The 275,970-nt window shown below is 49.2% G+C and overlaps 8 protein-coding genes and 1 long non-coding RNA gene across 17 annotated transcripts; 5 read left to right on the top strand and 4 right to left on the bottom strand.

Moving 5' to 3' along the window:
* Positions 1-33,632: 33,632 nt before the first annotated feature.
* On the bottom strand, positions 33,633-39,169 carry GRXCR2 (glutaredoxin and cysteine rich domain containing 2). Its single transcript, XM_010399860.4, has 3 exons — positions 38,789-39,169; positions 37,085-37,300; positions 33,633-36,077 (listed from the first exon to the last, which is right to left on the bottom strand). The coding sequence occupies exons 1-3, from the start codon at positions 39,131-39,133 to the stop codon at positions 35,898-35,900; spliced, it is 741 nt and encodes a 246-aa protein (XP_010398162.1). The 5' UTR covers positions 39,134-39,169; the 3' UTR covers positions 33,633-35,897.
* A 9,560-nt stretch (positions 39,170-48,729) lies between these two features.
* SH3RF2 (SH3 domain containing ring finger 2) lies at positions 48,730-74,477 on the top strand. Its single transcript, XM_039559448.1, has 8 exons — positions 48,730-49,863; positions 60,548-60,805; positions 62,551-62,874; positions 66,015-66,109; positions 68,069-68,239; positions 68,423-68,637; positions 69,095-69,456; positions 70,342-74,477. The coding sequence occupies exons 1-8, from the start codon at positions 49,492-49,494 to the stop codon at positions 70,624-70,626; spliced, it is 2,082 nt and encodes a 693-aa protein (XP_039415382.1). The 5' UTR covers positions 48,730-49,491; the 3' UTR covers positions 70,627-74,477.
* A 1,797-nt stretch (positions 74,478-76,274) lies between these two features.
* Positions 76,275-102,370, bottom strand: LARS1 (leucyl-tRNA synthetase 1). Its single transcript, XM_039559447.1, has 32 exons — positions 102,154-102,370; positions 101,123-101,241; positions 99,125-99,212; positions 98,416-98,496; positions 97,835-97,975; positions 97,284-97,445; positions 96,505-96,617; positions 96,045-96,108; positions 95,443-95,510; positions 94,826-95,051; positions 93,664-93,751; positions 93,499-93,575; positions 92,798-92,851; positions 91,981-92,121; positions 91,160-91,237; positions 90,154-90,239; positions 89,998-90,063; positions 89,822-89,904; positions 89,056-89,194; positions 86,821-87,033; positions 85,904-85,961; positions 85,113-85,176; positions 84,326-84,509; positions 84,019-84,109; positions 83,035-83,175; positions 82,343-82,483; positions 82,151-82,261; positions 81,196-81,306; positions 79,069-79,173; positions 77,844-77,939; positions 77,340-77,472; positions 76,275-76,660 (listed from the first exon to the last, which is right to left on the bottom strand). Exons 1-32 carry the CDS (start codon positions 102,157-102,159, stop codon positions 76,455-76,457), a joined length of 3,534 nt encoding a protein of 1,177 aa, XP_039415381.1. The 5' UTR covers positions 102,160-102,370; the 3' UTR covers positions 76,275-76,454.
* A 209-nt stretch (positions 102,371-102,579) lies between these two features.
* RBM27 (RNA binding motif protein 27) lies at positions 102,580-125,420 on the top strand. Of its 3 annotated transcripts, XM_039559631.1 has the most exons (22): positions 102,580-102,713; positions 105,434-105,552; positions 106,353-106,477; positions 108,249-108,355; positions 108,927-109,117; positions 109,532-109,615; positions 109,918-110,181; positions 110,745-110,978; positions 112,095-112,229; positions 114,196-114,345; positions 116,134-116,281; positions 116,564-116,717; positions 117,869-118,120; positions 118,220-118,348; positions 119,169-119,291; positions 119,793-119,867; positions 119,976-120,140; positions 120,557-120,661; positions 120,755-120,946; positions 121,212-121,298; positions 121,765-121,875; positions 122,484-125,420. In XM_039559631.1, exons 1-22 carry the CDS (start codon positions 102,655-102,657, stop codon positions 122,568-122,570), a joined length of 3,096 nt encoding a protein of 1,031 aa, XP_039415565.1. In that variant the 5' UTR covers positions 102,580-102,654; the 3' UTR covers positions 122,571-125,420. The 3 variants fall into 3 exon arrangements, with proteins under 3 accessions (XP_039415565.1, XP_039415566.1, XP_039415567.1); XM_039559632.1 differs by lacking the exon at positions 109,532-109,615; XM_039559633.1 differs by lacking the exon at positions 114,196-114,345.
* Positions 125,421-132,405: 6,985 nt separating this feature from the next.
* POU4F3 (POU class 4 homeobox 3) lies at positions 132,406-133,806 on the top strand. The gene is made up of 2 exons (XM_039559634.1): positions 132,406-132,613; positions 132,862-133,806. Exons 1-2 carry the CDS (start codon positions 132,494-132,496, stop codon positions 133,720-133,722), a joined length of 981 nt encoding a protein of 326 aa, XP_039415568.1. The 5' UTR covers positions 132,406-132,493; the 3' UTR covers positions 133,723-133,806.
* An 11,428-nt stretch (positions 133,807-145,234) lies between these two features.
* On the top strand, positions 145,235-175,857 carry TCERG1 (transcription elongation regulator 1). Of its 5 annotated transcripts, none has more exons than XM_039559804.1 (21): positions 145,235-145,314; positions 146,208-146,433; positions 148,907-149,059; positions 149,211-149,448; positions 152,035-152,277; positions 155,886-155,948; positions 157,205-157,405; positions 158,676-158,791; positions 159,903-159,988; positions 160,978-161,138; positions 161,912-161,978; positions 163,006-163,141; positions 163,970-164,059; positions 164,781-164,899; positions 166,860-167,010; positions 171,170-171,334; positions 172,066-172,248; positions 172,829-173,008; positions 173,863-173,946; positions 174,202-174,302; positions 174,683-175,857. In XM_039559804.1, the coding sequence occupies exons 1-21, from the start codon at positions 145,244-145,246 to the stop codon at positions 174,882-174,884; spliced, it is 3,036 nt and encodes a 1,011-aa protein (XP_039415738.1). In that variant the 5' UTR covers positions 145,235-145,243; the 3' UTR covers positions 174,885-175,857. The 5 variants fall into 5 exon arrangements, with proteins under 5 accessions (XP_039415738.1, XP_039415737.1, XP_039415741.1 ...); XM_039559803.1 differs by having other exon boundaries at positions 159,900-159,988; XM_039559807.1 differs by lacking the exon at positions 152,035-152,277 and having other exon boundaries at positions 159,900-159,988.
* Positions 175,858-176,624: 767 nt separating this feature from the next.
* PPP2R2B (protein phosphatase 2 regulatory subunit Bbeta) lies at positions 176,625-244,401 on the bottom strand. Of its 3 annotated transcripts, XM_039559809.1 has the most exons (10): positions 244,300-244,401; positions 244,089-244,166; positions 192,153-192,250; positions 190,693-190,858; positions 189,242-189,354; positions 183,105-183,282; positions 181,684-181,848; positions 179,723-179,892; positions 179,090-179,181; positions 176,625-178,569 (listed from the first exon to the last, which is right to left on the bottom strand). In XM_039559809.1, exons 1-10 carry the CDS (start codon positions 244,307-244,309, stop codon positions 178,290-178,292), a joined length of 1,350 nt encoding a protein of 449 aa, XP_039415743.1. In that variant the 5' UTR covers positions 244,310-244,401; the 3' UTR covers positions 176,625-178,289. The 3 variants fall into 3 exon arrangements, with proteins under 3 accessions (XP_039415743.1, XP_039415744.1, XP_039415745.1); XM_039559810.1 differs by lacking the exons at positions 244,089-244,166; positions 244,300-244,401 and adding an exon at positions 241,631-241,781; XM_039559811.1 differs by lacking the exons at positions 244,089-244,166; positions 244,300-244,401 and adding an exon at positions 221,790-221,970.
* LOC104689467 lies at positions 235,006-239,773 on the bottom strand. The gene is made up of 2 exons (XR_005603077.1): positions 238,151-239,773; positions 235,006-236,232 (listed from the first exon to the last, which is right to left on the bottom strand). It is a non-coding gene; the product is annotated as an uncharacterized LOC104689467 (long non-coding RNA).
* Positions 244,402-249,860: 5,459 nt separating the features above from the next.
* On the top strand, positions 249,861-274,265 carry STK32A (serine/threonine kinase 32A). The gene is made up of 13 exons (XM_039559946.1): positions 249,861-249,983; positions 252,465-252,641; positions 256,495-256,550; positions 257,550-257,701; positions 258,522-258,695; positions 261,268-261,305; positions 266,246-266,335; positions 267,583-267,680; positions 269,497-269,613; positions 271,334-271,459; positions 272,394-272,522; positions 272,868-272,932; positions 273,204-274,265. Exons 2-13 carry the CDS (start codon positions 252,590-252,592, stop codon positions 273,289-273,291), a joined length of 1,185 nt encoding a protein of 394 aa, XP_039415880.1. The 5' UTR covers positions 249,861-249,983; positions 252,465-252,589; the 3' UTR covers positions 273,292-274,265.
* Positions 274,266-275,970: the final 1,705 nt, after the last annotated feature.

The following is a 275,970-nucleotide window of genomic DNA, read 5'->3' as shown; positions in this document are numbered from 1 at the left end:
TCCTGTCAGATCTCGTAAAGTAAATAGGGCTGGATCAGATGCTTGGGTGAAAACCTCCCTACACCCTGATGCTGAAACCATGTACTCAGCTGCAATTCTTCCATCTAAATGGGCAGAAAAGCAGCTAATTCTCAGCTGAGGCTGCCTCCCACCCTGCCCACTCACTGGCTTCATAGATCCCAAAATCAGGCTAGTGGTTTTTTCCTCCTTTCTTCCTCCTGCCCTGGAAGACTTATTTTTGCTGTCTACCAAAATCCCTGCTGGATTTGTCCTTCCAGCTCCCATTCCTGCCCCAAGGAGCTTCTCATTCAGAAATTGCTGCATCACTGGAGCAGCTCTGAGCTTTTTATGTCTGTTGGAGAGAGAATTACTACAAAATCCTTCCCTGTGAGGGTGAGAAGGCCCTGGCACAGGGTGCCCAGAGCAGCTGTGGCTGCCCCATCCCTGGCAGTGTCCAAGGCCAGGCTGGACAGTGCTTGGAGCACCCTGGGATAGTGGAAGGTGTCCCTGCCCACGGCAGGAGGTGGAACGAGGTGATTCTTAAGGTCCCTTCCAACCCAAACCATTCTGGGAGTGAAGAACATGCTCAGGAGTCCATCCCATCCAGGGACTTCCAAAAGAAAGAGACAGAAGTCACCTACCAAACTTGACAGACTCCATCCCAGCACTTTATTTTGGCACACCCAGAAGATCAGTGGTGCCTTGTACCCCCTCAGGCAGGGCAGTGCCCCGTGCCCAGCCCCCCTGTTCTCCCTCACACCCGCAGGGAACAGGAGAGGCTCCTGGAGTCCAAACATCCTCCTGCTCCTGCCACTCTCCCCAGAGGCCCTGAAGCAGTAATTTTTTTCAAGATGATTAACTTCCTGCCACAGCAGCAGCCCCACACAGTCCTGAGCACTTGCTGCAAATGTTCCTTTATTAATGAAATTAAACATCAGAGACACACATTGTCAGCATGAATTGATACCGTGGGCTCTTCTTGAGCCTGAGCAACCACATGCAACACCCAGAATGAGGTTTGGAAGGGGTCATGAAGAGCTCAGCTACTATTCAATTCCCAGGCTCCAATCCAATGAGGTCAAAAGTAGTATCCCATTAAAATAATTGGAAGTGTTGAACCATTTCATGATGAATTCATTTCCTACTTAAATATACATGAAACAACCAGACTGGAATGACCCCTAGCCATATATATATATATATATACACACACACACATATATAAAGTCAAAATTACTCCAAAAGCATATGGATATAAAATTATTTTTCTTGTTGACTATCACATACAGCAGTGGCTGCAGCAGCCCCACACACCTCAAGATTTGACATGAAATGTTTCTGGAAAGGATGCAGACACAGCAATTAAAGGTTCCGTTTCACTGGGGTGGAGGTGTTTGGTTTTCCCTGTCTCAGCCAACCTTCTCTGTGCCCAGCTGCTCCCTCTTCTTAAGGTACAAAAACTGCTTTATTTTTAAAATTTTGTTTTAAAAACTTTTTCTTCTGATTAAAACAGCTTCTCTCTGAGCACCTTGTCTTTAGAGACAAATAACAATTGCACTTTATTTCTCATGAAAAATTAATCAAAGCAGAGAAGCAAAATACATTTGTTCTAGAGATTTTAAAATGGACTTTTAAAAATGGACTGTAAAACTCTGCAGTTTGCTGCAGAATCAGCACCTTGGGCTGGGATTTGGTTTTCAATGCTGACCTCCTGTGAAGATCAGCCCAGCAGTAGCCAAAGCAGTTATCTCGGATTTCAGAGCACGTCACTTGTCACTGGACCGCAGGAGAAAACAGGCACTAATAGGCACGCAATAAATCCACCTTTTTAGTTCATTACAAAGCTCCTCTGCCTGATCAAAAACACTCAGCTCAAGACCCGCCTGACATCAACACGGTGGCCAGCGGCTACTGCTCCTTCCCGGATGAGAGGGATTTCCTTCATTGCCCGTGTTTCAGACAGCAGCGCTACGCGGGCGTCACACAGGCACCGCCGGGGCCGGGGCTCGGCAGCAGCCGGGGCTCGGCAGCCCCAGGCCCACCCGCAGCAGGCGGAACGGAGGAGCGGGCGCAGGACCCGCTCTCTCCGGGGAGCGGCCACCGGAGCCTCCTGCTCCCGCAGGGAGAAGGAGCACGGGCAGCCAGCGCAGCGCCCGCGTCCCCCTGCAGCCGTCCGGGGAGCCTCAGCTCCGAGCCGGGGAGCTGCAGCAGGGCCAGACCCTGGCAGTGGGGAGGGAATGACGCTCCCCGTGCCACACGGGGACTGTCGGAATGGAAGGATCTGGGATCCAGGAGCCACAGGCTGCTAACGCTTCCGGCCACCAGACTCCTAAAATCCATCCTCAACAGTAAAAGGCGGTGTTGAAAAATGGTTTAACAGATGTAGAGAATGGATTTGACAGAACAAAGGTCCTCAAAGTCACGCAAATGTCATTCTCGCTGGTGTAAAACCTGACAGGAAAACACGGTGCCAGTATAAGCCTCCTGAGGAGCAGAACCCAGCACAGCTCAGGGAGAACAGAAATCCTGTCCCTCCCCAGGCTCCCAGCACTTCTGCTCTCTGAAGCTGACATTCACACTCTGCAAAGGACCAGCAAAATAGTGGCCAAGTGCATGGAGCCATGTTAGTGTTTTCTGCAAACCCCAGTTTGCACCCATACAAAAGAAATCACAACCAAACAGGTTGGCACAAGGGCACCACATGGTCATTGCCCACCAGTGCCCTGAGAGTTTCCCTGCGGGGAGCAGGAGCACCCGAGAGCTGAGGCACTGGTGCCAGGATTCAGTCATCCTCCACTGCACCTGCAAGGGCTGGACTTTTACCAAAAAAGCTCTGCCTTTAGAGGAGTTTGGAAGAGGGTTAATTTTTCCCACTGAAAGTGATGTTCCCCTTCTCAAATGCAAAACATTTATTAAAGCAGCATTGATTTCCCATCCCTACGTCAGCTCCTGTTTGATCTGGAAGCTTCATAAACTCTTCCTGGCACACAATGAAATATTGCCAGTTGAATTCAGACGACAGTTTGCGAGCAGTGTCTTTCTTAATTAAAATCAAAATGCTTACACAGGAAAGTACTGGGCTTGGCATGTGAGTCCAGTGCTGGTGGAGAGCCCACAGAACAGGAGCAGGAGAGGCTGTCGGGGCTGGGGGTTTGCCAGGCACTCATCCATCAATGCCCCAGCGTGGAAATGCCATCCCTACACACAAAGGTGATGTTCTGCATTCAGCCAGCTGCCTCCCAGGATGAGGCACCTCCTTCCATCTCATGTTCCCTGATTTTCCCCGTGTCCATCAAGGCCCAGCAGCAGATCCCAGGGGCTGGTGCCCAAGTTCAGTGCTCCCTCACCACAGGCTCCTCATTCCTCCTCCCGCTGCCCACACCACCACCCAAAGCCCTGATGGTTCATCAGTGCAGTTAATCGTCATGGATTTTTTCCGAAATAAAAAGAAATTCAAGGTTTATACCTCATTATGATGTTCAGATTCACCATATCCGTGTGGTAACCTGAAAATAACTGCTGTAGGAAGAAACCCCAGCCAGGGAAGTGTCAGAAACACAACACAGCAATGTGCGTGCTGTAGCCAAAGGGAGGTTAAGAAATAGAAAATTCCAATTTGAGATATATTTCTTATTCATTTTCAGTGGAGAAAAAAAAATTCTCTAACCTATAGTTGAGCTCTAAATGTTTTTTTGAAAGCAAGCACAAAGGAAATGGGAATGTAGCAAAGCCGAAGCTTGATTTTTAGTTCGAAAATACTTCAGGGAACAATTTTCCTGCTGCAGCTTCAGGTGGGTTATTTTGCCATTAGTCCAGGAACTGGTTTGTTGGGTTTTTTTAATGTCTGTGATTGTTCAGCAAATTACAGTGTTTGCAGCTGCCACCCGAGACACTGGTTGTGCTGATTTCTGGTTCACTGAGAACAAAATTCCTTTCATACCCCACAGAGACCCACTCTGGAGCTGGTGCACAGTGCAAGGGAAGGGCTCTCTGCACACCACAGGGATCCCAACACCTCCCAGCTCCGAGGCCCACAGAACCCTACAAACAGGCGGCGTTCCCACAGCAGCTCACGGCAGGGGTGGTGCCAGGAGAGGAGCAGGGCCCAGGCCCCCGAGGGAAGGATAATGCCCAGTGTGGTCTCCTGGACAGGTTCCTACAGGATGATGTGTCTCCACTCGAGCAGCCTCACTTCCCTTTATCCATGTCCCAGCTCCCTTATTTAGGGGTCCCTTCCCTTTTCCACATTAAAGACAGGCTCGCAGCCTTTCCTGCTTCTCAGTATCAGGGAAGTTTTTGAAGGTTTGCAGAGAATATGTAAGATGAAAATTATGATCTCACCTTTTTATACTTGCTGAATATTTAAAGGGTTTTAGCTCCCTTAAAATAAATCCTTTCCAAGTGGAAGGACAGAGGGCTACTGTTTCCATAACAACCACTCCTCAGAAAATCTTCTTGTGGTAAATACAGCAGAATTAACTGCATAGTTTTAATATTTAATCATATCCTGTTAGACATGTATGAAAAAAAGGTAAACTTTAGTTCACCTTGCCTCTCTCCCACCTGTCTCATTGAGCAAAATCTTGTTCCTTTCAGAGAGTAACAGAGGAGCCCCCATGAGCTCATTCACTGTGCTGCTGAGCAGCTGATGGGCACCCCTGGAAACAAAGTAAGACTGAAAATTGCTGATGCATGTTCCATCACTGCAATTTCCACAAGGTTAGAACAAGTCACTTTGGATAAAATCTTGGGAGAGCCAAGGCAAGGGGTAATAAACATGAAAAGGCATTCTCTGTTCTGTATTAGGTGGGGATAAAATGGAATTGAGGCTCCTGGCAGAAATCCTAAAATCAAAGTGTGAATTCCCTGACTTGGATATGGAGGAGTGAGGCAGCTCAAGGGGTCTCACACCCTGTACAACCTGTCCAGCAGGTGAGAAACACAGGTCCCATCCCTGGAAGTGCCCAAGGCCAGGTTGGATGGGGCTTGGAGCACACAGGGCAGGGGGTTGGAACAAGATGAGCTTTAAGGTCCCTTCCAACCCAAACCATTCTGTGATTTGCAGGCTGCTTCTGTGTCTTTGTGCTCTCACTCCCATGACACTGCACTGAACAGCTCTGAGAGAAACACCAACACAGCAGAACACCCTCGCTGGGGAGGGATCCCCCCACGCCCTCAGCCCCTGCCTGTCCACCTGCACAGAACCCAGACAGAGCTCTCTGCTTCTCCACGCAGACGTGCGAGAGCACCTGACCTGCTAATCAGATCAGAACTGCTCAGATCTCAAATTAACTTCCCACGTACGAATGAACTATGAAATTGAAATTCACAGGTTGGAGGTTTTCACACAAAGCTCAGTAAACAGTTTCCATCAAGGTTGAAAAAAAAACCCCACACCTTAAATTGATATTAAGCTTTTTTCCACATTTTAAACTAACACAGTCCTTATAAATTTCTGCCCATTTTTAATAAGAGCAGTTCAGCAGACACTGCAATACATGGAGCAGGTAGAATATACTTGCCATATGTAAATACATTTGTTTGGGCTTTTAATGAAATTCATTGCATTGCTATTGTGACTGTTTTTCTACTACAAAACAACTCCAGGTTCAGCCTCAGGAGAGATGAAAAGCATCTCCCTCCTTTCCAGGCTAAGTACTGCATAGTGACCCCAGAATAAAGAACACTACAATTCAGCTAATTTTTAACCTTTCAGAATAATAAAATTGAAGATCTGACTTGCAATCGCAACTAAAAAGTTTCTCTAAATCTCTTGATAAAGAAAACATTTCATAAAGGCCATTTCTGCCTGACAATGGCTCAGTACCACTTACCCAACCTGAGACACTATTCAGGTTGGGCCACAACCCCACTGAACATTATCATGACCCTCCACTCAAGCAGAGGCTGCTTTGCAACCCACCCCCATCACCCACTCGGTGGGGCCACAGCAGGGAAAAGGCACAGAGAGCAGGAATCGAGAGGCAGCACTGCAGAAAGGAACACACTGAAGCAATTACACTCTCTGAAGTTAAGAGCTGTAGAAATATTGTTCTGGCAAACACTGATCAGCCATAAAACAGGATCAAAGGATGTGCTCATCACATTGAAGGCAGCCAGAAGGAAGAATAAAAACCACTGTAGTAAGAGCAGGTTCCTTTGTGCTGCTTTTGGAGCACATTGCTGATGCCTAACCATGCCCTAGGACAGGACCAGTGTGTCCTGGGATGTTCTGCAGAACCCAGTACGGGAGGAACTGCCCTTCCCCAGCAGCAGACAGTGGTCCCACTCCTGTGGCAGCACCTGGATTTGTAGGACATCAGGCAGCTGAACTCCATGCTGCCAGGCGTGCCCTATGCTTCAACTGTCAGCCCATATTAAGAGACTGGGAATCTGATTAAATGTCCTTACACAGAAAATTAATACAGGTAAATACTGTAAAGTCACTTGCACTGTTTGCTGTCAAACAAGTGGATACTTTCACAATCCTTATTTGTCCCATTTCCAGGCTTTAGCACACTTAGGTTCCAGAGACTTCTGTCAAAATTCATTGCAAATGATTTGACACTTTTTTGTATGCCAGATTCCCTAAAAGAGATACAACTTCTTTGGTTTAGAAAATCATTAAATGCTATCAGGCACAACTACAGGCTAAGAAAAACTGAGACCAGTTGCCCATCAATAACTTCCAGTAATAGAAAATGTAAATAGAACTATGCTTAAACTAAACTCAAAATTATTATTATTATTATTACATTAGTATGGCTTAGAAAGCATGAAACAATGCAGATGCCATCACACTGCATTAAGCAGTTAAAGGCCATGCTAATGGCACCAGTTTCTTTCATAGGAATCATGGAATACTTGACACAGGATGATCTCAGGAGAAGTTGTACCTTATGGATGTGGGGAACTGCATGCTCCATGTATTTTTTTCTTTTATTGGTTCTCCTTTACGGGAGGATTTTGTAGGCTCCTGTGCTGCTGCCTGACCAGCCCAGCTGCACCCTCACCCTCCCCATTAGTCACACACCTCCTCAGGGAAGCCCCAAATCCCTCCGTAAGGAGCAGAGTGTGTGCACTGAACGCAGGGATGGCTCAGGGCTAACATGAGCTCAGGTAGGACACGACTGAAATCTTCCTCTGCTTTGCAGGCTCAGGCTTAAAAAGGGTTTAGGGAGCTCAGGCTAAACCCTCTCACTGCTCACAACAAGCACGTTCACCACAATCTCCTCCTCACACAGGCGAGTGCTGCATGTTAAAAACACCAAAATTGGGTATTTATCTTGGTGTCTAGACTGGTGCTCTGAGCTGATTTGGCTGGCTAAGGCACAAATGTACCAGTAAGTGACAGCTGTTTGATGACATATGTTTTAAATACATTCAGGAGGTAACTTCCAGATCTCCTTTTCCAAACACATGAAGAAAACACAAGGCAGCAGGGTTGGAAGATTTGATGCAATAGCAAATATGGCCATTCTTTGAGAGCTGCAAGATGCCTCTCGTGAAAACATCCAAATACAGGGTGTTTTTAGGAAATAGCCTCTATCACGTGTCTTTTGTTTCCTGCTTTTCGTTATGATTATTCCTTTGACTGAGAGCAGAGGACAGACTGAAGCCTTGGGATTTAGCATCAAGAAATCAGTGTACTGTGACTATTCAACATGTATTTAAGTACCTGTGAGAACCAAGTGAAGACAAAAAACATTGACAAAGACATGGAAACCAGCCCCAAGTTAAAGCTAACCTGGAAGTTCGGTACCTGAGAGGTGAAGGTGGGTTTTCATTTTGTTTTCCAGGCAATCCATTGATATCATTTCAGACAACATGAAGGAATAAGGATCTCTCTAGACAGTGAGTGTGCAAAGCAAACTGATGCCACAAGCAAAGATGAAGATTTAATTAAAAAAAAATATCAGTGATTTATCAAAGGTGGGCAAAGTCAAGGCTCTACAGCTCTTGCCCTCAGTGTAAAAGAGGGGGAGTTGTTTGCTCTGGCTGGCACATGCAGCAATTCCCTCACTTATCTTAACCTGCACATACTCACATTTAAGAATTCTGTGTAATCTAAGGATTGTTTACCTGCATTGCACAACAAAGAATAAAAGCTGTCTGGCATGGAACAGGAAGATGACAGCTGGTTCAGGGGATTTCCAGCTTTGGCACATAGCACTGGGAATAGAGGATGGACAAAGCAGTGACAGGTGTGTGCCATGGGGACAAAGGGCTCCTGCCAGCCTGAGGAACACTGGGGGGTTGGGAATACTGCAGAATATACCACAGAGGGGAAAAAAAAGTAGAGGTTACACAATCAGGGTCAAGCATGCAAGAAGCTGTTTTAATGTTGCTGCCTCTCATGTAGAGCAATCCAAGGTCCGAGATACAGCAGGAGGTAACAGCACCAAACACAGAGCCTGGCATCCAAGGAACCCACTCTCCATCCTTTAACAGGCTATAAGAATTGGTTTTCTCCACAATTAATTGCCTGCACTGTGCTCATTTTCACAACTTATTTGGGAGGAAAAATGTTGAGAAGACTGGAGGTGTCTTTGACCTTCATCTCCTCAGATGGAGATGGCCCTCCTGCCTATTTCCTGATTTCCATGGCAGTGCACTGCTCATTTGGGAAACATGAAAAATATGGTTGAGTCAATCCCTCTGAGTTATTCTGGAGGAGTCAGGCTCGTGGTCAGATGGAAGGTGATTGAAATTCTATGGCTCCACTTTTTAAGTTATTGGAAACACAAAACTGCCAGCTGCATGGGACTGAAAACAGCACAGACTCTTGGCAGAATATACCAGAGCCCAGTATTTTGCTGCTGTTATTTATCGTGCATTTTTAACCCTTCACATTCCCACAGTCAGAGCTCCCGTGAGCACAGAGGCACAGAGCCACCCCACCCCTGTGACCTCACCCTGTCCTACCTTGGAGTTCCTCAAAATCAAAACTACAGGGGAGAAACTGTCGAAGACTAGGGCATTCCATCCCTGCACATGTTACCACAATTACCCAGCTGCCTTGGCAGCCCCACACAAGAAAGCAAGATGTCACTGCTGGAAATAACTCAAGTCCCATCTATCCCACTCTTCCCTCGGAGCTGACGGGCTGGAGACAGACTCGTGGCTGTGTCCCCTCAAGCTCAGCAGCAGTCAGCTCCCAGCGAGCTGGCCATGCAGCCGGAAAAGCACAGGGATGGTGTCAGACACAGGAGCTCTCCGATGCCCTTAGATAGCGCTGCCAGTTGTGACTGAACACCAAACCTCTCCCCCGGGAAATCCGCGCCGCAGTCGGGGCCCTGCGGGACGAGGCTGCCCCAGCGCTCAGCACCGAGACCCCTCTGGGGGAGGAAGGGGCCCCGGGGGCTGCTGGACTGACAGGCCCACCGTGCAATCACCTGAGGGCACACCCACAGCTGACTGGTAGCCCATGTTGGCCCTGTTACCAGCCCAGCTTCCCAAGCCAACTCTCCAGCCTGTCCCAATTTCTGGGCCAGGACCAAAAGCACCCATTTTGTGTTTCCTAACTCCCCAGTCGGGTTCAGTGCCATGTGCCACCATGGTTGGAAACCACCCAGAAACTGCTCTGCATAACTTGGCCTTCATTGGCTTTACTTTCGGAAAGACCCTGGATGGGTGGCAAAAGGACAGGACCACTAAGTCAAGAATAAGAAACACGAGGAGCAGTGTTGGAGCTCTGGTGTCCAAAGGCTTCAGTGCCACAACAGCTTTCAAACATTGCAGGAACCAACTGCAGGAAAACAGGGACAGATTTGATACACCCCAAAGTTCAGCAAACATCAGGCAAAATTAATGGAAGATGACTCAGTGCTAATAAATTCCAACCTGTCCCAGTTTTACAATTAAATGTTGTCAAGGCAAATTACCCACAACCAGGTTTCACTCCTGTCCCTGTATTTAAAGGTAACCAACTGTCCTGTCCATGTTTCCAGCGAGCAGGTAAAGCCATTAAAGGGCTGATGTAAGAAAGCTCATTGACCAACAGACACAGCTCTTGGAATTCAGACAAGCTCTTTAACACATCTTTTGCAAGCAAAGCCCCAGCTCTGAAGTAATTCTCCCCAAACACTCCCAGCAGACAACTACTGCGACCAGCTTTTTGATATCCTTGCTTTACATCACACACACATTCCATCCGGAGCTCCCCAATTCCCACATGGGCTCTTGATGCTTGTTCAGATAAAACCTGAACCTGACCTTGAAAACTGCAGGCAAAAGTGAAATGTTATGTAACCAGTGACAGCCAAAATTAAACAAATACTACAGAAGTGGCAGACAGACGTGCACGGCTGAGAGGAAGGAAAGGTCTGCGCCGAGCCCGGGGTGGAAGCGGCAGCGCTCCCCAGGTGAGCTCTGCTGTTGACTGTACAGACTCGCAATTACAAGTGCCAGTGGTACTAACAGTGGTGGAATTAAAAAAAACCTTATTTACTCAATTATAGGGCTGCCCAAATCTCACTCAGACAAACAAGTTAATGCTAAAACACCAGGAACCAAGCTTAGGCAGCCTGGATAATTAAGATTCCTGGATTGGGATGAGCACATGTGTTTGAATGTGATTTTCAGGGCTGAACCTGCCGTGATTCATCAGCCATAACCATGTAAAGACAACATGAAAACAAACGAATTAGTGGTGCGTTTTTGGGAGGTGGAAGCGCTGCATTCTGTAAGTCAGCAGTTTTCTCAGTGGCTGTAGGATCCTGTTTACTACTGCTCTGCTCCAGAGCTCTCAGCTCACTGCTCCGACTCGTAAATAATCTCACAGCCCTGGGAGCAGCGGCCTGGCTGCAGTGGGGAGGGTTAGAGAGGAGGGATGTGGGCAGCCGGCGCTGTGTGAGCCCCGACACGGGCTCAGCGCTGCGAGGAGGTGCCGGGGCCCCTGGAAAAGCAGCAGGACAAGGTCTCGGTGCCCCGGGTGCAGCAGCCCAGCAGCACCGGCTCTGGCACCCGCCCACCGCGCGGCCTGGACACGGCTTCCACTGGAAAACGGTCCTGCATCCAAACCACAATTAACTAATCCATTGACAACATCTCATTAAACACTGTCAGAAGTGTCAAAACAGTTTTCAATTTCCATGTTTGTTTGAAAGGCACCTTCAATAACTACGATTTGGTGCCTTACGATTGAAATGCCTCATTTGTTGTTATTTTTGATGCAACAGATTTCAGCACAGAAAATATTTGAATTGATCTTAGATGTTCAAAATTTCACTTAAATTCAACATTTAATTTTCATGCCAAAGTAGCAGGTTTCAGACCCTGTTTGAGACCCTTTTTGAGAGTACCCAGAAACAGAAACCTCAGTAACACCTTCCCCTTCCCTGCTTGGTGCCACCTGTCCTTTCCATAAATCCCTGCCCTGTGCAGACCCAGCCTGCCCTTAGCCTGCCAACAGACTCTCTTAGTGCAGCTGAGACCTGAAGGCAGGGATTATTTCCATTTTAAAAACAAACCTGCACCTGTACAGATTGATTTTGAACAGCCATAAAGCCAAGAGTGAAAGAAAGAAAACCAAAGCTACATAGGGCCACCAGACCTCCTAGTCCTGCTCCCTGAGCTGCACAGTAAGACTGCTTTGGTCACAGAAGCCACACAGGTTTACATCAAGCTTATTCTGTAATGAAGATTAATGCCTTCTCTAGCTATAGTTCAGCATTTAAAAAAAAAATTTTTTAAAAGTTTTACTCGGGAAAAAAATCTCAAGAACCGCACTCTTCCAGCCTGCCCTAAATTAAGGGGACTTTTTCAAGAGCCTGCTTGCACGATTAAAAGAGCATTTGAAATATAAACCTTCCTTCCACAGCTCAACAGCAAGGCAAAAAAAAAATGATATTTCATTCTCTGCCAGTAATTGCACAAGGGCTCAATATTAACCTGGTCAATGAAATTCAATCAGCTGAAAAGCACAGGTAGCACTGAGCAGACCAGGCCATTCCTTCCTGGGGACATTTTCCAGCAAGTGAAACAAAGGAGCATTCATCCTGCCTGCATTCCTGCCTCGCACGCTGCCAGCCTCCCCGCGATCCCGCACGAACGGGACTGCGAGCAGCTCCTGCTGCTGCTGGAACAGCCGCAGCCACACAGCCCGCTCCGGCCGGGCCGGCTCCGAGCTCCCGGCACGAACCAGGGGTGCTGGGGAAGGAAGATGGGAAAAGGAGGACAGAAGAATTGCCGGTGAAGCCACTCCCTTGCGGCGGCACAAGCCAGCACGGACCGGGACCGGCCCCGGGAGGGCACCCAAAGAACGGGACGTGTCCCCAGAGACTGTGCTGCTGTCCCCGCGCTGGGGCGCAGGGGAAGGAGAAACTGTTTTACCCTGAGCTGCTTTTAAGGTGCAATTCAGCACCAATTTAACAGCTCAGAGATGGGCTCTCAGAAGGATAATTACGGCTGTGGGTTCCGTGTTTACAGGTTTGCCAGCTGGTGTCAGACACCGTGCTGGGAGGCAGCAAAGGCAAAGCTGGGCTTGGCCTTTCTCAAATCCTCCCTTTGTTCACCTGCAGTTTATCTACAGCTCCAGCAAAACTGAAATCCCGGACAACAAGCAACAGTGGTATTTTGGTGACAGCTGCAAAAGGCATTTAAACCACCCAGCAGACCCCTCAGGCAGAGGGCGGCACAAGGAATGGTGCAGACCTGTGCTGCTCCTTCACCGGCTTTCTCAAGTGAAAAAAAACGATGTATAAGCCTCCATTGTCACCAAATCAGCCCCAGCCCCACCCCTGAGCATCTCCTGTCGCCAGGTTTTGCCCTTGTCCCATGAAGCAAGAAGTGCTCCTTCTTCGCATCCCTTCGATCGGGGGAGGAGGTTCTTGAGCCTCATTTGTCTGAAAAAAGCCACTAAACACTGTCACGGTCGTAACCAATCACTTCCCACGGAAGCTGAGGAGGGATCAATAATTATCTAAGGTGCAACTGGAAGAAGCCAAGACTCTGCTGCTCAGACCGAACTGCAGAGCAGCTGGTACAGCCCAGGCTCACATTCTCCCACAGCCCTTATTCCTGCCCCAGCTCTCAGCCTGCCCCCCATTGCTGAGTCTCCAGCACCACTGGGGTCCTACTGCAAAGGCCTCATCAGGGAGGTTGAATTCCCATAAAGCAGGAGCAGGGCAGACCCCAGCAGGGCCGGGCGATGGTGGCGATGCTCCGCCAGCAGAGGCACGTCTGGGGCACTTGTATGTGTCCTGTTATTGCCACGCGGCTCGGGCACAGTCCTGGGCGTGCTCTCTGTGCCAAACCAGCATTAGCCCATACACAAAGCCAGGAGTAAATATCCAAATTCTTTTCCTTCAACCACTTAGACATGGCCAGCGCCAGCGGAAGCTCACAGGGATTGAGATGGGGCTCGCAGGCTGAGCCCCAGCAGTGCCCATGAGCTCGGCACAAGGGATGGACTCTAAGCCTGGCTCAGACTCCAGAATTAATGGGGAATCAGACGGGAGTGGCCAGCTGGCAGGCTCTCCTGGAGCACTTCTCCCACAGGCAGGGGAGCAGGAGAATCCTTACGTGAGAGCCAGCTCCAGGCGCTCTCTGCGCCGATGGCTGAGCTGCCACCCGCCTGGGACACACCTGCGGGCACAGGACATGAGGGGACCTCACCCCCACCCAGCCAAGGGCACCCCCAACCCTGCAGCCCACCCGGGAGCGCCCCAGCCATCAGTGCTTTGTCCAGGTCCAGGATCCGGGAACGGCAGGGACCCGGGAGCCGCACACGGCGCTGCCGAGGCGAGGAGAGTGCCCAGCCTCATGTAAATACTTCATCGATTTTTTTCCTCCCTCCAGATGGTGCAATTCAGAAAAATTGTTTTTAAATGATGCCTTCCAGAAACAACGAGCAGCACAGCCAATAACAGGCATATTTCAGGTAAGCACTGACCTCCTTCTCTCCCCAGCCAGCTGAGGCATCCACAGCCCTGCGAGTGTTTTGTACAAATCACCTGCAGCCCATGGACTCGAGCAGACGGTCTCTAATTGGAACTGCAACCCCTCAACCTCTTCCCACTCCTTGTTTATGATTCCAGCAGGACTCAAAGATGGCTATGGAAAACAGCTCTGATTCTTTGCCATGCTCAGTCGAATTCCTTTCCTTCCTTCTAAACCCAAATAACCACATGCACCCAGGAAAAATTAATGTGACTGACGAGTCCAACTTGTTTCTGCTTCAGAATGGTCACAGACACTGCAGTGACCAAAGAGGAAAACCAGCCTGGAGGCACTGGACAGCTCAGGCTGGAGGGACAGACGTAGGGATGGACTCCCAGCACAGCCACAGCACCTCTACACCCTGAGGGTCACAGGCACCAAGGTGCCAAACAGAGACTTTAAGGAGTAGCAGTTAAGAGCTTGAATTTTATTACCAGGAGCTGGTTTAAAACCAAGAGGTGGAAAACCTGGGCAGGGCCCAGGCAGCCAAGGCTGCTGCACTCCCAGCTCCCCAGGGGACACCAAGCTCGGACTGCAAATTCACCCCCTGCTGCTGCTCCTGTACAGACAGGCAGCAGCGAGCGCCCAGCCTCAGAAAAATTAAGACTTGACTTTCTGGCAGTTTTCCCAGTACTCAAAAAAAAAAAAGCTGTAAAGTAGGTCACTGCACAATATGGAATTTCCCAGATATTTGCACCTTTTAGTAGAAACACTGGAGGGAACAAATTTACACTGTGGGTGAAAATGGGCTCAGGGTCATCTTAAAACATGAAATCCAGCTCCCTGCTCCTGGAGCACCCCACCACCCCAGCACCAGAGGGCTGCAAGGCCACCTAAAGACACCTCCATCCTTACTCCAGCCCTCCTCCAGGACAGGCATGGGACACAGCCCTTCCACCCCCAGGCCTGCAACCACTGTATCCCCAATCCCTGGCCATGGCCAGGGAACTGCCCTCCCCAGTGGAAGTCCCAGAGCAGAGCCTCCTACCTCGTGCTGGTGACGGCTGCCCAGAGCCCCCAGGAGGGTGGGCGAGCAGAGACCCAGGGTCAGCACCCTCCTGCCAGGTCAGGACTAGGACAGGAGCAGGGAGACCTGCTCCCCATCACAGCCCAGCCATCCCACGCAGAGGACTAAATACAGGTGGTGGGCAGGCACAGGGAGGTGCTGATGGCCATGGCAGAGGCACCTGGGAGCATCACCACAAGTGCTCACAGCTGCCCAGCACCAAGAACTTCCCTGGGGAGCCCTGGGACTTGTACCAGGAGGGAGCAGCACAAAACCCTCTCCCCTCACCTCCAGACATGTCAGTGGGTATCCCCTAAACCAGCCCAGTCTGTGGTGAACAGATGCCCCTTCCTGCACCTTCCTGCACACAAACACATCCAGCTCCTCTGTAAATGAGGTTCATTACCATTCCTTCGATTTTCTGTACATAAATATTTGCAGAAGCTCTTTATCTTTTTCCTCAGAGCTGCATCTCTCTCCCCAAATGTCCAGCCAGCCTGCTTTTTCATCATTAGAAAATGCTGGAGGCTTAAAAAGTAAAACCCAACAAGATGTAACAAGGAGAGAAGCATTGCTGGTGCAGGATGCCCCCTTGAAGTGCCCCATCCCAGCTCCTCCATGCTCTGTCTGGCTGGGAAGGGACAGTTTTGCTCGATAATTCCTCCCATGCCCCCAGGAATCTGGTTTTATTTTGCCATGGAGCACAACCAGCACCATCCCTCCAGCTGACTGGGCTCTCTGGAACCCACTGGTGAAACCAGGACCTGCCATGAAGCATCCCTGCCTCTGAAGCAGGGAAATAAATTTGTCCTTTCTGTTCTCTTCAATTTTTGAAGCAAACAGTTCATCCCCTCTGCTGTGCCAGTCCCCTTGGGCTGTCTGGTGCATCTCCTAGTGCCCTGGGGACAGCTGTGAAGGTGGCAGCAGGTTGCTGCAGCCCAGAGCATTCGTCAGCACCACGCATCACACCTCACCCAGATGGACACGGATCACCCTCCGCTCCAGGTTAAAAGCTTTTCCATTAGCAGCTTCGTTGGATGCATTTTGTAGAAAGATAAAGCACCATGAGAAAATAAAGCCTTGTCATGTCCCTCTGCAAATAATTCAGGGCTGTAATGAGAAGGAATCAATCAAGGCAGAGCACTTGGGTTGCAAGGTCTTTCCCAAGGTGTCAATGGGAAACTCGTATAAAACCCTGGCACTTTCACAGCCTCAGCATCGTCTGCACAGGGCTGAGATGCCAAAGGGACCCAGGCTGTACCTCTGCTGATATTTAAAGCAAATGAGAACTGCAGCCAAAGGAGCAGAAGAAAAAGCATGAAGGAATTTACAGAGAAATCGGAGAATCCACCACTGGAAGTTTGTGCTCAGAGTCCATGCACAGCCCACGGCTCTGGTCCATAAACCCTTTCTCAAACCCGTGTCTGTAGGAGCAGTGCAGGGACAGAGCCCCAGGCGAGGAAGGCAACACCCTCGACCCCCACAGGCACCCCAAACACCCTGCTGAGGCAGCAGGCACAGGGCTGACCCTTGGGGGGAAGCTGCCTGTGCCCTTGAACAAAACATTGGATTCCAGCACAAAGGAAAGCCGATTCCTGACACTTGGAACAATTTCTATTTCACACAAACAGCGTCTGGCAGTTTAAAAAAAAACAGTGAAATGTAGTGTGTGTTGCCCCAAAGCCAGGGTGGGTGACCCGAGATGGCAGCGATGTCCCTCCAAATGTCACAAATGTTCTCACCACTTTCTGTTTACAGGGCAGCAGCAAATGTGGGAGTTTTCCAGCGCTCATCTCTGGACACATCCTACTGCCCAGCCACAACTCCCTTCTCCCAGCCCCGCCTAATGATCTTGGGAGCAAATGAAATTATTTTCCCTTTGAAAGAATCCAATCTTGGGTAGCCTTTATTTCCTTTGAAAATAGAATATGACTTTTTTTAAGGAAGGAAAACACTGTCATAGAATCATAGAATGGTTGGAAGGGACCTTAAAGACCATCTCATTCCCACCCCCAGTGCTGTCCACCACATGTTCAGCACCTTTAAGACCTGAGTTCTAAAGAGTGCAGGAGATCCAGGCTGGGCTGCCAGGCCCTTTATCTGGGCACTTTGGTGCCTCAGTCAACGCAAACAGCAGCTTGGTGGCATCAGATGGGCAGAGAGTGTCCTGGCTTAACTGGCCTCTTGCCTGTGCCCAGCTCCTGCCCACAGCGTCAGCTGGTTCGGGCTCTGGGCCAGACCAGGTTCCAGCCAGGAGCTCAGGTGAGCAGTTTATTCCCTGGGAACAAAAACAAAGCAAAGCTTCAGTCACATTCAGCAAAAAGATTTGACTGTGTAAAGAACCACGGGGCAAGAGACCCAGAAGCAGCAAACGCTGTGTGAAGTTTGTTTTGAAGAGGCCGGAGCGTGACCGCAGGCACCCACGGGGTGTCCGGCCGAGGGGAGAGGCACAGGCAGCCCGGGGGGGTCAGACGTTCCCGCAGCCAAATGCCCCGGGCTCCCTGTGCCGGGCGCTCCCGGCTGCGCAGGGCACCCGGACCGCTTCAGAGCAGGCAGCTGATAAATATTAAACCAGGTAATGCTCCAAATCCTGCCACTCCTACTGGAATGTTTGTCCCATTAGCGAGACAGACAGGAAACAATTTACAAAACAACAAATAAACACAGCAAAAAATCACACAGAGCTGAAAGCTGGGAACAAGGAGCTTAAATTATGGGTTTAGATCACGGCACAGCTACCCTGAGCTGAATTAATTGGTGTACTCGGAGCTGCCAGCTGCTGTCAGGGTGGGAATGAGCAGCAGGGCTGAGGAGGGCAACCTTCTAGCAGCACTTTACTGGGACCAGCAGAGCTGCTGCGGCACCGGCCGGGCCAGGCTCGGCCCTCGGACAGCACCGTGTCCACCCCGGCCACGCCGGCCCCTCAGCCGTGCGCTGGTTCCCCCTCCTCCTCCCGGTTCACTCCCTGCTCCTCTGTCCCAGCGTGATCCAGCTGCATTTCCTGCACGGTGATTTTGTGTCACATTTTGTTTCACACCTTCTGTTCCCCTCTGCTCCCAGTTCCCAGAGCTCCCCCTCCCCGTCCCAGCCCATCTTGGAGCTCCACCACAGCAGCTCCTTCCATTCTGACACTGGTTGTGTTGCCGGTAAATATCTACAGCAGAAACCTGTTCCTAGGGAAACTGTTCTCCTGGGAGCCAGCTGTCGGCAGTGCTGCTCCAGCGACACACATGCCGCGGTTCTGGGCGAGTAGAGCCGCGCCTGTCACAGTGGCAGGGGCTGGGGCTCACAGCCTTTATCCAGATTTGTGCTGGCTCCTCCTGCCCCAGCCCAGGTGGGATGTTTAATACACCGGTGCGACTTTACAGTGAATAGGGGAGGCACCACCCATAGGCTCCTGGAGAAGGGGAGTGAAGAGCTGAGGGGAAAACAGTACAGGATGCGGAGAGGGGACATCAGATCAGTTCATTTCCCATGACAATGTTTATCTTTATCTTGGTAGGCCAGTATGCAACAGGAAGGAACACACAGACACACACAGAGAAAAAACCAAAGGCGAGTTACTCCTGACAAACGTTAGAGATGGGTGAAGCTATAACCTCTCACTGGGACAGGCCAGCGCTGGACACGGTGACGCCGCGCACGCTCCCCAGGGCACACGGCCATCCACCCCACGTCTCCACCACTGCTGCTCCAACAGGAGCTCCTCAGCTCCCAGGGAAACAGGGACACCCTGGAGCAGGGGGATGACCTCAGCTCCAGCACAGGACACGGCCCTTGAAGACCTTCACCAGAGCAGTGCCGGAGCGGCCAGAGCTGCTCCCCCAGACCCAGGGAGCCCCGGGGGACGAGCTGAGGCAGCCCCAGCACCCTGCCCACGCTCCCTGGTCTCTCCAGGAGCACTGCCCTCCCAGGAGAAGCCCTCGCCTCCTGTTCCTGGCTCCAAGCAGGATGCAGATGGGTAACTTGGGCTCTGGAGAAGAGTATGGATTTATTGAACTTTTATTATTCATAAACCGACTTTGGGGCTAGGGGCAGACACAAATGCTTCCTCACCCTAATTCCAAAATCCAGAGTGATGTGAGACTAAGAATGCCAGTCCTAAAACTATACATAGCACTTCAAATAGAAGCAATTTGATAATTTCCTTGGGCACACAAAGCAGCAACTCAATAAAAATAAATATGCTAATGAATGTATTTAGTCTTGGCCATTACATTTCATAAATATTTACTGGTCAGTATTCAGAGTCCCAATTCACAAGAATCAGTTACCAACCAAAACAAGTAGGAAGGGAAGTGTTTGGTTCTGCTGTGGCAATACAAAATAGGCCCATTCCTATGGACCCTGTCCAGGCTGCACAGGCCACACCTCCATAGGGAGAAGTCTTCTCTTCTTCCAGCTGGGCATATTAAACTCTTTGACTTCAATAAAAGGATACCAGTGAAGTTCAGCCATGGAATTCTGAAGGCAATGAAGAAATGCAGAACCAAGGAAACTCAAGGCAAATACATTTTCTTCTGCAAGAGCAGAGAAAATAGGTTTTAGAGGTTTATTAGGAGGTAATCAATAGCCATTTACTCTTGTTCTGGAGCTAATTTAAGAGTTGACCAAATCTTCCCTCCACAGATAACCCCTGAAGATACTCCTTTTCAGTAAAAATCCTTAGACAGAACCAATATCTTATTTTAACCTGAAGGCTGAGCCGTTGTTCCTCACAGGGCTTTGGGTGTGTGAGGATGAACATCCCAGGAATGCCCCTGGCATTTCTGCTGTAATGAAGGAAAGGAATATTGAAGTGAAAATGCCGTCAGGGGACCATGAGGGGGAATTCTTCTTTTCCAGGACTCATCTGTGGAGGAAGGAGGAACTACCAGCCCATGTACTATTAATTACAGCAAAGTGTAGGCTGAATCCAAGGGTTTGTTTGCCTGGGGGTGTCACAGGGCTCAGCCTTCGCCCACATCAGGCTGCAGAGAGCCCCACAGCCAGGCACTTCCCTATGCTGCAAGCAATTGGAATTCTACCTTCTGAACAAAGCAAGAGAGGAGCAGCTTTGTATTTGGTGAAAAGCAAAAAGCACTCCCTTTAGGTAGGAAAACTCACACCATCCCTCACTCTCCCATTTTTTTCAGCTTGGTCTGTGCACTGAGACTGTGATTTGCCAGCCCTACCCCTAATGCTTGGCCAGATCTCATGGGCTGGAGCAAGCCTGGAGCTCAGCTGTAACCAGGTGGGGCGAGGCTGGCCCTCATGTGCTCTCTGTTTGTCAAGATAAAAGAAAAGGGAGTTCTCAGTTTCAGTCACTGTGAGAGGAGGTAGAAAAAGACAATTTAACAAATAGGTCAAGAAAATTTCTACTCACATCTCTAAAAAAATAAACCAAAACCAGACAAGCTGTTTTGTATCTGTAAAAACCAGCTCCTCCTCCATGCCTGTTCTCTGCAGAAGGCAACAAGCAAGTACCTCAGTCCATTAGTCTAAACTGGACATGCCCCTGTTTACAGGAGAAAGCACTAATTGACATCAGTGAAGCCTCACAGGTTTGCCAAGGGAGTTACTTATGGAATCAATCATGTTTGCAGTGTGACAACTCCTTTTTCTTCTATTTCTCCTCACAGAGCTGCAGACATCCAGGCAAAACGGTGTTGAGGAGGAAAAGGGGAACGAGGGGACTCCATTAAACGAATGAAATAGGAAAGGGCAGGTAAAGTCATTACCTGGTGTCTTTTCATCAAGGCACAACTAAATCAAAGCCTAATCAATATATTTCTTTCAGCTAAAGTTCAAACACAAATCTCAGCCCCAGGAGACCGGGCTTGAGGGAGCTAAATTTACACTGCTCAGAGGGCAATGATGCACTTGCAATGCAGAACACACATCACCTGCCCATTAAACTCTGCACCTGCACAGCTGCAGCTAAAAGCTTCCCTGATGGACAGCCCATGGAGCAGAGTCCTGGAGGAGGCACTCAGCTCCTGCAAGAGGCATCCTGCCATCCGTGCCCTCACCCAGCCCTCGCTGCTCTGAGAGACAGGGACAGCCCGCAGGGACAGGGCCCGGCAGGTCCTCAGCGCAGGAACAGCTCCAGGTAACCCCTCCAGTGAGGGCCCCCCAGGCACACTGTCCCAGGGTGGCAGGATCACGAGGGAAACACAAACCAGCAGCCTCAGAGCTTCCAGCGACTCCAGCTCGCTGAGCAGCCCACATTTGTACCTGGAATATCTGCCAGGAGCTGGACTGGACTCTCAGGTGACGGGGACAGGGAGCACATCCCACACCTGTAACACACCCCACACCTTTACCAGACCATGTGGGGTTTCAATAAGGGGTTCAGGGCTGCACAGGGCCAGCACCAGCAGCCTGAAGTGAGCGCAGCAAAGACAATGCATCATGGAGCACCCTCGTCACCACAGCCAGCACAGCCCAGGGCCATCTTCCCCAGGCCAGCAGAACATTTTGTGCTGTCTCTGGACAGAGCACCCAACACCTTTCCTTCCTCTTGTAACCAGGACAAAACATTGTTCAGGTCAATGTTTATTATTTGAGCTCAGCATTTAACAAACACCACATCCTGCAGTCAATTGCCACCTCCGTGTGTTGAAGTCAAGCAAAAGAACCTGAAAAGGAAACCAAGTGAAAATGGTAGAAATGTTGGAGCACTTACAGGGGATAAATAAGTATCAACATAGCAGAGGTGACCTCCTACAAAAGGCTTCTTTATTGTGTGGCCTTAACTTGGGTCAGAACTGCTCTCACAACTTGTCACCTGTCCTGCTCCACCCTGGCAGGGAGCTCCTAACTTGGACATGTACAAGTGAATTCAGCCACTTTGTAATAAAGTTTTAAAAACTTCCACACACAGCACTGATGTGCAGGGTCATCCCTACCCCTCCTGGGCTGGAAACTTTGCCCAGACTTTGCCTGCAGATCCCAGAGCCTCCTTCACCCTCTCAGAAGGAAGTCACACTCTCACCAGTAGATCCAGACTGGGCTGTGCTGGTAGCTGGGATTTACTGACATATCTGCTGTGACTTGTGAATTATTCACAAAGTAAGTTTTTGGCAATAATGTGGGTGCACATAATTCATTAATACCTGTTCTGAACAAGTAATAAAAAATAAATATAAATGCTGTAATTTCCACCCAAATGCACTATGACTTCTACAAAAAGTAGGCAGGAGAACTTTTTCTAATATATTTTTAATCAGAGTTGGAATAAAATAAGAGAAATGTGACAAATATGAGGAGTTGTGAAATGGCATTGGTATTCATTAGGCATTTAAAAACCCTCACCCTACCCGGAGAATGGGCTCATGCCTCAGTTACAAAAATAATGATTAAAAAATCAGTGCCTTTGGTGTCCTTGAAGAGTTTTACGAAGCATAACTGTCCCCTCTCTTTCTATAAAATACAGATATTTAATCTGGACTGTGTAAATACATGAACTTTATCATAGCCATTCACAAAATTTAATATTCATACAGTATTTTCTCCTGCTTGTCATGCAGCTCATCCCCTACTCCATTTCCTGTGCCCTCACACTGCTGCTTCCCACTGAGCCCTGACTCCCTTATCTCCTCCGAGCTCTCCGAACAGATGGATGCAGCAGTGTAGTGCTGTCAGGATCAAGGAGATAAAGCAGGAACCCGGGCTCGGCTCTGCAAGCAGCATCTTCACACATTCCAGCCAGTTACAGCAGGTGCAAGAAAAGCAGTGCCTGTTGGTCAGGCCAGCAGGAGGGAGGCAGGTCAAGGGTGGAAGATAAGGAGTGAACGGAAGCCAGGGAACATTTATCAATCACTGCTGTTCTTGCAACGTATATTCCAAAACTTTAAATATCATCACCGTGCTGCCACTGATTGCATTTGGGTAACATGTGCCTCAAACTATGGCCGAGCCAGGGAAGGACCCCTGTGGAACAGCTTGGGAGGAATGTGATGCCCAGATCCAGCTGCTGCCTGAGGGAGAGGGGTGCTATGGAGGCGAGAGACCACACATCTCACCAGGCCTGGTGTGCTTGTATTTCCCTCTTCCACAGACCTGCGGACACAGCCAAAATTGCTGAGGGATCTCTGCAGCCCTGTAGACACCATGAGTGGGTTTCACCCACATCTGATCCGTGGCTCACACAACACAGCTGCCACTGCTCCTGCTTCCCTTTTGAAGCCACAACACGCAGATCTCGGGGCTACAAGAACCAAGCAAATGAACAACCAGCTGTGGAAATGAAGCACATTTCCATCAGCAGCTCAGGGCACAGACTCCAACATCAGCTGCAGAAGCACCAATGAGAGGTTGGGGCCATCAGGCCCTGCACCAGCAGAGAGGAGTGTCCACAGGGCCAAGGGAGTGTCCAAAGGACCGCAGGAATATCCACAGGACTGTGGAAATGTCCAAAGGACTGCAGGAATTTCTGCAGTGACCATGGGAATGTCCACAGGGACCACGGGTGCTGCCAGGCTCTGGGATCCTACACCTGCCCACTCAGTGGGAAAACAGACAGGACGTTGCTACAGCCACTTAAAAACAAAACCAAATCAAACCAAACTTCAACAGAATTAACCACTTGGTCCCCATGCACAGCTAGAGTGGCACCAGGCATGACCTGAACCGTGGACATCTCAGTTCATCTGAAAAACACACGTCTCCGTTAGATAACTAAAAAATGATAAATGATGGTACATCCAGGTTCATTAAAGTCTCACAGTACATAAGATTCACGAGCTCAGCCACAAACAGGCCATATTTTCAGGCACATACAGGTGCTTTCATTCATCTGAAACAAGAGACAAACTGGAAGCAGGGTGGAAAGAAAAACAAAATAAAGGGACAAAAGACCACTCTTAGTTTCTCATTAAAAATGTTTCATTAAATATCCCTTCCTTCTTCTCCTGCTCCTTTTCCAGGAGGTGTAAATCTTAAACAGTCTGCACAGCATGACCTGAGCCCCCAAATCTCTTCAAAGCACAAGCTTCCAGAGAGCAAGACTTCCACTGAACCCCGTTTCACAGGGAACACTGCAGGAGATGTGGCTGTTAGATCCGGTTTGTCAGCAGAACATGGCTCCCTGAAATGAAAGGCCTTGGAATACTGGTTCCCCCGGGATGCTCCACGGAGAGCTTGTATCCTTCTTCATGACTCTGACTGAGACAGAACTACTGAAGTGCCAGAACTGCTGGAGGAGAAGTGACTGGGGCTGCTGTAAATACATCCGGCTGCAAAAACCATCTAACTGCTGGAGAAAGATGCATGACATGATATAAATTCCCAGGGCCCAGTTTTGACTATTTCAGAGTAAAGGTGCTATAGAACCACAAATTGTTATTACAGTGTTAGCTGGTACAACGAGGCATTAGGAAGAAGAACTGCCTCAGTGCCTGGGGGAAATCAGGAATGAGAATGAATTACAGAAACTGATACAGTTATACATGCTCTATATACTGTTCTAAAATGTATTTGAAACAAAATGATTACCATAATAAAAGTAAATCCATTTCTGTTCTGCTTATTCTCTGTAGACAAAAGAAAGGGTCAAACATTTTTTTTCAACAATTAAAAGATGTAAAGAATCAGGACTCAAAACATCAATTTAATTTTGAGCACAGATAATCCAGTGATTTGAAAAAAATAGAATCTAATTCAGGGAAGAAAATCTAGTAATAAATTACTTACCTTCCTCACACCTTGTTTCCAAAACTGACTGTGTGAGTTTCCAACACACAGCTGCCTGTCTCTGAGAAGTCTGGCCTAAGAAACAGGGACAGAGCAGAACACCCTTTCCTTTTCTGTCTACTTAGTAAATATTGAGTAAACTCTACATAAGAAAGTTGGTGTTCGATCCCTGAGAAGGGGATTCATCTCTTTACATATTTTGCATGACAATCCCAAAGGCAAACATAAGGAACACCAGCGCAATGAAGGGCTCTAATGTCCCCTCCCAGGGCCAGCACTGCCAGAGGTCCAGCGGGACAGGGTCTGTTCCCAGAGGGGACACGGCTGACAGGGGACACCCCCAGAGCCGTCTCCAGCACCACGAGAGCCAACGACCCCCATGAAACACACCCAGCAATTCAGAACCCTCAGGACACTGTCCCACCCCAGCCAGAGAGAGGCCGTGGGGACAGCGAGGACAGGACCCCGCTCCTGTCCCCTGGCACACAGGAACCCAGCAGCACCAGTGCCCTCGGTGGCCACAGCTCTGCATCATTCCTGTCTGTGCCAGGGCTGAGAACACAAACACAGGGACTGCACCGGGCTGCAGGAGGGACAGCAGCACAAAACACCCACCCCTGCACCCAGCTGCTCTGCCAGGTGCTTATTTATTTATTCAGTCTTCAGTGCCACCAGTGCAGGGGACAGAAGAGGGAGGCTCAGGGAAGGTATTGACCCCACATTGATCCCCATGGCAAGCAGCTGGCAGTGCCCCAGCGCTACAACACAGGCACCGGGAGAAGTCTATTAATGAGCTCCAACTACTAAATTATTGACTAGTTAAGTACTGCAAATTTGGTCTAATTGTTTTCATGATGGGAGTTTAATTAAAGTGTCTTTTGTATAAAAAGTCTAGCAATATCCTTGTTCAGATAGTGTCAGGGAGAGTTTCCAAAGCCTGCCTGCCTTTCAAAACCAAATTAAAAGTTACATCCAGTGCAAAGCTCTTCAAAAGAGGGAGCTTTTGTGTGGGAGAGCACTTTAATTCCCAGCTCCAGCTCACAAGTCCTGCTCCTGAACCATGTGCACCTCTCCCCATCAGGGACACATCTCATCCTGCACCCACCATGCTGTAGACTGCAGCTCCCTCGGGCCACGGGCAATGAGGGAAGTGCTGGGCAGTCATGGAAATCTGATGGCAACGGAGGGATACAAAATGAAGAAGTGAAGAAAGCTTCCCAGAAAGGAGGGGGAAAGCAGTCAAACCAAAACACCAAGGGACAGAAAATGATGCCAAGAATTCAAGCTGCACACAATTCTCCACTGCAGAAAGACAGGTATTACCTGCCCAGACACACAGAAATTTGCCAGTCCACAACTTCAGCACAAATCCAGGCAGTTACAGCAGAGTTTGGCCACTGACTTTCCCTTTGGTTTGGCACGGACAGCTCTTCCCAGATCCCTCCCTGGCACCACGGACCTGCCCAAGTGAGCTCGTACCCAACACAGCACACGTGTTTAGGGCAAACACAGGTGCATTACTCCAGGAATTGTCCCTAACCCAAACACAGACACATGCAAGCAGAGGGGAGCAGCTGACAGGACACTCTGGTTTGATATTGCAGCAGTGAAGGCCAGGAGCCCCAGAGCTCTCCCAAGCTGCATCCCCACAGCAGCGCTGGAGAACACTGGAACAGTGGCAGGAGCTCAGACAAGACAGTAACACTGGTGCTTCCCGGCCTCCAGATACACAGATATGCCTCATCATGCCTTGTCCACGGCTTATAATTTATTTATGGTAATGTCTATTTGCTACTAGATATTTCCAGACATATATATGCCCTGCTTGGAAGCAGAAGAAATCAAGAATTCGCTTTGCAAGAATATGGAGCACTTGGCAGCACCACATCCACATTTATTTAGGACAAAATAACACCTGCCACTAAGAGGAAGAACTATGCTGTGGTTAAGGTGACTGTTTGGAAGTAAGCAAGTGTCACTTCAATTGCCCCAGTTCCATCAGGGACACCAGGAAGGTCGCAGTCTCCACTCCCTGACTTGCAGTTCTTTAGCTGAAAATAACAAAGGATGTAACTGTCAATCCTAAACTGGATAAACTCATCCACGGATGAGGGTCTGCTCAGTGCCTAAGCCACTGGTCCTTGCAGGGACTGGGTTAGTGGTTTGGCCTTTTTCAGCATATTGGTCTACAAAGCAGCTGGGCTGAAGCCAGCACGGTTATAACCTGACAGAGCATTCCCATCAGGAGCATCCCATGGGGTGTATCCGGACTCTGCAGCTCCCAGGGTCACACGAGCAAACCACCTGTGATAACACACACGGGGCCAACTGAGGAGCAGAGCTGTCTCCTTCTCTTCACGCTTTTAGTGCCCTGAAGAGTTCCCGGAGGCTGCCCTTGGAACCTGCCCAGCAGCAAGAAGTAGGGGAGAAGGACAAGTTTCTGTGCTATGCTCAGGTTACATCCTTCTCTCAATGTCGTTCTCTCTTTAAGGGCACAGTGTACAATTTTCCCATGAACTGGGGAATCAGGACCACGAACTGGGGGCTCCTCATTGTGTGTTTCCTTGTTTCTCTCCAGTGCAATCATACAGGCGTGTGTTGCTGATGCTACCTACACCCTTTGCATCACTCCTTCATCTATTCACACGTGAATGTCACTGTACATTGCTATGTGCTGAAATTTCACGCCTGTTTTTCCAGCCAGCAGGTGCTCGATCCAGTTACCTCCAGGGACTCTTGTGGAGGTGACAGGGGTGTGCTGTGCACCCCTGGCTATCCCTGAGCCGACCTGGGCAGGGCAGGTGAGCGGCCCCGGTGCCCAGAGCACCTCTGGAGACAGCTGGGCCCCAGCAAGTGTTAGGGGCAGTGTGAGGGAACCTGCTGGGCTGCACTCACACTCAGCAGCCTCTGCCCTCCCACAGCCCCTGAGCGCGGGGCTGACACCCAGCGTGGACAACGGCCCAGCACAAGCTGCGGGAGCTGCACACCAGGACACTGACCTTCCCAAAATAAAAAGCCTTGAAAACAGGGCATGAGTGAGTGACCAGCTGCAGTATTTAAAGTCTCTACACCAACAGCAATGCAGTTCTGGAAGCCCCAGTAAGAACAGAGGGCTCCAGCAAGCTTTTGAAACCAAACAGTTTAAAAAGCCAGAGGAACGTGTCCAGCATCCCAGTGTCGGCTTTCAATAATGCCTGAGCCACAAGGGATTTAATTTTATCTGAAGTTGTTGGGTTTTTTTCTTAAACACCCTCAGAGATTTCTGAAGTCATGTGGACCTTGCTGGACAACCCTGCCACGCTTCCCAGGGAATAGCACCAGGCAAAAGCAATGACGAATTACAAGAGACACCAGAACAAAGTAGGAATTAATGGGGTTGACATCAGCTGGAAATAAATCTTTTTCTTAAAGACAGTCACATGTATCACATACCTGCTCATTTCAAAGCTACAGGAATGAGAAATTCCACTCTGATCCTGCTGTAAATGTGCATCCAGACATTTCTGAGTTCCGCTCTGCACAAGTGCATGACCTCCAGGCAAAGCCCTGTGGCAGCTCATGCCTCTGGGGCACAGCAGGCACCCACAGAGGAAAGGAAATGGTTTGGGAAGGAGCATGCTCCATGCCAAGGGCTGGCAAGCAGGAGGGAGCTGATAATTTTTAAACTTCTGTCCAAGCATCTGCTGGTAGACACGAGAGCAAAGCGGAGGCTCTGCCTCACCTGCTGTGCAGCACAGCGGGCAGCCTGCTCTGGCTGCAGAGCAGCACAGAAAATTAATTTCCAGCAATTATTTGTGCTCTGGCCAAAGAACCCGACCTCGCGTGTGAACGAGCCAGAGGAGAGCTACAGGACACCTACAGCTGCTGCTCCAAATGCATTCAAGGGCCCAAGAAATCTTATTCAAACCCCTCTCACTCCAAGCATTTAAAAGGCAACAGAAAGCCATTTTTGAGGGTCTGGGCCTGCAGCAGCAGCCCTGAGCAGGCACAGGGTTCTGCTGCCCAGTGCCCAGCACTCCCCAGGCTGGGTTCTCCCAGCTCCGAACCAGTTCTCTCAGGGAACCGAGTGACCAGCCCAACACACAGGCTCAGCTTTAGTTTAATGCTGTCCCCACCCCAGCTGCTATTCCCAGGCTCGCTCTGCAGGCGAACACACTGTGCACGAGATTTACAGAGCAGTCCTGTCTCATCACACACGTTTTTTCTATTGAGTTGGACTCAGTGACAAGGACAAAACTATCTATTAGGAAACAAATTACAGTTATTTAGTACTTCTAAAAAACGGCTGGCTTTTAGAATCACTTTGCCTTTTAATATTTAATGACCCAGATCAAGAACAGAACGCTCCCAGAGGAGCAGCCAGCTGGCAGGCAGCCCAGGGGAAAGACTTCTCTGGGATCATGGAGCACCTTCTCGAACAGCTGCGTTTGTGGGATCCGGGAAGTGAAACTTCATTGGGTTTGGTTTCTGAACTGAAACAAACACATCATGTGGATAACATGAAGTATCTCCATGAGCACAGAGCAGGAGTGTGCTCGGGAAGAGCCGTTTCCTGCACCTGCAGAGAACAGCAGCACTGACGTGCAGCATTCTGCTCTGGGCACCCTCGCTCACTCACAAACAGCGCAAGTCTGGCTTCAAAAACCACCATTAAACCCGAGCTGAAAGCCAGGAGACATCTCTAAGTGCATGACAGAGAATTTAGGGGCTAAAACTCTGGGGATTAAAGCATTGAGGACTAAAAATATAATGTCTGTGTGTTGCTATTTCATCCCAAATGGGTATTTGATTGCAGTTCCCGTAGTAGGAAGAAAGTGGGTTGTATGCCCCCAAAGTCCTACAGCACGTGGTGCCACAACTGTTAATACATCCTAGACATTGCATAGGCTGCTGTAGAGCACCATCCTGTGTAAGAAATGCATGCACAAAACAGGGCTTCTGAGGATGAACAGTCTGGTTGCGAGATTACAAAACTCTGGCCAGGAATGAGGCACAGAAGGCTACAGGGACCTTACTCCCTATTGCAAAAGGCAATTAACATTCACCTGGATAACAAACTCCGTATTGTAAAGCACAAGACAATTTACTGATCTCAAATAATACTAAAACATTACTGTGACATACATACTAATACAAGTGCCAGGCTAAAGAAATACTGCCACCAGCCTGCTATGAAAGAGAACATTAAGTTTTAGGAAAGGCAGAGAAATTGCATTTTAAGGCTAACACAGTTGCATAGTGCAATTACGATGTGCAATCACAGGTGCTCCAAAACTCTGATATAACAAAATCCTGATGTAAAAGGAATCTTGGGTTCTAAGCTAAAAAGGCTGACAACTCCAGAAAAAACTGTTCAGTAACCTAGCTCTATTATTTTTCCTTGTTGCAGAATACAAGTTGATCAAAAAAGCACAAGGTTTCCAAGGCCTGTTCTACACCAGAATTGGAGGCTTCTCCACTGTGTGTTGCTTTGAAATGGCAGTAGTGGCATAATTACATTATCGATGTAACTTGCACTCTCCGAGGCCCAATCATGTGAAACAAAGAACCATTTACATAAATCTTCCACTAAATAGCAGGCTCTATTACCCCAGTATTTAAACAGAAGTAGACTCAATTTCCTACACGGAACTGCAAAAGAAATAACAAGTCTCCAAGCAGATGTAATGTCTCGGAGAATGTCCAGCCAGGCACGGCCACCCACAAGGTCCCGTCCCCGGGGAAGCCAGAGCTTAGAGCAGCAATGCCCTCGGCCCGTGCCGCTCGCCCCGGGCGGGCGCGGGGCTGGCCGGGCACGGGCTGCGAGCCGGACGGGCGGCAGCGACCGCGGGCAGCGGGACTGGAGCTCGGGCAGCCTGAGCCTCAGAGCCGCCGGGGCAGGGCCGGCACCGCCCCAGTCCCCGCTGCCCCGGCCCCGCAGCCCAGCCCAGCCCAGCTCCCAGCTCCCCGCTGCCCCGGCCCCCCAGCCCAGCTCCCCGCTGCCCCGGCCCCCGCCGATCCCGGCCCCAGCCCCCAGCCCAGCTCCCCGCCGCCCCGGCCCCGCCGATCCCGGCCCCAGCCCCCCAGCCCAGCTCCCCGCTGCCCCGGCCCCGCCGATCCCGGCCCCAGCCCCCCAGCCCAGCTCCCCGCTGCCCCGGCCCCGCCGATCCCGGCCCCAGCCCCCCAGCCCAGCTCCCCGCTGCCCCGGCCCCGCCGATCCCGCCCCAGCCCCCAGCCCAGCTCCCCGCTGCCCCGGCCCCGCCGATCCCGGCCCCAGCCCAGCTCTCCGCCGCCCCGGCCCCGCCGGTTCCCCCTCCCCTCGCTCCCCGGCACCGCCCGGGCAGTGGCGCCACCGTGCGGCCGTTCCGCAGCACCGCGCGGGCGGGCCCGGCCTGTCCTGGCCCAGGGACCCCAGAGAGGGACCCCCAGAGAGGGACCCCCAGAGAGGGACCCCAGAGGGGACCCCCAGAGAGGGACTCCGAGCCCAGGGACCCCGGGCAGGCCCCCGCTCCCTCGGCCGCCTCAAACCCCCCGCCCGCCCGCAGCCGCATCCCCGGCCCGCAGCGCCGCGCAGCCCCGCACACCATCCCTCAGAATGCCAAAGCCTGGGAACCAGGAACAGGTATCCCAACAAAGCGGGCACGCTTCTCCTAAAATCGTTAAGGAGCTCCTGTAGTAAGTTTCTTCCCAGAATGATTTGTTTATTTCAAGGATTTTTCCCCTCCATCACAATGAGCAGACCTAAAGCCACCACAAAGCTAACTTTGCCTGTAACCCACTCAGAGCTCCGAATTATTTTTCCCACCCCACTGTCAGCCTCGAGTGTTTCCTGGAAGTGTCTGAGCCCGTTTCACAGATGCAGAGCCCCAGCACAGGTCAGTTCAGGAGCACCAGCCCTCTGCACCCAGAAACCCTTGGCACCCCAGCATGGGGGTCCCGGTGGTTCCAGGGCCATCCCTCGCATTGGCTGCGGTTGGAGCATTCTCCACTTGCAAAAACCCAGCAAATAAAATTATGCCAAGAATTTCTGTGCTCTCCCTCATCTTCCGGCAAATGCATTGATCGTTTTCCACGAACAACAGCAAGCAGAATTGATCGCGTTGGTCGTTATTCTGAATCCAGGGAATTCAGACCCCGCATACCTTTGCTGGCTGGAATGTGTGCAACCATTTCTAGAAGCAGCAGTTCCCAGCAGTGTTTCTCAGAAGTTGTTGGAGGGGAATCACAGGCCACTCGGGCTGCAGAGTTCCGCAGCGGAGAGACATCACTGCAGCTCACACAGAATGGTTTGCATAAAATCAAATATATCAAAGCAATGAAGGGCTGGGTTTACATGCAAATGGAGCCCACATAAATCAAAACGACAGCCTCAAAGACTTGCAAAAATAATAATGTTTAAATTCATAAATATTCTGATTTTTTTCCTTTTTAACTGCAGGGAAATAAGGCAGTGATATTGCAAATTCAGCTGAAGCTTTCCAGATTCCTCCATTTGTTTTCTGCTTTGGAAGGGTGGTGGTTGTGAATAAATGTAAATTAAAAACCCACTGCACAGATTAGTCACTGTGATAAAGATCGATAAATACAAAACCCTTTCACATACAGACATGTGTGTTTCAAATACAGATCAATTCATCACACTTGAACTAAATGTTTTTTTCCCAGGTCATGGACTCACTTTAAAATGACCCCTGGAATCAATTAAAGGCCACCCAAAAAACCCCAAACCCCACAACGGTACTTTCCACTGTCCAAGGGACCTCTGTGCTCCATCCTTATGGATCATAAGTTGCAGCTGATACACAAAATGCTGCAGCTGAGGCCACATGTGGGATTTCTGTGGGCCAGGAGATGTCTTGGCACAAACATGCCCTTGAAGAACCCCAACAGCTTTGGCTCTGGTCTCCTCTGAGAGCTCGTCTGGTCACACCTTCCCACCCTGTTTTGCAGCATAACAACATTCCAAGGTTCCACCTGCAGAGTCACAACAGAGAGAGCCAGGGCAGGAGCCCTCCAGACAGCTTTAACCAAGGCATTTATTAGTAACTATGGGAATCACCTCTTCAATCCTACTGCGTTCTGGGTTAAAGCCAGGCAACACACTTCACCACCACGTACAAATGAGTATTCTTTTAATCTTCCAGTTCTGCACTCCTGGCTGTCACTGTCACCCCAACTACCCTTCCCAAATAGAGGCATGCATCACAGGAAACAATTCCATTTGCACTTCTGCTTTGGTTCAAACCCTTCACAATGAAGAGCACTAACTCTGCTTTGTCTTTCACTTTGAACTGCCAAACACCCGAGAAAATCAGCACGAGTAACCTGACTTCTCTTTTCCAACTTTGCTCCAAGTTTCCCCACGCATGTCTCAGAGCACATCCATCAGTTCACCATGGTGTGGCAGCCAACAACAGTCAGTGAATGAGGCTGCCCGAGCCTGCTAGAAACACAGCTCTGGAGCTCTGCAGCAGGACAAGAGAAGAAATTGTTGCTTTTTTGCTTTTGGTTCTGTTTTTTCTTTAGAGAAACCCTTAAATGCCTTTTTGCGTGCTCCTCTTCTAAGGCGAAACAAGAACAGCTGTAGAAAGTTAACAAAAACAAGAGAAATAGACTCCAGACTAAGCATCTTTGCCTGTGTTTACTGTTCAAAGTCCTGGCAGTTGTGAGGATATTTGGGTTTTTCCTTTATAAAAGAACATCACATACAGGACAGTTTGGGTTTTGGTACAGGGCACACAACCACTCCAGGGTCTGCTTCTATTATTGAGCCATTAAACACCAGAAAAAAAACAGGTGATCAATTAAACCAAAACCATGCCATCACATTTTTTAGAGATTCCTGTATTTCATCCATCATTCTCTGACAAGATGGACACTTCAGCTGACCCCACTGAGATCACATGCAGATGCCTGGTGAGTTCAGCAAGTCCAATGACATCTTTCCGGGCTTTCAGCAAACAGAAAAAGCCTGTTATTTTTTGGCAGAAGTGCAGCACATCTTCCACTCCTACCCTGACCCATAAAGTAATCCAGTTTTTAAAGATCTGACAATTTTTGATAAAAGGTTACCCAGCAGAACTTACTCTCCAGCTCCCGGGATGGCAGCAGCAGGAGCCAGGCTGCAGAGTGCAGGTTGTTGTGGCACTGCCCATCAGTCAGAGTCCTGGGCACTGCCCGGGCTGCCAGCGAGTGCCTCAGCTCTGCCCACAAGAGCTGGGCCATGGCCACAGCCAGGTTTGTGCTTCTGAGCTGCTGACAGAACCAGGCTGGAGCAGCGCAGTGCTGGGGCTCAGCTCGTGCCCTCCACCCTGTGCCACCAGCCCAGTGGGGATGGAGGGATGCCTCTGAATGCAGCAGAAATAAAACCAGCAACACGTGACAAGTGACCCACTGCCTCGACAGTCAGCTCACCACAATGCTGTAGGAAAGTTCAAATTTTTGCCACGTGGAATAAGAGCATTTATTGGGTAAATCAAGTCAGCATATTACCAAAAGTAAAAGGAGTACATTGGAAGCTGGGGAAGCAAATCCCCTTTCTCTGCTTGGTCCACAGTCTCCAGGACACTGGAACCTGTGGGGCGAGGACTGAGCAAGGGCAGAGCTCAGCTCCCGGCTGCAGGTATCGCCCCAGTGACATCTCCGCATGATGGGAACAGCTGACACAGCCAGGAGGAGTGACAGTGGTTGAGAAACATTATAATTACCAAAGAACAATAAATATTGATTTTATAAGTGCATATTTGCATCCAGTTTTATTGTAAACACTATCAGGCAATTTTGCCTGGTTACTTTTTCTTATCGTAAGCCAGCAAACTCTCCAACAAGCCCAACAAACTGAGATCAAACAGGTCATATTTGAGGGAAGAGATCTGCCTGACAGCAATTTCTGATTTGGGAAGTCTCACCTGCCCTCAGTGATACCCCAAGGACAACATTTTTCCACATTGCAGATCCCGACATGATGAATGAAACCAATCAAGTGTCTCCTGTAGATAGATGCTCTTTTTAAAAAAATAAACCCTCAGTACCCACAGCACAATTTCAGCAGAAGAAATGTGGAGGTTTAGGAGCTAAAACGGTATTATTTTGAATAATTTCAGTACTGTGGAGAAACCTTGTAACCTATCACAGGAAAAGAGAAACTTGGCCATAAATTACCCTGCCTGGGCTTGCAGCCTCAGTGTGAAGCACATGTGAGCAGCCTCTAAGTCATCGGGGTCTCAGAGGTAATATGGGAGTTAAGGCTGCACTGACATTACTCTTGAATATAAAAACTAATAAGTTAATGCTTTAGAGAGAAAATACCATTTCCCCTGCTTGCCTCAGGCTCTCACAGCCCCTGTGCTCTGTGCACCAGTGGCAGTCTGCAAAGGATCCCCATCATTGCTTCATCTCACTAATTAGAGTTTACCTGCTGCAGATTACAACATGGGATTAGTATTAAGCAAGAGCTGTCCTGCTCACCCTCAGCCCGGTCCTGAGAAGTACTGAGCAGCATCCAAGGGAGTTTTAGTTCACAGCCCTTCCTTGTAGGGAGATTAAAAACTTAATAACTTCTATTTATAATAATAAAATCACATGTGTTCTTCATACCTCCAGATTTGGGAAGGGTTTTCAATTTCCTCCATAAATCAGACCCCAAAGGAATCACTGTGTCACTGAAGCAGGTGTAAGATCAGCAAAACCTCAGGAAATGCTTGTGACCCTGCAGGGCACAGAGAAAGAACTGCAAGGGCAGTGCCGTTTTCAGTGTTCGGCAAGTCAAATCCCAGAGAGGCACTGCTGGCACAAACGGAGCACAGACCTGGACTGGAACTGACTGGCCCCAGTACCCACTGTGCAGCTGGACTGGTACCAACACCTGACACGGTGCTGACACTGCCCCAACTCCCTCTGACAGAGCACCCAGTGGGTCACACCTGGCTGTGCCAGGCACCAAGCACTCAAGGGAGGGACAGTGCCAGCACAGGGACTGTTTCAGCCCAGTTCCAGGTGCAGAGACATTTACACAGGTGCTTTACCTCCAAATGTTCCCTCTGGGTCGGGGATGCCTCTGCCCTGCATCTGGTGTCAGGGCCACGTCCACCCTGCAGACACTGGGTCAGCCCGGCTCCAACAGGCGCACAGGGCAGGCTGGAGGAATGGCTGGGAGCAGAGGTGCAGTTTCACACCCACAGTGAGATAGGTAGAGAGTGCCTTTCCCATCTTTTAAAAACTTGTCATAGTGAGACTTCTGGAAGGTGAAACAGTCGCAGGTGTTCCCCGAAGGCCGGCGGCGGCGCTGGCAGCCGGCTCAGGCAGCGCAGATGCGGCAGGGCTGCAGCCCGCTCTCGTTGCACGCCGGACACCGCAGGGCCCGGTAGGACTCCCTGAATCTGTTTGCCAGCATTGAGAACTTGCTTCCGTGGCACAGTGAGCAGGGAGCACAGCCTGAGCCTTTGCACTGCGAACAGCCGTGTTCAGCATGGCCCTCCTGAAGCAGAGAAAGGAAAAAAACCTGTTTGTGGGTGTGAGATACCAAAGTCAGGAACATTCTTGAAAGAGGGAAATCCTGTCTTCTGCTCTTTGCCATCACGGTTGCTCCTGACACACCACTCTGCCTATGACAATCAGTTCTCCACAGCAAGGACTTTGACAAAAAGGCTCCCACATGCTTGGGGACAACTTGGGAAAAAGGAGAAGTTAATGTGACTGGGCTTGTAACACAATACTCCAAATTCATCTTTCTCCTCTGCACAGCTCCACCCATCCTCCTGTCATTTCTTATCACACCATTTCCACTCTGTAGCCTCAGGTTTGAGCCACACTTCATTTCTTCAGGAATTGCTCATCACCAACATGCACACCTTCTTTCAAGCCGTCCTTTGTGCCTGCCTCTCTCCCAATGTGCCAGGCAGTCTCTTTCAAATCCCACCTTGAAATTCCTGGGAGCAGAAGGACCGTGGTGACCCACACTCAGTACAGGCCAGACTCAGTTCCATGAAACTGTATCACCTCCACATGACAACATTAGGTTTTGTGGGATCAAATCATGGTCAGACTAATGGGGATTCTGACCAACAAAGGCTCCCCCGTGAGAAAGCAAATGTAAGGCACAACCTTATTTCAGCTGATACTAAAATTTTGGCCTGAAGCAGTCTCAGCCACAGAGCAGCTGTGTTTAGCCTTGTCAGGCTGGAGAAACTCCGGCCTGCCCTTATCCCATGGGGAGGGGTGACAAGGGCTGGAGCCCAGCCAAGCTATGTAAATACCAGCCATCTCCAGGGATAGAAATCAGTGGGAGACATGAGCATCTGGAACCAGCACCTCTGCCCCCAGAGCACAGTCTCAGCACAGTGTTGGTCATTATCTCCTGAGGGAAATGAGGAACAAAGTGGTGCTTTTTATCCAAACTTAGTTAGGAGCCAGATACAGAGATGGATGGGGCTTGGGTGGTTTGACCAGGGCTAAGGGGAAAAAGCACTTTCCATTTTCTCTTACCTGCACATGCTGGATGCAAGTGACCTTATTCTCCACATCTTTTTTATGTCCACCACTAAATCTTTCTTTCCTCTCCTGGCACATGAATGTCCAGTCATTTATTCCCTCTGTCTGGATGATTCTTCTCATGAGCTCTTTCTGGTCCATCGGTGCACGGATGATTTTCAGGTTATTGGTGTAGATGATGATCTTGCCAAAATCTACAACTGGGGAAGTCTGAAGAAGGAACTTACCAGTGTCTCACCAGTATAAACTCACTCTGCAAACACTGATGGTCCCTGGGCTTCCAGAAGAGCATCCCCTCCACCAGGCCAGCTCCCATGACCACCCCCAGAGCATCCAGCAAATTGGTGGAGGTACAGCCCTAATGGGTGAATGTGTATTTTTTTTTCCTAGTCATTTTAAAGCTAAACTTGGCATGGTCAAACATTTCCCTGAGAGCAGCATTTTGCTGATCTGGTCCCTCCTCCCCCCCTCTCTGGGTGTCATATGGAGTTACTGGGGCCTATTGTTTTACACACTCTTCATATTTCACTCTGAGCAAGTGTCTGTGTCAAGAGGCCATGCAAAAGGAGATGTTCTCCTAAAAAATGCCCTGAGTCACACCAGCTGGGATGAGGTGGCTGGTGCCCTCCTGGCAGTGGGGGCACCTGCTTCCCTGTGGGGAGAAACATGAGGGGGAGGCAGGTGAGCACAAGTCCTCCCCACCTGCAGAAGGTGAGAGCCTGGTGCGTGTTACACAGACACGGTGTCTCCAAACACCAAGTGCATGGTGATGCAACACGAGCTGGTACTGGACAATGTGGGTACTCAAGGTATCTGTGGCTGGGGAGACTGGGGAGGGAGAGGAGCGTTACCCAAGAATGCAAAACAAATTAACGGGGTAGATAAGATCACAGAACTGCACTGTCTTTGGGCAGGAGAGATTCATCGTGGCCTGATGTTTTCAGGCAAACTACATGTCCAGTCTATCACCAGGTCAAATATCAGCCATCTGGGTTTCCCACACACAGCTTTGATGAGTGCCAGGAATTAACAGACTTTCAGTGTGTTCAAATCAAGGCCATAAAAAGTATTTACACATATCATGCATGTACCGCCTCTTTATTAGGACTAAAGAAACACTTCTCTATCAGTGGCATTAATTATATGTTAAGAAAATAGCCAATGAAACTAAGCTGGGATTGTCAAAGTAGCCAAAGAGGAATTCTGGCTGCCAGAGGATGCAGATACCTGGTACCTTGATGGCAGCACTGGCTTCCTGCCAGCTGAAGTCACACAACTTTAATATTTTAAATACACCTAATTAGCTTAACATGCTCCTTATAATTGACTGATCTAGATGCAGTAGGATTCCTATGCACAGATATCAATATATATGGAAATGTTCTGTTTTACCCAATGGACAGATGCAGATCAGCTCTGGGAGAAGCCAGAGCACGGCTGGAGCACAGCTGGCAGATGCTGTTCCCTCCTGCCTGCAATGCTGCAGACCCTGAGGATCCTGCCACGTGTGGCATACTCAGCATACAGAATTCCTGGAATAATGGCTGGAGATTTACAACCACCCTTCTCAAGTCCTGGCCTGACAACACAGTTTTATCTGGATGAGGTTGCAGTGTGAGGCTCCTGTCACCGTATTGCTCTGGAATGTCTTAGCCTGAGGCTGGTCCCCAGAGAGGGGACAGCCCTGGCAGCACTTACCCTGCAGTGGCTGGCGTCGGGCTGGCAGTCGCTGAGCAGGGGCGAGGTCCCCGCGAGCCCGTGTTTCTGATCCTCTCGGAGTATGCTGATCCTCTGGGCAGTCAGGGCCGTGGGCCAGTAGAACCTGTTCTCTGGCACCTCCCCGGCCCCGCAGAAATGGTCCCCTGGCTCGAAGCTCTGGCGCAGGAAGCGCCGCGAGTGCTCTTTGGCCGGGGGTTCAAGCTCCTGCCCATCTTCATAGACTTGTTTTAACACTCGGCCACTGTAGGCTGAGGAGATTTTGAACCTCACCTTGCGGGGCCGTCCCTCGTGCCGCTGGCTGAGTTTCTTCTGGGGCTCATCCATCACTGGGATTTCAAGCTGCAGGTCCTGGAGATCAGCTCCAAGAACTTTAGGTCCAAAAGAAAACACTTGCAGCTTCCCCCCACCACATGATGTATAATTCAAGGTTTCTAGTAGTTCCTCTCATCTTACAGCAAAACTGACACCACTGTATTAAATATTGATAGAAATTCACAAAGAGAAAATACCACTGGTAGTGAAGCCAAAGGCAGGTTGATGAGTGGGGGCCAGGCTGGACACCACAGGAAGAAAGGAGTTAACCTGGAAGGAGAGGATTAAATAGGAAAGTCTACCCATGTTTCCAAAACCATGCAAATGTTTCTGCAACATGATGTGATAAGAACTACCCCAAATACATCATCCCAGTAGCTTTTCATAATTTTCTGACAAGGTAAAAAGTTAAAAAGACAAATTCAGAGAAAAAGCAATCCAACCTCACAAATTGCAAATGTGAATAGTTCCTCTCCATTCTCACACTGAAACCCCGAGAGCACAAAGCTCAGTTTCATTTTAATCCAATGTGTTCCTCTACAGGTTGTGAGATCTAATTAAGATATTCTTTTGTTAGTGCTAAATCCCTGTTTGTAATTCTTTATGCCTTTTAAGGCCTTTTGGACCATTCTGGGTTTGGTTTTCAGTTTTAGGAGACAGTCATCACCTCATCCAGCCCCAACCAAGGGACTTCAGCTCCCTGACACTCCCAAACCTCCATCTCCAGGCAGCAATCCGACCCAGGCACCTGCCATGACAGCCCATCCTCAGAGATCCCCCCCACCCCAAAGCTGGTGCCTCAGTGGCCTTGTCTCTGTCACAGTGGGGTTTGGTTCTTGTGCCCATCCCTGGCTGGGTGTCTCCAGCTCCTCTGTCCTTTCAAGGGGTAAAATAAAGAGTATGTGTGGTACAAAACACATCCACAGGTAACTGCTGTCTGGGCATTAAACATCTCCCAACACCTACTCAAATCAAGTAGGTACCCAACAGGAGTTAAAATCTCTTTTTTTTTTAAGTTCCAAGATACTAGTACATATCCACCATTACTCATCAAGTGGGACTCTGCCTTGGCAGGATGCAGGCAGAGAGCTTCATTTAACTTCTTTCAGTTCAAACCCAGCACTTTTAAAGCTTAATGCTCTCAGTAGGTTAATTCATTATGTCTTTTAAAAGTTTGTTAATGAAATCCTAGGATGGCAGTTTAGAATGCCTGCTAGTAACTCCACTGCACAGACCTTCCACCAACCAACCACATGCCACAAGCGGTTTCTGTCACGACAGACACTGCTCCTGAGGGTCCCTTGGGCTGCTGGAAGCCTCATCATAAGGACATGTAAAAAATGTTTCTTGTACCAAGAGAACAGGCCTGAACACGCCTGGGTAAACACACAGCCCTGGAGCCGCCCTTGGCATCTCCACAGCTCCATTGTAGTGCTGATGCCAAGCTCCCATCCTATCGCACACAGGAGAATCTCACTTTATATGAAAACTCTGATTTGCATGAATCACACTCAGCTCTTGCTGCATTCACTTGGGAGGCCTGATCCACCCCTTCCCCTGTGAACCCTACTGAATCAAGCCTCAGAATTGCTGCTTTTCAAAGGGTCCCCAGCGGCCATGATCTGACACAAATCACGCTGTGTGAGATACCTCAATTGGAGCTCATTTTCTTTTGATTAGAGGAACAATCAGGCAGGAAAGGAAGTTCAAAGCAGCAATGAGAGAGCAGAGCATAAGCACCACTGCGAGCCAAGCAAAGCAACTTGTGGCTATACAGTTACTTACAGGTGCTGCCACAGCTCAGACCCACCTGGCCCCATGGCTGTGCCGCTGGAACAGCCCATCTTCTGCAGGGCTATCAGCCAGGCACCACCAGCCCGTGGCTCCTGAGCAGGGCTGCAGCCAGGGGAGCCCAGCCTGCTGCCCGCGTGTCCTGCAGCCACACGCTCCCCGTGTCACCCCAGGGCCAGGACACAGAGCCTGCTGCTCATTCCTCCCTCCCAGAGCTACACACGCTTCTTTTATATCCATGTACTGATGACTCTTGCAAAGAAATGATCCCCAAACAGCCATTCTGCATTTCTTAGCTGTTCTGAACAACTCCAGTCAATGTTTCCACATTAAATATGCCAAATGGGGACTTTCCGGGGGGGTGTTTGATGAGGCCACCCCTAGCACCACCTGTGACCCCTGGAGCCCGCACGGTGCAGGGTGCAGGGGCAGGCACTCAGCGTGGTGGGGCTGGCACGGGTGGACGTGGGATGGAGGAGCCCCCGCCGCCCACACAGCCCTGCCAGCACAGCAGCAGCCCCGCAGCTCCGGGGGCCAGCGGGGGTTTCTTTTCCACAGCTCGCACGAGCCCTACTAAAAATACAACAAAAATAATTTTGCATTCAACAGTGAAATCATTAAGTTTCACGACCTAGATCATCACAGCACTATATTTGACTTCAGACTCTGTTCCACTGCATTTTAATGACATCTGTCTTTCAAGCGTGGGGCTTCTCCTCCCCACAGCAGGCACGGGAAGGACTGGGGAAGCCGGAGGCTCTGCAGAACAAAGGGCCAGCCCTTGCCCTGAGGAGCACAACACGCTGCAGTAGATCTGCTGCAGCAAAGCTGGGTCTGTACAAAGCAGGGCCTTGAGAAGAGCCACAGCAAGCTGGACTTTGAAGGCATGTTTCCAGCTGCAGGTTTTGCTGGAAAATATTTTGTTGTGCTGTGCTTCCTTACAGCAAGCACTGCCACCCTCCTTCCCCTGCACAGGGGGGCAGGGAGCAGGATGGGGACGAGCATTGGGCTCTCAGCTGCAGCAGTGCCCTGCTCACATCACCCCGAGCACACAGCATCCTCGAGCAAAGTGCCAGGACACCAAGGATGTTTCCCAACACACCCTGTGACAGAAAGAGCAAGGCCTGGGAGGGCATTCACGGGCAGCCAGCACAGCCACCTCTCCCTCTGGCCTGGCAGCCTGCACCTGGATTTCATCATTCCTTGTGCCAGGAGATACTGGCATCTGCAGCTAGAAGTGAACCTTAAAAAATACAAGAATTCTGCTAACTACTGCTGTGGAGCTTCCTATTCAGCAGCACTGAGACAGTCGCAGCTGAGACTGTTTTACACTAGGGCCTTACAAACTTGTCCACATGAGCCAAGACAGGCAGAGGTCTGCTTCCAGCTGTCTCCAATCTATTTCTGCCAGCAGCTCAGAACACCTGTAATCTTTTATCTGACATTAAACATCACATCTTTTAAACTAAGAATTTTAAAAGTCTGAAGAATTTTTTAAATATGAGCTGCCCCAGCCAGACCTGACGGGTCACACAGTGCTCAGGCTGGCTGTGTCATATTCAGGGTTTGGTTTGGGATCACCAGAGTGGGGGCAACCTCATGAGGTACCTAACGCAGCCCCCCCCCCTCAAGGCAGCCTGGTCAGTGTTCTGGTCATCTCTACGGAGATGCACAGCACTGAATTTGTTGAATGTCATTAGCAGAAAACAGGCACAAAAGAGCAACACACACGAACTGCAGTGGGTGGCCCCTGCACAAACAGCCCTGGCACTCATTGCCCTAACACCACTATTTCCAAATCATGGAAAACATTGCAGGATTGGTGGCTTGTTCCTGCTGTGAAATACAGGGGCTAGCATAGATCCTGTGAAAAATCCAAGGAGCTGAAGCAGGAGTTTTCTTCCCTCCCAGTCAGAGCACACCCCTGGCTCCCACAGCCAAGGGACCTGCATGGCTTCTGCAGAGGGTGGGAGGGTTCAGCCCAGCACCCCCAATCTCTGCACTGGGGGAGCTCAGTGCTGTCCTGCTCCCCCAGATCTGTCCTTTCACTCACTCTGAGCTTATGCATCCACTGGGAATCAGAAACTGATTGCTCACTGTCAGCCCTGGGTCAGCAGCCCCCACCACCGGCATCCCCAAGCATCCCTCCATATCCAAATTCCTTGTTCCAAAGAGGGCTGAAGCCTGCCATCAGTACACCCTACCCAGGCCAAGGGACTGGGACACAGCAGGAATGAAACCAGTGGTGCTGCGAGAGCACCAGCAGCCTCATGCATACAGCAGCTAAAGTCAGCACAACTGGGTATGGATTTAGCTCAGGGTTGGATTCCCTGGTGCAAACATCTTCTCTTTTGGAGCAGACATCTAACATCTCCTCAGGAGTCCTGAGCACCTAATTAGATCTGAAGTAAGGTGTGATGTCATGCTGCATCATCTCCCTTCATGAAGGGGCTGACAGGGCTTCCTTTTGTGCTCAGCCTCCTGTTTTCACAAAAAATGCCAAAGTCACAGGGTATTTAAAATTCTGGATGCTTTAACACTCCACTGAGCTGGATTCACAAGTCATGAGGGTACACAGACACAGAGCTACATGCACACACCTTCACACACACTGTGAGTCCACAGGACTCCATTTTTCTAGGAATCCAAGCTAAGGTTTCCTTCTGCCAGCACAAGGCAGGGCCCGCCACACATTCCTGGAGGCTGAAGTCAGTGGGAGTGGAGGACGCCCAGCACCTCCAGGAGACCAGGCAGGCTCTGTGATGAAAGCCAGATTACTCTGCACCAACCTAAGTAAGCACAAAAATCCTGAAGTCACAAAGAAACAAAGGGAAAAAACAGGAAAAAGGGCTTCAAAGAGGGAAATTCCCAGGGGTTGGGTTCTATCTATGGAGAAACTCTCCCTGGGCTTCTCCTGAGAGCAGCAGCACAGCCTGGGACCAGAGCCCAGGAGAACATGGGTGCAGTGGGCAAGGAGCAGCCCAGGCACTGGCCACAGCACACGGGCAATGCCCACTGGAGCACACGGGACCAGGGCAGGGAAATGGCCTTTGCTGGATGAACCCACCCGGCACTGGAGTGAGCGCCTGAGGAGCACTGCTCTGCCCTCCGGCTCAGGTGCAGCACCCAGGGCCTGCGGACGTGGAAACGGCTCTGCCAGCACGGGGTAACTCCACCACGAGGGCTCAAGCCCCTCTGTGTGTTCCCAGGGGGATCACAAGGAGCCTGGTCCTGCTCCCCAACCTCCTCCCACAGGGAGCACTGCTCTGCAGGCAGGAGCTGTGGGAGAAGCCAACTCAAAGTGAGCCCCTGGGTCACAACGTGACCAGAGCAAGCAGCAGCAAAGAGCTGAACCAGCCTGCCCATCTCTCAGTAAAGCAGCAGCACACCTGCAGTACTTTGGACAACACTCACCCCCTCCATGCTACCCTTCTTACACTACACCATCCCCTCCTAGAGCTGGGGGCTTCAGGATTTATACCTGCTCCTGGCTGCAGCACTCATTGGTGGCCAGAAGCACCTGGGAGCACTAAAGGTGATGCAGCCTTGCAAGCAGTGGGGTCATTTCCATATGTGTTTAATTAGGTAACTGTAGCCTGATGTTTTCTGCAGTCAAACCTATATAAGAGACCACCTGCCAAAGGCTTGTGAGGTGGTGGTCAGGTCCATACTACTTGGAAAATTAAAACTGCTGCCCTGCAGGTTCAGCGCTTATCGGGCAGATCCCAGAGAAGCAGAATGTTGTGCTTGGTGTTCTGTGGTTCTGCTCTGCACTGCAGGGAAAAAAGGATGAGTGTACCAGAAAGCCCAGAGCTGGTGGGGGGCACTGGGCACTGTTTGCTGGGGGGCCAGGGGCTCACAGGCAGCTTCAGCTCCCAGCAGAGGAGCAGGGGCTGCCCACTGCCCTCCCCTCCCTGTCAGCAAGCTCCAGCCAGGGGCTGTGCAGCTCAGAAGTATCAGAGCCGGTCTTGTGTCTGCCCCACAGTCTCACAGGCCTGCTGTCAGCTTTAATCACCCCCATTACGTTCCTCCCAGGTGCAGGGACCAGGCCACAGGAGGAGGAAGAGGAGGAGGAGCAGCAGGAGGTGGCCCCGTTGACCTCCCCAGTCACAGGAAGGACACGTCCATCCTCTTTCACTGTTGCTCAGCCTGGTTCCACCGCCAACTACTCCTAATGACACTTCAACAAACACACAACAATCTGTCTTCATGAAAATCAGTGAATACATTTAATTTAAAAATACTTCTCTATTTCTGGATGGGCACCACTCTGCTCCAGCTACTTCAGAATCAGCTGAAGCCTTCACAGTACCCAACAGCCAGACTGCACAAGGCTGCAATGGCAAAACACAGCATTCAACCCTCTGTGAGCTTAATAAACAGCTCCCCTAATCCCTCCTCTTATGAGGTGTAGATGGGGTCTCAGTGTTCGGCTTCCATCCTCCAGCTGATGTGTATGTACCTCATGAAGGGGGAAAAAGGAAAAGAAAGGCTGAAACACGCAGCTCGCAGAGGGTCTGTCGCCCTGCGTGCCCCTTGGGGGCTGCCCAGAGGGCTTTGGGAGCAGGGAGGTGGTGCCCAGCAGAAGACACCAGGCATTGGTTTGAGAGGTAGAAAATTTTAGAGAGGCTCTTTCTCTGCTGGCTGCAGGTCCCCACACTCTGCGCATCCCTGCAGAGTCACGCTGGCCTAATTATGTCTTCAAGCAAACACAACTTATTTACTAAATGTGCTGGGTTCTGCCATCGGCACCGCCGTGTGCTCAGAGCCCGCAGCCGCAGCCGCTCGCCACGGCCGACGGACACTGCCCGCAGGACCAGCGATCCCGTGCCAGGAGGAGCACTCCCATCCTGGCCCTTGGGGTCTGGAGGCACAGGCAGGTCCTGCCATTCACCCCTTTCAGCAGCAGCACTGGGCGCCGTGTTTGTGGGTGGGTAGGAGGATGAGCTGCCAGCTCAGATCTATAATCTGTAGCAGCTTGTAAGAGGCACCCCCTCTTCCTGCCCTTCAGGAGCTAAAAACAGTCTGAAAGGTCCCTCTTCCCCCGGGAAGGAGGCATGTGGCATCCACTTGCATGGTGCAGAGTGGCTGAGGCTTTTTAAACCCCCTGGAAGTGCTGCCGTGCCGTGCCCTCTCATGGCACACACAGCCCTGGCTGCAGCAGTGCTGCAGAGGTCACTGAACCACAGCCCAGTGCCCCTGCAGCTCCTGTGGGATGATGAGGACAAAACATGTTTGCACTTTGCTTTGGGATCCATTGGAGCTCTTTTCTGAGTCAGTGTTGGAGTTGGGGGAAGCCAAAAGAGGCAACTCCTGGGGGAGACGTGTGCAACCACGTGGTGTGGGAGCAAAGGGGGGCACATTGCTCTCAATTTCCAGCTCCATGTTAAACCTCTTTGAGTAACCCAGTCTTGCAATACATATTTCAGTGGTTCCATCCCCTCAGTACCAGGCACCCATCCCCTGGGAAGCTGCAGAGGGCTCCTGTGGATCAGTGGGGCCATGCCCAGGCAGAGCCCTCTGTGGCGGCACCGCCTGCGGCCCCAGAGCAGCGTCCTCCAGACCAGGCATCCTGCTGCATCCAGCCCTGAGTTAATTACAGCATCGGCACCAGAGACTGCTGAAATGAAAGGGAAGGGTGAGCAGCTTTCCAGCTCTGCCTTTATTTTTTAACCCCAATTACGAGTCATGTTGGAAGAGAGAGGCGGTGACAGATAATAAAGTTCGATGGAATGGTCTGAGTGTGAAGTGGAAAACCAGGAAAGCCTCACATCCTGATCCCAAACTGGACATTGATACGCTGTGTGGCCTCGTTGCTGGTCTGGAACGAGTGGGGGGTGTGGGGGATGCTTAGTCTGAGGGGCATTTCACAGATGACTTAGCTTTTGGGAAGTGCTTTGAAGATTTAACATGTTATATAAATGCAAGTGTTAGCACAGACAGCTTTTGTATCGCCACAGAACCAGAGACTGCAGCCCAGATGGGAGCCTCGCTCAGCTGTTCCGGCAGTTCAGAAGCTGCCGGTTGGAAAAGCCCGTGTCTCTGCCTGGGCAATCCCTGTGTGGCCAGACTCAGGGGAGCTTGCCCAGCGCATATCCCTGGTGGCATTCCCAGGAGTTGGAGAGCTCAGGGGGCTTCCTGCAACCACCCATGTCACTGAAGACCCTCAGGGAGCCCCAGCCCCCCGATCCCCTGGGCCCCCCAAGTGTGCTCAGCACCGCTGGATTCCCCAGCCTGGCCCTTCCTGAGGTGCCTGCGAGGTGACCAGGCACTCCAGCTGTGGCCAGTGGTTTCCCTCGGGAATTCAGCGGGAACTGTGCGTTGCACTGTGCATGTGTGTCCCCCCAGCAGAGTCTCAGTCCCACCCATTGCTCTGAGAGTGCACCTAATGCAGCCTGGCCCTCAAAGACCAGGAAAACCGAAGGAGCAATCACCAAACAGATTCGGTGGGAGATGAGCAGAAGTCGGTGTGCAGAGAACTGTCTGGGCTTCGTTTTCAGCACTCCCCCACTGCAGGGTGCTCCATAATTCTGTTTCCTTTCTAATCTAATCAGATGAAAATACAAACTGAGTGCTAATCACAGAGCATAAGTAGGGAAGAATATGTAAAAAAGAAAAACAACCTTCACCACCTTTGTTTTCAGTAAAGTTTATGTCATGCATCACGTTTAGAACCACTGGCAGATGAGCTGATGCTGTTTGCAGCATCACTCATTAACCAGCGTGCGCCCCACCAGCCCAGCACACATCACCATAGGACAGACTACAAAGAAGCACCAAAGCAAACTTGAGATGAAGCAGTGAGGTCATTGGTTCCTGGCATTACCCTGAAGATCTTTGTCAACGTTTTAATTTAGCCAAATGGCCATTATATTAAAGAAATAAAGAAATATTTTGTTTTGACATAATCATGATCTGGGGGGGAGAACTTTTGAAAAAACACATTAACCCTTTCCACACTGTACTTCTGAAGAATCCTGAGAGGAGGGCAGGGACGGCTACAGCCTGATGGCATTATCTGAGACATCTTCAAATTTACAGTCTTGTCCTCTAATATTTGTAGTACTTGTATGTTGAAAAGACAGGACTGAAACTCAGCAGGGTTTGTAAGGAAAAAAATTTCGGACCTTAACCGCCTCTCCTGCTCTCCTTAGGCAATCCATCAGTATGTGCGAGCAGGCAGCCCTGAGATAGGAATTCAGCTGATAAAGGGAATGCAAATTACAGGTACTGTGAGATGGTCCCTGGCCTCCCTTGCCAAAACCAGTGCCTCGCTGGGCGGGAAGGGGCCCCTCAGAGCCCTCGTGGCTGTTGCTGGGCTCAGGTCGCACTGCTCTCACTGCAGCACACGGACCCTTCCCGCAGGGAGCAGTGGCAGGTGCTGGCCATGCTCAGCACCCAGTTCTGGCCCCTTGCCCCAGCACCAGCCCGTTGCCGACCAGCCTGGAACTGGGAACACTGGGAGCTGCTGGAGCCCAGGTGATGGCACCAGAAGGCATAAAGAGGGCCAGCCCGGCCCTGCTAACGCTGTCCAGGTCCCCGTGTCCCACAGGGCGGGCGCTGTCGAGGTGAGCATCCCTAGGAACGGGAGGCTGGAGCGGTCGCTGCCTGCCCGGAGCACCGGGGGGCAGGATCGGGTCTGGCACACGCTGCTCCCCGGCAGGCCCGTGCCAGCCCCCGCTGCCAGGGCTGCCCTGGGCCCTCGGCGGGCCGGGACATCGCGGCTGTGCTGCGGGGCCATGCGGCCGCTGCAGGCCCGGGCTTGAGCCGCCGTGCGAGCGCCCGGCCTCCGCCAGCGCTCCGGGAGCCGAACAGGTTGGGCGACTCCGGGCTGTGGGAGGAATAATCGCTGGCGTTGATTCAGCGAGCTGAGGCAGCCAAACCGGGCGAGGATGGCACCGCGGAGCCACCCGCGGCCCTGCCAGGTACCCCCGGCGAGTGGTGGCGTTTGAAGGAGTTTTTATAGAAGTGCTGTGGAAGCGGGCAGGGAGCGAGCCAAGCCGGCGCTGTCTGCGAGCGGAGGCGGCGTGTGGGTGTGCGAGGGATGTGCGCAGCGAGCGGCAGTGCAGCCCGAGCCCAGCACAAACAGGTCGGGGCTGATGTTTATCAGGGACTTTCATCTCCTGAGCTGGTGAATTTTTCCGTGCCGTGTCAGTTCTGCTGCGCGGAGCAGGAGCGCTCAGCCTGCCCTGCGCTCCGCGTCCGGGGAGTGCCCGGCCCAGCTCCGGGCCCCTCTGCCCGGCGAGCAGGACCTGGGGCTCCTGTCCCCGGCACCAGCCCGGACCCGTCCCCTCGCACCAACTGAGTCAAAAGTGACTCATTTCCAACGGGGCTGCAAGCGCAGCGGGTGCGTTTGCAGATTGGCTGGCGAGGCACAGCTCTGGATGTAGGTGGCTGCGTTACACACTCCAGCAGCGCAGCTCTGCTCCGTGCTCCCTCCTCCCTCGCCCTCCGTGCAGGATAGCTGCCTGAGCCCAGGATCTGGTTCTCGCAGGCGCAGGGAGGCATCTCAGCCGGCTGCGGTGGATGTGGGGTGTGGATGGCCCCGGCTCCGCTACTGAAGGGGCTCTGCACTGAAGATGGATGACTTGGCTCTCCTTGACCTGTTGGAGTGTCCCGTGTGCTTCGAAAAGCTCGACGCCACAGCAAAGGTGCTGCCGTGCCAGCACACGTTCTGCAAGCCCTGTCTGCAGAGGATCCTGAAATCCCAGAAGGAGCTCCGGTGCCCCGAGTGCAGGACCCTCGTCCTGTGCAGCATTGAGCAGCTGCCCTCCAACCTGCTCCTCATTCGCCTCCTGGATGGAGTCAGGTGTGGACAAAACGTCACCAGGTTTGGCTCGATCCAGAGGTCAGGGGTCCTGTCTTCCCCCGCCTCCATCAGGAGAGTCCCCAGGGGACTACAGCTGCATCAGCACCGGCTGGCAACGAACCCCAGGATCCACATGGAAGGGGTAAGGAGGTTCTTGCGTTCTTTCTTCTGTCCATGAGCGTAGAAAGGTTCCTGCTGTGTGCCCAGAGCCAGGAACCTTCTCTGTTAGCAGCACTGCAGAGTGTTTGAAGTGAGAGTGAGTGTTTTGTTTGCAAATTTGGCTGCTGTTTCAATGTGATACTTGACAATTTCAAGTTCATCACAGCAGAAATTGAATTGACTCCCAGGCTGAGACAAAGCCAGCCTGCTCTTCTCCTTACAAAAACTTCCCAGCAGCTCTTTTCTCCCAGAGTTTTCAGATGCTTCCTGGCTTTTGAGGGTATTTCAGGTGCTTTGACTTTCGGGAAATACATTGCTTTTGACTGATAGCACTTAAGTCAGTAATTGCAGAGCTGTAACTGTTAATGGTGGAGAAGGTATTTCCATAGCTGCACCTCAGTTTCCCTGCACTGGAAAAGAAGGGGGGTGCCCAATGATGCTGCTGTTCCTTCCAAAGTTCTTGGAGGTTCACTGGTTAAAAATACTGAATTTGACTCACTTACTGAGTGTACCTAGGGATGATTTACTAGGCTAATTTTAAAATTCTAAGTTCTTTCCATAATTTTCTTTAACAATACAAAAGCTTTTCTTGAGTAATGAGGACATGATATTAGACCTGTTAAAAGAGCTTGGCTCAGATGGAATTTAGGGTAGAGACTTGTGGCTTCACCTTTCCCACATTATATTCCTGGATTTCCATTTCTCTTGCCTGAACTATTCTGTACAATGTCTCTACAAACCTTTTAATAACACCCAAAAGCTTGGCTGGAAGGGCTGTTGAGTCCCAGAGCGCTGGCCAGAGCACGGAGCTGTAAAGGTCTGGGCAGGCACGGGACAGGTGTCCTGTGGGTTTGAGCTGGCACGTGTACCCCAGGGAATCTCTGTGGTGTTAATGAGGGATCTGGATGGATCACACACCAAAACCAGACATCCCTCGGGAGCTCCTCTCTCTGGTGTTCTACTGGAGCGTGTGGCAGTGCAGGCCTGAGCCAGAGGCGCCGTGTCCCTTTCCCACAGCACAGCCAGGGACAGGCGGTGGGGGCGGGTGGGTGACCTTGCCCAGCCCAGAGCACTGGCCTGGCTGCAGCACCGGGAGCTGCACGGGGGCCAGGGGGAGAGTGGAGCAGGTCCTTGGGCTGCCGATGGCTCCCTCCACAGGGCCCTGCTCTGACGGGGGCTGCTGTGGCAGCGAGAGCCTTGCTGGGAGCCATCAGCTCTCCAGGGGAGCTGCAGGAGCTGCTGGTGCCGTTCGTGCAAGGTACAAACCATCCAACAGTGACAGGCTTCAGTCACTGCCATCCTGGGTGGCATTCAGCTGACAAGGGGAATGTTATAGGTTTTCCAACTGGACTCCCCTGGCCCTGGATAAAAGAGCACAAATACACTTGTCTGGTTTCCTTGTCTCTCACTTGTTTCACATTTCTTTAACTGGTTCTCAGGACAGATAGGAACTTGCTGCTGGTATATAATGGCAACATCCGTCCATCTATAGCTCCCAAAAGCTTTTAAGACCAATTTTAAGACCAAACTCCTGGGAATCAGCAGAGCCAGTGAGCACTGGGGGAGCAGTGGCTGTGGCTGGCTCCCTGGCACTGGGACAGGCCTCTGAGTTCCTGTGCCTGTCTGGGAAGGGATATAAAATATATTACACTGAAATACTCTTAGACTTAATTAGTTACTTAATTATAAAACACTTTGGAATCCTCTGCTGCAAGGTGAAGAATGCAACGTATTAGTCACATTTTGGTTTTAGTGGTTTTAAATACCTGCATTCAGGACAGCCGTTACTTTGGGTACTCCAGTGGGATGTTAATGGACTTGGAGCCTCCCCTGAGCTGGCACTTGGTGACAGCAGCATGTCACCCAGCGCAGCAGGGACACATTTGAAAGTGCCTGTGCAGTGCAAAGATGAGAGTGATGAGGGTGACTTGTCATCACCCTGCCCCATGAATGCTTGTGTTCCAGGGTATTCACCTGAAGGAATCTGGGTAAGCAGATGTTTGTGAACCTCAGAGCAGATTCTTTATGTCAGGAATCACAGTGAGAGCAGCTGCCCTGCAGTGCTGCTCACCCAACCACAGCCCTCCCCTGAGTACTCAGAATTGCAGTGTCCATGTGCTGCTGCAGCAGAAGGTCATGTGCTCCCCAAAAACTGACTGCCCCCATCTGCAAGAGCTGCTAATTACCCCTAGCACCATCCACCACCTTGTGCTACAAAGCAAATACCGCTGACGTGCCCCACACAGCTCTGCAGCCGGAGCCACCACTCAATGCAGGATAGGGGCCAGCATTTGGTTTTACCAAAGCTGTTCTATAAATAAACTTCCTTTACTCTCTGGAGCTGAGAACATCACAAGTTTGATCAAAGTTTCTCTCTCAGCAGAGATGTTTCCTTGCCAGCTCTTTGCTCTTCATGCTCATGAGCATCCATGAAGGCAAAACATAATATCAGTCCCTCATCACCCAGGAAGCCAAGAGCTCGTCTCATTCTGAGCAGGAAGATCAAGCAGGCCCCCACGGAGCTGCAGGATTAGCACAAATATAGCACTTGGTTTGCAGTCAGGAATTTCCCAGAGCCAGTTGTTAAAAAACAGGGAATTTTCTAATTACAGCCCATCCCAAGCGATTTATTTGCTGGCATTTAAATCCCTTTTGAATCCACTTCCCGTGAGCTAACGTGGTGTGGGCACGTGCTGGCTTTGTGCACGTGGACCTGTCCGTGTGTAACCACAGCCGGGCCTTGCTGGGTCCTGCTCAGCCCCCTGAGCCCCTGCACTGCCCCACAGCTGCTCCTGGCACCTCAGGCCAGGCCTTCAGATCTTGAACATCAATGCAGAGAGGACAAGATTTTGGATTTTCAGAATCTCCACATAATAAACTGTCTGGAATTTAAGAATAAAAGGACTTGCTGGGAGGTGTATGCGTAAATAAAGCCACACTGAAGCCTTTGAACTCTTAGGAACCACCCCTGGCATGTGCCAGGTGTGGTTACAGCTTGTGCTGAAGCTCCTCCTCACCTGGCTGCAGCCCCAGCGTGAGCTGGTGAGCAAGCAGACCATGTGTGCTGAGGTGTGCACGAACCTCCCACACCTCTTCAGGGGGATTGGATGACCCAGCTGCACCCTGCACACGGCAAAACTCCATCCAGGCCACCAAACAGCTGCTGGGGTGCTGAACTTTGTCATGCAACAAACATGGGACAGTGAGCCAGAGGAAAAAGTTCCGAGTATGACAGCTTGCCTTAGGAAAACACAGACCACGCAGATTTAACTGTGACTTGGGCTATTTTCTCTTTGCATGAACTGAGTGCTCAACACCCCCTTCCAGCATTTCATGGGAGATAGACAGATAACACCTCTATTGGGATAAAAATACTCTGCACTCCAACGTCCCACCTTCACACGGACGTCTATAGATAGTGCCTGCGTCTTGGTATTTTCTTCTCCTCCAGAATCATCTCCAACTCCTTTCTGCGTTTGACAGACAGGACTTGGATTGCTGGAGCTTCTTGAAGTCTTGTTCAAAGTGAACTCCATGTTTGAACCTGGCAGAGGCAAGCGAGTTTCCTGGCCCCCTCACTGAGCCAACCCCCTTCCCCATCCTCCCAAAACCTCCAGCAGTTCCTGTGTATTCACAGCAATGACCTCAAAATGTGTGTCACATCCCCTTGGGCTGGACAAGCGCTGTGGGGATGTCACACACCTGCAGATGCTGCCCAGGCCTGGGCTCTGCCCGAGGTGGTGGTGCCAGCTCCTTTCCCACCTGAGCATCCTCGCACCCCACAGCTGCTGGGGTTGGTGGGGGTGTGCCACAGAGCCCCTCAGCTGGACATGGAGATGCTTTATTTGGCTGCAGAATTCTGTGTGCTCTTAACGGCCTTTCTGAGAAAGGATTTGTCCCAAGTCTCCTCCACTGCCATGTCCCATCAGGGTTTGTTGCGTTCTAACAGAACGAGGAGCTGCTCCCACAGTGCTGGCGGCACCTTGTGCTGGACATTGGTGTGCTTTCTCCCTTTGCATGTAGTTTTAGCACTTTTATCTACTGCAAAGAGAGTGAGGTCACCTCAACATAGACTGATGGACAACACACGCCCCAAAAGCTGTGTGAGCAGCAGACCGGGCACAGGGCACTCCTGGGTGGTACCTCGGGTGGTGAAAAGCCCAAAGACCTCCATGGCCAACAGCAGGAGCCAGTTTCCCTGGTTTTACAAAATTAGGTACCAAGCTGCAAACACATTAAAGTGTTTTAATTTGTTTCCAAGGCAATGAGTCAGGCTCAGATGGCGAGTCAGGAATAGCACAGCAGGGCTCCTCCGCGAGCTCACCTGCGCAGTGCCGTGGTCAGCCAGGAGCCTCAAAGTCTGAGTCCTCCTCTTCTCACATTTTCCCCGCTGGTTGCTGGCCGCTGTCCCTGGGTCCATGGAGTTGGTCGCTGGCCTGAGTTTGTGTTTTCCCTCTAGAGGGAAGGGTGGGGCGGAGGCACACTCCCGTGCAGCTCTGCAGTGTGCCAGGGTTGGAGGTAGCGGTGTCCTGAGAGACGTGAGGGCTTTCCCTGCTGCCAGCACCGTCTCGGCTTGCGGAGTGCCCAGGCCCGGTGCCCACTGGCAGAGGTGGCCGTGTTGCTCAGGGCTGGCAGCGCTGGCTGAGGAGCCACATCAGCGCTCCCTTTCCCAGCACAGGGAGGGCACTGAACCAGCAGGGAGAGGGCTCAGGAGCAGCAGGAGGAGGGAGCAGGATGCAGGTTTCCTCCCCACACAATAAACAGCCTCTTCTGAGAATAGTGGTGCTGAGGCAGAGCATCATGACTGGGCATGCCGAGGGCTGACAGAGTTTGTTTTCTGTGCAGCTTAAACCCATGACACACAACTTAACCACTGCCCGGGACTGCTGACGGCAGCACAGACACATCTGATAGAGCAGCAGCGAGCCAAGAGGCATGAAAGGGTTTCATGCAGACACTGCAGCTTGAGCTCGCCAGGACCCGGGCCCCAGCATCCCCCTGCCAGCTCGTCTCTTTCCTCTTACAGGCCTGTCCCTGCTCTCCCTGTGCCCCTGTGGCTCTGCCAGCACCCAGGAGCAAAGCCACACTCAGGCCCAGCTCCAGCCTTGGGCATTCCTCCTGCTCCCCTGAACGTCCCCAGTGTTTCACAGAGGCAAAGTGAAGCCTGATCCAGCTGTGTCCTCCCTGGGAGCCGTGGGGGCATCACCAACACGTAGCCAGGCATTCCTCTCGGGGTTGGGTGCCAGCAGTGGTGCCTCAGCATCTCTCATCTTCTCCATCAGAGAAGCTGCTCTGTGTTTTCTTTAATCATTTTCCCCATTTTCCATGTCACCTTTGCATTCCAAAGCCAGAACTACAACAGGCCACGTTCAAAAGTGACATGAGCCTTGATGCAGTGGCAGCCCAGGGCTGTGAGTGAGCAGAGGGGGTAAGTGCTCCCAGTCCCTCTGCCATTGCCCCAGCAGCTGCAGCCATGCAGATGGAGCAGCACAAAAACAGCTAAATCCATACAATTCACATCTCCAGCATCTCCCCATGATGGCCAATTGGCTCAGGAGCAGGTGGCCACCAGCATTAGCCATGGCCAGTGCTAGCCTCCCATTTGGGCAGGCCCAGGAAGGAATGGGGCAACTCCAGGGCTGACGTGAGCAGGAGGGACTGGCTTTGTTCTCCCTGGTGCACACAGTCTACGTGTGCTTGGAAGACAGGAACAATCCTCCTCAGGGAAGAAATAATGCAGAAACCACCCAACTGTCTGAATCCTCAGAATATAATTACATGAAGAGATTGAAATGACAAGTTCATTTTTGAAGGTTTTGTTCTCTGTGACAAGGCTGAAGTTATCTCCTCTGCCAAAATGCAGAAAAACAGAATTGTAATGGCAATTAATTTACATTCAAATAGCTCTTTTCATCCACCTGGATCCTGCAGAGCCCTGAACTGTGCTAGCTGAGCACACAAGCAGGAGATGGGGCTCATTCATCCCATGGAGACATGGGCAGTTGTGGCAGGATGTTGGAGGCGGCTCTCAGTAGTCAGAATGGATGCAGATGTTATTGATCATCTCTACAAAAAGCCAGCATGTCCATGTCCTTCAGTGTCAGTGTGTGGATAATACCCAGCTCCACCTGCTCAGTGTCACAGCTCATCAGGAGCATGGCCTGGGCTGTGCCCTCAGATCTGTCCTGGAGTCACTGGCTGCCTGAGGGTGAGCACTCACGCTGCCCAGTGCTGTCCTGTCTCCTGCACGAGGTCCTTGGGAAGATAAAGGATGGCGTCCCTGTGGGGCCATGAAATCCAGGTTGGGATCGGTCCCTTGGGATTTACTGCAGAGACATTCAGCAGAACAGGGCACAGGGGGAAGCTGCTCCAGGGCATTCCCTGCACGGGGTTAGGAAAATCAAAGCTGGAAAAACACCAGTCCAAGCCCATCTGAGGCCATTCCTGATCCATGCCAGCAGCATCCCCACCGCTGGAATCAGCAGGACGCCTGCCGAGGTTTGGGGACCAGCTCCAATGCTGCATCAGGCAGTGGCAGTAAATCAGAAGGAAGCAGCCCTGGACATCCAGAGCAAGGAGCTGTCCCAAGGATCCACATGTCGCTTGTCCCACACGTCCACCCACGCTGTCAGCGATGGTGGTGAGGTTGGAGCCTCGGGGACACAGAAGGATCCCACCCAGCGTCACCAGCTGTGTCTCACTGAGCCGTGCTTGGGAGTGGGTGCAGGAGCCAGTGGATCCCAGCACAGATGCATTCATGGCCTCGGCCTCATGCTCCCCTGGGGGATCCAGGCTGCAGCTCCGTCTCCTCAAGCAGAGCTGCTGTTGCCAGAGGACTGCACTGCTCCTCGGGGTGGTTTTAAAGGGAGTTGCCTGGGACAAGGTTTAGGGGCATTCCCAGCTTCCATCAGCAGCCTCTCCTCTTCCCTGTGCTCCTGCCTTTGCTCCCAGTGATCGACTCCCCAGCCAGCCTCACACGCTGCTTCTCCTTCTCTTTTTTGTAAATTCCCATGCTCTGAGTACGGGTCTTACATGAGTCCCCTGCTGCCAATCGTGAGGAGTTATAACCAGCTCATTTCAGATAATTACGGAGTGCGTTTCTCTGCTAGGAAGAGATGCCCCAAATTGCTTCCTCACACACATGTACATATTTTTAATCTTTGTTTTGTGCGGAGGGAGACTCAGAGGCATTGGATGGCTGCCCGGCACAACCGATGCCAAATGCCAAAAATAGTGGAAAAAAATAAAATCTTTTCTCCGTTATTTGCCTCAAATCCACTGAGAATGGGGACAAGGAGTTGAAGTGCATCTGCCATGACCATCCCTGCTGGCAGAGCGGCCAAGGAGAGAAAAGCATCTCCCCCAGAGACGGTGCTGATGCAAGGGAGTTGTGCTGCACACCGGGCATTACCCGCTGCCTTGTCTCCCTGGGGCACTCCCACGCTGTCTGCAGGCAGCCCCATGGCAGGGGGCACCTGGGGCTCGGCCGCTCTGGCAGCCTGAAGTCGCTCCTGGGTCTCACTCACGTGTGATGGAGGAGAAAACAGAGGGGAAAATCAGAAAAATGAGGCAGCATCGAAAAAAGTTACAGGCACCCAGAAAACGGGTCTCTTCACTGTAGTTTCTCTGCTACTGGGCAGCAATACTCTACACAAATTTCCAGCAACCTTTAGGTTTCACAAAGCTGCTCCCAGTGTTTTCTCTTCAGGATGTTCACACAGATGCCCAGCTTGCACTAGGGACCGGGCTGCGTGTGCAATACTTGACTGAACATTTTGCTGCCACTACCACCCTGCAAAAAGGAAATGCTGCTTTGGATTAATTAAAAGCAACTGGACATGCTAACAGGAGAAGACTCCATCAAAACAAAGCAGGTCCTTTCTCCCCCCTGCCAGGACCACGTTCTGGCCCGAGAAAGCCTCTCCCTCTGCCCTCAGCCCGGAGTGAGCCACCCCCAGGCACTCCTTGTCTTTATCGCCAGGTTAATTAGCACCCCAGTTTCTGCCTTTGCAATTAACCTACTTTAAATAAAGCAAAACAGATCCCTTGAAGAGGATCTGGGACACCCAGGAGTGGACAGAAACCAGCCCAAACTGACGCAGGGATCAGATCAGATCAGACCTGCAGCCACAGGACAGCGATGATGGGCTGTGAGACCAGCCGCCCACAGGAGCTCTGCTGCCCGACCCCAGCTCCAGCACCGTGGCTGCCACAGGGTGGTTCAGTTGTTCTTTCCTACACCCTCCAAACACGTTAAAAAGCAGGGACTCTGCATGTCTTTCTGAAATCTTAAGCTTGCAGCTTTATTTTGTGATGGGCCTGTACAGTAAAAACCACATTAGTTGCTCCCTGTGGGTAGGTAAAGGCTTAGTTTATGTCCTAAATAAAACTGGGAAATCGATGGGATATTTTTGGCTCAGTATCTGAGCAGCCAAACAATTTTTTTTTAAAAAAAATTTAAAATAGCAAAACCAACAGACTTTGGAAAAAGCTGACTTGGGTTGGGAGATTTGAAAGGGCGGAAAAGTGTGAGGGAAGGGTTAAGGAGGAGGGGGAAAGCTGAAGGTTGTGAGTGTGGTTAGAGGAAGAAAGAGCCCATTCATCCAACCATCCATACATCCAAGTGGGGGGATGTGTTCAGCCAGCCCTAACACCACAAACACACCTGGTTTTCGGGTGTTTATCCCAGTCTGCCCTCCTGTCTCATCCCTTTGCCTGCTGAAGAAAGAATATTCCAGAATCTCAGCACCCTGTTGCTTGCTCCCTGTTCCCAGTTAGTACCAAGTATGCATTTAATTTCAGAGTTTCTCTTATTTTCAATATATTTCCATAACTCATTCATGCTGCCTTTAATGTTTTGCTGTATCCTGCTGTTCCCTCACATCCCAGACATTGTTGCTCCTCCTTTCCAAGCCCTGTTCTCGCACTTTGTACAAGTCCTGTTTGTTTTCTGGTTGCTCCTGAGGCAATCCAAGGTCTGTGCTCCTCATCCTTGTGTAACACCAGCAAGTGTGTCCCCGAGCGGTTCTGAAGGAGAGCTGCTGTCCATGTTCTCTATCCCCACGGTCTGTCTCTCATGGGAAAGCACAAATATCCAGGTGTTTGTTTGCAGGGAGTCTCCATGGCCCTGGCACGGACATGATCCCTGTTTTTCTGATGGAGAGCAACACTGGCCCAAGCCTCACTTTCCCCATTTCTCTTCTCCCAGCCATGTGCTGTCAGTGTCACTGAGCCAAGCACATGTGTTTACTATGAGCACAAATTAAGAGAGAGAATGACTTAATTAGAACTAAACATTAAACTAATTGCTTCCCATTTCAAAGGCTTTGAAGTAAAAGCAGTACCTGAAATTTTTTTCTTGGTTCCTTTTCCCTACCAGGCATCAGGGTTTGGGGATGCTGGAAGATGCCCTCTTTCCAAAAACTTAAGAATTTCCATGCGAAATTCAATCTTTTCCACACTTCTGGAAACTAACGTTGAGTTTCTCACTTCTACCTTCCTGACCTCTCAAAAGTGGCTGAGAGAGAGGGAGCCCTGCAGGAGTCCTGCCTGAGCCCAGGTCACAGACACAGGTGGATTTGGGGAAATGCACAGTAAAAGGCAGGAAAAGCTGGAATGTGTCACTGGTACAGAAGTACTGTCTCCTGTGAGATCAGCGGGAGGGGGTGACTGTGGCTTGGAGAAACTGCAGAGCACGGTCCTCACCAGGCCACAGCACTTGGCAGCCTCTAAAGAGAGCAGAGGGACAAGCCAGACGTGCAGAGACCAGTGAGGAAGCAGCTGAACAGCCTCTTGTCCCTGGGCACTGGCTCTTCTGCTTAAAGCTGATCAGGGCTCTAGAGCTAGGGACAATCTCAGCTTCCCAGCTTCCCAGCACAGAGCTCACACAGCTGTGCCACCAGCTAAGAGGCCAGGAATGGAGCTCAGCATTTGGGTTATCCCCTTAAAATGTAGGGCTGCACTGTGCCTGGGAGCCCTCACTGCGGGGAGGACAGGAGCTCCACACAGAGCTCTGGTACAGGCAGGGCTCTGCACAGCAGTCGTTTTAGGGGAACTTTGTAATTTCATTTTGGTGAGAGTCAAGATTGTAAAGTCCCTGCATCTCTTCTGGGTGTGGCATGTCCCTTCTATGTCATATTATACTGCAACGATGATAACATTAAGCCACCTCTTCCCATAACCCAGGAAAAGGCTGAAATAAACCCAGAGTCACGTGTTAAAGCAGGGATAGAACCATGGGAGCACAGAACCTGCACTCAGCTTGCTCTGCTGTGTTCTCCTGGCAGGTGACAGCCACCAGGACAGCTGGATGATGGCTGTGACCCCAGTCCTTCTGAAATAGAAATACCTGGGTCATTAAAATAGACATTGTGTTGGAGTAGCCCTTACAGCAGGCAGTAAGATCCCATGGGAAGACTAGTTTAAGGCCTTAACCATTTCTTAATATTCTTAAACAAGTCCAGCCTGCTTTTCATCTTGATACAAACTTAGCATAAGTATTTGGGAGCTTGTCTTCATTAGTAAAACCCATCAAGAAAGGATGTGGGTAGTTAATCCTAATAAATGCATGCTTAAGCCTTAGACCTCTGCATTTTTCTCCCATTAATGCTTTTGGGGAATTCTGTCTGTGTCAGACAAACCGCAGGGGCTGTTTCTTGTCCCCCCAGGTGCCCCGAGCCAGGGCTCTGTACACCTACCGCGGGCACAGCCCCGGGGAGCTGCGCTTCAACAAGGGGGACACCATCGTGCTGCTGCGGCAGCTGGATGAGAACTGGTACCTGGGCGAGGCCAACGGCACCAGCGGCGTTTTCCCAGCCAGCTCCGTGCAGGTCATCAAGCACCTGCCCCTGCCTCGCCCACTCTACGGCCTCGACCTGCGGAGCCGGGACAAGGCGGAAAACAAGGACAGCCTGACCTTCCACAAGGTACCACCCGCAGCACCGGGACGCGGACGGGCGCGGGGCGCTGCCCTGGACCGCGCGGGGCTCTGCGGCTCCCCAGCTCCTCAGCAGCTCCTCTCAGGTGTCAGGAGGGTTCCCAAGCCCCTTCAGACACTGCTGCCAGCAGTTAACCCTCCGCTCCGATTGCCCCGTGGGCACAGAGGGTGACGAAGAGCATCCAGAGAGGGATGCAGGTGGCCCCCGGCCTCGGCCGGCGCCAGCTCAGCGCGTCCCAGGCGGCGTTCCCGGGGCTGCGGTTCCAGAGACCTTCCAGCCACCCGCTCCCTGGCAGAATTTTGCCAGCGCTGGTCTAGACATTAATTGTGTTGTGCAGTTTAGCTTGAGATGCAGGGTGTAAATGACACCGGCACCAGTTCCTAGAAATAAAATTAATACTTGTAATGCCCATAATTACAGCAAGCTCTGCTTTGTGGCTGTTTTACAGGAGGACACAAGCAAAACATCTTATTTGAAGCTCTAATATATTTTTTAAATGTCTTTTCATTTAATGAAATCATTTTAGCTTCAGTAATGACTTATTCAAGTCTGGCATTAACAGACACAAGTTAGTTAAGGGACACATAGAGCCACCAAGGAATTAGAAATTAATTCTAGAGAAGGCAAAGGTAGGGCTACTGTGGGAGACACGAGGCTCTCCTGGCTCTGACATGCAGTTTGTGCCCCATTTTATCATGTCTCCTGGTATTTAGATAGGCAGAAAAATGTTTCCAGTTTAGGCTAAAGTTTGCTCACACAGAGAAATGACAGGACGGCCGTGGCACATGTGTACCTACACACACACTGTGGGCTTTAACCTTGTTTTGGAGAGGGAAAATGAGAAAACCACACCTGTTGTAAAATAACAAAGTCTGGGAGCCACCTGTACCTCTCCTGCCACGGTCTCCCTGTCCATGCCAGGCATTGAGCACATTGCCTCCCACGAGTGGGTGAGAATCTCCAAGTTTTGCAACTCATTGATGTCAGCAGTAAATCATGATTAATTCCTCTGGCACCCATCGTGGTGAAAAACACTGTCACCACATGCCCTCTGCTACTAACACCCTGATCAGCAGTTTCTAAGAAATACTGTGTGAACACTGCCCATATGCAAACCTGGGGCCTGCCTCTCCCTCATTAACTCCAATCCTTCACAAGCCAGGATTTTTTCAGTGGAAGCAGCATCAAGCCATGAATGTTCAAGCTGACAGGGATGGAACTGGGTGGATCTAATCCTTCTGGGAATGCCACCATCAGTGAGGGCCTCTCTGAGCCCATGCCGTATCGTCAGCTGCAGGGCTTGGGTGTCCTGCTGCAAGATGCACCAACATGTGCCAGCACAGACGGGGAAAGGACGATGAGTCTAAACATCCCTTCTAATTCAGAGTTAGAGTTATTAAGTACAGCTCTCCCTGCACCTCTGCCAGCAAAAGCTTTGGACAAGGAACATGAGGGGAGCACTCATCCTCAGTAACCCCTTGTCTTAGCACAGGTTTTTCAAACCAGTTTTAATTTTGCTTTCAGCTTTGAATCAGGAATTTTACTCCCAGAATTTGTCACTGACAACAGATGAGAGAAATGACAGAGCCTCAAGATTTTAAAGATAACCTGTAATGCCACCTGAACCCTGCCTGCAGTTCTGCTGCCAGATGGGAAAGGGGAAACAGAGCAGTTGGGGGCTGTGCCAGGTGTAACTTCTGAAACCCCATCACGTCTCTTGTTGTCTCTTCCAGCCAAGCACCCCCACTCAGCAGCTCCTGCAGGCCACCAAAAGCCACTGGTCCCCCCAGTTTAAGGGCGCGTCCCTGCGAACGGCGTCTCCCAAGGCCAAGGCCGCCGATTCGGTGGCTTTCCCCAAGGTGCCTGACTCCAGACGGAAAAGTCTGCGGCAGTTCTCCATCACCACAGCCCTCAACACCCTGAACCGCATGGTCCACGCGCCCGCCGACCGCCCCGCGCTGGAGATCAGCTCCCCTGTGCTCATCAGCTCCAGCAACCCCACCGTGGCCACCCAGAGCAGCGAGAAAGCGGAGTTCCCCTACGGGACCCCTCTCCAGGTAAGGCAGCGGCAGTGCCGGTCTGGGGTGATCCCGAGGCATGCTGAAGCTGGGGCTGATAGAAACGTACGCTGACCTTTGGGACTTCATCTGCTCGAGGCAGAAGAGTCTCATTCCTTCTTCCCACACTGACTAAAGATCTGAGTATAGAATCTTCACAGATAGCTGAAATGGGAGAAAAAGGGGTTTTTTACATTTATATGGCATCTTTCATATTGAAGGTTGCTCCAACATTTTATAGAGCAATCACCCAGCCCCTGGCAGTCCATGTCCAGGCAGGCACTTTGTACTGAGCACCAGCCTGCAGAGAGCTGGGATGTGATATCCTGGGTTTTGGAAGGGAAATGAAACCCTACAGTAGTTCCATAATTCAACTGAAACTGTATCTTGTCTCACACCCCCGAAGGGACTTTACCCAAAAGTCTCAGTGTGAACTACTGCCAACAGCAGAAACAAGAGAGGGAACATGTTATGATTTGGCCTTAGAAGGGTTGGAAATTCCTTGCTTTCAAACAGCAGTGTTGCTCCCAGAGGTTTGCAGGGGAATCTGTGCCATTTCTGGGGCTGCACAGGATGCAGCTTTCCCTTTCCGTCTCGGGGTTTGGGCTGCGATGACTGAGCTGCAGAGCCGAGATTCCTTTGCAAGCCCAGGTAGGCACTTCCAGGGTACCTGCGAGGCCGAGGGAGCAGGGGGCTGCACCCCAGGCACAGGCAGCAGCAGCACACTGCTGGACAAGCCAAGCCAGAGGGGCTGTGCGGGGGGTTGTAGGGCTCCCCACAACAGGACCTGCCTGCCTGGCATTCCTGCCACCAGGAAGCAGGTCGGACTCATTTCGGGCCATAAAAGGGAATAACCAGCACTGCCCCAGCCCTCCTCCTTCGGCGCTTGCTTCCCCTTGGCGGTGCCAAGCCGGGCTCAGGTGGAGCCAGAACCAGTTTGCAGGGCTGTGGTGGTGGCCGTGTCTGTGCATGTGCCTCTTGTGCAAGCAGCTGTGGGGTGAGGGCAGCGGGGCACCCACGCCCTCCCTCTCCACCGCTGGAATCTCTGCCCGGTCACAACTGAGCTGATTCCCTGGGCTGGCGGTCCTTGGGTCAGGGAACATCTGTCCGGGAGCTGCTGCTCTCCCTTGCTGCCGGTGAAGGGAGCTGATAAACCTCACAGCTGCCCCCCAGTACATCTGGCTTTCCTGTGTACTGAATGATTGGAATTCACAGGGCCCGATGTCCAGGAGCACTGAGAGCTCCCACCGCCCTTGATGGGATCGGGAAGGCTTCCCTCCCCACAAGGCACCACGTGGACACTCGCAGTAGGGACTTGCCTGTGTCAGCAGTGCTGGGGCTCACACTGGTAACACACAAGAAAGGGAGATGCAGTGAGAGAGGGACTTCAGGACAAGCAGGGAGTTAAACCCTTTGTACTTACAAGGACTTGCAAGGTACTCGCAGGAGATCAGCAAAAGTGAATGCTGCAATCAGTTATACGTGGCTGGAAAATACTTCTTTCAATCTTTTTTCCTCTCTGCATGTTGCAAATGCAAAGGCAGCTTTGAGGATGCTCTAAATGATGGGTGCTCCCAGGCAGAGGGGAACACAGAGATTAAAAACATGGAGCTTTCCACCCAGAAGGGGACATTTCAACACAGTTCCATCAGGAAAACCAGCAAAAGGCTGTCATTTTGCTCCAATGCAGAAAAAATAAACTCCAAATACCCAAATTTCAAGCATTTTGATTATGGTAATTAATAAAACAGAATTATAATTTCCAGTCAACTTTATGAGCACCTGGTCCGATCCTGCCTGGACTAGAAAACGAGGAATGCAGGGAAGGTTTGAAGCTGACCTGCCACTCCAGGTCCGAGACAGAAGCTGGAATTGCTGGGGTGTTTTAATTAATTTAATTTACTGGAGAGCACCAGAGCGGGTGAGTCACTTTTCTTTTTTCCTAGGTCCTTGCCAAGCCAGTGCTCCAGCACCGCATTACAGACATGACCACTAGAAATTAGATTTGAAATGAACATGAGATTAAAGCCCCAGCTTGCATCATTAAAGATCCTGTGGTCATTGCTGAGGAGCACAGCTGCCAGCCACATCCAAGCGCAGCGACGTTCCGCTGCCCTGAGCTTCCCGGGACACTGCTGCCACCGCCCTGCCTCGCTGGGAGCTCTGCTCCCCCCGACAGAGGCCACGCTCCTGCCACCACAGCTCAGCACACAGCACGGCACAGCCAAGGCACCGCCGGGGCTGTCGCCATCCAGCGTGCAGCGCTGGGTTCCAGGCAGGAATGAGCTCTTGCTGGCAGCTGTGCGCCCCGGGGCACGTTCTGTGCTGCAGAAGGGCCAGCTCAGCAGAAGAGCATCCTGAGGATGCTCGACTGCCTGCTGCCATCCTCCCTCCACACCTCCAGCGCAGCACTGAGTGCTCCCTCAGGTTATCCTGTTCCATCACTGCTCCCCCAGCTTCCCCACACCCCAACTTTGCTGTCTCAACAAGCTCCGTTCTTAAAGGACAGGGTGAGCACCATCAGTCCAACCAAGCTGTGCCCTGGGATGTGTGGAAGGACCATGAGTCAAGCGGCTGAGAGAGCTGGGGGAAGAGGAGGCTCAGGGGAGACCTTATTGCTCTCTGTAACTCCCTGACAGGAGGGGGAGCCTGGTGGGGGTCAGGCTCTTCTCCCAGGCAAAGGCAGAATAATAAGTGACAGAAGAGGAAACAGCCTCAAGCTGTGTCAGGGGAGGTTCAGGCTGGACATCAGGAATAATTTCCTCATGGAAAGGGTGGTCAGGCATCGGAAGGAGCTGCCTGGGGAGGTGCTGGAGTCCCCATCCCTGGAGCTGTCCAAGGAACAACTGGATGGCACTCAGTGCTCTGGCCTGGGTGACAAGGTGGGGATGGGGCACAGGTCTCGATGATCCTGGAGGTCTTTTCCAGCCTAAATGATTCTGTGATTCTGAGTCTTCCTCTTGCTGCCTGGTCTTCTTTTAAGTCAAATGCTCCAGACTCTTCCATTTCCTGAAATGTCTTTGGTGGTTTTTTGAAGGGGGGGGTGAAGCCAGTCAAATATTTTAGCTGCTCCTCCAGTGGCTGAAAGAAGCTGATAACCAGATTAATACCTTGTTTTCTTTGCTTCCTTTCTCCCGTAGGTCAGCACCTCTTACTATCCCACACCAGCACCACTGGGGCCCCCAGCAGCCATCGTCACCCTTCCCCATCTGCAGCACCACGGGCCAGCTTACCTGTACGTAAGGAAACTGAAATACTTTGGGGAGCGGGGTGTGTTTTCCTGTAGCCTCATCATAAGCTTGCTCCTGCCAGCCAGGAGCTGCAGACAGACCGGAGCACAGCTTGGATCCAAATGCAGATCCGTGTAGGAATGGTCTGAGCAGGGAGTGGCAGAGACCTGATACCACAGCTGAGTGCATCCTTCTGCCTCACTGCAGTATCTGTGGAGAAACAGTTCTGCCTGTTTGTCAACAATACATTTGAATTTTTTTTAAGTGTAAAGCAACTAATTACTCCTTAAGTGCCTCTAGTTATTTATGCTGAAACCTTCATGGCCACTGGTGTTTTGAACAATCCAGTTTCTGAAAACTTTCACAGAGTTAAACTTTGCAGATAACACTTTATGATGATTACACCAAGGTAAGATTCACCATCCTGGCACTTTAGTAATGTATCTGAAATAACAACAGCATCACAACATGCTGTTTACACAGCACTCAGCACCCCTGGAGCTGAGGCAGGCTGTGGGAATGCTGGTGTCCAGGAGCAGCACCCACAGCTCGGCACTGTGCTGGGACCCACACCCACCATCATCAGTCAGCCAAGACTCCAGCAAACACTTAATCCAAAGGGCACAAGAACTCCCAAGACCCTAAAATAATTTGCAGAAGAAGGATGGTGCTAGAGCATCCCACCACCTGCCTGGTTTGCACAGATGCAATGTCAGACCAGCATCTGCACACCCTGACCTTGACTCCTTGACTCAGGTGACTCCTGAGCCGCCCTGAGCCCACCTGGGCTGTGCCAGACCCCGAGGGAGCAGCCCCTCACACAGACTGGCCCAGCAGGTCAAACCTTCAGATGCTCGTGCTGAACAACAGGGAGAGAGAATCCTTTCTAAGAGAGTTCTGGGGTAGCCCCTGACTCTCCAGACACCCAGTCTGTTGTTTCTGTTTTGTAAATAACACCTGGTAATTGTGGTGTTGGGCTGTAACTCATTGATTCTTGGAGCAGATCACATTCCCTTTGAATAAAACAACAGTGACATTAAATGTGTTACACTGGAGACAAATTCAAGTTCAAACTAGAGAACAAATAGGGTAAAGTTTTGAAAAATATACCATTTTCTTTTGCTGTTGTTTTGCTGTGTGCTCACATGTGGTTCAGTGAGGAGAACAAAGCTTCAGCCCTTGGTCACGATCCCAGAATCACACAAGAGAGGTCCAGAAGGGATTTCAGACTAATTTCTAGTCTGATTTCCTCACTGCCCTGGAGTGGAGCCACATACTTCCTCTTACCTCTTCCTCTGTCCCCTTCATTCTCCATGGCTTCCAGTGGCAGCGACTCTAGTCCTTGTGTTCCAGTCAAGGAGAATGCAGGAGAGACAGAGGGAGGAAGGAAGGAAGGAAGGAAGGAAGGAAGATGGGGTAAGAGCAGTGCTCTTCCCTGGGCCTCCAACACCTGCGGGTGATGCTCCAGGCAAGCAGATCCAAGGCCTCTGGTTTCAAAGGCAGAATGTATTCCTGATGCTATCTTGAACAGGGCACCATACCTGTGCTCTTTCAAGAGCTTTGCCTTAGGACAGGTACTTGTCAGGCCCTGATCGGTGTTTCTCATGGAGCACTCGCTGTGTGAGGTGCAGCAGCTTCTTCCTCCCCAACATTTGTCACCCTGGGCTGGTACTTCTGGGACAGACGCCATCCTCCTGACCTGCTTTGTTCTCCGTTCCTGCTGGCTCTTCTTTTATTCATATCGGCCTGAGGTAACGGGCTGTTCCCTCCCTGCAAGTTCTCTCCACAAGCGGCAGCACCGAACACTCAATGCGGCACTGGCCGAAGAGGCTCCGGGCAAGCGGCAGCTGCTCGCCCACAGCCAGCAGCACCGTCCCTCGGCACCATTCAACCCCGGAGCTCCAGCATGCTCCAGCCGCCCTGCACGGGGCACTTCTGCCTCCCCTCACACCCTCTCCCCCCAGGTGCGTGGCTCTCCACTCCTATGCGGCTCATGGACCAGACGAGCTGGAGCTGCAGAAGGGAGAAGGGGTCCGTGTCTTCGGGAAGGACCAGGACGGGTGGCTGCGGGGCATGTCCCTCGCCACGGGCAGAGTCGGCCTCTTCCCCAGCAACTACGTCGCTCCTCTCTTCAGGTCTGTAATTCCTTATGTGAAACAAAAACATGTGAAGAGGGAAGGGGGTAACACGTAGAACCTGGGGTCTTCTTGTTTCCACAAAGAAACCATGGCAAGGCATTCCCCCAGTAGTGACAAGGGCCAGGGGTCCCTCGCCAGGTGGGATGGCATCCGGCAGCTCTCACCCTTCTTTTCCAACAGGAAATCTAGTCTCTCCGACTCGAAGATGCCTTCCCTGTACACCTCATGGACGCTGTCGACCTCCTCGCTGTCCTCCCAAGGGAGCATGTCCGAAAACGGCCCAAGGCAGAGCCGAGCCCTGAAGCCGGTGCTGCTGCCCGTGCCCATCCCGTCCCCCGGGAGGAGCGCGGCGGGACCGGCCCCGCTGCGGCGCGGCCGCGGCAGCACCAGGAAGAGTGAGTGCTCGGGGGGCTCAGGGAGGGAGAGGATGGACACATTCCCCCAAACAGCAGCAGCTGCTGCGGCTAATGGTCCCACACCCCTGCTTGGCCCCAACTCTGGCTGCTTTGGGAATTCCAGGGGGTTCGACTCAGCGTGGAAAAATTCCTTGCAAAGCCTTATGGAGAGCTCCTGGTTATATTCTTTCCAAGGAGGCTGCAATGTTTATCTTCATCCCATATACACTGTTTTGTAATACACGTCCAAGAGTATTTGTGGAACCACGTGGTGTGTTCCCAGCCCTGGCAGGGGCCACTGTCAGTGGTTTTACGCTCGGAATCGGTCCCGGTGCACAGGGGTGGTCCCTGGGAGCTACAGCCCCACAGCATCCTGTGAGCAGGGCGGTAACCACTGCCCACTCTGCACCACTTTGGATTCCTGACTAAATTCCTTTCCATGGTCCTTGCTCCCCAGACGGATCCCTGCAGAGGCCAGGGCAGGCAGGGACCCCCGTGCAGATCACCGGCTCTCTCAGACGTCCTTCGGCTGCGGGGCGACCTCAGCACTTCCAGCTTTACCCGCACGTCAGCTCCCCACCCCACAGCATCTCTCCCGGAGCTGGCATGGACGAGGCAACGAGGCCAAACTTCTCCCATGAGGCTTCCCCGGCGCTGCTGGTCAGGGGAGGGGAGAGCCGAACCCCCTCCGTGTGCAGCTCGGTGATTCTGGACGTCAAAGACCCCCCGGTGAAGAGCGAGGCAGCTCCAAAGCCGCCTGCGTCAGCCCCGCCGTCCATCCTGGTGAAACCAGAAACCTCCCGCAACAGCGCCGAAAAGGTACAGCCAGCACTGCCCAGCGCCCCAGAGCGTCCCCTCGGAGCCAGCAGCGTCAGCCAATACCCCAAAATCCCCCGAGGGCTTTGCGCCATCCTCTCCGGGTTTTCTTCCAATAGAAATCACTGATTGGCACATGCATTAAGAAGTCGGGGATTTGTGTTGCTGACGCAGCTATTCAGATTAAGCCCTGAAGAAAGGCAGGACGCTGCAGGGGCTCTGTCCCTGTCACCAAGTTCAGTCACTAGCAGATCTCGAGACTTTTCTGAGGTCATAAATTGGGCAAGAATCTGTGAGTTTGGGAGCAAATGCCAGACTTGGTGTCAGGCAGAGTTTTGCAGAACTCCCCCATCTCCTTCACGTTGCTTGGGCTGAGCCATTTGGAATGGGAATTTCTTTCCCCTCTGGCAGCCAGAGAGAAATTTCATAAAGGTAAAATCATTCTGAAAATTGCTCTAGTGACAGCTTCCCCTTCCCATGGTACCCAAAGACGTGCCTCCACAAGCCCCCAAAGGCCCAGCCAACCTCAGAGCTCCCAGGCAGCTCAGCATCAGCTGAGAGAGCCCGTGGGCCCTGCAAGGGCAGGACCTGCTGCTGCTGTGCTGCCTCCCACTCCTCCCCTCCACTGCCTGCCCCTAACTCGGTCGATGGCTCTCAGATCAGCCCTCCTTGGTTTCCAGTAGCTGCCAGCATTGCTGGGCTGGTCCCTGGGGCTCTCTTCCACCTGCCATCAGCTGCACATCACCCTGGGCTTCTCTGCAGGCATCCCATACCCCCGGAAGGATCCAGCCACCCCCTTAGCACTTCTCCCCAGTTCTGCAGGGGTCAGCGGGGAGGGTGGGCAGGGTCTGCTGTTCCCACCTGACTCTCGCCCCCTTCTCGCTGCAGCAAGTGAAGACGGTGAGGTTCCAGAACCACAGCCCGCCGCCGCCCAAGCGGCACAGCCTGCAGCCCTCGCCGAGCCTGCTCCGCAGCAGGACCGAGCCCGGGCCCGAGGGGCTCCTGCCCGAGGCCGGCCTGGGCCCCGAGCTGCTGGTGCTGTACTCGCCCCGACTGGGCTCCAGCCCCCTGCACCCGCGCCGGGCGCTGCACCCCAAGGCGCTGTCGCTGGACCTCTCGGGGCAGCTGACCTTCCCCATCAAGAAGAGCTACAGCAGCATCTCTGCAAACTGACCGGGTACCCCGCGCCTGCCTTCCTCGCCACACCTGCTCCTCTCCCTGCATCATCCCCCACTGCTCCCAGGGCCCGGTGTTCCGTGCCCCCACGCTGCTGGCACCCTCAGGACCTGCGAGTCTGGGACTTGCAGAGAACTGTGGAACCTCTGAGGGACCCCCCTGCCCCAGGGCTGCTCGAGCACAGGGAGATGTGTCAGGGGTCTGTGGCCTCCACAGAACTGACATTCCCCAGGGTTGCTGCCTGTACGGCACGACAGGAGCAGGGGAGGGGAGGAAAGTGTGCAGGTATCAGAAAGAGTTACACTTGTTTTGATCTCCTCAGGGCTGCAGGAAAGCCCACAGAGATCAAACACTGTCTCAGTATCTGCCTGTCTCAGGATAAAGAAACCATAAATCAGAATCAGTCAGCTCCTGGCTGATGGTTCACACTGCCTTTGAGGGGAGGGGGTCACTCAGATTTTTTGTTAGGGTGGTTGCTCGCTTGCTTTTTTCATTGGTTTTAGCCCAGGAATTTTAACACAGAAGTCTAAAAGGTGATTTGGAGGGGAAAGAACCAATGCAAAAGGGCTTTGCCATCACTGCAGTCACCCAGGCTCTGCAGTGAGGGCACTGAATCTCCCTTCTCCTCGTGGCTTGTTTTCCTCTGATCACCTGTCAGCTACCTCCTGCCCATGAGCTCCTTCCAGCCCCTTCCCAGCACCCGCCCACTCAGATGTGGCTGTTGTAAATATCTTAAGTGGAATTCATGGGTTTCAGCCTACATTCAGATGCATGAAACGTTGTCTACGTAACAGAAAGCAGAATTCAGAGTTCACCATGCCCCAGACCCCTCTCTGCCCTGGCAGCACCAGCTCTGGCTTCCAGCTAACCAATCCAAGCATTCTCCTGTGAATCCCGGGAAAGCCAGCAGAGCCATGCTGGCTCACAGTTGTGCCTGCTCTCCCTCAAACCTCTGCACAACAGGTTTTGGTTTCCATACTTAGTTTTCATTGCTGGTTTATCCATCAGCAGGTCCCACCCCAGCTGCAGGCACTGGCCCCCCACTCTCCTGACAGTGGGAACTGCGCTCCCTCCAAAACTGCCGTGAAATCCCATCCGTGGTTACCTGCACACAAGCCCAGGGAAGGAGCTCCAGTGCCAGTGGAAACTCTCTGAGGCCCTGGTACAGCCTCAGAGAAAGACATTTTTTCCTGAAACTACACAAAGGGAATGGATTAAACAATTCAGTATGCCACAACCCCTGGACCTTCCCTCTTCCAGATTCCCTCTGTTTGTGGAGCAGGAAAGCTGGGTCTGCCTGCGGGGATTTTCAGCAACCTTCAAGGCACAGATCTGTTCTCACTCTGTGCTCTCTGTCAGTATTCCAGCTCCTGCAGAAACACCCTAACAAGCTGAAAACGTGCTGTGTGCCCAAGTATAAAAGGTGGCAGCAGCTGCAAAAACAAGGGTGAGTCCAACTCAGCAATGCCACCTCAGAGACAGCTGAATACCTTGGGGGAGACGTGCTGGTCTTTTGCTGAGGACTCCTGTCATCCTTTTAAAGCTGAACCAGAAAGCAGCTGGCTCTATCGCTGAGACACATCCACATATCCCAGCACTCAGAAGTGGACAGACTTGCACTCAGTGTGTCCAGGACCAGCCCGAGCAGTGCCTCACAGTGCTGGATAGAAGGGGAAGGAGCCTAATGCACCTCATCAGCTCTTCCCTGCACTTTGACACTGCAGCGAGAGGCATCCACGAGCCCCCGGCCCCAGGGCTCCATGTCCCTGAGAGCGCTGGCCCCAGAGGAGATTTGTCCTCCACCTGCCACAGGAAAGGTGGAATGATGATGTTCAGTCTCAGGAGGGAATTCTGCAAGGAATTCCACAGGGCTGTTCCGGTGGTGACTGGCTCCATCGCTGCTGCACACTGTTCTCCTGGGAGCCTACAGTCCACAGGGATGAGTCCCTGCTCAGTGATCACAAGGATCTAATGGCCCCATGGTCAGAAAAGAGGAGCCATTCAGCATCAGACCTGCTCAGGTGTCACCAGCCCAGGGGATGGCCAAGCTGCACATGGGCAGGGACAGCTCCCCAGAGGAGGGGCCGGGGGCACTCAGTGTCCCCCAGCATGACCCTGCTGCGATCTGGTTCCTACTCCTCTTCCAGTTGCTGAGCCTCCGACAGCCATTCCCAAGGGTCTTCCCTACACCCATGTGGGCTTTTGCATGGAAGTCAAGAGGATTTTATTATAATTTTCTTAACATGCCCACATGATTCCAAGAACCTGCAGCTTTAGAAATTGAGTATCCCTATCCTGGTAAGCTGAGAGTGACCCCAGTGTGCAGGATGCCAGGAATTCACTCCTCTCACTCCCCTGACAGTCCCGCTCTGCTCTCAGTAAAGGTCCATTTTCTGAAACAAACATCAGAAATCCCCTGTCAGGGCATGTGACCTCCCACTTTTCACCCACGCTGTTATCTTTAGTCCCAGGTGTTTCAATGAACACTTGTGTCCAACAGTTTTATTTCCTAATTTCACCCTGTTTAATTTTTCACAAGCCACCAAAGCAGAACAAGAACTGCTACAACTCCAAGCCTCTCCTCTAAATTCAGAAACCCCAGGAAATTATGTGGAGAAAAGGGATCTGGAATGAGCAGGCTTTGCTGTCCAGCCCCTGGTTCCTCCAGCTGCAGCCAGCCTGGGATAGTGGGGGGCCCATCAGCCCCTCCCTCCCTCTGGGAACTAGGAATGCAAACACTGGCTCCAAAACGTTTTAGTTGGAAACACCAGAGCAGCCTGGGAGTGTGTAAAATCACGCATCTACCATGCTTAGGAGGTTTATTCATTGCCCAACAGTCACTGCAGTTCGTTCGTGCAACGGCATGTTTGAAATGCGATCACAGCTTAAGAGTTTTCAGGCTTTTTGTCATAAACTTCAGTATCTGTCTCATTTAAAAAGTAATATTTCCATATATTCATGAAACCAGTGTTTAGAACCCCAAACTGTTCATGAAGCAATGGGGGCAAAGTCCATGGGAGCTCCTCAGGCTGATCCCTTTGCACATGTTCCCAATGGGAAGTGGTGATGGATGAGACACTGCCTGGGGACCAGCACACAAGGGACCCCTCAGTGTCAGGGTGAGGAGGACTGTAAGGGTAATGAAGGGGGGCGGAAAAGATCTATTTACGCCAAAGTTACAGCCAAATAGATCTTAAAGGCAGAAGGGGTCAACAAAAGTTCCCTGATCCTTTGCATGACCAAGCAGGGAGTTCCAGTGAAATGTTACAGCCAGGTCACCATCAGTGAGAAACCATAAATTGCTATTTTTACATATATATCTTAGAAACAGTAGGATGTATAACCTTTGCTTAGTTGGTGATGGGTAGGAGGAATAAATCAAGTATGTTTAGTTTATTGTTCAGAGACACTTGTACAAATTCAGGGATGCTGAATATTTTTTCCATGAAGTGAAGTTCATTTTTTTAAAAGGTGTTTTCAATTTAAGGTACTATTTGGGAGAAAAGTCAATAAACAAGAAGAGATTAGTTTCCTGTTTTGTATTAATCCTCAAGCTATTTATTTTGTATTTCTGTAAAAAAAAAAAAAAAAAAAAGGTTTAAAGACATTTTAAGTTTTCAGAAGTTTATTCATCTAAGTTTATAGCACTAATATTTAGATCTGTAGCCTGTAGATAATTAATTAATTGGGGCTGAATGGATTACAGCCCCTCAGGCACCGGAAGCACTGGGGGGAGGCACTGGGGAAACACAGGGATCAGGAAAGCTTAGCTACCCACTGTGTGAGACACCAGGCCATGGGAGCTGCTGTGGCACCATTAAAACTTTTTGCATGAAAAAGACCAAGAATGTTTCTTTTCACTTTCTTATTTCATATTTTGCCTGTTGGGGACAGATGGCAAGGGAGGGAGGTCACCTGGGCGAGGGGGCTACCTGATTCCAGGGCTGGGAACACAGACTCTGCTCTCTTGCTCATGGCCAGGTTCCAGCTCAAGCTCCTGGTGCTATTTTTGAGGCTCTTTGCACCCAGCAGGAACCTACAATCAAACTACAGCAAATAAATCTGCATGAAAGTTTCAGCTCACAAGTCCCAGCTGAAGATGGCAATTTAGGGTCACGCTCTCAAAGCCACCACTGGAACAGGAAACTGCTGTGATGCAAGATCTGGGCAGCGTAGCCAGGTTTAACTTCTCAAAGAGCCTGAGCAGCAGCAGAGACAGAGACTGCTGTAAAATACTCCTGCACTTTATTTTTAAAAACCAGGCGTTTTGGGTGGTGGGTGGTGAAGGAGAAGGATGGGATGGATGAAAGGAACCATGACTCAGGCTCCCTTGCAGGCAGGTTTTTAACAAGACACCCCCAGTGTGGGGCAGCGTTCCTGCAGGCTGGGACAGCCCACGGCTCCTGGGCCACCTGCCCAGCCCCCAGGAGCTCTGTCTGGTGTCACTGAGGGTCCCTGGGCACAGCGAGGAGGGTTCACACACAGCACACCCAAGGATCAGCTCTGTACATCCCACCCAGAGGGAGTTCCTGGGCCTGAGCCAGTGACCCTGTGCTGCAGGAGCTCAGTGCAGCCCCTGCCCCAGCCACCCCCTGCCCAGGCCCTGGCCCCTGTGCTCAGCCAGGCAGCACCACAGACCACCCACCACCCCACCAGCACCCCAGGGCTCAGCCCTGGCAGAACAACACCCACAGAACTGTTTTCAGAGAGCACCAACACAAATCAGCTGATGATTTTCTCCTCTTCACACATTTTGAAAGACACAAAAGAAACCTGGAGGGAAGTGACATGACCCCTGCCCAAAAATACCATTTTGCTTTACTTTGTACCTGTTCCCTTTCCATGATGCTTGCTCCCACTTCAAAGGTCAGGACAGATTTTTCCAGGGTGGGAGGTTTTGGTTGGGTGCTGGGGATGTCCCTCCCTGGGCTCCTGAGCCCCAGCAGGTCTGAGCACTGACCATGGGACAGGATGGGGGCACTGGGGGGGGCCACACAGGAATAGGGGAAAGGGGGAGGCTAAGGAGGCCCCCAGCTCAATCACACTAATCAGATGGAGCCAGTGCAGGAGCTGATCTGTACAGAGATCCACAACCACAGAAACAGACCCTTCCAAAGCCCCCTCCCCACAGATCTCCCCAGCCCAGCAGCCCCTGCTCATGGTGATGCTGCTGCTGCTCCCCACTGCAGTGGGAAATAATTCCCCCAGGTCACACCCTCCCTCTGACTCAATAAGGTTCTCTGAGGAGGAACTGCTGCTGCTTTAAACAAAACACAGGTTGTGGATACTCCACTGGTGTCACACAGTAATTCGCTCTTCTGCCTGCAAAGTCTACAGGGATTAATAAACTGCTCTGGACTGAATTCCAGAGCAAGAAATTCCTCCCCAAGCCTCTTTGCAGAGAGACATGTCACAGGGCGATATGCAACAGCGCACATTCCTCTCTCCCAGCTGTTTGGCTTTTATATAGAACAATTATTTTATCTATCAGATTACTTGCAGTGTCAGCCAAGGATGGGGCTTCTCACTCTGCTCCATACTTGAGGCCAGGAGTGAAAAGAAGTCCCATCTTGAGGCAGTACCCAGGAAAGAATAAATAGTGGAGAATTTCCAGGGTACCTGTTTCTTTTCAAGAGAAGCCAAAGCACCAGAGGAAAATAATTTTATTAAACCCCTGTTTAAAAGAGCAGGGGCAACGCCCATGAGAACTCAGGTTGGTTGGGGTGGCTTTTTTTTTTTTTTAATAGAACAAATTCTCCCCTTTGTTTAATACAGATGCTTCAAAGTCCCTCCGTGAACCTTCTCACTGCCACGTACACACCCGTTCAATGAACCAGGTAAACAATTGTGTCCCCAATGTCCCTTGTCAGGCCATTCTCAGTGACACAGACGTGCCTCTGGGCCAGGTCGATGTGGAAGATGGCTTGCTCCAGGATAGGAGTTTTCCCTGCTTCCTCTTTGCCAAGGACTGGAACACGGCGGGGCCCAAGCACGGGATCATCAAACCTCATCAGCTTCACTTTAGAGAGATCTGCAGAGAGAGAGCAGCTGGTGAGGCCACAGCAGCTGTACACAGGCCACAGCACCAACAGAGTTAACCACAGCAATGCTGAACCCTTGGAACTTCCACATCTGCTCCAAGGAAACACATTCTCATAGGAATAACTGTCGTGTTAAGGTTTACACCAATACAACACTGTCCTTCAGTGGTCACACAGTGAGTTACCAACAGAAACGGGGATAAACCACACAGAAACACCAGCTCCTAATACCACATTCTAAGCACTGAATTTGCTTTATCTGGCTCAGGACAGGTCTGAGTAACTGAACAGTTATTCTTCATTTTCTGAGGAATGAACTGCAGAGACTGGAAGGAACAGGAAGGCGAGAGTTGATTTCAATACATTCCTTATTAAAAAGCAGACTAGTAAGATTGCTAAGGAGACCAAGGAGCCTGGGACCTTCAGCTACACCTTCCTGCAAGTACGGCCTTCCAGCCCTGTCCCCAAGAGCACACTGACACCTTCTGGGAAGACAGGGAAGAGGCCCTGTTCCATCTCACTTGTTTCCAGCCATTCCCAAACCTCCACCGCCCAGGAGCTGGCAGTAACTCACATCACTGCATACACAGGGCATGTCCCACGTCCTCTGTCACACCCTGTGTGCCCCCCGCAGCAGGTGGCACAGCTGGACACTGGACTAGTGGTTACCTTTAATCCCTCTGTCCATCTTCATCAGGCGCCTGATCACAGTCTCCCTGTTGTCCCCTTGCCTGATGTCCATTTTTGTGGAGAAGTGGCCATTGGAGGGCTGAGGGTTGACCAGAAACACGGACACGCCAGGCTGTGACAAACAATACAGACCTTAGAGGAGAACCTGTGCTCGGGATTCCTCAGGGGAAACAGGAAACTAAATCAAATAAACATCTGCTGTCAATAAATCTTCTGGAGGGATAAAATCCCATTAGAACCTGCCTGGCCATAATGCTGGATGCCAGCACTGCCCCAAGCCTAAAATGCAGCCCAGAGTGTAACAAGGGTTTAGGACATATTTCGGGAGATCAGTTACATTTTTACTTTTAAAAGAATTAGAAATATTCATACATGATGAACATTCATGTCTGATCAAAGTTTTTAAACTTACTTTTGTCTGGGTTTTTTTAAAAGTTTCAAATTAAGTTTTCTGACTTCCAATATCTGAATTTCTGATTTTACCTCAGTTCTGAATATAGAAAATGGTTTTCCAGGACAGCAGTCTTCTTTGATTTTATCTTCTGCTTCAGAAGCAAACTTCACTTCAATGTGATCCAGCTGTCAAAGAGAAAAAATGGGGGAGGAGGGAATAAGCAGGAGTGTAATGGCTTTAGAGGGAACAGCAGAGGTTACGGCCCCATCAAACAGCTGTTCATGTAGGAAAGGGGAAAGCAAACCTGCACTGACATAAGGCAACAAAAGCACACCTGAACCCACAAAATCTTGTTTGGAAGGGACCTCTAAGAGTCATCTACTCCCTATGTGAGGTGCACAAGACCCCCTTAGTCAGCCTCTGAGGACAGGGATCCCCAGAGCCCCCAGCCTCTCTGGCTGCTCCGAGCAGTGTATCCCTGTTCCAAGGATACACTGCTCCCTCCCCCACGTCAATGGGCTTTGAAGATTTACAGACAGTTTAAAATAAAAGCTGCTGCTCACTCTTGGCTTTGCTCTGACATGGGACAAGCCCAATGAAGTCACTCTTGTTTCATACTGTACAGGTTACATCCAGCTCTGCAATATATAGAGTTTCTAATTCTTAAAAAACAACTGCTTTTCTTTTTTTGACTTTTGGTGTTGGGGTTTTTTGTTTGTTTTAGGTTTTTTAATACCACGTCCCTGAGCTGTCCCCTGATTACCATGCTGCCTATTAAACTAAATTCTGCTCATCATATGAAGCAGCATAACTGCTACCAGACTGGATGCCTTTTACACAGCACAGTGTGAAAAGCCCTGCCCAGAGTCTGCTCCTTGCAGAGGGAAGACAGCCTGCTGCAGTCACCATGCCAGTGTAGGTGCCCAGTGACTGACTGTTCTTGCTAGTAATGCCTTGAAGCAGCTCCTTCTCTTTCTTCAGCTGGAAATGTAAGATACAGACCAGCTCAGAGAAAAGTGTCTCTTCAGAAGTGTCAGTGGACATCACTGTCACAGATACATCCAGTACTGCAGTGAAAACCAGCCCTGTTTTCTGGGACCATGTTTGCAGTGCATACCCACCCCTGTATCTCGTGCCAACACTGAACAGATTTATATGCATCTATTTGACAAATGGAAACAAAGTTGATAAAAAACTGTTACTTGAGCAATGCACACCCAGAAGTTAATGTAAAGAGGCTTAGAGCCTTAGGGAAGGCTGCTGCTCCAGCTATCCCAATAAATGCCAAGTAACAGGTGCCAAGTCTGTACCAACCTCCAGGGAATTTGTCAAGTAGACAATGTTCTCCATGAGCACTGCACGCTCATCAAACTCCAGTTCAAGATCAAGAACACGAGAACCACTTTTCTCCAAGTTTTCCTGTGCGGGGTGGGGGGAAAAGTATTAAAACCCTCTAAAGGCTGCAAGTAAAATGATGCTTCAAAATGGCAAACTATCCACATTAGTCATGAAAAGAATAGGCTTGTAAATCCGAGAGCTCTCTGCTGGCACAACATTAACATCAGAGCAATAATTTTCTTGTAACAGGGCTTCTTCTACAGGGAGCTGGTGACACTGATGGGAGGAGTAAGAGCAATTAGAACACAGTTTTAATATAGAATAGAAAAGGTGTTTGACATTCACAGTTATTTAAATCCCTACTTAATGTGCAGGTTGAGAATTCACAAAATCAGTCAGCGTTTCAGTGGTATTTCACAGCAGGAAACTCAGGCTGATGACCCAGTTTAAAATAAAGGACAAGCCCACAACACCTGGACATGCTCACAGCGAGTTCTCTGCAGGGAAATAACAACCACTTTGTATGTTAACATAAAAGTAACTTAATTAAGTCCAGAAAGCCAGCAGCAACAGTCACAAGAGACAGTATTAAAGGCAGTATAAAAACCACACGATTTTTTTTTTTTTTTTTTTAACTAAAACAGAACTTCCTCTTTGGAGTTTAATCTGTCCCTGCCTGGCTCACATGCTGAGCCAGCTGTCTCCTTTGAAGCTCTGCTTTGTCAGCCTCAGCATGGTTGTGGTTTCCTGGTTTCCTCGTCAGTTTAATGTGAAAGATTCCCTTTTACCATGGAACTGCTTCCCTTTGTAAATCACAGAGGCTCTCCTACATTTCAGCCCTCCTCTGATGAGTGGGAAGCACAAGCAGAAATGCTCCTTGTACCCTGGAATTGATGAATAATTGGTTTAAAGAAAGACACTGATCAGGGGAGTCCGCGCTCAGGTGTTTCCATGTCTCTACGGGAAATTGGTTACTGCTCTTTGGAAGCAAAAGGATGGATTTGAGGTGAGCCTCAGCTCCCTCCCCACGTGCCCCAGGACCACTCACTGCTGCCAGACTAAAGACACCAAAACACAGCAGTGTTTCAGCCCTAACTCTAAGGACTGAGAGCTTGTCTGACCTTTCCCAGCTGGGATCAGAGGATCTAACACATCCCTCCTGTTCTTACAAACTTAGGCAGGAAGCTCCAGAACTGCTCTGTGCTCTCTGCTCCTCTGAAGGCTTCCAAGCTTCCATGAAAAGGAACAATCAGAACAACCCCACAGAGACAGCAAAGAGCACCTCCACTTAGAAAACACGACAAAGCTTACAAATAGAAGACATTAATACATGTATTTCAAAAATCAAGCTAAAGCTTAAGGAGAAAAAGTAGGGTTTTTTTTTTTACACTCACTAAGATTTTTTCCATTACTAATCCCTCTCAACTTCTACAGATCATGAAAAGTCATCAAAAAGGTTTTAAATCACACACTGTGGCCCCCCCACCCCCAATTTAAAAAAAAATTTATTAATTCTTTGCTTCTTAGCTCTCCCTAGTTGCTGTATTGAATTTTCATCTGCAACAGCAAGCACAAAAAAGTTTCTTTAAAGAAATGGAAACCAAGATTTGAATAGGCTCGCACAACTCAGGGAAAACAATGGACTATCAGAATATTCATAAACATAAGAATTACAGACAAAATTTGTAATTCCATTCAAGGCTCAGAACAGTCTGTTTTTTCCTCCCTTAAACATACTGCAATCAATTAACTCTGGCCTTACTTTTAACTTCCAATTTTTTTTGTCTCCAAAGCAACACTTCACTCATTTCAGCATGAAAAACTGGAGAAGTCAAATAGGATACATTTCAAATATAGAGGAATCCAGGTGTGTTTGAAGTAGATTATATCACCCACAAAACACAGAAAGCACCAAGCCTCAACCAGATCCAGAATGCAGCTGGGCTAATTCACATAGAGACATTTTTATTATGTATTTCTTCTAGAGATGTTGAAGCTGTTTATAAACAAACCCATAAAGATGCCAAATGAGCAAAGGGCAAGGGGGAGACACTGCATTCACAAAAGCCTTTCCTGTACCAGAACTGTCCCTCTGACACCTACCTTAACCATGGCAACAAAAGGCATCACCTTCTTCATATACTTCTTCAGCTCTGGCAAGGTGTTCAGCTCACTGGCAATTACTTTATTATCTGGCAGTTGACCTCCACTGGCCTAAACAGGGATGAACAATCATTAAAGGGAACAGCTATCATGAAAAATCTTGCCTTTCAATATCATATACCTTTCCTGCTTTCCCATAAATACCAGCAAGGTTTGTCAGCATCATTGACTCCCCAGACAGTTTTCTCATTCTTTTGAAGCCCAAACAGCATTTAACACTGATACAGAGAAAAGCCTATACAATGCCCAAAGGTGAATACCCCCAAGAACAAATTCCACATGAGGACTACTGGTTTATCTCATTGCCACAAGCTGGAATAGTCAGGACTCCCTGATCTATCAGCTACAGCCCTGGTGTGTTCAAGCTGAGGAGGGTTCATCAGGATCCCAAAAGCCACTCTCAGCAGTTCCCCATGTCAGAAGCACAGATCCTTCTGCTTTCTTAACATATTTCTTCTCATGACTGATTTATTCCATTTCAAGCTATTTCTTGTAACTGAGTGGTATACACTTACTCAAGGACTAGAACAAAGCTGCTCAGCCCACTTGCAGAGTAAGGCAGCAGTACTCTGTCAGTCACCCATGTTTCCTCAAAAATATACTTGGAAAGAAGAATATTTAAAAGCTAACCACTCACAAATGAAAGAAACAACAGAGCACAGGCATGCTTTTACTCAGATTGTCAAAACCAATGAAATGCAACCGTCAAATCAATGACGGTCCTTGGGACATTTTCATTAAGCATGAAAACTTACTGGATAGTTGTAAAAGCATAAAGAAAATTAATCTATTGAAATAATTTGGTAACAAGTTACAGCTTATAAACTTTCTACAGATGGAAAACGAGCCACAAAAAGCAGGCAAGCAGCTGGAGGGCAGAGGAAGGGATGAGCACCTGGAAGTGCTTGCGCAGGATGGACAGGGTGGTGTGCTGCCAGGGCGGGTAGTTCTTGGCCACATAGATGGTACAGTGAGAAGGCTTCTGGGAAGGCTCTTTAGCACTTTTCTGAGGAAATAAAAACAATTAGGAAGGAGTCCCTAGGCAATACAGAATTATCACACATGCACACAAACAGACGACCTTCACCTTTCCTTTCACAGGCGCCATGTAGCTCTTGAGGCGGAGCCGGAGGTCGTGAGCTGCTTCCATCAGGTACTGGGAGGAGCGAATCAACACCTCATCCATGGGCCCTGCTGCCGGCCACGAGGCCCTCATGATGGAGTCAGGCTTTGGGCAGAGGAAGACACAAATGCACTGAGGTGAACACACATTAGCTGGTGGGTTTTCCAACAGTTATAGCTTGATGGGAAAATGGAGTTTAGCCAGTTTGGACCCCGGTGAGCACGCACCCATAACTAGGGTGTAAAGGAGTGGGCACACAGCCAACAAGCACTTCTTCACAAGTGTGTTCAGGACTGTACATACAGTCACAGCTACCATATGGCTATGGAACGCCATCTACAAGCACAGGGCTTAAAAAAATCAAAACTAAGCTTTACGCAGAAGGGTAAGACTATTGCATTGTTTCACTTAATTTTAGATCACCTCTTTGCAAGCAGACAATGATAGTGACTGGTAGTAATGTTGCACATATCATCACGGCAACAGGCCAGCTCCCTGCAGTCACTGTCCCAGGGACAATGAGCCAGTATGACTCCTTGGATTCTGAGACATTTCTTCTACTTGTACATGAATAATATTTGTAAGCCTGACTTGGGTGTTACTGAAATCCATAAAAGCTCAGCTCTGAATCAATGACAGAGCTGAAACATCAGTACCTTCCCCAGCAGGGACCAGATGTGCTCACACAGGTGGGGGCAGATGGGCGCCAGCAGCAGAGTCTGCACCTCAATGAACTGGAACACCAGCTCCCTGTGCATGCCCTCGATCGCCAGCTCCCGGTACTTGTCTTTTGCTGCCTGGAACAACAACACAGCCATCAGCACTCAGCTGCCAGGGAGCAACACCCAGAGTCAAACACACACACCTGTGGGCTCTAACACGCCTGCAGAACGTGAGCAGCTTGTAATAATCCATTACTGAGCTCTGAGAACTGCAGTTTCCTGAAGCACCCACATGTGACTCTGCCAGCTGGCCGTTGGATTTTTGCATTTATGTGGTACTTAAAAAAACTGTTTGTTGGCACAAACATAAAAGACAAAAACATCCACGGCTGTGTATCAGGTGCTGTCATCCCACGTAACTTACATACAGATATTAATAAGGACAAAGAAAAAGGCAATGAATATGATCTATCATTACACATAATTCAGCCTATTTAACCCTACTCCTGAGTATCTCAAAGCAGCCACATGAAGAAGCATCTGTAATGCATTAAATAGAGCAGCATGGCTCTGCAGACACTCTGGAGACATGGTTTATGGAGGATATCAAAAAGCACTATGCTTCCAAACAATTTCATTGATGTATTAGCTTGTTTTCTTATGAAGAGTCCTTTATCACAAAAGATGTAAAGAAAGGCAACGCTCTTTTTAATAGTGTCTTTGTCTTTTTTTAAGCAGCTTCTTGCTCATATTAGATATCAGGACTATTTGCAGAATTGCATTTGTTTTCCTCAGGACCTTTGTAAACTGACACAGACAGACATCCACAATTCCACATTTATTCACTTGAAGTACTCTTGTTTCTTGACACAATTCTGATTCCAATTCAGCTGTATAATTAAGGATCAGAGACAGAAAGATCAAAAGAAATCCACAAAGTAACAAATACCAGGTGTCACACTTTCTTACAGCTCCTACCTGAAACTCAAAGAAACCAGTTTTCAGAGCTTCCTTAAACATCATCTTCTCGTAATTTTGGTCTGTCTTCATTATCCCTGCATTCATCTCACTGGGGAGGAAAGGGAAGTGACAGCATCAATACTGCATAGTGTGCCCCATGTAATGGCAACACTGTAAAACTCACCAGTGCAGCCAAACCCCATAACCTATGCTGGAATGTGCGCTGTTTTACGGAATACATTACTTGTAGAAAAAAATAACTACAGGATTCCTTCTTGCAAGGAAAAACATGGCCCAAACTGTATTATTAACCTTTGTACCATACCTGGCAAAGACTCTGTCATTGAAGGTGCTGGCTGGGCCGCTCCTCAGGCTGTCTCTGTTTGCAATCATCTCCTTCACCCACTCCACCCACGTGTAGAGACGAAGAATACCAGCATCTGCCATGGCTTCCACAAAGTTGGCATCTTCAACAGTGTCTCCAGCATCAGCCAAGGCCAAACGCATGCCTGAAGGAAATGGGATCAGCTGCCAAGGCTGGATGCCATGAGCTGGCTGATACCCATGGAGTGCTGTGCCTCCTGCACCCTGACAGCTCACTTCAATTGGAGTTAGCAAATGCAAGGCCAGGTAACAAACTGCCTGGCCAGCCAGAGATGCCTCAAAGGAAGCACTTCCCCCAGGAGAGGAACACTGCCCTCCTTGGGAAGGGACCAGACAGACACCAGAACCAGGAGACCAGCACAGTCACTGCCCAAAACACAGGAGCATGGAAGAAGGAGCACGGCACACATGGATACGCAGGGCACAAACACGTACACACCCCATGCACACCAGCAGCGTGTCCTGTGTTCTGATCTCTTCAGTGAGCACAGAAAAATCAAACAGGCTGCTCCTGGAGGGCTCAGCCCCAGAAAGAAGCTCCTGGCTGAACAAGGTGTGCTAACACACATCCCAATCTTCCAAGTGGAGTTCAGCTTTTTGACAAGAACAGGTGCTAAGTGGCAGATTTATTGCCATTCAATACGCCAATAAACTCCTTTGAGAGCAAAACACTCATTTTAGTCATTTTGGCATAATTGACAATCAGATGCAGGTCAGAACGCACTCACCATCTGCAGAAAACTTGTCAACAGCTTGAGTGAGGGTAAGGAAGTTGCCTGTCGATTTAGACATCTGAAAGAAAGATAAGAGTGTTTGTTTTCTCACACATCCCTTGTGTTGGTGGATAAGCAAGACAGACCCAGCAAGGGTTTGGGCAAACCATTTTCTCATGAATCACAGCAAAAAGCACTTTGGTAAATCTGAATGAGGTCTTACAGCAAGAGCAGACTCAACTCTGCATGCACTCAGCACCAAAATACAAACCCAGAAATTCCCTTAATTAAGCTTAAATACTACTTCAAAACTGGCAGTTTCAGCCCACCCCGTATTGATTTTTCATGAAGAACTCCAGTCGGGTTTGTTTTGGGGTTTTTTTGATTCATATCAAACAGTCTCCAAGGCCTAATTCCTGGGTTCAGGCATTTTTAATTCAATTCAGTGTCAGAACTTGCACATATTAGCAAGTAATTGGCACAAACGTTTTCCTCTCGCTGCATCTACTCCAATGCTCTAAAAAGCTAAACTTTAGTTAAATAAATAAACATTCTGTATTACCCTAAAACTTAACAGAAACGCACTGAACTCTTCACTAAATTGGTGAGACCACACAAAAGCTGACTTAACAGAAAGTGCTACACAGAATCACAGGCAAGGCAGGTCTTTAGCGAATGAAAAACTGGAGGGCACTAATGAAGAAATGTCACTATTTCCACTACTTAAATCCCAAGAAGTTTCTAGTCTGGCTAGGAAATGCCATTTTGACAACACAAAAGCCATGTCACACAAAACCTCACCGTACCTTTTCAGAATTGAGAAGCAGATGTCCATTGGCTCTCACAGCTACTGGCCATTTTTCTCTGTTTGAAGACAAGATACAAAGCTTTTGGCCAAGTAAATACATTTTCTCTTTTTAAAAAAAAGGAACAAACACTTTATGTTCCACTTTGAGATGAACACCTTAAGTGGAATCTTCAAAAAAAATACCTAAGGGTTGTCTTACATATATTAAGGAGTGTTTCTGAAGATGTAAAGAACTACAGTATAAAGGCTAAGGATTATCACTGCTGAAATGCAAGGCAGGGAGCAGTGCACCTGCAATTACAGTTCATTTACTTCACCTTCCTCTATTCAGATATTTTTAATTTAAAGGCCAGTGATTGGCACTGCCCAAGAGCACACAATAGTGCTGGGTCCACATCTCTACCCATGAAGGAAGGAGGTATTAAATTGCCCACAATCATCTTTACTATACAGCAGAAACCCACTTTTCCTATATACAGTTTTATACAACCCCTAAACCAAAGTTCAAGGGAATGCAAACTGTATCTTCACCCTAAAAGCATCATGCAATGGGCAAAGAGTCTCAACCAGTCCTGCACAGTCCATAGGAGCATATATGGCTCTTTTAACCATCCTTGAGAAGGAATTAAGAAGACTCTGTAATAAAGTCACATAAATTCCAGTGCAGGAATACAACTCAACATTGGGAAATCCATAGGAGGAGATATTGCAGAAAAACCAGGGGAAATAATGGTAAAAACCACTTCCATTTCGATCACTTCTATTATGGACAACTGTATCAAAGCTGCAATACGAAAGAATACATTTCCAACACAACTCTAAATGTGGTACAGTCCAAAGGCCATTAACAAACGTGACAGAACTGCAAACTCTCCAGCTTTACCTCCTGCACACCTGCATCACATCCCAACTTACCTTTGTTCTGACCACATGGCCACATGATTGTAGAGGTAGTATGACAGGTGATTTGGAACAAGGTCTTTGCCAGAAACTCTGAGATCCACAGGATACCAAAATTCAAACTCCTCCTTCAGTTTATCCAACTTTTCTTTTGGAATCTCAGTTTTGGGGAATGGAGCTGTCTTGAAGAAGATGTAATCCCAAACCTCTTTGCTCATTTGATGTGCCCTGCACAGAATCAGTCCCACATTGCCAAGTCAGTAAAAGCTCCTCACACTCCACAGCATTTTCTACAAGGCAGCTTAAACCTGTTGATCCATTCTTACAGCACAGTCCACGTGATCAGCAAACATGGACAGAGTGCCCAGGGCCTTTGCCTGAGCTCAGGTGAGCGAATCTAACATCAGAAACAAATTCAGAACTGCTCAAGCCATGCCCTGCTTAAACTGCCCTTTCAGCTTTCCCAATAAAGCATGAAGACTCCCATAAAGAAAAAGCAATTAATAATTAAAGCGTAATCTTGAATGTCCTGGAAACCCGATCATTTCTTTTCCAAGTGTCACCACCCAACCCTCAGCACCACCTGTGACCTTAAGTGAACGCTGAGAGCCCCTCACTGCTATGTCTCATGGAGCCATTCCTTCTGGGTTCCCAGAAATCAAAGAGCAGGAGGACAGGAGTGAACTGCTGTACAGTTCAAGGTTGCCTCCTACATGGAAAATATTTGTGGTCTTTTCCCACTTCAAATGGAATGAACATTTAAAATTAACATTGACTGCAAGACACATCTTACCAACTACCAGAGGTAGGATCCACAATTTTGAAGGAAAATACTGATGAGATGCAACTGAGACCCACAATTCTGCAGCCACTGGGCTGCATTAACACACATCCTTCTTGTTTCTACAGAGATTTTTACTCCTGGCTCTCAGAACTTCAGCAGACTGCACCAGATACTGCCTGTGTGCATTCCAAATTAAATACTTTCAAGCCAAAGTCTGCTCTGTGTTAGCGCCTGCTAAGGGGCTTTGGCCTGTGCCATGCAGAGAGGAAAAACATTCTGGACCCCAAGTACTTCCAGTACACATTAGAAAACCACCTCAGATAATGAGGCTCAGGTTTGCTGGCTTGGTTTTGGCAGTTCTTGTTCTATGCTTTAAATTCCTGTGCTGTGACTGAGCTTGTGTTCGGTGCCAAATTTACTGTAACTGAAGGTGACTGACAGGATGGGCCATAAACCCCCTTTTCCTTCACACCACAGAGCAAGTATCAGTAAAAAGCATTTTCCAAGGCTGCTAGATGTTATCTACTCACATAGGAGAGCACTCTAATTGTACATGCTTAATTACACTGAATCTGTAATTCAGGGCCCAGGATGCTCACTTCAAAGCTTGTTTCCAGACATGACTAGCTCATATGTAGTAGCTTCTCTGTAATTAGAGAGGTTTGAGCCCAAGTGACTGCCTTGCCCAGTCTCTCAGAGCTATTTCTGTCTGTAAGAATCCGAATCTTTACTTTGGAAATGGTTTTCAGATTAGTTAAAAGCATCAGGTAAGAAAAGTTTCCATTCCAATATGTGAACTACTCCAGAAATTAGTTCATAAACCACACAGAATTAGAGCAGATGATTCAAGGCACAATCTGAAGTGTTTTTTCCAACTCCAGACTGAGCTGTACTTCTGTCATCTCTCTGATCCTTATCACCACAGTTCAAAAGCCACTCCAACCAAGAGGTCACATGCCTCCCCCCTCTTGCTCTGAAGACTTCCACAGACAAGTTGCAGGTAAAAGATGGTTCTAAGCTTCCAGGAGAGTAACAGTGACAAAAACCAAGAGCTAAATCCTGTTCCCTCTGTACACTGGAGCCTATAATTCGTTATGGTGCACAGCAGTCTCAGCAAGCAGACACCCCAGCAGCCACTGAAACCAATCACCCAACAACCTGCCAAGGACCATTTCAAGGCAAGTCAAACAAGTATTGAAAAAGGTGATTTACTCCCCACACAGCTCTTTCAGAGATGCTTTCAGAGGCATTTCTCCACTCTCACTGCCTATCACACTGTTCTCTCTTCCCTTATTTCCCCTCTGCAGACCTGTTCTAACTCAGCTCACGGCAGGTTAAGTTTAATAATAATGCTTTTTACACACAAAAGCAAAGACTCAGCCTCCTTGGCAAGTCTTTCTGCAGAGCAATTCAGGAGATAAGCACACCCAATTAATCAAGAGAACTTAATGGTTTAATCTCCTTACCTGATGCCCAGAGGAGATTCTCCTTGGCCCCTCAGGTTCCCTCCCTGCAGCAGGTGAGCCACGGTGTAATAGGCCATGTAGATAGTGGAGTCGGAGAGAGACTCTATCAGCCACTGCTCATCCCAAGGTAAGCGGCTCCCTGGCCAGGGGGAAGGCGGCTGTCAGGTACCATAGCACCACCCCTACCCACACACACGACTCCCAGGCACACATCAGAAGTTTATGATTTTCAGTGGAGCATATAAACATACATATATACGTTAGTAGTCATGCTTATGCTTTTAAAAATATTTGTTTTAAAAATTAAATTATTAAATTAAATTTTACTCAAGCACAAATAGTTGCTGATTTTGAATCAGTATCCTGACATAGCTCAGCTCAAGAACATCTGCTGTGGGTTACAGTGCACTTCTAGCAGCTGTCCCATGTCAGGCTACACAAGATGAAGGCTAGTCAGAATTCAAGGAGAAAACCCAAGAAGTGGTATTAGTTCCCTCTTCTGAGGTCCCTTCCAAATCAATGGCCCAGGTAAAAAGCTACCGAGATACTGCACAGACTACCTGTAGTAATGCAAATATTACCAGCCCCAGGCATTTCCAACAAAGCACGCCTCCTCTGGGATGCTGGGCCACGATACAAGTTGGACAACGTCGTTCCCGCACTTCCCTGTCCCACTGGGGATGTTACATAGCACTTAAGCCTTCCAAACGAAACAAGGAGTACTATCCTTATGAAGCACCAACCAAAAAAGGAGTGTTTTGCCTACCTAAGCCATACGTCCTGGAGCATGCGTGCTCTTGTAGCCAACCTAAGGTAGCTTCAAAATTTCTCCTAGTCTCTTCACAGAACCTGTAAGAAAGAAGCTCTTACTGCTTTCAGTCCTCTCAGACCCCACCACCAGCAGCAAAGTCACTCTCCTTTACAGCCATGCTCATAACTCACGTCTCCAGATGTTTCAAGCACTCTGACGCCTGTTTCTTCCAGCTCACTTCACCATAATCTAAGTACCTACAGTCAGGAAAGGTTTATTGTAATAAAGCAGTTGAGAAATAGGGTACAATTGGAGCAACTTTGTAACTACAGCTTTATTTCACTTACCACTGGTCACAAAGGGCCACAACACACTCATCAGCAGATCGCGAGATAACTTGTTTCTCAGGCTCCATATAAATCATGGCTTCGCCCTAAGAGTTGAAAGGGCAATGAAAGCTGAGATTTAAGTACTTAGCAAAGTTTAGAAAACCCTGACAACTTACTAAAAAGCATCCCCTCCATTCTAGTCTGGTTTACAGCATTTATTGCACGGCTCTCAGCACTGCCCAGGCTCTCTGCCTCAGTATTCCTCCACATAAAATGACATAAGGCTTGTCTGTGTGCTTCTCTGAGGTACCAGCTCACAGCACTTTGTACAGAATGCATGAGGAAAAGGAGCATGTAAGCACAAAATATTTCCTGCTGGCTATGCCCCACTGATTGAAACAGCTCCAAAACCCTAGGGGACAGAGGGAGGGGGAAAGGCAAAGGAAAATGGGATGTTGAGCTTCAAATCCACTTGCACACACCATGCGTGCTGATGCAGGGTAATGGGTTACATTATGATCTGGACATAACTATGCCACAACAACAAGGGAATAATGACTAAATGCCTGAAGCCTCTCCCACTCCCAATCCTCTTTAGGGAGTTTCATCAGAGGGATGCCACAACCACTGTTCATTTACTGCTCTCCCTTCCCTGAAGGATGAGCCCAGCAATGGGGCATTTGCACATCACACATCCCCTTCACTGGCTTGAAAGAGACTTGACAGTTCAGGTCCTACACTTCCAGTATCTTCCCAGCTATATTAAAAAATAAATTGGACCACCAGAACATGTCCTAGGGCGGGTGATAGAGTAAGGCAGGGAATAAGAGAAGTCTAATTAAGCTACTCAGACCACTCAGCCCAAGAACACCAGGTCCCTCTCTCTGCAGTGTTCTGTGCTCTGCAGCAACCCAAGGCACCCTGAGGGCTGCAAAACCACACCAGGGGTTTCTCTGGTGACTCAGTCCTGTGAAAAGGACGAAATGGACAATGCAGAAGCAGCTGTGTGCACACTGTCACATACCTTATCCAACATCAGCTTCTGAATACGTTTCTTGACATCTTGAACTTTTTGTCCTTTGAATTCATCCACCAACATCACCTGTAAAAGATGGGTCACATGAGATTTTTTTTTTTTCCAAAATTTAGCAAGAAATAGGTGCCATAGGTGTTCAAATCAACATAAGGAAGTAGCAGGTGCTGCCATCTTTGACATGCAAAAATTAAGAGTACAGGTGTTGGTTTTTTTCATTAATTGTAATCATCTTTACCCAAAAACAGTTTGTACATATGTCAGCATCCACATAGATGACAGAGTGCAAAGAGTCAGAAATAAAAACTGTTGCTTGCTTACAAAATATCAGCTGAGAAATACACATAGTGAGCTACTGAGGTAAAGACAGGAGAAAAAACCAAAACAAAACAATAACAAAAAAAAACAACCCACACACCAAACAAACAAAACAAAACCCAACCCAAAAAAACAAAACAAAAAACCCTGCAACCACCACCACCTTGCTCATTTCAAATCAGTTTCCCTATCTATACTTGCAACAAAATGGATCAGCTCCCCAGAAAGTGATCACTTGTTCAGAAATCAGGTTCTAATGTTCAGAGAACACAGGAATGTATGAGTGGAAACTTTCTCCAATTCTACATCATTCCCCCAACTGCAGAACCTTACCGCAGGAAGAGTCTAAATGAAAAGTGCTTTGGGAAAAAAGGATAGTGTCCCTCTTTCTTGAGGTTGGTTTTTTTTTTTTTTTTTATTCTTTATCTGCCTTTTTTTTTTCCTCCTAATTAAACTCACCGAGAAACCACTTACCAAAATCTTTTACTACTTACTCCCTCATAGAATCCTTTCAGGTACACTCTCTCCTTGGCCTCTGCAAGCTTCTCTCTGTCATTCTGGCTCTGGATTTTGAGCTCGTCACAGACAAATGGAGCACAAAGGCTGCCATAGCCTGGGATTTCAATGATGGGCACCTGAGAATCAACAAAGGGCTGTCAAACCCCTCCTGCACCACACTGCTCGCTCTGCACACTCACAGCATCCAGCACAAGTTACACAGGGTTTACAACACATGGGTGCAGTTCCACTCATCAGCCAGAAGTTCCCAGCAGTTCCCAGGGTGACTCTGAGCTGCCCAGGTGTATCCACACCGAGCTGTCCCAACACGGGAGCTGGCGTGTGGAACCAGCGGTACTGCAGGATGCTGGGATGGCTTTACCTGTAACCTGCATTTTCTAATGGAAACTGCCTCAGCCACGAGGCTGCCCTAGCAGGGAGGGACTTCAGCTTTTTGCACAGAACAGATACACTCCTAATCTCGCCATTAGGGCGCTAAGTTTTAACCAACCAACAGGTTATCAGTATAATGATGCATTCCATCTTCCAAAACAATAATTCCCATAAAAATTGATACTTTCCTTTCTCTCTGAAGTACAGCACAGAATAACAAATCTTGGTTGCAACCATTAACAGACCAAATGTTGTAACTACAGGAAAACATGAAAATTTTACTCAAGATTTTCAGCTCTTTCAACTGAAGAGGACTTTAAATAGAAACTCTGGAAGAGGTAGGCACAGCTCCTGGTTTGTCTCTCATCAGTGAACACAACATCCTATGTGCTATAGATGGACACATCTGAGTGCACTCACCGGCTCGAATGGCAGGACCATTTCATCTCTGATGCCATACTTCACCCTCAAAGCCTTGAAAGTTGGAACAAAAAAGCAATATATAGAAATCTCTTAGATTTAAAGGTTCTTGTCCATTCATAGTGTCTTTTTTGTACATAATGTTTTATTATAAATCAGACAAAGCCACTTCCCTGCCTTCTCACCATTTCTGACACCTCAATCCCCATCTCAGTTCCAGATGATTCTTTGCCATAATTGTCTACATTTTTTAAAAGGGGAAAAACTGATATTGCTCTACCCTGAAATGAATGGACAAAACTTCAGTAGCCAGGGACAGCTGTTCAGACCCTGATGTACTCTTGCAATTACTAACAACCACTTTCAGTCTCATTTGAAATTTATAGAGAATCTTAATCTCATTTCTGGAAGTCATTTCCACAACAGGAACTCACTTCTGTTTCATTGGTGCTCTTCTCTACCTTAACATGCAGCACAAATTACATGATTCTCATCTAAAACTCAGACCCGAAGTCTGAAAAAACCCAAACACCTGTCCTAGCCCAGTTGGTTTAAACTTAATTTATTTTTAACTACTTTGATTTCAAGTTAGAGGTGGCAAAATGCCAATTAAAGTGAGTTTCATTTTACCCACTGGATATTTACTTTTGACCATCTTCACTATGGAAAGGAAACAGAAACAATTCAGTTAACAGACTGACCTGCTTCTTTTTCAAGTCTCTCAGGGCTGCAAAGTCATCTGGAGAGTCAGAGGGAACACTTGTCACCACTCCAGTTCCTTGGCAAAGGAAAAGATAAACAGATGAAAGGATTAGTCCCCACATGCTGAATGCCAGTGCCCATCCAACAGGCTCTGCTGCAGTTACCTTTATCCTCCTTGATGGTGAGCATGGGCAGGGCGTATATGACCTTGTAGGTGGTGAGCGGTGCCGAAAGTGCAGCACCGAGAATCTCCTGAGCAGGACAAAGGAACAGCAGAGAAGAAAATCAGGGGGTTTCAGCGTAGTAGAGCAAGCTGATATTCTTCAAATTTTCTGTACATTTTCCTTACACATTACAAACAAATTAAATACATTTTATATACAGATGGACAAGGAGGAAGTACATATGAAACCATGTGGTACTATTTGACACTGTATATAGATTATTGATTGGTAGAGAAGCCAAAAAACCAAATTCAAAGAAACTTAAACTACTAGCATGTAGAATTGGGAAAACGTGGGAAGCAGAAGGACAGTTTGCTTTCAAGTATCTGAAGCACAACAGCATTGAGGCAGGAATGACTTAGGAAGCCAGTGTCAAAAGCAACATTAAACAAAGAAAGGAAAGCATATTGTCAAGATATTCACACACTGGCAGGAGGCAGTCTAGATGTGGCAGCTGTCTTCTACCTCACTAATTTGCTTGAATTCACATCGTGTCTACCAACAAAGGAAAAAACCCTGTATTTTCTACTTCAAAGCAAGATCAGGAAAGATGGTGACAAGTTGTAGTGAATGGAAATCAAGGGATGCAAAGAGCTGAAGATGCCTGGCATCAGGATAAATAAACACCACTGATGACACTTGCACAAAGCACACAAGTTAAGGACAGCAAATCCCAACACCACTAACATTCAACTACTCAGTTAAGACAGCTTAATTCACATAGACGTACTGGAAGTGTCAGTACCAACAAAAGCCTGTTCCACATAACGCTTTCTGGCTATTACTTTTTCCTCTCCCTTTCCATTCACTCTTCCCAGCAAGCAGAAAAGCATTACTTAGCACTATCCCTTCACCAAATCACGCTGAAGCAACAGGAATGCATCTGTCCCCAGGTAACTGCACCAGGTTATTCCCCCAGCAGCAGCTGTGGCTTGGCTGCCAAGGAAGCTGCTTGCGATTTTAGTCACTAACATTTTAGTCACTCCAAAATTTCTGTAATAGCTCCTGTATTTTCTTTACGATTTGAATTCCACCATCACCTTTCTAAGCGTAAGCTCCAGAGGACCAGCTAAGCCTGACCAGCACACTGTAGGATGCTCACCTCTCCCATCAGCTCCTTGACCACAGGCACGACCCCGTTGTCCTTGGTGAAGCCCTGGTAGGACATGTTCCTGGCAGCACGCTGGGTGCAGATGAAAATGTCCCCATTGCCAGTCTCAAAGCCGATGTACTTCATGTCCGGGCGCAGCCAGCAGTTGGTCTGGCCAAACATGGTCTCTGGCCTGAGTGTGGCAGCCACCAGGAAGATGTTTTTTCCTCTCAAGCCACTGAAGGGGAAAAATACTGGATAAGTTACCAAAATAAAATCATTCCGGATCACACAGAACAGGCTTTTAAACCAACATCAACTTTCGAGTAACGTTTCCTGAGACAAAAGTGGGTCATTAATTCTTTCCGGGTTTTCCATTTTCTTTCCGGTTTTGGGGGGGTTTTTTGGTTTGTTTTTTTTTTTGTTGTTGTTTGTTTGTTTTTAATTGCAACTTGAGTTCCACGCAGACACAGTGAATAGAGCAGCTCAAGATTCTGACCAGGTCTTTGAAGTGACGGAAATAATCAGGTGAAATTAAATTCTGCATTAGGCAAAACAGATTGTTTAATTCAATGGTCAGTTCTGGCCAGGAAACAGAGCCTACCTGCCACTAAAAAGTCAAGACCTACCTCAATTTTGCAGGGTAAGGATCCAATACCTTCATTTTTATCAGTGTGTATTCTTGAGGCCCAACACCCTAAAATTCCCACAAACAAGGCAACAATCAATAAATGAAATTTACTTGAGCAGGAAAGAAAATAAATCCTATTCTGCAGGAACCTAATCCAAACACGATTTAAGGTAATCATGCTTTCCTCAGAGCAAATCCTATTTCCATTCATATGAAAGGCTGCTCACTGACATGCAGACTGCAGAGAGGTTATACTGTATTCCTACAGCAAAAAACTTAGTTGTCACAGACACTGTCTCAGCAACATCTAAGTTAACAACAACTTGTTTATTTAGTTTCAACAGGTAACAACACAATGGAGTGATGCTGCAGGCACAGATTGCCAAACAATCACAGAAACCAGCTACGATGGAAAATACTATCCATAGTTCCAGACAAATCTGCTCAAGAGAGGAGTTAATTCAATTTTCACATGCACTGACAACTGAGAGCCAGTGACTCTGCACATACAAACTATGTTTTGCTTCAAGATAAATACTGAATGTAAAGTAAATTGTAAGATCATAAGCAATGCATGAAAGTGTCAAGTAAAAATATTACCTCTCCTGTTTGCCTGTCATGATCCATGCAAGGCTGTCCATCTTTAGGAGAATAAATTGTGTATCTAGAAAAAGGTGTATTTTCATTTAGCAGTGAATAAAATAATGTATAGAGCAAGAAGAAAAAAAATATAGCTCTCTGGGAAGAAAAGACCTCTTAATGGTATTTTTAAATTTTGTGTGGATCTGTTTCCGTCCGCGCCAATGCTCAGAGCTTTCAGAATTGGCCCTTTGTTGCTTTGAGTTGGTACCCATGGAAAAACTAAACCCGGAAGACAAATCTCACATGCTTTGCTGGCACAACAACTACACTTCACTGCGTCAGGCAGAGTGCCAGCAATGAAAGATTCTGGTTTCATCTGAGTTAAAAGCACGCTCTAGAGAAGTATCACAGGGCCCTGTCTTTGGTGCAGCTGAGCTTACCCACACCCCCAAAAACTCAGAGCTGAGTGGCAGCTTACCGTTTGCCAAATTTAATCTTATTTCTTTCCTTTAGTGTAAGGAATTGCCATCGTACAAAGGAATCATAATAGGGATTGACATTTGTTGTAATGAAGGAACGCCTCCAGTCCACCTGAAAATGGGCAAGAGGATCCAGTAAGTAAGCACAATCAAGAAATTAAAAGAATCTCATAATACCATAATTATTATTTTAAAAATAAGAAGAGCTTTCTCTCAAAAAGGACAATGCAAGTATGTATCCCACAAAGGGTGTAAGCTTAAACACACATCTGTGCCTGCTCTCTCAGAGCAGAGATATCAAAGACTCAAGTCCCTCCACTGAGTGAGAACTTTAGAGGTTTTGTAGTAGTTTTAACCAACCATTCAAGCTGAATTTCAGCACTGCCTTGTTTCATCTTTACCTCTTCATTTTCAAAAATCTGTTGTCAGCAGGACAAGTACTTATAGGAAGAATAATGATGTGATGTTAAATAGAACTGCTGTCAATACTGACTACAGACAAGTTATCTCACATGGGAAGCATAGGTCATAATGCCTTTATTGGACTCATTTCCAGCTGTGACCACTGCACAGGGTACAAGCTCATATAAGAAAGCACTTAATTATCACCCAAGACCATTAAAAGGTTAAATTACTAATTCCCCAAATATCAGAAACATTTCTGGAACTATGCTGGTATTACACAGAAAATCTCAAGGAGAAGCAGCACATTCACCAACACAGTAACAATACAGGTATGGCTGCCTGTGGAACTGAGGTTAGAATCTCCCAGAGTCACCTTCAATCCCATGCTCTTCAGATCCTGGACAGCAAGGGGAGGGAAATAATCCAGCCAATGCTCAGCTTCAGAAAAACTGACTACTTCTTCATCAGACAGACCCAAAGACTTCATGATCCCCCACTGGTATTTGGAAGAGCCAGTCTTGGCAGCAGCCTTGCTCTGAAAAAACAATTGGGATCAGGAAGAAGCCCAAAGTCTTGTGCTCACAAGAGCATTTGCCTCTGTTAATGTTATGGTTTCTGATTCGAGATACACAAGTTAACACAAATATTCTCACATCCTCTCTCTAACAGTGAGGATAAAGGATTCGTTTCCATTCTACCATACCTTGTATTCACTGTAAATTCCCTAACCCTCCTCTTCCCAGCTGTTCCATGCCAGTGTCCAACACAGCTGCAGAGGCTCTGCAACACCAACCCAGCAAGGAACGGCCTGTTCTCGGGGCCTGCTCAAACCCACGGGTGTTGGCACCACAGAAAGGTGGATAGCCCTGCACTACACTTGTACCAAAAACCTTTGCACACAGGAAGGCTTGGTTTAAACTTTACCTTTTTGCCTTTTGCTTTGTCTTTGATGATAATTTCTTCCTCTTTTTTACCAGAATTTTCTTCCTCTTCCTCCTCCTCATCAGGAAATTCCGGTGGGCAACCATACAATTCCATTTCTCTTTTCAGCTTATCTGCACAAGCCTGAACAGAGTTATTGGGAGTGTGTCAGCCAAGGTACCGGCTGCAATCACAGCCAAGGAGTGGGTTTTACTGGTAACATTTTGCATTCCATGCTTTAAGTGCTTTAAACTTTCTCTGGACCTTGCATTAACATCTAGGAGATCCTGCCACTTCCAGAACACCTTCCAGGGCAGGAAGAGGATTACTGTGAGGATTTTCTTACAAAGGAAAACATACAACAGGTAAAATTTAGTTTTCCAGCCCTTCATCTTCTAGAAAGTAATGTTATAATTCAAGCACAACACATGTTTATTACAAATTCAGGCTCCAAATCACGCTGTCCTGGTGAATTTTTAAATTAACTAAGGTGGCGTTGGGGACAGACAGTAAGCAAGGCTCCAAGCAGCCTTTGGGATAAAAACCCCACCGGAAACAACCCCCAGCAACTGCAAAACTCTCACCTTGATGGGCATCCCCGTGCAGTGCAGCCCAAAGGGAAACAAGCAGCTCCTCCCCTTCAGCCTCTGGTACCCCACTGCGAACTACAGACAGGGAAAATGGAACAGCTGACACAGGAACAACACCAGGCTGAGCCAGCAGCTGCTCAAACACTGGTGTGATTCCTTCTCTAACACACAGCTACTGACAGACAGTACAGGCACACAGCTGGGGAGGAACTCAGGGCAGGAAGGTGAAACCAGAGCTGGCTGCCAGGCCTGCCCCTGTGGCTGCACAGGCATGGGCGTGCCCAGCTTCCAGGCTGGCTCTGACCAGAGACCAACGGGTGCAAAAAGAGCGAGGTTGTGGAATCCTACCCACTAGTGCCCAACACCTGCTCCCACACAGGTCACAGAGCACAGCAAGCACAAACAAAAGGGACTCTTGTGAAGTTTCAGCCATTTAGCAGCATCTCCTAAAAATCTCATTTCAAAGAATGAACATGGGAAACACCCACAGCCCCATCTCATCAAATTAAAAAAGACATGAATGGCATTTCCCTTCAGCCAGCAATATTCCTACTGAAAATATGGGAAAAAAGGAAAGTTTAATAAGTCATTACTAAAGCTATAAAGGAATTGACATGGCATCCTGTTAGCTCAAAACTGAACTACAAAATCAGCATTTGTTCTAGAGTATTATTTAAAGATATCAGCAAAGGAGAATTTTTACCTCACATTTAGATAAGGAAAATGTGTGTCCCAGGTGCAGGCGGCCATTCATGTAGGGGTAAGGAAAGGTAACAAAGTACTTTCCTTTGCTGAGAAGAAAGTCAAAGAATTAAAGCACATAATTAGCTTTTTAAGTGACCATCAGACAATACACGAGCAAAGCAGGTAACTGGTATGTTCAGCTATTATCAGCCCACAGTGACATTAAAATATTTTCCTTACCAGTAACACGAGTCTTTGATTTTAAAGAGCTGATACGTTAACAGGCTTTACCATCTTAAAAAAATAAACATGAAAGAAAAAACCCACAGAGGACTGACATCACACAGAAATGTTGAAATAGATATAGCACATTCCCAAAGGTAAAAAATTCTAATCCTGCTTCTGTAAATTAATTACAGCAAAGGCTTAAAGTCATTTATTTAATCTCCCATTGTGTGAGTTCAGATTTTAAGGGCACACTGTAAGCAACCGCTCCACTCACAGGGATATATTGTTGCAGGGTGTTTCAAAGATGTATTATGTTGTTGGAACCCGAGCTCTCAAAGCAGCTAAGAAAGTATTTACATTTAGGACACCGCGAATTTCTACCTCTACCTTTGCACTCTACTTCATGCCTTGTCTCTTCCCTTCACACACTCCCTCAATCCATTAACATGCAGGAATAAAGGCCAAGTCATTTCTTTGCAAAATCTACAATTCAAGAACCTGCCACCTGCTACACCACTTCAGTTATCATCTTTGTTTAGTCCGACTTTCCCACACACCAAATATTAACATCATACTGCCGAGGTCACTGCTTTTCCAGTCAGAGACCTTCCCACAGGATTAATGCTGTTCCCCCAGGCAGCCTCTCCACACCTGCAATGAGCATGGATCCCACTGATCGCAAAGGAACTTGCTTCCAAGCATGCTATGCATTCCCAGAGGATGAACAAGTTTCCCAGGATTACTCTGGGGCAGAAATAAAACCAAGAGTCATATGGTCTTCCCAATAGCACAGAGCACCCTGCACCTGTGACAGGCTCTTCCTCCCTGCAGCTCTGCTCCCTCCCCTCTCGGGCTGGAACCAGTGCTGACTAAGGTGGCTCATCCCCTGCCCCCACAGCCAGAACTCCCTGGGACCTCCCCCAGGAAATCCCCCCGGGCCAGGGCTGGCAGAGCCCTCAGCCAGGACAGCTGCCCAGCCCTGCAGCAGTGCTTGTATGCCACCTGGGCGCACAGAGCCCAAAGCCCAGCCACACCTGCCCGCTCCTTTAGAGCCAATTTCAGACAGCTGAGAGCAATCATGCAACCAACCAGATGGGAGGAAATGTAACCCAGGAGATAAACACGTTCTACAACCGACAGATAGCAACTCAGGAACATTGTACCACCAGAGCAGAAAGCCATTATCAAAGCAAAACGTTAACCAAACCCAGCCAGACAGAATGCAGAGTGCTCTAGGAAACACCACAACCAACCAGGTGGTGGGACAAACCTGTGCAATACGGCTCACGTGAGAAAAGAAACCACAGCCCCTCATCTGAGGAACAGTAATGGTCACACACACCTGGCCTTCCCCCATTCCTACAAAAGTACAAGGGGCTGGTCTACAGCAGGAGCTGGGATTTTGCTTAACACTGTTTTGCTCTGTGAAGCAGAGCAGGACACGCCCTCCCTCAAAGTGAAATCCCTGGAGTGGTGAGGGCTCAGGCATCACACTGAGGAATTTCCTCCATGTCAAAGAGTACAAGTCACCAAAGAGAGCCTGGTTTTAAAGCCACAGAGAGTACTGACACTGCAAAAGAGTTAAAAAGCTTCTCTCCATCCCGCTGGAACTCAGCCACACACATACTCGGCGGCTTTATGCCATCAGCTACAGAAATGTCAACAACATGTGAGCAGGTCTCTCCAGCTGAGCCATGAACACTGCTCTTTACAAAGGGGCCATTTTTCCCCCCAGCAGCTTTTGAATGAAAAGACATTTCAAGCAGTAAAAAACCAAATACAACAATACCTCCTCTGGTCCCTCCTGTCTGCAGCATTGATCTCAAACACTCGATCATGGTCCCACTTCTGCTGGATCTCTCTTTCAATCTTCTTCAAGAAATCCACTTTCGCTGTTCCTTTACGCTCCTGTTCAACAGCGAAAGGAAGAGAAGCCTGGCTGAACAGGTTAAGAAATAACAGAACTGTAACCTATCACAGACCACTCCTGAACTCCTTTGGGTATGGGCAAGCACTGCTCCAGAACACGGCAGCAACACCTCACAGCAGAGCAGCAGTGATGACTCTGTAAACCTGTATCCTGAGATCCAGCCTTCTGAAACTGGATCTAAGATCTGTAAGGAAAGTGTTAACAACGTTTTCCAAGGCAAAGGACTCTACAGTAGCTAAGACAGACACACACTGACCATCTTGCCAATAAAGAACAAACTCAGAGAGATCTGAATTGGGGAGGTAGAAGAGGACATGAATCATAAGTGAAAACACCCAGAGAATTCTGGTTGTTCCAGACTCTCCATAAACCCATGCAATGCTTCTTCCTCTTGACATACATAAAGCGGGAACAGCACTCCCTATGCCAGGAAGAGGGTCTGGTAATAACTAATTGTAGTTCACGGAGTTCTTCAGGTAAAGCATTCCAAGCGATTTTAATTAAATCCGTGTTCGGTAGCCCTTCCCCTCATTCTTTTATCACATAACATATGGCACGTATTAAAGGATCTTATTCTTTCACCATGTAACACACGAGAATTGCTAAAGGACATGAGCATTACAGATTCTGCACTCATAAAGGTTGAGGATTTAGCTTCTTTCCATCAAAACACTAATTTTCCACTTTTCCATCAAGACACTCCTAAAACGTTTACACCTGGGGCCGCAGCCGGCGGACAGAGCCCCCACGCACGCCCCTATGGGATCCTTTTCCCGAAGGCCGCGGCGCCGAAGAGTGACCCTGAGGAGACGGTGAGGAAGCCCAGGGAACGCCAAGAGCTCCCGACGGACGCCAAAGCCAAAGCCCCCGGCGCTGCTCTTTAACCTCACCGCCATATTGCCGCGCCTGCCGGGCTCCGCGCGGGCCCGTACCAACAGCGGGAGTGGGCGGGGAGCCGAGGCCGCACCAAGGCGGCGGGCGGGGGGAGACCGGGCCGTTTTTAGCGTGAAGGGAGGGGAGAGAAGGAGGACGGGAGGGAGAGCGAACGGAGAGATCACTGCGACCGCTTGTCCCGGCTGGGGAGGGGGAAATGAGCGCGGGGTGCCGGTCCCAGGTGTGAGCCCGCCAGGCCGCTCTCCCTTTAAGAGCACCCCCCAAGATGTCGCCGCGGGTTCATGTGCTCGCTCTACCGAACTTGCTGGTTTCCCCTGACCCTCGGCTCGGGCTGTGGGCCACTGCTATTGGCTGGCAGCGCGGGGCGGCACTGCCTGATTGGTGCTGGCGGCGGGGCCCCGCCCCGGCGATGCCCAGCAGGCTGCGCTGCGGGCGGTGCCGGGCAGGCTGCGGGCGATGGCGGCGGTGTAGCTGTGAGCGGGCGGTGCGGGGCCACCATGATCATCGAGAGCGTAGACGCGCTCAAGTCCTGGCTGGCCAAGCTGCTGGAGCCCATGTGAGTGCGGGCGTGCGGGCCGGGCGGGCCGGGCGGACAGCGCTTCCCGCGGGCCCGGCCCGGCCGAGGCGTTACGGCCCTGCCCCGCCTGCCCCCGGCCCGGGCCCGGCGCGCCCGGAGTGCGGGACAGCCCGAGCCCAGGGAGGTGCCGGGGGCCTTTTGTACTACAACGTGCAACGGAGCTGGAGAAGGGTTTGGAGCATAATTCTTATAAGGAGCAGCTGGGGGTGGGGCTCAGGCTGGAGCAAAGGAGGCTTAGGGGGGACCTTGTGGCTCTGCACAAGTCCCTGACAGGAGGGGGCAGCCGGGGGGGTCGGGCTCTGCTCGCAGGGAACAGGGACAGGAGGAGAGGGAACGGCCTCAGGCTGGGCCAGGGCAGGCTCAGGGTGGACAGCAGCAGGAATTTCCCCATGGAAAGGGTGCTCAGGCCTTGGCAGGGGCTGCCCAGGGAGGTTTGGAGTGCCCATCCCTGGAGGTGCCCAAGGAAGGGCTGGAGGTGGCACTCAGGGCTCTGGGCTGGGGACAAGGTGGGGATGAGGCATAGCTTGGATTCGATGGGCTGGGAGCTCTTTTCCAACCTCTGTGATTCTGTATGCTCCCAACTGCTGCCCCGGCTGTGCTGTCGACTTCAGTCCCAGCTCTGTCATCTCGGAGAAGAGCCAAGGGCTGCTGCAGGTGCTGACAAAACCAGGAATAATGTTAAAACTGTGGAAACTCTGCATTTACATCCTGCTGCTGCCCGCAGTGGGAGTGGGACTGGGATGGAGTCAGCATGGATCCAGGTCATGTCATGCATTTTATGGGTTCTAATAATTTGTCCTGGCTGCAAAGTGGTGCTGGATTTGTGTTCGTCCCAAGCTCTGTGGTGCCTTAACACATCTGGTGCTGGTGGTGCAGGCACAGCAATGGGTCAGTGGGTCTATCAGGAGAAGCTGCTTGTCAGTGCCTGGCCAGGCTTAGGTCTCCCACAAAGTACAGCTGAGGCCTGTGGGAAGTGTTTTAAATAGGCCTTAGGTCTGCTCAGTTGCCATCGTTAAGTATTAGGCTTTTGAAAGTTCTTCACAGCTTTCTTTTTCTCTTGTTACAGTAATGGGTTTCTCTGGTTTTTGGTCAAACCCTGCTGAAGGTCTCTAGACTGGAGAATGCCTCCTGCTCTTGCACTTTCCCTGCCAGCTCCCAGCGTTCCATGGGCATTTGAGCTGCACTGTGGAATGTGAGGCAGAGAATCAAGGAGTTGGCCACTGGGCCCCAACAGTCAGGGACTCTGTAGTGACACTAGAGTGACAATACAGACTGGCTTACCTGGAGGAGTGCACTCACCTTGTGTGCTCCTGCACTGCATGGTGGGATGGGGTGGGGTGCTTGGGAGGGACTAACATATGGAGGAAGGAAAGGTAATGGTTGTGAAGTGTGGGATGGTCTCCTCTATTTGAAATTGAAGACCTACAGTCAGTAGGTGAGGGCCCCAGTACATCACACACAGTGAATGCATCACATACAGGTTATTTCTCTGTATGTGTAAGAATTGTAAAATCTGTCAATTTGTGGTTTCTTTGTTCTTAATTGCTTCATTTAGCCTGGCTTTCAGTGGAGGTTAGATGTTGTTGCAGGCTATATGGGAATAGATTGCTGCTTGATTGCTACTCATTGAGGATTTTTATTTCTGTCACCAGTTGCCCTCTGCTTGGCTTTTTTGCCTTTTGCTTGCTTTCTGCATCTTTTTCTTACTTGAGATTATTTTGAGGTATATGTACTTAGTAATTTTTCTTTCTATTTCTAGAGTTACTGTTCTCAGAAAATACACAATCCCCTCTCTAAATGTTAATTTAAAAAAAAAAACCCTTCCAAGTATTTTAGGTTTCTGCCCCCCAGCTGATATCTGGTGTCTGTACCCTCTGAGACACCAAACCAGGAGCCGCTGCTTAATCACACTGTTGCTCTATTTCATACCTGGAGTGTTTCTAGTAGCTGAATAATGGAATCTAAAGCAATATCCAATTTAAAGATTAGTGATGAAGTATCACTGCACAGAGTTGGTATCTTTAGTCTTTGTGGAGCCAGACAAGGGCGAGGGAGTGTGGAGAGAGAACCTGGGTCAGTAACTGCTCCCCTTTGGGTGTTTTACCAGCGTTAAAAGGTTACTGTAGAATATGGCATGGAAGTATTCTTGATGAGGAATCCCCAGCACACCAGGACAGTCACTGAAGCTGTGCAGAACGTGTCTGTGTGTGTATTGAAAATGGACCTCTGTGGCATTTTCTGAACTACTTTATAACAAGTTTTAATTTTTAAATGCAGTTTAATCCTTCACAGTCCTTGTGCAGTGCCTTCCCTGGTCCATGCTCTGCTGTGCCTGTAGAGCCATTTGAGGTGTGGTTGCTGGGCTGGGAGGAGGTTCAGCAGCAGTGGTTGCTGCTGAGCTGCCCACGAGTGGGTCTGTCTGGGCAAAAGAAAGGTGGTTTTCCCTCAGCAGAGCTCAGGAAGAGCAGAGAAGTGGCACTTTTGTCAGGTGGGGTTGCGGGGGTCACAAGGCAACTAAAATACTGGGCTGTGGTTGCAAAATGCCCTTCGCTGGCTCCATGGCCCCAGTGCAGCTGTGCTGGTGCTGGGTGTGAGCCCAGCAGCCCAGGGGTGTTGCAGGAGCTCCTGGGGGCTCTCCAGTGACTGCCCGCCGGGGTCGGCATCCTGCAGCAGCCAAGCACAGTTCTCTCTCTCACTAGATGTGACGCAGACCCCTCAGCCTTGGCCAACTATGTTGTGGCGTTAGTCAAGAAAGACAAGCCTGAGAAGGAGCTGAAGGCTTTCTGTGCTGACCAGCTGGATGTGTTTCTGCAGAAAGGTGTGGTGCTCTGCACAGCCACGGCTGTCTGGGGGCTTTGGCTCTTTGTGGGAGGAGGGAGGGTGATGCACCATTACTGCCTTCAAAATGTTTCTTGGTATCTATTAATATTTCCTACAGAGTTTGAAGGAATAAAGATCTTGTGATTAAAAAAAATAGTAATTGTAAGATGAAGTTGTGTTACTTGGACTTTTCACAGTGGGTGGGAGGAAATGCTCTTAAATAAAAGCAACTTAATTTGAAGTGTCAGTGGTGTAGCCAGAAGCTTCTCTGACAGGTGTTTGGTAACTTCTGAAAACCTGGTCCACGCTAATCCTTCAGGTTGCTGGGAAGCTTCACATGTGGCAATTTGCTTCATAGTCAAGGATTTAAACATCTGAAAGTCTGACACTCACTGGGATGGTTATTGTGCATTTCTTATGACGTTGAACTGCTGATGGGGGTGTTGAGAATTATTTATGCTCATAAAAATTGCCCTAAAGAGGCTGCTGAGTGTAGCTGATGGAACTTGTGGATAGCTGTGGACTTGCTCCTCGATCACAGGCTCCAGTTATGCTTGCCCCTTAAAACAGAACTCTCCGTTGCTGTCTTTGATACAGCTGAGGAATTTCTTTCTGTAGATGAACAGCCTCAAGTGCCACAAATTCCAGCTCCTTCAGTGGAGCTAATGCTCATTAGTCTGAGGTGCTGCTGCTGCAAGCAGCCCACCTGGCCAACTGTTGTCAGGGTCTTCTTTGGTAAATGTAACCGAGCATTTAAATGCGTATGTAACAGTATTTTCTTGTGTTCTGTATCCTCAGAAACTTCAGGGTTTGTAGATAAACTTTTTGAAAGTTTGTACACCAAGAGTTACCTTCCTTCTGCTGAGCCCACAAAGGCAGAGGCGAAGGCTGCAGGGCAAGAGAAAGAGGAAGTCAAGGAGGAGGTAATGTTATTTATTCTGCCTGCCTTTTATTTTCAAATTAGCTCTCCTGCATTTGTGAGGCAAAATGTGAAAGAAAAATATATTCTATTGTGACTAATGATCTCCATGATCTCTGTGTGTCCGAAGAGCCATGGAAGGCGATGATTCAGACAAGAACATTTTACATCCCTTTTCATAGTCTACCTTTGATCAAGCACTCAGAAATCCTATTCACAGCTCTGGCAATAGCAGTGGATAATTACTTAAAAGGGTTTGAAAGGGAGAAGCAGCAAAACCATTCCAAAACATTTCCAACTTTGTATATTCTGTGAGGAATGAAAATTCCTTAAAATGTTTTTTGTGATGCTTAAGATCAGTGAAGTATGTCGGCCTCTGTATTGGAATAATTACTTTGGAAAGTCAGGTAAAATTTGGTTGCCAGCAGTTTTCTCTTTTACCTTGATTTTAAGTTCTGTTGGCAAAATTGAAAGCAATCAAGTTTTCAAGAGAAGGTGACAAATAATTACAGAAATTGTCAGTCAGCCAAACCCAGGTCAACCCAAACAAATGCAGGTCCTTATTTACCAGAATGTGATTTGTCAATTGATTTAAATTAAAGTTGCTTTTTACTTTTTTTCCTCTTTTCTGATGTCCTTTTTTATCTGAGGATGTGACACAGAGTTATGACAGTTTATGGAAGTAGCTTTGCTTATGCGAGTTCATAATTTGCCACTATGCAAGACTTTCACTGTAAGAGCTTTCCCCTCCATTCTCAAAGTACTGTCACAGTTTATAGAAAGTCCTTTACTGTCAGTTGACTTAACCAGTGCTCTAGTGGGGGCAAAGGAGGAGGTTTGGGGGGCTGGAGGGGAGTGGCAATAAGCAAAAGAAGATATCTAGGACAGCTTTATGGGACAACGTTACAGAATCAGGACATTAATTAGTTATTTTGATAAAGCTCAGTGTATGGTGTGATTCCTGCACATGGAGGCCACGAAATAAACCACATGTAGAATCACAGTGAGGTCAGGGCTGGAGGGGACGCCAGGTACCTTGTGCTAGGAGCAGGGCTGCAGGTGGAGCTGTCCAGAGCCCTGTCAAGCCAAGTCTTGAGTATTTCTACCAGTTCTCGCCCGATAATGCTGTTACAAGGATGTAGGAAGCCTTCCTTTTTGTTTCAATTGGAAAAAAAAGTCTTTTAAAGATTAGTGCGTGTAAACTTTTTACACCAAAATTTAACAGTAACTTACAGTAACTTGTAAGCAGTGTGCAATGGCAGAAGTGCAGAATGGGTCAGTGGTTTGCAGTAGTGGTACAGCTGACAGACTTCTGAACCTGCTGTGGTGGAGGCCAGCAAGAAGTGTGACCAGTTCCACCATGAGAGCAGGTTTTTGCCTTAAAGCAGTTATTTAAAATATCAGCTAGTGACTTCCCTACCTGGAGAGGTGACTCCAGACTTTCTGTTTAAAGGTTTGATAAATACCTCACTTGTAGAATTGCTTGTACTAAACAAGGCAGTAGAGTGGAGAGAAATCTTGTCTTTCATGAATCATGTTTAGAAACAAAACATCAAAGTAGTTTTATTTGGGGGCATCTCTTCTGCAGAATAAAAAAGAAAGTTTGAGACCAAAACCCTTCAACAGACTCTTGTGCTTGATTACTTGTAGTGCTTCAGTACTCTGGGCAAGTAATACTTGAGTATTGTTTTATATGGAGTCTTGTCTGTAACGTGAACTATGTTTTGGTGTCATTTTCTTCATTAAAAAAAGTGATACTCGTCCTTGTTTGGTAGTTGTGTGTTAAACAGAGTTTTCAAGAGTCTGTTGAAGAAGAGCGGGAGAGCAGGAAGAAGAAGTATTCCAGTCCCCAGAGGAGCCGTGCAGATTCCAGTGAGCAAAGGTTAGCTTTGAGCCACAATATTAAAATATTCTTCTGTGTTTGCTGTCAATCTTTGGCTGTGACTTTTTACCTTGTAGGTAGTGGTTTTTAATGAAAAATAGGGATTTTCTACTTCCTTTGTCTGTGATAACGTTGAGTGTCTGCTGATCATGTGCATGAGAAGTCTCCACAAGAAGTTGATCTCTTACAAAAAAATGATACTATTCTTCAAATTACAATTCCTAGGAATGTCATCCGTTCCACTGTTTCCCTTGTTACATAAATGAAGAACATTGTTGGGGGCTGGAGGGTCTGGGGGCAGTTGTTCACATCATGTCAGCATCACTTTTAAAGGCTGTTCTGGTTTGAGCATCATAACTGTCTCACCTTGCCAATTCCTGCTCCTGCTTTCTACAGACCAGTGATTCAGCTTTAAGAGTCTGTACTTGTTTATGTAATTTGTGAAATTCTGACTGGAGTGTTTAACTGCCCAAATGGATGGGAAGGATGAACAGTATCTTTCTGTGTTGCAAACTTGTTTTTTAATTCTGTTGCTCTTTTCACTGGCATGGTCTACATCTGTCTTTTCTAGAACCAGAGAGAAAAAGCGGGATGATGGGAAATGGAGGGACTATGACAGGTACTATGATAGGAGTGACTTGTACAGGGAGAAGTCTGGCTGGCGCCGCGGCAGGAGTAAAAGCCGGAGCAAAAGCAGAGGGTTAAGTCGGAGTCGCAGCCGCAGCAGGGGCCGGAGCAAAGACCGGGATGGCAGCAGGAGCGGTGAGTACCCAGGGTGCTGATTCAGGAGAACATCCTCTTGCAGTGACAGGTGTGACTTCTACATTCTGTATGGTCTAGCAGGCAGGAGATGCTCTTGAGAAGTTGGAGCAAATTTTGATAGCTTTGTGCTCTTGAAATTATTAATTAAGATGCTGTTCTTCAGAGTAGAACAATTAAGGGGTTTGTTTTCTTCTTTTTTCCTCTTAATTTATCCACAGGCGTATACCTGTGGGTATCAGTAGGTCGTATTATTGTACTGTGTATTCTGACAAAGCTGTTGATTTTTTTCTTTTTTCCTCCTAAGGATTGAGCTTTCTGCAAGGCAGTGTTTCCCTCTTTCATTTTGTTACTGTGTATTTTTTAGAGAAGGCTTCTTTGCAGTTGCAGGTGGTTACCATATGATTGTTCTTTTAGGGCTAGTTCAGGTCTGTCGGAAAAGTAAGTGGCACAGATTACAGCATTCCACGCACCTTGAGACCGCGTTAGTTAAGGGCAGAGGTAGGTTTGTTGTTTCAGGCTTTTGCCCTTCTTTCTCCTTTAAAAGAAAGCTGTAAACCAGAATGAAATGAGTAGTAGGGGAATGAATGTGCATTTTGCAGAGAAAACTTTGATATTTCTGAAGTTAAACCCCTGTTTGCATTATATTTAGTTATTACTCCATTGGTAAGACTGAGCTCCTTCAAGAACAGTTTAATGTGCAGAATGCTGAGTATTTCAGGAAATGCGTTATCTCTTGCTCGTGGCTCTGATGTACAGAGCAAAGCATGAAGACTTTACTCAACTTTATTTTTTTTAAACAGAGCACCGAGAGAGAGAGAGATCAAAATACAAGAGTGAAAAAAATGATGTCGAAGGCTCGTATAATCCGGTGTCTGCATCTCCCAGTAAATCCTCTGAACAGTATTCCTCCGCACAAGCTATTCCCAATGCTGTAACTGTAGTTGCACCTGCACACCACCTTGAAAGCACCACAGAGAGCTGGTCAAATTTCTTCAACAATCACAACAATCCCAGTTCATTTGGCAGAAACCCTCCTCCTAAAAGAAGATGTCAAGATTATGATGGTAACTGTTCCTTAGTTTTCAGTTTCATGCCTTATTTCAATGTTTCTGTGACTTGTTTTTCAGGTATTCACTCAATGTGAGCAGCAAGTCACACTGCAGTGGCATGTGATGTGTCCCTTGTATGTAATAGATGCAGAGATGACCTTTGTTGTACTGAAGAAATAACTAGTCTTACTGAAGCAGTTTGCTTATGCTGTGACAATTGCTGGATAAGAACATACGGAGTTTTTTCACAGTTCTCTATGTGCAAGACAAATACCTCAACCACTGGCAGTCCTGGTGCAGATTGCAGTGTGTGTGTGTTTGTGTTTAAAATAAACCACAGTGCTTCTGACTGTGTTTTCCACAGCTTTTATGATGAACGCATGCAAGTTTGTATGCTTTTATGAAAGATTGTTCTGATTTGAATTGTTTTGTGAAACCTTACCTTACAGTGTAATAACATATCAGTGGATTCATGTTTTCTTTAGTAAGAAATTCTATGAAAACCTACAATGTTACAAATCACTGAGAACTCTACTGGGTTTGTTTTCTAACACAACATGAAATGTCCTGTTTTGCAGAGCGAGGCTATTGTGTCCTTGGTGATCTCTGCCAGTTTGATCACGGAAATGATCCTTTAGTAGTAGATGAAGTTTCCTTGCCGAGTATGATCCCGTTCCCGCCGCCACCGCCGGGGCTGCCGCCGCCGCCGGGGATGCTGCTGCCGCCGCTGCCGGGGCCCGTGCGCGGCCTGAGGCTGCCGGTGCCGCAGCCGCACCCGCAGCCCCCGCCGCCCGTCGTGCTGCCTGTCCCACGTGAGTCACAGCACCGCCGCCGTGGGGCTGGGTTGTGGTTTCTTTGCTAGCCGTGTGCTGGTCAAAATAGTGCCAGAAGAATTCTGAAAGTTCAGCTGGTAGACCGTGATGTTCCTAGCCTTCCAAACTGAATTGAATGGGGCAGGGGGTGGAGTTGGGGATCTTTCAGCTCATGTCAGTGGTAGTTGGTAGTGATTGGATTGGTTACTGACGCTTACTAGCCTTTTTTTTTTTATAATGCAAAAAATGTTGAGATTCAGTCTCCTAGAGATTCTAATAAAGCTCCAGTGTTGGTGCTACATTATCTGCCACTAGAAAGCAATACATTAGTGACACATTTAAGACCTTTTTTAGCTCGGCAGTGATCTGAAATATTGAGCCTTTTGTGTTATCTTACTGCATCTTATAAACACTATGAAATAGCATATTAGGGACATGCTTTCTCTGTTTCAGTGGTGTCTATTCCTGGGACAGAATACATGCTGTCATAATTGTGTCCAATATCAGCAATTTTGGGAGGAGGGATAATTTGATGGAGGATTAACCCTAAAGTTTGCGCAAGCCCTTCAGCAGGTGGAACTGACTTGCTGTGAGAGAACAGACAGTGCTCAGGATGGGCTGTGTAGTGTCACTCAGGGTCCTTTTTGGTCATACAGTCTGTAGGAACGTCTCTATGGTCTATGGGGAAACCGAAGCACAGCCAACTAGAGAAATTCCTTGTCTGGGAATTCCTCTTTCCCTGCAGTTCTTGTTTCAGAACTGCAATCTAAATGCTGCTGATCTGATCTCTTGCTCTGAGCAAGCCTTGGCTCTCCGTGGCAGAGCTGAGGGAGGAGCTGCTGTAGTTAAGCCATCTCTAGCACTAACAAACCTCTGGGGAAGAAAAGACACTCTCTTTTTTCCTTAAAGCTTTGTCTCTCCTGAGAAAGAGAAAAGGTGTTGGAATCAGAGTAATTTACCTGAACAGGCTTCTCAGTTTGCTGTTAACTGTAGTGGGATTGAAGATATTTGCAGCCCTGACCTTTCTGAAAGCGAGGCATAAACGCAGCATTGAATTGTTTGCACGTTTTGCCTTTGAGCTGTCAGTGTGTGATCTGTTCTGTGGTGTCGTTGTAGGACCACCTTTAACACAGTCCAGCTTGATAAACAGTCGTGACCAGCCGGGGACAAGCGCAGTGCCCAGTCTTGCACCCATAGGAGCAAGGCTGCCTCCTCCTCTGCCCCAGAACCTGCTCTATACAGTGTCAGAACGTAAGCAAATGCCTTTTGGTTTAAATCTGTTTGATGTAAAAATTTAAAATTTTCTCTGTTGATGTGTGATTAGAAATTATGATCTGTCTTCCTCCAATATATACAAATCTAAAAAGAAGTCTGATGGTTCTCCCTGGGTCAGCCCATCATCCATTCTGGTATGGAATGGCAGCAGGGCTCTGTCCTGGTCTGAGGGAGAGCACTGTGGGGAGCTTTGGGTTTCATGTGCTCACAGCAATCAGATTGTTGCATAAGAAATGTTCCTTTCATCTTCAAGCCATTCACTAGGACATTAGGAGGTGAAAGATGGACCTGCAAACCTATAATTGCTGTTTAACTTAGGCTTTACTCCTCTCCAGTTTGGACTAATACAGATGAGAGCTTTTTTTTTTCCAGCTGTATATCACAATAGTCTGTACAGTCTTCATAGACATCAGTACTTTTTCTGTTCTTTTTCTGGAATCACCCTGGTTCTAGCTGTCTAAAAGTTGATAGCTTTCACTGGACATGTCCCTCTTCCTTAACAGAGCTCAAAATTTTTACATGTTTTTACAAGGGAAAATAGCAAAATACCTGGAAAGTCCTGATTGCTCAATTTAAATACAACAAAGCTTATTTCTAATGGCATTTCCATGTTCTATATGACCAAAATAAGATAATTAAATGTCATTGTTTTATAATATTCTCATCTTTGTTAACAAAAATATTCTGAATTTTATTCAAAGAGGGGGTCTAGTTCAGTTTATGATCCATGCCATTTTATTTGTGACTTCCATGTTTTTCAAAACTTCAGTCACTCAAATTTCTTATTAGATAATCATTCAGTTATCCCCAAGTCCTGTTGGGTGTTCAGGTGTCACCATCTGATCCTTTCAGCTCCAGAACTTCTGATGGGTGATTCTGCCTGTCCTAGCTTACAGGGCTTCACAGTAATTCTGTTCTCCAGAACCTCTGTGGAGATTCTCATGTCCTGTTCTTGGACTGTTGTGGTAACAGCTGCTGGTTGCCCTCTTGCAGTCAATCATGTTCTAAATCAGGGAAGAGGAGCTTGTAGTTCAGCTCCTTTGAGGTTAGAGAATGTTCTTGTTTTACAGTTTCAGGCTCTGCTATCTGATTTTAACTGTAGAGTTGTCCTTGTCGCTGCAGAATAAGGAGCTGGGATTTTAGAGGGGTTCATGTCTGTCAGGTTCCCTTGTAGAGGCATTCGTTGTGTTCCCAGATGTACTGTTCCTATGGAGGCTCTTCACAGACTTCATTCATTCTAGTTTTTGTATAGCTTTTCCTTTCTAACAATAAAAAAATGCATTATCCTCAATTTGGACCTTGGGCTGATGATCAATAGGAGTTAATTCTGTCATCTTGTATTCTTGTGGTGACCCCTTCTAATGAAAATGATCATTAGTACCTTAGCTAAGCTAGGCAGCTGATCTCACTCTTACATAAAGAGAATTCAGTAGGTAAGTATTGGTTCCATTACCTCATTTCTCAACTTTCTTTGATTGAAATCATTTAAGTATGTTCTTCACCTAAACTTCTTTTCTGAAGAGAACTAGACTGTTGGGCAGCAAAGGCTGGAAATCTCTTTGCATCTTAGACTCTGCAGTATAAATGTCAAAACCAAATCTTGTGTTGTTGCCCTTAAAACACTGCTAGATGTTTTGCACACTGTCACACAGACACCTCAGGCCTTTCCAGGCAGTGGATCAGCAATACTCTGTATTGTGACCTGTGTGCTTTGGACAAATAGTAGCAAAATAAAAGCCAAAAGAGAATGTGTCCTGATAGGCTAGGCATGAAGATCAGGTGAGGGTTTGCAACGGCTGCACAGGTTGGCTGTACCACCTCTCTTCTCTTCATCCAAAACAACTTCTGACTCTTGGACATCCATGCATTTCCTTAAAGGAAAATTAACCCCGAGTCTTAAACTCACTTGAAAAATTCTGTCATTTCTCTCCTTTTTTTGTAGATACATATGAGCCAGATGGCTATAACCCTGAAGCTCCTAGTATTACCAGTGCTGGTAGATCTCAGTATCGGCAGTTCTTTACGAGAGCACAAATGCAGCGTCCAAATCTAATTGGCCTAACATCTGGGGAGATGGATACAAACCCTCGAGGTAGGAAGGGTTCTGGTCATTGCTGTTGCTATTTTTGTCCAAGACCGTCAACACTTTTCCCCCTTTTCAGGCTGAAAGCACTAGTTTTTCTCACTGATCTAGTGTTTCAGAGCATTTTTTGGACATTCTACCTTTTTTAAGTGCTAATATGCCTGTATTAAAGTCAAAGCAGCCTTTTTGATTAAAAATAAGCACTTGCTTGGGAGTGCTACAAGGGGTTGGTTGTTTGGTTGGGGTTTTATTCCTCTTAAGCCTGTGAAGGCACTTTCCAGGTACTGAGAGCTCCTAGAAAGAAAAATGGTGCCTAAAGATGGCTTTAGCAGCACAGTGTACAGAATGCTTTTGATTAGCCATGGGCACAGAAATGATGATCCAAGTTCCTTGCCCTGGCTGTTGTCATGGTAGTGAAGAAGGGAGCTATCATGGCATGTTTTGGTGCTTGATGGTCTGACTCTGTCAGCCAGGTGTTCTCTCTGAAATGAACATCACAGGTATCATTCCCATTTCCTAGCCCATGGGAATCCCAGTCTGCGCTTAAATCCTGGCCCCTACCTGAATGGATGTGGGTGCTGTCTCTTAGTGGTGATGTGTACAAAGTATCCTCTAGGGAAGAGAACAAGGCGAGGCTCTTTAAAGAAAGTTTAATTGTAGCAGCAAAACTTTCTTTTTCCCTCATGTTTTTCCTGCCCAGTTTCTTAAAACCAAAGATGTTAAATTTTGGGGTTTGCTGTTATACTTCCGTGTTTCTTACTCAGTAGATAAGAAAGATTTTTTTTTTTTTTTTCTTTTTTTCCTTTTTTTAACTTTCAGTATTTCCTTCCAGTGACTCATCCTGTAAGGAATATGGTTAAATGTTATTGCAGAAATTGCTGTTTGCATCTTAATGACTGTCACAGAGGCAGGGTTGAGGCTTAATTGCTGCCCCACAGGTTCTCTCCGAGAGCCCATCCCAGGGGTAACCAGGGGTGAGCGCTCAGTGGTGGGCCTTCACAGCACTTTTTATTGTCTTTGTCACAGGTGTGAAAGGTTTGCTCTCAGATCACCCTCCAAAGTGGGGATGCCATACCCAGAAATGCCCAGTCTCTGTTCTCACCAGTGTAACCAGCAGAGCCCTGGCTTGCATAAAAGCCATAGAAATTGCTGTATAACTCAGACTTCTTTTTAGGGGTTGAATATTTGGCATTCACAGGAGACTAACACCAAGGGCATTATCTTGAAAAGGTTGCAAATAAATTTCTAGCAAACTGTGTTGGTAGAATTTGCTTCAAACTTTAAATCTAATGTCTTAAAGAGTGTGATAGTTGTGCTTAATTAACAGTTTGTTGCTGAAACCTGGCTGGAGGGCTGGCAGTGGGATAGCAGTGGAAACAACAGGTTCTTGGCTGCTTTTGCCCTGTCAAGGGTTCACCTAGTGAAAGCTGGTTGTTAATTCAGCCCCTGCCCTTGCAGAGCTCTAACCTAAAGCCTGGGGACCCACCCGTGGTTCTTTTCCTCCTTTTCTTTTTTGTTGGGATTTTAGTACCTGAAAGATGGAGTTTTAGCTTTGTTTCTTCAAGCTAATTCGAACCTTAAAGGTCAAAACCCATCCCTCCCAGCTGGACCATGTGGGTTTCCCTCAGGATGTTTAGTTAGGCTAGGGAATGATCTGAATGATTTTGTTCAGAAACAAAACTGGCCAATTTGGTAAAGTCTTCCTAATGTTTATGTTTTTAACCTCAGTTCTGTTTTGCTGTGTGAAAGCTTTTCCATGCATGGTGGAGTAACACAGGCCTTTTTCCTTCCCTCCAGCTGCCAACATTATCATCCAAACTGAACCTCCCATTCCCATTACAAATAACAGCAGCAATGTCACTAGAGTTGTCCTGGAACCAGATAGCAGGAAAAGATCTCCAAGCAGCATGGAATGTCCACCATTGAAGAAGCCCTGGTTGGGAAAGTAAGAATTAGCTGCAGGTCGTTAATTCAAATGTACTCGATTGCTGTTAGTGCTGTGAACATTGCTGTTCACCAGTCTCTGTAATTTGGGATGGTTAAGTCAGAAAATCTGTGTCCACATAGTATGGAGACTAAACGTGGGGTTGGGAGGGAGCTCTTTTGTTAGTGTCTAGAGGGTGTACTTTTTAGGGGGAAAATGCCATTTAGATGTGTGTTAACATTTGCTGCCTTGCTTGGGCACACATGTACTTATCTGAACTCTTCCTGTTCTCCTTTTCTCTAGGCAAGTAAATAACAACCAGAATAAGCCAGGGTTTTTGAAAAAGAATCAGTATACTAATACAAAATTAGAAGTTCGAAAAATCCCACCAGAATTGAACAATATTACACAGCTCAACGAACACTTCAGCAAATTTGGAACTATTGTAAATATTCAGGTAAAAACCAAAGTCCAGTTTTGTCTGTGTGTGGGTCCTTTATTTTCCCTGAAGCATGCTTGAATACTGTATGTTTTCTTTGAGAAATCTTAGTGGAGACAAATTGGGAGAGGAGGTAATCAAGTTCAGAAAAACCTTTTCTTGGTCTACTGTGTATTATTATCTTAATTCTGTAAAACCATATTGGCTTCTGCCTTTATGATGCCTAATTATATTTGGAAGGCTTGCAGGTTTAACAGTGTCTGAATCAACTCAGGTTTTTGAGCAACTTGAGTATAACTTTTGAAAGAGATGATCTGACAATTAGTCTTGTATGATGGTCTTATGGTAATTGATGGTCAGGATTTTGACAAAGGTGCTACAGGAGAGTCTTTATCTGCTTCAGTTTGTTACCACTTGGCATCCTAGAACTGGCTCCAACTCAGTGGCGCCCTTGCCCTGTAAAAGAACAGAAAAAGCACTTTAAAAACATAGTTAAAATAGCATTTAATTTCCATTTATTTTTCTAGATAAAACAGTTGCCTCTCAAATCCTCAGTTAGAGGTCTAAATAAAAGACAGCTATCTGGGAAGCCTCTGTATTTCTTGATCATTTTGTCTTAGGCCAAAAGATATTGTGGTGCTTTCTCACCTGTCTAATGAATAATGCATTGCAAACATGCTATCTCAATCACTACACTAGAAAGTCCAAGATACATTTTTATTGCTGTGATATTAATTTTTGGAGGAAAAATATGTTTATTCAAGACTTGGAGATGCTGCTGCATTGAGGGTGTGGTGAGGCCTTGCACTGTGCACCCTCAGGCAGCACTTGTCCTTCAGGAGACTGGGATAAAGAGCCTTTGGGATACCACAGTGATACCAGACATACCCCAGGGGCACTGCACAGTGCTCTGAGTACATGATGTTGTTGGTAGAGGAGTCTTATTTATTTATTTATTTATTTAAATGTATATAGACTTTGCTGCAAGTACATGTAATGTCTGCCAAAAGGTACTTCGCTTTAATTGCATAGAATGTCTTACCAGTATTTTGAGCTGTTAATACACTGGATACCCAACTCATCACTGCAGATTATTTGTAGATGGGTTTGCTAGTGATTGAAATGTTTTCTTCCTTGGGAAATAATACATTTATGAACTTTTGCTTTAGGTTGCTTTCCAGAACGATCCTGAAGCTGCTCTCATTCAGTACTTGAGTAACGATGAGGCAAGGAAGGCAATTTCCAGCACGGAGGCAGTGCTGAGCAATCGGTTTATCCGGGTGCTGTGGCACAGGGAAAGCGAGCAGCAGCCCCCAGTGCTGCAGCAGCAGCCACCACCCACCCCCCAGGCCCTGCAGCACCTGCAGCAGCAGGCCCTGGCCACACCGCCCGCCGTGACCATGCACAGCAGCCTGTCCAAGGTACGTGCTGGCAGGGAGGTCAGCAGCATTCCCAAGTGACTGCTGCTGCAGAAAAGCAAAGTGTCTAATCTTGGTGTTCTCAAATCTATGGATACGCAGGTGATGAACAAACCCCTGGCATCTGGTGCCTATGTCCTTAACAAAGTCCCAGTGAAAAGGCGCCTTGGAGCAGCGGGTGGGAGCCAGCCTGAGCTGAGCCAGCCCGGGGCTGGGGTGGAGGAGTCTCAGGTATGTTGAGGGTGGACCATGGTTGTGCTCTCAGGTACAGCTTTGGCTTGTCAGCCAGGAAGGAACAAGCAAAGAGAACTTGTGAATTGTTCCCGCTTGGTTCTGTTGCTTTTCAGTAATGTTCCACGCAGCCATGGTCAGTCACTTCTTCCTCATTTCATCAACTGTTTATATGAAATAGGGACAATGACTTCAGGAACAAAGTATCAGTGTTTTGAATTGCATAAAATACTTTTGGCAGTGCTTGATAGTAAACAAATCTGACAACCGGTATGTGAGACCAGCCTTTTGTTGACAAATGTAATGGCTTTCCCAGCAATTTTTGAGCTTATGCTGTGCTTTAACAGCAGTGCTAGAAGCTTATAGAGTATTTGTACCCAGAGTTCAAGCTGATACTGCTCAATTCACACTGATATCGTAGTGCAGCATGTGTTCTGGGCCATGGGGAAGTCCTTTTAAGAAAGGAAGGATGGAGTGGCTTTTGCTGCCTTACTTGATCAGAAAGTGAGATGCTGGGCTGTGACTGCAGAGCTAGTTTCAGATGCAGATCATCGCCTTCAGCAGTGTCCTAGTGGGAATCGGGATGCAAAGGGAGTCTGCCATGGAGAAGGAAAGACAGTATCTTTGGCAGAAATCCTTTTAACTGAACTGATGTCTTTATCCATGTGTTTTAATTGCCTTGGTCTTTCTGCCTCATTGCACAAATCTGTGCATTCATGTTGGTGTTTCAGGGATCCTCTGAAGTTCCCTGCTGGTATATCACAGTCAACTTAAACTATACCATATTTTATACATATAGTGTGTGTTTTTACTATTTCAGATATTTCCTACTTCTACAAGCCACTCAAAAATGCTTTACAGTTCTCCAAACTTGAAGACAACTCTGAAGTCTGGTGCAGGGTCTAAACCTCATGATGTGCAAGAAGCCCTTAAAAAAAAACAGGTACTTAATGACTGATGGCTGACTGACAGTGTAGCAAGCAAAGTGCTTTAAATGCAAGGTTTGATGAGCACCTGAAACCTCAGCTACTGCTGTACAGCTTTATATGTGGGTGTGGAGTTGGTCATTGTTACGGGACGGTTTTGAAACACGCACTGGGGCTAATCATGTGTGCAGTGTCCTTTTGGGGTGTCCTACTCAACACACTTGGCCATGTTGGGTTTTCTCAGTTTAATCTCTGCAGGTCTGAGACATTTGAATAACAGTGCACAGTATGTTTCTTAAGAGGTGTCTGAAGGGGGAAAAATGTTAGTAAAGTACCTTACAGCAGGAAATTAGCAGCTTTTTATTGAATCAGCTGCACTTCAGACTTGTGCTTTTTGCAGACAGTACTTTTTGTTGTGGACTTCACTTCCATAGCTTGAAGAGGATAATAGGATCTGTATGAGTACATATAATGCTAGACTGCTTTTTACTGATGGAAAGAATTTTCTCCTTATCTAGGAGGCAATGAAACTCCAGCAAGATATGAGGAAAAAGAAGCAGGAGATGTTAGAAAAACAAATAGAATGCCAGAAGGTAAGTCTGGGATGTGGCTAGTAAATACATTTTGATTTTGTAGATACCTGTCTGTTCAGGGCTTTTTTTCCTGGAATTTTATGTTCCTGTTCTTTTATTATTGTATAGATGTTGATATCCAAGCTGGAGAAAAACAAGGCCATGAAACCAGAAGAGAGAGCAGAAATTATGAAGACTTTAAAAGAACTAACAGGAAAAATATCTCAGCTAAAGGATGAATTGAAAACCTCATCTACAACCTCCACACCATCCAAACTGAAGTCCAAGACAGAGGTACTTAGTGTGCAACACACTTGCCTACTTGGTTTTTGTAACTGTTTTTAATAATGTCTTAAAAATGCAGCAGCATTAGATCAAAACACTTATGAGCAACATTGTAATGTGAGCGATAACCACGGGCAAACAAGCCATGGTTGAAGGAACTCCATGACCTAGTTTTGCTTGTAGCTCATTCATGCTTGTTCCAGTTCTAAAACAGAGAATTCTGGGCCCTTCAAGAAATGGGGGGACCACACACACACAGAGGCAATTAAAACAAACTGAATTTAGAGGAAAGCATGGCTATCATGTCCTGATCTGTCTGTATCATTTACACAAAGGTATTGCTGAAGTGGAATAAAACATTACAAGTAGGTGTTACAGTTCTGCCCTTTCCTTCTGTTTTCTTTTCCCACCTCCTTCTCTCCCAGGCACAGAAGGAACTGTTGGACGCAGAGCTGGACTTCCATAAGAGACTGTCCTCTGGAGAGGACACGACTGAACTGCGGAAAAAGCTCAATCAGTTACAGGTGGAGGTGAGCTGGTCTGCACTGCTGCTGTTAATGAATTGATGAATTCTGGGGGTTTCAGATCCTCTCACTGTGGGGATGGCTGTGTTCTTTCCCCAGGCTGCTCGGTTAGGAATCTTGCCTGTTGGTCGAGGAAAGACAGCGCCAGCCCAAGGCAGAGGCCGGGGCCGGGGCCGTGGGGGCAGAGGACGGGGAATGTTGAACCACATGGTGGTGGATCATCGGCCCAAAGCACTCACCGTGGGAGGCTTCGTTGAAGAGGAAAAAGATGAATTGTTACAGCACTTCTCTGTAAGTGTGACCTGTAAATCACTATACATTTCTTTTCCTGCTGTAAAATCAAGCTTCTCTTAGAATAGCAATAAATCTGAGCTTTTGCCTAAAAATAGAAGCGCTGCAATATTGCTGGCTGATGCAGCTGGGAGTCCTCTGGCTCTCACTTTTCTGTCCAAAAAATCAGATTTCAGTGTCACTTCAGTACACTGCAATTGTACCACATGATTATGGAGGTGGAGGAGAACATTACTGCCGGTCCTAATGAACTTTACCCTCACAGAAATTTGGAGATATCGAAGACCTTCAAGAAGAGGATTCCCCATTAAGTGTTGTTGTAACTTTTAAGTCCCGCTCAGAAGCTGAGAATGTAAGTAGAATCGTGGATTATTTTTTTTTTTCCCACACATCTAAGATAAGAGGTTTTAATTACTTGTGTCTACCTTTGTATTTTAAAATTTCAGAGGCTTTGATCCCCCAGTTTGAGCTTGATAGTGTTTGGTGCTGCTGCCGGTAGTGCCACTGAAGGGGAAGTACCTCCTGGTTATCTGAGCAGTGACACAGGGCTTTCCCTGATAAAGCTGCGTGTCCCTGGCAGTTCAGAGCCCTGCTCATCCTCTCACAGTGCCGGGGCAGGAGCAGGATTTGGCAGATTTGGGTGTAGCTGGAGTTGCTTTTGGAACAGTGAAGTGGGTCATTGTGGTTTATATATTTGAGATCTTCAAACCACAGATTTGAGATCTGTACTACGTGCACTGGGTCTGGCTTGTTGCTGGTGTTAAAAGTTCTGCACTTGATCCTCTCTCTGAAAATCTGTTGGTTTAAACACAACTCAGGCTGCTAACCAGGGATCCCGGTTCAAGGACCGACGGCTCCAGATCTCGTGGCACAAACCCAAGGTACCTTCTGTGTCCACAGAAGTAGAGGAAGAGGAGTCCAAGGAAGAGGTATGAAGATCTCTTAATAACCTTATCATTCTTACTGGACTCTAATGGTTGAGAACTCATAGGATACAGTTTCCTGTGCGCTGAAGAAATTTCATAAAATATGTTTTTACAAACCAGTAACTGAACTGGTTTTGAGTAGTCAGGTACACTGTAAAACAGAGAAAATGGGAAGAAAAAAAAAGACACTTTGTGGATGGGCTGTAATTTGTCAATGATGTAAACAAGCCTCAGATTCTGTATGTGCAGGCTGCAAAGCCTTTTACTCCTCACTCTTAGTGCTTTACTGTAGGAGAAGTTGTGTGTTCTTCCCTGTAATTCACCTTAACACCTTAAGCTTTTAAAGATTATTTTGTTGTGGCACTTAACAGAAACTTGTCTGGGAGAGGGTGAGTGGCAGTTTATTCCTGCTTCCTCTGAAGCTTTGCTCTCTTTCCTGATATGAGGCTGCTGTTCTTCCCCTAAAAGTGATGGGATGTGATTGTTTGTGTTTGTGGGACACGCGGTAATACCCAAACCAGATACCAGTACAGCTGGTGCTGTGTGCTGTGATGTGTCCCTGGGCATAGCTTGGAACTTGTGTCTAAAAGTTCATTTTTTTCTTCCTCCAGGAGACTGAAACCTCAGATTTATTTTTGCACGAAGATGATGATGATGATGATGAAGATGAGGATGAATCCCGTTCTTGGAGAAGATGAAACTTGATGTTCGAAATGTATAATTTTAGGAATATAGTTCAAACTACATCTTTTAAACGTTTATTTAAGGAAGTTGATGAGCCAAAAAAAGCTTTACTTTCTTTTTCAAACCACAAGATTTACCATGAGCAGTTTGGTATGAAAACATTTGGGACACAGAGCTGTGAGACTGAGCTAGCCAAAGGCCCAGGAACTTCTTACAGGATTATCAAGCTCACCAGGGTGGTGATTTTTTTTCTATTTAAGAAGGATAAAAAGGGGGGGGGAGGGGTAAGGGGGGGGGAGTTGGAAATCAGTATTTTCTTGTCCTCTTTTTGTGTCACCTGTATTACCTTGTTTTGGGTTTTTTATAATGTGATTGATTTGTTAGTTTATAATTGAAAAGATATTACAGGTTTTATTTAGCAATATTACGGGGTTAGGGGAAAGACAAACTTTCATTAAATATTATGAAAGAAAAAACTGGCCTCATTTGCTCGTTGAAAAAAGGTAGCATTTTGTTTCCTGTGGAGTCTCATGTTGTAGGAATTATTTGTTGCTAGATTCTTAAATCATTTACTTCAGTATGTTTGACAGCCACACAGTCTCTATGTTGTGCTGCTTTTTGTGAGAGGAGGTGGAAGAAACAATTTAACAGGGTATTGTTATAACATTGTCCAGTTCACTCTGTTTCTCCAAATTCTGCTTCACAGAAAACATCAGCAGGGACACACACACTGGAGTGGATTTGCACTCCTTGATTTCCTTCTGTCATTTCAGTGTAAGGCTCAGTGTAAGTCAGGCTGTTCATTGCATTTCAGTATTTGTGAGCAGGAATGGAAGGAGTTCCAGTCTTCCTCGAAAGCAGCTAAGCTGGCTCCTGTCTACCAGCCAGGAGCAACTCTCCTCCTCTCCCTGTTCCCAGCCATGTTCCAGGCAGAGCCCTGAGGTGTTCAGAGCAGGGTGGGTTTCAGCCCATAGGACTGCGGTGTCCTGCTTAGCCTGGCCCCAAACCAGGGTCCAGTGCCCCAAGGGTGTTGTGAGCTGGGTCTCCAGGGGGTGTCCCTCATGGCCCAGGGCAGTTCTTTCAGGCGTGTTGAGCTGAACCCCGTCGCGTGCTCCATTGCCTCGCTGCTGTCCGTACCCCCGGCAGGGCTGGGCGCTGACGGCACACGGGGAGCCAGGGGCTGGGTGCCCGAGCCAGGGGCTGGGCCAGCTCTGGGCTCTGTGGCTCTCAGCCGGGGCACCCAGCAGCACCTTCCCTGACTGCCCACTTGCCCTGGGCACTCCTCAGTAATTTGATGTGCGTTTTTACACAAAATCAACACCATGTCCATGCACAGCACTCTTCTCTCTCAAATGATTGCCAGAGTAGTCCCCAGTAATTCCTGACTGAAGGACAGTATCTACCAAACCCTTCACCTGCCTGTGGCTCTGAATGTGGCTAGGGGAAGGTGCTGAGCACTCTTTGGGGTCACAGCCCTGCTGCCTCCATCCTTGTGCTGTGGTGGGGTATCCAACTCGTGTAATGTCTTGTCAACTGAAGGGAATGTCTCCAGTATTTTGTCTCTTTCCAGACCTCCCCTCTCGTTAGAATTAGGACTGTCCTGCTAATGCTGAGGCTAAATTCCAGGCATGAAGAAATGGAGGGGAAACCTACCCTACATATTTACAAGAATGTCTTGCTCTTCTCCCATGATCTCTAAGGGTTTTAATGTCTGTGGCACAGTGTGTATCTTGAGAAGTCCATTGCGGCAAACATGTCCAAGTCCTGACAAAAAATGAGAGAGGGATCAAAAGGATTTATATATTTTTTTGTACAGAGGTTTTTCTTAAACTGTATAATTTTGTAAATATTTTGCTTTTTTTGTGTACTAAAATTACCGGCGTATAGATTTCAATAAGAATTGTTGTATTTTTGTATTTGGAAAATGAAAATTACAGTGGATTAATCTGTAAGAAAAATTGCAGTAGCCTTTGACACACACAGAATGGATTCCTTTTCATATGGTTTTAGCTCTAAAGTGACACTGGGGTGGCACCTCTGTCCAGGGGCGTGGGTGAGGGAGCAAGGGCCATCTTTGAGAGCTTCCTACAATTACTTTTTGTCCTCACAGTACCCCTGGCAGGCTGGCCTGAGTCCCGGGTGCCATCCCAAGGGTGGCTGCTGCCCAGGGGGCTGGAAGTGCCCCCCAGCCTGGCTGTACCCAGGGGGTAGAGGGACCACATCTGGCGCTGGGGGCTGGAGGAGGAGGAGGGGAGCTGTGTGAAACTGGTCTGCCTTTTGACAAAGCTTATGGACCCCCTTATATTTTAGGGCATGCTGGGTATCTCTTGGAGTGGTTTGGCTTGGATTCTGTGTTTCCATAGTCAGCAGGGCAGTACAGCTGAGTTTATTTCATGGTGATGCTTTACTGGGAAATTTACCTGTTCCTTGGGTGAAACACAACCCACAGGGTCCCTGTGTGCCCCAGCCAAGTGTACCAGCTTGAGCTGGGGGACAGACACTGAAGGAGGATGGGATGGGGAAAGGAAGTCACTGTGGAAAGAATTCCCTCCCTTTCCTTGCTGAATTAACCTCAGCAAAATAAAACCACGTCATCAAATCTGAAACCAGGCACCTGCTTAGGAAAGCACCACTTTAACAAAATCATGTGAAAAGGAACAAAAGCTCCTCTTGGTGTATAGTAACCTTGTACTATAGTTTTTACAGATTGTGAACTTGTGTAATAGGATAATAGCAGATATTGTTGAATTTCTAATTGTTTATACATTAAAATTCATATATGTAATGTTTGTTTTATTGATTACAAGCCAAATTTCTAAGATGCATGTTGACTTTTTTGCAATAAAGTTCTACTATGGAATGGTTCAAGATTTAGAAAAGACAAAATTCTAACTGAAATAAATTGGAAGGAGAACCATTCAAAAAAACTACAACTCTCAGAAAAAGAGCATTATCACTTCTCTGGGGGGAAGTGGGTGTGTGAAGGGGGATTTATGCGTGTGTAACATGTGTGCAGGTTTCGTTTATGCCAGAGCTGAGAGATAAATCTTTCAAGTGTCTCAGTGCTCTGGAACAGAACGAGTTAAGACAGGTAAATGGATGGGGGAGGAGACAGGGTGGAGGGAGTCCAGTAAAGGCTGTTTGACATTTGTGGGGGTCTCAAAGTTTAACAGAAACTGGAGGAAGTTGTACAGTCTGGGGTGGGTTCCCAATCTCCTACAGGTTTGCAGCGCTCTGGCGTATTGTGGAGGACACACCTTCCAGTTCTGACTCCGTTGTAGATTGGGGTGAAAACTAATTTATTCTATTATTACCTTTATTCTGGGTCTTTGCCCCTTTCCACAGTTCCTGTTATTCCCTCCTGCAGCCCCTCCCTGTACCTGCTGTGTCCAGGTGCTGGAGGATGATACAAAACCTGTTTCTCTTCTGTGCTGCTGAAGAGCGTCTCCATGACCAGCCCGTGGCTTTGAGACATCTTAGTGCCAGGAGTTAAACTTTGGAATCTTCCCCAGACCCTTTCCCTGTCCACAGCCACCAACCAGCCTCGTTCTGTGGGAAGCAGCAATGTCCTTTAGGAGACAGATCCTGACATGGAGCAGGAAAGGTTCAGTGTCCAAAGCACTTACTGCTTCCTATACAATTAAAATTCATTTTAATGGAAAAAGGGAATATAAAAAATCAGAAGGGGTGGAGCATTTGTTTATGTGTGGCTTTGGATATATTTTTTTCCCCCAGCCATTCCAAATACCATCTGAGAGTTCCCTGAGCACAGCAGCAGTGTTCAGCAGGGTGGGACAGCTCTTCCCACAGCCATGGGCTGCAATCCTGCTTGGGAGCCTGTTGGAAGGAAGCAAATGTCCACAGGAACTGTCTGAAAGGAACAGTCATATGAAGGTAAATGGTTGGTGTGATTGTCAGGCCGAGGATCTCTCTGTTGTCTTCAGTCAAGGCTGTATGGAATGTGGCACTAACTTCTGGAGAGGGTTCCCAAAGGTGGCAGTCTAATTTTAACTCATCTCTGGAAACATGGGACCCAATTCTGTCCTGTGGAGCTGGTTGTGTAATGTGTCTGGGCCTTTACTGATGAGATCGCTGACACAAGGGGCGTTTAAAAGAGAAAAATAAGTTTCTCTGATGTTTCTCCACAGATTTTTATGTGCTTCCACTGCTTTGTTCTACAACAGACTTACAACTGTGATGATCAAAACCTAAATGCATAAACTGGAGCACTTTCTTTCTCTCTCTCCCCAGGATAATTCCACAGACAATTTCCAATGGCTGCTTGGTAATCTCAGGTAGGCTGATCCATGTGGGATGCTGGGTGCACGGAGCCAGAGGGGGAAGCCACGGCAGGGCTGAGAGTGGGGCTGGGGTAAGGCCTCATCTGCCTCGTTGCCACGTGCCTCCTTCACCTGGAGCTTCCCCCTTTTTCCTACAAAAAAACCCAAGTTTTTTCACTACTTTTTCATAGCATTGGGCAAATACATTTTTTGTCAGAAACATTTCTTGAATTAGAAGTTCAAAAATGTTTTCTACCTGGTCAATAGACTTCAGCCCAAACAGAGCCCCTAACAGGGGCTGTCACCACTCGGTGCCTCCAGCTGGGGTAGGGACGATTGACCAAGGCCAGAGGGGAACCCCCGGCAGGAGCAGGAGCAGGAGCAGTGACCCCTGTCAGTACAGCAGGGTCAGTGACCCTGTGCCGGCTGTGGGTGGTCAGGAACAGGAGCCTCCATCAGGGTCGCTCCCCACAGAGCCGGGCTCGGCCGGGGCTGTCGCGGCTCTCGCTGCCGGGAGCCCGCAGGGACTGCGGCAGGGGGAAAACGCCTGTGCTGGACCCCGGGGGAAAGCCCTGGACCGCCGGGGGTGGGGAGGAGCCCAGGGCCGGGGGGGCACCAGCATCGCCCCCAGCTCAGGGCTTTGACTGCTCTGGTGTCATTCATCTTATTTTTAGGAGCCGAATTCCCTTTGTACCTCGTCTTGCTGAGCCTCGATGGTGTCGCGTGGCGCTGCTGGAGCAGCCCTGCGCCCCGTGACGTGCGAGTTAATTATAGCCCGTCCTGCGTCGGCAACCTTAAAGCACTCCTGCCAGTGATTTATTTAAACACTGATAAATTATACATTTCTTTAGTAATTCATGTGAAAATTATTTGGAGTCAACTCAACATCACATACCTCTGTGTGCTCTCTCGTGGCAAAAGCTCTGTCAGACAGCACTTCCATCCACTCTTCCTTTTTGCTGTTTCACGTGATTTTGGGTTACCTGCGGGGCGCAGAGGAGTGAAGGGGACTCCTCGAACAAGCTCGCTCCCAGCTGCTGGCGTCGGTACCCACAGAGAGTTAACTCTGACTTTAAATACTCTGAGCTCTCACTGGCTTTGGGAGGAGACTGCATCTTCCCTCTGTCTGCACTTCCCGGGACACCCCTGGACAAGCCCACCCGTCAGTGTCCCTGGATGTAGGAGCAGGGTCCGAGGATGCAGAGGTGCTGCTCCTGGGCCGTGCAGGGCCAGGACTGCTCATGCTCCCACACTTCTGACACCTTTTCTGGGCTGGGGACAAATACCCTTCACTGAGTTAGACAGAGGGTGAGACTTTGGGGACAGTCCAACCTGTTAGTGCTGTTCTTCTGTCCCCTCAAGATTGCCCTGATGAAGATACAGCTGTTTGACTTGTTGATTAGCAAAAACATTAGGAGACCTACTGTTTCAGGGCATGAATAATTAATGTTTGTTCCTCATTAACTTCTTGTGGCAGAGTCCTGTTAGATGCATTTAGATGTATTTCCAGAATTAGGAGCAAACATAACGAGAGGCCAGGCAGCTGAGTGTTCTGTTCCACCCCTGGAAAGCATTGCCCCATTGCTCCCATCCTCTCCAGCAGGAAGGAGAGTGTTTGTTCTGAGCAAGGACTGATGCATCCTTTATTACAATTTTAATTACAGTGAATGATACAAGAAACAAATTCTATAATTCCTGTACATTACAAGTGAGTAAAGGATGCCCCTCCCAAGAGTGAACATGGCCTCCTGTTTTCCTGGGACCTCAAATCAAAACCTTGTTTCCTGAAAAATTCAAAAATAAGTTGATGAGCTTTCCACCTGCTGCTGCTGGACAAGGCTGTTTGTCCTAACCCCGTTACCCAGTACAGCAAAGCTACAGCACAGCTTCGGCACTTCTTGTGTTCTAATGTGGCCACAATGCTCTGCTAATGCCAAAGGCTTTGGGGTTTGGTCTGGGATTAGCAGCCACAAACACCCGCTCAGTCCCTGGAGCCACCTGTGCCACCGCCTGAGGCCAAGGACATGCCCAAGGCTTTGCTCTCTGAGAGCCCCTCTGCAGCAGGCAAAGCTCTGCTTGGATTTTAATTATAGAAGAGGAGAGAAAGCACTTCTAATTTAATCTGAAGCAATGCACAGACCCCAGACGCTTCCCCTTCCCTCTCCTTGGAAGGAAGTTCAGCAATTGGCCCAAAACGCAGTCCCTCTGGAGCTCTCTCTGGTGGGTTTGTGTGGGGTGGCTCTCACAGTGTGGACCTGCAAGTGCTCCCTGTCTGCAGAGGAAGCGCATCCTTGCTGAGATGCCACTGGCAGCTGCGCTCTTTGGAACAGTTTCCATCTCACCCCCACCTGTATTAAAAAGTTCCCAGAGCGATGGGGGTCCTGCCCTGGCCCCTCCCTTTAACCCTCCAAGTTCTTCTTCAAAACTCCCTTTCAGGCCCCGCTGACCAAGGCACAGTCAGATCTCGAGCTGCTCTCCCCCAGCCCATTGTTTCCACACCTGCAGTGGAACAGGCTCCACAAAACCAAGTGCTCTGGAGGACACTCCGTAGCCTCAAAGACTTCCTCAGTGATAGACCCCTTCCTTTGGAAGCCCGACACTGCCTCGGCGACAGGCAGCTCCTGTAACTTAGCAACTTTCTTTTTGTTCTGTTAAGGTGGGTTCTTCAATCTCCTTAATGAATAAGAGAATCAGGCCAGGTAATTGATGCTTGGCCATTTAGCTGATGAATAATTGACTGTCTGGGTAACTCGAGATATTTCCTCGATCAGATTGTGCAGTGGAACAACCATATCATCCAGGGTGCAGCATGGCTCACAACTTTGGGGTACTGGAAATGTGCTGTGCAAGCTCAGGGTCTAGAGGAACCTTCCACAGTCAGCTCTCATCCTCTTCCTTCACATGGACCAGGCACATGAGCTCAAGCAGTAGGCCCACGGAACTTCCTGAGGTTCAGCAAAGCCTAGTGATGATCCCTTTGAACCCAAACCAACCCCTGATTCTATGATTTTGATAACTGGCTGCATTTTAGCAAGAGAAGTTTTTTATCACATGAATCTTGACTCAGGTCTGGAAACATGATTTCTTTTCCAGATCTGCAGTGAAGACAAACACGAGGGCACAACAGTGAGACCTGGCCAGGCCACAAGGTGAGCTGGGGAGGGGAGCAAAGCCTCCAAAGCATGAGCAGAAGGGGGTGGAAGGTGCTGTGTGCCCCAGCAGGGAGGTGTCCCTGTGTGAGCTGTGTGTGCTTAAGTTGCCTCACAGGTAAATACTGCAGCAGCCTCCTCCGGAGGAGCTGGGTGTGCAGGACATTGTGTGGTTGTTCTAAACAGCAATTGAAGAACATTTAGAGAGGCAAGTTCTGTCAGCTCTGTGACAGTACACATAGTGCTGCTCCCCATCCGTGGCAGAGAGGGTATCAGCATGAATTGTGGATTAAATAACTCGTGGTTTTATTTCAAACTTCCCATCAGTCCTGTGTCAGCATGTACTGCATATTTTTTAAACTAAATTGAGCTAATACAATTGGCACCACTCTGTGATGAGCTTTGAATTAAAATCTAAATAAGAACAGAATACTTTGATGTACTGGGAAAATGGATAACAATCCATGAACTGTGAGAAAGGATAAAATAGCACATGCTTTTAATCTGACTTTTGCCTCCAGATTTCCAATGACTCACCAGCAATGTTTCATCGGGGTATGGGTTTGGGTTTTTTCTTCCAGAAATGCCATTAATTATTTACCAGTAGGTGAATGATCTCTGAAATCTATTGCAGTGACACCTTTGAGTCTGCAGACAGTTTCTGATGGCAAACCATCTGGGCTCCTTTAACTTGTTATTGTTTATCCTTTGGACTCCTCTCCCCGGGCTGTAAGGTGTAACGGCAGCAGACAGGGCCAGGAGCATCAATATTTTACAGCATTAATTAAAGGGAGCTCAGCAGCTGTATTGCCCAGCCCGGCTGCCTGTGGGAGGGAAGGACCGTGCTTCAAGGGGGTGGCTAGGAGAGGTGTCCTGGGAGAGGACCCTCTAAGCAGTGCCACCAGCCCCGAGCCCAGCGTTGCGGTCACACAGGTGGTGCTCGGCTGTGGCAGCGAACGGTCCGTGCAGTGACAACGGGACCGGGAGGAGGCTGCGGGGTCCCCGGCAGCTTCTCCTTACTTGAGAGAGAATGAAGCAACAGCAGAGAGACGGAAAAAGCTGCAAATCTTGTGCGAACACCCTCGGTGCCGGGGCCAGGGAGTCGGACTCTGACGAGCAGGCGCTAATCGGGCTCTGCATCCACCCTTCGCATCTTCTTGTTTACTGGCGTTAACAGGCAACACTAAATAAAGGGAGCGTTAAAATCAAACCAAAACAAAGGCCTGAAATTTATCCCTCTATTAATTACTTCCAGCAAGCAGGGCCGCCTTTAAAGCTGTGCCACTTCAGATGAAACTTTCATGCAGCTATTTAGGGCCTCTGAAATATAAATGATTTCCTTTAAATGTTTTATCATAAATCAGGGCACGCAGCTTCGCCACAACGCGCCGGTTCCCCCCGATGGGAGGGAGCTGCTAGCCTGGCCCGGCCCGGCCCGGCCCCTCGCCCCCGGCCCGGCGGCGGACCCCGGGCGGGACGGAACCGGACGGGAGCGGGGAGGGATCGGAGCGAGTGGGAACGGGAGCGGAGCGGGGCGGGAGCAGAACGGCCGCACTGCCCCGGCCGGCGAGCCCCGGGGCCGGCGCTGTCCGCGGTGCTGGCCCTCGGCCGCCGGCAGCGCCCCTCGCTCCCGCCCCGCCGCAGCCGCGCCCCGCTCGGGCCGGGCCGACCCGCGGTGAGAGCCCCTTCCAACCCAGCCCGGTCCTTGATTCTGTGAGCCTTGCTCGGTGCGTGTTTCCCAAAGGAAGCCGTTTCACAGCAGCGGTGCCGCCTCTTTTCTCTGCCCGCGATCAAGTCAGTACGTTTGTCAGAAAGCAGCTCCTTCGGCTTTTGGTCCATGCTTACCTAGGCTTGTAAGTCTTGGAAACTTTAAATCTTGGAGTAGGCTTTAATTTTGTTTAAGAACTTCGAATTTTGCAAAATGTTTACATCTCTGCTCCCTCAAAGTCCAGTAATGTCTGAAGATGTGTGAAGATTGGGAGAGCAAAAATGAAAGGACCGCTCAATAGCAGAACAATGCCAACTTCAGGACCGCTTTCCCGGGGAATGGGTGTGTGGACGCCGGTCCCTCTGCTCCAAACGTCAGCCCGCGGGTTTTGCCCACGGGGAAACGCCCGCTCCTCCCCTCTTCCCCCGGGACCTGCGGCCGAGAGAAGAGCGGGATTCGAGCGGGAGCGGCCCGGGGGCTGCGAGTCGCTCCCGGCCGCACGTGGTAGCCGGATACCCGCGACGGCGCGTCCGGCCCCGAGCCCCGAGAGGGGGCTGAGGGCGGCGGGGCCCGGGCCGGGGGCCGGAGCGCCTCTCCGCCCGTGCCCTGCCCGTCCTGCCCGGGCGCATCACGCGTGCGCGGCCCGTGCGGGCGGACGGCGTGTAAGATGAGCGAGGGAGCGGTGGGGGGGCGGGCGGCGGGGGAGCTGAGCCATCGAACACCGCTCACTCGGGCAGTGCCGAGGGCAGACACAGTCCCGCGCCCATGCCCGGGGCCTCCCGCCCGCGGGCCGCGCGGAGATGATGGCCATGGACGCCAAGCAGCCCTTCGCCGTGCCCGCCGCCCTCCAGGACCCCAAGTTTCCCAGCCTGCACGCCGGCGCCGAGGCGATGCGCAGAGTTTGCCTCCCGGCCCCGCAGGTACGTGGATGCAGCGCAATTACCGCTCTAAGCCACATTTTCTGACAGGCACCGGGTTAATGTTTTTTTCATGTCGGCAGCACCCCCCGTGCCCGCCCTTGATCCGCGCGATGCGGAGCGGGGCCGCTGCCTTCCTATTAATTTTTATGACCTGAGCTCCGGGGAGGACCCGCGGTGCCGGGGCCGGTTTTTCAGGCGGAGATGACAGAATTCCCCACTGACCTCGCCATGCGTGCTCTTGCTCGCAGCTGCAGGGCAATATATTTGGGAGCTTCGATGAGAGCCTGCTGGCCCGCGCCGAGGCGCTGGCGGCCGCGGACATCGCCCCCCACGCCAAGGCCCACCACCTCCACCCCCACTTCAAGCCGGACGCCGCCTTCCACGCCATGAGCGGCGTCCCCTGCGCCGCCGCCGCCCTCCCGCACCCCGCCGCCCTCACCGCCCACCCGCACCCGCTCCCGCACCCGGCGCTGGACGGCGGCGACCTGCTGGAGCACCTCTCGCCGTCACTGGCCGTGGCGGGGCTGGCCGAGCCCCCCGCGCTGCCCGCCCCGCTGCCGCCGCCGCCGCTGCCCGGCGCCGCCGCGGGACCCCTGCCCGTGCCCGTGGGCGCTCCGGGGGGTCCCGCGCCCGCCGCGGACCCGCGGGAGCTGGAGGCGTTCGCCGAGCGCTTCAAGCAGCGGCGGGTGCGGCTGGGGGTGACCCAGGCCGACGTGGGGGCGGCGCTGGCGGCGCTGAAGCTGCCGGGCGTGGGCTCTCTCAGCCAGAGCACGATCTGCCGCTTCGAGTCGCTGACGCTGTCGCACAACAACATGACGGCGCTGCGGCCGGTGCTTCAGGCCTGGCTGGAGGGCGCCGAGGCCGCCCGGCGCGCCCGCCCCGCCGGCCCCGACCCGCCGCCCGGCGCCGAGCGCAAGCGCCGGCGGACCTCGATCGCCGCGCCCGAGCGGCGCTCGCTGGAGGCGTACTTCGCGCTGCAGCCTCGGCCCTCGGCCGAGAAGATCGCGGCCATCGCCGAGAAGCTGGACCTCAAGAAGAACGTGGTGCGTGTCTGGTTCTGCAATCAGCGCCAGAAGCAGAAGCGCATGAAGTACTCGGCGGTGCACTGACGGCGCGGCCCCGTGGACCCCGGGACGGGACGGACGGCCCTAAGCGCCCCGCGCCCCGCCGAGCCAGCCCGGACCCGCCGCCCGGCCTGGGACAGAAGCCCGGCGGGGCGCGGAGCCGGGGCGAGCTGGGAAGCGAAGCGGCGCAGCGGGAATTCCGCGGGTCCCGAGCTCCATTCACGGCGGGCAAGGCCTCCGGGGCGCGCCCCGGGCAGCGCCGCTCCCACCGCGCCCCGCCGTCCCGCTCCGTCCCGCCGCGGCGAGCGAGCCCCGCGGCCCGCGCCCCAATAAAGTTTTATTTTTCAACCCGCCGGGACGTGTCGTTCCTCGCCGCGCCGCAGCGCCGACGGGAATACCCGAAATAACCTGCGAGAGCAATCGCACTCTCAACAAACGCCCCTCAGCGGGGCGAGGCCCCGGGACACGGGACCGGGCTTCGCCCCGCCGGGCCCCGCGCTGCCACCGGCCCCGGGGAAACGGAAGCATCCCCCCACCAAAACCGATGCCAGGTTCGTTTCTGAAGCTGTTCAGGAGGGGGAAAGGGCTTTTATTTGCGATTCCCAGAAGCACCTTAACGATTAAAGATTAATGTTCGAAGCGTGAGCCTCCTCTGAATATTCCACTTCAGCGTTTCAATGAGTGACAAACATCGAACTTGAGAACCGGGTCCCACCCTCCTCCCCCATTAGGAAACGATTTCATGAATCCACCTTTTCCTCGCGGGCCCCCGGTAACGCATCCTCACACCGCGTTTTTCCAACCATCCTCAATGATTTTTCCCCAATCAAATGTCCTTTAATAATAAATGCCCTTAGGTCATTACATTATATTGTGAGCTTTGAAAATTTAGAGTAAGGGAGATGCAATATTAATCGCCTTCTGCACTATAAATAAGGCAACTCCGACGGCATCTTCCCCTGCAGCTGCTGTCTGCCGCTCGGCCCCGGAGCCACCGGCCGCGGACTCCGGGCCCGTGTTTTTACAGGTGTGTTTTTTATCTCTTCCCTCGTCCCCGTGTGTGTCTGGGAGCTGCCCCCGCCGCGCCCCCGGGCTGAGGACTGGCCCCGCGGCCGTCGGAGCGCCGGGCGAGCAGGTACGGCCGCGCTGGGCCGGGGGCCGGCGGCGGGAGCGGGCGCGGGGCCGGAAGCATTTCCCGGCACGGGAATAGAGATCCAGCCCAGATCCCAGGCGGTGCCACTGCCGCGGGGCACCGCAGGCTTACGTCTTCTGTGTTCCAGCGTCCAGCAGAAATAACCGCTACCGCTGCTCCCGGGCGGGATTAGTGTCCTCCCCGATTTGTGTTAAATCCAGTCTGCGCCTCGCCGAGCCCCCGCTCCTACCAGGCGGTGCAGAACACCCTCACAGCTCCATGGCCAACACCTCTGTCCCTGTTCACCTCTAGAAGCAAAATCGGACAGGGCTTGTTCCTACAATGGCAAAGGAATCACCGCGGTTTTACTTGTGGCTGTTCTGGTGTCCCCTAGCTTTGTGGATTTGTGACGTTTCCGTGTCTGTCCCTTTTGCACAGCTACGGAGAGTGCCTTAAAGATGTAAAACAAATCCTAAACGAAGTTTCCCAAACCCGCAGCTACTGTCCCAGAAAGCAGCTCCTGTGAGCTCCTCCTCACCTCCAACACGTTCACCAGGGAAACCTGAAGCCCCTTGACCTTTTAGCTCACCCTCCCGGCTCCTTTTCTCCCGGCAGTGCTCTGGAGAGGGGGCTCTGCCCAGACTTCAGTCTGCAAATCCAGGATCTATTTTCACTCTGCGTGTGCAGGTTCACGCCTTGCTGTGCCCAGACAGGATATGATCGCTTCATTTGAGATTTACTTTGGAGGTCAGGTACGTGTCGGTTGGTCATCACTGGTGCCTTAGTCTGTCCCTGCGTTTGGCTCCCAAAGCTCTGGTGCTCTGGGGTAAACCCACTGTGACACAGGATACTCATCTAGTCTTCCTGGAGCTGGGGATGAACTTCTTTCGGCCTCAGTGGGAATAGTTCAGAACCGGTATTTAACGCTGAAGAGGCACAAAGAAGCTGCCCACGTTTTCCCCCTAGAATGGCGAGTAGCGCCCCGGAGCCAGTAAGCATCGCCAACAGGAGATGGGAGGCAGGAGGGAGCCAGTGCTTGGAATTCCGGGTTTGTGAGAAGCTGACACCACATCACAGCCCACCCCCCCCCGCCCCCCAGCCCCCTCCTGCCTCATCGGTCTCTCCAGGTGCCTGGGGATCAGAACTCCCAATTTTATTGGAGGGTTGGGCCTCCTTGTCCTGGGCGGTAGGACTGTGTCCCACCCTGCGACACTTGATTCTTCAAAATACACCCCATGGACAAACCCATCTCCCACAGGTAAAATGAAAAATGCAGGTGAAATTCGCTGAGAAAGGGAATTCCCTTTTAGTGACAGCCCAGACAAAAGGGAAAGGGAAACCTGCTGAAATAGGAAATCCCCAGTACGTGTGTGAGAGGCTCAACAGGCAAACCTCTGTCTATGGTTTCTGAACCAATAACAATTGATTTTTTTTTTTTTTCCCATTCCATGCTTGTTCCTTAATATCCTGCTCTCTGTCTCCTGGGACCTGTGCACAGGAGATGAAAGCACAGAAAACCAAACAAGCCAATTGCACTGCTCACTCAATCGATTTTTACACAAAATTTGCCTTCATGCACAAAGGATGGAAAAATGATCCCATTAATAATGAATAACAAAAACAAATGCAGGGAGGAAATCGATAGCAGCACATCTGATAACACAAGGGGGGCTGGAGGGAGCTCCTAGATGTACAAAAGCATGTGTGAGGAGGAGGGGAGAGAGAGGAGAGAGGGCTCAGGGGCTTGAGGGGTTCGTGAGCAAGGCAGCAGGTGCTGTGGTGCAGGTGGGAATGGCTGATGGCCTGGCAGGCCCGTGTGTGTGTGTGTGCATGTCCCATCAGGGCACGGTCCAGCCACCTGTGTCCTGTGGGAGTGGTAGGACCTGCTGAGGGTCCCGGCTTGATGTAGAGCCAAGCCCATGTTCATGATGGCACCAGAAGGTCCAAGAAGTAGCCACTGGCAAGGAGAGAATGAGCTGGAACTGGAGGCATGCTGCTTTCCCAGAGAAAACTGGTTTTCAGCTGCAAAATTCCAAACTTCCAGTTCCTTTTGCCTCCATGCCATCTGCCCTCAGTGTTTCCCTTCTCCTGAGTTTTCAAAGGCATTTGTCCTCCCAAGGAGACACATTTAGTTTGAGATGAAAAATGTTCCTTAGGACAGTGGTTTCTGCTGCTGCCCAGGCTTTGCTCCAGGCCCTGGGCTGGCAGCTCTGGTCCCCAGGGCTAGAGCGAGGACTGGTGTCTGCACTGGGGAGAGCTGCGCCTCTGGGATGAGAGACCGCCAGGGTGCTGGGGCCAGAGGACTGGGAGCCCCAGCACCCAACACCCAGCCCAGACCAACGCAGCCCAGCTCAGTGAGGAGCAGAGGCCAGAGCCAGTCCAGGGGAACCCTGAGAAGGGATCCCAAGGAGCCCAATACTCAGCCCAGCACAGAGGCTGGGCTGTACCCTCCATCACCCACCAGCTCACCAGGAGCAGCCTGAAGGTGCCAAAAGCACGTGGCCATGGGCTTCAAGTGGGCATCCACAGCCAAATGCTCTGTGGAGACCCATCGAGACAGGGGAAGTCCCGCTTTGTGCTGGTACAAAACAGAAGGAACTCGCTCCAGCTGTACAGCTTTGAGTTATTTTCAGAACAGTGTTTTAAAGCAATTAAGCAAATTTTGTCTTTAGTGGCACTCATGCTTTGCAGTTTGCCTGGAAATGTTAGGTACAAACTTATTTCATCATCAAGATGCTTTAGACTTTTTTTCTTTAAGCAAATTTAGAACAGTGTATGGAAAAATATGTCACTGCATTTGCAGTAGAGTTTTATATGGAGGAGAAAAACAATGCGCAGAGGAAAATGAAATGCTCTCTGTCCAAAGAGAATTAAGAATGCACACAATAATAATGCTACACAAATCTAGATCAGCTGCTGTCAAATAGTACTGACACGTGGTAAACATCTTCAACCTGCTGGCTGGAAATGATGGTCCCAAATGCTTAGTACAGAGCAGAGATGGTGCCAGAACTACTGGGACCCCTCAGCCCCCCATGGACAGCCCAGTCTGTGGGTGCTCAGGGTCGTTTCAGTGCCTGACCATGGTTTTCACTGCCCATGGATCAGGAAGGGCAATGCTGGAGTCACCCTTGGAGGTGGGGCAGTCCAGGGGTGAGGGGGGCAACCCACGGGAGAGGCAGGGGAAGCTCTGCCAGCTGGGCAGCATCCAGCACTGTGCTGGTCCCAGGACCAGCCCACTGGCACCGCCTGTTCCCAGCAGCATTGCCCGACCCCAGTGTGGGTCATTATTAGTAAGTGTTGGAGAAGTGTGATCTCTGTCCATTTACACACTGTCAACAGACGAGCTGGGAGAGGAACCAAGGCATCGTCTTCCATCAGAGCTCAGCATTCAGAGCTCAGCGAGGGAAGTGAATAACTCAGTCCCTGTTTAGAGCAGAGAGGTTTTTGCTTTCAGTGGAATCATCTTGGTGCAATTCCCCATATCCTTGTGCTTGGAGTGGATGCTCCCACCAGGCAGGTGAGCTGAACTTCTCATTCCAGGGACAAAAGGAGGAGGGAGCAGGTGGGGAGGTGAATCACATCACCAGCATTTACTTGCTTTTAAACTTGCATGAGTGTGGAGCTAAAGTGGAGAGAGGTGGACGGCAGGGGGACAGGCAGGGAAACTTTGGTTTTCCTCCTCCAGAGGCTGGTGTATCTAACACACATGCATTGGCTTACCAGGGCCCTTGGTCATCCCAGAAAAGCCTGACACTGGATCCCGAGGCCCTGGGGATGTCACTGGGGGCAGGGACTGTGGCATGGGGGACAAATCCTCCCCCAGGTGCCCACCTGGCAGGGCCAAGGGCTGCTGCAGAGAGATGCACCCTGCAGGCTCCACCAAGAGCCACAGCTCTGCACGGAGCACACCCAAATACTGCAATCCACACCACAAAAGCACATACAGGGGTTCAGAGGATAAACCCACCAAAAATCAGGACATTATCTGGGGAGAGGAATTACATTTTCAAGAATTCTGTGTGATGCAGAGCTAAGGAAGGTTCAGCTGGGCATCCTGTGCTTGCCCCTCATTTGCCAGAGCCTCGAGTATTGTGTGCAGCATCTCCACAGCTCCTCACAGCCCCCCACAACCCCCTCGGCTTCCTGCAGACCCCCATGACCCCGCACCTGACAGTCTCTGCCAGCAGGAACAAAACACACCAAGGATCTGGAGACATGGTTAAAGTTTGATACCTTGGTTGCCTCAGAATACATCTGTTTTTCCCCAAATGCCAAAACAGATTAGTCTGCAGCTGCCACCACATCATGGCCTGAGCGAGGATCTCTGTGAGGAAAACCAGCACAGGTCAAGGATCCTCCTTCAGGTTCCACAGTGAGAACACGTAACAGCCTCTGGAAAACATCTGAACCCCTGTTCATTCCTTGGTTGGTTTTACACCCTGTGATTCCCTGGCTGATACCTGGCGGCTCTGGGCACTCACAGGAGGATGGGAGATGCAGGCACCTTCTGGTGGAACAGAGGAGTGAGCTGTGGGTCTCCTCGGATAGGACAGGGCAGGATGGTTAGGGATGGGGATTCTGAGCTGGCAACAAAGGTGGATCTCTTGGCTGGAAAAGGATTACTATTCTGAAGCAGTTGCAGATGGGATGGAGCTTGAGAGGGAGCTGGGGCTGGCTCCAAGGGAGCACCAGCGGGATGGTTTGGCCAAGTTCTGATGCTGCCAACAGGCTGAAATTCCTCAAAACCCAAAATAACTCTCATCTAGAGACATAAGGAAATGTTGAGGAAAAGCTTTAATGATCCTTTAAATGCTGGACTTTTCAAAGAGAGATTTTGTGCTTTTTCTTGGTAGTTTCTTTAGCAGGGGTCAGGGGAGGAGCAGTGAAGGAACCTGAAATATTTTGGATAGAGCAAATGTTTTCCTTGTCAGAGACACTGGGGTGGGAAAAGTTGTTTGCTTCCTTCTTTAATGAGGAAACCTGAAATATTGTAAATTTGGGGTCAGCCCAGGCAAAAGCCGCTGGAGGAGTGGAGCGGCAGCAACGCATGCAGCCCTGTCCCCTGCCAACGGGGCATGTGAGCCAGTCATGTAGTATTAGTGGCTCCATGTTGCAGTCAGGTTGGACGCCACGTGCAGGCACATTAACATGGAAAACACATTAGCCCCCGCCAAGGAAACCTGAGCAAATTGGCCATGAGATGAGGCGTCCTGGGATTTCACACTGATGCCATTCCTGAGACAGGACAGCACAGCAGAGCTGAGGCCTGAGGAGTGGGTTGGCTCCGGTTCACCACAGTCCCAGGCAGCCAAAGGAGCGCCGGATTGGGACAGCCCTCTGGAATCGCACGGATCCGTCGCCTGCCGTAGCCCCCTCCCCCGTGCCAGGGCCCCTGGGCCACTGCGACCCTCCCGTACTGCTGCGGAAACGGGAGAGCACGTCTGCTCCGTGCCTCAGAGCCAGCTTCTGTCCTAAAACCTCATGAAATATTAACCCCAGAGCCGGAGCATTCCTGGTCTCCCAGGGAAAGACGCACATTTGCAATGCTCCGAGGATGATCTCCCTTCCCTGACGCCCTGTCACGCGCACTTGCACAAGGCCAGCACGCAGCCCCCAGCCGCGTCCCCCGCGGGGAAGGGACACGGAGCCTGGCGGGCTGTCCCCTCAGCTGACCCTGCCGCGATGCCCGACGGCCGCCCCGACCCTGCTCCTGGGGCAACGCCGGTGCGGGGCTCCATGAGGCGCCTCTGGGGGCCCGGTCAGCCTCCTGTGCCAGACCTTGTGCGCTCTGCGGAAGGGAGCAGAGGCAGCCCGGAGGAGAAGCCCGCGGCAGTGCGGGCTGGAGGAGGGACTCGGGGATACAGAAGTCGTGGTCAGGAGCAGGAGAAGAGCCTCGCATGAGAAGAGAAATGAACACGGCATCTCCAAGCCCGTGGGAAGCCCCCGCCTGCTCCGGCCAGGAGCCCCAGTCTGCGCCCCAACCGCGGGACCGAGCGCTCGGCTCCGCCGTGGGACCCGGCTCTGAGCCCCGGATAGCAGCCCGTTCCCGGGCACCCCCTCACGGCAGCCCGTCCCAGAGCACCGCCGCTCGGCAGCCCGTCCCTGGGCACCCCCTCACGGCAGCCCGTCCCTGGGAACCCCCTCATGTCAGCCCGTCCCAGAGCACCCCCTCATGGAAGCCCGTCCCTGGGTACCCCTCATGGAAGCCCGTCCCTGGGCACCCCCTCACGGCAGCCCGTCCCTGGGTACCCCTCATGGAAGCCCGTCCCTGGGTACCCCTCATGGCAGCCCGTCCCTGGGCACCCCCTCATGGCAGCCCGTCCCCGGGCACCCCTTACGGCAGCCCGTCCCTGGACACCGCCGCTCATGGCAGCCCGTCCCCGGGCACCCCTCACGGCAGCCCGTCCCCGGGCACCGCCGCTCATGGCAGCCCGTCCCCGGGCACCCCTCACGGCAGCCCGTCCCCGGGCACCGCCGCTCATGGCAGCCCGTCCCCGGGCCGGCGCGGCCGCGGCAGCGGCGCGGAGAAAACGGGAGAGCGGCAGCACCTAGGCACATCAATAATTCATAAAATGCTAGCAGCAATAGAGGGAGAGAGGGACCGGGAGCAGAACAGAATATCACACAGCTTTTTAGTGGTCTTTTTCTATTAGTGTCAGCTCTGTGGCTGGTTTCAGACAGGAGAACTTTCCCTGGATGCTCCCAGAATTTCAGGGTGGGGCCGAGCACCCTCCTGGGCAGGGCCTGCTCTTAGCTCTGCGGTGGCTGATGCAGTCACAGGACTCTGATGCTTTCAGAAGGACTCGCAGGGCCAGTGGCACTGTCCCTCCTGGACAAGGAGCTGCAAGAGGTAACATGCTGCAGGCGTCCAGGCTAGGCTCGACTCTGCTGGGCTCTTTCCAGCCATCACCTCTGAGCTCGTCTGGGCAAACCCCTGCTTTGGCTGACTCAGGGCACCTTCCAGACCTCCCACCCATCTTCTGCTCTTACTCTGGCTGAGCCTGCACCCCTTTTCCCCGTGTAGGAGGGAATCTGCAGGCTCCATATGTACAGAAAAAAACCTAGATGTTTTCATGTAAATACAGGGAAAGCCTTGGACCAGACTGGGGAGCTCTGTGCCTGGAGCCTGCGTGCACCACACCATGCCGTGCTGTGCCGTGCTGACAGACAGGGAGGTGCCCTGCTAAATTTCAATAATGCCCAGACCCACTTGCTCCCCACAACTCCCAGATGAATCCTCACGTGGCCTCAGAATGGGCCAGCCCAGCTCCAAGGCCAAGCAGGGGCACAGCTCCCATGGTCCCCAAGGGCCCCATGGCTGGAGGGGATGGGGGATGAGCCCCATGGCTTCACCCCCAAGTTCAGCAGTGAACTGTGAGGCCGAGGGGGACTGGGAAGGAGGAGGCACCTCAGTGACAGCAGGAGCCTCCCCCCGCTGCTGCCCTCCAGCACGGGATCTGGGGGTCTCGCCGGCAGATGTTGGCACCGCAACAGCCCAGAGGCCCTGCAGACAGCCCAGGGCAAAATTTTTAATTTGTCATCACACTTCAACATGACATCTGAAAAAAATTTTAAAAGAATGGCAAGATGTCGGCATCTCCAAGATGGCACAACCCCACAGCTGCTGCACCTCCATGACAGAGGCCAATCCCAGCAGTGTGAGACCACAGCAGCTCAAGGGCTGCCACACTACACCAGAGGGAACCTTCATGCTGAAACCAGCTTATGGCACAGAGCTGCAACGAGGATGAAGAAGGCAAGTCACCTTGGACCAAGAAAATGCAAGAACATGGGCAGGTTTGAGAGGGAGCATCCACACCGTGGGGTTTCAGGACTCCTTCCCATATGCCTGGCAGAGAAGTCAGATCATGTCACAAACAGCCTTTTAAAAACTACAGAAATCCAAATATTTGAAAAGGTTCACCAGTTTAAAACATCCCTGGAAATGCTTTCTGGAGCAACAGCAGCAGCAGTGGCAGCAGCGCAGCAGCTCTGTGCTGGTATCTGGCACAGCATAGCCAGCAGCTTTCCAGCCAGGGAACAATGGGTCTAGGGAGGATTGGCAGGAGAGACAGGGGAACCAGGGCTGCAGTGGGGGTCCCAGCTGCAACTTCTCTGGAAAACTGCCTGGATACCCAGTGTACCCACAGCCATTCCATTTGCAGAACTCCATCAGCAGTTCCAGTAGCTCTGCAGTAAGTGGGGGTTTGGGATTCCCCCAGAGAGATTTTCCCTGCCTCCAGTGCTTGCCACAGCCCCGTTCCCCAAGGAGCATGGCCAGTGATAACCTCCCAGCTCTGGGAGCAGTGCCAAAGCTCCCTGAGGGGATGAACGAGCCTGCCAGTTGGTCCCCTCGTACCTACACCCCCGGAGTCCACTGGTAGTTAGGGAGGGTGTCCAGGCAAACAGTGAATTGAGCCATTGGAATTCCGGGTTTTAATGAAATCCAGGGAAGTGCATATCAATCACAGTAAATTGTACTGTTGCCAAGAGCCACGTCCTGCAGCACAGGGAGCTGCCAGCAGATTCGTCAAAATGATTCGTGTTTTGCAGCTCACCATTAACTGCTCCTGGAGGAGCTGCAGTCTGAGAATTCCTGACTGGAATATTTTGAGAAAACAAAGGTGAGCGGGGCTGGGGTACAGCAGCCGCACCAGTCCCCCCGAACTTGGGAGAGGGCCCTGCAGCTGCTCCCTCCTGCTAGCTTGACATCAATAAAACATGGAGACAACCCTGGAACAGGGAGATAACAAGAGGATGAAAGAGGCATGGAAGACAGGTAGCCCCACTGTGTATGGAGGATTTGAGACATCGTGGGCAAAACCTGTTTTAATCTCTGCCATCAGAAGTGCTGATGGGAGGATGCGGTCGGGACACGGCGGGAGAGACACTCGACTCCATCTCCTCTCCCCTGGCAGAGCGGAGCAGGCACTGTGCCCCTCACCCTGCGGGCAGAGCCAGGCAGAGATCTCCCTCCCGCGGACCACAGAGGGCCCCGACTCCCTGAGCTGCTGTCACCCTGGACATGGAGCAGGACACGCTGGGATGGAGCAGGACACACAGGCTCCCGGGGAGCCCCAGCACCCGCTGACCTGTCCCAAATCCTCACAGTGGCAGCAACTTCAAGCAAAACACATGAATAAAGACCGCCGAGCAGCGAACTCAAAGTGTGTAAGAGTCTTTGTGGCTCAGCACTGCCCAAAGGCCCCCTAGCAATTCCTTATTTTCATTATTTAAGAAAGACACATCTTTTTATTGAGAGGAGAGGAATGGGAAATGTGGGACCACAAAACCAGTTAAGAGACGGAAAGGCCCGACGGTTCAACAAGGCTCTGGCGTCCTCCTGCCACATGACTGTGTCCCGGGAACACGTCCCGGGGGAGGGACCTGCTCTCTGCCACTCGGATGTTCCTTCGCAACGAGCGCTGCAGCTGCCGGCAGCTGCCCAGCAGTGTTTGATGCCCCATCCCATTCCAAACGCAACGCCGTTCCCAGAGCTCAGCTCGCGGTCTAGGCAGTGGGTCACCGCAGGGTTCATCCGTAAATCCGGAGGTTTCCCAGTGCCAGTGCCGAGCCGGGGCTCCGCGGCCCCCGGAGGAGGAGCGGCTCCCCCGCTGTCCCCGGAGGAGGAGCGGGCTCCCCCGCTGTCCCCGGAGGAGGAGCGGGCTCCCCCGCTATCCCCCGGAGGAGGGGCTGCTCCGCGGCTCCCCCGCTATCCCCCGGAGGAGGGGCGGCTCCGCGGCTCCCCCGCTGTCCCCGGAGGAGGAGCGGGCTCCCCCGCTGTCTCCGGAGGAGGGGCGCCTCCCCCGCTATCCCCGGAGGAGGACCGGCTGCCCCGCTGTCCCCCGGAGGAGGGGCGGCTCCGCGGCTCCCCCGCTGTCCCCGGAGGAGGACCGGCTGCCCCGCTGTCCCCCGAGGAGGGGCGGCTCCGCGGCTCCCCCGCTGTCCCCGGAGGAGGGGCGGCTCCCCCTCGCCCAGAACGGCTTCCCCCTCACCCCGCGGCGCCCCCCAGCGCCCGCCCGGCTCCCCGCGCCGGGATCGTTCATTGGCTCCGTGCTCCCGTGACGTCACGGGGCGCGACATTCCCCATTTGGTTTCGGGGGGGCGTGCCCCACCGGCTGCAGGCGGTGATTGGCGCACGTGGTTCCGACCGCTGATTGGATGCTGCTCCTCCTCTTCCCTCCACGGCGTGAAGTCACTTCCAGTTCTCTCTCCGGGTCGCGCCTCACGTGACCCCAGGCGCGAGCGGCGCGGGCCGCCCGCGCGCAGCCAATCGCGGCGCGCCCGGCTCCCCCCATTCAAAGCCGGCGGGCGCGGCAGCCAATGGCGGGGCGGGCTCGGCTCTGCTCGCGCTGACGGGCGTGCGCGGCGGCCAATGGGACGCGGCGGGGCCCGCGCGGGGCGGGGCGGGTGCGCGCGGCGGTGGCGGCCATGGCGGAGCGGGGCGGCGGCGGCGGCGACGGGGAGGCGGCGGCGGGAGAGCGCTTCGGCACCGACCTCCGGTACGGCGGGCCGGAGCTGAGCTGGAGCTGTTCTGCCGAGCGAGCTGGGGCGGGGGCGGGGCGGGTGGGGCAGGGGCGGGTGGGCCGGCCGGCCGGAGCTCTCCCGCCTCCATTTCCCGGCCCCGCGTGCGGCGGGATGGGCCCTGTTCCCGCTCACCGGGCCGGGGCCGCTCCCGGGCGTGGGACCAGGTGCCGGGGCGTCCCCTCGGAGTCCGGATAGACCGTGTCTGTTGCCGCTCACCGTCTCATAACCTTCGATTTTTTCGAGTGTGAGTCGTCATGCGACCACTGTGTTGCACTGCACTCAGCGGTGGGTAAAACTGTCCCCCCAGAGCCGCAGAGGAGCTTTTGCTGGTCCCGAAGGCTAAGTTTTCTTCTGTCTCCCCGTTCCCGAGATCCCCGTGCGGAAGGCCGGGTGGCTCAGCGCGGGGATAGCGGTGGTCGGGGCCAGGCCCTGGTCCCACCTGCGAGGGACGCGGGAGCTCCTGGCAGTGTCTGGTGCTGCCGAACCGACACCACCGAACCGCGCACGAGCGGCTGGAGAGGCTCTGGACGGACCTGCAGGCAGGAGTCAGAGCACCAGGTCACGTTCAGGGAGCTTTAGCAGATAAAGGAGGATGCACTTCCCAATGGCTGCGTACCCCATCCCAGCTCTGGTTATCCATTTTCATGAGTACAGATTCACAGTTGAGAGCTAACAACCTTGAACTGTGAAGTACAACAAGCTCTTGAAGTAGTTGCACACTTGAGTTTACCCACTCAAACGTGACATGTTTTGTACACCCTGTTGGTGTTTATTGGGTTTTTCCCTGTTCCTTGTAACAACTGATTTTCCTACATCACAGCAGCGCATGGCAGTGACCCGTGTTCCCTGTGTCCCTCTGTCTCCCCAGGATGGCTCAGCAGCAGGCGCTGCGGTTCCGCGGCCCCGCGCCCCCCCCCAGCGCGGTGCTGCGGGGCCCCCCGCCCCTCCTGCGGCCGCCCCCGCCCTTCGGGATGATGCGGGGCCCTCCTCCGCCCCCCCGACCCCCCTTCGGCCGACCCCCCTTTGACCCCAGCATGCCCCCGATGCCGCCGCCGGGGGGGATCCCCCCGCCCATGGGGCCTCCACACCTACAGGTAAGGAACGGGAATTCTCCTGGGTTAAGTGGGATTTAGGGATTTTTCGTTTGCTTTCACACGTGGAAGTGTCCAGTTCTGGGCCCCTCAATTCAGGAAGGACATGGAGGTGCTGGAGCATGTCCAGAGAAGGGCATGGTGAAGAGTTTGGAGCACAAGTCTGATGAGAGCAGCTGAGGGATCTAGGGGTGCTCAGCCTGGTCAAAAGGAGGCTTAGGGTGGTGCTGGAGTCCCCATCCCTGGAGGCATCCAGGGGACGACTGGACGCGGCACTCAGTGCTCTGTGCTGGGCGACAAGGTGAGGATTGGGCACAGGTTGGACTCGATGGTCTGGGAGGTCTCTTCCAATGTAATTGATTTTGTGAAAATAGTATGAGAATGGACATTGAAATGGGTGAAGGAAACAGCAGGGCAAGATGAGAACACAGGGCTCAGGTGTGGTGTTGTATACCACTGCATACCTGTGGTATGCAAATACAGCTTCTGCTCAGCTCCTCGAGGCACTGCTAAATTGATGGAAGGTTTAAGGTCTTTTGTCTGCTTTTCAGAGGCCTGAACAGTTTGCAAGGGACAACACCTTTGTGAATGAGAAATGGATTGTTTTGATTGCCTTGTGCTGTTATTTAATTGCTTTGTAGGATGTATTCTCATCAGGGCAGTGTAAGTGCAGTATGGGCTGTGGGCAGGCTGAGGAGCTGAATGGTACCACGTGCTGTAAATAATGGATTAAATCCACTGTTGTAATTATAGTTTGAAGAACCAACCTTTACTTTGGATCCCAGGCCTGGCTGTAGGCATCTCCCTGGTTTCTGTGTTTGATTTACATCCGGAGTGTGCTGCTGCTCCCAGCTGTCACACAGGGCTGGTTTGTTGTGCCGGGCCGTGAGCTCTGCAGCTCCTCACCAGCACCAGCCATGGCTGGGTGTCTCAGGCCGTGCTGGCACTGTGCTCTGCTCCACACTGAGGGCTGGGCTTCACTCCCTGCCCTGTGCCCAGTGCGAGGGCAAATGTGATGGTGAAGGGCCTGTGGTCAGAATGGGGGAAGCTGTGTTCAGAGCGGGGCTCAGGATGTGCTAGGACCCTGGCTGCACACCTGGCACTCGCTGCCCATGTGATTTTACTCCTGAATTGGGGAAAGCAGATGTAGCAGGTGGAAAGTGAGCTTCTTCTCGCTGGATTCTTCCTACAGGTTATAAGAGCAAGAAAGAGGAAGCTCATGGTGTGGCAGGTGCAAGAGCTGTTGGGGAGGAACAAGGGAGGGAAAGCAGGCTGCAGCTGAGTTGAGGGCTTTTTTTGTTTGTGTAGAATGCTGTTCATGCGCTCTTGGCTTCTTTTTTTAATAGTACTTAATGCAAATAATTGTTACTAGTTTGGTACATGGATTTAAAGAGCAGTTTAAAATACCACTCTTAGAGCAGAAAGTTGGATCTCGGGGAAGCTCCTGCCAGAAGCCAAGGACGTGGCAGCACCGGCGGCTGCCAGGGGTACAGCTGCAGTCGTGGGTGCAGGGCTGCAGCTCAGGGCCTGTGTGTGCAGCTTGTCACCGAGCCACCCCCTCCCTGGGGCATGGATGTCCTGGGCTGTCCCAGCCCCGCCGCAGGCTCAGGGTGACCGCGGCACTCGAGGCTGTCACTCAATTAGAGCTGGAGAGATGGGGATAATTAGGGCAGTTGTAGGTGTTTGCAGAGTAAGCTAAAGAACTGGGTGAGTTTTGTCAACTGCTTTTATAGGGAAGTGTACTTGTACTGTACTTGTTGCGCATAGGGAATTTCAAATAGTCCAAGTAAACAAGAAAAATGAAAGAACTAAATGTACTTTGAGTTAGAAACAGGTGTTCAGGCTTTCAAGTAACTGTGTGTGCGGGACAGGTCAGGATTTCTTATCATGCGATAGTGAACATGCAATTTCAATTTCATCTTATTTTTATTTTAATTGGCATGAATTAGAATTTTAGTTAGTGGGAAATTTGGGAGTGTGTAATGGATTTTAATAAAGCCCACTGCTCAGCTGTGCTGACAAATTGGACGCTTACTCGTAATTTTTTTTTAACATTTCTTTCCTGGGAGGATCATTGGGTTTCTGGGGTATTTGGTTCACAGGTGGGGATGTCTGAGCAGCAGCTGTTCAGGAACAGCTCTTCCATTCTTTCTCTTCCTTGCATTGAGATATTTTCTCCTTTTCAGGAGAGGACTTTTCTTTGACCACATTTCTGTTCATGCCACCATTTTCAGGTGCCTTGATGTTTGTATCTCAGAAGTGAAGTGATGGCTTCAGCTGTTCTGCCATAGGTGGGGGGTTGGCAGGAAGCACATTCCCTGAGCTGGGAGCACTGGATTGTTAGAGAAGCCTCCAAGCCCAGCACAGCTTGTCCTTACTGCTGGTGTACTGTCTGTTGGTTCTCTAAGAAAGGAAAACTGCTTGAAATTATATTGTTGTTATCATTATCATCATTATTGTTATTATATGCCTTTAGAGACCACCATTTATGCCTCCTCCCATGGGTAGCATGCCACCACCTCCTGGTATGATGTTCCCTCCAGGAATGCCGCCGGTCTCTGCGCCGGGAACACCAGCAATGCCCCCAGCTGAGGAGATCTGGGTAGAGAACAAAACTCCAGACGGGAAGGTGAGATGGGTGCCGGGACCAGCGGAGCCATGGGTGGTCCTGCGTGAGCCCTGGTCACATAGTCAGGCGCTGGGTTGGAATTCCACTGGAGGAACTGGGCCGCTCCTCCTACGGTGAGCTGTGGTGTGACGGGGCCACTCTCCTGCCGTAGGTCTATTTCTACAACGCACGGACACGGGAGTCAGCGTGGACAAAGCCGGACGGGGTCAAGGTCATCCAGCAGTCGGAGCTGACGCCGATGCTGGCAGCCCAGGCCCAGGCTGTGGGGGCCTCCACCCCCACCACCAGCAGCCCTGCATCTGCAGCATCTCCATCCACCTCCTCTAGCACGCAGTCCTCCACCACCTCCACCACCACCACGGCCACCTCAGTGTCCCAGACCAACTCCAGTGAGTACCTGGGGGTGTCTCAGGCCTCGCGGTGTTGGGAGCAGGTGGTGGGGATACTGCATGGGGAATTGCTGCAGCAAAGCCTTGGTATCCAGGAGGAAGTTGTTTCAGCATGAGGTGGAGTGTGAATTTAAAGTACAGTGTTTAGTCCGGAAGAACCTTGCATGCAAACTTTTTTCCCCACCAATCTCAAAGAATTCTTCAGGTCTTTGTATATTTTTCTTCTGCTGTTATTACATCATCTCAGAGCTATTACACATCTATTTCCTTTTGACTACAGATAGAGCTAAATTGTTTTAAAAAGTGTTTCACAAGAAACGTTGATCTGAGGTAGGAGTTTAGTTGTAGCAATTTCCTCATTTTCTCCGTGGCATCTGTTTCTGTAGAAGGTCGGCTCTCAGAGCTGCCGGTCTGTGAGCATTGGTTGATTACAGAATCTGTAACACAGATTTGTTGTATTACTTTTATTAGCATTATTCTTCTGCCTAAGCCTTCTCAGTCCCTATTTTCTGGAGTTCCACAAAGAGGAAAGTCCTAGGAGCCATTTTTGTTCATTTATGACCTTTGAATGATAGTCTGGAGATTACTGCTGCTTCCATGGACTGAGCCTTTGCTTGTAGGGGTTTTCCAACTAAGGAAAGGGGACTGAATTTATGCAGCATGCACATAAATGCATGGCTGTGCACACGGCAGCGTGGTTTGCACTGCACTTTGGCACGTATGTGCTGCCCAGGAGCCTCAGGTGCATCTTGATAGAGATGTGTGTTAGGTGCTGTGGGTCTCTTTGCACGTGAGTGTGGCAGCAGCAAACAGCGAGTGAGGTCACTCCCCGTGCCCAAAGCCAGGTGTGCAGGGGAAGGAGCAGCTCAGAGAGCGTCCTGTCTTGTGTGCAGGGCCACAGACTGACAGCACAGCATTGGTGCTGAGCAGGAATCTGGCACTGGGGCATTGGGCATTGTAGCTGCACTGGCTCAGACACGTGTACTGAGCCAGGCCAGAGAGTGTGCAGGAGGTGAACTCTTCCAACTCCCACTGTGGAGTAGGAGTTGAATCCTTTGGAATTCATCTTTTTCCTGTAACAGGTGAGACAAGTCAAGCTTAACTCACCATTTAACCCAAACTTCAGATCTGTGTGTCAAAGAGAGTCAAATTTATGTAACACTTCAATTCTGCTTTCATTAAGACTGGAGGGAGGACACATCATTAGAGCAGCAAAGAACTTGTATTGCTCAAAGCATTTTAGGGCTTTTGTTTAATTTGAAAGGTAACTCAGTATGATGTTAATTAGCTGTGTTGAACTGTGGTCTGCTCTAACTGTTGTGCCGAGTAACAAGTCAGTTGGGAGGTAAATGTTAGCTCTTGACCCAATGTCAGGCTTGGGAGAGCTAGTCATGCTTTGGGAGCAGCACTTTATGCACCTTCTCTGAAGTTAAATTTCCTAATATTGAATGCTGACAATCTGTTCCACTTCTACCTGTTCTATCTGCTGAACTTTGTCTTTGCTTTCAAGAACTGTTACTGTTGGTGTCTGTGCCTAGGTGATGAAATTCTATAATTTAAAATAATTTTATAACTCTTAGACTTGGGCCTGTAAAAAAACCCTGTGACTTCTGGCTGAGCTTCATTCTTGCCTTGTACTGATTTTACTTAGGTCTTACAAATCACATACTGACTGTCTGCTCTGTTTCCCTAAATGTTAGGCACTGCTAAGAACTTTCACCCTTTCTGAAACGCTTAACAAAAGATCAAAAATCTTTGTTTAAATATGCTAATACTGGTATGTTGTGTGGAATGTCTCTGGTAGTAATAGAAAATGCACGGTGTACGCATTGGAATATGGCTGTAAATTGGTGTGATTTCTTTATTTTTCTTTTCCCCTTCTCCTCCTCTGCACCAAATCTTACAGAGTGAGCTTACAAGTTTAAGCAGACTTGTCTCTAGTTCCTGTTGGCCTGTGCTGTGAGACTGTTTGCTCCCAATTAAAACAATTTGAAATTGAAACCAGTCATGCTGCAAGGATTATAGAACTGAGTGCCAGTTGTGTGTTTTCCTGCTGGGAGGCACTGAAAACCAAGAAAGTTCTTGCAGCTCTTGAAGAAAAGTAATTTCCTTGCTTATTTACACATTTTTATTGACATTTCCTGTTCTGAGGGCGCAGCCCAGCATTGTTTAAGGCAGACTGCTGTCATGCACGTGCTGCTGCAGTTGCTGTTAAAAGCAGAATCTGTGTTCATGTAACAAAAGGACAGCCTGTTGCCATTGGAAACTTGCTGTAATGTTCCCTTTCTGTTTCTCTGAACAGAATAGAACCTCGTTTCAGCCTGTGGTTGTCCTTTGATACACCCCTGCTACTGCTGTAGAGACATATTAGGTGTAAAGAATGGGACAAATTGAAATTGGAAATTGACTTCCTTTGTGAATATTTAATGTTCCAGAGAAGGCAAAGTATTTTTTGTCCAGGAGTGTCCTCCTGCTGGTTATATCTGAGCGTACCTGCTTATGTACCGGGAAACAGAGCGCCAGTATGTTTGCAGCAGTATATTGCAGTGTCTAAGATACAAGGTGTTCTTTGTGTTTTTTTATCAGCACCTACCACACAAGACCAGACCCCGAGTTCGGGTGTTTCAGTTGCCACACCATCAGTCAGTGTTTCAACCTCTGCTCCTTCTGCTACACCTGTGCAGACTGTACCCCAGCCAGTCCCACAGACATTGCCTCCTGCAGTTCCTCATGCAGTACCTCAACCAACTGCAGCAATTCCTGCTTTTCCACCAGTAATGGTACCTCCATTTCGTGTCCCCCTTCCTGGCATGCCTATTCCACTTCCAGGTAAATTGGCAAACTGTAATTGTCTTGTCTGCTACATGTCCATGTTGTCAGTTGTTTGCACTCATGTGTCCACTGTGTACAGAACTTGCCTGGATCCTCTCCTCAGAGTATATCTGAAAGAATTCAGGGTTAGCAGACAGACTTTTTAATATTAACAAAGAACATACGTTTTTTTGATTTCTAGTTCTTTGCTATACTTGGCAGAAAACAGCTGCATTTAAACATATAATGTTTAAACAAGAATATTGAGCACTATATTTTACTAATTGCAATATTGCTTTAATTTTTTTCTACTTACTTGATTTAAGTCTTGTGCATTAATATTCACTAGGACATGGATGAGCAGGAAGAATTACCATGGAAATCATGACCCCAGTGATATCAGGTGTTGCCAGTTCTCTTAGGCTGCAGCCACTGGGCAGGATGCTGAGTGATGAGGTGTGACCTGAGGACCGTAATGAGGCATTTAGGGTGCCAGGGTGTTGTTATTCACAGGCTTTAGGTTTAAAGAACATAGAGGAGGAATCTTGGATGGCAGCACACTGCTTCTGGATATATCATAGTTTCGTAAATTTTTATGAAATACTTGAATACCTAAGGAAGTGATTTTAGGCTGGCAAAATGTTGGACTCGCTGTCTGTTGCAGAGGGCCTCCCAGGAGATCACTAATGACACTTAGCACTTACACACCACATTTCATTTGCATGGATGCTGTTGAGTTCCTGTTCTGGTACAAAATTGATGTGTTTCAGTGCGCAGTGGCACTAAACATGCACCGAGAACTGTTGATTTTGTGTTGCAGAGGGAGGTTGGAGACTGCAGTTGCATTGGATCCAAGTTAGTTTTAGATTTAAAAAGAAAGAAGCAGCTCTGAGCAGCATCCTCATGTTTCTGACTCTTTGTACAAGCTGAGTGGGATGACTTCCCTGCTGTCCTCCTAATGCAGCCACCCAGGGGATGTGGAGGGAGGCCTTTACCTTGCATTGAATTGGATGGATGAAAAGTAACCCTTCAGAACAGTCATTTGATAAGAGAAAAAAGCCTGAAAGCAGTTAAAGTGCTGACTAGAAGAGTGAACCAGCTTTTAGCTGCCTCTGCTTTTAGAATAGTATTCTAAAATAACTGGGCAAAGCTACTTTAATCTTGGATGGAAAAGGAAATCACAGTGTCGTACTCGTTGTTTTAAACCAGGAAACAAATAATATTCTGAACGTGATACTCCAGGCTGAACAACAAATGAATAAAGGGTAGGAGAAAGAAGTCTGTTTATTGGTGAGGTTTGGAAGAATAATAAAAATGGTTAAGCCTTAAAAGTGATTGGCTGAGTGCTCTCAGCTGCCATTTCTAACCTTGTCAGCAAGGGCTCAGCGTGGAATGAAGGGTCCTTACACACTGTGAGGGATATAATCTGCTCAAGTGTGACCTGTTGAGTAAAATCGGGATGGTCAGAACAGTGAAGAAGAGTGCCAGTGGAAATGGAGATTCTGGGTGTATGCCCAGGTTGGGCTTTATTGTGAGCTCTCAATCAAAAAGTTTTGGGAGTAGTACAGTACAAGAGCAAAGACAGAGTGGGAACATCAATCTCCTGAAACTCATTTTTGAAAATGATTTTTATCAGAATTTCCCTGGTAAGAAGTGTTGGCTCTGACCAGTTCTCCCTGTGAGCTGGGCTGCAGGTGGAACCCATAGTGTGTAGGAAGGACACCTGGCAGCAAAGTGCTGCTTCCACTAGTGGGTCTCATTTGTCAGTTTGCTTAGTTACAGAATGAAATCTGTCAGCTTCTTTCAGCTAATTCTGAGTTGGTTGTAATGGTTTCTAAACACTGTAAAAGAAAAGGAAAACTGTAAAATATTTTACAGTAACAAGAAACAGAAGAGTAGTCAAATTACTTCCAAGACAGTATCAAGTGATGTCAGAAGGTCTCACAAAGGTCAGACTGTAGATGGCTGGGGCTTTCAGCACCAGGTACAATATCAGCCAGAGGATTTGAACTTACAGGGACAGAGCTGAACAATACCACTGTCAAGTGATTTCAAAGTTAATCTCTCTGTTAAACTGTAGTAAGATGGAGCAATGGAAGAGTTCGTTAGTGATATCTCGTAATCTCAGATCTTAAAAAGTAAGTCTGCTTTCTCTCAATTCCTATGTTTTAAGTCAGTTTTATGTTTGGGAATGACCTTGGCAGCGGAAACAGCTTGGGTATTTGCTCAGTCTAATGTGCGCTGGAGCATCCCTGACTCCAGCGATCCCACAGAGTGTTATTTATGCCGACTCGTGCTGGAGACATGCTGTAACTTCCTTAACAAAACGAATTTTCAGATCCGTTGTCAAGTACATAACATGACCACCCTTCTAGTTTAGACAAACACTTCAATCAATGCTGTTTGAGTCAATGTTTTTATGTCTCAATTCAATACTTTTAAAAATAAAACTAGCTGCAATTCTCTCATTGAAATTATTTTTAGAAAGCATTACAATTTTGTCTTCTCACAAATTTATTTTCAAATAAATTGGCAGTATTTATGTTTGCTTTCCATACTAGATCTCTAATGACCAAACCCAGAAACTACTTTGGTTTTAAACAGGGGTTTAATTTCACTTTCCACTGGAGCATTTCCCACCTCACGTAATGAATTTGAACTTTTGAAGGGAAGTGTTTCAGTTTCTGAGCATCCAGACTGGACCAGCCAGAGAGCACTTCTACAGTTGCCTTCCACACCCAAAATGGAGGTTTTGGAAATGCACTCCCCTCAGCCTTGTCTGATGTCCCACTGATTTGGATCTGTCAAAGAGGATGAGCTGCTTGCCTTTTTGTGCCTTTTTGTATTATTTCTTACTGAGCTGGAGAGCAGACCAGTGCATGCTGCCACCTTTTTGAGGGCGAGTTTTGGCTTTTAAAGCATTTTCAGCTCATGCCATTCTCGATAATGAAAAATAAAGAAAATGCCCCTGACCTAGTGCAGCTTTGTGTACCTCTGTCTGCAGCTTCATTGCTTTGATTTCTTTTACCCCCTTTCTTTCATCTCCAGCCTTTCTGTAATGACCCTCATACCCTCAGCTTTCCCTCTGAGTTGCATTTGGCTGTCCAGCCTGCCTTGCTTTGCTGCTCTGACGAGTTCAGACCTGTCCTTCCACCCTTATTCTGCTCTCTAACTGCAGCAGCAGACTGAGAACCGCAAAGCCAATGAGTTTCATTGTGCTGCTGCTCCCCATGGGTCTGTCCCAGCAGAGGCTGCCTGTGGAAGCAGCCCCAGTAGTGGGATATTTTCCTGTGGTGCTGCCCTACAAGGGGAGCTGCATTCCCCCTTGGATGAACTTAAACCCCTGAGTCTTCACTGAAATATGTTTTTTCTTTTTAATGACATCCCAATAACTTGCTAAACAGCTGGTTTAACATAGTTAGAGACTGTTGCTGCAGCTTAAAATTAGTTTTATATTTGATCTGGCGTAAAATGTTGGAGCAAAAGTAATTCATATTTTCTTGCTGGGAGACTTCTTCTCTGCCAGCTGCAAATGGCATTCCAAATTGTGGCAGGAAGTCCATAGCACCCCGTGGTAGCTGACATCCCATGGCAGCTTTCCAACATGCTTCCTATCCGTTTTGCAGGTGTAGCAATGATGCAAATAGTCAGCTGCCCGTATGTAAAGACAGTCGCTACCACCAAGACCGGTAATTTCCAAACCCATCCTAGTTCGTTTTGTCTGTAAGTTGGCATGGTAGTGAATGTGGTTGTTTCTTTTATTTCTTTATTTGCTTCCCCACTTGAATGATGACATATACTTTATTTTCAAAACCAGTATAAATGCAAATACCATATTTGGTCAGGAGATAACTTTCCCAAATAACTGTTAGTGTCAGCTTATTTTGTACCCAAACTCTCGTACAGTTTTCTGTAACCATTGAGTTCTGTAATAACTGTGACTCTCATGCCCATACTTAGTTCCTAGTTTCTTGTGTGGATTTTTGTTTTCCTGCTCCACATGTGCAGTGGCTGGCTGTGCTCGCATGTTGTGTGCGTGTCTGTGCGTCTGAGTGTGAACTTTCATATTTCAGTCGTGGATTTAAGAACAGTCACTTGCTGAGAACACGTTATGGCAATGTGTAATGTGTGATTTCCATTATTTAAAATGAGACTTTTTCAATATTAAAGGCTCAAATTTATGATATTGTAGTTCCAATTCTATCCAATTGGTTGTTCTAGAACTTGTCGTTCCAGATCTGTTCATTATACTCAGTTTGTTGGGATGAGTGGAGAGATAGTAGGATACTGCAGCATTCTGGCTTTCTTATCTTTGGATATTTACTTTCCATTTTGTTTTAGGATTTCAACAAAATGGTTTTTTTCAATCAGTTTGCAGTACAAACAAACCCAAAAATCTGAAACTGTTTCATTCTCATCAGGTTTTATCCAAGGCTCTGAATTAATGCCAGTATTTAAGATTTATCAGAGTTCTGTTCTACATTCTACGGCTCAAATTCAATCCACTCTTGCCTTTTTTAAGAGCAATAGGAATATCTTGTACAATGACAGCATAATTAAGCAGTGCAGTAGACTTAAAAAAACCCAATTATTTGCTACAGACACCTGATAAAGACTTTTTTAATAAATAGAGTACCTAATTTTAAAATAGTGGAGTGTCTAAAAGCTAACAAGCTTTGTGCTTTGCAGAATTACACATTAATTAAAATTAAATTAATTAAAATCCAGTTTGCCTGGGAATGGGCATTACTGGTTGCAGAACACAGGAAGGAAATTTGGTAACAATGCCTTGCTTTCCAATTTAACTTTGAAAACAATCCTTCTTTTATTTCTATGGGTTGAATATTTTTAAGTTAAGTCAGTAACGTGCTAGGTGTTGGTCCTTAGGGCCCTGCATTGTCACTTACTGTTTTCTTTCCTTTTTCCTTTCTTTCCCTTTGCCCAGGAGTCCTGCCGGGCATGGCCCCCCCCATCGTGCCCATGATCCACCCGCAGGTGGCCATCGCCGCCTCCCCTGCCACGCTGGCCGGAGCCGCCGCGGTCTCCGAGTGGACAGAGTACAAAACAGCAGATGGAAAGACTTACTACTACAACAACAGGACTCTTGAGTCCACATGGGAAAAACCCCAAGAACTGAAGGAAAAAGGTACTTGGGTTTGTTTTTTTTTTTACTACAGCTCTATACTGGGGACATGGCTCAGAAGCATCATCAGTGGTCGTGTTTGAAAAAGCGAGTGGGAGTGTTTCTAGTCCCTGATCTCCCTGAAGAATATTTTGAAGTTCTGATTATAAGGAAACACATGAGTTGATCTTCAGTCTGAAAGTTGCAGCTTGTTTCCCACTGTACTGTAAGAGTGTTTGGTCCTAGAGTTGCTTCCAAATCCTGTGCCTAGGGTAAATGCATGTTCCTGTGCCAGTAGAAGGTGAGTACCTCACCTGCACATGTGCTGGAGAAGATTCCAGTTACAGACAGAGAGTGAGGGGAATTGAGGGGAAAAGTCAGTCATTCTAAGGCCTGTAGACCAGGGAAAAATGAAGATCATTGTGCTGAATTTCAGATCCTGGAAAACTAAATGTATAAACAGATTTGGAATATGAAGTAAAATAATGTCACCTCCCCGTGTCCACATCCCTACGTTGTGTTCAGGTCGTATTCTGTGACTCGTGTTCATGTAAATGCACATTAGATCCATGGGTGGTGTTATATGAGAGGGAAATTGCTCTTGTGTCGTAAATAAGGAGGAAGGGGCAGAAGTCCTGTGGCTCTTACTCAGTTTATAAAGCCTTGTGAGAAAACAAATCCAAACAGTTGTGCCTTTTATTGTCTCCTGAATTTTTAGTTACAAGAAGTCTTTGTTTAGATATATGCAGGACGCTTACGCTGTTGGTTCAATTAATGCCCATCTTCCTAATAATTCAGGTTAGATAATAGGTCTTTTTACTGAGATGAAAGTATCTTAAGACAGCAAATACCAATTTTGCTGAGAGAAGATTATGTGTTTTTTACTTTCTGTAAATGAGTGCAGAGAAATCCGCAGGTAATTCTGCATTGTCTCTGATTTTTTTTTTTTTTTCCCCCCACAGCATTTAAAATGTGAAAGTGGTCTTCAGCGTTGCACTGTTGGTTGATAATTGTTATTGGTTTAGCATTTCTGTTGGTACCCTTTAGTCAGCCTTTTAGTATAATAGCTGCCTCACAATATTTTCATTTTCCAGTACCAAGTAGATCTTGGCACAGGCGATAACTACGACTTTATAAGCAGACACTGCCCAAGAGGGACAGAAAGTGGTGAGAATATATTGAAAAGAAGGTTTGGGTTGGTGTTGTATTTGGAAAATTATACTGATAAAAAGAAATTTGTTGTGGTTCTATAGTGGTTTCTTAGTAATACTCAAGAAGACTCTTCTTTATTTAGAAAAAATGGAAGAGAAGGTCAAAGAACCTATTAAAGAGCCCTCGGAGGAGCCTTTGCCAATGGAGACAGAAGAAGAAGAGCCAAAAGAAGAACCTATGAAAGAACTGATAAAGGAGGTAAAAGACCTTAAACCCAAAAGCCAGTCTGAAGTCTCACATCCCACAGCTGTGGCTGCATCTTAGCTCAGGCAGGTTGGCAGGAGCCATGGTTAGTAATTCCAGTTCTTAAATTCCTGAGGGGATTTGAAAGCCTCCCTTTTTGGATTCAGATCTTTCTTTATTTTGTTAATTTTTTTACATAAGAAAAAAAGAACATTCAAAAGAAACATACAGAATATGTCATTTAAGAAGTTAGTAAGAACACGGGACAGAAGTTAGCTCATTACATGGGTGAGAACGCGGGACAGAAGTTAGCTCATTACACAGATGTGGTGTTCTCTCACTGATTTTAAGGGTCTCAGAAAATGCAGCTTCTCCTGAATGTTTGAAATATTTAATAGTTTTTTCTCTATTTCATTGCTTCATTGTTTTGAACAGTTGGACACAAAGCTCACACGTTCCCCCTGTGCTGTAGCTGCTAAGTTGAGGCTGTTAGGAACACATGTACTAGAAAGGGCTCTAGTGTTCTCAGTAAACAAAAGTAACTTTTCCTTTTGGAGACATTTTGCTGTGCTGAACAGCAGTTTCTGAGGATGCTAAGGGGTGTTTCAATAAAAATTAAAGCTTTTATCCTGATTTCTGTGAACTTCAATGTAGTTTATAGGCAAAACTACAAAATTCAGCTGCTGGGTTGTGCTGCCGTTCCACTCTGTTTACTTCTGAGGTCGTTTCCAGTTTGCTGCTTTCTGCTACAGAGATTATTTCAGGTTTTCACTGCTTCATACTGTGTCTCATTATCAAATAAGAATAAATGAAAATTTCTTTGTCAGAAAATACACCCTTGCACTTGTATCCGGGCCTTCCTGGATTTCCAGGATTCATGCAGATCTAGGAAGGTATTTAATTAAGGTTTTGCTGAAGTCAAAAGTTAATGCCTAGAGGTTTTGGAATTGAGATTTTGGAGTAGCAGCTGCTGTTGCAATTCCAGTGCTTCTGTTCTAGGCATGGATGAGGTGTCATTGTGAGCCGCTTGTCAGCATGGTTTCAGTAAAACAAGTTGGTTACTGTGTAATAAATAACTAGCCAGCTGTCATTGCCTGATCCTCAAACTCGTTTTTTCCTTGAGGAGCCAAAAGAGGAAGAAATGACAGAGGAAGAGAAGGCAGCTCAGAAGGCCAAGCCAGTTGCCACCACCCCTATTCCTGGCACCCCGTGGTAGGTAACTGCTCCTGTGGGACTGACACGGCTGTTGCTGGAACCACCAGGGAGGTTGCTGGGATGTTAGAACAAGGGATGGTGTGTGAAGAGTGTGCTCTTCGTGTGCTGCTGTCCCCAGCAGTGCCAGGTTCCTCTGGCCAGCGCTGCTCACTCCGTGCCCGTTCTCCTGGCACTCTGCGGGGTGCGTTGGCTGTTCTGCCACCCGTGCCTGCAGTCCTGGGGGTCCCTTACCAGGACTTCATATCCCAGCCTCTGCCACCAGTTCCACCTGATCTGGAATGAAATACTGGCCAAAAAAAAATCTTGCCCTGTGCCTTGGGGAACAAATAGCTGCAGCTGCTGGCCAAAACAAGGTTTTTGGGTGTTTTTTTTAACTTGGCCCAGAAACTGCTCGGGTGCCCATGGGATGTCATGAGGAAGGTGACTCTTGATGTAATATACGTAAATCATCTCTGTGTGTTTGCATGACAAAGGTAAAAGTCCTGATGGGAAAGGGATACTGTTTTCATTTTAACAGTTTAGCTGTCGCTGGTTTTTATTAATGTTTGATACTTAAAACTGTCTGCCTCTAAATTGTCTCTGTGGTTCTTTTATCCCATTGCATAAAAAATTCTGGCAAGATTGTTAGGTTGCTTTTTCTTGTATTTTTTGTGGCATTGGAGAGATGAGGTATGTTTTATCCCAAAATCTAATTCCACTGTCTAAAGTGGTTTTTTTTCAGAGAAGAACTGAGCATCCTCAGGCTCCTGAGAAAAAAAGCATTTTTAAAATTTCATTTTCAATTTCAAATTTTAATTACTGTATTTTCAAATCTGGCAGCAGAGAAAAGCAGCAATTCAGGGTCGCAGTTGGGCAGTGGGAATGTCTGGCAGTTGTGCAGTCAGTGTAAGCTGGGTCTGCCTGTGGCCTTCATGCTTCAGTCTGTGAACACAGTAACAAGCCCACAGTGAGTGCAGGTAATCCAAGCCTTCCTGTCACATCTCCAGGTGTGTGGTGTGGACTGGTGATGAGCGTGTGTTCTTCTACAACCCCACCACCCGACTGTCCATGTGGGACCGACCCGATGACCTCATTGGAAGAGCTGATGTGGACAAAATTATCCAAGAACCTCCTCACAAAAAAGGAATGGAAGAAGGAAAAAAACTTAGTAAGAGCAATCTTACTGCCTTCATAGGAAGCCTAAATATAACTTACCACTTTGCTTTCCAAAGCTTGTAACATTTAAATAAGTGACAGGAGTATAAGGACATACTGAAAAGGTGTAGAAATGTGGAATGCAGATTGCAGAGTCCTTTGGGGAAAAGATAGCCCATTGAAGAAAGTAGATACTAACAAGGTTAACTGTTTTGCTAAATGCCAACAGGCTGAAAAACCCCACAGTTTTTACTGACTGAAAAAAAGGGACTGTGTTTGCTTTGTAAGAAAGAGACCAGAAAAGATTAATCATAATGTACAATGACTCTCACAGAAGAGTTAACTTTGAGATCATCAGTTGGAATAGAGTTTGGAAATAGCTGTCAAGAGCAGAGAATGTTCAAAAGGCTGCTGAGATGAAATGAGATTTCTGTCTGGCCTGAGTTACGGGAAATGGGTCAGGGATGACATGTGGGCTTTGTAGTTGGAGGAGAGCAAAGTGCAGGTAATCAGGTAGATCCAAATGTGCTTCATTAGACTATTTAGCTGGAGTTGCTTTCCCCTAAAAATAAGAGCTCAGTGTTTGTCATTTTAAATTTCAAGTTGGCTGAAGTCCACCAGTCCTGTCCCCAAATTCCCATAGTGGTACTCTGAAAATGACTGAGAACCACATGTCAGACCACAATTGCTGCACTTGTTGTCCTTGGTTTGTGCATTAGGTTTCACTCATAAGTTTAAAAATTTTCATCAATATAAAATCTAAAGTCTTACTGAAATCTGTTACAGTTAGAGAAGAGCATGAAGCTGCAGAGGAAGCAAATGAAGATGAGCCTATTAAAATAAAAAAGCGCAAGTAAGTTTTTGCTTTTTCAATACCAAGTGATCTGTGTAGGTAAAATAACTGAAGTTTGTTACTTGAGCATGTATGTTGTGTCCAGCAGAGTAGAATGGGAACTGAGAGGGTTGGTGAAGAGAGTCATCAGCTTTCTGCTGCTCAGCAGCTCAGGTATTTGATATTTTCCTGAGATACCTGAGACTCATGCAGAGAGGAAATAGCATATGTTTTGGAAATAATTTGAAATTGAAATCAATGGTGTAAGTTGGTGAATCCGAAGAATATTTTGAGTGTAGTGTGTCTTAAATAGCTTGCTTCTGTTGTTCATTAATTTCTGGGCCCAAGACTTTGTTGTCAAAATAATCCAGCCACCTAGATTTTCATGGTGGTTCCTCTATTTTCACTCTGTTACAAAGGTTTGCAGGTTTGGCTAATGTCTTTTGGTCTGGTTTGCCTTTTGGAAGTGGTATATGAGATATACATGGTGTTTTAAAAGTGGTTTCACCATGTTATTTGTGGTTGTGTCCTCTGAGGGAGGATCATGGAGCTGTTAGCAGTAAGGACCGGGGGTTTGTTTTGGATGAAGTGCATTTGCTCTTAGTAAACCTAAATCAGCCCGCTTCTCCAGAAGCTCTTTGATGGGTGAGGTCTCACCTGTGTCTCAGCGTTTTTGGTGTAGTGATTGTGAGGTGTTCCCAACTGAGCAAACTCCCTTAGTGCCTCACAGCCCACTCAGAAGATGAGAAAATTAGTGCTGTTGATGTAAAATCTACTGCATGTCTGGTAAGACCTTTGAATACAACCAGAGTGTGCTGATTGCTTTGAAGTCATCTGTTGGCACTCAAGTTGCTTGGAATACCTTGGCTCCTGAGCTCTGGGGGTGAAAGCATTCACGTGCACTTCTGAGAATGGCTTTCATGGATTGTAAGCCTGTTCTTCTGGTATGATCAGTGATATCTACCTTGTCCTGGTATGGTTCAGGTTCTGACCTCCAGGGCTGGCGTTTTACTTCTCAACTTAAACTTTATGTTTGGGTTTTTTTCAGGAAAGATGATATCAAAGACATTGATTCCGAGAAGGAGGCTGCTATGGAGGCTGAGATTAAAGCTGCTCGAGAGAGAGCCATCGTCCCTCTGGAGGCTCGGATGAAGCAATTCAAGGACATGCTGCTGGAAAGAGGGGTCAGGAACCTGTGTGTGTGTGAGGAGAGAGAGAGGGAGGTTCAGATTACAAATGTGTGTGTGTGAGAAGGGAGAGAGGGAGGTTCATGCAGAGGTCTCAGTTCTTGGTGAATTCCAAGCCTGCAACACTTTGTGCGTGGAAACAATCTCATCCTTCCTCTGATCAATGAATGGTCTTGGTACAAGACTCCAGATTTCAAAGAAACTTACAGCAAAGCTTTGATTTCTGTGTAACTGAAATGACAGGGTCAAGACAGATTTCCCACCCCCCCCCCCCCAGCCCCTCAATTTTTCCCGAAATTAAGTAATTACCTAAGTGGAAACTGCTGTTGAAGATGAATAGGACACACAAACTGGACACATCCTTAATGTCTTCGGAAATGTTCCTACTGAGAAAAGCAGCAACTTCCACTCTAGTCTGTACAGTCTTATCCTTAAATGGGAGACTTTTTGCTTTTAGTTAACTAAATCTGAAATCTACTCGATGCCAATAAATTTTGATAAATTAGACTAGCTGAATATAAATTTGGATAGTAACTAAGAAATTAAAGTGGTTCCAGCTGCCTATGGAATACAGCTTCTCAGGGCTTTCTTTCAATGTACGGTTTATTTTTAACATCACACAGCAGTAGTAAATAAGTGTGTATTATCCTTAAGAAGTTTTCAGAGTAAATTGATGTTGAAACTTTCTATGACAGGCTCTGTCATCCATTAGTGATGAAAACTCCAGGATGAGTTTGGTTCCCTCTTTTCATCACATCTTAGTGTTTTCAAGGAAAACTGCACAACTCCTGTATAATTTGTATATTCGTCTTTGTTTAATTAAAGGTCTCTGCCTTTTCAACATGGGAGAAAGAGCTGCACAAGATTGTGTTTGATCCTCGTTATTTGCTGCTCAACCCAAAAGAAAGGAAACAGGTAAAAAAAGTCAAATTCACTTCCCATCTAGAGACAACTACTACAGGTTTATCTGAATCCTCAGTCTTTGTTTCTGCAAACCATTCAGACTAATGAGTGCTGCAAGGGATTTTTGTCATGATTAAGGTTTGCTTGGAAATGGAAGAAACCCACAAGGGAAAAGTGTTGATAGTTGCTTTATTTCCTGTTGTTGGAAGGTCGCTTATTTTAACACAGTGGAAGTTGTATGTCTACAGAGCACTGCTGAAACCTGAATGAAATAGTGAGAGTCATCAGTATCGTGTCAAAGTACTGGCATAATAAGTAGTCTAGCTATTTTCTTTTAAAAAAGTGTTTAGTGGGAAAACTAAAGTGCATTTTTATTGCTAAGCAAGTTCTCGCTTCAGCAGCTTTTCTTCGAGTGAACGTAGGGAAATGGAAAGCTTTGAGAACATGGGAAGTGTCTGAAACATGGGACCCAGGAAAATGTTAACTGGAGTGTGTAAGAACTTCTTCCTAGGTCTCAGATGATGTGTTAGGTACAGCGCCCTGCATGTGCAGCAGCTTGGATTATTTCCATATTGAAATACAAAGTGTCTAAGATTTCTGCCTCCTCTGTGTTGATTCTGTGGTGAGAGGAAAGGAAACAGGAGAGGGAAAGAAGTGGGATTTTTCCTCCCTCATCCCAAGAGCTTCTGTGTGTCAGTTGTGTGTTTGCTGTGGGTGACTGGTGTTTCTGTAGGTGTTTGATCAGTATGTGAAAACCCGAGCAGAGGAAGAACGCAAGGAGAAGAAAAATAAAATAATGCAGGCCAAGGAGGATTTCAAGAAAATGATGGAAGAAGCAAAGATTAATCCAAGGTAGGAGCTTCTTTGTGGTTCATGTGCATAAGCTCTACTAGGACGCAGGGTGTTGGGTGGTATTGGGTTGATTAACCTTGTTCAAAATGAGCAAAGAGGAGAAAAACCGTGAGATATTGTTGAAATCTTCCTTTGTCTGCTTGTATTCACCTAATCCATGAAATAATACAACTTGTGATTTATAATGATTTACACATTTATAGTGATTTACATATTTCAAGTTTAAGAAATCCCCAGCATGCTGCCTGGATTGTGAGAAAGGCCTTGGATCCACCACAAGTTTCTTTAATAACCCTGTTTCTTCTTAATAAGTCTCTGAGAAGTACTGGGGAGGTTTCTTGGGCTTGGAGGGGGCTGAAGGGATGGTTTTCTTGTCACAAACTGTGTTGATGATATGATAAAATGTTCTGGTTGCTTTAATACAGCAATGATTACGCCCCCCTCACATGCAGACCCCTGGCAGCAGTAAGAGCGAGGGCATGACAGTGAATGTATGTTCAAGATTTCATTGCTGGCGTTATTTGTTTCACAGCTTCCGCATGTAGAGGTCATGAGATACATGCTTATGTCACCAGATAAACTCCAGAGCGTCCTCTTTCAGCATCTCTTGGCTCATCTGGCATTAATTCTTTTCCAGTGAAATAACAGCTCATTTGTTTCACTTCAGCTCAGTTTTTTCCAGTGACTTGTTTTAGTGACAGTGTTAATGGTAACTTTTAAATTGCTTCAGAGCTGACTAATAACTCAGTAGTAGGCTGGAAGACTGGAGGCATGGAAATGCCTTAAGAAACAGTTACGTTAGCTTTAGTACCCTCAGCTTTCAGCATATCTCCAGTGTGTCATGTTGGGACTGATTCTTTACCTGATTATGGGCTGGGGTGGGAAAGAGACTTCCAGCTGAAATACTGTCTTGTTTAATCTTATCCTTTGTCTTCTGGTTTCAGTGTTTGTCTAAAGATATGGCTGTACTTCTGTGAGTGCCAGACTGGTTTTTTATCATCTATCTCAGTCCAACATGCTCAAGAGTTTGTGTTCCACTTCACTTGAGCAGCTCTTGTTCTTCAATCTAGCTGTACATTCACTTTCTAATCCTTTTGAATAAGCTACCAAATTCTCTTCTTGTTTCAATTTACCCTACAGCAACAGTAGGCTGGATTTTCCAAGTCTAATTATTTCCATGCTGTGATGAAAACATTCGTATGATTATAAGTGTCTCACGTATTCTTGGGGCCAGATTTGCATCAGAGCTTGGAAAAAGCACAGTAGTGATTTTTTTCCGAGGTAAGTGGCAGTAATGTACCTACTGCACAGGTTGGAATCTGGCCCTGGAGGTGAGAGAATGGTCAGGGAAACGCTGTGGGATGATGGGTTGAAAGCCCAGTGTTGCTGCCTCTGCCCATAGTGTTCCAAGGGGTTTCAGCTCTGTGTGGTTTAAGCTCAGGCTCCGCAATGTGCACTGCAGGGGGAAGAGTTGGTACAGCCAGTGTTCTGTGGGGACTCCTACCAAAGGCCGGTTTTCTTGGTAAACTCTTAGCATGGTTTGGCTGCAAGTGAATGCACCTGAGATTTTTGGTTTCACAGTGAAATACCTGGACAGACTGGTGGCTGAACTGCTAACCCACAGAAAAGAAGAGTTTTGTAGACAACTGAGTTTTTTTTCATTTCTTCTCCTTGGTTGCACTGTAATCTCTCTCTACACCTGCCCCTTCTGCAGGTGGCTGTATCTGAACAAACCAACCCACCCTTGTAAGTCTCTGACAAACACCTCTTGTGTGAGTGCTGACTCCTTTTATAGAGTTCATTGGTCGAGCAACTCTGAAGTGAGACCATAGGATTTGCCTTTTGGGTTTTTTAAGTTGTGCTCTGGCATGTACTGCAGCAGAGGAAATACTTCCCTGCTGAACCTGCCTCCCAGCCCAGACAGCTCTGCCAAATGAGTTCACTTGCCATTTTGTTGCAGAACTACTTTTAGTGAATTTGCAGCCAAGCATGCTAAAGACTCGAGGTTCAAGGCAATTGAAAAGATGAAAGATCGAGAGGCCTTGTTTAATGAGTTTATCACAGCGGCAAGAAAGAAGGAGAAGGAAGACTCGAAGACCAGGGGAGAGAAGGTAAGGGGACTCTTGAGTTCCAGCAGTGTGAGTGGTGTGAGTGAGATGGGACAGAGCCAGTGCTTGGTTTCCCTGAGCCTTCCCCAAGACATGGGCCTGCACTTTCCTAGAAGTGTTACAGGCAAACACTTCAGGGGTGTCCCCCTGGCCTTTCTGAACAATTTCAAGTTTGCAGTTTTACTGACTTTTAGAATATCTAGAACTAAATTTTGATTACCTGTGAAGCTGAGTTTGCTTAAACAATGACACTGATTTTTTCATTTACCCAAGCAGTAACATTATCTTCTTGACTGAAGTAATGCTTGATTTTTTTTTTTTTTTTTTATTAAGTTCCTTTATCCTGACACATGAAAAGGAAAAGGAGTCTTACCCTGTTTGGCTGGAACCCCAGAGCTGGTTGTTACCTCTCTGTTCCCTCAGTGGGGGCAGGCAGGACTTGCAATTTCCTGAGGGTAGTCTCTTTACGTTTCAAACAGTTCCTTTTCCATCTCAAAGCAGGCACTTAGGGAGGGACTTTTTAATCTTTGAATAAGTAGATCTTATGTATAAACTGCTGCTTATTAGATATAAAGGTCAGCTATGACAGATTAATGAACTCCCAGTGTCACATGCTTGCACTGCCGGTGGTGGGGAGCAGCTCTCCCCCCTGGAGATGGGACATCAAATGGGGTCACCAAAACCTGGGGCCACTTACTGCCACGTCCCTGTGTGTGTGTGAGTGGAGAAGGTCACCTCTGAAGGCCAATCATTTTGGACATGTGGAAGTTTGCAATTTTTATTATGTAGTATGAAGTTATTGCAGACTTCCCTACCTGGAATGCTTGCAGGAGAGAGAAGTGCTGGGGGACAGGTCAGATTTGGGGACAGTTTCATTCTTCAGGAAGCTTTGTGTATTTTTAAAATCTGGGTGCTCTGATGTAATTTGATTTTCACAAACGTTGCCTTATCGCTGCTGTTTTCCATAAATGATTGTGCTTTCAGAGGGGAACTGATATTGTTCAAGACTAGATTTTACATACTGCAGTTTGATTGTGAATATGGAATTTTAAAGCATTTTTGCAGCTTAATAGTGCAGTTGAAGACTTTAAAGAATAAATACTAGTCTTGTTGTTGCATGATTGTTATAAAGTTGAAAAGTTAACAGAAGACATTGTATTTGTTTGCTTTGAATAATGTGTTTTTTTTCTCCAAAAGCCTTTTGTAACCATTTTATGTATTCTGTTTTATAACAAGTGGATAGACTTTACAGTTATGTGCTGTGCGGCCTGTCAATCAGTTCAGTCTGACAGCTGTCAATCACTGACACGCAAATATTATGGGATTCCCTAGTGAGGAAAGCATTGGTATCTCTGTGTGGTGACTTTAGCCTCCCGCAGTTCCGGTACTTTACATTTTTTTAGTTTTTTTCCTTGTGAAGTGATGAGAGTTGTACCTGCAATGTGTTAACTGCCAAAAAAAAAAAGACTTCTAAATACACCTGAAATGTTTTCAGCCTTATTTTCCTTTGATTTTGAAAGTGCTTAAAACATAAAAGAAAATTTAAGGCGTTTAACCTGAAGCTTTCTCAGTCTGTCCAAAATCATTACTTAGGGAGAATCAACTTTACAGAAATCTTTAAGGTAAGGGTTTTAAATTGTATATATAATGTTTGATTTTGCCTCATGGAGTTACGGCTTATGGGATGGGGATGGAGCAGCCAGCTGTTCCAGTCGCTGGTTTTATTCCTGTGCCTGATCTCAGTGAGTAAATCCCGTGCCAACACTTCTCAGACGGCAGAGAGGAGTAGCGGGGGTTAAGGATATCAGGGAAGGCACTGTGGGCAGGTAACGGTGACCAAACGGCTCCTGTGCTGGCCAGGACACAGCCTTTTGCCATGTCCCTGGGGTGAGTTGTGCCAGCAGAGAGCCTGACGTCCCACTTGACACAGACTGGCCGGAGTGTTGGGCTGCACACGCCCTGCACCTCGTGCTGGTGGCTGTGACCCCACATCGGAGTTCTGGGGGATACTTGACTGTCAAGCGAGTCCCTGTGTGCAGACACACAGAGCTCACAATCCACAGCTGGGATCTGAAGATGTTACTCCTTGGTGAGATGCTTTAGACTCAATTATTTAAGACATTTTAATCTTCTTTTTAAAATTTAAAGTGAGCTGGCAACAGCTGTGCTGTGTACAGGGCACCCGAGTGAAATGAAAGCTGTGCTTTAGAGCACCAAGGCCTGAAGTGCCATTGGTTCCTGGGGAGGGAATTGGCTGTGCCCTCCTGTCTCCTGCCCAGTTGGGAGCTGGCAAGGCTGCAGCTGGTCCCACTGGCAGCTGCACAGGTGGGCAGGAGCTCCAGAGGGAATCGGGGAATGAGGGGTGCCGCTGGCAGCTCCTGCAGGAGCATCTTCCTGCAGCCCGTGGTGGTGGCCTCAGGTGAAGCTTTGTGTGGCAGTGGTGCCACGGTGCTCCTGGCAGTGTGGCACCTCATCCTGTGGAATACATCCATGCACAGGTGATTTGTGCAAGAGCTTGGGGATACCCTTACCTTAGAGACTTCTGTAGTAACAGCTGGAAACTCTTTGGTTTCTAACAAATATTTCAAATGCCATGGCTTAGAAAGCTTCATATTTCAAAACTGCATGCATGTTTTATGATGTTTTGAAACAATATTCTTAATTTTAAGATGAATAAACAGTTTGCTTAGCATTTTGTTGAGCTCTTTTAAGATAAAGCAGTAGTCCTGTAGCTGTAGCACAACATCCCACTGGCACTAAGGGGCTGGTCTCTGATGTGTGCTTTACTGTTTTAGTCTCATTTGGTATAGTAAAGAAAGCCTATAGAGCCTTTTATGTTTCTATGTTAATATTTTGAAGAACTAAAAGTGTTGGTGGGCAAGGCTGCAGAATGTTGGTGCTGATCTTCATTCTGTTCCTGCGTTCTGTAACTAAACATGTTTTAGAGGATGAGGATGTGCCAGGTCTCTGGCAAGCTGGAGCCTGCTCTGTCCATCTGCTCCCTTCCCTGAGGAACCTCAGTGTTCTGCAGCTAAACTGCTTCTCCTGGTTTCCCTTTTTTAAGGGACGGGGAGGGGAGATGAGTAGCAAGTAACAGCCAGTTCTCCTCCTGGATTTTGGGTTTTTAATTTGTGTGCCATGAAGCCATGTTGAGTTTGTGGCCCAGCAGGGTGTGGGGTGCTGTGGAGGCAGAACCCTTTGCCCTGCCCGCAGAGCCCTCGAGCATCCCCTGGCCCCAGCGAGCAAGGCAACCCAGCCCCTTGCCTCTGCTTTGGGGCGGGGGAGGCTGAAATGCCAAAGCAGCCTGCCAGGAGTGCACGGTGACCTAAGAGCTAAAGTGCAGCAGGGACAGGGAGATCATCTTCCCCAGAAATCATGCTATCTAATAAAGGCACAGTAGTTGCCCTTACAGCTGATGGTTCTGGGACTTTGGATGAAAACATGTTGCTAGTTGTGTTGAAATAAAACCTGCTATGATTGATCCTCTGCCAGCCCTTGCAATGGCTGTTGCTAGGACAGGAACATAACATGCCATTTCCAACTGACAAAGTAGACTAAAACATTTTTTTTCAAGCTTTTATAGAAATGTGCATGTCCATCCTAAATATAATTTACTTAATTACCATATGCGGATAATTCTTTATTGATTAGATCCATCTTAAGACATTGCTCTTTGCTGGCAGATCCAAGCATTTACCTCTGTTAATTGTACACCTGGAGGATGAATCCGTAAACACCTGATTTCTCTAGAACCCTGTTTCAAGCTGCATGGCCTCTGGAGTACTGATATGCAAAATGCTATCATGCAGCATCAGTAACTTGTTGATTTGACTTATATATAAAAGCTCAAAAACAAGCTTAAATTGGAATAAAGTAATAAAGAGTGGTGTTGGTGGATGATTCTTTATAGAGTTCCATCTTCGATGTAGCAGATCACCTAAATGTATCTGCTTTGGCAAAATTGTCTCAAGGAACAGTGAATTTGGGCTGCAGTTGTGACTAAATTCAGGGTTTTAGTGATTGCTCTAAATTGCAATGGTATGTAATGTTAATGTGATCCCTCTGATGAAGGTAAGTCTACTCCTTTTTTCATAAGAGCAAACTGTGGGATATTAAAGTGTCTTTCTCAGGTGTTGCTTTTCTGTTTCTGTCTGTATAACAGATCAAAATGGACTTCTTTGAGCTGCTGGCAAACCACCACCTGGACAGTCAGTCTCGCTGGAGCAAAGTGAAGGACAAAGTGGAGACTGACCCACGGTACAAGGCGGTGGACAGCTCCTCACAGAGGGAGGACCTGTTCAAGCAGTACATCGAGAAAATAGCCAAGGTCGGCGGGGAGCGCTGGGAGCGTGGCTGCGGGTGTGCTGTGGGCAGACTGATCTGTGCTGAAGAGAATTCCATACCGGGGTTACTGTAGCAGTGCCCCAGAATGGCAGCTTGGAACTTAGAAGTTCTGTCCCTGGTGGGATGTTTTGTGGGACCTGTGCGCACACACACACACAGTATCTGGGAGAAGTTACACCTCAAAGATTTCTGTGAAATCACTGGTGCTAAAAGTGGCCATAAAACTGCAGAAGCTACAGACACCACATTGATTACTTCCTCCTAGGATGGGCTCCAGTTCCTTTGCTGTGATTTTCCCTATCAACTGAGCTACCTTCAGGGATATGTGTTCATACTCAATTCCTTCACTGCTGCTTCCGTCTTAATCCAATATTCCTACCTTTCTCTTCCAGGCAATTAATGGTTGAGAATGTAAAACTGAGCCAACAAACAGCGAGCCCCTTGGCCTCTCTTATTCAGAGTGTGTCGCTGGACACAGCTCCTGGGAATAGTTGTTCTGTGACCAGACTTGTCTCTCCCCCATGTAAACCCTGTAATGTTTACATTACAAATGTTCAAGAACATTTGGTTCTTGAAGCAAAATTTCGTAATCCATAGATCCCAAATCCCTTTAAGGTGTTTTGTTCTGAGCTGCCTTTAGTTTGATAGCCCTTTAATTCACTTTCTAGTGAAAAGTGTTGTTTTTATTGAGAAAAGTTTGTTCTTGAATTTCAGAATTTAGATTCTGAGAAAGAAAAGGAGCTGGAGCGACAGGCGCGCATCGAGGCGAGTCTGCGGGAGCGCGAGCGGGAGGTGCAGAAAGCTCGCTCGGAGCAAACCAAGGAGATCGATCGGGAGCGGGAGCAGCACAAGCGGGAAGAGGCCATACAGAACTTCAAAGCACTGCTGTCGGACATGGTGAGGCACAGACAGGCGCCTCGGCTCGTCAGGGCAGGCTTTAGCTGATTGGTGCTCCCTGGAAAAGTCTTTTGGCGTTTGGAGTTCCAGCTCCAAAGGGGTGGAATCCCACTAAGGGTTTTGCCTTGGTTGGAAGAGAAGGCTGTGAATTTAGGGCTCTCATCCAGAGGGTGCTCTCTGGGCTGCAAGCAGGGCACTGCAGAGCTCCTGCTGTCTCTGGAAATAGTAATCTCAGAGGCTCCCTTTCCAAGCACTCCGGTGAACACAGGGTGTTGTGCACAGAGGAGGAAGGAAAGGAGGGCGCTTGGATTTTCTGGTTTTGAGAATGCTCAGCCAGGTCAGCGGGACCTCTCTGTCTGCTCCGAACCAATGCAGAGGGATTCCTTCTGCCGCTGCCTGTTCAGTGTTTGTGGGGAACCTGCTACAGTCTCTTCTCAAAAGCTGAGGGTTTATCTTTTATTTTAACCTTAACTTCAAACAAGATAAAAAAAATAAGCATATACTAGGGTAATGATAATATATTGATTTCTACAGTGAACTGTAGAAAAACTTGTTTAAAAATAAATCATCTTTGGCTCAGGTGCGTTCTTCAGATGTGTCCTGGTCTGACACCAGGAGGACTCTGCGCAAAGATCACCGCTGGGAGTCAGGGTCCCTGCTCGAGAGAGAGGAGAAAGAGAAGCTCTTTAATGAACACATTGAGGCACTTACCAAAAAGAAGAGGGAACATTTCAGGCAACTTCTGGATGAAACTTCAGCGGTGAGAGCTGTTATGTTCAAATTGACAGTCTTTGCAGCCCACTGGGTTTTCTGTTTTTCTGTCCCACAGTCTGATTCGTTTGGCTTTATTTCCAGGGCCTCTTTGCTTCATCACTCTCTTTTCTCCTTCGTAACAAAATTTGTGCATTATGTTTCCTTACCTGTTTATCTGGAGTGTTCCTTTGATTGAACATACAGTTAATTTACATACAAACTTCTAATCAGTGATCTTTTCATCTTCTTTTTATTTCTTCAGTACTGAGTTATTTGATACTCTTCCCTGTCTGGCTCTTTCAGATACTCAGGGTTTTTGCCTTAATGGCTATCAGTATGGTCCTACCCAGTTCATCTGTTCTGATGTTCTCCTGCTGAACCTGAACTTTTACTCTGCTCATGCTGTGGAATGCCTCCCCGATTCTGTGCATTGGGGGTTTAGTGAGGTTTCCTCTTTTTTAGTTCTGTGCCAACTTCAGGCAGCTTTCATTTAACCTGGAGGTTTTTACCTGATTTTTAATGCATTAGTTACTTCAGTTTAGAGGCAAGTTTTCTGCAGGTAATTTTTTAACACAATATATATAACTGTACTAGAAAAAGACTTTGGAAAGTAAGTTATATTTGGAGGACCTTGATCTGAAAATACCGTCTCAAAATATGAAAGAAGAATCACTATGTAAAATCAACTCATTTGAAAAATACAAATGTAATGGTGTAAGTAATCAGAACCCAACACTTAACAGCAACTTCTTCAGTGGACTTGGGATATATTTAAAGGCTTCAGAGGTTAGTGGTGTTTGCATTCCATATTCTTAGAATTTAATTTATTTTTAATTTAACTATTTTTGCTTCTTTTGAAAGATAACTTTAACATCAACATGGAAGGAAGTGAAAAAAATCATTAAAGAAGATCCAAGGTGCATTAAATTCTCTTCGAGTGACAGGGTAAGTGGTTTATATTGCTCTTGCCAACTTCCAGTCTGGTGCAGGGTACAGAGAAGTGAGTTGGTGGCTGCTGCAGTGGGTTCAGCTCAGTGTGGACATGGCGCTAATAGTTAAATATAATTTTTAAAAAATTAAAAATGTATAAGGCAAGGAAAAGTAAAATTAACATGTAATTATTGCTGGCATGGAGTGGGTTCACTTGCAGGAAGTACTGGAGCTGCATTCAGTGGTTTATGTTTATCTTTCACCTTTCAGAAAAAGCAAAGAGAGTTTGAGGAATACATCCGAGACAAATACATCACTGCCAAAGCCGACTTCCGGACGCTGCTCAAGGAGACCAAATTCATCACTTACAGGTGGGGAGTGTGATGCTAGTGCAGGACTTGGCTTTTATTGTGCTTTGCCGTTCAAACAGCAGCAAACTGATGTCTGTTTTCTCCTAGCACAAGTTGATGTCTAAGTTACTCAAGTCTTTCGTGGTGCTTAATTTACACAGCCAAGTGTAGGCAAGGAGCCTGTGTTTTCTGTGCCCAGAGCACTGTTACATGCCCAGTCCCAACCTAACATGACATCTTTCTAGCTCAGAAGATGCCAAGTCCCTGTACCCTTCTCTGGCTGTCCTGTCCCTTGGCTCCCTGTGCTTCCTTACAGTGGGGCAGCGTGCCCGAGGCCGAGGGGGTTCCGGGGCTCCCCGCCTCCACCCTGCTCCACTGGTAATTCTCACGCTTGCTTTCAGATCCAAAAAGCTGATCCAGGAGTCCGATCAGCACCTGAAGGATGTAGAGAAGATCCTGCAGAACGACAAGCGGTACCTGGTGCTGGACTGCGTGCCCGAGGAGCGGCGCAAGCTCATCGTGTCCTACGTGGATGACCTGGACCGGCGCGGGCCTCCCCCGCCCCCCACCGCCTCCGAGCCCACGCGGAGAACAACGAAATAGTTCCGGAATGCTCCTAATCCAAGGGTGTCTGTTAAATCCAAACGCTTGCATGAGCCATCTGTCAGGTTACACACATCCATTGCCGTGAATATATTCAAACATCTGAGGAGCAGAGGCAGAAGCAGCATTAGTGAACATAAAATGATCTCTGGGGGGAAAACCACCACCAACAAAAACCCACATTAAACATATTTATGAGTTAATTGGAGCATGACTGACAAATCCCAGGGTGTGGGCTGTTTGGTGACTGTGGGTCTCGGGGCGGTGTGTGTGAGGTGTGGGTGTCTGGTGCCTGGGGCTTTCCTCTCAGCAGTGTCCTACATGTGAGTCCCAAGGGTGCTCATGTGGTTTGAGCATGTCCTATGTGTGCCACCAGCTGCCTTCTGGTTCCCGCAGTCCGTGGCTGAGGAGGTGACACGCCTCTGGTAGCTTAAATCTCTGATCACTGACAGCCTGCTCTGGAAACACCAGTCCCAGTTCTCTGCCTCCACCCTTGGGAATGGAACTAAATCTGTTAGAGCTGAGTGGAGAACAGGGACTTGGAGACCAAACCAGGTGTATTCACAGGCTGCTCTGTTCCTCCACAGCCATCAATTTGCAGCAGTCAGGTTGCTCTGCCCAAGTGAAGTTCTGTCTAATGAGTTTTGCTCGAAGCTGGAAATCCCAGAGGTGACCAAGCAGGCCAGGACGGTTGTATAAACACATTTTTATTTACGATAAAGTGATCTTTACATACTTCTGGGTTAGACTGTGCATACCCCCTCTGGGCAATTCTTGTAAACTATACTCCTGTTTTGAATGTTAAACTTGTGTTTCTAAAGTTTAATTTTGAAATGTTGGGATTGTTCAGTTTATGTATTTGAACTACAATAAACCAACCCTTTTTATATATGGATTGTACAGGCCTAATCCCAATTTCTGTTGGATTTTGTTGGACTTGTGAATTTATGAGTAAAGCAAACGACTGAAGTGATACTGCCTACATTCTTGGCTGTGTTTGGCAGAACAGGGCCTGTGCCTCTGAGCAGTGTGGGGTCAGCATGTGGGCAAGCGGGGTGAGCAGAATGATTTTCCAGTTTAGTTCTTTTGTCTGTTGCTTAAACATGAGCTGGTGGGGTTTTCAGAGCCAGCTGCTTTCTGCTGCTTGTGGTTCCATGTCTCTCTTGCTCTGAGAGGAGGAACAGACCCCTTCCCCACCCTGACGAGTGATTTCTTGTCAGCAGTTGGTGTTGGTGGCCAGGGCGAGGACTTGCAGGCTGAGCATCGAGAGGGGTTGTTTGACAAAAATTGAGACAGCCCAGGGGGAACTTGTGCTGCTGACAGTGGAATGTGGTGCTCTGTGGTGCTCCTAGTGACAATGCACACCCTAAAGTCAGGGCAAGTGTCCCTCCCCTCTTGGGCAGCTGCTAATTAAGGGCTGCTGTTTAAATTCATGACCAGCAGCAGCCCAGAATGAGGGCAGTGACCGGGGAGGGGCCGGCAGCTCCTTCCAGGGCTGTTATCAAGTACCGAGGTTTGTCCTGTGCAGTGGGGGACCTGCAAGTGCTCCCACTCCCACATTACACAGCGCCCCATCGTTCCTGTTCCGGGCCCTCAGAGGGACCCAGAATCCCTGGGGTCTTGGGGATCCCCCTCATCAGCAGAGCCCTGGCAGCCACCCTCAGCCCAGGAGCCTTTAGACACTGCAGAGGCACCGTCCCCTGCGCGCGAGAGGCACAACAGCCATGGACTCCACACACACACGTTTGGGACAACTTTACTTCTGACACTGCAGCGCAGGCTTTCCTTACAGAACCAAAAAAGAGCATTTTCTTATAAAATGGTTCATTTACTCTTGCTATTTTATTTTACCATTTCATTTAAAAAAAAAGTTACTCCTGAAAGCCATCCCTTGGAATAAATCCGTAAGCCAGTGCACTTTGTTCTTCCTTTGGGATGGCTCCTCCGAAAGTGGCGCGGGGGGCCCCTGCCTCCAACCAGCTCCTGGTTTTCCGCGCAGTCCGTGAGCTCTGTGGGTGTGTAGCAGTTCCTATCCCTGGTTGGGACATGCCGTGATCCTCATGGTGCCCGCAGAGAGGCTGTCCCAGGGGATACCTGGCCCTCGGTGACTCGTGTCCCTGAAGGCCTTGGGTGCTGGGGGTGCCGGCTGCCCCCACGGGAGGGATGGCAACAGGGTCACCCTTGTGGAGCCACTGCCAAAGTGACGGTGTTTAATTTTGTAATTGACTTCATTTGCTTCTTGCTGCAGGAGCTGTTTTCAGATTTACAGAAAATCCAGTCAATCTTTTTTTTATTGAATAGTTGCTCAAGTAAAGAGGGACCTGACCAATCTGTACAGTAGAAAGAGGCAGCCTCGCCATGCAAAGAGTTACTGGTTTTATTATGATTATCATTGTTATTATATGTAGGACTGCAGACAGCCTCTCTCTGACGCTGTCAGGGGCTAACAGCAATATACAGTTGGATTCTTTTTTAGGTCATAAATTAGCAACTTTATCTTTAAAAAAATTGAATAAATAAATAAATTAATTAAAAAAGAGAGAGAGAAAGAGAGAGAGACAGTCAGTCACGACATGCAAGAGCTCACAACAGAACAAGGAAAATGACCAAAGCAAAGCCCAGAACTGCAGCAGAGCCCAGGGTTGGTTTGGTTTGCGATCAATGCAGGTCGGAAGCATCGTTTATAAAGGTATTTCATATACCAAAGAAGGCACCACAGTATCTACAAAGCCAAATCCTCATGAGGGTTCTGGGGGTTGGGGGGGCAACCTGGCTGGAGCAGACATGTCTGGGGGTGCAGCACATCCCCCCCCTTAAGCTTGTCCATTGCAAAACTGAACTTTTCCGTTTTGTTTGGTTTTGCTGTCTCTGTTGGTGAAACACAAAATAATTGTAATAAAAAGACAAATGTGGAAAATGGCAAAGGGAGGCAACATTCCAATCTTCAACACAACAGGTGGAATATTTCTGGGATCAGGTTTAAAGCAACTGGAGTGGGACCACTGCCACCAGAGCTGGCCAGAGGCCACGGTGTGTTACCCCGTCAATCCCTTCCCCAGCCGACAGCCCCCTCCCCATCACCCCCTCAGCCAGCGGCAGAGGGTCACTGCCTGGGGACATGGGACAGCCAGGCCTGACATCCTCACACTGCCCTGCAAGAAGTGTCAGCTCTCCCCATGTAAATCTGGTGTCTGGGGGGTGCCCCCAGTGGCCCCTGGGCCGGGGTGCCCCAGTGCTCCTCTGCACAACCGCAATCTGCAGAGCAGGAACTGAACAAAGAACAGGAGGGAAAGGAAAACAAAGAAAGAAAGAAAGAAAGAGAAAAAGAGAGAAAGAAAAGGAACAGTTGAAACTGTGTGTTTACTGGTATCAGTACATGAGACTCCTAAAGAACACCTGGTCCTCCTAGTTAACCTTGTCCTGGAATATGTACAGGTTGTTCGTGGCTGCCACAGCGATGATGTTCTCGGAGGGGTGCCAAGCTGTGTGCAGGATCTTTTTGCTAAAGTCCAGACTGTCCACGCTGATCTCGTCTTTCCTGCGCTTTCCACCCACGCAGACCTTGCGAGGTTTGAGGATGGCACGGGGTTTGCTGTTCTCCCGCGATGCCTCCAGCGTCACATCGCGCTTGGTGTTGCGGTCGAACATGCGGAAGAAGTTGTTGTAGGAGCCGGTCATGATGACACTGCAACAGGGAAGGGCAGATGATTTTCACACCTTTTCAGAGGCAAACTGCTGGTGACCAGAGGCAGACTGAACATTCAGAGGCATAATGAGATTTGGGTAAGCATTGGAATTTGTCTCAGGCCTAGTTGTGCCTTGTCAGCTCACTCTGACAGCTCAGACAAAAAGCCAGGACAGCCCTGCCAGGGGCTTACACACTTCCTGCCTCCCAGCTTGGTACGAGTCACACCTGGATACTCATTATCCCCAGATTTTGGCAATCTGGAGCTAAACCCATTACCACCTTCCTCCAGCTGTGGGTGACAGAGAGGCGGAGCTGATTCTGTCCAGGAGAGAGCGGGACCCTCAGACGTCCCCACCTGTGTAGAGGCTGCAGGTGTGGATGGTCCCTGCTGCACCTCTCCAGACCCCACACCCAGCCAAAGGCCAGGGAATGGGCTGCCAAGGGGCCCTGGGACCCCTTGGGCCAAATCAAAGCAAGCATCCCTGGGCTGAACGCAGCCACGCCGCCACATGCTCACCTGTCAGACCCGTTCCAGACGCACTCGAACTTGTCAAAGATGCAGTCGTTCTCGTAGAGCGAGCAGAGCTTGCTCCGCAGGTAGTCGTGGACCTGCCAGTGGGAGGGACAGGATGAGGCCCCCACACTGACCAGCACAACCCTGGGACCGGCAGACTCAGCCTGGTTCACTGGGGGCTGGCACACGCAGCCCAGCCCCACACTTGCCACAGCCAAGCTGGCAGCCCTGGGCACTGCCTGGCATCCTGTGCCCACAGCTGCCATTCTTCTCCAAGCACCTCCAGACGCACTCTGCACATGGCTTGGGCACCACAGGCAGTGCCACAGGACATTCCCTGGCAAAGGGTGACAGTGACAGGGCTACTGCTCTGCACAAGGCCTCCCCCCTGGCTCTCCCAGCTGCCAGCACCTGAGCTTCCTCTCCTCACCCACCCCCAGCCAGGGGCCATGGTGACAACTCACCAGGCCACTCAAGCCCACATTTAACAACTGTTTGCTTTCCACCATCTACCGGCATAAAGCTCCCGCACATCAGGTGCATACCCACCGCTCCTGCCACTGGCCCAGAGTGTGGCTCAAGAAGGAACTCAGTGGGTGCCCCACTGCTGCATGCACCTGGCTGTGCCACACTCACCTGGTAGGTCTCAATGGGCCGGTTCTCCATGTTCAAGTCCCACACCTTGACAGTGAGGTAGTCCCGGGTCATGATGTACCTTCCACTGTGGCTGAATTTGACATCAGAGATTGAGGAGATGATCTCAGAAAAAAATGACCGGTTACTTGGGTCTTCAGGCTCTTCAAAAACTGTGCAGAAGTAAACAACAAGCCCCAGTATTAGCTGAGGCAGCAATTCCCTGACCTCAGCCAGGCACCTGCCACCCTGTCCCAGCACCACAGGAAGCTTCTGGGAGGGAGCACTCACACAGTGCCACACCCAGCACCCACCTGTGCTTAGGTTTATCAACCCCTCACCAAGCCCTGGGGCTCCAGTATAGTGGGAAAAATTTATATGGGCACTTCAGACATTATCTCTACAATGCAGAAAAGGCACTGCCCACAGCAGGACCCAGAGCTGCAGCCGTTCATCACTGGCAGAAACCTGGAGGCTTTTTCAATAGAAAAAGTGATAGCAACAAAAAAAATAAAGACCTCAGGCAGCCAGAAAGCGGCTGAACCCAGGATGTGTCTCTGTTGCTCTTAACAGGTCAGTCATGAGGCACTGGTCTCCTTGTGAGGGCTCCATCACTGGGTGCCTCTGGGAATGGGCAGCAAGGCCATGGCCACCTGCTCCACTGTGGGATGTGTGGACCCTTCTGGGTCCTTGCACTGGCAGCAGCAGGGGCTCTGCTGGCACTGGGGTCCCAGCACACAGGCAGTGCCATGACCAGGGTCCCAGCACGCAGACACAGAGGAGATGCCAGGGTGGGGGTCACAGCCCACAGCTGGTGCTGCTCAGTCCCTGAGTGCGTCTGTGAACCAAAGCCAGTGGCCGGGCAGGGCAGGAGCTTGGGGCAACTATTTTTGCTTTGGGCTGAAGGCTTTTGTGTGGCTTTGCTCCTGCTGCAGAAGCAGATCTGGGCTGCTGAGCTCATGGAAAGGATTTCTGAGCACTAATTCTCTCTTACACAACAAACCTACTTTCTCTGGCACTGAGCGGGTGCTGCCCTGCCCGTACCAGCTGCCTCTGCCAGCTCCCTCCTTCCTTCCTTCCTTCCCAGCTCCCTCTCCAAGGGGAGCAGACTGAACCCTGAGATGGCCTGAAAGGCTGCACTGTCTGTGGGATGATCCTGCTGCTCAGGGGCTGCTGGCCTTTCTGCCTCGTGCCCGTGGATCAGCAGCGTGGCTGGGGTTCATCCAAAGGCAGCACTGTCAGACACGTACAGGGAGGACGGACTGTGGTAGGGACACTCCTGCAATGTCAGAGGGTGAAGCTGCAGCTCTCCGTTACCTGACCACAGCAGCTTATGTCTACCCAAAGCTGAAGATGCTTTCAGCAAAGAACAACCGTCCAGCAGCACTGCAGCACCGCAGACAGCAGGGCAAGGAGGAAGAGGAGCAGGTCCTGGGGGAAGTGGGCTGTGCCTTGAGCCTGCAGTTCAGGAGCTTGGCAGGTACAATCACAAGTGGCTCTTCAAAAAAACAAGTGGAAAGCCCAAAGCCTTTTGCTATGAGGAAATAACTGCAGAACCCCAACAGGGCTTTTCCTCACTTTTCCATATCCTTTCCAAACAGGATTGCTTTTGCTAGCATTATCAGCTGCTTCTGTAATCCCACATCATTGCCTCTGAGTCTGTCTCCAGCACTGACAGCTCAGCAGTGGCTGCACATTGACATCCCCACGACCCCTTGGACCCAAAATATCACTGTGGTGGTTTTAACCTGCTCCCCCAAAGGTGTGGGGCCAAGACTCAGGGGAAGGTGCTCCTCTCGGGGACAGGCAGAGGTGTGTGAGGGTGAGTGGCCATGGGGACCGCAGCCTGGCACACCAGGGAGAGAAGGGGACAAGGTACTAGGGCAGACCCAAGCCCAGGCAGGTCTCCATACTCCCTTTTTAGTTCTTTTTTAACCCAGGGGGCCCGTGGCGGCCACACTCACACTTGGCATGGCGGTCGCAGAGGGCAGCGGTGCGCATGTCGCACAGGCGGATGGTGCCCTTGCTGCTGCTGTACACGAAGGTGTTGCAGTGGTGCGGGTGGAACTCAGCAGCCGTGATCACCTCTGTCAGCTCCTCCATGTTGGCCGGCTTGATGTCCACGATGTCTGGCAGGGCTGGTCAAGGAGCCCATACAGCCCAGCCCAGACCCTGCGCCCCTCCTGCTGATGTCTCTGGGCACCGGGGCTTCCCCTCACCCCCTGCAAACCGTGTGTCCTGGGCAGGCACCACCACCGTGCGCAAAACCGCAGCACGGAGCGGGACCAGCTCACAGCAGCACAGGGGAAAGCCAACATTCCGCATGTCTTCTGCTAAGCTGGGAACCCCAGCTCTGGTACCACAGCTGGAAGACCCTCTGCGGGGCATGAGACCTGATCTGCCCACCCACCCCAAGCCTCAGTAAATGCCTTTTAGTGCAACATTGTGGCATGGTGAGTTACCACACTGAAAACAGCAACGGCAGCAAAGCCCAGGGCACAACAACCAACAGAAAACTCCCAAGTCCCTTGAGCCATGTGAATTCCCTGCGGTTTGACACAGATTTAGTGCTCCTCACCCTCATCCTTGAAAATAAGCAGGCACCACAGCCCTACTCTCCTGCAGCCACTCAGAGCTCCCACAACCACATGCCTGTGACTGCCAAAATCCTCCCCATCTGCCTAAACAATGCCCCAGGGATTTCTCAGCAGGAAACACCACATAAATATCACCAATGATTTGTGCCCTGTGTTATTATTTCCAATGTGGCTGTTACAAGGCTGACTGTCACAACCTCATTTGTAGAGTGGTGACTGGCAGCCTGTCACCCGCTGCAGGGTGTAACGGGGCCGCACCATTAGTGCTTCCATCTCCCCTAAGGCATCTGTCTCCTCCATCACCTGCACGTCCCCCTCCCTCTCCCTGCCCCACCAGACCCTGCAGGCAAATTCAGAAATGTGTCACCCACACATCGGGTGACAGCAGCAGTGGTGGCAATGCCAGCTGAGCCCTGTGCCGTGGAGGGAGTGGCTCCATGTGACTGCTGGATGCATCTCTGGACACAGCCTGGCATCCCACCAGGAGCACAGGCAGAGATGAGAGGGCAGTGCCTTGATAATGACCCGTGGGACTGGGGACCTCCAGCACTCTGCAGTCAGGTGCCCAGCAGACAGCATTATTTCGTACTCCTGAACCCCTGCCAGCCTTGCCAGAGGGGGAAGCTCCTGTACCAAGGCACCACAACCGGGTGGGGGGCTAAGCCAGCTGCTGCACTGCCCACTCTGTCCCCATCCCCATGGGCATGGACACGGCCCTGCCGCTTCCCTTGGGAAGCACCTCACTGGGACCCACGGCCGTCCCCAGAACCACACACACCAAAGGATACTAAAACTTTGATTTGTGATTTCGAAATTCCACAGGTTTATCCTCAGGTCATCCGCTGACATGTAGGTCTCATAGTCGCTGTTGACGGAGATGGAGTTGATGTGGTAGGTGTGTGCGTTGGCGAACACCCTCCGCGGAGTGGCCTCCACCATCAGGTCCATGGGCCGAAGCACGGGCACCTGTGGGATGAGGAGCAGAGCGTCGGCACCCAGGGACGGGGTCCAGCACCTGGCATGGGGGGATGCCCTCACAGGGTCTCACAGAGCTCTGGCTGCCGGTGCTTCTACCCACCCACTCCTAACAGGCTCTCTCCAGGGAAACCTAATGCCTTCCCAAGTCTATGACAGGAGGACAAGCAGACCCAAAAGCCATCTAATTTTGAGAGAGGCTCCAGGATGGTTAGAGCACAGTGAAGCAGTAAGAGCCCAGTAGGTTCTGATCTTGCTGCAGCAACTGTTCTAGCTTTGAAACAAAAAAACAACCAAAAAACCTCTTTGCCTTATTTTGTCACTGTTAGCCAGGATCTGAAATTCCTGGAGCATTTCTGACATTAATAGATTTTTTGAGAGAGCCAAGTAAGCACATTTTTTCTTTAAACTTTTTTGCATTTGTCTCATAGCAAAGTGATGGAGGTAAGAGATGAGAAGGGACAGAGGGAGGAACACACAGGCAGGGACAGAAGGAAGGACCAGGAACAGAGCTGTGGGTGTTTGCCTTTAGACAGATCAGCATAACCAATCGGGGATGGGGAAATGCAGTGGGGACCATGTGTGTGAAGAGTGGGGTCGGTAACAACTTTGGACACAGTGCTCTGAAGGCAACTTAATACACCAGGAATGTGTCAGTCCATGCTCCTGCTTGCCAGTGAGCTGTTCCCTCCAGCTACTTCATTACTTGTATTATCTGTGTGCTGCCTGAAGAGATTTCCCACGGCTGCAGAGGTGGGGATGGGAGTGACAGCCAGCTCGAGTGACACGAGAGCACTGGTGCTGCCAGCTCAGAGCCTGAGCCTAATGTGACGAGCCTGCCCGCTAATTCCACCTGACACAGCCAATGATGCATCGTTTGCGCTGACAGTTCTGCTCAGCCAGCTGGGGACTGGGGACAGCAGCTCGCGCCTCGCTCGGGGACCACAGGGACTGGCTGTCAGTCCGACCGTCAGAACACGATGGCTGTGCAAAGAGAAAGGGTTCAGTGACTACGCTGGGCCTGGCTGGGCATGGAAACAAGCACAGCAAGGGCTGGGGCAGGGGATTCTGCTCAGCGAGATGACGCTGCCCAGCACAGCTCGTGGTCAGACCCTGGGCTAGTTCCTGTCCCCAGTCTGGGCAATCCGGGCTGACAGCAGCACCGTGGAGCTTGCAGCTCCCGGTGCCCCAGCACGATTCCCTATTCACTCCTACAAGGCAGTCACTCACAACCACTGAGCTATGACAAACTCTTAAATCGAGAACATTCTCCACACATTACTTCAGAGCCAAGTCCCGGGGAGACTTTTTTATGTCTGGGACTTGGCCCATCACCAGGTAAAACCCCACAAGAGGGACAAACCTGGTTATCCATGAATGGGTTTATAAAGCAGGGATTTTTATCTGCTCCAGTGGCAAGAATCTGCACTGAAATATGGAAACCAGCCTGCCCACATGCTGCAAGCTTCTGCTTAAATCCTCATTGCCAATACCCTTAACCCTGAAAACACTGAAACTTTGAGGCAGGAGCAGTCAGGAATTTTCTGGGAGCAGATGGTGAGCTTGTTCCCCAATAGCAGCATGGGGATCCTGCAGCACAGGGGACCCTGGCTCGGGACAGCCAAGGGGAGCAGCTGCCCAGCCAGGCCTCAGCCATAGTGGAGACACCAACAAATGGGGCAATGTGACAGCAGCTGGAACTGGGTCCTGTGTTTTTTTGAAGCAGGCACAGGCCAAGTCAGCATCTGCCCAACCCACCCAGCTCAACCAGCAGTGCCACAGCAATCCTGAACAGCAGAGACCTCCTTGCACATCCCTGCTCCAGCTCCAGAGCCCACCTCAGGGCAGGCTCTGGTGTCACACACACCCATTATTAAATGATAACTCAGTGTAACAAAGCGCATCAAGTACACAAAAAGACTGTCAAAGAAAATGAAACATCAATAAATTCAAGTACTTTCTGTTTTCAGGAAGGGGGGCAATGCCAGTCACTTTTCATTTAAAGCAAAGTGAGGCTTAATTTTGATTCCTGCTTTTAGCAGGTACCCCCGGCAGAAGACATCCCACTCACTCCGAGCACACATGACACTTGATTCCTCTCCCTGTGTCTGGTGAAGGCTCCCCCTATCCTGAATTAATGAGACACTAACCCTTTCTTGAGCTGTAAAACTCATTTTCTCGATGGCTGGGGTGGAGAGAGATGGCATGTCCCAGCCCCTTCCCACCACTGCCACTGCGTGTCCTCCTGCCACCTCCAGTCCTGAGTGAAGGTCCACAGTGCAGGGGACATGGTGTCAGTAAGTGCCCCCACCCCCATCAGGCTTCCCCTCATTGTCTGTCAAGTTGGCTGTCACCAACTGCTCCCTGCAGAAAAGCTCTACGTGGCCGAGCTGTCCATGTCATTCACAGTGCCATGACGGATGTGGCCTGTGGAATCACAGAGATTCAGTGTTTCTCAGGAATGCCTCACCTTCTGCCCAGAAGTGCCACATGGCAGCAGCATCAGCAAAACACAGGTCAATCCATGGGGGAAAGGACCAAGGACTCAGCTCCTGGGATGGCACAGCCACAAACCTCCCAAAGCCCATGGCCCACACATGCCAGGTTTGAGCTGCCCCTTACTGGAGGTCAGGTGGGGACATGGAACTCCCATACAGCCCTACAGCAGGATGGGACCCAACCACCGGCACGCAAGGTGAAAGCAATGATGGGGAATCCTCACAGGATACACCAGAGGCCAGAAAGTCCCAAAGGGTGTGAATATGACAGGGCTGACTGCACTGGGACCACTCACACATTTCTGTGCAGTGGAGAGGAAGATTTTGCTGCCAGTTACCTCCATGGAAACCCTCTGGGCACGATGGATTGCACTGGACTTACGCTGAAATCCCAACCTGAGCCAGAGCAGTGGCCATAAGAAATCCCAATAAATAATCCATTAGGTGTCTACCAATCCCCACCTTGCCAGGGTGACCAGCTGCAGCCACAGCTCAGTGGTTACCTGACAGGTGTGGCAGAACCGGCTGCAGGCAGCTTACCCTGCGACCTGCTCATGGGTACCACTGCGCTCGCCTTGACCAGCCAGGCTCTGAATTGGCACATGGGGAGAGCTTTCCTCGCTCCTGCATTCACAGCAGGACACGCATCCCCCTCTGGTGAGAGCTGAACCGTGGCAGCGCCGGGCCAGCACAGCAGCAGCGCCGGGCCAGTGCAGTGGGCGACCGCGCAGCCTCGCTCCCCCAGCCCAGTCCCCTGCTCCCCACCAGCATGGCCAGTGCTCAGCGCGCTCTGCAGCCTCGCACAGGATTTGGCCAAGTGGGATTAGTCAAGATGAAGCTCGGATTGACCCCAGCCCTGAGTCTCCAAGAAGGAAACTGTAATCCGGTCCCTGGCAAATCAGGGAGCAGAGCAAGCACTCAGGGATAAATCCAGTGAGTTTTCCACCTGCCCCAGCAGCTGAGCTCCTCCAGCAGCTGAGCTCCTCCAGGGACACTCCCCAGCATTTGTTTCCTACCTACGTAAGGTACATTCTGTGACTGCCCAATGCCACCTCAAGATTAGTATTTTGCAGAGGAAATGAGCACCAAGCACGATTTTCATGACAGACTGACAACTTCACACTGCTCACATTTTGTCACATTTGACCTGCCCTGTGACATGCAAAAGGGACCTTCCTGCAGGAGGACAAAGCCGCTGCCTCACTGCTTGTCCATGCAGCTGACGGAGCTGTTGCTTCCATCTCTTGTCCCTGCCTTGTCACTGAAATGCTCTGGCAGAACATATACAAGGAAAAGAGGCAAATCTCTTTGCTGAGGCAGAAAGGCAGCAGCAGCACAGCAGACCTCCTCCGAGGTATCTCCCATCACAGCCACTCTGGGGCTGCTGTCAGGGGAATCAGATGCAATGGGGCACAGCACAGCCTCCCTGGGAAACTGTGCACAGGGGCCAAGAAATCTGAGTGCTTCAGCAAAATGGGAGATACAAACCAGGATTTATGATGGAATTTGCTGGAATTGAGAAAGTGAAGTGGCAGCTCTCAAGAGAGGGCTCTGTGACTCAGGCTACAAACACGAAGAAGCATGCACACAACGGCCCTGCCCACTGCACCCTCCCACAGCACCCGGTGCCCACTGGCTCCATGGCAGGGCACGCCTGGGGTGTCACCCCAGACTGACCCGTGCTGTGAAGGACCAAAGCAAACACGTCCTCTCTCTGAAAAGGTTTAAGCCCTGGATATTACTTGTGTTAATGATCTCCTACATATGTCCCATGGCACAGGTACAGCGAGTGGTACTCGGGGGCACACCGAGGCTGTTGCACAAGGTCACAGGGCTGCAGCTATTAGACTGGGGGCAATTCAAATCAGCAGAGCTCTCCTAACGACAGTAAACACCTTGCTACACAGCCTGAGCAGAGTTAAATATTCCTTTTGCACTATGTGGGTTAGAAATTCCTCAGAGGATGATGCTCATCAAGTGCATTTAAACCATTAAGCCAAATGGGTGAGAAATTATGGCAGCAAGGCGCATTTAAAACCCTTTTTCACTTGTCTGTGGTTGAAAATTAAACCATGGATGGATGTGGCTTTAATTTAAAGCACAACCATCACAGGACAATTACACATCAGATTTACACCAAGCTGCAGCAAAATGGTTACAGCTATGTAAATATCTGTCTAAGTAAAATCATCAAAACATTCGATCAAATGGGGCTGGTGGAAGACTCCTCAATCTTCTGTCCTCAGGGACCACAGGCACTGCACAGCAGATACCAGTAAGCATAACACTGAGCACTTAGAACATGTTTAACCTCCCAGTGCCCTGCGCCTCTGCTGGGCTGCTCGCCAGGAGCAGGAATGGCAGCACCTGATCCCAGTGCAGTGGCAAACACCGAACAGCAGCTGACTCCTCCAGCCACACAGCACTGAGCTGCTACCAGGAGTGGATGGGCTGAGAGTAAAACAAAGGCTGAAACTTTCAAGGCAGTGAGTAGACTCCAACTGTGTCCAGTTCTCTGATTTTTTAGTACGAATTTCTACAGGGGGGAAAGAAACCCCAGGGCCTTCCCGGTGTGTTTGACTAGAAAAGGAAGCACTACCTGGGATAACACCCTTAACACTGCTGCATTTCCAAATCCTCCCTCCCAGCCTGCTGAGGGCTGACAGCCCCAGCTCTGACAGCCAGATGCCAAGCAAACCTCTCCAACGGGCTGTCAGGTAACAGCATGTTAGGCTGGATATGCTGCCTGAAACGTTAACAGCAGATACATATCTACATGAAATAAATGGTCTCCTGCTCTGTAAAGAAAAATGCTGCCAGTCACCAGGAGCAACCCTGTACAGTAACAAGAATTAACCTCCTGCCCAGGGTTCTCAACAGCTTCATGCACAATGGAACTGGGACCCACCAAGTGAGGCAAGGACAATCACAGTAACAATTTCATATGTATAAATATAAAACGCACAAGTACTCAAAATGCAAATTCTGACAGGGTGTTAATAAATTACAAGCTGGTCTGGTCTGATTAGTGTCATGACCAAGAGGAAAACTCATTTGGATGAAGTACTTCTGCTCCTACAGCAGCAGCTGCATGTGGGAATGCTCCAAGAAGGGAGAGCTTCTGCTCTGCCTCCTCACTGGGATGGGCACAGCCCGTGGGGCAGCACAGCACACTGTGGCACTGGGGTACCAGACACGAGACAATGCGGCGCTGGCAGCACGTCTGCCCAGCATCAGCCCAGCCCGGGCATCCACGGCAGCTCCCCAATCCTCTCCCATGCCCATGCACCAGTCATAGCACTGGCCTCTGCCACAAGGATGCCCTCTGACACCAACTGACCACGGCAGGATGGCATTTCAGGTCCCATGGCACACAGGTGACACCAGCAGCAATGTTCATCCAAGTCCTGCAGGGAACGGCTCCTCAGCCGCCATGGTCCCCCCACACTCACCCGCAGCATGGTGATCATGGAGGGGTCTCGGAGACGGCCATCCTCATCCTTGAGGTTGTATCCCTCCGGTCTCTTGTCCCGCTCGCTGACCTTCCATAGCTTCACAGTCTTATCTGAGTGAGGAGAGAGGAGAGCATCATGGTGGCTGCTCCCTGAGCCACCCGCTGATGGACATGCCAAGGCCACACCGGCTGGAAAAATCTCCTGTGTTCCCCAATGCCATGTGCTGGAAGTGGTGATAGATGTACCTGTCCCCACAGCAAGCTGCTGCTGCACAGCCCTGCAGAGGAGCAAAGATGTGCAGGGCACACTGGCCTTGGACATGCCCCAAAAGACATGACAGGGTGTCTGTAGCTCACCCAGAGTCATGCTGACATTCCCCTTCCAGAACTGTGCAGAGCCCAGCACTCACCAGGACTGAAGGCAGCTCCCACCCCCCGCAGCTCCCTGTCTCCTCCCAGCATCCCACCCCCCTGTGCCACAGAGCCCCGGAGAAAGAACACCAGGAACACGTGGGGTTATTCTGAATAATGGTGTTTTCTTCGCTCCCTCCTGGCAGGGACTCCATCCATAGTTTATCATCACTTCCACCAGGTTTCATACAAAACCCCATCATCCATCTTCATTTTTTCTCTTACACAGCAACTCCAAAGCAGTGCCAATTAATTTTGTTTTTATTAACATGCTCTATTGAGGGGGGGTTCAATACGAAATGTTAGTGTAACAGTAAGAACAAAAAGAAACAGCATAACCCGGGAGTACTTCCAAACTAATTGTTTTGATAACCTGCCTGCATATGGAGCACCCCCCAAATGGAAGGGTAATATCCCTGTTAATCAAAAAACTATTTAAAAACTCAATTAACAGAACATTATGCTGTATAATTAATCTTCATTGCATTTCAATGATTCTCCCCCAAATGAGTTTAATAAGTCTTTGAATTTTATTACAATGATCAATAGAGTCAATTCTATAACACAAAGTAAGTTGGTTATGGAAGATAATTAGACCCCTCCTTTTCCCCTGAAGTAATTAAGTCACATCCATCTTAAGGTCCCATTCATCCCAAGTAATATTCCTAGATCCTCATGATATTTATCAGAACATAACATGGAACTGCTGAGCTGAACACAACTGCAAATTGAACCAAAACACCTGCAGTTTATATTAAAAAAAAAACAAAACCAAAAAACTACCAGGATCCTGAGAATAAAAAATGTAAGTTGTTGGCAGGGAAGAAGCCTCCCTCTCTCCCTTGAAGGAAAGGGCTGCCAAGAAATACACCTGGTGCACAGGGATTGAGCTCTGCCAGACCAATTCCCCCAAGACACCTGTGTTACCCTGCAGGGAGGGTTTTCAACAAATATTCCCCAAAGAAACACCACAGAGCAGACTATGCCTGGTGGTGGGAGCCCAGGGGCCTGGAGCAGTGGGGCGGCATTGCCACGTACCATTGGTGGAGAGCAGGAAATACGCCGCATTCTGCTGCGGCAGCCATCGTATCTTATTGATCTTCTCCTCAATCTCCAGGCTCTTCAGGTAATCGAACTCTGGCTCGTGGCTCTGGAAGGTGCTGTAGACATTGTACTCTCCCCTGCGGTGGGGCTGGTTCTTGCTCTGCGGAGGGACAGGGAGGAGCTGAAGGTGTTGGCACCTGGCTCAGGGCCCTCTGGGGTTTGTGATGGTGAGTGCAGGGCTGAATGCCCAGGCACAGCCTCTTCTGACAATACTCCTGGTGTGCTCGGTGGGAATGGAGTAGGAATGGAGACGAAATGGAGAGGGAATGGAGTGGAAACAGAATGGGAATGAGAGGGAATGAAGCAGAAACAGTGAGAATGGAGAGGGAATGGAACGGGAACACAGTGGGAATGGAGAAGAAATGGAGAGGGAATGGAGTAGAAACAGAGAGGGAATGTAGCAGGAAAGGATCCCACCCCACTGTCTGTCCCTGGTGAACAGCTGGGACTGAGTGCCAGCTCCTGCCAGGTGCTGAACTCAGCCACAGAAGAGCTGCTGGCAGCAGCTACAGGTACATCCACCCAGCCTTGGTTTGGGTGGATGGGTGGAGCCCCACACATCCCTTGAGCAGGAGCTACGTGGATACATTCGGAGCAATGCTGGAGGCTTAAAGTTCAAGAAAAGCAGTAGAATAATGAAATGAGAGGAAAAGGAGAAATGAAATAGTGCTGGAAAGGCTGATGAAGTGTATATACATGTGATGGTTAACTACTGAGTTCTCTTCAGCATATGTAGAAATATTTTTAAAGCTTTAACCATCATTGAACTGTGACACATCTCATGCCCAGGTGTGATGCATCCCTTCCAGCGCAGCTGAGGGCAGGTGCACAGTCCCGCTGACTCAGGCCAGGCCAGAGCAGCTAACTGGGACAGCTTCGGAAATGGCGAGGACCATCCCAGGTGGCAAGAGCTGGTACAGCTCCCCCAGCCAGGCTGGCCGGCTGCCCACCAGCGCAGGGCCATGTCGAGGGCTGAGGGCCAAACACACGCTTCTCTGGCAGGCACAACTTTCAGCTTCCAGCAAAGCATTTGCTAGCATTTCCTGGGCAAAGTTTTGGAAGGGAAATGTAATTGTTGTATCCACCTACACTTTCCAGAATTTTGGTGGTATGAGGGGCTCTTGGGGTGGTGTCACCCCCGAGACGGGCACTTGCCACACACTCAGATGTGCTGCCTGATCCCTGTTACACTTGGAGCAGAAGAATGCAGAAAATGCGATGTTTGGAAGGTGTTTGGCAGGAGAAAATCTGGCCCTGCTGATGTTAATAGTTGCTTTCAGCTCGTAGTGTGCCAGGAGAGCCCTGAGCTTAAGAGTGACGCAGGCGGATTAGGGAACAGCAGGACACTTCACTTAAAAGGATAAAATGGGCATTTTGCATTCACTGGCACTTACCTCCTGCTCACGCTGAAATATTACAACGCGGCCCCCCTTGTCCCCTGTTGCCAGTAACTCTCCAGTGTGGTTGAACTCAACTGTGGAGATGATGTCAGCTGGTAAAAAGAAGACAAAGACAATTTAAGTAACTGCAGCCTGACTTCCACAGGCATCCAGAAAGCACCATTCTCCATACAGCTACGTGCCTCGTCGGTGCTCTGTACCCTGTGGCAACTCCATAAATCCCTGGTTTTCTATTGTCTCTAACACTAAACAGGCCTGGCATTTCAGAACTATGTGGCCATGAGCCCAGACCTGCCTGGTGTTCCTGCCCCCCTGCCCTGGCCTGTGCCCCAACACCGGTCCCAGTGGGATTTCCAGGCACTGTGCCTGTGCTAAATGCAGCCTGAGGACCACTGTCAGCAGCAGGGGCACAGGGCTGGGCAGTACAGTATGGCATGGCACAGCACGGCACGGCACACTCCCCTCGTGCCTTGGGGAGTTGCCCGCACCACTTGGGGTGACACGATCAATTCCTGGGACCTGGGGATGGCTTGGTGCCAATGGTGCCCCCAGCACCTCATCTCAGCACCTGGCTGATGGGCAGATCTTGCTCCCACCCGGCCCTTGTGTCACCTCCTGCCTGGGGTGGTGGTTTGCCTTCACCCTCAGAGGAGAGGGCACAGACAAATTAAGGCCCCTTCGTCCTCTCTCCCTGAGCTCCCCAGGCAGAACAGCTCAGGTGACCACATCTACATTTCTGCTTTCCTCTGCCCATTGCTGAATCTCCCATTGCCTGCCAACGTAAATTAAAATGATGCCTTTCAGCCCTCCATCAGCTGAAAAGCCACTGCGCTTGCACCACTCCCCTTCCCCACAAACCAGGGTGCCATCTCCAGGGTTCTCAGTGGCAGGAGAAGCCAGGGGACACACAGGGACCTGTAACTGCAAACGCTTTAATCTGCAGTGTTTACCCTTGAGGCAACGCAGGCAGGAGCTGCTAATGATTGGATTTATTTGGCCTATTTTTAGAAGAATGTCAGAGGTTAATTCCACGGCAATTACTGCCCAACTGGTGCTCACCCACTGCCTGGGGAGCCACACTCCACCAGCACAAAGCTGGGGAACTGGAAGAATGACTGCAGCCTTGGAGCCTCAGCACTGGGAGCAGGATGGATTCTGCGATGAACAGCACTTGGCCGTAGCAGCTGCCGGCTCACTCCTGCCATTTGCATTCCCTGCCCTTCTCACTCCTGCAGCACCAGGACTGACAGGGTTGCGGCCCAGGGCTGCAGCCTCAGGAGCTCTGGGAAGGGGCAGACCCCGGCGCTGCACACGCAGGCCATGGCACTGCCCAGGCTGCGGGCACCTCGGAGCCCTCCGAGCACTGCTGTGCTTCTTCCTGGCTCGGAGCTCTGGTGTGTACCCGCAGAGAAAGCCTCAGAAACATATAACTTGAGTTGCCCCTCTTCCTCCCCATGAGTTTTATCCCTCCCTGTATCCCTAGATACAGACTAGAAAGTTACCTCAGCAAATGAGAAAAGACAAAATGCAGCGATTGTCCCAGGCTCCTGGTGCAGCTCAGAACACCACTGAGGGTCTGTCTTCCAGGACACCAGCCTAGACAGCACGCACCAAACGCACACCCCGTGCTGTGGCATCTCCCAGACAGGGCAACTCAGAGCCCCCTCACACAGCCACGGGCTCCCCCAAAACTACACCTCTGTGCCCCGGACAGCATCTCAGCTGAGCAAGAGACTCCAGGCGGATTTGAGAGTCAGAACAGACAACCCATCCTGGCAGTTGTGCGGCACTCACCAAAACACACACCACTGTTCACCACACACACCAGGGCTCACAGGCATACATGGCTAGACTGGCTGGCACTGAGCTGGAGAGCTCCAAGGCAAAACACTTCGTTCCTTCACATGGAACCCGTATGCCTTGTGGACATCATGGCTGGTACACAGTGCCAGGAAGGGTTTAACCATCTGCTGCCAACACTCAGGAAGGCTGAGGAGTGCTGCAGAGGGGCTGAGCTCCACTCTGGCTCACACCAGTGGGGTGGTCTGCAGCCGGGCGTGGGCAGCTCCCAGCAGAGATGTCAGTCTTTTGGAGCTGAAGTTATGGAATGGATTCTGAACTTCTTCAGATCACCTGCTCTTCTCTCTTGTTTGGGTCTGAACAATTGCTTAAGTATCATTCCCATTTAGCAAGGTTCCACAACCACCACATTCAGAAAATTCCTCCCAAGGGGCAGGACAGGCATTTTTAACACCTGTTAGAGGCTGGGAAGGGACACTGGGACAGAGCAAATTCCATCCGTGCTGCTGGAACCTGTCCACCTCACTACAGCCTGTGACAGTCCTGCAGAAGCAGAACGCAAGCTGCAATTTCATGGAATGGCCGTTGGGTGTGACACACACGAGAACAAACACATCCCTGGGAAGCTAAACCAAAGCAGTCTCCCGTTCCACGGGGAACTGCAACCACAGCTGCTGACAGGAGCCAGAGCAAGCACTTCAAGCACTGAAATTCTATGTTTGGCACCAGCTCTGGCTCAGCAGCTCCAGCTCAGCCCTGGCTCACACAGAGGTTTTCATTCCTGCAGCAGGTGCCCCCCACCCTGGAGAGCATGGCTGCGGTATCATGGGCTGAGCCTGGTGTCACCGAGGTGTCATGGGGATAATGCACGGGGAACAGGCTTGGAACAGCTGCTCCAGCAGCAGCTGAGGGACTCAGTGGCTATGGCCAGGCAGTGCTAATGTGCACCTCATAATGAGACATGCTGCTTCCTTCTAAAATTACTCAGTTGAAAATGTACCTGTTTTGCTCTATTTAATCCTCTCCATCACCAGCTGCCAGTTTTAGGTCATTCCCTTTTCAATGAATTAAAAATAACTTTGTGTGCTGCAGTGAGCCATTTTTTAGACATGATCTAATGCATCACTCTGTGAGCAGGGCTGTGGTCTGAGACACCAGAGCCAGGCACCACAGAGACCTTTATGCCACCCCAGCCCAGCCACCCATTTACACTGCACCCAGAGAAGGGGGTTTCAGGTCCACAGATCCTCCCAGACCTTCTGTTTACTCATGCCCATCATCAGGACTTCAGACAAGGATAACAATAGAGCCTGGCTAACAACACCTTTCATATGTTAAAAAAAAAATGCCCTAAATATTAAAAAAACCTCTTCTGAGCAGAAGTATCCAACCCAAGCCCAAATCCACTGCAGCTGACAGAAGCGTCATTCCCCCAGCACCCATGGTCTGGGCACTGGCTCTTTTCTCTGGTGTCTCCGGGCAGTAACAGCAGCCTGGCACAGAAGAACATCCAGAGGCGAAATGGAGGAGTCCCATGGAGGTAACAGTTCAGGAGAACAGAGTGGCACCAGCTCCTTTCCAAAGGTGTCTCTGAACAAACCAGAGGTCAGTCATGGCGGCTGCACACCCCACCTGCTGCCCTCGAGAGACACGACAGGGTGGTTATTAATGGAAATGCACATGTATTCATGCTGAAATGATCAATAATTTATGCCCATTTCTTCTAAGGTTCCTTCAGCAAGGAACCTTGTGACAACAGAAAGGAAAAAACCTTCCCTATTTTTTGTTTTTTCATTTCCTTCATCACCTCCTACATGCTCAGTGCCCCAATGCGGGAATTTAAAGCAAACAGTTTCCATGGCGACCCAGCCCGCCATCCTCCCTCCCCTCCCATCCTCCCTTCCCTCAGCATCTCTGTGCCTTCACGCTCTCATGCTAAAAATATCGAAGATGGGATTTGATTTCCGCCGTAGAGATACAGTTTTATCAGAAAAATGGGAAATTTACAACACACCCCCCTCCCCCTCTCCCAGCGTGGAGGAAGGCATGTTCTCTGCCAGGAACAGGGAATGAATCTGTTATTAAAAAGAAAGAAGATAAACTAGGGAAGCTGCAGTCAGTGCTGAGACCTGGATCCCTGGAGCAGCCTGATGGGCAGCCCCTGGAGCCTCCCAGGCACATCATCCCTGTTCCCAGAGCATCCCAGGCATCTTGTCCTTGCTCCCAGAGCATCCCAGGCACCTCATCCCTGCTCCTGGCACATCCCATCTGCTCCAGCTTCAGCAGCATCTCCATGCAAGAGGGCCCTGGTACTGCCTGTCCTGGTGGGGAAGCCACAGGACACCACACGTGTCCCAACACCTGTGCCAGGAGCATGTGGCCCTGATGCACACAGGATGACACCCCTGGTCCAGCCCGTGAGGCCCAGGCCACAGCAGTACAGCCACTCCATGGTGGCAGAGACATCCCTGGACTCAAACCCACTGGGCAGAGGGATGCCCCCCAGCCCTCCCAGGGGCTCTGCCTCCTGCCTGCTTTCACAGTGGAACATGCCTCCTTTGGGGTAAGAAGTGAGAGGAAGGTCTGTGACCACACAGAATCATGGAATTATTTATGTTGGAAAAGCCCTCTAAAACTGAGTCCAACCATTCCCCCAGCACTGTCAAGGTCACCACTAACCCATGTCCCCAAGTGCCACATCTACACATCTGTTACATCCCTTCAAGGATGGTGACTCCCTCACTGCAGCCTGTGCCAGGGCTGGTCAGCCCTTTCAGGGAAGGAATTTTTCCTAATATCCAACCTAAACTTCCCCTAGTGCAACCTGAAGCCATTTCCTCTTGTCCTGCCCCTTGCTCCCTGGGAGCAGAGCCCAAACCCCACCTGGCTGAGCCCTCCCTGGGAGCTGTGGAGAGCCAGAAGATCCCCCCTGAGCCTCCTTTTCTCCAGGCTGAGCCCCTTCCCCAGCTCCCTCAGCTGCTCCTCATCATACCTGTGCTCCAGACCCTCCCACAGCTCTGTTGCTCACTCTCCCACACCCACACCCAGGCCCAGGAGCTGTCCTGATGACACCATCGAGACGATTCCTTCCCCAGGTAGAACTCTGCCCTACTTGGGCAGCCCCTGACCCCCTGCCCTTGACTCGCTGCTGTGCCCCTGCCCGCTCAGCTCTGCCCACCGGGGCTGGTACCAGGGGACAGGAGGGTTGTGAGGGGTCTAGGGACCACGGCTCTGGACGCCCTGCTCTCTTTATCATGTGTATAAATCACTCAGTGGACAGCACCACACACAAAGCCTCCAACTGCAGATGATAATAAATTGGGAAGCACCATAAATAACAGCAAACCAGGCCGCCAAAGAAAGGATTTAGATCATTCAAATCCCAGGCTATGAGTTGCCAAATCGACTTTAATACTGATAAGTGTGGGATAATAACTCACCACAACCGTGTCCCTCCTCTCCCCACCAGAGCCCTGAAGAGAGTGATGGCTGCAGGGGTTTGCCAAGGAGACGGAGATGTGGCCCCCGACGGGGAGCACAACCAAGCCACAGCACAATGCCCACTCCCTGACTGCTGCTTGGCCACAAGGGAGAAAGCAAGTGGGACACCAACAGGTCCTGTTATTTGAGAACAAAACCTACATCTGAAACCCCTCAGGTGGATAAAGAAAGTACAAAGAGGTAATGAAAAATTAAGAGGCTTATGAAGGGAATGTCTGGTAACGTGAGAGCCAGAGCACAAACCCACCCATAGATCCCCTGTGGAAGTCTCAGTGCACCCCACAATCTCTGCCTCCTACCACACCATGGCAGGAGATGGACCCCGAGCTCAGAAAGGGGTTTTGAGAAGGATACAAACTTAAGAATTACAACTGAATAACGCAGCACAACCTTCAGCCTCTCAAGGAGGATTCCCAGGTCTGACCCTCAGTGACAGGCTGTGGGTGCTGCTTTGCTCAGGAAATGGTGAGACTCTACATTTCACTGTTTAAAAGAGAGCCCTTTGGTCACCCTTTCTGTCTGCCTCTCTTAAAACAAACAAAAAAAGAGACAGCAAAGTGTTTACTCTGAAAGGCACACACTGTCAGTCATGAGGAATTCACGTCCATGGCAGGGCTTTACATGCAGTTTTATGGGAGCTGCGGACTTACCAATGCTCATGCCTGGACACTGCAAGGCACCCTGAAGGAACCAGGACCTTCTCTCTGCTCTGTCAGGTCGGATTTAACCCAGCACAGCCAGCAGCTGCAGCAGAGCCAGACCCCCAGCCCCCACCCCAACAGGCAGAGCAAGAGGCTCATTCAAAGACTCAAATGCAACTTTCTTCCCTCCCATGAAAAAGTGTAAGTGAGGAACTAAATCAGGGGGGACTCCAGGGCCCCTCAGGTACAAAAAGGGCAGGCTAAAGAGGAAGAAAGTCTGTGCAAGGCCATGGAGCTGAAGGGGACAAGGAAACGGCACCAAAGTCCCACCAGAACAGGGCAAGGTACAATGGGCAGGGTAGTGTGGGGAGCCTGGACTATCAATCCTGCCCCAAACTGTGTGGTCCACGGCACGGGGGTATAAGGTGGGAGGGCAGAGGACAGCAGAGGTTAAACTGCAATCTAATGGTATGCAAAATCACATGTGATTGATCAGCATTGATTATTCCCTGCTGAGGTGAATGATAGCCTGGGAAACAAATCAATTCCACTGCATTAAGCCCAGTAAGGATCTGGAGCATCAGCAAAATACCCTGAAACACCATTGCTTGCTGACACCACCAAGTGAAGCACAGCACACCAAGGCACGGCACAGCATGGCACGGCACAGCACGGCACGGCACGGCACGGCACGGCACGGCACAGCATGGCACGGCACAGCACGGCACGGCACAGCACGGCACGGCACAGCACGGCACAGCATGGCACGGCACAGCACGGCACGGCACAGCATGGCACGGCACGGCACGGCACAGCATGGCACGGCAACAGCATGGCACGGCACAGCACGGCACAGCACGGCACAGCACGGCACGGCACAGCACGGCACGGCACGGCACAGCACGGCACGGCACAGCACGGCACGGCACAGCACGGCACGGCACGGCACGGCACGGCACGGCACGGCACGGCACGGCACGGCACGGCATGGCACGGCACGGCATGGCACGGCACAGCACGGCACGGCACGGCACAGCATGGCACGGCACGGCACGGCACGGCACAGCACGGCACGGCACAGCACGGCACGGCACAGCATGGCACGGCACGGCACGGCACGGCACGGCACGGCACGGCACGGCACGGCACAGCACGGCACGGCATGGCACGGCACAGCATGGCACGGCACAGCATGGCACGGCACAGCACGGCACGGCACGGCACAGCATGGCACGGCACGGCACAGCATGGCACGGCACAGCATGGCACAGCACGGCACAGCACGGCACGGCACAGCATGGCACGGCACGGCACAGCATGGCACGGCACGGCACGGCACGGCACAGCACAGCATGGCAAGGCACAGCATGGCAAGGCACAGCATGGCACGGCACAGCATGGCACGGCACAGCACGGCACGGCACAGCACAGCATGGCACGGCACAGCATGGCACGGCACAGCATGGCACGGCACAGCATGGCACGGCACAGCACCGCATGGCACGGCACGGCATAGTATGGCATGGCACCTGCACCTGCCCGACCCCTTCATCCCAAGCAGGCCAGGGCTGTGGTGAAGGAGGGAGGAGAGGCTTTGTAGAAAAGCGCCATGCCCGAACAGCTCCAAGGCTGGGGGAAAGCCCATCCCTCTGCCCATCATGAGCCTTGCTTCCTGCAGGGATCGGGCTAGAGTCACGGCTCAGATGGGACCTCCCAGCAGCTTCCGGCAGGGCTGGACACACTGCTGAGCTCTGCTGTCTGGGTACAGTTCCTCACCACGATGACATGATGCTGCAGAGCTAGCAGCAGCTGCTCCTCTTCCCCAAAACGGAATAACTCTCCTAAATTTAACTGCTAAAAATACTGGCACACTCCAAATTTCTCTGCCCTTGTTACAGCAAAGAGTAAAGAGTAGTAATGAGTGCTACCCAACCTAGACAAAAACTCCCATCTGGCAGCAACCCCCATGCCACTGCAGCATCCCCCACCAACGCACCCATTTCAAAATGCAAGCGTGCAAGAACGTGAATTCACATCACTCCACCATCCTGGCCAGGTGTAACTACTGGAACTGCTGGAAAGGAGAGTTCAGGAGGAAATAACATCATGGAAGGGTTCGGCACAGACACTCATGGGGAGCAGAGGCTCTCACAGCCCCAGGTGCCCAGGGCAAGGACATGAGAAGAGTGGGACAAGTGCTCCTCCAGAGCCCAATGCACCAGCAGAGACCATGCAGCCTCGGGATGTGATACGTGGGGTCATCAACAGGAGCAGAGTAATAAAACAGAAAAGAAGTGAAGGACAGCTTTCAGGCAGAACCATAACTTAGCCCATCTGAGGAGGTGAACAGAGCGAAGCAGAGCAGTAGAGCTGCCTTTGGCCTGGCTGCCCTGGCTCCTGGCCTGACCCAGCACCCATGCCTGCCCACCAGTCCTGGCTGGTCCTGGATATGCATGCAACACAGAACTCTTCTGTCTGCATCAAGATGCACAACACATTAGCTCTTGGATTAATGGCAATTTTTAATTGGTCAGGCTATGAACACCTTATTGACTGTTACACTTCACACCTGTGGTGGCAGAACAGCACATAAATCAAGACAATTAGCCTGGGACCCAAGAATCTCTACCAGTGCAAATAACCCTCACTTTGTGAGGAAAACCAACAGCTGCTCTAGGGTGCCCCAGAACACCCTGCTGCCAGGAGACGCAGGGCAGCCCCACCAGTCAGAGGGAGGTGAGAGAGCTCGAGGAAAGGAAACACAACCCGAGCCCTGGTAAGCACAAACCATGCTCTTCAGAGCGCAGCAACTTCTTTTAAGAAATCACAGAATATTCTGAGTTGGAAGGGACCTGCAAGGATCATTGAGTCCATCACTTAAGTGAGTGTCCCTGGTGGGTATTGAACCCACAACCTTGGCGTTATTTGCACCATGGTCTAACCAGCAGAGGTAACCTTAGGGGCTTAAATGCAAACTGATTGAGAATTGGGCAGTTACTGAATCCACAGTTTCCTGAATGATTTTTTTTCTCTATTTACTATTCTTTTCTACATTACTCATCTTGCATACGCACACACGAACATCAGGGCAGCCCTCCATGACTCACCAGTGTTCCCACTGCTGGCGGCTCAGAGACAACGCTGGGGCAGTGACTCAGGCTGGCAGCAGCCTGCCCTCTGCACCCACTGCCAATGCCCACAGCCCGCGCCTCCCCCAGCCCTGCGCTCCGCCTGGTTACTGCTCTCACTGCATGTGCTGTGCTGCGGAGCTGGCTCACAATGCCAGAGCATTCCAGGCACCTCATCTGACTGCTCTGTGCCTTGGCTCACTGCAGGATTTACACTGCGATCCCTCTGCCAAGAGGCTTAGCAGCACAGCAGACACAACCTCCTCAATATGGCTGATTTGGGCTTAGGAACCATGATGGAAAATCCAAGTCCATCTGCAAAATACACTCTTAAAATAAATGAGACTTTGTAAAAAGCAGCTGAGCATTGATCAGGTCCTCCACCCTTTCCACACTAAAGCCTTTAAAAACTCCAATGAGTTCTGCCACAGAATTGTCTGGGCACTTCTCATGCATGGGCATAAAGGCATAAGCAACTCAAAAAGCAGCCTGGTTCCAAAATACCTTCCAGAAACCTGTGATTTCCAGGGACATCACTGGTTGCTGAAAACCTGAACATCTGACACAGGAAGCAGGTACTCCCAGATCTTAACAATACCGAGCTCTTCGTATGTACAAGATCTTTATCTCCAGCAGGAACACAAAAGCTGCTTTTCTCAAAAGGTAACACTGTGGTGAACACTGCAGCACCAGGTCTGACCCTCAGCACGTACATGTGTCCCAGGGATGTTGCCTTGCAAACCCAGGAAACTCTCAGATGTGCACCCCCGCATCAGACTGTTCTTACAGACAAAGGGTCGGTGTGCAGACACCAGGATGGAGGTTTTCCAACACACTTCATGTGCCATGCAGTCTGTCTTTCTGGTCATCTTGCTGCAGCCATCTGTTAGCTGATCAGCAAAAACCATTGACTGTTAAAAAATTTTAATTAGAAGTACCCAAATGTCAGCTAAGTGAGTAAAATTCAGAAGCAGCAAGCTTTGCTCTCATGTAGAGCAGCTATTTTCAGCTTACAACAGAATTTTGTTACCATCTTGCTCTGATGTCATTCTCTGTCACATTATTCCAGTTTGGTGCCCCTGGAACAAGCCCCTCGGCTGAACATGGGCAGCACAACATGCACCTACTGTGAGAAGAGCTTCTCACAGAAACCTGGCACTGAGTGCTCCACAACGGGAGCAGTAAGTGAGGAACAGCAGCGGGTCAGCGGTGAGACACGATGGGCCCGGCACATGATGGGGAATGGGAGGAGGCAAATGGGGAATGCGGCTGAGAGAATATAAACACCTTCTGCATGGGGAAACGGACCCTTCTCTGCCATAATCTACCTCTCTGCATTGAGCACCCATAGACGCTGTGCCCATCAGAGTGGTGGCATTCGAAAGAATGTTCTTAACGCTCCAATTCAAATTCTAAGGGAAAGCAAACACACTAACACTGTGCAGACAGTCCCTGGCATTTGTTGCATAGATTTGAATTTAATCAGATAAAGATGCCTTAATCCAACATCTGGGGCTGTACTGAGTAAGATGGCAGCACAATGGGACTGGGGCAGGCAGTGCCACCCAGAGCACTGGGCTGTGCCACCCCCACCTCAGTACCCATGTCTGGGCAGACAGGGTATTTCAAACTGACATCAGCCACCACAGCGCTCTGCCAGCAGCATCTCCCCAGCCTCTGTCCCAGTCAAGTCCCACTGCCCACAGATCCCCTCTCTGGGAGGCGGCATGGCCTGTTAGCACACACCAATTGCCCTCCTCGTGCCTTCAGCAACTGGTGCCACTCAGGGTCCTCCCTTTGGGATGTGCCCCATTCCCAGAGTGCCAAAGGCACAGTGATACCCATGGCAGGCGGCCACTGTCAGGTTCTGCCTCCACATGGGGCTCAGCGCCACTGCCTGCCACGGCCCCACCACTCCTTGCTGGGGCACAAACCCCTCACACGGCTATGCAAGAGTTCATGGTAACCCTGCATGGGGCCAGACCACAACACATACTTTATCTGCTTCCTCTAAAACTCATCAAAAACTATATTTTCTGCCTACTTTAACATTTCTTCCCATGGGAGATGGATGTCTGTGCCATCATTTTCAATCTGCTCCTGGAAGAGCTTGTCTCAAGACATTTTCCTTGCAGTATTTTAATTAAACTTTCTTTCTTTCAATTTAGTGTTGGGTTCATTAAGTGACATCCTGAGCCACTGAAATGAATTGCTTAAAAGTGATTTGTGCAGCAGCTTGAAGGAGCAGATTGCAGCTATAAATGAGCCTGTCTTTGAACTTTACAAGTTTTGCCGCTTGGGGTGCGGAAAGCACCCAAATGCCACAAGTCCCTGGGGAAGGCCCAAGGTTGGTGTGGGCAAGGCAGCACTCCTGCCTCCTGCTGGTATGTAACACAGAGTGAAAACCACTTGTTTATAAACTGCAAGTGCAACAAATATTTCTGCTTGAAAAATCAGAAATTTCATATATACATTTATCTTTAGTGGAAGCAAAAACCTTGTTTGTTACAGGGAATAAACTCCGTGATGTTAGAGGCTTCCAAATGGAAGCATGGACATTCACTAGATCCAGTCAAAACCCTCTTCCAGTCAGATGGGATTTAATTACGTTGATTCTGACAGGGAATTAAAAGTCTTTGCTGGGAGCTCTTTTTCTGGTGTCAGAGCTGTATCACTGAAGCTAAACATGGTGCTTCCCTAGCCAGGATCAGTGCAAAATATTTTTGACAAAACTTTTGGGCTGAGATAATCTTGACATTGTTCATCCACCACAGTGCAGGGACCAGAGTCGGAGCTGAACCTGGCTGTTCCCAACGAGGTCTTACCATCAACACACCAAAATCAAGTAGAGTGCATGGAAAGTGATTAGTCCATTCTAAACTAGTGGCAAATGTGGAGACAAGTACAGAAAATGCTCCTGCACACAAGAGGCCAGGCAGGGGCAGGAAGTTGTTGCTTGCCCAGACATGGCAGCAGTTCTGCCAGCAGCTCCACGAGCAACACAACAGCCACAGTGACACGCTCGGTAAAACACCCGGTTCCCAGGTCACCAAGGTTCTAATTGAGTGGTTTGTGGTTCTGTTACAAATCTGTGATTCTGGTGTCACAGGCTATGAGTGATTCTGCATCAACTGATTGCCTGCCCAGCCTTACCACCCAGGTCGATGGGGAACGGGGACTCTCAGCTTTTGGCTGTAGCATCAGGCAGAGGACACAGCCAGCACAGGACAGCACTTTGAACAAAGCTCTGCTTAGTGGTGAAGATTGTGACTCCACTTTAATCGCAGGTGAATGGTGTGACACCAAGGCATAACAATCCTGAATACAAGGCCATTACTGACATGAGAGGAGTGGGGAGAGTGTGAAAATTGCTTGGATGCAGCAGGAGAATGGTTAGTGAGTGTGTCTGCAGCCACACGGTCAACACCCAATAGACATAACTATACAACATCCAACAACTTCCACTGAAAAGCTGCAGTGATAAACAGAATGTTGTCTTACAGACCTCACCTTCTAAAAATGAGGTGAGTGCTGGGTACTTCTTCTCTGTTACTCCTCATGTTGTCAATGAGAAAGCAGGTTACTGGATGTTACCTGACATTAGGCAACACTGCTTCTATACGCCATCCGTGGTCTGCCTGATATTTATCCAAAGACAAGGCACTGGGCTTCCCTCTCTCACGCTCCTGCCTGCTGAGGTTCACCAAGGAATGAATCACATTGTTTGAGTAAGGCCGTAGAGCAGATCTCAGCTGCCTCAGTCACACACAGCTTTAGCTCAGAGCTCCCCACCCAAACGCAGCATCACCGACCTCCGGTGACTCCGAGTGTCACTGCCAGCCCAGTCAAGCCTTTGCAAGTCTGGTGGTGTCCTGGAACACTGAAAGATTTGGGACAACCTCTGCTACAAAGAGGGGTCAGTACCATGAACACTCGCCCACACCCACCTCAGGCGGCATGAAGCAGCATCCAAACACTGCATTTGACACCAGCTCATGGCAGGCAGAGGGAGCAGCAGTTCAACTGAAAAGTGACACGCTATCCATGTAACATCCTCCTAACACAGATACAGCCAGCACCAGCCATGGTCGTGTGGCAGGGAAGGGAGAGATGTAGAATCAACCAATGGTATCATATTCCAGAGAAATGCTTGGGGCAGAGCAGTCGGCTGCCACTGCCACTGCACATGACGAGACAGTGCTTCATCCCAGGGATGGGGGACACTGTCCGGGGGGGACAAGGAGCAGCATCACTTCCCCAAAACAACCATCACAGCAAGAGCAACTGCGGGACACTCAACAGGAATGCAGCCCCTGCCCATATGCCCAGGTGTATGCTGGGTGCGTCGGGGTAAGGGTCTGGATTTTAACAGCTCTGCTGGGAAGCTGCTTCCCACTCTGATGGAAATCTAGGTATTACTTAATTCAAAACAGAAAACAAACTGCACTGTGGGCTGTGAGCATGTTTGGGCTTCATTCAGAAGGGGAAAAAGTGAAAATACTAATTAACCCCAGTTGTTGGAAGAATGCCCTGCAGAAACATGATTCAGAATGGGTCACAAATCATAAAATAATAAAAAAAGCCACAATGCTCTGGGGACATTAAGCGATTACAGAGAGTTGTTATTTGGCTGATTTTCACACTTCATTAGCATGTGCATAATTTAACAAGTGAACATGCTGAGGGCTGGCAACACATAAGAGCCACTTTCTTGAAACACGAACTGTAAACTGGGACACCACAGTTAGGGAGCTTGTTTTAAATCATGATGGAAAAGCAACAGACATCAATTCTAGGACTTCAGCAGAAGAAATGGATGTTCACGGACCACAGACTAAGCAGAGGGGTGCCATGGGAAGGTAGCTACCCCTCTGGACGTGGCCCAGAGAGCCCAGCTTCACATGGCTGGGAACCACTCCAAAGCCATTTAACACAGAATTAGGTAAATCTGGATAAAAACAACACAGTGAATCTGTGACTTTCTACTGCTCCCACTTGTCTGGCACTCACCACAGAGCAGTGGGGACAGCACTGAAGCAGAGGGCAGACAGACTTTGGGAGTTACCATCAGAGCAGGCGACCTTCCAGCATACTCATTCCCCTTCCAGCAGGGAGAAACGAGGGCAGGAAACAAAGGCGATTCATCAGTACCAAGACGGCCACATCACATGGAAGGGGCAATGCCAGGACGAACCAGACTGCCCGGGGCCCCAGGCTGCTGCCAGTCCTCATTTGCGCCACGGTGGCTGGCAGCCCACAGGCATCCCACTCCAGTGGCTGTGACACTGGGGGACTGAAGGTTCTGCCATCAGCCATGGACAAGGACACGCCAGCCCAGGGCACATGTTGTCCATCACAGGGCTCCCACAGCACCCAACAAGGTTGGGCAGACACGGCAAGCACAGGTGTCCAGCACAAGGAGACCTGTGAGCTGAAGGCAAAGGGATGGTTCAGACGGGGGAGAGAAAAGACCTTTGCAAGAAAAAAGATATCTTGCTCCTTTTGTCCCACAGTATGTGGCAGCCACATCTCTACCCACTGTTCCAGACTGTAATTTCCCCGTATTTTAACACAGGTTCTGTTTATGAAACTGCAAGAGGATTTAGTACTTATGAATAATGCCATGAGGTCTGGGAGATGTTTCTTTATATGATTAACTGACCACAGGCCATTTGTTTTCAACAAAGAGGCTCAATGATCCATGCACACTGATTTATTCAGCCCCCGTCTAATGCAGTGCCTGACATCCTCCTGGTACCCATATCTGCACAATGATGGGAGGAATGCAGACCCCTGAGAGCCTGTGCCCAGTGCTCTGCATGACAGTCCATCAGTTGGGGCAGAACTGATGGGCAGGAACCCAAGATCATGGTGGGGGAACCCAACTGGCACACCAGGTTTCACAGTGAAGCAGGCCAGGGTTCTGCTTTCGGGTTCTCCCGAGCACTTGGCTCCCTGGGGCACTGCTGCACATTTCACCCACATTTCTGATCTCAGATACAGTACTTGCTGCAAAGATAATGGGTATTACAAAATAAACTGGGGTATCAGTAACAGCCCTGTCATATCGGACACCCTTGACACTGTTTGCTGATGAAATACTGCTGCACTGAAACAGTGCGTGAGAACTGGCAAATGGATTTCACTCTGAATAGAAGTGGAACTGACAAATGTACTGTTAATTGTCCAAGTTAAACAGCTGATGGCCAGTACCTGGCATCCTCCAGGTACCACATATTTTCTTTCCATAAGCACTTGATTTTGATCAGTCTGTGTTCCAGGAAAGGATGCTGGAAAGGTTATCTTCCTTCTGAATTTGGCTCTTAATAATTGAACAAGAAATTATATGGCTACAGAAGAAGTTTGAGTTTCTCCATTCAATGAAATACAGCAACGCCTGGACGGCACTTAATGTTGTTTTGTTTTGCTGTACATAAATAATTAGGAGTGAGGATGTAGTACTTTGAAGTTGAACTTAGGCGTATGAGCAAAGCTACAGTGAGAGTAATAAATTATGCAAAACTATTTGTGCTTGGAATGTTAATGTTCCAAGATGATGCAAACAGGCACTTTTTGAACCTCTTCTAAAAACCCACGGAAGCCCTGGGACCAAACCATATGGTTTAAGTCAGCGGCCCATAGCAAGCTTAATGCTTCTGCCAGCCAGCAAGGATTTGGGCAATTAATTTATTAATGTGTTTATGTAAACAAAGAGAAAAAAGTTGGGGAAAGTCTCATCCATTTCTCTCTGCCAAACTTATTGAGCATCATCAGACTGAGAGAATGCAAATCTAAAAAACTTTAAAACCCAACAAAGCCCCAGCCAGCCCCAGCACCCTGACAAGCAGAACTGGTGATCCAATCAGACAAACAGGACTGAGCAGAGTCGTGTCTTAGCAGAGTCATGAGGAACAGGTAAAACGGTCCCTTCCAACCTCAAAAATCTATGGAACCTCAAGCAGAAAGCTACCATATCACTTATAGTTTATTATTATAGATCCCTGACTCAGGACAAGGAATATCTAATTATCCTAATTGCTTCTGCTTTGGGAATGGGCCCTTTACACTTGGATAAAGGTGCCTATAAACAACAGTGTTTCTGCCTGCTCAGGCTGCGGGTCAGGTTTTATATGCTCTGAGAAGATTAACTTTATTCTTAGTGAAGAATTTAATTACAGGAAGCAATTAGCCAAGTGCTCCCAGTCAATACTGATGCGGTACGAGCTGTGTGGGAGTGGGCACCTTTGCTCCTGCACAGAAAGTCCAGGAACAGTGACATTATTGCAAAGCCATTTGGGTTTTACGTGACACCAGCCAGACCTGGATTTCCACAGGCCAATTACAGCATGCTGACTTAAGCAACATTCAGCAGGGCTGGGAAGGGGGAACCCAATAAAAAGACAGCAGGAGACTGAAACTCCATTTTAAAGCGCACGAATACATCAGTTTATGGGCTTGTTTTCTAATTGCAACACTGCAAAAATCGATGGCTTTTGAAAAGTAAAAGAAACGCACACAGTAAACTGCTTGCAAACTCTGCTAGTCAGAAAACAGTGCTTGCTGATAAATGTATTGTTTTCTCTGTCTTTTGGAGGACAGGACAAAAGGATGCCTTGAATACTTCCCATCCCCTGTAACCCTTTCCACTACATGTCAGTAACTGCAGCTACTCACTAAGCAAGAAAAAACTGTAATTAAATATACCTAAAATAGCTTTCCAGCCTCCAAATAGCACTGCCAAGGACTAACAAAGGCTAAATCTGACAACGCAGCCAAGCTGCCTGTTAGCACGCTCACATGGGAGGCAGCCGGGCATGATGGTGGAAACACACTGCTGTGTACACTGAGCACCCAATGGGGCAGAACTTGCACAGGTGATATCATGGTGTATTTTTCTACTGCTGACTACCACTCACACCTCTTCCCAGGCCTGCATGTGTACTGAGAAGGTAATGCTGGACCCACTAGTCATAAGACCACCAGCCCAGCAGCTGCTGCCCTGAGCCTGACACACAGGTTTTCTGGGGGGTCAGTTTCATTTGAAGGCCTGAGACTGCATGTGCAGAGGAAAAAAGCCTTTTTCTGGCAAACCCTAGTCCTCTGATTTCATCACCTCATCAGTAACTTTGCACATTGTCAGAAACGGCACGGAAAGAAAGAGGTTTGGTGAGGCAGCAGCTCTCAGGAGATCAAGAAGAAAGTGCCTCCCAAGTCTGGAATTCAGCTGTATAGCAGTACCTCAAACCAGGGCACGGCTCCTCCCTCAAGCCAGGAAAATCATTCCCAGCCAAGGGAGTGAAAACCACGTATTCCTCAGTCTGGCTGCACCATCACTGTGGGACAACGCGTTGCAAAGTAGAGCTGGTGCTGCGGTGCCCCTGTCTGGAGAGGGGCACTGGCACTGGCCATGCTCACTGCTGTGGTCACTCCCCAAGGCCAAGCCACAGTCTATAAACACACTGAGGAAGTCGGACAAGATGCTTTGCCCATCCCCAGCAAATGCTGAGACAGGGCAAGACACCTGGCCTGATGCGGACAGACGCTTCCTGCAGATGGGAACATGAGCATCCCTGCAGAGATGCATCCCTCCAGAAAGAGCAAGGAGCAGTAAAATGAATCTAAAAACAGCCTCGCAGGTTCCTTTCTCAAGAGAAAGCAGAGCTTTCTTAGTTAAAGAAACAAAGCCTTTAAGAATAAGACTCCAAAGCCCCTCTGTTTCCCTGGGCTGCGTGGGTCCCTGGCAAGGGGAAACACACCAGACATGAGCACAATTTGGAGCAATTTCTGGCAGTTCTGTGCAGAATCTTTCCTCTTGCCTCTGAAAGAGGGCTCTGGCTCACCCTGCACCACTCTCCTGCTGCTCTCACATCAGCAGGCCCATGGCCGGACCCACCCACTTGCCCCATAAGAAGCTGGGAGCTGGGAAGGGGCAGGGGTGAGTGAAGGAAAAGGGCAAGAGTCATGACTCCTAGCCCAGCAAGAAGGTTCGCTACAAGCAGTGACAAGTGTGTGTGTGTGTGTGTGCAGCCAAGCACATGGATATGCACAGCAGCAAGCAGAGACACAACTAACTGCCCACAGCCATATGGGCTTTTCGATTCACAACTGCTCATCCCTTGGGAAAAGGGGTCCCCAAAATGCTTGTGAACATTCCTCTGCCCTTCTGCCTCCTTCCACAGGTAGAACACCCCATCAGAAAGGTGGAGATGGCTTCTGCCTGCCTGATAGAGAACCCTGGTCCAAAGAGGGCACCTTGCACTGTGGCTGGTTTTGGCTGTTCAAGGAGATGGTAGGATAGGTGGTAAGTCAAAGGCCTCAAAAGACAACATCCTTCTGCAACACAGACGTGTAGAACCACAGTCCTCCCATCCCAGTCCTGTAAACCACAAGGGACATAGGGACCACACAGCCAGAGATGTCAGGGATCTCACACCTGTATTTAACAGGCAATGCACCATGGCTGTGTCCATAATCAGCTGGGGCAAGGGAACACGCAGGTTGGGATCTACAGGCCAGGACACTCCCAGGCAACATTCACACGGAAACTGACAGCAGCATTTGGCCCCGAAAGCCTAACTTAGAGCAAGGCTAATTGTATTAAGGACCACACAGCGTATTGCTTTATTTGTAATGAGTTTTAGGCTTCAGAAGCTGAGAATCCCATCTGCAAGAACAGACTGTTGCAGGATTCATCTATTAATAGCCACTGGTACACACTTCCAGCTGAGGGACACAAGGAGGGAGGAGACAACCAGATGGAGATAATGCATTAGGGTGACACAAAGCCAAAAAAAGGATGATCCACTTCCCCACATCCTCACACACATCTCAGGCTTGCAGCAGGGAGCAAATGAAATGTCACATGTGATTAACTCATAAACATCCTAATTAGAAAGTTCTTACATTAGATCAAATGTCCAAATATGACAAGACTTCAGTGTCCTCCCCAGAGCCCCATGCAGATGAGGTAACATTGTAGACTTCAGCTCCAGCTTCAAAGCAAGATTCATGCCCAGCCTGGCACTCCACTAATGGGCAAGAATCAACAAATACATCTGTAAGATCCTGTTTATGACGTGCTTTGAGACCTGCTAGTGAGTGTGCTGGATGAGAACCAAGAGCTACTATTCTCCCTTCAACGCTACACCCAGATCGAATTCTCAAGTGTCTGACTCAGGCTGACCTCCAAACCAGCCTGTCAGTAGGAACTGTTGCCACTGATGGGCACTGCAATGGCGGGGAACTCTGACCATCTCAAGATCCACGGGAGACATGGATCTGGCTCCGCTGTCACCAGAAACAGCCCCAGCTACAAGATAATCTCTGCACAGCATCATCTTCACAATCTTGGGTGAACTCAACCACTTAGTGCCACAGGTACTGATTTCTGGCTTTGTTTTTATGCCCAATGCTTTTCTGCCTGATGACTTCCATTGCTGGAAAAAGCTGAATGCCCTGTCATAGCTGGAGATGCTCTGTCAGTAACACTCGCTGCTGCACTTTGCAGGAGTCCTAATGAAAAATGTCACATCAAGTTGCCAAATGACAGTATGAAACAGGATCCTCACCCAAAGTGCTCTGCTGCAGGAGAGCTTGGACTGAGCTCTACAGGGGCAGAGGGGCTTCCATCAGATACCTCCAGGGTGCCAGCAGCATGACAGCCCATCAGCACTGGGTTTTCTCCATCGCCACAACACACTTGCTAGCTCCCCACAGCGACTGTGCCTCCAGCCCCTCTGCCCATCCCCCTGGGCTGCTTTCCACTCAACACAAAGAGCACAGCAGAATCACAGCTCACAGCTCAAGAGCACTGCTGAGCAAAGCCAGCAAAGCTCCTGAGACTCACAGGCATCACCAGGGGCAGGCAGGGCCCCATTGCTGCAGGACTCCAGCCATGACCTACAGATGGAAATCATGCTGGGTCTGGTGGCTGCATGAACCCCCAGACCAGAGCCCTCACCTAAGACCAGGGTGGAGAAACACCATCGCCAAAACTCAACAGTTTGTCACTGCTGAGAGAGGTGTGGGTCCGTGTTTGCTCTGATGCATTCAAACAGAGCAACTCTGTGGAAGGAAACCGCTGCAGAGACGCTTGCGAAGACTGTGATGGGACTCCGGCTTCTGCCAAGAAATCAGGCAAACAACCAGAGTACCCCATGATCCCTGCATGACTCGTATCCTCCAGCTGAGAGTGTTACCCGAACAGATCTTCCCAAGCAGAGGCAATCACAAGCAGACATCTGGCACACCGCTCCTGCTAGCCAGAAATTTTCAATGGGGAACCAGTTACAAAGCAACACTGCTCATGCTGTTATTATAATTAAGAATCTGTCAGCCTGCTGAAACGAAGGCCAAGTTTATTTAGGGATTGTGAGGGAGGGCTCTCCAAAACAGCCTCTCTAATTCTCTCTCTTCCATTCCCCAGATCCGACAGAGATGCACGTTTCCATGGACAACTTGCCAGCTGAGGTTGGAGCAACCTCCACCTCTGCTGACATCTAACCTCCAGCAGCAGACTCCACCTCCTGCTCTGAAACAGCAAGTGCAAGGGTCCCCCTAACCAATATAGAGGTTTCTAGTGGAACTAGGAACAGCAGGCATGTGTCCCATCTGCAGGCTGGTATAGGTGGGTGAGCTGTCACTGGTGCTCCTCCTGCCTCAAGAGGCAGTGCCATGCACTCCACCTTTAGGACAGTACCTCAGGGATCTACAGAGCAGGACCCCATGGAAGCAAAGCTTGTTTTCTTGCAGGTAATTTCATGCTGGCTGAACAGCCTCACACTTGCACATCTGGACACTGCAGGTGTCCAGGCACCTTTCATAGGGCTCCAGTGCCCCTGTAAAGCCACGTATGAGATGGACACTCTTCCCAGTGGTAGGTTTGTGCAGGAGCTGCACCACAAACACACAAGAACAAACACTTGGTGTTGTGCACTGTGTGCCTGTGTGAGTTTGATGGGTAGGAGCCAGGTGTTAAACAAGCTACAGCCCCCCCCAACACTGGTCAGCATCTGGCACCACCAGTCTGAGCTCTGTGGTGAGACAGACTAAAGGGCTGGTGCCCCCTGTGCTCCCTGACCTCATCCACTTCTCGCTCGGTAAAATTGACTCAGCCTGCAAGGGGAGTGATCTGTCACCCCTGCTCACCAGCTGCAGCTGCTGCGAGGCTGGTGCTGCAATGGACAGTCAGGCACTGGCATGTGGTGTTTGGTCAATGCCTGCACTCCTCAGAGAAGCTGCTGTTCATCAGGGTCCAACCGCCTTGCCATTACTCACAGAGCCAACAAAGGGAATGCAAGGAAATGCCAGGTAACTCTCACTGAGGCTGCACTGTTCATTTCAGGGCTGCCTGGTGACACAGCAGCACACAGGCAGGGGCCCAAGCACTGCCCCCAACTTTGCCAAGGCAGCCAGGGGCAGCACCACCACTGTAACACAGCTGCAGCCAACCAGGGGACACCCAGAACACCCAGCACTGGGCACAGAACGGCAGACTGGAGCTGGCTGGCCATCACTGTGCACTGCTGTGGCACAGCGTTGCTCCATCCCTGACAGCAGTCAGGGTGTCAGGGCAGGGTGAGGGCAGGGCAGGACCCCAAGGGCACTGACTGTGGAGCCACACCAGCTCAGGTCACACATCAAATCACAACTGAGACATGTCTCTCTTGCTATCAGCTTGATATTAGCTGATGAGGACTCAGATATCAAGAATGAAAACACCAAGATGAAACTTAAAAAACCCACTGGTCTTCCAAAGTCTACGAAGCCTTGAAAGTGAGCACATTTAGGGAGCCCTGCTTGTGTGGCTGAGTTGGGCTGGGTTCACTGGAAGCCACAGCTGAACCAGAAGCCGTTTTGGGGTCTGGGGCTTCTCCCACTGTTGTATGCTCATTATCAGCATTTGGAGAGGTTCGACTTTGATACTCCTTGCACTAAAATGAGTTGCAGATCAAACCAGGCAGGCAACAGAATTTTTAAATTAAACTACAAAATTATTTAAAATCCCCTTTGAGGACGTTATCACAGGGTTAACACCCACTCTTGGCTTCAGATAATACAGCAGCAATAAATGGTAATGTGCTCTATGAAACATGATTTATTTTTGCTGAGCAGGCTTGGCATTATAAATCTCAGCACTCTTAACATTTAAAGTTGTTATTCCAGTGACAAAATAGACACAAGGGAGATAACAGTCTTTATCTCCATTAATGTTTTATTGTTGTTCAGAGAATATGGATATGGACTGATCCAAGCGTAGGAAAATCACAGCAATTTGTTTGCATATTGGGGAAGCTGAGATAATGGTTGTGTTTCATGACCGCACCAGGGAATCAGCTGAAATGCAGGACAGAGCAGATCAAAAGGAGGGATTAATCAGCTACTTTGGTTTCTAGTTTCTATTTTGGTTACTGTTCCATTCCCAGGACCTGCCCTAGCATAACATTAGAAGAGATGGTCCCTGCGCGTGGCCGAACAGCTGACTCGTGGCACCCGAGGAAGTGAGGAAACAAAAAGGCTGCGCAACAGTTCTGTGTCATGCAGACAAACAGCACTGCCACGGAGGCAGGACCCTTCTGGATATTCAGCTGCCTGGAAGCGACTCTCTGCTGTCCTCAAGCCCCACTGCCCGGGCCCCTGCAGCTTCCTGTCAACACAGAGCTCCTGACCTGTCTGGCATTTTAACTCCTTCCCAAGGTACACATCGCACCTCAGGGTACCACAACACCCTCTCTAAGCTGAACCTGAAACAGTGAGCTGGAGCTGCAGTGAGGGCTTTGCTGCTGGCGGCTTAAGCAGATAAAGGCTGAAAACCGAAACCCCACACAAACCACACAGCCACCTGCCCCATCCCAGGACCCCCTGTGCCAGAGAGAGTAACCCTTTCCCCTCAAGAAATCAGGCTCATAATGCATCAGGGAAAAACAAAAACCAGTGCTGGAACTGCCCTCAATGAAGACATTGACTCCAACAGCCCAATCACACCTTTACTGGGAGGACAGCAGGGAGGTGAGCTGGGGAGAGCATTCCTGACAGCATACAAACAACACACCAATGTCCACACATCTGGCTTCCAGTGCCCAAGCGGTGGGGCAGATGGCCACGGTGGTGTCTGACCCTTTCCCAGAGCGCTGGGGTCAGGCCCAGGCCAGTTCCGAGTTCACTGTGCCTCAACTGCCCCTCTCCAGGGCAGAGCAATCGCAAGCTGCCCAACTCATGGGGATTTTGGGAGGGCTGCGAAGAGCTCAGGCGCCACTGCCCAGGGCTGCCAGGTGCCCAAGAGTCACAGCAGCTCTACACAGGGATGCTGAGATGAGAAGTCTGTGGGTCTTTTGGTGTTTATCCACCAGCTCCAGGCAGACCGGCCGCGCAGCAGCTCCACCGACACTGGCTGCCAGACCCCTGGTAGGTGCGTGCACGTCAGTGCCTGGGCACTGCCCACAGCGCCCAGACCCCCGGGGGTGCTCACACGGCACTGCCCGGACGCTCCCTGCGGTGCCCGAGCCCCGTGCCAACCCTGTGTGCAGCTGGAGCTTTGTGCCTGCTCAGCACACTGGAGTGAGCACTGCCAGCTCCTGGCCGCAGCCGCACAGTCGAGATGGGGAGGAGCGGGGAGGAAGCAGCCGCTATTTTTAAGCTGCCTGATCAGCATAGCATCATGCCAGGTCAACACGCCTCGGCTCCACTACGTGTGCCGGCTCAGCAGGCCTCACCTCTGCACCAGCCAGCACACATCTCACAGCGGTTACGGCAGGCACCAACTCACACCAGCTGCATTTCCAGTGCCCCAGCAGGTGGGACTTACATTCTCAAAGGATTCTTTCCACAAGCATTTATTCCCCCAGCCAATCACTAACAAGCAAGTCTGGACTCGGTAATCTTGGAGGTCTTTTTCAACCTTAATGATTGTATGATTCTATGATTCTAAGCCTGCAGGCAGGGGTACACCTCTGGTCCAGCCTGCAGAGTTAGGGAATGCTGATGATTACCTAGTCTGCCACGGCATTAAGCCCTTCCACCTACTTCCAGGCATCAGATCTCAGCAGCTCTTTTGGGAGGAGGCGTGAGGGGTTTGGCAGAGCCCTGCCGACTCCTGTTCCCACAAGCAGCCACAGGGACAATCTGCTGGGTCACATAAGGAGCACATCCAGCCCAGTCTCCTGTCTCCAACAGACAACAGGTGATACACAAACAGGACAACCATGCATAATATTCTCCTACCCTCTGCAATGTCTAGCTCAGGGGGCTCCTGAACCAGAGGTGGTCTCTCTGCATTTAGCAAATCTTGACCACTTCATCAAGTCCCTCAATTCCATTTTGAAACCTGAGTATGGGGCTGTGCTGGCTGGCACCCCAAGGATCACCCTGCAAGCACCACAGCACACCCCAGGGTCCTGGGCTTGAGGGAAAGACCAGTGCTGGGTTCTGACCTGCTGCAGCTGGTCCTCAGAACACGGGGACCCCACAGCAACAGGGACTGGGGTAACTCTGGGTTGCAAGGCCAAACCCCTCCACACTGCTGTTGGTGCCTGCTGGGAGTGACCCAGCTTTCCCCAGCACTGGAGAGGGAGCAGCTTGGTTCTTGCACAGAGCTGACGGGACAGAGACAGATGCAAGCCATCACCAGTGACCAGGCACCCTCCTTGTAGTCCATCTGCAGTGGGTCAGTCACATCATTACCTGCTCCCAGTCCTCTCAGTAATCTCTAGATTACAGAGTCCCTAGGCACATCTATTCTCTCATTAATCCGTAGATTAAAGTATCCCCAAATCGGCTTTGACGTGGAGCACTGCAAACAGCTGAGTTACGCTGTGCTTCTGCAGCGATCCCATATTAGGCAGGAGACATGTCTGTGCGTCCTTCCCACCTGGGGGGAGCCCAGGCTCAGGAAGAGGAAGGGACGTCTAAACACAGTACATGTGTATAAATAAAAAGCAGAAAGGATGGGATTGTGTTTCGTAACTAAAGTACATATGTGATAAAACAACTTCATGGAGGTTCCCGGATTAATTAAATCTCAATCCAGATGATCTCCAAACAGCAACTTGCATCATTTGCGACAACAGAAATTCCCCACAGCTCTTGCTCTAACCTAGCAGTGGGAAATGCTTCACTTGGTGCTTTCCTGGACACTACATGCAGATTTTTTAAAAAGCAACCACCGTACCACAGAGAGCTCGAGGCAAACTTCGCAGGCATCAGGGCAGAGAGGCACTGGCATCAGGGCCCCTTCCTGCAGCATGACAGCAAGCAGGGATACAGGCAGGATGGGAATGACAGAGAGGCTGACAGAGGGTTACAGAGGGAGTAACAAGATTAAAGCAGGAAAAGGAAATAAAGGCTTAGTGATAGATTTCTCAGCAGCAAAACCTATTCAGTTTGGGAAACACTCCCCCAGGAGATTAAAGATTTGCAGAGGCATTAGCCAGAGCCAGAGAAAGGGTGCGGGGAGCAGCCATGCAGTGGCCCAGGAGTGGCTGCAAGGTGTCACGACTGTCCTGCCCAGCAGGAGGGCACGGCACATCCCCAAGGCCATGCAGCCCCAGCTGGGTCAGCCCCGTGCCCGCAGGGGAGAAGGTCCCTTGGCAGAGCCATTGGGAAACAGGGATGTCCCTCAGTGGGTGCCAGGATGGCCCCCCATAGTGGCCTCACACCATGGCCATGGGGCATGAGTTCTCCCAAGGGTCCTTCTCCAACAGCACAACCACCTGGCCACGGCCACCTCCCCATGAAGCCCAGGCAAGACCACTACTCCTCCTCCCAGTGCCATGTTGGAAATCATGGGTGCCAGGGCTGGACCATGCCCGTGCTGCCCACAGCACTGCTGGGCCTGGGACATTTGCACTGTGTTAATGGCCAAAGCACACACCCCAAAATGCACACCCCACTCAAGAGATTCCTGCTGGTGCCTCCCCAGAACAGGTCCCTGGGGCTGCAGGGCACCCATCACGCCCTGGAAGAGTTCCTGTCTGCTGCATCACACCGGCAGGAAGGGCTATGTCTCAGTGCCTCCACATTTTCATGTGAAAGGGTGACTCCACCGTGGCTGTTGTGGGGCCAAGGCCTGTGGGCTCTCCACACCAAGCCCAGGACATCTGGCAACATCAGGAGGGAGCAGGGACAGAGCTGGAGAGGTGAATTCCATCCCAACAGCCAGGTGCTTGCAAGAAGATGGGCTGTGCTCCTGGCTGAGCTCACAGATGGGGGGCAGGACAGGCAGTGCCAGCCTGGCCCTGGCCCACCCAGCCCTGCCACCAGAACCCCCTGCCCCAGGAGGGACCCGTGGCCCCCAGGCCAGCCTGGTGCTCAGCATCCGTCCTTCATCAGAGGATACCTGCAACAGGGCAGGTGTGCACAGACATGGAAGACCAATATGAGGCACTATCCCACGGGGGGGAACCATGACTGAGCTCCTGTCCCACCTGAACCTGCTGAGCACACAGGCTGGGTAGGGCTCAGGGCAGGGCTCATGGAAAGGGTCACTCATGTCATTCCTCTCTTGTTTGGAGGTATTTACCCAACTGTCAGCCGCTGCAAGTACTCGGAGACATGCCAGGTGAACAGCACCACTGCACAAAACAGGTGACACCCACAGCCTGAAGCCTAAAGGAGACAGGCATTTTGGGTTCAGCTGCTGAAATGGGCCAGCTTGGGGCAGGGGGCATGACGGACCCTTGAGGACACTTCTCCAGCAAGCACATCTAGAACTGGAAGCTGCTCCAATGGTTGTTTGTATTCAAATGTCTCAATTTGTCCAACTTTTGGCTGGGCACTCAGCAGAATTGCCAATGAAGATAGATTTATGCAAAACAAGAATAAACCAAGGATATTTTCTGGACATTTTTCATGTGAGATCTGCCGTTCTGCAGCAGTGCTCTGCGATCTGAGCTGGCATTGCCCTGGAACCTGCTCACCCTGTGCCTGGCAAACCTTATGACACGGCTGGGGATGTGGGCTGCACCTCAGCACCTCCCTGGCAACCCGAGTCGAATTAGCACAAGGGCCCCATTTCTTCTCAGCAATACTCTGATCTGCACAAGAACAAGGCATTCAAATGTGCACTTGTGAAACACCATCCTCACCCCACATTTGCATGAAAATACCAGACCTATTTAAGTGACAACAGCACTTCACTAAAGCAAATTACATAACCCGACTATTTCCCTCAGCTGACACACCAGAGACACCTTCATTTCCAAAGCAAGTCTGCACTTTCTGCACAGCATTTGGATTTTCTTCTTTTTTAACCAGATACCACGGTGTTTTAGGCATATGCTGCTTTCACATGTAGAAAAAATAAAATTGAATTATCTAAATTTTTTATCTTAGCAGAATCTACCATTTCAAAGTGCACTCAGCCTCCCTCTAGCAGAACCACTGCATAGAGAGTCAGGATTCCTATACAGCACGAAGTGAAGAAAAACTCCCAGCTGATACACAGCCATTAAATCCCCTCTGGTACCTCCCCCTGCCCTGACATTGCAGCAGGGATCTCACCAGCTGATTCGGTCATCTACTGCACAAATGCCTCTGACTGTTTCATTTCTATAGAGAGGATTGCTATGGTTCACTAGTACGACACACAAGGTTCTTCTGAAAATGCCAGCATACAGCCACAGATTACAGACAGACTGGATCTTATCACTGAAAATCCCCAGCCTTCCCAGTCTCATGGGCAGAAATCACTGCAGGCTCATCTCAACCCTCCACCCTTCCCAGCCAGGAAACCTGAGTTCTTAGCAGGTCACAACAAGGTAGCTATAGCCCCATTTTTAATTTGCTGGCTGTTGCAGCTGCCTTTTAGGATGCAGCAACAGCAAATTCATCCTTCTGAGAGCACAGCACATGGTGATGCGAGCCAGACAACTGGGAAGTATGGGAGCTCAGCCCCATCCTGGCCACAGCACCCTCCTGGAAGCACTGGCTCGCACCACCCCTCTCAGCAGAAATGTCCCGTCAGTGTGGTGTGGCCTCCACAGGTCCATCACTCAGCCCCACGGCAGGTCTGCCCACTCCCCAGCCCCACAGTGCACCCATCACCTGGCCCCACAGCAAGTCCTCCTGGACCCCGGGCCCACAGTGTCAAACACGCAAGGAGAGCAGCAGAGCCGGGGATGCCCCAGGACAACACCTCCCCAGCATCTGGGGGCTGTCACACTGAGCACTTGCACTCCAGCTACACACAAGCAACATGAACAACCATTTTCTGTGGTTCACCAGGTATCCAAAGCTTTCTATTACTATATCAAGCCCAAGATTTCCCACTAGATAAACCCTCCTTCAGCCATGTGACAAAATTCCCGAAGCCTGGCTTCCTTTAAGTCTCATGAGGATGACACAGTAAGAGAAAGCCTCTTTGGCTACTAATTAAGCTATGAATAAGCCTTCTCAGACTCTGGTATGAAATCTGGTTTTTGAAGCCTCATTGAAGGTGTCAGTGCTACCAGAAGGGGTGGGGGGTTTGGTTTTGCTTTACATCAGCTGCAGTTTCCTCCTGAAGCAAGAGACCAAAGGGCGGTTGTGACAGAGCTGATGCGAAGTTGACAGCTACCAGGGAGGACAGCAGAGGCAACAGCAGCTCCATCCCCATCCCTCCTTCAACCCTCGCTGGTGGAGCTGTCTTTGTGGTGGCTGCAGCATCATGTGCAGGCTGAGCTCATGTTCTAACGCCTGAACCGAACGTGGCCACACCATCTTCTCCGCTCTTGAGCCGTTACGGGAAATCACTTTCAAATGCACCATGAGCCTCACCAGGGCTGTGACATTATCCATGTCCAACAGCCTCGGTATCTCCTTGCATCTGCAACACACCAGTTAGGATTCATACACCTTCCTGAAGCGCTTTGTAGTGAAAATAGCCCTGAGACAACTGTTCCATTGACGAGACCTGCACCAGCGTTTGCCGTATTCCCGCACCTCACAGCGCGGCTTCAGCCACCTGCAGCACCGCGAACGCCCTCATGGGCTGAGGAAGCCGATCGCGAACCGCGGCCGCCGCCCGCATCCCTGTGGCTCCGGCGAGCTCCGCATCCCTCCGGCCCCGCGGGCTCCGCTCCAGTGGGGAAGGGCTTGCGCAGGGGTCGGGACTCCCCTTTCTCCCGGAACCGGAGGAGCGAAGGCGCAGGGGCTCCCGGAGGGGCCCGGCGGGGCGGGGGGCTCCGCAACAGGGCGGGAACGCGAGGCTCCGGCCGCCCCGGGGCGGGAGATGGGGGCGGCTGCGTCCCGAGCGCTGCTGCGGGCGGCTCCCGGTGCCCCGACTTAGCCGCCCCCAACCCGCCGAGGGACCAGCCCGGCCCGGGGGAACCCACCCAGCGACACCCGGCGCTGCTGAGTCACCGGCGCGGCTTCGCCGCGCCCGCACCGACCCCCCGGGGCCGCCGCCGTGGGGCTGACCAGCCCGGCCAGGGACAGCGGTGCCGGTCCCGGGACAGCCGCGGCCCTGGGGCGCGGAGAGCTGCGGGGGAGGGCGCGGAGCGATGCGCGGCGATGCGGGCGGGGGCCGGGGCCGCTGCTGGGCGGCCTCACCTGCTGCGGGCGGGCCGGGAGCTGCGGGCCGGGCTCACCTTCCGTGGCATAGCTGTGGTCTCGCAGGAAACTGCTGCTGATCTTACGGGTCTCAGCGTCCTCCTCCATTGACGGCGGGCAGGCGGGCGCGGGGCGTCAGCAGCCGCAGCCGCGGATCCATCATCCCCCCCCGCGCCCTGCTCCGCGGCGGCGGCCGCCAAATGCGGCGGGGGGGGGCGCAGGGGCGGCGGTGCCCGGTGGCTCCTCCCATACGGCACCGATCGGCACCGCGCGGGCGGGCGGAGCGCGGCGCAGCCCCAGCCCCAGCCCCAGCCCCAGCCCCAGCCCCGAAGACGCTCCTGCTCGGAGACGCACCTGCTCCAGGGACACTCCTGCCCCGGGACGCTCCTGCCCGGGCATGCTGTTTTACCTGGTGACGCACCTGCCCCGGGGACACTCCTGCCCGGGGATTGCTCCTTCCTGCCCGGGGCGCCACTGCCCTTGGTGGACGCCCCTGTCCCTGGGGAAGCTCCTACAGCCTTCAGGCAGACTGACTGCTGCTCCCTGACCTGCCTGCCCCAAAAACAAGATCCCAGCCGAGGGCTGACATCAGACCCTTTTTTGGCAGAGCCACAATATATGAACGCTGGGTGTCCCGGGACAGGGGATGCAGTAAAGGGCCATGGAGGTGACCATGCCAGCAGTGCTACGGAGGTGTGTACCCACGGGCAGTTGGCCCAGGCTCACCCTGTCTTGACTTTGGAAGGGGGTAGGAATGCTCAGTGACTTATGACCATAAAGGTCGATGTGGATGGGGGATTGGTGGCATCCAGAGAAGAGAATGAACACAAGGGCTATGGGGGAAGGGAGGGCTTTCCTGTTCAGGGCACATCTCTGATAGGACAGGCTGTATTTTGGACTCATCATCTGGTGCACACCAAAGGGAAACAATTGCCCACTGGAAGGGTTTTGTGTCTTGGCAGAGTCCAGGAAGAAGCCTTGGCACTGGCAGACACAGGGAGGAAACTCACATGGGGCAAGTTCCCTCAACTCCAGCACCTGAAGTTGGAAGTAAAACCCAACCACAGTGTCAGGGCACATGACATCCCCAACCCAGGCAGCAGTGTGCACACTGGGCAGCAGTGAGAGGACAGGCACTACTCCCCACTCTCACTCCTGACCTGCAGTGTCCCCTCTGACCCCCACTCTCCACTACTCAGACAGCTGCTGAAGGGAAACAGGTGCATGGACACAGGCTGGGGTTTGACCTGGGCCTGCACCCCACAGCACCCCACTGCTCCATATTGCTGTCAAGACCCATCTTAGCACTGCCTTGGTTCACTCTGGACAAGAGTATCATGGGTGCTGGGCACTAGCTGGGGTCAGGCGGGGAACTGGCACGCACGGGCACAGGCCCCGCAGCACCTTTACACTGTGTGCCCACCCACCCAGCACCCCTCGAGACCCCCACACCACGGGACTGGGGTCAGCTGGAGGAACTGCAGAGTTCGGCGTGCCATGGCACAGGAGCTGCTTGACAGTCCAGGGCCACATCAGCAGGGAGTGTAATTGTTACTGGAACAGGAGGATGCAAAGGGAATGGACAAAGATGGTGGATAACATTGTAAATACAGTGGTGCACTGCAGCTTGATTTCCTCTCCCAACTGTAGTGTCATAATTAAAATCTCATTAGGAAGGTGCAAGATCTTACAGCCTGAATTATTATTATTATTATTATTATTATTATTATTATTATTATTATTATTATCTGCTGAGATTCATTGTCTGCTTGGGGGCTGCTTATTCTAGGGGAAGCACGGGAGAGAGCACCTCTAAGCAAGAAGGCTCAAGGACTCCAGTACGTCCAGTATGTGCATCTTTTGGACAGCATGTTCCACACCTCTGCTGCACAACCACACCAGCACACCCACCACACCACCACACGCCTTTTGGAGGAGTGTGCGGATACTCTCAGATGAGGGGCAAGAGAGAGGGAAAGCTTGTTCTACCCATTGTGACCTTATGAGGAAAGGTGAATTCCCAGGCCCACAGCTTCCTGCCTCCCCAGGATGTTTTCTGACATGCTGTCACATAGAGGCTGATAAAAGACATTGTAAAACTGCACCTTGGAGAACTCCAGCGCTTACTCCTATGCATATATAACTTCAGGATTTGTCAATCACATCACATCACAGGCCACTCATTAATACAGGGATTACTGATATGACAAGCCAGAAGCATTCATCAGACAGGCATAAGCTGGTAGTCTCCATGCCCAAGCCTTCACTGAATTATCCTGGAATGTGAGTTACATGCTATATTCACCAGGCACATATTTAAGTCAAGAAAACACACTGTATTTGAGGCTGAGGTTGCTCTTAGCTGCAGTGGGTGAGAGTTGCACGTTAGTCTGAATTCACTCCCTGTGAAAAGGCACAGGACCTGGCCATGGCTTAGTGGCACAGTGCAGAGATATGCTGACCAAAGCTCTCTTGCATGCCAAAGAGAGCCACAGCACTAACATCATGCTTTAGAAATAATTTTTGTGTTGCTGGCAGGTCCTCATGCATGCAACAGCACAGGAGACCAGACGCCAACACACCACAGGACTTGGAACTGCTGCTGGCTCTGGGCAACTCAGCTGACACCTCTGTCTGTGGTCTCCTGTCTCCCGAGGGAAGGATGTGGACCTCCCACAGGAAAAGAGAGATGGAAAAGAAAGATTAAAACCGCACCACAACACTATCCCCAGGAACTGGGTTCCCTCTGTCTACAAGCTACATTCACCTGCAGGTGTCCTGTAAGAGGCAAGAGCAGCTTCAGACAAGAAAAATAAAGACAGATTTTGAATAAGCAGTTGTTACCATATTGCCTCCTTCCATCAGACCCCAGATGCCAAACCCCAGGCCAAAGGCAATGCCCAGCTGAATAATGAGCCCCTGCAATGCCCATGAATATCATGAACACAACCAGTGACTTCCTTCCCTTCCTTTTCAGTATACACCGTCGTCAGTGTATTTTCATTCTAACAAGTGCCAAGTCCCTTCTCCTTTCTTAAGTAGCAAAAATTATTCCCCCATTGTGCATGAATTATACTTACACATTTGTAAGTCCTGCAAAGTTTTTCAACACACTGTATCATTTAAACACATCCAGAAGCCACCTGTTTGTTATGCAACATGCATAGGAGCTGCATCATGAAATCCATTTATTCTCAGCTTTTTAAAATCCAGGAGCAAGCCTTTACAATAACTAAAAGCATTAGCTGTCCTAAGCAGGAATCCATTTGCAGATTAAATTTGCCAAAGGTCAGCTTGTAGCTGTCACTGTTTCCCAAACCCCCAGGTGTCCGCCATGATCTGTACTTTGACATCTCCTGAAGAGCCAGGACACTTTCCACTCCAATGATTTTTGCTTCAATTAGAGAGGCTGAAGAGTTCCATGCTCAGGTTTCTGTGGGATCTAAACAGTGTGTGAAGAATAATTGAATCAAACTTCCAATTTTATGCTCAATACAGAACTTCCTTCACAGCACTTACTTTAGCCTCCCATCCATGAGCAGTAAATCTATTTTCCTAATTACTGTTTTGGGTTAGAACAATACCCATATCTTTTAACCATTAAGCACAGATAACAAAATTTCTTTTAAACTTGTAAGAATTATTTCTGTTGGTTGACTGATCGTTAGCTCAGTGCCCTCAGCGGGCACCAGCTCGCTGGACGGTGCCGGAGGTCAGCTTGTGTGCAGGAGCACTGGTGACAGCACATGCCCATGGCACAGGGGACAGGACTGGCAGTGAAAGCCCCAGGGTCCTGTGCTCTGCCTGCCACAGGTCTGTGAGCAGCACAACAACCTGCAGCTGTGGGCAGACACTGCTGCCCCGCTCTTTGTCCCTTCCTGTGGGTGGAACATCCCCCTGTTCCAGGGTGGGACAGGGAACTGCTCCCTGGAAGCAGGACATACTCTCACTCTGCAGCATCTCAGCTTTGTAGACTTATCAAACTATGGACCAACACAGGTGGTGGCCACCTCCACCTGCCCTAACCAAGTCTGAGATGCTTTACCTGAAAGCCCATCTCTGCTAAGGAAGGGAAACCAGGGCTTTCATGACACCCCTCAACATCTCATATCAGAGCCAGCACCTGGTCTTTGATCTGGATGAAGGTCATGGCACACAATTAGTACTCTGAGAAGGAGAGCACTTAATTTCTCCAATCATGTCCAGTTCCCAATGTGCTCCAAGTCCTTCAGCTCACAGATTTCAGTAGAGACAGCACTTTAGCTTCACAAATCTGAAGAGCTAATTATGCAGCAAAAATGGGGTAATTATACTCCTATTCTCAACATATAATTGGTGACAGCCACCTGGGCTGGTGGCTGGCTGGCCCATATTTAAGGGACAACCCCAAAGGGAAAAGGCTGTCTCAGGGCAGAGGCCCCCGTGCTGCATACCCTGCAGGAACCCAGAGCTTCTCACCATCTCCAGTGCTGAACATATCCACTGCCATAGGCACAGGTTCCCTGGGATGGCCAGAGACAGAGACATCAGGATTCAGTTCTCCAGAGGACCACAGACAACTGAGTCCTCCACAGCCAGTTCATAAATATTGTGCCAGCAGTAGAGCTGAGCACCCAGAGAGACTGATGCTCATCTCTTCCAGCCTAGGAAGCCTGGGCAAGGCTCAGGAAGGGCACCAGCTTGCACCAGCCAACAAAGACCATTCCCATCCAGCCATGAAGGGACATGCAGAGAGGGTGAACCCTCTCTGGATGAACACCCTCATGGTCAATGCCTCGTGCAGGACCATCCCTTGTACCTGCAGACAGTGTGCTGGGCTGCTGTGTGGTCCCCAGGGAATGTTTACACCCCCCACCACATGTTAATATCCTCACTGTGATTTCACTGCACTAAGTCAATTTGTTTTTCATGTTTTCTCCTATAAGTCATGTAAGCAAGCTGGGGAAGCCATAACCCATACCCATGATGAAGTCCCAATCATATGAACCTTAATTAGCATGATTTGAAGAAGGCCAATAATTTACCAGATTAACCAAGATCAAGAAAATTGGGAATCCAGGTTGAATGCAGAGGACAAGCTGCAGCCCTCTTCTTCCCAAATGATGGAGAACAAGAGTCAGGACTTCAGGGCAGAAAAGGGAAGAATCAGTTCATTGAATGCAAAGTAGGTGAAGACTTCTGCCTCCCAAAGGTCAAATGATAAATTGATCTACTTGGCCTTGACCCCTGCTGCACCGTTACAGGTGCTGGTACAAGCTGTACATGATTAACAACACGCCAGTAACGAGTACTGCCACACACCCAGCCTGGCTCAGGGAACAGCTGTTCCCCAAGGGCTTTCTCTCCTGCCTTCCATTAGACCAACCAGCTTCTGCTGCATTTTAGCAGCCCTTTCTTCAGATGCAGTCTTTCCCTACTAAGCATTTTATGCCAGGCTTTAGAAAAGCCCAGGCATCTTCCCGTTCATCAGGTCTCTCCTATAATGCAACAACCACACAGCAACAATATAATGCAACTGTGCAGCAGCAACACAAACATGGTGCTTCCTGGAAAAACTTGCTATGAGTTATTTCTTATTCTACTCTACAGACCATCCTGGCATAGTATACGTATTTCCTCTATATTATTAGTAAATTATACTATTGCTAAATACACTGCAGAACACATACAATACCCCAAGAATGGAATGAGGCACAGAATATTTCAGGAGGGTCTGAGACATCAATGTCTTTTAAAGGATACAGTGTGAACAGTTTGTCACATGTTCCTCACATCAGAGATATAATTAGCTTAAATACTTACACAGTAAATAGGATTTGCCACTTCTGAAGATTAAGGCCACATGCTATAGCATTGGAGCATCTGAACCAGTGTAGCACAGTCGATGCTAAGGAATAAGTTTTTACTTGAGAACAGCTACTCTGAGCCATGCTGCAGGTGAGGCCTGTCTATGTTGGTGTTTTGTCTGCTCCTCTGGGTTTGGGTTTTACCTGGAGTAACAAACTCTACTACAGGTGACAGTGGAAGGCCAAAACTGACAGGCATTGATTGGGTATCTGGGAGTGAAACACATTGCAGGGCACGAGTGCAGGTGTCCTGGGGAGCACTGGACACAGAACACACAGCCCAGGTACAGGCACCACGTCACACACACGGGCTCGTTGACCTAAAGGGCTCACAGGCTGCTGCAGCATAATGTGATAGGGGGTTAAAGAGGATACAAGAGGACACTGGAACATTGTTCATGAGACAACCATGAGAGCACGTCTCAGGCTGAATTACTAAATCTAGTAAGCACAGAATGCAAAAATAAGGACAGTATTTTGTTTCTTGGATTTTTCTGTTGATTTATTTTTGGTTGGGGAAGAAAATCACTGTGTTAATTTGACTATTTCATATGAAAATACAGCTCTCAAAATGTTTTTAATTAGGTTAGGTCACCCTATGGGAGGGAACATGTGAACTCACACGTGCATTTGAGTGGAACAGATACAACTGCTTGCCATCAGCTGGCTGCACACCTCAGCCCCTGCTCACAACCTGCAGCCTGCACAGGCCAGGCCCTCCACACAGGCATCAGGGCTGGGCAGGGGTGAGTGGGACCTGCCTTCTCCACGCTGTGGCCCCTTTGTCGCTCCGCTGCTTTAAAAATGTCAGTCACCAGGACAAAGGTGAAAACCAATTCCACAGAGCAAAGCTGGCAATCACACACCACAGTAATAAAAAAAAAAAACCAAACCAAACAAAAAAACCCCGTAACCTTTAAAACTACTAAACAGTCAACAATTTGCAGACTGTCAACCCATCAGATGACGGTCAGAAGAACCAACAAAAGAGAAACAGGGATCAGTCTGAGTCCTGAAAAAGTGAACTTTGTCATGTATTTACACTGGACACTCAGATGCTTCCCCACATATCCCGGGATATTATGTGCGAGAATGACAATTTAGCATTTATTCGGTTAAATTAGCAATTAATATGCAAAATTTCATACGGCCTCAAAGGTGGATTTTATTTGAAAGAATGTTCACCAATGAAACACCAACACATCCAGGTCACTGTGAATTGTATTTCCTAAACTGCAATTACTTCACAGCCTTCAGTTAATTGAATGTCCCACATCAAAAAGTAATGAAATCATGGTATAAATTAAAATAGGGCTGCCCATGTCTTGCAACACAAACATAGTAAGTTTCAGAGCACTGGGAACCTGAGGCTGGGATTACTACCTTATAAAAATCATTCTGCTTGTCCTCAGATGTCACCCAGCAGCAGCAGAGTGAAGCACACACAGATGTAGCCTGGCCAGCCTTGCAGAATGGGAAACACAAAGGCTAATCAGTCAGAGTTAACTCCCCAAAGAAAAGGAAACTTTGTGTCTGGCAGAGCAGCACTCCTAACCTGCACACGGATTAGCTGAAGTTCCACAACTGTCAGAAGGACAGATGGTGACCCAAAATCACCCTGGTGGGAAGTGCAAAATGGGGTACAGCAAAATACAGCTGCTGCTGCTGCAATGCTAAGAGCTAGGGAACCAAGAGAGCCTGTCAGGACCGATCAACTCGCCAACTGTTTCCACATTAACAGGAATTTGTCAGTTTTTAGTGGTACTTCACAGAGCAACAGCCAACATGAGTGAAGGGCCTGCCTGCCCCAATAACCAAGCCTACCCCGTGGTGCCCTGGCAGACGGCAACGCTCCGTAGCAAACCACGTCTGGAAGCCAGCAAAGCACTGGAGAGCCAGCCTGGCTCATGCATGCTTTGGTTAACTCAGAACGTATTCTAAGCATGAAACTATTCTGGTATTTGCCGGGGAAAATAACAAGCATGCTCTGATTCAGTCTGGTATCTATGGGCCCAGGTGCCACGAGCATGGCAGCACTGCCATGAGCGACCGCAGCCGCGGCCCTGAGGGTGCCCGGGAGCCTCCCGCCAGACCCGGCCAGGCCTGGGAGCACTGGTGGGCTGCAGCCCGGGCTGGGGGCTGGCAGGGTGAGCCTGCACTGCTCTCCACTCATGCCCACACTTGCCATTATGATATGATACATTATACCAGATCGTCCCACAAAACAAAGCCCACAAGAAGGGAACGTTCCAGCTTAAATTGAGTTTGTGTTCGAAGTTCATAAGCATTGACAGAGGGTCAGGGAGTGTTACACTGATCCTGTTCAACATTTCTTATGTGCACATGGCCCTAAATCCACCCAGTTACACTACTCCTCCGTGACTCAGAGCCACAAACAGGGAATGGCCAACGACAGCAACTGGAGCAGCTCCAGCCCTTCGGCTCCGGCTCTGCCCTGCCCTGCCCTGCCCTCCACCTCACCCCAGGTCAGTCATTCGTTCTCTGTGAACACCTGAAGTTCAGCATTCCAGTGTGACCCATCATTCCCGGGGCTGTGCCTCCTCCCCCGTGGGTCCTCCAGGTGCCTCCAGCAAAAAACTGCAGCTTGGGAAAGGTGGCACTGGGGCTGGCCAGGGTCCCCAACCCTGGGAGGGCCCTGGGACCTGCTGGCCCCCTCCGAGGTAGCAAAGGGGCTGCTTCATCACAAAACAAAACTATACCTCCTTTTTGAAGTCCCAGTGAGAGAGACAAGTGAGGCTTTGGGGAGCCCTGCCTGGCACTGCCAGCTTCCCACCGCTTCCCAGGAGAACTGACCTCCTTTCTCCAGGATCCTCTTCAGTCATGGAACTGGGAGAGTTCCCAGGAACAGCCGTGGTCACAGTGAGAGAAGATTTCTCTTCTGTGTCGTGTGCAGTCTTCATACTTGTTTACAGTGATTCCCACTTCTGGAGATCTCCAACAGGAAGGATGGGATGATAGTATCATACAAGGATAGAAATGGGCTGGAAGAATGCTGCACTGTCAGGATAAATATAGAGGATGGCCTAGGACATTGGCCAGATCTGGTCTTTGCTTACACTAAAAGGAGACCAACCTTTAACAAGACATAAACCCAACAGTGCTACCAAAGAATCTTCAGAAGTACAGCTGAGGGGAGGGGAAAAAGGAAAACAAGAGACACCATGGGGAGCCTTAAAAGTTTGCCTGACTTCTCAGAATGCCAATGCTGTAAAACTAATATTTGTATGTCGCTAATATTTACATATAATCTCCCTCATGTCATTTGGAAAAATAAACCTGGAAAACTGTTAGTTAATAAAAGATAGCATGTCTTATTAATGTTCATATAGTAATTACGAAAATCACATATCCATCTGTTAAGCAGTCAGCAAACAAGACAAACGACTGTGTTATGTTAAACAGATTATAAAATGCCTGGGGAAGGAAATCTAATAGCCCCAACCCAGCCATGAATCAAGCAGCAGCACATGGGCTCCAGCACACATGAACACACACACATGCCTTTCCCAAGGCCTTTTTCTGAATTACATATAACAACATCAGCAATGAGGTCAGTATGACACTAGGCATAGAAGTCTACATTGAAATGTGATGATGTGATCATTAAGATTTTATTGTCCTTTAAAAAAAAATTACTTCCTAAAACAGACAACTACTCCCCTGAAGGTGAGAGCAGAACAATATACAAAGTAACATTAAATCAAATTGCCCCTGTAAACATGGGAATACAGCTACTTTAATCCAATTGAATAAACAAAACTGATTTAATTCCTGTTACGTTTGTGAGTGATTTCTGAACAAGGGAGAAACATCTGCGCAGGGAGAGTAATTAATTCGTTAGCATGAACACTGTCAATCCATCCGTGTGTTCTCTGGACACTCAGCGCAGTCCATGGAATGCTGCACACCCCTCCTTCACACCGTATATATGCAACTACTGGGTGCCAGCTTGTAGCAGTCTTACCATGACTGCTCACATAGAACAAGTACTTGTGCTCATTAAAAAGAGGCATTTGAACAGTGTATTTCGCATGAGGTCACACATATTAGCAACTCCCTCTGCCACTCGGCAGCAATGCACATGGTACTGCCACAAAAGGACATCCTGGACAGAAGCCTGAGCACCCCGCTCCCCCACAGGAACCGCAGGCATTCGCTCTCGCAGCTCTTGTTCCCCAGCTTGTCCCAAGCACTTCCCACACTTAGCTCAATCAGCCCTTCCACTCCAGTCTGCCATAACCTACGAGAAAGAGTCAGTTTTCATCCTGCTGACTGCAGAGTCTATTTTAGACCTATCCACCACCATCATACAAATCTTTTGCCAATGTGCTATGACAAAGAGGCTCCACTGCTTCATTTTCCTGAGGCCCAAATTGATGGGAAAAGAGTGTCAAAGGTGTAACAGCAAGGTTCCCCATACTCCTGCCCTCCAAAAATGGGTGTCAGAAAAATATGGGGATGACAGTCCATCAAAAACACTCTCCATGGCCTTCGCAGACTCACACGTGAAAATTCATCAGTGTGAATTTTATGGCTTTTCAGTTTCGACAACACAGAGAGTGACATCAAGCACAAAAAACCTGCAATATCTTTCCTCTCAAGGACAACTACCCTCGAGAAATTACAAAGCTGGCACAAAAAAGAGAAGAAGATTATTTCAGGGCAGCCCAAGCAGCAGGGGACTGTAATTCTGCAGGCAATGCCTTTGCTGTCCAGCTGCGCATGCGCTCACAGTCAGGACACAGAACCCTCAGAAGAAGATGGGGAAGGCACAGGACGCCCATGGGGGCACACAACAGCCCTGGGCAGCACCTGCTCGCCCCACACAGGCCAAGCTCTGCTTCTTGCTCTGCACCAGGCGTCCTTGGGCCTGAACCCGCTCATGCACCAGGAATTCTCACTGCCATCCTTCATCTCCTGAAAATGAGCACCTCTCAGCAACTCTTGACTTTCTCCTCCCACAGGCTGCAGGGCTTCAGATCCTCAGGATGGGAGCCCTCCTGGAGTCCCCATAGGGCCCCATCCTGGGGACACAGGCTCCCCACCATGGGGAGCAATGGCCCATGGCGGTGCTCATGCCTGTGGGGCCACCACAGACAAGAACCACAGGAGGAGCACAACTGCCTCTTGTTTCCCAAGCACTTTTGCCCCTTGCTCTTAGGCTGCTCCTGATTTTAATCAGTCGTATTATTTATTTTCTTCTTCCTTAGTCTGTCATTTAAGACTTCAGATTAACAGTGGGGATGGAGAGAAGCCTAAGCCAGTATTAGCTGAAACAGGCAAGTCAATTAGCCTCCTTCAATGGAACAACATCTGACTATATGGCAGGGGGTCAAAAAATGCCCCTTCATGGCTTTTCTTTGTGGGTTAGTGTGGTGGGTTTGTTGCCATCTGCTTGTGAGTTGATTACTCTTTGATTTCAGCTGAGGAACATCAAATTTAAAGACAGAATCAAGGCAAAGATAAAAGGGAAGCCTTCTCATCAGCTCCTGCTTTTGAACACTTTGGTTTTGTTGTGAAATTTCCACTTCAGGAGGGTTACTGAGAAACCAAATTAAAGACAAGTAACACCTGCATGCAGGCTTGTATTGGCAGGGTGTGGACACATGTATCTGCCTTTTTGTATGGATGCATGTGTGAAAATCCTCTGCGTGACTCAACCATGGTTTTTCTTAATGTTATATTTTATAAGCTTGAACAAGTTCCTTGACCTTTCAGACCTAGAGACTTTATGCTTAGAACACAAGTGAGCAGTAACAGAGCGCTCAGGCCATGGCTGTGCCGCGCTGCCAGGATGGCCAAGTGCCCCTGTGCTTATCACGCTGCACAAGTGACAGGGCCCACGCTTTCACAGCACCATGTAAGCACCCTGTGCTACTTTAAATCACTTCATGAATGTCACAGGAAGGGAAGACAAAGCGTTCTACAAAAAATGTTCATTCAACAGAATCGAGCACTACACCCCTCCGCTTGCTCAGGCTCAGTGACCTGATCACACCTGGTTCCAGCAGATGCAGTGCCGGTGCCGACAGCAGTGATCTCTCCCTGGGCAGGAATAAAAAACACGGCCAGGAGCCACACAGGTGGGTGCTCACCCCCAGGCTCTGCCAGAGCTCCCAGCCGAACTGCCATGGTGCTTCCTGAGAGGCACCTCCTTCAGGGGAAACAAAGGGAATAAAAAGGCCACCAGAGCAGCTCAGGATTTAAGTACAAAGTGCATCTACACCAGAGGAACCCAATCCTGAACACGGCCCCCTTTGCTGTTCCTTTTCTGTTCTCTCCTTGAGTTTCTGACATAATGCACAGCTCCCTCACAGATGTGTTGTGTGGATTCTTTAGTTAATGTGTAAAAGGCCTTTTTGCAGCTATTTAGTGCTAAGTGCTGTCATTATACAGGTGGGCAGAGCATTTGGAATTGGCACAAGAGAAAGATCTGTGCTGGAGATCAGACACAGTGCAGTAAGAGAAGCAGGCTGGGATAGGCTGAGCTCCCACATGCAGCAACGATCCCGAAGGGATACACAGGTACAGACCGGAGTCCTGCAAGGGAGAGGAGCTGAGCACTCTCTGCAAACTGCACAGCAGAAAGGTCACAGCACTCACCAGGGTTAACCGTGGCTGTCAGTACTCACATGGACCAGAGCAGCCCACAGCAGAAGTTACCTGTGGGTGTCAGTGGGTACTTCTACTGGAAGAAGGCTGGGCCAGGAGGAGACCCAAGAGTCACATGTCTGTGACCAGCAGTGCACCCTACTGCTTGCAGCTACACAAGCTCTCATGCTCTCTGCTAAACCCGCCACAGCCATGATGGGGACTGGATGCACCCTGGCCAGGTGCTGAGCACACCTGCCTGCATGCAGACCCTGCTCGTCAGCACCAGGGACCTGGTGCCCAGCATCAGGCATCTGACACTGGCTCTGGACACAGAGCCCCCTCCCTTGGGATAACACTGCCCCCCCCCCCCCCGCCAAAGGGCACAAGGAGGATCTCCCTGTCCATGTTCCCACAGAGCTGGTGCCTCTGAGATCCCCAAGCCCAGAGATGGAGCTGGCCAAGCAAGTGCCTGAAGCAGTGGAGGAGAGCAGGTCTGATGGCTACTCACACACTCCATGCAGCATCTTATAGCCCTGTTTTCAGAAGAAACCAAGCCAAAAGTTGCACTGTTGTGCAACACTGCACAGAAAGGAAAATAGCAGCCAGCAGCACTGGAAACGTGCAGGGACAAAAACTGCTGATGAAGTCCACAGGAGCTGGTAAGAACTCACTAATGTAAGTGCTTAATTATACTGCTGAATGTGCATTGCCGAGACAAGAGGTGGCCCAGGCTGAGGCCAGCTGACTGCTCCCAGATCACACGCTGGAAGAGGAAACAGAGAAAACAGAGTGCTGAGTTGTATACTGGAAAATGTATTATTAAATGACATGAACTTGCATTTGAAAGGAACTGCTGATTGTGAATAAATCCACCATATGGCTTTACAAAGCTGCGAGTGTGTTTATTTCCCAAATATAGCCAGATCAGCCTCTGACAGCCGGGTTTTCTTTTATAATCCATGTCAGAAAATTATTTAGAGTGTAGTATCAAACAGGGTTTGTTGGGTGACTGGTGTAACACAAGGAGTTCACAGTAAGAGCAGCGTCTCATGTACAGCAATTACACCTGCACAGCTCCACCACAACATCAACATGTGTAAGGGATTTCGGAGACCTTTTTGGTGACCTTGTTCTGTAAAGCTGCCTGCAGAGAAAACAGGGTTAAATCTCAAACTACTGGCTTTTTTAATGTTTTCATTGAGTCCCATGTGTGGCCCTGTGAGCCTTCATGTGGTCACCTGTGACATTCCTGGATGGGCTTGGTAGAGATGGCACCCAAAACCCAAGGGGCTGCAGGCTGTCACTGGGTATTTCCCATCTCGTCTACCGAGCCAGTACAGCAGCTGAACACATCTCTGGGTCTGATCAGAGACACTGAACTGTGCCTGTGGGTGTGTCAAAGGCAGTCCATGATGGTGGGGAAAATGGGCACCCTTGCCCCTGGCCTGGGCAGGAGAACGGTTTCAGCAATTCCACTGATACACAAAGCTGCCCGTCGCAGGGACAACAAATACAGACAATTTCCCTGGTTTTTCTTATTGGTAGGTCATCCTGACCACACCACACTCACCATCCTGCCCTCCCCAAAAGCGCTTAAAATAACTCCATTTAAAGGCAGCCGTAGCCCGAGATCTGCTCTGAAGCTCAGCCCCCGTCAGCTGCTCTTCCTTCTCGCTCTGAAGCATTTCCCTGCAACCTCCATCAGGTCCCTTCCGAGTGGGAGGGATAACAGAAGGCACCTTTGTGCTGATTTAAGCACTAACTAAATATAGACAGTAGGGGAACGCTGGGAAGCTACAGCTGAACACCCATCTGTAGTGAGGAAAATACAGTCACAGAATGGAAATATCTCCAGAGATATCTTGGAAATGTGCTTATAATTCGGCTTATGCTTTTGTTGGAGCCGTTCGACATGGAAAATTGCAGGAAGTCTGAGGTCCAGGTAGCCTGTAGAGGCCGATGGTCACACAGGAATGGGATCAGCGCGGGAGAGGTGTGGGGAGCAGCATCCCGGCACAAACTGGGGGAGAAGAAAAATAATTTTCAAAATCCTCCAATGCCAGGACGGAACATTCACAACTGAAAGTATTTTTGATTAAAAAATCCCTCAGCGACATTTTCTGTCATTAAAGACGAGCGCTCGTCCCGCGGGTCAGCGCCGGTCGAGGCGGGGCGGGGCGGGGCCACTCCGAGCATCCCCCGGAGAGATGTCCGATCCGGAGGGAGTCCGGGCCCCGCGGGGAGAGGCGAAAGCACAGAGCCGGCATCGGGCGTGCGCCGGGACGCGCCGCGGCCGCCTCCGCGCCGGGGGGGCCCCGCCCGTGGGACCGCGCAGGCCCGGGGCGCTGCCGGCACCGGGACCCCCAGCGGCACCGACACCGCCCCCGCGCGGCAGCCGGCGGGAGCGCACCCGGGGGCGGGGCCGGAGGGGCGGGGCCAGGGGCGCGGCCAGAAGCAGGTTGTTCCAGGGGTATCTTTGAGCCGAACTTTGAATCCCTGCCCTGTCCAGCAGTGACATCTCCCCGCAGGTGGAGTTCGCCTCCTCTCGTTTGTTTTTTTAAGATAAAATCTGCAGCTTCGAAGCCTGGAGACAAAGCTTCAGCACAGACCACACACAGTGCCCTCAAGGAGTTATTTAAGCAAACCACAAGCATTTCTCATGACCCACTCCTGGCAGAGCGAATCGAGAGCCACCATTTCAACTGCATTTAATCAAAACTTTCAAGGCTCCAAACTCATCAGAATCACCTCCTGCTCTATACTCAGCTCCACTCTCTATAATGAACTCTGTGGTCAGGAATTTTCCCTTTCTTGGCCAACCAGCACGAAGAGTATTGCTCAAGAGCAAAACCTAAAAGGACAGACTGGTTCCAGCTTACCACACCCGTAATGTATGGTCCCATGAACCAGCCCACAGAGCACTCTGATTCCAGCTGATCACCCCCAAAGTCTGATCAAAACCAGCCCCATGTTCTCCACATAAGTCCTGTGGCCTTGCCCACTGCCCACCCCGAGGGAACACCCCAACAATGCCCTCAGCAATGCTTACTCTCTCACTCAGAAGGGTCACACGGGAACATGAACATTAATTTGTTTAAAACAGCAGCTCAGTGTCATGCCCATGACTCAAAACAAATTCAACCCCACTCTCTACCCAACAGCTTTGAGAGAACACAAATGAGGTCCTGAGCCTGGGAAATAGGTGCAAAAAGCACAGACTTTTGACATAATTAAAGCTGATCTCCATGTCAGGCCGTGTCTGACCCTAGGAGCTACCAGGATTTTTACTTTTTCCTCCTTTAAAAACCACCTATTTCAGCAGAGTTCTATCACTTCTGGCTGTAAACTTTCAACAGTGTAAGGTCATGTGAGGGATCATGGCCTCAATATAAAAATTTTTATACTATCAGAGCTCACTTCCAGACACAAAGCACTTTTATGTGGCATTAAGAGGTTTAGAAATGCCACTCATAAGAATTTTAAAATTCCACCCTGAACTGATGTGAGCACAGTGTGAACCTAGACCTCTGTTCCTGTTTATCTGGCTTTCGCACATGAGCTCCCAGCTCGTAGCCCAGTGTTCACATGGGGATGGGGCCTGCTCGTGCAAGGAGCAGCAGCAGACACAAAAATGTTATTTTTTGTAAAAGGCCTTGATACGGGCAGAGTAAGAAAAAGTGTAAGGGAAATACAATCAGTTCAGCCTTTAATGAAAGGTATTTCCAGCTCCTGAGTCACCACAAGAAAAATACAGGTGCACTGATCATCCCCAATGGAGAAAACTGACCCACCTGCACCGCTGCCGAGCCTGAGTACCAGTACCAGAGCCTGAGGCTGTGGGTTGGGCATCCTGCCACGTTCTGACATGGGAGCTCCCCACCATGTCCTGCCAGGACACAGTTCATCACATCTCAAATTAAAGCAGCCCAACAATTCACCTGCATCTCTCCTGTCTGCTGCTGCAGCACATCACCTGCCTCACACCAGGCACTGCTACAGGAACAGGGCCGTGCTCTGGGATTCCACTCCCTCAGGCAAAGAGGAATAAAAGAGAAGAAATGGTTATCACAGAAACAAGGACTTAAGCTCACTGGGAGAAGAAATAATTTCCACACTGCTTCAGTTTGACTCTACGCCTTGTATTTTGGAAAGGGAATTAGCCCTTTTCCCCCTAGCCACAATCCAGTTCTTTGTAGCCACACAGAATTAACCTCATTTACTATTAGGAAATGAACCGACCAGGCAGCTGGACTCTTGCACACGGTTTATGTCCTGATAAATAAGACCTGAAATTAGAGCCAGTCTGATGTTCTTCACTCAAAAGCAAGGATTGATGTGGCATTCAGAATGAGAAACTGCAAAACAGCTAAATCAGGAGATGCAGTTATTGTAGAAAGCTCAATCTTAACTCAGTGTTCTCCTCCATCAGCCTTACACTAATGGCCTCTATTCATGTAATTATAGACTATTAATTACACCAAACCATATTTCCATACTTTTGCAATCGTACTGTACCTCAAATTCACACACCATCCTGTAAAACTAGGACTGCTGTAAACTTAATTTCTGTGGGTTTCCCTCCAGAGTCATAAGGACTTCCATGAAGCTCCCAGCTGCTGGTGCCTGATTAACTCTGGTCAGAACCATTGGAATGACTCACCAGGAAAATAAACCCACTTGTGGTCAACACAGCAGGAACAAAACTTACAAGCTGGTGGTAAGTGTAATAGTCATCATAAAAACAAAGGTAAAGTCTCCAAACCAGAAAATGGACTAATTTAGGTTCACTCCAGGTGAACGATCTTGTGTTAGAGCTCTCCTGCATGTGGACTGAGGTGTGCTCTGTGACATGACTGAGCGCAGCGGAGGAGCCTGCAGCCACCAGCAAGCTGGTCCCTTCACCACTCCATCCCACCTACAAGCTGGCGTCAGGGACCAGGAGCTTTGAGGCACATTTTAAACAGTTCCCAAGCAGACCTTCCTTCATGTTGTTAATTGGCCTCTTCTACTGATCCCACTGAAACCTAACCACACTTTCTGTGGTTACCCATGGAGGAATCTGCTGTCTGGAGCATATGAGGAAATAATTATTACTTTTTACATGCATCACTCCAAAGTATTTCAAAGGCCAAAAGCTTAGCCTAGAGGTGCCCCTAGGTAAAGAGCTTAGTTTTAAGGTGCCTCTGGCTGAGCTTTCATCTTAAAGGCCCCTACAAAGCTAACCCTCAAGTTTAAGGGCACCTTTGAGCTAAGCTTTAGTATCAGCTCTAACATAAGTGACTGAACATCCTGGCCTTCATGTCACCTCCACTGGAACCTCCTAAAATGCTGGTTCAGAGCCTGGACACAAACTGAGAGATGTGGAAAACCAGGAAATCATAAAAGGCTTCAGAGAAAACAAACAGAGAGATACCAATGGGCTACTGAAACACAGGCATTGCTCCACTCTTTGGAGCATTTGTGAGCCAGGGTACTATTACACAAATATTCTGGAAATTATCATAACTTCCAAACAGGAAAACACACAGAGCTACCCAAAGGATGACAGAGGAGTTGCTGTGACTTACCAAGCAGCAGGGATCAGAATTCATCTGTGCCACTCTCTTGTCATTCAGTGTGTAATTTGGAAGCTCATGTAATTTCTGAAGATGAAATATAAATTCTCTTTCTGTTTCAACTGCTGCAGGACAGACCTGGACTGCTGGCGGGAGGAGAGCTCCCCACGGCCAGCCAAGCTCCCTCTGCCAGGCGAGCTCGCCACGGGCTCACGGCTGGGCGGCAGCAGTGGGCACTACGCCGACACCAAGCCGACAGCCACCACTCGTCCTAGCGCTCCTCGGGATAACTCCGGAGGCTGTGCCCTCTCTCGGGGGATGCTGGAGGTCGAGGACAAGGACTTTGTGTCCCCAGCGGCAGGGCGGAGCGAGGCTGCACCACGGGCCAGTGCTCACCCTCGCTGCGTACAGTCCCTGCCCTGTGTCCCGGCAGCTGCAGCCCAGGCAGAGCCTCGGCGCGATGCCAGCCGTTCTTCAGAGGCCTTGAAAGAAACATTCTTTGCCAAATACGTAATACTTAACCCACTGGGTTTTTAAAGCTATTTATTAAACTGCTTTTTCAGGCAGGAGGCAGCTCTTACCTTCTCTTCTTAGTTTTGCTAATGAGTTAGGGTGGAACAGGGTCTTTTAAACTCTCCAGACCTCAGTTTTACCCCAAGTTTATTACATGCATCTAATCATGGGTCTAAGAAAGGGTGCTGTTCAAGTTTCATTTTTTCTATGTTGTTTGCTATGAAGAAGAATGCATAGCACACCTGTGTGACATTTTTTCTTTAACTCTTTTTTTTTTTTTTCACCTCATTCCTGTCATATGACCTCCCTTAAAAGAGCACAGAGGTGTGCTTCTCCACTGACTTACTTGTTCCCATACAATAATCCAGAAGTGACTTGTTCAGGATATCTTAAGGGACTGTGCCTTTGGACAAAGTCAACATGAAAACAAGAGAAATCTTCAGAAAAATTCTCAAAGAAAGAACTTCAGAGTCAGTTATCTAATTGGATAATTTTATCTGCTTAGAACTTCAGAGAAACTTTAAAACAAAAAAGTCTATACTGTCTGCTTGGATTGAACTACAGCAGCCTGAGTAGCTGTAGTAACTTAGCCTAGAGTGTCATCACCTGCTGCCAAGTGCTCCTTGCTTGCCCCTTCCACTCCACATCCTCAGCAACCAAACATCCCTCCAGCATTTGCCTGGATTTTCCTCTTGGATCAGGTTGGTAATTCAGCCATATACACAGACTGATGGGTCTGCAGAAAACTGGGTGACAGGGTGGTGGTTTTCCTCATTAACTGATTTTGTTTAGAGCAAATGAGGAAAACCGCTGTGGTTCCACACGGGGAGCAGCAGTACTGGGAATGTAAATCCCACGGAGCTGTCTGGTGCCTGCGGATGACCCGTAGACCTGTCCGACAGCTCCCACACCGCGTCACACGGGGATGAATCCGCAAGAATGGGCTGTCCGCTGCGAGAGTCCCACGGAAGTCTCGGCAAACATAGTCCTACTGCTTTGCATTCCTACCCTGGAAATGTGAAGTTGAAACACTGCTGAGAACACTTCCTTTTCCCCAAATTGCTGCAGAGCTGTTTCGCCAAACATGCTCTGCTGACGGCAGGAGAGAGGTCGGGTGACCGGAGGCGGGCAGAGCGTGGCAGGATTATTCCATTTCCTCGGGAATATCCGGATGCATTTAAGGCCACATCTACAAACTACACACACCTGGAGCCGTGCAGCACTATCACCGCAGCTCCCGCGGCCGGTCCCGCGGCTCGGCGTTTACCGGCGGCCCCGCCAGTGCAAGGGAGGCACGGCCGTGTCCGCCGGTCCCCCGCCCGCGGCCCCGCGCCCCCGCGTCCCGCGTACCTTCCGCGTGGCAGCTGGCGGAGCGGAGTGCGCCGTGCGGCCGGAAGAGGTACGGGAGGTACCGCGAGAAGCATTTCATCTTCCGCGCCGGACCGAGCTAAGACACCGACCAATACCGGGGGAGAGCGGTACCCCCGGCCCGCGCGGAGCGGCGGGGAGGGCCGGTCCCCGCGCTGCCGGCGGAGCGGAGCGGAGCGCCCCGGCTCGCCCGGCCCGGCCCCGCCGCCGCCGCATCGGTTGCGGCGCGGCCGGGAGCGCTGACTAAGCCCGTCCCGCCCGCGAACACACCCCCGGCGCCCCGCGCCCGGCCCCGCAGGGAGCCGCAGAGCCCGGGGCCCGGGCCGCCCCAGCCCGCCCGCTCCGCCGCAGTCCCCCCCGGCCGCCGGGAGCCGCCGTCGGGGCCGCGCAGGGCGCATCGCACCGGGAGCGCGTCCCAGGGCCAGCAGGGCCGGAGAGACGGACGCGTGTCCCGAAACTGCCGCACGCCCGGAGCCGAGCGAGCCAGCCCCGCACCGCGCCAGCCTCGAGGAGATTTCACCTCTTACGTTCGCGCTAATCAGTTTTCCACAGTAGATTGCTAATAATCAATATATCAGAATAAGGCAAGATCTCTAAAATTTGTTTCCTTTTGGCAGTACTGAAATGTAGTTCAAAGCACTGTGATATGACAATGGCACTCAGCAACATCATGTACTTCACATTTAACACTGAAATCAGTGTTTGAGCAGCTGAAAGATATCCCAGGGCTCCCATCTATGCACAAGGGAGCTCATTCATCCACACAGTTGCTTTAGTTAAAGGATCCATTACACCCCTGGTTTTATCAGGACAAGTACCACGGACTGTGACACCATTCTCCAAGTTAAATGAAGCAACAACTAAGGTTTATGTAGGTCTGTTTGTGCGGCTTGTGTGTGGATAAGAGCACGCAATTATCACAAAATTAATGTAGAATTGTTGTTGGCAACATTTGAAGTATCATTTGAAAGCCAGAATGACAGTCCATTCTGCTGAAGGAGGTAGGCTCTACCACATTCAAAGATGCAGAGCATTGTAATAATAGTAACATCTCTTTTTACCTGACCATAGATGACTGCATGCTTCCTAATCACTAAAGAAACCACATTGTGCAAGTTCAGGATGCCTGGATGTTACCAAAAGTTCTGAAGGTCAAAAATGTGTCATAAAGACTAGCATAATAGTAACAAGTTGTGGATAAACTTCTGACGAAGGTGAGGCATCTGTAATATTCCGTTTATGACTTAATTCATGTGTATGTACATACATTAGTACCTCTGCACAAGAACCAAAGCCCATCCCACATGTAACACTCTGAGCTTCCTCCTCAGTCATGGTCACGCTGTTTGTGACTGTTCAGATTGAATGCACCAATGGTATCACCTTTTCATTACTAGCTTTTAAGTATTATCCATCAGCCTTTACTGTTCTGTGAGCCCAGATTACCCCAAGAAAAAATCACAGGAGTCCTTTCCTACCATCATGCCTCTGGATTCATCCACTAACTCTCTCCAATGGTTAAAAACAAAACAAAACAAAACAAACCCTTATAGCCCTCAGCTGATAAATGGTTACATTAAGAAAAGGAAAGAGAGCAAGAGAGGCAACCTAACATTTCACTAATTCTAAAGTAGCAAACAAGTACTCCTGACCAGTTACAATGATCTGCATATTCTACAGTAAAAGCTCAAAACACTGGTAAATAATTTGGAAAAACAAAAACAAAAACCAACAAAAAACCTCAGTAAAAAAATATTTTTACTTTAATTGCTATGGTGGTGTTTTCCTCTAGAGATTCAATAAATTGTTAGATATGCTTCTGAGTGTTGTGCCCCACTGTACTCTCTAGAGATTACAGACTGAAACCCTCTTCTGCAAAAGCAGCATAACAAAACTGTCGCTGAAGCAGGACAGGTGACAGTGCTCCAGGCATTCCCAGAGCTGCATTCCCACCAGGAGAAGTCAGAGCTCTGCTGTCAGAGGCCTGGGCCGACTCAGTCCTCTTAGTCTCATAAGACAGTGCTTTTAAAGAAGTCATCACACTTTGTGGACCACAACAAAATAGAAGAAATATATCTAATAGTCCATCTCAGTTCCAGAATTACTTCCAGTAAGAATTATAGTTGGAGAAGCTGTCTCATAATTCCCTGAAAAACTCTGTAAATAACAGCTGAAAACCAGAAGAAAATCTATTTCAAAGGCTATTAATATGATTAAGCTATAATACCTTCAAATGAATTCTTGCATCAGTAGCTAATTTAAGAGGCCCATCTCTTTCAGATGCACAAGTACATAACAAGGGCAGAAACCAAGGAGCATAGCTTAGCTCTGTACCAGCAGCTCCCAACAGCACGCAAATGACCTTCCTGCACACCAGCTAGGCAAGATGTATGTGAGAAGTTATTTTTGGTCACAGCAACAAAAGGAAAAATAAACGTACCTTCTGTCACCCCAGTATCTATAGTTCCTTTTACTTGACTGAAGCACCACAGCACATCCTGCATGAGGCTTCCAAATCCTGCCAGGAAAACACATTCAGAAAGAAGATACAGTCACATAGGTACATAGCTTGTCCTTTTTTAAATGACCATACATGTACACACATGCACATACAACGTGAAATCTCTGCATGAAGATAAATATCTGCTCACCTGGTGTCATGCTTCCATGCAAAGTGCAAAGCTAACACTGCAAAGCTGAGAGCATCGTGCCTGCGTTATGAATCACCCGTCTGTTCTCTCTGTGCCATGGCAGGGCTGTTGGGAAGTGGAGCCGTCGGAGTCAGTCCCCTCCACATCACTGGCAGCAGCACAGCAGTCAGGAGGCCCTATAGTCATGGTCTTTGTCACAGCCTCTCTCCATCAGAATACTAATGCTCCCAGTCATTTCCAGCACTGTTAGAGAGGGAGTGAAACAGGAAAAAGAACTACTGCCACAAAAAAATTTTTTCCCATTTGTGGTCAGTGTAGTTGTGAACTGCTTGGCAATGAACCCAAGCAGCATGGAGCTGCTTTACAATACATTATAACACTTTCATCAAAATCTGCCTGCAATCACAAGTGCCTTATAGCTGCTTTAAAAGATTACTACAGACATTTCTATTGCAAGGGATATTATTAAGCTGTACCGCTTTCAGCTGTGTTTGATGCTGCAGCAATACTCTGTGTTAAGACTCTCTGAGAGAAATTAGGATTTCATCTACCACTGTTCCTTGTTTTCTTGACAGGTCAGCAAAATTTCCCTTTCTGTAACACAGTTTTCACTGTTCCACAAAAAATCCACTGCCTCAAAGGACAACTTGCTTCCTTTCATCCTAGCACATGTTTTATCTCAAAGCATTTCCAGGCATGAAGAAAGCAGGAAAATGGAGCCATGAGGAACAGTAAATGTCGTCTCACCTGTTTTACGCACAGGTGAAATGGGTAACAGAAAATGTGGGTATTTCAAAGTCGACAGGTGTGATATTGAGGTCAGTCTGGGATCATGCCATGGAGACTCAGACTTGTTACTTCTCTACAAAAGAAAAGGAAAACATGGTACTGGGAGATAACGTCCAGTAAGGGATATGACCAAGCTATATGGACTATGCTGTAGCCTAACTGAATGTGAGATTTCTGTCAGATTTTATGTTTTTGTACATTAATACAGGTATATATTAAAAGTAATGTAATCATGTGGAATACATAATAGGTACAAAGTCAAGAGTGATTTTTATTTTATTGGATTATTCAAGCCAAATATAAGGGGAAGATGGAGCTTTAAGGATACGAAAGGGGGAGGGTGAGGATTAAATGCTGCATCCAGGCAATGGGGAGATGGCCATTTTCCAGAGGCTCTGTGGTGCTTCTTGCTGCTTGGGCAGAAACTTTGATAAGAGTGACAGTAAGTCTAACATCTGGGCAGTTTGCAGGGTTCTGTCTCAGATCTTCACTGTCATAAACATTGCTCTTCAATATATTTTTTGCCCAACAGTCTCTGACAGGATTTGTTCCTGTCCTCCCCACTGTGGTTCTCACACTGACACCAGGGGTGGTTTATTCCTGATTTGCACTGGAATTGCTGACAGTAGCAGACAGGGTTTCTTAGCCCTTGGTACCCCCAGACTGTTACAGACACCAGGCTGGGTAAAAGCCTGTAGTAACCGAGCCCCCCTTTCATATGTTGGAGATAGGTGATTTAAAGGAAGTTGTGGTTTTTAAGGTTTATTGCTAACTTAATTTCTGAAATTTCTCTCTGGACTGTGTAGACCTCACCTGTAATTTTTGGAGTTCTTTCTCTTAGCACACCAGTTCTTGCTTTCAGGATGAAAGTTCACTAATGAAGTGCATGTCTTATGATATTGATGTATAGGAAAATCTTGCCTGCAAGCTTGGTCTCTCTTGCCAGCATGCAAATTAAAAGCCTTTTCAGTGTAAGAATTTGAAGAACTCTTTTAAAAATCAAATATGCCTGGGGAAAGGCTGCACATGGATATTGATTAATTTTATCTGTACTGCATCCAGCCCTGGGACTGAACAAGTCCAAATGCTGTGGGAGAGCATCTGTTTGAGGTGCACACGACAGGCCTGGAATGCTGATGGAAGTGGATGATGTACACAGGGGTCCTGTCCCAGTGGGAGAGATTATGGTACATATTAGTGAAAAGGAGTGGGAGGAATACTTTTACATCCCAGCCGCCTATTGACACCTTGTTTGACCACGAACCAGTGTTAACTAATGAGCTCCACTTCACTGCAATGAAAACAGACACACAGAGAAGTTGTTAGTCACTGTTAACAACCCAGCTTGCTGGAGGAGAGCTGTCACACACTCACTGTTGATTTGTGTGCACAAAGCTATGCATAAAGCATTTGTTTCAGTAGAAACTTACTTAAAACTCTACTTAACTTCATTTCCATATTATGATTTTCCCCTTAGTTGTTTTTTGCAATGTAAATATTATGGAAAGGGTTTTAAAAAATCAAAACAATGACTGTTAGGTGGTTTTCATTGTGCCAAAAGAAGGAAAACAAGTAAGTGAAGTGAGGTGGATTTTCTTTTATCTATTTATGTTGGAAAGAGACTCTCCTTATTCCAGGTGTAAGTAGAGCTGGAGGAAGGGAATGTGTGAAGCATAATTCAGTGTGAAAGGAAGGCTGCAGTGAAGGGAAACCCCTTGGTATAGGAGGGAATGTGGAGAGCCAGAGGTCAGAATCCTCTGACCATATGTGACAGAGACTGGGACAAGGACTCTGCATTGCCAGTGGATTCACTTACCAGGAGCAGTATTGGAGAATACTGGAGAATACTAATATATTAATGGCACAGTTAATGCCACCATTAATATATAAAAGCTTTTATCCAGTAGTCTCTCTGTAGAGAATGTCTTCCCTCTGGACGCACTTTAGATTCCAAAGTCCTGTTCTGCCTTAAATTCTAGTGACCCCTAGCTGAGGAATCCAAGTGCTTCACATCCTGCAGCCAGGAAAAGTCATTCCTCAGTGTGTTCTCTGAACTGGAGCTCAGACTCTACAGAAATCTTGCTGGGATTGGTGTGTTTAAAAATGCAGGCTCCGGGACACTGTGGTTTGCATTATGAAAAGGATGTCCAAGGTATTTTCAGAAGCAGACACCTCACAGCATATATCAGAGTGAGTGCAGGTGCCATTGTCTTTGCTGTGTCAAGGGCTGGGGAAACTGTGAACGGGATAAGGCACCAGGGACAGATTTGCCCATCCAGAAAAAACTTGATCCCTGACCATGGGAGAGCCCGTGCTACAGGAGGGGAGCCCTGGGTGGTCCAAACCTCTGCACAGGCTGCAGTGAGTTTTAACCTCGATTAAATATGTATATCAATACCTACACTTTGGGACTGGCAGCCACCTGCAAAGCATTCAAGACCATTCTAATCCACAGTACGAGCTGTGGGCAGCGTGTGAAGGTGAGCCCACTTTAATCACAGGAGATGCCAGCAATGGGTATTGAAATCTAACACATTGCAAGCATACCATAATGTTAACAGTTCACTAGAAGATTACAGCTGAGTTAGGGCTGCTCAGTATAATTTCACTTCTTTTAAGACTTAAGGTTCCAGAAAATACATAGAGTAAGTATAGCAAAACTTCTCGGTTTTTGTAAGCCATTGACAAAAATTAGCTTGATACTTGAACCAAAAGTATAGTTAGCTGAATAGTTAAAATTGTAAAAGTGAATAAAACTTTTAAAAATTATTTTTTAATTCAGTGGCAGCCATTAGGGTCTTTACCCCCTCTGACCTTTGCACACCCCAGGGGTTTGCCTGGCATGGCCAGGCCTGGGGAGAGGTGGGGTTCATGTGCTGGCAGAGTGTGTGGGTTGGTGGCAGGAGCCTCTTGGAAGAGAGGGATCAGCCGTGCCTCCTCTCCATTAGAAGGCACCAGAGATCCACCATGGCTCTCCCATTTCTTGAGCCAGGAAAGCTGGAGGTGGCTGTTGTGCATGATGGGTGACTTAGAGAGCCCACTTCAGTTCCCTGAGTTTCTTCTTCTAGTATGAGTGAAAAAATTCCCCTACTTGGGACATGCCTCCTGTTTCTGAGCTGACACTCACAAGTACAGTTTTCTTGAGAAAACTGGGGGAAATGTTCTACTGATTTTTTTTTTCTAAGTGTGCCCTCTTTCTATTGCAGACCAAAGCCCCAGCTCTAGGACACGAGGGTCTCTGTTTCCCATGGAAAATTAATCCCTCTGCTGCACCAAGCAGAGCAGTCTTCTCCCATTGCCCTGTGGGGAACAGAGTTGGCTGTTTCACAGGAGCTGTTGCAGAAGAGCCTTCTGTTATCTCATTTGCTGTTTCTTTGGCTTACTCAGCAATTAGGCTTTAATATTTTATTTCTGCCAACATACAGAGATCCTGAAACTCTCCAGATGACCCAGGGACCAACTCTGGACTACTACTTTTGTAACGTTTCCACAACTGAGTCCACTAATTTTATTGAATTTGTCCTCGATTCTAGCTTCTGTTGGAAATAAAATCTGAAGAATAATGTTTAGAAAAGAATTCTAATTACTTAAGGTAACAATTTTCAAACTTCATTTAAATCACTCATGTGAAAGGTCAAATAGAAAGGATTCTCAATCCAGCAAATTTTAGTCTATTCAGGAAAAGCTGCTTTGGACATGCAGAAGACCACAGGTGGGTCCTCTGAAAGGTAAAGTTTGACCTTGGGCTGGGAAGGAAGTCTTGGGTATCCCCTGATGCTGGAGCTGTAGATAAATCACTAACCATTCCCTGCAGCATGAACACCTTATCCTACCCACCACAGATGGTTTAGTTTAAACCACTTTGTTACTTGACTTCTGCGTGGTAACTGCTGGATCCCCATCCTTGCTGTAGGGCTGTGCAGGTCATCTCCCAGGACAGGAGCTGGTGTCCTGACATAGAGCTCACCTGGCCCGGAAGCCCTTGTACGTGTCCTCACCTCAGAGCTGGGTGTTGAGGACAGCTGTTCCCTGGTCCAGGCCAGCTCTGCAGGAATCTAGCCTCTTTCTCCCTCTGCAGCCCACGGGTCTATATTTCAGACAATGTGAATTGGTTTAGATAGTTTTAGGGGAGCCCCAGCTGTGTTTCGGCTTATTGGTTCTTCTCCAAGTAATACATGAATACGGCTAAAATTGGGTAATTGCTCTAAATTCTGTCCTCCCTGGGGCAAAGATTGCTCTCCCTTAGAGCCCTGGGAGTCTGAGCCTGCTCCTAGCACTCAGGAATGAGAGGGGGAAAGCCAGTGTCCGAAGAGTATGGACAATGGGGTGGGCAGTGAGGTGTCTCTCTTCCTATGGGATCCTTACAGTGGGAATGCGAACAGGAAGGGGAGGCAGTGTGACCCCGGCACTCGGCCTTACCCAGATCAGAGTGACCGAGGCTAGGCTCCGACGGGATCCCCCTATGTGACCTGTCCCCCGAGGCGGGGGTGTATGCACCCGGGCACGGAAAGCAGAGCCTGTATCACCCTTCCAAAAACAGCAGAAGTCACGGCACGACGCTTGTAGAAGAGCAAGGATAACCCCGCAGCGAGGGGCGGCAGAGGGGTTCGGGCGGTGGGGCCATCAGAGGGACTGCCGCTCCTCGCCGCAGGGCGGGGACAGGGACACCCTCCTGACGGCGCGGCGGCCCCGGGGGGCGGCGGCGTGTCCGTGGCGCGGCCCCACGCGAGTGTCGCTCGCGGTGCCGCAGGCTCCTCCCGCCGCCACCGAGCCCGGCCGGGACCCCGCGGGCGGGGCTGCTCCGGTTCCTCAGCTCCTCTCTTCCCGCCGGCTGCTGCCGCCCGCGCCGGCGGCTGCTCGGTCCCGCCGCGGCCCCTGCGCTCCGCTCCCCCCAGGTAGGCACCTCCCCGGACCGGGGTCTGATCCGCTGTCCCCGTGGCAGGGCGGGGCGGGGCGGGGGGGCGAGGTCGCTCACTGCTGGCGGCGGCTCGGGACGTGCGGGGTTCTCCGGCAGCAGCTCCGCCGCTGCCCGCAGCGCATTTGGGCCGGGGGCCGTGCTGCCGGGGGCCTGGCTGCGGCGAGGAGAACCGCAGAAGACACCGATAGCTCTGTAGGAGACGCCCAGTGCACTGATGGTGAAATTCAGAGCACCTGCTCTCGTCCTTCCCCAACGCTGTTGTGGCTGCGGGGGAGTTCAGGGTCATCGTTAGTTCCTCTGGGACCAAAGCTCAGGGTGATGTCCCTCCGGGCTGTGTCAACGCCCAGTCCCGGCTCCTTGGCGGAGCCACAGCTTCCCTCCGAGCAGTGTTCGGGTAGTGCAGAGGTGGTGAGAGAAATGGTCTGTGAACCCTTGGAGGTAGCCGTCCCCATCCAGGGTTTCGGCAGTCCCCATCAGGGATGACTCCAACGGTGCGGCTGCTGCCCATCCTTCGGGTGGACCTCCAGCCCCTCCCTCAGTCCCCCTGCGCTCCCGTCCCCCTCAGAGCACATCCTGCTCGCGCTGCGAGTGCAAACCACGCAGGTGGCTGGATTCCTGTGTTTTGCTTTGGGTTTACATTCATCTGTTGGGACTAAGGTGTGCTCAGCCATGTGCAGGTGTGCTGCGGGCTCCGGGGCTGGGAGCCGGAGGCTGCCTTCACGCCTGTAAAATTCCCGCTGTGACTGATGAGGAGCACTGCGGAGTGGAGCTGCTGCCACACTGCTGATGGAACCAGGGTCTGACTGAGCATGATGTTAGCGTGGAAGCCTTAGTAGGCTTGGCCCGAGGAAAAGTAATGATTTTAATAATTTTGTGACTTTGCAGCGGGAAACAGTGAAAGATTTATTATTACCATACCCCAGCTACACTTTGTAAAGGTGCAAATCCTTGTAATTATTACTCAGGCTAGCTTAACTTCAAGGAATATCTGCACTCCTTCCTCAGAGCTTGTATGTACTGACGTATTTTCAAAAACGAATTCGGCTCCAAACTGCTGTGCAAGAAAGTTTCCTTGGGAACCTGTGATATGAATACCTGATTTATGGCTGTTGTGTCTGAAAGTCTATTTTTCCTCTGAAGAGTAAGTTTTGGAGCTCAAAAAGAGGTACCGCTGTGGCTTTGAGACTAAAGGCTTGATCTGTTCTCTTCAGAAGCACTGATGGGAATCATAAACATTTGCTGCTTCATTTGTTTTATTGCTGGATCTTGTTTCAGTTCTGAGGTGGGAAATTCAGATTTTATTTTGGTTAGCTGGAGAGAAGGAGCTGGGTGTGCTGGTGGGGTAACTCATAGTATCCCATGATAGACCCAGTTCCCAGTAATTCTCTTTTTTCCAGCATCTTTCTTATGATTCCTCCCTTTTCTGCTTCAGTAACATAATTTAGTTAATTTAAAGTAAAGTGAAGTTAGTTAGTAGGCGTTTCTGGAGTGTAGATCTGAGAAAATGTTCAGTGAACATACGGATGCCCTGGAGAATGCTCTGGGCTGGACCCAGTCCAGATCTTGCTGCACTGTTACTCCCTCATTTTGTTCTTTTAGGGCTTTGTACCTCCAACAAGGAATAAACTTGTATGTCACAGGGATGTCAGTATCAAAAACAAGCACATAAAGGTGCATTGCATGTGAATGCTTTAAAAACATAGTGGCTGCTGTATCCTACAGAGAGTGTTCAGGCTCTCTCAAGTGTCACTAAATTCTACAGAGTTCTACGCTTCAGCATTCCTATATATGTCAGGGGAGATTGGAAAATTCCTGTCCCTTTGCAGTGGGACGGGAGAGCCAGTTACTGCAGCCAGCACCAAGCCAGAAATCAGGTTTTCTGTTTTGTTCATAGTTCATATAAAAAAAAAAAATTCTGAAGAACCTGAGTGGAAACTATACCTTGATTTTTACATGGAATCTTTTCATTAAAAATACCAGAATGGTATGATTTTGTCCCAAATGAAAAACTTGTGTAACTGCTTAAATCAAAAGTTTGACACTGTGAATTTCTTCTTCCATAGCTTTTACCCTTCCGCATGACCTCAGTAGTCAAAAGTGCCTTTTGTTTTTATCTAGCCAAGTCAGTATGTTCATTTATCTTGGATATTGACCTCACTACAATTAGTCACCCCTGAAGCTACAAAATAGGTGCTGGATGAAACAGCAAACATGATCCAGATCCTTGGATCTTTGGGTCTGCTGGTCTATTTCTACCCTTCCTGTAGTGGGCAGCAGTCCTGATCTGAGTTACAAGGTTATGGTGTTACTGGTTTCTCTAGTAAGCTCCATTACAATGTGCTTTTCCCTGACAGTCAGTCTTGTCCTCAGAGCAATGAATCTCCAGTGAGACATTCGCAAGCTGTAAATGTTTCTTCATCCTGACTGATGATGAACTTTTGCTTCCTGCCTTCTCCAGGATGCATCAGCAGGACATTGCCAACGTCTGACAGGACTGACCCACATCAGCACTGTACCAGAGCCTTCGAGTGTGGGAGCAGAACCCAGAGGAGTGGAAAGTGCTGAGCCTGGGCTGAACACATCATGGGGGCAACCACCTCCAGCAAGTCACCACCCTTTGATGGGAATGAGGATGGTAAGAGCTTCTCCTGGTTGTTGTCTGGGACTGCAGAGTTCTCCAGTGCAGACTGACTGTGAGGGTCACAGCCAGCACCTGTCCTGAGGCTGCAAGTGCCTGGGCATCCCGGGTCAGCAGAGGTGTGTGGAGGTCAGCAGTAGCAGCAGTAGTGTGCTCGTGGTCCCTACAGAGCTGCAGTCTGATGTTGGGGTCCTTTTGCCTCCCCTCCCAGCAGCTGGCTCTGAAAGCAGGATCGTCAGCAGAGGTTTGGTGTTGAGGTGTCCCTGGGACACTGCCAGGCACCTCGAAGGCAGGGACAAAATGCTGCTGCTCTGGAGGCCAGAGAGGTTCGTTCTGGAGGTCTCAGTGTAGGGAGGACTGGTAGGAAGTATGGTGTGAAGGTGGCTGGAGTGATGCATGCTCCTGTGGGTGTTCCTGGTGGCTGCCCAGCTGGGCAAGGCTGCCTGCAGGCACTGGGAGGCCAAGCCTGCAGGCTCGGTTGTCTGGAAAAGGAGAGTTGGAAAAGTACCGCTGGGAGCAGTATTGGAGGCCAGAGTCCCCGTGCTGCCAAGATTAGAGAGACAGTCAGTGAAAGATTGCTCCATAAATGTATTTGCCATTACATGAGTCAGCTTGCTGACTGCAATATGGGCTTCTACCTAGGTACAGCAATATGCATATGTAGATAAATACAAATACATAGTAATAAACATAAAATATATGAGGAGCTGGATACCCCATCAACCAGTGTCCCAATGTGCCATGAGGTGCCACTGCCAGTCTGCAGCTGCTCAGCTAAACCAGCTTCAGTTTCCAAATTATTAATGCAACTGCTTGCAGTTTTTCTTTGTTTTTCATATTTTTTCCCAGTTTCTATAGTGCAAAAGAAATCCTTGCTGTGAGGTTTTCCCGGAGATTTTATTCCTGGTGCATTTAAATGCTCAGTATTGGCATTTCTCATAAACAACCACTTATGCTTGCTCGGGATAATGAGCAGCTCTGTTCCTGACCACCTTCCTCAGGGTGATGTGCCCTGGCTGTGGGATTTTCCTGGGAGTGGCTGGTCTCTGCTGGGTCTCTCTCTGGGTCCAGTGTTCATACAGCATCAGCTTCTGTGACTGAGAAACACAATGCCAGGAAAGGTCCTGTCCCGACCATGTCAGGTGGTTCACTGTCAGTTTGTTAGGTTTCAGTGGGCTCAGGGCCACCCTTGCATGCTGACACAGCATGCAGACTAGTGTAGTTCTGTTTCCATGGCCCTGCACAAATTTGAAAAGTGGTAGCACATTTTTTCTCTAATTAGTCATGTTTTACTATACTGAGGGGAGAGGAACCCAGCTGGAGCAGAGATGTCCCCTAGGGAATTTTCCATTATCTTGCAAATCGGTGACCAGAGGCTATGTCACGTTAGATGTCACAATCTTGTGCTCATTCTGATTTCAATTAAAATTGTAATTAATTAAGAGCTTCTGGGTACAGTAGGAAACAACACACTGCTCCCTGGCATGGGCAGGTCCCTCCCCCAGGCTGCAGGTGGTGGGAACCAGTCCCATCTCTGCAGCTGTGCCACAGGGAGACTTTCTCTTTGGGACCTGTGACAGTCGGTGGAATAGCACGAGTGGTGTAGGTGCTCCATTTCCAGTCCTAACAATTCTTGCATATTTTTCCAAATTGCTGTTGCTATAATTTCACTATTTTCTGTGACACCATGATTTCTGTTTGAACTTCTTGAAGGGTTCTGTTTACCTTCAGCTGAAGTGGGGTGACAGGATTATTTTTCTCTCAGCATTTCCTCTGAGCAGACAGTTGTGGATAATGAGCAAGTGAAATGAAAAGAAAATGTAATAACCAGACAGAAGGTTCAAGGCTACAAGGTGATCTGATTCCTGGTGTAGTCAAGATGAAACCATAGAAAAAGCCAGATTTTGTTTGTGCTGGTCCTGGGCAGAAGGGTGTAGGAAGTGTCCTGGGGGGATGGCAGCCAGATGTTTCCCCCTGCTGGGGGGAAAGTTTGCTGCAAGATAAAGCAGAAATAGCAGGCGAGGACAGTAGTAGGTTGAGAAGGATGCACATCATTCTGTGGGCCTTTGGTGCTGTCCTGCTCAGCCCACCAGCAGCTGTTCTGGATTTAAATCTCCCTTGGACCAAGCAGAGCATCAGCTGTGTTATTGTTCCTCTGCTTGGGTCTGTGTCACATCCTGCTCCCCGGTATGGAGGGATTGGCATGGTTGTTCCCAGTCGTGTGGCAGTACTTGTTTTCCTGAGGCTGCAGAGCAGAGGAGAGAGGCAGGGAGAGAATACAGTGAAAATTGGGGAAATAGTGAGAAAAGGAAGATGAGTTGTAACAGACCATGTGGTGCTGTGCTGGGGTGGGCAACAGGGATGGGGGAGCCTGAGCCCTGAAAACATTGACTTGGCTTGACAGATGAGCCTGGGGATTTCGGCGACGTTGACTGGTCTTTGCTAAGGATGTTTTTTGTGGCTGGTTAGGGACCGTGTCTTTTTACCTAAATATTGTTCCTTAAACCTTGGTTTAGAAATATGACCCCTTGCTTACAAAACAGTGTTTCATGATTATACACCAGTTGCTTCTTTATGGCAATTGTATTATCTTTCTTTGCATCTCTTAAACACAGTTTGTCTGAGCTGGCAGAGTATGTGAATTTTGTCCCTGAAGGGCAAAAGCTTTGGCTTTTTCTTTATATGCTATCAGGCAGGGAAATGAGATTTATCTGTAGGTGTGGATTCAGAATGAAGAGTACATGTTTGGTTCCTGATTCAGACACCACGAATTTCAGTGTTCTTTGGGAGCAAGACTCTGGACTAGTTCCCTGTGAAAGCTGGGGCTAGTAGGAAAGCTAAACCAGAGAGAAGTGCAAATGTGCTTGCACCTAGTTTGAGAGTCTTTAATAAAGTATGCAACTTAGCTTTCTTACACCCAGCTCAGTCTTAAACAACAAGAAGGCAGAGGGTGTGAACATGCTCATGAAAGCATTCCTGTAAAGGACAATAGGGATGAAGGGTGTGAACATACAAAATGTGGCTGCTAGCTTAACTCCTCTGGATTTGCAGCTGTTCCAGATGTTATTGCCCAGCTGTTAATGCTGTGGTCTGCCCTGCTCTGCAGAGCTCCATGCGGGGTCCCAGTGCCAGGGACCAGAGATGCCCCTCTCCCCACAGCTGTGGCTGTGTGTCATGGCACGGGGCTACAGCAGCTGACCTCTCCCCGAAGCGGGCACCACTCTCCTCTTTCCTTGCAGGTGATAAGCATCTTCACTCTCCCTTTTTATTCTGCAGGTATTCACCACCCTTCTCCCAGATGGTCTGACTGGTAAACATCCATTTCTCAATCATCATCGGTTTCTATTTACTTTGATATTTACAGCTGTTCCAGCTTTGAGAAAGGGCATCTGTGCCTAAAAGCTTGCATTCCTTCTGAGTGCTGTAGCTGGTCACTGCAAACTTTGCTATGGTTAGACTGTGCCATCATACCTGAAAAGGTAATGGCAGTATCTTTATGTGATACAAGGGTTTTATGGACTCAGCCTTGAATTTGTTCTCAGCAGGAGCAAGGTGAGGCTAATATCTCTAACAGTGCAGGAGGGCAGAGTCATTCACTTGGTGGTTTCCTGCCTGGTCTGCCATTGACAGAGTCTGACCTAAGGAACTTGCCTTCATGGCTGAACTGTAGAGAAAAAACCCCCCTGTTAAACGCCAAGTTTAAAGAACACCCAAATCTTCAAAAGGAACAGAACATTTCCAGAGCATCCCTCATTTTTCTCAGCTCATACGGAGAAAAAGTAGAAATAACATAATATTATCAAATGTCTGCTCAGCCACTTAATATTGAAATGTTTGCTCTTTCTTGCAGTTACCTTCGACCATTTTGAGATTTTGCGAGCTATTGGGAAGGGCAGCTTTGGAAAAGTGAGTGTTTTGGGAACTAATCACCGTGTGGACAGCTGGAGATGTAACTGAGTGGAAATGGATGAGTTGGAGGCTCACATGAGAGTACAGAACCAAAGCCCATGCACTATCAGTGAGCCTTGACCTGAGCTTTAATTCCTGGTCATCAGGAGGAAATCAGAGCCCAATTCCTTATCCATTCTGTGGCCACAAATCATATTACATGAGATTAAAGTGATAAACTGATCAATCAAATGATCTGAATTTCATTAGATTTCTGAAAAAGCATTTTCTATTATTTCTCAACAAATCAGCACTGAACATCATGATGCATTTTTGATAAAGAACTACAATCAACATGAAATCCTGGCAAGTTTTTTTAACACATTATTTAATGTGTTAAATGTTTCTCTGTGAGACACAGTGTTTGTTATTAAGCATCAGGTTCCTCCCAAACTCCTGAACTATTATGTAAACAAAGCCTGTTTTGTGCTGCGCTCTCACAGGTTCTGAGGCCTTCCTTGAAGTCATGTTTCTTTCTAGATTGGGTGACATATAAGAAAGGTTAAAATTCTAAGCCCAGTACCCCTTAAACAAAGCCCAAGATTAACTGTGAAGTGAGTGACACTTCTCAGGAAAGTGAGGATCAGGTGCTGGTCCCAGTGTTTGACCTGTAGTTCTGTGGTGGAGGGGGCTCTTCCCAACAGTAACTAGTGTGGGAGGGATGGACATGATGGTTACTGAGTGGCATTAAATAAAATGTTGACTTCTCTGTGATTCCCTGTCTCCCATGTTGTGATGATAAATTCCTTCCTCTCTTCTTCCCCCAAAAATTTCTCTTTGGGTGAAATACCCAATAGATTCCCAGGCAGTGTCCAGTGTTGCAGCATCGGTGGGTGGAGTTGTACCTTGGCATTGTGGGCACTGCCAGAGCTGCTGGAAAGCACTTGTGTCACTGGGTTTTACCTGCCCAAATTTGCTGACAAATCATCTCTGATTTGTCCCGATTTGCTCTCTTAGGTCTGTGTGGTGCAAAAGACTGACACCAAGAAGATGTACGCCATGAAATACATGAACAAACAGAAGTGTGTGGAGCGTAATGAAGTGAGAAATGTTTTCAAGGAGCTGCAAATTATGCAGGGCCTGGAACACCCTTTCTTGGTTAACTTATGGTAAGACATGGCTCCTTGGCTCACTGGTTGAGCCAGTGCAGTCAATTACAGACACCTTCGAGACCGGACCTTCGTCATATGCTTCAAGCCTGTCTTGAAAGCAGCTGGCGTGTTCCACTGACTGGGGCTCTTGTTTCAGGGGAATCCTGTTTAGTTAAACAAGCAGTTATCTCCCTTGTCCCCTGCAGACAGCACAAGATAATTTGTTCATGTGTTCCTTTGCAGTGTCCCTGCAGGCAGGTATTGGCTATCACCATAACCGCACCTGCATTTAAAAGTCTGGCTTGTAGTGCTGCTCATCACATCAAGCAATCAGGATGTTGATAAAGAAAAATCCATGAGGAAAGCTGGTTGTCAGGCCCTTTCAGAGAGACACAGTCCATCAAATGAGGTCGTGTACAGAGGACCAGCAGAGACCAGCTGCCCCCCTGTTGTATTGAGCACATGGGTTCATGGACAGACTGCTGCCATGCGAGCCAGTGCCTGACAGAGAGACCTCCAGTGCTGGGGGTCTGGGCAGGGCTGTGCTGGTCCTAGGCTCCTCTGCATTGCTCCTGTGGTCAATTCCCATTGGTGCTCAGAGAAGGCAGAAGGCCCATCTTGAGTTGTTCGTGCAATCTGTTCTCAGATCTTATGGATCTGAGACTAAATTAATGTCATCATAAGTGTGACAATAGTGGGAAACGGAGCATGCAAAGGTCATGAAATTGTAATTTCTCAAGTGAAAAATTCCAAGAAATGATAAGTATTCCCAGAGGTTCCTTTATTACCTGTCATTTTTCAGTGCTAATGTCCTTGAACCATGTGTATGCTGTTTTAGGTACTCATTTCAGGATGAAGAGGATATGTTCATGGTGGTTGACCTGCTGCTTGGAGGGGACCTGCGCTACCATCTCCAACAAAATGTGCGGTTCCAAGAGGGAGCTGTGAAACTCTTCATCTGTGAGCTGGTGCTGGCCCTTGACTACCTGCAGAGTAGGCACATCATCCACAGGTCAGCCAGGCCACAGGCTATGCTGTGGGCAGGCTTGTTCCTCTTTGATGTGAAATGACAAATAGAAACTTAAGTGATAAACAACATATTCTCCCACATATTTGCTTTTATGTGAAACATAAGGCTTCCCCAAGAAAAGTATTTCATATACAGCAGAGAGCATCTGACTTCTCCCTCTGGGGTAGCTGGGAAATAGCAAATTTGATTGTCCGCTGATCCTGCAAATAATTGTCTCTGATAGGTTTTAATTAGCTGTAGCTCATTAATATCCATCCTGGTCCAGGGAGGGTAGGTGTCAGCAGTCAGAACTCCTGTGTTCATGCTTGAAGATGTCTCTCTTTGCCCCCCCTGTCTGTATTGCACCAAAATAAGAGGACTGGTCCCAAACACAGCTTTTTTGTGTATGAGGTAAATCCCTTTCTAGAAGTGCTGAGAGTTTCTTTTTGGCTACCACAATTTCTCATGGCCAGTGAAAAAATGCATAAGCTTTTCCCATACCTTTGAAAACTTGCAGAATAGCAGAGGAGGCAGAGGTTTCCCCTGGCTGGGAAGCAGGGTTTGCCTCTGGATGGATGGACACACAGCTCTTCTGCTGGTGTCATGGACAGCACAAACCTTGGGGGCCCAAGAGTTTAGCCAAGTTAGCTGCTGTCAGGGAGGATGAACAGGGAGGGACTATAGCATCAGTAATTGCAGGGAGGTCACTTCATTTAGAAATACCACTCCACATGAGCATTCTTGTGCAGTATAAGAATTAAGCATGGAAAGTGTAAAATTAAAATGGTCCTGTTTGTTAGTGGGTAAGGCACACACTGGTGAGGATGAATGCCTGTTCCTGTCCACAGTGTCCAGCTGCCATGTCCAGGTTGTGAGGGCAGAATGACCCCTTGCCTGTCCCTGCAGCCACAAGAGCCTAGAGCAGTTCTGCTCTGCTGTAGTCCGGGCTGGGCGCTGGGGTCAGCTCCCACATTCTCAGGAGTCTCCTCTTTCATGCTGCTTGTTTTGTGCTTTACATGCATGGATCTTTGCCCCAGTGTGAATAGGAGTGGGAGAAACTGCAGGTGAGATTGCATTGTGCTTTTCACACAGCTGCATGTGTTTAAGGTAACTCAAGTACAACAAAACATGTATGGCAGGCTGTAAAAATTGCAAGTTATTTAATTAACACTGTAATGCAAGTTGTTTAATTAACACTGTAACCCAGTGGGATAGTATTTGATTGATAAAGTGATTCAGCTGAGTCAATTACACTGAAACAGCTGTAATTGAGAACATCAGGAGACAGGGAAGCAATGGCTTTGTTTGGCTGAACAAAACTGTTCAGAGACAGCAAACTCAGGCTGGAATTATTTCCCACCTGGATGTAAAAGAAGGGGAAATATTAATATATTTTAGGTTAGGAAATGATATAACCAGTTTATAAAAAAGAAGTATACAAAAGAACAATAACCAGAATTATCTCTGGTCATTGTTTGCATCCTGAGAATGATCTTACTGTGCTGGTGTAATTCCAGAGGCTGCATGCCAGACTGAGGGCGATCAGAAACAGCCACAGTAGAAATTAAAAAATAAAAAAAAAAAATTGAAACCATTTCTCTGTGCTTAGGGGGAAAATCAGCCACTTACCTGATACTGCCTTGTGCTCTGGTAACAATGCCTGTCCCCATATTCACCTGTATGATGGGATGGCACCAGGAAGGTAACAAATGTTTATAACCCACTGGAAGTAGTTTGGGAGACAAGATGCCAGAGACCTGTAAGCTATTAGATGACAAGTAGATATATTGTGGGGTTTTGATTCCAGGTGGCTTGGAGAACTCAAATGTGTCTTAAGGATTGAATTTTTAAAGATAAAATCCTAAATGTGCTCATTTCTTCACTTGGAACTCCTGGGCCTGGTGGGGAGCACCAGCTGGCACAGGGTCACTGCACCTGTTGCCTGCCTCTCGGCTGGGACCTTCTCCCTGGGGCATCAGCTGGCCAGGTGCTCGGTGGGGACTGGTGTAATGAGCTCATTAAAGCCAGGTAATGGTTTGTAAAGTCACTCAGGTGAACACAGCTGTATCAGAGTATCAGGTGTACATTTTCTCCCTTCAGTGAAAGTGTTTCCCTACAGCATTGCTATAGGTAATATTTTGTGGGGTTCTTTTACTCAGGAATAAAACCTGTGGGTAACCCATTTGTATCTAGAACAGAGATGTTACAATAATTTAATGTGTACTGAGTGAATGGAGAACCCTTCTCAATACAGTATCGAAACAGATTGAAAAGTAACAGGAGGAAAACAATTAAAAGAAGCTCTAACTTAACTATGGGTGGACTTAGACCTGAGTGCTGCTCACCCCAACCCCTGCAGCTTTCGAAGGATACCCACTGCTGCTGATGCCGTTTGATTAGTCATTCTCTTACACCTAAATCAAACAGGAACATCAGAGCTGAGAAGCCCCGAGGCTCTGAGGGCACAGTGTCTCTGCCAGGGTCCCAGAGCCTGGGCTTTCCTGAGGTGCCTGCAGCCGTGTTTCCTCTCACTTCTCTAGGCTAATGGCTGTCTTTCCTCTGCTTTTCTTCTCAGAGATATCAAGCCCGACAACATTTTACTGGATGAGCACGGTAAGTGCCAAGTGCTTTGTGGTCATGCATAAGTATAAAAGCAGTCAGAGATAGGAGACCCAAGCTGTAGTCTCCGTGCTTGCTGGTGCCATCATTTGGGGTTGCTCTCTCTCCCTCAGCCTAACAGGGAGCAGGACCATCCCATCCTTTTGTGCTCCACTCGATGTCTCTTGCTTTTTGAGCAGCAGTGTCTTGTACCTTCAGGGCACTGGGCAACCTGTGATGCTTTGGGGTTGCCTTGGTGTTTTAACCAACACCTCTTTTGGCTGACTGACTTGATGGTGTCCCCACAAGGCACTGGCAGGGACCATATGTTTGGCGCTGCTTGGGGTCTGTTGCCCAGCACACCTGATTTTAACATTTTCTTGGGTCTTGTTTAAAACTTACTCAAAATGCCTCATTTGAAGGGCAATGCTTGTGTCACTTCAGGGTTTGTGCAGTGTGTGCTCACAAACAGAATTAATCCTCATTCATGTATTTTCTTTTTCCTTGAGCATTTGGCATGGGGAGGGAGCTCTGAAGAGGATTTTGGGGCTGGGTATGTTATAAATGTTGCTATCAGTTTTTCTGTAGTTTTTCTTGGGCAAAACTCCTGACTATATCCTTGCATGGCCCTTCAGTCACATTTTTTTCCTGGCAAAGATCTCGCAGTGAAGAGTTGTCTGGTATTTATTGGTTTGTAATTCATTAGAGAAACATTTTGTTAGCTCATATTTTTTAAAAAATCCAAGTAACTGGCTTATTGTGAGAAATTTTCATTAGCAGCTACAGCAAGGTGCTTGAAGAGAAAAAGTCAGTGCAGGGAAGAGGCATACCTGAATTTGTTATCACTTCAGAGGCTGTAGCAGAGATGCCGCAGCTCCCAAGGGAGGCATTGCCTGGCTCTGTGACCGGGTGTGTGTGACCAGGGTTGCCTGGCAGCATCGAGCCCAGGCTCGATCTGTTTACATACGACCTCTAATTTCAGAGCACTGGTTGATTATTTATTTAGGAGCTGGCAGCAAAGTGGCTTTGCCTCCAGGTGCTGGAGCCCCTGTCCTGCCTCGCTCAGTCCTTCTCTGGCTGTTGCCCCATACACAGACTGTGGAAAGTTCTGTCCTCCCTGATGTGTTGGGGACCTGCTCCTCCAGCCAGACTCCTGGTACTGCTGGGGCTCCAGGCTGCCCATCTTTTGTGGGACTGCCTTCGGTCAGTTCAATGCTTTGGTGACCCATCACCATTCTCCCAGAACCTCTGTGCCCCTCAGACTGGGATGACACACAGCTTCCTGAGGGATCACCATGGCTGTGGGAATGTAGGTCAGCATTCCTTGAAGAGGGGAAAAAAAAATAGGAAAAGGCTCTGTATATGTCTGCAGCTGCATTCAGCCCAAAAGACACAACCTACTAACTTCTTTAATGACACTACAATTCAGGATGAGTTTTGAGTCTATTCTCTGTTCACTGTGATTTTTTAACTCTCTATTGCAGAGGTTTCAGCGTGTTTTTTCTGGGGACATACCCTTGAGTCCAATGTCCTTTTGTCTGTGACTTGTAGTATTCCTTTTCTTCATCCAAGGCCGCAAAGGTTTGTCTTCCAAGGCATACAGAAAGCTTTGGACACACACAGAGTTCGTTTTTTTCTTGTCCCCAAGGCAGCTGCTATTGTAGCTGCATGTTTATCTATATTTAGCCTAATAGATCATGGTTGTTTTTCAGTATCTCTTTCCCTGTGGCGCAGAGCTGCAGCTCCCTATTCTCTCTTCTCTTCCATCACCAGGCTTTCACACCTGGGATCACAAAGCAGATGCAATTTACTAACATTAATTTTTTTATAATTTTTGGGACCAGTCCCCTGAGACTATGAAGGACCTGAAGACCTTCAGCAGTCAGACTTCAGTCCTTAATATTTTTATACTCCTCTTGTCCCTTAACCCTGCCCTTTGGCGCATCTACTTTTCCAGCTGTGAAGCTCGTTTCCAGCTGTGACTCCTTCAGATTTAAGTTTGGAAAGGCCCCCAGCTTTTTTGCAGATGCCAGCACCCTTTTTGTGGGTGTTAATAGCCAAGGGAGTTACAGGAGCCCTTGTGTACATCACTTAATCTTTGTGCAGGAGGCTGGTTCCAGTTTTTAATGCCTCTCATGATGCCACATACTGGTTGAAATGTGTTATCCTGACGCTGACTGTCATGGACTTGACACTTTTGCCTCCATCACCCTGGTTGGTGACATTCTGTATTACCGTATCAATTTCAGCCAAGGAATTAACATGAGCCATAAATGAAGTGGAATATCAGGCAAATACCTCTCTGTGCAAGGAAAGAGCCATTGTTCAACATCACAGATTGAGATTAGGTCCCCCCAATGAAAAAGCCCTCAGCAGATGACACATCCAGCAGCCATTCCAAGCACAAAGTGATTTCCTCTTTTAAAGACATGTTCATCAATTTGATTCGGTGACAGCATAGCTCACGTGGGAATGAACAAATATAACAGATGGCAGTTTCCAGGAGTTGTGACTAATTAATCAGGAGATTTTGGCCAGGTCATTTGTCTAATAAACTTGAAGAAAGGTTCAGTTTTATCTCTAGTGAAACAGAGATTTTTTGCAAGAGCCCTGTAATGGCTTTGCTCAGTATTCTTGCTTGTACTACTGCCGGAAGGAACTCAAGGGCAGTGTTGTAATGGGTGAGTTATGCCAATGCAGGCATGGCACACATGGCCCATTTGCTCTCTCATCTCAGGTGAAAAAAACCCCTTCCAGTAGCCTCCATGCTCCATAACTCCTGGGGTTTCTAGTTTCATATTCTTTAAAATGTTTTCTTGGATGAATCTGCAGAAGCATTATATTTTTTGCACTAAAGATGTTCTAGAAAGATGAAGGAATTATGAAGTAACAAAGGTGTAAAATACGATAAGAAAATTGTTTGCCTTAAGGCAAACCCAGTGATTGATCTTGCAATGCCAGTTTCAGGCAGGCTGGGCTTGGGGAAGCCTCACGTGGTGCCTGAGTGCAGCTCTGGCCATGCTGGTTCAGAACTGGCTGCAATTAGAGATGCTAAGCAACCAGGAAGACACAAGCCTTAAGGTTTGACCCAGCAGCAACCCCCAGTAAACCCATTGTGGGCACCAGTAGCTCCCACCCCGTAGCTCTCTGTCACTGTTCAGCCTCGTACTGCCCCAACCCCCTTCCTCAGCCTCACTGGCTTGATTTGGTCATTTCTCAAGTGGGCTAGTTTATAAAACTTGTCATTTATTTGAAGTGAATAATTTAAAAGATGAATCCAGAGAAAGTCACATTTGTGTTTGGAATATCAAATTCTTAATAAGCCTTTATGATTCGTATTTCTGAAAACAGCTTCTCACAAAGTGGAATGAAAGCTAGCATTGAAAGGGAAAACGGTGCAAGGATGCAGAGGACGTAGCCAGATAGGGCAGTTGGATATCATTCTTCCTCCCTAGTGCTCCCCAGCAATGTGATGCCACTCTTTAGTGGGCAGACTGGGGGACTGAGTGCCCAGTGGATGGCGTAAGTAGTGGGGAGGGCTCCATAGGTCTGTCAGGGACTCTGTGCGAGGCGAGTGCCGATGTCTGGCTCATGCTCTCCCAGCAGTGCCATGGCTCAACAGAGGGAACATGGATATGATACAGAGATTTTAGGTGAAATCACAAGTTCTACTTTTACTCCCCAAGTTTTCCCAGCTACATCAGGTATTTGCAGCAGGCAACTTGTATTGCTGCTCTCACAGAATAGATCTATAGGCACAGTCATAAATACTTACTGAAATGCTCATGGCATCCAGAGAAGACAACAGAAGTTTATTGCCAGAGCATCAACTTTTAGACCTATGAAGGTGATCTTACTCTGCTTTGACTCATGAACTAGTGCAGCAGTGAATTTCTAGCTGTTGAAGCTAATGACTGAGGAAGGTGGTGTCACAGCCTCTGTGTCAGTAAAAGTCGCTTTGCTTCGACCTCTGTGGTTAGTGGAAACAGCAGCAATCCAGCTCCCTTCTGTTACTGCCAAGGGCGCAATGCTGCAAAACACTACAAACAGAACAGCCGATGTGTTGACAGTGAACCCACCTTTGTCAGGGGTGAGCGGGCTCAGTGCTTGAGGAGATGCAGGAGGTGGGGAAATGGAGCCTGCCTGCTTTTGATCAGGAAAATTCACCTGAACCAAACCACAAGTTTCAGAGAGACTTGCTTCTGTGCAGCCAGCTGTGTCTGATCACCTGCATCACCTTGTGGGACTGCTCCGTTCATTGACAGTGGTTCAGTTAATGGGGAATAATAAATTAAATGCCTTAGGAAAAAAATCAAGTAAGAGCACAGGCAGGAGCTAAGTGGGAACATTGTCTTTCTCATCATTGCAGATCACATCTACCTTTTTTATTTTCTTTTTTGGTTCACAGGCAGCAGCTGTGCATATTATAGGCATGGCAGCAGAGCCTGTTCCTCCCCCCAAGGGAGTTTCATGATGTTTGAATTTCTGTGCAAGACTCTTGCTGCCTGCTAAAGGTGTTTGGTTCCATTCTGGAGGCATCCTCTAAAGAGGAAAATGGAGGGAGCGTTTAATACCTGGAACACCAGATGGCAAAAAACTAGGGAGCTGAACTTCAAGATTTTGGGGTTTTTTTAAACATAGTGGAATTTTTTTCTGTGAGAAAAGTGCAGTTTTCCTAAAATACAGGAAGACTCACAACAATCATCACTAAATTACTTCTTGGAGAACTCTTATATTTTCTGGTTCCCCAGAGGGAAAATAAGGGAATATTTGGAAAAACAAGAGACATCTGCAAGCAGCCTGCAAGCTGAAGTATTTTCTATCAGTTCTCCCACCAGAATTTTTTTCCTGGAAATTCCTTTCCATGGAGTATTTTGCTTTATGTTTCTGATTCAGAGCTATTTCTTGTGTGAAATTAAAACCAACCATCTTATACATTAGCCTCTGTCTTTCAGGACATGTGCACATCACCGATTTCAATATCGCCACAATGCTGACAAAGGAGAGCCATGTCACCACCATTGCTGGCACAAAGCCCTACATGGGTGAGAACCAATGGTAGTTGCATGTTCTTGAATCACCATTCTATGGGCTTGGGTGGACTGCTGTGGTGGTACACAGTGAAGACATTTTTGATTAGAGTTTGGACCCTTTTCTTCCTGTTCCGCATCAAAACATACACAGTTTGAAGTGAGGGGAACCCTGGAGAGGAGACGCAGGGTGGGAACAGGAGTCCCTCTCCAGAAATGCCTCAGTGCAGCTGGGGAATGTGTGTGTCCGTCTACTGACGCAAGCACACCATGAATACAGATTTTAGCGCCATAATGCCACACTGTACAGCATGGATTTGATTATTAACTAAGATAGTTGCACTCCTGAGATCCCCAAGCACTTCACAAGCAGCAGTCACATTGTGTAGCAATGATGAAATACTCCTGCTACCCTTGAGAAGGGAAATTATGCACATCAGTTTGTATTTGGTCCCTCAGTACATCAGCACGAAAGTCTTATGCTGCTGTACCACTAGCAATAATTTGAATTTTTATATGAAATGACTGCTTTAAAAATTAACATTACTCTGTGTTTAGGCCAAGTGAGTGGTTGTAAGAAAACATTGCTCCTTGTTTTGTTTGGTTTAGAGCAATTCTTGACTCCCAGGTTGTGCAAAAACCCTGAAGTACTTTTTCCCGTTAGTGAAAAATCTAATGGCTAAGAAAAAACATTTCAGTTGGTCCCTCCCCCCACTTCCCATTAAAAGCTGTGGTTCTCAGGCTTCATTCAGTTAAAATTTGGTTTTCCATGCCAAGGATGCAGTTGGCACCATGTCTGCATTTATGCTGCATATTAATGTTCCCAAAGAGCTGCTTTCATTGATGGCTGAGACTGGATTTGGGCTCTGCCAGACTGAAGTGCTTGAACAAAGAGATGAGTGGGATGGGAACAGCTTCCCAAGATGCAGATCTGCTGAGCTCTGACAGGGGCAGAGACTCTTCACCAGGGAGATGAAGAGATACTCAGGCCACCTTATGCCTAGATTGAGTGAATGTGCTTACTCTGGAGGACATTTACTGTGAATGATGGGAACTCCTGTGTCAGTAAAAGGAATTTGTTCTTTTGGGGCCTTGGGGGCAGAGAAGCACAGAGAGTTTCATGTGGAGAGGACTCTGGGGCTACTGGGTGGCCCTGGTGCAGGAGCATGGCAGCATGGGAAGGGCATGGGTCAGGTGTTCCGTGTTCCTCGTTCCCACTTGGGATTGCAGCTAGGCAACTTTTTCTCCCCTGTATTTTACAGCACCTGAAATGTTTAACTCCACAAAACCCACCAGCTACTCCTTCGCCGTGGACTGGTGGTCACTGGGAGTCACTGCCTATGAGCTGCTCAGGACTCGGGTATGTGTGTGGCTCATGGCCTGGCCTTCTCTGTCCTTGGACATGCTGTTGGGAAGGTTAATGCTTTATAACAGAGATGAGACAGCCAAGATGAATTCGAGGCTTTAGGGGTTATTACAGCAGAGGAAGCAGAGACCACATCTTCACCAGGGTTCTTGTGATCATGGCTAAGAGCTCAGAGAAGCTGCTGCAATACAGAACAGCATGTTGTGGCAGTTCCCCACTGTGGCTGAGGGCCCCGGGGTTGGTATAAGTGGGACAAGGCAAACAAGCAATAGCTCCTGAAGTTTGGGCTGCAGTGTCCTTTACTTGGAGCTTCTATCCTGCAAGGAAAAAAGAAAACTTGAAAAAATAATCTTGTTGCTGTTGTAACAAGACTGAGCCGTTGGAGCAAATGATGGGAAAAGCCCAATCCCTGCCTGTGCCATCAGGGCTCTGCTGCTGACTTGGGCAACGTTGGGAGCCGAGTAGATAGACAAATACATCAGTGTGTTGGAAGTGTTGTGTAAAAAAGTGGGACAAAATTTTAAAAATTACATTCTTCTAAACAAAAGAATGTAATTTAAAGAGGAATGTTTAAAATCTTGTGAGGCTCTGAAGCTTCTTTTCAGTATGAGTATGCAAAACATGTTTTTTAAAAACTCTATCATCAGTCTTTGCAGAATGCCTGAAAAACATTTTGATGAACAGATTTTTTCAGTCGAATTTGTGTGTCTCACTTGTGAGAGATCAGTTTAGCAGACATTGAGGAGATGTGGCTGTCTGACTTGTTAGGTAACTGAGAGGCAATGCACTCTCTGTAAACATCTTAATGTAATATTTGAGTTTTCCACATATAATGCTAAATGAATGGCAGGACTGCATCTCGTTGATGGCACTGCTTCTAAAGGCAGGAGCAGAAATGCTATTTTGTGCTCATACTTGATGGCACAGCCATGTTGAGATGGTGGCACCTGCGTGGCTGCCACGTGGGGGAAGTGAAAGGAGACCATGAGGTCCATCTAGCGTTGGCACATGTCAAGCACACCGCACCTGATCTGATCTCACTATTTATAGCTACTATTCTTTAAATGTACTTTTAATACCCTCCTGCCGTCTTCCCCCCAAAATAAGGTAAAAATCTGTGAATCAAAACTTTCAAGATGGAAACACTCTGCCATTTTAAGTTCTCTCTCCAGGTTAGGCAGCAGAATTTTTGTAGATGGAAAATAAACAGGGAGGTGACTTTACCTGAGCAGTGTCACTGGCTGTACACTGCATGTTGATGCAGGAGGAGTCCCTGGTGTTCCACTGCACCATGTGCTCCTCTGCAATGGCTCACCTATCCCAGTGACATGACACTGGCCATGGGGCAGAAGGGACTGTCACCCTGCGTCCTGACACCCACCTGAGGCTGGTGACCCTTCCTGGGACATCCTTTTCCGAGCTGATTTTATTGTTGGGACGCATTTGTCTCCTGTTCACCGGCATTGTCCCCAGCACGAGTGAAGTATCAGGAGTGCTCTAACCACAGCACTATGTGTCATAGCCTTGTAAGATAAAAACACTGAAAAGACCAAGCAAATTCCCACTGATAACTCTGACTTCTGGGGTTTGCTCCTGCCTTTCCTGCTGTTAAATGCCTACTTATTAGCTTAGTTCTTGCTGACATTTTGTTTTTTTCAACTGAGCCATGGTCACACAAGGAGAGATGTCCCACAGGAGGCTGCGGACTGGACAGTGAGATTGTGTGAAGCTTCTGGGCTCTAACCAGATTTCCCAGGGAGTCTGAAAAGGCAAATAAATTCAAGTGCTTTTCTTGTGGCGTTTCCCACAGAGGCCATATCACATTCGGTCCAACACTTCCGCAGATGACATCGCTCATGTGTTCAAGACAGCTACAGTGATGTACCCTGCCGCGTGGTCCCCGGACATGGTGTCACTGATCAAGAAGGTGAGGGCGGCTGCAGGGCAGGCGAGGGGCTGGGAAGTGTCCGGTGCTCTTGCCACTTGCAGCCTCTGCACTACATGGTGGGAAGCCCTTGCAAATGGTGACACGGGCAACCTTGGCTTCCAGAGTTTCCTCTATAACTTTGCTTTTGGGAATTAACTGACTTAGAAGCAGATATTGATATATGTGTCAATAAATTTAGCCCCAAAATTAAATTTTTTTAATTCTCAGCAATTTTTTCCCAATAATGGAAATATTTTCAAGAAGTGCTGAGACTGTTGAAATCCTTTGATGGCATGTGGTTTATGTACCACTGCAATTTTTTTTTCAATAAAGCTGTTATCAAAATTGCTTTAAAATCATTACTGGAAGCATTTTGAAGCTGAAATCCCATTTGAAATGAAGCCATAGCTTCAGTAAACAAGACTATGGCTTAACAGTGGTAGCAAAACTGAGCACTTAACCCCTGCATACCATCACTGGCAGCAAATTTTAGGGAAGTTTAAATAGTTTTTTAATTTCAAATCAGTATGGGCAATAAAGTAGTACTTAATGTAGCTTTCAACTATTTCTTGTTCCAAATAATTTGTATATGTATTCTATAATTTCTAATGAAATAGATGATCAAACATTTTAATGAAAAGAGGCTGTCAATTCTTTGCTGAGACAGAATCATGGTGTATTTTCCAGGAAGAAAATTGAAGAATATCTCCATTTGCTGAAAATTCAATGAAGCCAGTATTTCATTAAGCCTAACAGTAATACAGGGATATTTACTGCAGATGTCCTATGTGTTGCTATGCTGGAAGTTTTTCTCTGGACCACAGCAGGCTGCAAACCATGGAGGCTCCCTTGTGAATAAATAATACGATGTCACAATTATTTAAATTTCCCAGTGCTCCTTTGCATCTGGTTTAACAGCCGTATGTATTATACATGAAGTCAACTGTGGCTCCTTTCTGGCTCAACCATCCCCTGTGGATTTCTGTATTTATTAACGTCCCAGGCAGATGCTTATCATCGTGGAGCCGCAGTGCTGGTGTTAGGCTGGAGTCCAGAGCTCTGCAGAGGGATCTGGGCAGTGGGAACATTGCTGTGTAACTGGCTGCATGCCAGCATCAGGAGGGCTTTGTCACTTTGCCTATACCCTCCCCAAAGGGTTTGGATCTTCTGGTTTTCCTGCTCTGTTTTAGGAGTGCATGGTGTCAGAGTTTATGCAATGTATAATCCTTGAACAGAGCCAACCTCAACTCTTCCCTTCCACACAAGTAATCCCTACGGCAATGTTAAAAAATGATGAAAATAAGCAGTGTGAAGGCATGCATTCACACTGGAATAAAATTATTACTTTGGTAGAGTGAAAAAAGAGGATGTTTTACTGATCCAGTATTAAAAGCAGAACACAAAGGCCTGAGTGGAACTCCCCATTCCAAACAGATGCTTATTTTTAACATTGGACAAATTGTTTAATGCCACTGTACTGCCTCATTGCCTGCTCCTGCAATGGGGATAAAAGTAATTCGTAAAAATGGGAATAAACAGAGTTAGAGGTTGTGAGCCTGTCACGTACCCTGGTGAAGGGTACGTGCCAGAGCAGGAGAGGCACTGGTCCAAGTACCAGCACTGATGCGGTGTCTCTGGCGCCATGTGTCCTTAGCCCTGCTCCACAGAATGTGTATGCTGTGGGGATGGTCTCATCTCTTCCCTTTAACTCTTGCTGCAGTTGCTCGAGCTGAACCCCGAGAAACGTTTTTCTCAGCTAAAGGACATCCAGTCCTTCCCGTATCTGTCTGATGTGAACTGGGATGCTGTTCTCCAGAAAAGAGTAATGCCAGAATTCATTCCCATGGTAAGGCCATCTGAGTGTAAAGGTTCCTCACACCCAGCACTGGGACATGGGACATTCTGACAAATTTCCACTGAAGCAGGAGGTGTCACAAGGGAAAAAGAGTGACCAGGGCAGAGCTGTCTCTTCCCAGTGTAGCAAAGAGTAGTGGAGGGAGACTGTAGTGTGGGTGCCCCAAAACTGACATGCCCTGTTTGTAATGTTCCCAGAATTTCTGGGTGCAGAACCCACTGGGTTGTGCATCTGTGTGGGATGGACAGTGCCTGTGAGCCCTCTCATGCTGAGCTGCTCCCCACACCCAGTGCACCAGGATGGGCTCAGCAGCAGCCTGGGGATCACCCACCATCTTACGGGAATTGTTTTCTCCTGTAATGCCTCCCCTAACAACCTCATTGTTAACAGTAAATAGCATATACACTAGATTAGTGTTTCTGGGCCCTTTTAAATTGAATTAAAACAGCACACAAGTAACAGAACCCTTACAGAGAATAGTCCAACTGCTCCAACTGGTTTTCAGCAGAAGTTGGGCTGAAGTATGAATATCTGTTAATTGTATATCCACCCTTTTTTCTGGGTTTCTCTGTGGTGGGTACGATTCTGTATTGCTTGAAGACCAGTTCTGCTGGCTGTTGTGCTACTCTCAAAGAGGCACAACCCAGCCAGGACACTGTCCTCCTCCTCATTGCCACTCCAAAGCATCCAAAGTGCAGAGTACATGCAGGACCACAAAAGGAGCCACTGTCACGCCTTGAATATGGCCCCTAGCTGAAGGGACTGATAAAGTATATCAGGAGTATGGCCAGTGCTCTTGGCTGCATGTGAAATTATAATGAGTCCATCTTTTTTACAAAATTCCGCTCCCAGATGCAGTCCAGTTTATAAGAGACTCCTTAAGACAGGCTCTGATCATTTAAGGCCACTTCTCTCTCCCCTCCAGAAAGGCAGACTGAACTGTGACCCAGCCTTTGAACTGGAAGAAATGATCCTGGAATCCAAACCTCTTCACAAAAAAAAAAAGCGCTTGGCTAAGAAGGAGAAAGACACAAGCAAAAGCAATTCATCCCAGGTGAGAGCAAGCAGATACAAGCATGTGGTCAAGGAGGTCTTTCATTTTTCAATGATTGCCATCCAGCAAGACCACAGCAAACTGAACAGAATAATTTTTTTCCCCTTGTGATCAAGTTTATTCCTAAAACTCTCCCCCATCTTCCCTGTGGCAAAAGGCAGAATGTGTATGCACAGGTTTACTGCAAGAGGAGAGCCTTAATGCCATTCTCCCCACTGCAGGGCTAAAGATGCTCTGTGCCTAAACATATCGCCATGTCTCATTGAAACTGTCCTTACAATGTTTTTCTGTGTCAACTGTGAATTTATTCCTGATCTAGTTTATTTTTCCATTCTGATGTGAAAGGCCAGCCACCTCCAGAAGCACCTGGAAATGCTCCAGAGGGACTTCATTGTTTTCAACAGAGAAAAGTAAGTTTTGATTCAGAGGCAGCAGAAGAGGCACTGGCCCTTGCCAAAGCCTTTGACAGTTTTGGGGGGCCCAGGGCTGAGGGAGCTTGGGGAGGGAGGCTGTGGGGGCCCTGTGTTGAAGGAGCTTGGGGGGCTCAGGGCTCGAGGAACTGTGGAGTGAGTGGCAGCTCATGCCAGGGAGTGGGGTGCTCCAAGGTGGCTGTGCCACTATGGGGTCTTGGCACTGTCTGGGCTTTCCCTCACAACTCAATCATCCTTTTCTATCCCCAAGGGTGAGACCTCACCATGACAGCATCCAAGAGACCATGACAAAAAGTGGAGGTACACACAGGGAGGACAACCAGAACAACCACCTCTGAGAACAGCACAGCCCGTGCAGGGGACCTCCTCGTGGGGCTGCGGCTCACCAACCCATGCACCTTCACAGTGTTGGGCCATGGACTTGTCCTCTGCTGCTGGGACCCTGCCAACAGCCCAGGGCACAGAGGAGAGCTGGGCCACAGTTGATTAGACTCAGATCCTGTTATGTTGCCTTTCCTGGTGGCAGGAATGGGACCACAAGACAATGGATAAGACAGTATCCACTGTTTTGGCTTGGCTGGCAGTTGCCACAGCTCTTGGTGTCACCATGCAGGCAACTGCCACAGTGTGACCGAGAAGCTGAGCTGCATTGTGCTTAGAGGTGCCCATCACCACGTCAGTCGCGGTACTGGGACCACAGCTGTGCCGTGCCTGAGGGCTCTGCAGAGGTTGGGATTTCTGCATGGATGGGCTCATGGCTGGCTGCCTGAGGTGGAAGAGGTGGCTCTCAGATGCAGGGTCTTTACCAATGCATTGTGACAAAAGTGGCCTTTGCTTACAGGCAGCTCCTGCAAACATCTATGAGGATGGGCACAGGAGGCTGAAGATGAGCTCCTTCCTTAGTTGGGAGGAGGCAGCAAAGGTTTCCTGCCCATTTAGCCCTCTCTCCATGTACCCAGCAGGGCTGGCATGGTGCGTGGTCGGTGTGCCGACAGATGTGGACACCAAGAGGTAACAAGCAGGCACTGGTGAATCCCGATGCTTTACCAGTCTAGCCTGAAAAATCCATTCACTATCATGTTAAACTGCTGGAGTTCACTGAATCTGATGGGGTTTGGCTTCCAAAACAAGAGGGAAATGTGAATGTGTATTTTGAATCTCTCTACCACTGAAACAACACTCGATTTAAGCAGGGACTGCTTACAGGAAAAACTGCAGTGCTGATGTGGTCTTGCCAAGACTGAGATTGGCCAAAGCATTGCTACTGCGGTAATGGCGGGAATTATGCTATTATTTAAATGCTTTGACAGGCCTGAGGTTTCACCTCCTTATTTGACATTTTTCCCATTCTCAGCAATATAGTGAATGCATGATGAACTCTTTACCTCCCATTAACCCAAAGGTCAACATCCTGTCTGCCCCATCTGTCCCTGCAGTGGCATGCAGCAGGTGTCCCAGCATCGAGCAGCCCAGTTTGTGCCTAAAAACAAGCTTTAGTTTGGTGTCTTCCATGTTGTCGCCCCTCCTGCAGGGGTGGGGAGTGGGTGTCCCACAGCTGCTCCCCAGCTGGCTGCCGTCACCTCAGGGTGCTGGGGTGAGGGGAAGCTGCTGCAACCTTGGCTGCAGCGCTCGCCACGCCGGTGCCCCGCGTTCCTCCGCGCTGCCCGCAGTGCTCCGCGCGATGTGCTGCGGCCTCACCACCTCCCTCCATACGCTGCGCCTGGGCAGCAGCATCGCCGTGCCTGTGGAAATAACCACAGGGAAAGGCCACCCTGTTCCGCCCAGGGAGCCGAAAAGCTGGAGCGGAGTTAGTTCATCAGTAAGTGGGTATCGGAGTCCTCAACGAGTGTCATTGTCATGGGAAAGTCACCTTTTCCTGCTTAGTCACAACACACCTTTCCCTGCTCTGTCAGAAGACACCCCAATTAATGTCGCAGTGTGCTTGCTCTCCCCTTCCCCAGCCATGCTGGCTTTCAAGCAGTAGGACTTCGGAGAGAGGTGGGGACTCCATGTCTCGGCCTTTGACTCATCATTCCCAGGAAGCCTTTCCAAAGCACCTCCAACGTTTCCCATTGATCCTCTGCTCTACACCCAGTCCTACACTGGGTCTGGGGCCGGGCACTGAGTCTGGCACCAGGCACTGTCAGGCGGACTGTGCTGACTGCTGTCCCTGTCTCCTGCACAGCACATCGCTATCATTGCCCTGCTCTGGTACAGGTAGAGGTTCAAATACCGTAAATGTATGTATCTGGAATCCTAGCTCTGCTCCTCCCTAGGAAAGAATCTACTGCTGCAGAAATACCTCTCTACGGGCTGGTCAGAGAAGCCCCAAAACAACTGAAGTACTTAAATTGTAAGAACATTGCATATTTAAAAATTCCTCAAGGATTTCTTCATCTCTCTATTCCTCTCTTCCTCTGTACACAGAGGCAGTTTCAGCTTAATCTCTACCAGGCAACAGGAAAAAGCCTTAATTATTTGATGGAAGAACTTCACAAAGCTTGTAAGCACAGCCTTTTCCACCCCGTCACAACTATTCTGGCCTGGCCCCTTAAGGACTGCTGCAGGGACAGCTTGTCCTGCCTGAGTTGCAGACATGTAAAAATAAGTATTTCAAGGTCAAGTACTGAAGAAGGGGAAGAAAGTGAATTTGTTTACCACAGCTGAAACTGACCCTTAATTTTTGTAGTCTTTAGAAAACAATCACTTTTTTTTTTTTTGCATGCTTTGCAAGCTTTGGAGGACAGTGCCTCTTGGTCTAACAGACAATGCCTGATGGAAGGCGGGCATTTCACTGACAGGAGTCCACAGAAAACAGCCTCCAAGGCTGTCCAGACAGGATGACCCCAAAGCTGTGCCCAGGGAGTGCCATGTGGAGCTGGTCCCTGTCAACACACAGAAGACAGGGCACAGCTCTTGTCAGGCAGTCACAGCCCATGGTGGCCAGGCCATGCTCAGCCAGAGACTGCATGGACAAATGGAACAGGCTTTTACAAATACTTGCAATGTGCTGTTTT

This window comes from Corvus cornix, chromosome 13 (assembly GCF_000738735.6).
Source record: "Corvus cornix cornix isolate S_Up_H32 chromosome 13, ASM73873v5, whole genome shotgun sequence".
Lineage (NCBI taxonomy): Eukaryota > Metazoa > Chordata > Aves > Passeriformes > Corvidae > Corvus > Corvus cornix.
The sequence above is the reverse complement of the archived record's forward strand: the minus strand, read 5'-3'. Positions and strand labels throughout refer to the sequence as shown.

Excerpts from the sequence above, each read along its gene's own strand:
- GRXCR2 (XM_010399860.4), bottom strand. The coding sequence starts at position 39,133 with ATGGATGAGCCCCAGAAGAAACTCAGCCAGCGGCACGAGGGACGGCCC. Across the intron at positions 37,301-38,788 it reads CCGACGCCAGCCACTGCAGG|ACTTCCCCAGTTGTAGATTT; the intron begins GTAAGTGCTGCC and ends TTCCTTCTTCAG. Across the intron at positions 36,078-37,084 it reads CTTGCATCCAGCATGTGCAG|GAGGGCCATGCTGAACACGG; the intron begins GTAAGAGAAAAT and ends TCTCTGCTTCAG.
- SH3RF2 (XM_039559448.1), top strand. The coding sequence starts at position 49,492 with ATGGATGACTTGGCTCTCCTTGACCTGTTGGAGTGTCCCGTGTGCTTC. Across the intron at positions 68,638-69,094 it reads CCGCGGCAGCACCAGGAAGA|ACGGATCCCTGCAGAGGCCA; the intron begins GTGAGTGCTCGG and ends CTTGCTCCCCAG. Across the intron at positions 69,457-70,341 it reads CCCGCAACAGCGCCGAAAAG|CAAGTGAAGACGGTGAGGTT; the intron begins GTACAGCCAGCA and ends TTCTCGCTGCAG.
- LARS1 (XM_039559447.1), bottom strand. Across the intron at positions 97,976-98,415 it reads GCACGGGGATGCCCATCAAG|GCTTGTGCAGATAAGCTGAA; the intron begins GTGAGAGTTTTG and ends AACTCTGTTCAG. Across the intron at positions 84,110-84,325 it reads AATGACAGAGTCTTTGCCAG|TGAGATGAATGCAGGGATAA; the intron begins GTATGGTACAAA and ends TTTCCTCCCCAG.
- RBM27 (XM_039559631.1), top strand. The coding sequence starts at position 102,655 with ATGATCATCGAGAGCGTAGACGCGCTCAAGTCCTGGCTGGCCAAGCTG. Across the intron at positions 110,979-112,094 it reads CGTCGTGCTGCCTGTCCCAC|GACCACCTTTAACACAGTCC; the intron begins GTGAGTCACAGC and ends GTGTCGTTGTAG. Across the intron at positions 116,282-116,563 it reads AAGAAGCCCTGGTTGGGAAA|GCAAGTAAATAACAACCAGA; the intron begins GTAAGAATTAGC and ends CCTTTTCTCTAG.
- POU4F3 (XM_039559634.1), top strand. The coding sequence starts at position 132,494 with ATGATGGCCATGGACGCCAAGCAGCCCTTCGCCGTGCCCGCCGCCCTC. Across the intron at positions 132,614-132,861 it reads TTTGCCTCCCGGCCCCGCAG|CTGCAGGGCAATATATTTGG; the intron begins GTACGTGGATGC and ends TCTTGCTCGCAG.
- TCERG1 (XM_039559803.1), top strand. The coding sequence starts at position 145,244 with ATGGCGGAGCGGGGCGGCGGCGGCGGCGACGGGGAGGCGGCGGCGGGA. Across the intron at positions 164,060-164,780 it reads ACCCAAAAGAAAGGAAACAG|GTGTTTGATCAGTATGTGAA; the intron begins GTAAAAAAAGTC and ends GTGTTTCTGTAG. Across the intron at positions 167,011-171,169 it reads CGAAGACCAGGGGAGAGAAG|ATCAAAATGGACTTCTTTGA; the intron begins GTAAGGGGACTC and ends TCTGTATAACAG.
- PPP2R2B (XM_039559809.1), bottom strand. Across the intron at positions 189,355-190,692 it reads TTTCCTGCTCTCCACCAATG|ATAAGACTGTGAAGCTATGG; the intron begins GTACGTGGCAAT and ends CTCCTCACTCAG. Across the intron at positions 179,893-181,683 it reads CTGCGACCGCCATGCCAAGT|TTTTTGAAGAGCCTGAAGAC; the intron begins GTGAGTGTGGCC and ends ACTTCTGCACAG.
- STK32A (XM_039559946.1), top strand. The coding sequence starts at position 252,590 with ATGGGGGCAACCACCTCCAGCAAGTCACCACCCTTTGATGGGAATGAG. Across the intron at positions 257,702-258,521 it reads CCTTTCTTGGTTAACTTATG|GTACTCATTTCAGGATGAAG; the intron begins GTAAGACATGGC and ends ATGCTGTTTTAG. Across the intron at positions 272,523-272,867 it reads GCAAAAGCAATTCATCCCAG|GCCAGCCACCTCCAGAAGCA; the intron begins GTGAGAGCAAGC and ends CTGATGTGAAAG.